The 288,358-nt window shown below is 33.4% G+C and overlaps 1 protein-coding gene across 2 annotated transcripts; it reads right to left on the bottom strand.

The window, feature by feature from the left end:
• Positions 1-59,369: 59,369 nt before the first annotated feature.
• On the bottom strand, positions 59,370-239,493 carry PLA2G4A (phospholipase A2 group IVA). Of its 2 annotated transcripts, XM_031937047.1 has the most exons (18): positions 239,415-239,493; positions 204,764-204,867; positions 186,905-186,986; positions 170,658-170,806; positions 169,965-170,078; positions 143,215-143,252; positions 138,677-138,818; positions 121,576-121,712; positions 111,806-112,028; positions 109,605-109,719; positions 103,938-104,075; positions 103,752-103,844; positions 96,494-96,565; positions 92,851-93,093; positions 82,424-82,608; positions 73,620-73,815; positions 72,641-72,798; positions 59,370-66,048 (listed from the first exon to the last, which is right to left on the bottom strand). In XM_031937047.1, exons 2-18 carry the CDS (start codon positions 204,794-204,796, stop codon positions 65,917-65,919), a joined length of 2,250 nt encoding a protein of 749 aa, XP_031792907.1. In that variant the 5' UTR covers positions 204,797-204,867; positions 239,415-239,493; the 3' UTR covers positions 59,370-65,916. The 2 variants fall into 2 exon arrangements, with proteins under 2 accessions (XP_031792907.1, XP_031792908.1); XM_031937048.1 differs by lacking the exons at positions 169,965-170,078; positions 170,658-170,806; positions 204,764-204,867; positions 239,415-239,493 and having other exon boundaries at positions 186,905-186,964.
• Between the last annotated feature and the right edge of the window lie 48,865 nt (positions 239,494-288,358).

Genomic DNA, 288,358 nt, shown 5'->3' with positions numbered 1-288,358 from the left:
GCTAACCTATGTCATGGATAACAGATATTGTGAGCCTATGCTTTAATTTTGCCCTTGTTTAAAGACATTTCTTCATTTTCATTCAAGTATTTTTTGTGTTTATTTCTGTTGTTGACATCATAAAAAACGTCTACTGATGTTGCTTTCACTATTAAGCTGTTCTAAAATTTTGAGTTTGTAGACACATTTTATGAACTATCTTAGAAAAATATAAATCATTCATTTCTTTACTAATATTCTTAATATTCAGACATGAGAGCTGGACCTACAAATTCATTGGTACAGGGCACTCAAGATCAGAAAACTTCAATATATATTGGCAAATTCTCTGCAATTTATATTCTTTCTGTGTTGCCTCAAGCACTGACATGATAAGTGACTTGTCTAGTGTCACACAGACAAGATGTGGATAAGACAAAACATGACTTCAGATCTACCTTCTAATGAGACCAGCCCTCGATCCACTCTGCCACTCTGCTGTCCATTCAAACAAAATCATATTGTGTATAAACCACACACATACTAAAAATAATATATTGAACTTACCTTGGTGAGAAGGGGGAAGGTCTTTTCAACTTTGCCAGCAATTTCAGTACATGAGAGATCTGCTGTCATTTTGATATAATGTTCTTATTCACTATTTGTGTCTAGGGATAAACTGTAAGAATGTATCTGACCCATGGAATGTTTGAGCCCTGAATTACCCAAAGAAACAAGTCAATAGAAATACCAAAGCCAAAGTCGCAAATTACTGAATAAAAAAGGCTAAAGCAGGTCCCAGGGATCTTTGTGCCAGAAGAAATGTAATATATCTTAACACTTCAGAAAATATTGGCTAAGATTCTTTAAAAAGCATGTGATTAGAGAAAAATTTGAGACATTTTTCTTTTATCTCTATTGGGAAAATGACAAGTTATTGCATTATCTCAAAGGCATGAATAAGGATAAAAGTTTGAGAGGACACTGAACTATCTATCCATTCATCTATCTGGATATCCAGAGAATTTGAAATAAAATAAAGCATCTTTTAGTCCTCAGTGGGTGAAAACCATCTCAATAAGAACTAATTAAATTTATTTGTTTCTGAATCTCCATGGAATATGAAATTCAGTTTTAAGTTATTCTAAAAATAAGATTATGAATTGTCGCACAGAGTAATCTATAGTAATGTCCTCTTAAATAAAAATAAACAAATAAATTAAAACAATCATAGAAGAGATTTTTAGGTCCTGAAAGTATTCTTGGTGAAATTGCAAACTATTTTAATCCCTTCACCACTGAGACAACCAATGATATAATTGTTCATGATGGGAAATAATATTTAAGATTTAAAGCTAATAAGTAGCTTAAAATTGATCCTTGAATCCTTTCTTTCTCTTTGTAAACTTTCCAAATGGGCATACCTAGATATTTTTACATGTTTAAGCTGAATCAGCATTTGCTCATTCTTTTTTTTTTTTTAAAGGCAAACAAAACAACACAAGAAATCTATATTTCAAAATAAAGGACTTAGATTACGTATGTGTATATATACACATTTATTTGCTGCAATGTCATTGATGTGAGAACTCCCTCCTCAAAACTGTGACTCAAAACAAAATTCTGTATCTTAGAGAATTAATTAAGAGTGCTTCATTAAAGTGTTGTACTCAATATGCCAGAAAACTTGGAAAACTCAAAGATTGCCCATGATTTGAGAAAGACTGACTCACATCCCATTCCTAAAGAAGGGCAATTCCAAAGAAAGTTTTGTCTACTCTATAATTGTGCTCATTTCACACACCAGCAAGGTTATACTTAACATTATGCAAGGTAGGCTTCAGCATTATTTAATAGCCAAAAATAGCCACAAGAACAAGCTGTTTTTTGAAGAGACAGAGGAACTAAAGACCAAATTGCCAATCTTCACTGGTTATTAAAAAATAATAAGGGAGTTTTAAGTAAATATCTACTTCTGTTTCATTAACTACACTAAAGATTGTAAGGATCACAACAAAAATGTTGCAAGCCCTTAAAGACATGGGAGTATCAAATTACCTTACTTGTTTCCTGAGAAAACTGCATGCAGACCACAGTTAGAACTAAATATGGAACAACCAATTGATTTAAGATTGAAAAAGGAATACAACAAATCTATATATTGTCACCTTATTTATTTACCCTAAATGCAAAATATCTTATGCAAAATGCCAGTCTTGATGAATCAAAAGCTAAAATTAAAGTTATAGTGAAAAATGACAAAAATCTCAAATATTCTATGATACCATTTTGATGGCAGAAAGTGAAATTAAGAATTCTCTTAATGAGAGTGAAAGAGGAGAGTGTAAAAGAGAGGAAGAATAAAGAAAAACAGTGTCAGATTCTATATTCTTGGGTTCAAAGATTATAGAGCTTAAAAATCATAGGTCTGAAATTAAAAGTTGCTTGCTGAAAAGCAGAAAAGCCAACAAAGGTCCCTATAATCAAAGATATGACTTTTCCAGTAGCAATGAGTATTGATACTATAAGAAAAGTTGAGCATCACAGATTTGATGCTTTTGCATTATGATGCTAGAGATTTTTGAGAGAAATTAAATTAAACTCTTCATTGGAAGATCAAATACTGAAAATGAAGCTTAAAAACAAGTCACATAAGAAGACAGGACTTATTGAAAAGACCCTGGTGTTCAGGGATTGAAGGAAAAGGAGAAGGGAATGGCAGAAGATGACATAAATAGATACTGTCACAAAAACAATGAACATGAATTTGGACAGACTTTGGGAGATAGTGGAGGATAGGAGGTTTTGGACAAAACTGAAAAACAATAATTGCATTTGTTCTAAAGGAGCTTACATCCCTTTAACCTATAATTAGACAGTACTTTACTGAGGAAAAAAAAATAAAGAGAAAACTTACCTTGGAGTAAACAAAGTGCTCAGAGAGACTCCCTCAGGAACTGAGATAAACAATCACCATTTTTAGTTCTGGTATTTGAAGCAGATACTGCCTGGTTTGAAAACTCTTATCCAGCCTTTTCACATAAACTTTTATAATGCTATAGGCCAAAGTTATTTGGCGTGGTGGCCTTTGTTGTTCAGTTGGTTCAGGCACACCTGACTCTTCTAGGCTCCACTTGGAGTTTTCTTGGCAAAAATATTGGAGTAGTTTGTCCTTTCTTTCTCCAGTTCACTTTACATTTGAGGAAACTGAGGCAAACCAGATTAAGTGACTTGCCTAAAGTCACATAGTTAATAAATGTCTGGTCTAGATTTGAATTCAGGTCTCCCTGACAAATATTTATTGATTGCCTATCCTACATATGTTTTTGGTTGGTGTTTCAGAGCATATAAAAGAAGTATAATCCAGTCCTTTCTCTCAATGGGTTTAAATCTCTGAAAGGCAAATTTAACATATATGAAACAAGAGCTGCCTGAGACTGATTGGAAATAAGCTCAAAAGAGTAAGAGATGAGCTCAGACGGCTACTTAAGGAAGGTAGTAGTAGGACTCTGGTCATTTAATTTCTCTACTACAAAAACGGCTTCTTAGTGACTTCACATATTTAGTAAGGTATAATTATTCTGGATTCAAGGTCACTCAAATCTGGCTTCTATTTTCTTTTCCAGATTTATATCACATGAGCTGTATTTTCTAGTCAAATCAGAATACTCTCCATTTTCCATTCTAATTTTGCCATTTTTTGTCTATATGCTTTCATTTAAGTTATCCTCTCTGACAAGATTGGATTTCCTCTCTACCAATTTAATATACTTACCTGGAGTAGTACAGAATGTAAGTGGCAGAACCAAGATGTACTTTTCCCATTATGCTACACATATATAACCAGAAATAATACTATTTATATGGTGCTTTAAGATTTGCAAAGTGTTATACATATATACACATATACATACATATAAATACACACAATCTTGTTTAATATGAAAGCACTGTGAGATAATTGCTATTATTATCCCCATTTCATAGATGAGGCAATTGAGGATTACAGAGGTTAAATAACTTTACTAATCAGATGACTAGTAAACGTCTGAGGTAAGATTTAAACTCAGGTGTCCCTGACTCCACGTGCAATGTATCACATAACTATCAATCTAAGTAGGAAGTGCAAATGTTTGAAGGACAATAATGCTAATAACACTCAAATGGAATTTCATACCCATGTGAGTTGCTTTATTTTACTACATGATGATAGATTGCAGGAAGGAAAATGATGAAGGAATGGATCAGAATCTCCATCAGGAAATTATTTCAAGGTGATCAATTTCACATTTTTGTGTTTTACTTTCCCATCATTTGTATAAGCTCAATTTGTAGCTTTATTCAAAGTTCAGTCTTTTTCATGTTGTGTGCTGTGGTCAAATTAGGTTGATCAGACACTATGTAAAATGATCAATGTTCCTTTCAAAATTCTAATCTTAGTGGTCTTTGTTAAAGAAAAATCAGTGAAAATTGATGAACAGGAAGATTTGTACTTATTAATGGTGTTGTTCCCTTTGAGTTTTACGACTAGGATGATAATAGCCATTTGAGTTATGGTTCAGGAGTAGAGAATATTGAACCAAAGAGTCCCTTTATTATTAACGTTCATTAATCATCTTGATAATTAAAAATATATTTCCCAGTTTAACTTATTTCACTTAAGAGAATATATCAACCTAAAATTTCTTCAGTAACTAATTTAATAAATTATTAGTGTGTAAGAAATTTAATATTCATATTTATTAAAATAGAGATAGATAGATAGATAGATAGACAGACAGACAGACAGAAAGATGACAGATAGACCATAGGTCCCAATTCCTCTGGACTCTCATTCTACTTAGTTCAAATTGCAGGGCCTTTTCTTTACTTGCTTGCCCTGACCCAGTTGAACTGGAAACTTTTAAAGTTAATTTAAGCACAGATATTCTCTTGATAGCCATGGTATCAAACTAATATAAGGAATAGAATTGAAACAATAAAACAATTAATTAATATGGAAACAGCTATTATGATCAAAAAAAAAAATCAGTAAATATTCCCAATTGAGTAAGTGATGGTCTATAAGCATGATGGGTGTAAGAAGGAGCTCCTCCAAGATTTATACTGTCACATGAATTCCATCACTATTTCTACATAATCAGAAAGAGGTGGACAGAACCTTCTATCCATTCAACAAATCCTTAGAAAATGTTCCTGGCAGTGGATATCTGTTACCAGGCAATTGCCCTGAATTAACTGATCTCTGGTACTATTTCATATTGGGAATTCTTCACCCAATATTTTTTGCTTTCTTTTCTTTTGCTTTTTTTTTTTTTTTTTTTTTTTTTAGTTCTCTGTAGTTTATTTTTAGACTGGAATTGATCTCTCCAAAGTTACTTATCTTAATTGAACAATCTAATACTCTTAATCTTTAAGCAGCATATGATGCTGTTTACTCTATTATTAATATTCTCTTATTTCTAGGTTTTCCTAAAACAGCTATTTTCTCCCCTGCGTGCCTGAAAACTCCTCAGTTTACTGGATCCTTATCTAGGTATCAGCTAAATGGACATCCCCCCAAGGCTTAGTCTCATACAGGCCCTTTTGAGTTATCCCTTTATACTCTCTCCCTTGATGATGTCAGAAGCTCCAATGGCTTCAGTGGATTAATGATATTTCTAAGTAGATGATTCTCAGTTTTATAATTTCATCTTAACCTTTCTGCTGATGTCCAATCTTCTATCTCTTATTGCTTCTTGGACATATCAAAGGAAATGTCGTGCAAATAGCATAAACTCAACATATTCAAAACTAATTGTAACCCTACTCTCTTCCTAACCTTGCTCCTATTGTTGAAAACACCACTGTCTTCTTAATGAATTATTTTCCCATCACCATTTGAATCTTTTATACAGGAAGTTTCTACTTTGATTTCCTATTTTTGAATTCCAATTGCTCCAAGAATTGACTGTTTCAGAAGTTTAACTATTTAAAGTCCCCAGAAATGTGTTTAATTTGTTTTCTTAGCCAATAATTTTATCCTCTGCTTGATTCAATAAGGGAGATATTTGCACCTGAAAAATGAATAAGGATATAAATATATTTCTTTGGTCAGTTTAATATCTTATTAAAATCTTTACACAAGTACATTATATTTTCTTCAATTTCTTCCTTTGTCTTTCATTCTGATTACCTATGATTTTTCCCTTATTTGAGGCAGGAGAGGCTAAATTCAATAATCTCTAAAACTATTTTCTGCTCTAAATCTATTCAGTAGTACTTTTTAATTAATCATTTATGTCAATTCTTTGTCATGGAAGTATCAAATTTCTGGTTTAGGTTTGTTTGGTTTTTTGAGAGGATTCTGGATAAATCATTATTTATTCAATTATCATTACTAATATTGTACAGCAACATATAACTTTGTGATTCAGAAATTAGCTATTTCTTCTTCAATTGGATATATTATGGGAGAGAATTTCCCAAGAATTCAAGAAGAAAGATATATATATCTATATAGATATAAAGAGAGAGAAAGAGAGAGAGAGAGAAAATGTCTTTATATTTGTACACAGACACATATACCTGTATGTATGTGTATCTATGTATATATTTACATATATATATGCAAATGTATCTCTATGTTTATCATAATACTTAGCATAATTATAAGTAAGAATTAGATGCTCAAGAAACATTCTTTGTCTTCCAAAGAATCCATATAGTAGTTGACTTCTCTAATAAAACAAATGGCTAATTATTATTTTTAATCAACAATTTAATTCAAAAGGAACCAAAATACTAATAATAGTATTGATTTGTATAACACCTCCTCTCTTTAGAAAGATCTCTGCTTTTGAGCATGCTAATTTCATCTTGTTCTTTATTAGACATTTAATTATAAATACTCCCTAGCAAATTACAAGACCAACTGCAGGAGCTGATATCTGTCAGTGTCTCCTTTCTTCCTATCAGAGAAAAAAGACTTAAATGCTAAACAAGTAGAATTCCAGATTATGCCAGAAAAGTTTATAATGCAATAATGGTGGGAGTAGGGAAGTTGGTGAAGAATATTAAGATTAAGTGGTAAAATTTCCCTGGAAGAGTCAATCACTGTATACTTGCAGGGATGGTAATTTTGTCCATTTTCCTACTCTATCCATTTTAAGTGTTCTTAAACCATCTAATAAAAGATCAGTGATATAGGGATATAGAAACTAAATTAATAAATGAGTCTGTTATCAGGCTATATAATATTAAATGGGGATGATATTCCAGGACCATCTCCTCAAAAGCAAGATAATTTACCCTTTAAGATTTTGCAAGCGCAATTCAAGGTAATTTCCACTAGATGACATTTTTGGGGGGGAGAGGGAGAGGAAATTGGAGATAAGTGACTTGCCCAGGGTCACACAGCTAGGAAGTATAAGTGTCTGAGGTCAGATTTGAACTCAGGTCCTTCTGACTTCAGGACCAGTGTTCTATCCACTGCACCATCTAGCTTCTCTTATTATTTTCTTTTGAAATAATGATAATCAATATTTTCAGTCCCTTCCCTAAACAAAGTTGACTTGTGACTCCATAAAGTTTTTGTTCTAAAACAAACTTTGTCATATTTTTAAAAGAATACTATTATTATATAAATGTAAATCATGAAATAGCATATGCCATCATAAAAAGAACATTGTACTTAAAAGTCAAAAAAACTGGAATTAATATCACTAAATGAGGAGACTGCATTTTTTTTTTAAATAACTTTTTATTGCCAGAACCCATGCCAGGGTAATTTTTTACAACATTATCCCTTGCACTCACTTCTGTTCCGATTTTTCCCCTCCTTCCCTCCACCCCCTCCCCCAGATGGCAAGCAGTCCTCTACATGTTAAAGATGTTACAGTATATCTTAGATACAATATATGTGTGCAGAACTGAACAGTTCTCTTGTTGCTCAGGGAGAATTGGATTCAAAAGGTAGAAATAACCCGGGAGGAAAAACAAAAATGCAAGCAGTTTACATTCATTTCCTAGTGTTATTTCTTTGGGTGTACCTGCTTCTGTCCATCCTTGATAAATTGAAACTGAGTTAGATCTTCTCTTTGTTGAAGAAATCCACTTCCATCAGAATACATCCTCATACAGTATCGTTGTTGAGGTATATAATGATCTCCTGGTTCTGCTCATTTCACTCAGCATCAGTTCATGTAAGTCTCACCAATCCTCTCTGTATTCATCCTGCTGGTCATTTCTTACAGAACAATAATATTCCATAATATTCATATACCACAATTTACTCAACCATTCTCCAATTGATGGGAATCCATTCATTTTCCAGTTTCTAGCCATTACAAACAGGGCTGCCACAAACATTTTGGCACATACAGGTCCCTTTCCCTTCTTTATGATCTCTTTGGGGTATAAGCCCAGTAGAAACACTGCTGGATCAAAGGGTATGCACAGTTTGATAACTTTTTGGGCATAGTTCCAAATTGCTCTGCAGGAGGTATTCTTAAAATATCCTTCAATTCTATTATAATAGGACGTAATTATCTTTCCTTTTATCTTATAAAGGTATTTTGCTTTGTTGTATTGTGTTATGTTTTAGAAATATTTTGGAAGTATCTTATCTTCTAAACCCTTCTGTTATTTATTCTTTTCTACTTATTCAACTTCTAAATTACACTTAGTCCAATTGAAAACTTATTGTCTTACTTCCACCAAGTGATCAAGAACTCTGTACTGATCCTTTGGTTTACAACTCAGTCAAGTAAAATCTTGACCCTTAGCTTTGCTTTCCTATATCTTAGAAGAATGTCTTAATTAGCTATTTGACTTTCTCTAGTTTAGGCTAACACATCTATTGACTTCATCTAATGAGATCTGAATAGCCAGCAGCACTTGTGTTTAGAAAGAAATGCTGTATATAGTATATGGGTTTAGGGTGGGAGGTGGGGCCAGGAAATGGAACGAGAGTTGAGATCCCTTTTTCCTTATCTCTCAATTTCCATCTCAATGAAATCAAAATCAAGGAAAAAAAGTAGAGATGTAGTTAAAAAAAAAATAAAAGTAGTAAGTAGCCTTCCTCTCTTCCACCACTCTTCCATTCTTTCACAAATCTAGAACAAAATTTATTTTTTAATCAGTGACCAACTAAAATTAGGTCTTTCAGCAAATTTGTTCTTCCCCTTCCCTCTTCTTTGATCAATAGGCCTGCCAAGGCTCTGAAAGCATTTAAGAAGTCAAGTAGATTGATTGTAATGAAAGGTAAATGTAATTCACAAATTGAGTGAGTATAGAAAAACCATAATTAACTAAAGGATTTAAAAATAAGATATTTCTTTTTTAAACCTACTTTATTATAATCAAGGGGTATTTTAAGAACATCTACTCTAATTCCCTCAGTTTATTGGCAAAGGGAAAGGTTTAGAAAGTTCCACCAAGGATTCTTTGTCTTTCAAAAACTTTGCCACCTCACTAGCTTCAAAGGAATTCACCCAATTAAACAAAGGGAGTTGAAGCCTGTTCCATCTATCCCTCAAGCAAAATCTCCAAAATATCTGTAGTGAAAGCTCCATTCTTCACTTGTATTACATCTTCCCTGTTTCCATGGGAGAAACATCATCATGAAAGGGATCCTCGTATCTTTCAGGTCTATTGACCATAGCAGATATCTTCTCAAACTCACAAATTAGCTGCCCTTCTTTATTTTATATGCTAATAATTCGTTTAGTCATTCACTCTTGAGAGGTTGTTGTGTTTGTGATTTTTTTCAGTCAAGTGGCAATATTAGAAGAATATTGAAAAAAAAATCTTAAAAAACCATGAAAGACTTGCATGAAATAATAAAGAGCAAAATGAAGAGAATCAAAAGAACTTTTATAACAGCAATATTGTTTTAAGAACACATTGAAAAAAAAAACAACTGTGATTGAATGAGTCATTTAGACTAGTATAAATACCCAAATTAACTACAAAGTTCATATGAAGGAAGATGCTATCTGCATCCAGATAAAGAACTGATAAGTTGAAGTACATATAGTATGACTTTACACATACACACACACACACACGTATGTTTGTATGCATGTATATATACACATACAGTTTTATATATATATATATGTTTATTTATATATTTATGTACACACTCATGCATATTTGTTTCTCATGGTAGTCATTTGTAGGGTGGGGGAGAGAGAAGAAAAAAATTTACATGAGAGCTATATTATATATTTAAAAGAAATTGCAAGTTGTACATAATAGTTTGAAGTTTCATGTACAATTCTTTTTAATTTTTCTAGGCAATAGAAATGTTTTATCCCATAAATTAAAACAAATATATTTATATTTAATGGATCATGAGATCATCAATTTTGAAGTGTCTTTAAGTGATACAGAATACAAATAATACCTTTCTATTCATCCTGTGCAATATTTGTCCATATTATCCCATAAATTTTACACAAAAAGTCTACCCAATGAGTTACAGGCCTTCTTTGTTTTTTCCTAACATCACAAGGGTACCAGTAGAACACTCTAGCTATCCACCCATTCATTTCATATTGAACCAAAGAAATTTCCAAAATTGATATCAAAGGAATTGCCTACACTGATAAAAAAAAAAAAGTGGGTTCTAATGATTATATAATTATGCTTTAAAATAATAGCAAATTGATGACATGATGTCCACATTTATGCCATCTGTGGTAAAAATGAAATGTCTTTTAAAAAATTTGGTTAAAAAATAAAAAATGGCCAAAACAATGATGTAACTTCTTTACAAAAAGTGAATAATAACTAAGTAAATGGCCCAAAAGCAATGTTACTTCAGGAAAGAGAGGGAGAGATAGAAAGAGACAGAGGCAGAGACAAAGAGAGAAAGGTCCCAATATCCCTTTTCAGGACTTTCTTTTTCTGTATTACTATTTCTTCCCTATCCCATCTCCCTCTCATGATCTTTCCATTAAAGTCAAGCTTAATGAACTATTTTATTTTGTACCTTCATTTTTAAAAAGCTTTGTCTCATTCATCATTAGAGAGTACTCCCTTGTTCTCAGGTCCATCACCTGTTTCAAACAATCTGACCCTCTTCGATTAAGTGCACTATATTCCTACACAGGCTCAAGAATATGTAAGAAATATATCACAGAAACTAATATTAGAATCAGGGTAAAGAGGAAGCAAGAGAGAAAGGAAAACATAAACAGACTCAGTGACAAAAATACATTAAGAGTCATAAACCATGGAAAACTAAGTCTTGATTTTATTAAATTTTAATATCTCAAATAAAAGTTTTAAGATGTGTTTCAATAATTTTGGAACAAAGGCTTTATCCTCAAGATAAAGACATACTGCTGTTGGATGGATTATAAATATATAAGAATATACTGTTATTAGGTCGCTCTATAAGCACTGCCATTTGTGACAATAGTTTATGATGTGAGTCATAGCACACTAGAATTTATTGATACCAGAAAATATTAAGCAGTATTCACTGTGGTTCATTATTTCCTTTTGATTAATTGGAGCTAATAAATAGCTATTATTAAATTAATGTATCTATAGGAGAACTTTCTTTATTAGTGTCAATGTAACTTATTTGAATTCAACAAATTTTATGTGAAATGATGTGATGAGGGAAAAAATTAACAAACTAAAAGCCCCTACATTCAGAGAATTTACATTTTGCTAGGAGAGTATCTCATACAAAAGTAAGTAAATACAAAGCATATCCAAAGTAAGTTCAAGTCAGAAAGAGCACTAATAAGTTCAAGAAATAAAAGCCCTCATATAACAAGCACTTTAAGCTGTGCTTTCAAAGATATCAGAGATTGGACAAGACGGAGTTTCAAAGAGAAAATCTTCCAGACAAGGAAAATGTTCCTTTGCAAAGGTCCAGAGGTAGGAGATGGACTGTCAAACAGAGGGAAGAGTTAGAAAGCTAATTTGGCTAATATAAAAAAGGGGGAAATAGTAACTAGGGCTAGAAAGGCAGATGGAAGGCAGATTTGGAAAGGATTATTATCTCAGGACAAGAATATTATATATAAGGTAGAAGATATATTCTTTCTATAGTAATACCTATGTCTCATATGGAAACTAAGAAAGAAAAAAGCATGTGAGTAGACATAAATCATGCATATGTTCCCCCCAAAGATGGGACTGGATTAGCTGTTCAGAATGCAATATCTGCATAAACTTCCAGATAATTCTTCACTCAAGGTTTTCAGTTCCTATGCACTCCCTGTACAAGGTTGGGTGGACTTATCTAGTTTTCCCTCTCAGTAATTACTACCTTAAAATTCTTATCTCCCAACTTCTATGATCTACAAGGGATATATGCTTTTATTCTAGATTGAAGTATTTACTAAATGGAACACTTTTCTGTTAAACATTCATGTTCTCAGTATATATCACACAAAAAACCAGATGGGTCCCAAAGTCATTTATAGACGAGAATTTTTAAAGCATTTCTCTATGTAATATCATAGTCATTAAAAGGAGAAATGAAACAGATTGCCATCTCCTTATTCCTACAGAAAAAAAAAGATAACAGTCACTTCCTAGCTTATTGCTAGGATACTACCATTGTTCCTGGATGGGGGAAAATCATATTATTTGACTTCTATGGATCAGTTCAACATGTGTATAACTCTGCAGATGCTCTTCCCTGACCAGTATTTCAACATATGTGTTGCTTTTTCTTTGAAAATATAAATTTCTAACAATAGAAATTCTCCAACTCTCCGTTTTTTTCAGTGTTTCTCTGTCTGTGTTTGTCTTTCTGTCTCTTATCTCTCTGTTCCTCTGTCTCTGAATGTGTCTCTCTGTTTCTGTCTGTCTCTGTCTCTGTCTAATCTCTGTCTCTCTGTCTCTCACATACACACAGTCTCTGTCTTTTTTCTCTATGTGCTCAGCATTTGGTACAGTATTCAGAACATAAGAAAGTAAACACTTTAAAATATTTTTCATTTACTCAATTATTCTAAGTAACAAATCTCAAGTGCTTGAAAATAGGGACCAAGTTCTTCCATTGTCTTTCCTCTACTCTCAGCTACAGATAACCCAAGTTTTTCAAGTAATGTTTATATTGCATGGTTAGACTTCTTGACATCCCAGTCAACATCCAATTATTTTAGTTTGTCAATGTCCTTGCTAAAATTCAAAGTATTATTTTTTACATTAATCAATCTATCAATCAATATATCTTCCATGAGAGTTAGCCAGCCAGAACAAATGAAATGTCATATGTCAGAAAAGCAAGAAGACAAGTTTGATTGAGTCATGGAGTATGGAAGAGAGAGTTATGTGTAATAAGATTTAAGGTGTGTTGAGGTTGTAAAGTGTTTAAAAGTCATTTTATAATTAATCCTTAAGGAAATGGGGAGTCATTGAAGTTTATTAAGGAAGGATATGTTCAGATCTAGACTTTAGGAATATCACTTTGACATCTATGTAGGAATATAGATTGGAAAATGAGAAATTTGATAAAAAATAAGGAACTCTGTATTAAGGTAGAGGCCACATGAAGTGGGAGAACAGGACATATATAAGGAATATGAAGGTAGTAAGGACAAGATTTAGAAACTGATTGGACATATGAGACAAAAGACAGTGATGAATCAAGGATAAAGATTAGTAGTGAATCTGGAACGTTGATTATTTTTATTACCAAATTACCATTAACACTTTGTTCTTTCAACAATCTAATTCTAGAAAGAAGAGAATTGCCTCCTATTAACCCACAAAAGTCAATAGTCAGAAAAGAAATGAAACAAATTTAAAATTTCAACCATATCTGTTGCTGTTAATAGCTTTCCACACTTAACTTTAATTCTTCCAGCTTTCCACAAAACTAAAATAAAGTTGAAGATAAATTATCAAAAATTTTCTGTGTGTATATATTTTTATATATATATATATATATACACATACACGCACAATATATAGTATATAGCATATATATGTGTGTGTAATATATATGTATATATCATCATTATTATTAGCTGCTTTGCAAACAACCTATCATTTGGTCCCTATCTGAAGTTTTTCCAAATCTATAACACATTCTATAATCTAAAACTGTATGTGTCAATGGATTTGCCCTCTTGCTTTCAAGGGGGTAACTTCTATCTAGGGGTTCAAAATTCAGATGATATTATAGGTTCATACCACCCTTTGCTAAAATAAAATAAAAATCAGAACAAACCCCAGCGATTTTTCTCAGATTTTGAACTATAGGTAATATGCTTATTTTAGCAAATAGAGATATTAAACTTAGATCAGATTTGGAAAACTGATTAGATACCTTTAGCTCAATCACTGCTTGACAAGTTTCAGTTGATATTCTAATGGTTAGAAAGCTAGAATGCTGCTCCTTTACTATTAGCCTTCCATAATAACTATTTCATCAGTGTCATCTTTTATATGAGAAATGGTATAAAATATCATTGATAACATCAATAACAAGCAGGATCAGAATAGGAAATAAGTTGGTCTTATAAAGAATGAGAGATGGATAGTGTATAGCTAAGGTAGGATACGGGACTATCTCAGTACTAAAAGAATCAGCAGGAGTACTTCAGTATATCCTCGAGAGTTTATAGATAAATAATTGTGATTTATGCTTTGCAAAGGAGATATGATTCCTAATTGAGCAGGGGTATGCTGTGAGTAGTTATGTGACAGTAGATAGATGACTGGACCTGGAGTCTGGAAGATTTATTTTCCTGAAATCAAATTTTACTCCAGATACTTACCAACTGTGTGACCCTCAACAAGCTTTCTCATTTGTAAAATGAGCTGAAGAAGGAAATGATAAAACACTCCAATATCTTTATTGAGAAAACCCCAAATGGGATTATGAAGAGTTGGACATGATTGAACAACAACAACATTCTGTTGCCCTATAGGAAAGCAGGAAAGATAAATTCATGATTTATCATGAATTTGGGGGGATTTGGGGCATTTGGGGGGAAAGAGATGTCCTGAAGACATGTAAGGAAAGCTGACTCCTCAATATGTCCCTGATTTTCAACATGTCTCCCTAGACTTCATATGCTTTTTCTTTTGAATGAGATCAGGGACTATCTCTGGTTTAAGCTAAAATTTCATCTCACTCTATACAAAAAGGTCATTCATTCTTTTGTATCATCTTTCTTTCTCACTAGCCCTGAGCTTTATAATCTTTGCACTCCTGATCTGAAATTTACTGACTGGATCTAAGCAATACACTATAGTCTTGCCCCTTGTTGGAAAGCAAGTAAACAGTTGCTAACGTTAGCCCCTCTCCGCCAGATGAATGTCTTAGAAAGTTCAAAGCAATAAAACTGTTAAATTTCCCACTATTTTAACGTCTGCAACCCCTGATTTTGTTATTTTTCTTCATGTCCCAGCTTAGGTTCATTAGCTTCATCCAAAATCCTAGTTAGTGATACAAAAATCAGAGATATAGATATCTCTAAAGACAAAACAATAGATCAATCCCTAGTCTTCAGTCCCTGCCTTCATTATTTCTGCAGGAATTGAATCCAAGAACATGGAATGGAAAAATAGCTCAATGTGGTTTTTCCTTGGATTTACTAATCACTAGTTAGCTGGTTTTCCTTAATCTTTGTTTTAATAGTTGTAAGAGAGAACTATACAGCTTCCTCTATGCTTTCATATTATCCATTCTACTGAGAGAAGTATGTCTAAACAACTGTGTAATTTTTTTCTAATTTGGAGTTTTCATGCTCTGTAAATTCAATAGTGATCAATAATAAAATGTGGGAGCTTAGAAATCCCAGGAAATTTAGATTTCATTGAGAGGAACAATGTCCAAGATTAAAAATTATTAATCCCTACAGTAGAACCACATGTGAAGTGTGGTGATTAGTCCTGCACATCACATTTTTGCAAACACAACCATAAACAATAACTTCTCTAAAAGGACAACCAAGATAGTAAAGTATCTTGAATTTATAATGCATCAAGTAGTGGGAGAGAAGAGTAAATTTAAGGGAAACATGATAGTCAAAAAAAAGAGGGCAAAGAGTAGTCTTGCTTGTTCTCAGAAGATATAGAAATTATGTATAGAAGTTAAAAATAGGCAAATTAAATTTTGATATAAGGATAAAATTTCTAATTAGTAGAGGTATCCCATAGTACAATGGAATATCCTAAGAAAATAGTAGTTTTCAGTCATTGAAAGTCTCAAACAAAAGCTTGATGATCATTTGTCAGGGATGTTGTAAAAATCCTTCATGATCTACTTAAAGAAGGGAAAGGGACCTGTAGGTGCAAGAATGTTTGTGGCAGCCCTCTTTGTAGTGGCCAGAAACTGGAAACTGAGTAAATGCCCATGAATTGGAGAATGGCTGAATAAATTGTGGTATATGAATAATATGGAATATTATTTTTCAGTAAGAAATGACCAAGAGGATGATTTCAGAAAGGCCTGGAGAGACTTACATGAACTGATGCTGGGTGAAATGAGCAGGACCAAGAGATCATTATATACTTCAACAGCAATACTATATGATGATCAATTCTAATGGACCTGGCCATCCTCAGCAATGAGATGAACAAAATTAATTCTAATGGAGCAGTAATGAACTGAACCAGCGATACCCAGCAAAAGAACTCTAGAAGATGACTAAGAACCATTACATTGAATTCCCAATCCCTATATTTTTTTCCTGCCTGCATTTTTGATTTCCTTCACAGGCTAACTGTACAATATTTCGGAGTCTGATTCTTTTTGTACAGCAAAATAATGGTTTGGACATGTATACTTATTTTGTATTTAACATCCTCTAATATATTTAACATGTATTGGTCATCCTGCCATCTAGGGAAGGCGGTGGGGGGAAGGAGGGGAAAAATTGGAACAAAAAGTTTGGCAATTGTCAACGCTATAAAATTACCCATGCATATAACTTGTAAATAAAAAGCTATTAAAATTAAAAAAAAACTCTTGATCTAGATGTATTGTGGACATCTTAAACTCAAGAACACAAAACTGAAGTCATTATCTTTTCCCCAAAATCCTCTTCATTTTAAAAATATCCTAAACACTGTCCAGGAAGCCCCTATACTCACAGTCTCTCAGGCTCTACAATCTAGGTGCCATCCTTGACATTCTGCCACCACATGGAATAGATGACACTCATTATTTCACACATTATTTATTGCAGTTGCAACTGGTTGGTTTGCCCGCAACAAATTTCTCTCCCCACTCTAGTTCATCCTCCAGTAAGTTGTCAAAGTAATCTTCCTTAAATCACAAATGTGACCATGTCAATCTTCCATTCAATAAATTTCAGTGGCTCCCTATTATTTCTAGGATCAATGCTCTGTTTGACTTTCAAAGCCTCTATAACCTGGTTCCTTCCTATCTACTGTGTCTTCTTACAACATATCTCAATTGCTACACACATAAATACTCTATGATCAATAAGACTGACCTTTTTTGTTTTTCCTCACAAAAGACACTATATCTCCAGATCCTAAGTATTTTCACTGTTTTTTCATGCCTAAAGTACACACTGTTCTCCTCTCCACATCCTATCTTTTCTGGCTTCATCCGAATCCTATCTGAAATATTATCTGCAAAAAGCAATTCCTGATCACCACTAGTGCTAGTGCTTCTTCTCTAGAAGTTATCTCCAATTTATTCACTATATAGATAGATAGATAGATATACATATATATATATATATATATACACACACATACATACATACACACACACACACATTTTTTTTTTGTCCACATAGCTGTCCATGTTGTCTTCTCCATTCTGTTATGAGCTCCCTGAGAACAAGAATTGACTTTACAATGCCTGACACATAGTAATCATTTAATAAAAAAGGTTGGACTGGATAGCCTCTGAGATCTTTTTAAACAATGAAATTACATGAATTTATGAGCCTAATAGAAAAGAAAAAAATGCTTCAAATTTCCTTGAGAGATAATACCTACACTTCAACTATATAATGACAATGAAAGTATTTTCAGTTATTTATAATATTACCTAGAAGGCATCCTTTTTTTCAATTCCTCAAGATGTCTACTAATTCCTGTGACCAGTGGTGTATTTGGCCATTACTCTTAAGAGAGGAGTTTCCAGAGCTTCCCTCCAGAGATTATTCTACATCCTAATAATCTTTAATATCATGCTGTCTTCACTGATGTAATAGACCCTAAGAGTAATTTCATTTCTCATTATTGTACTCTTGCATGCTCAATTAAATGTTCCAACTCCCTCCTCAATATTTATAGATTTTAAATTATTTCAGAACATTGTGGTACCTTCCTAATCAGTCTGTTGTAACTGACTGTTTATGCTCTACCTACATCTCTTTATGGCAGCTTCTAAAACACACTTATTATCTACTATCGTTAACACGAGTTAGGATGTAGAGTTCATGACATAGAACCAAAGAAGGCCGGGGCCAATTCCCACCTTACTCACATGCTTAGTAGCTATGTGACCCTAGGCAAATCACTCAACTACTATGAGACTCGGTTTTCTCATCTGTGAAATGAGGATGATGATACCTGTTAAAGAACCAGCACTGACTGAAGCTAGGAAAACCTAGCTACAAGTACTATCTCAGCCATAAATGGACTAGACTTGTAGCAGAAAAGTTTAAGGTCATATCCTGCCTCTGACACATAATATCTGTAAAATTATGGGCAAGTCATTTAACCTCCATGTGGCCAAATGAAACTTGTGGTATTCTCTTCTTTTTTATAATATGATCGTTCTCTCCAGGAGCAGGTTTCTTGGGGAGGTTTCTGGAGGCAGCCTTAGTTTCATTTCCAAGTAATAATCACCTCAGATGCAGCCAGGAGTTAAAATCCAGTCCTTTATGGTGTCCTTCAAAGTCTTGAGCTTCAGCCCCGAATTCTCTCCAAATGTCTACAGACAGCAGAAAGGTGGAATATGGAATGACTCTGTCTCCGCCTCCGAGAGTGGGTTTTTGTCTCTGGCCCTGAGAACTTCTTGTGTACACTGAGTACACACCAATCATTATATCACTGGGAAACCATTATTTGTTGTAGGATAAAATCAATTCTAAACTAGATTTAAACATTGTCTCCTCAATTCCACTTAGTATCTTATTTCAAGTTCTGGCCCATAACATCTCCTTGTAGGATCAGATCAATCATACTGAACCATGCTAAATTAGATAATTATTGTCTCTATCAATTCTAATGACTAAACACTTTGTAAGGATTCCAACAGAAACTCTTTAAAGCAGAGATTTAAATAGTACAATGTCACTGACCCCTTCAGCAGTCTGGTAAAACTTCTGAACCACTTCTGAGGAAAATATTTTCAAATAATTAAACAAATTCTTAAATTTCAATTTGAAGTTAGTGCAGATAAAGATACTTTCTTTCTTATCCAAGTTCAAAGATTTACCAAAATTTATCCATGAACCCCTCAATGATCAATAGACTCCAAGAGCCCTTGCTTTAACATAGAAGCTACACATAATTTCTACCTATAGAATTTTTCACACCCTCCATTCCCTGAAATTGTGGAATCACTGTTTCACCCTCCACTTTACTCTACCTTGCAAAAAATGAATTTGCTTTATCTAACTGAAGTATGGGTAGAAAATCAGGACATCAAACTAGAGCAGTAGTGAAGAGAACATCTCAACTCCTAAAACTGAAATGGGCAAAGAAATTCCTACTCCCTGACATGTCTGCAGACAAGACAGAAGCAAGGTAGACATTACTGAGCATCCTGCATATATAGTTCAAATTATAGCTAGGAGTGTTCCAGCTCCCTTTCTTTCTTTCTTTTTTTTTTTTTCTTTTATTATTCCTTCTTCTTCTTTTGTCTTTTCTTTTTATCTTTCTTCTCTGACTCTTTCATTCTTCTATTCTCCTCTTCTTTCTTTTTAGACTTTTCCCTTTATATGTTCTCCTTTGTCTTTTCCCTTCCTGCCTATCAATTTAATTAAATAGTGATGTTCTTGCAAAACATTTTTTAAATAAGACAGGGAATAAATAGGAATGGATATGAGATTTTTAAGGAACAAGAGTAGATGGTTTGGCCCAGTGTAGCATGGTTAGTAGAGAGACTACTGGTCTTAGAGACAATGCCTGAAATTCAAATCTAGATTAAATGCTGTCCAGCTACGTGGTATCAAACAAGTATAACAATACTTGTAATATCTGAGTCATAAATGTCATGACAAAAGTTCTTTGTAAATCTGATGTCACTATAGAGATATGATGTTTTATTGCTTTAGTGAAGACAGTCTGGGTTCAGGGATGTTCTAGTAAAAAAAAAAATTTAACAACCAGTTCTCCCTAAAAAATGTGTTCATGATACACTTTTGTGTTTAGTCTGCAACAATACTATCACCATCATTTTATAAATTAAAAAAAAACAATAAAGCAAGCTCTGATTTGTAACCTTTGCCAATCTCTGAGGTGTAAATAAATGCTCAAGCTGAAAATTTAACAATGGGAGTTTGGGAGGCAATTCTAACTGGCTTCACCAAAACTCTGACAATTTCTCTGCTCCCTTTCAAAGAGATTGGTCCTACAGCTGGAGAAGGAGGTTTGTGTACTAGCAAAAAGACATGCAATAGTAAAGGCATACATTCTAAGTCATCGCTATGTTAATCATTTATACTAAAATGTTCATTACACTTTTAAACTTTTTCCATGATGATGGAGAATATATCAAAATTACCTAAGTCAGCAAACTATTCTTTACTTCATTATTGATCACCAGCTATGGATTTTTGCTATGATACTCTGCGGTGGATAATAGTGTTGTGCATCTCTGGATCAATAAGGATTTTTTTTTCATATTTTTTTAACTTTTACAACCATCTGAAGCCTGGAACAAAATACAAACAGGCAGTGAAGTACAGAAGAAAGAGAACTGCTTTTAATACAGAGAACTAGGCTATGGTTTCCTCATCTGCACAATGAGAGCAAGGAGGATTGTACTAAATGATCTTAGAGTCCTTCCAGGAACTCTAAATATTTTATTCTGTTATCTCCCAGGATCATGTTGTTATCAATCCTCATAGTAGGTAGTCCCAGGTGTTTTTCCTGGCATCATAGTATTCTCTAGTACAAAGTTTCTTAAACTGTGGTTCATGACCCCATATGAGATTATGTAACTGAATGTGGGAGGTAGTCATAAAATTATGATTTATTATCAGTAAATGTTTGATTTATATACCTATTTTATAAACTTATATGCCTGGGGTTACATAAACATTTCTTGGGTGAAAAGGGGTCACAAGTGTACAAGTTTAAAAAGTCCTGCTTTAGTTCAACTCTGCTGTTGTGATATCAGAATACATTCTCTACTTGGGAGTTCTAGTCATCCTCTGATGATAGTTATAATTTCCTTATTGTGTGTCATAGTTAAAATGATACATTCATAATTCTACACCCTCCATTCTATCTACTGTGACACCTACTTGGCCAATGAATTCCATACTACTTTTATTCCCTTTAGCCATGCACTGAGTTTGAACAGAGATCTCATCTGAAAGCTCTCTGCTACCATTCTATAGATGCATGAGAATGTTTATCATAAAACACATGTTCAAGAGCAGCGACCAAAACCCAGATAGCCTTTCTCCCTGTATCCCCACTTTTCTAGCACCTGACCAAACAATAGCTCCAAACTAAGCACTTAATTAATATTATCGAAGCCATCTACAAGTCACCTATGAGTATCTTGTCATATGTGATTCAATGGATCGAGTTCTAAGCTTGGAATTAGAAAGGCCTATATTTAGAACTCACCTCAGATACTCTTGAGCTCACATAGGTGGCAAAGATAGTACAAAATTCCAGATCTTCCTACTTCAGATCATCCAGCATGCTTTTCACTGAACCACATGACCTCCCAAAACCATCTTCAGTAATAAGTTCACATTCAAAAGTGAGTCAGAATTTTCAAAGACATCTTGGAATCTATTTTCAGAGTATTCAGACAATTTTTGTAAGAATCAGTTTGCCTCCTCAGTTCAGACTGATATTCCATAAAAGAAATGATGCCTTGAGATCAATACCAAAGTGAAGGGTCCATTTAAAATAGAGACAAATGAAAATGAAGATTATTATTAGCAAATTACATAGCTGTCCTGGATTAGAACAAGAAAAATAAAAGTTTAAGGGAACCAAAAAAGACTTGTCTTTAAGCATATACTTATCTATTGGTGTTTATAATCCTGGCACCTAGTATAGTATCTTGAACATGACAAATACTTACTACATCCTATGGCAAAAGAAATCCAGCCAAGCTGAAACAATAAGGCACTCTATGGGACAATCAAGAGGTAGTATGTGTCAGGCAATTCAAACCACAATTCAGACCCTTTGGGAGTTATCCCTGTGTGTTGACCTGAGTAGCTTTGGGAATATCACTGTCCCTGAGACCATCAGTTCTGCTTCCATTTTGCAGGCTTGACAAACCATTACTAAGGGAGTAAAAGAAAGTACTGAGGAATAGAGCCTATCTTGCCCTCAATCCTTCAACTATTGCCATCACAACTTATTGTTGATCATCTGCCACTAAAAAGTAGATAAACCTGAATAGTGAGAGTGGCGGCACCCCACTAATCCCCAGGCTACCAATTCTATTTCCATCCCCGATCACTAAAGTTATTGTCTGAGGATGCATTCTAACCAACTACTACTTATAGAGCTGGAAAGTTGAAAAAGAAAGGTATGCTGAGGGAGAATCAGAGAGCAATATGTTCTAGGGAAATCAAACCACCACTATTAACTTCATCACTACTTGCCCAAACCCCATTGGAAAAGTCTGTAAACCCAAGAGCCTTGGAAATAATGGTGCTTCCCCAATACCACAGACCCTGAAAGAAGAATGCACCTTTCTGACCACCAACAAAGGAACAATCACCAGGAAGAAGGAGTTTACTTTCCTTGCCACAACTACCTCCAATTGGCACTGATGTCAAGTAAGACTCAGAGTATTGAAGATCACCAGACTCACCTTTAGTTCTGTCCCCCAACCCATCATTTCAAGAATCTGCTCCCATGGAACTATTGTCTGGTAGCTGCTTCATAAAGGTTCTACAACTAAAGACCCAGAAAATAAAACTTTCCACACCAAGGTCCTTAGTATTGTCAAATAGTTCAACATCACAATTTAATACTATTTTTATCATTGGAAATTATATTAAGGAAGAGTATTAATATCTTCTTTACCATAGCATCCTAAAGACCATGGGATCTTTCCACAAGACTTGAAATTGATATTTCAATGTGTTAATTATCCAACTTATAATAATAGCTAATATTTATAAAGTTATTTAATGGTTGTTAAAAAAACCCACCTTCTATTTGGTTATCTCATATGATTCTCATAATCATTCTATGGGGTAGATGCTATTATTATCCCTATTTTACAGGTGAGAAAACTGGAGCTAAGAGAAATTCAATGATTTGCTTTGTTTCACAATTAATAAGGGTCTGAAATGGGATTTGAACTCAGTTTTTCCTGACTCAGATTCATAGTCTAGAATATAAGTTTCTTGAGAGTAGAATCTATTTTATTTTTCTCTTTGTAGAAAATATATAGGAACTTTCTACAAGCAAGTACTTTATAAACACTTTTTTTCATTCTTTCTTTCATTGTTAGATTGCATGGGACTATTGATAGGAAGGTTGCATTTATCCTAAGAAATACCCAAATTATTATATTAGCATAATATCCTATACCATATCAGGGAAGCAAAAAAAAAAAAAAAAAAAAGGTAACAAAATCCTTCTTTCTATATGTCTTCCATGGTTGCCTCTCAATTTCAAAAACGGTTTTCTAGTCTGCAGTTATCTCTAGCAAATCTTGTAAAATAGGTAGGACCCATGCTGAATTTGGATATATCAGGGACAATATATGCTGCTTTTAAAATGCTTCTTGTCACAAACAACTTTTCATTTATTTACAATCCACATGCTGTACAGCTTATGACAATCAAACAAGTTTATTCCTCTCTAAGTTAATGCAACATATGTGAGCCTTCTCGGGGTGAGAGGGAGAATGAAAATGGAGTTTAAGCTTCATAGGATTGGGCATGGGCATGAAATTGGTTATTTGAGACTCAGGTGGCTAATGGTCCTTGCAATTCAAAACCATCAGAGAAGAGGAGTTCCTTTATCATAGCACTTTTTCCACATGATTGTTCTTTGATTACATATTTGTTGAGTCATAAACAAGTGAACCTAGACTGATAGAAGGTAGCCTAGATAATATATCAATTTCCTTAGTAAGTGTTATGTTTATATTTTATGATAATATTTTCCTTTAGTTTTTTTTAAATTTCTGGGTTTCCCTACTATTAATTGAGAGCCTACAAAGCCTTGTACCTTATATTATAATGGATTCGCTAGAGGAGAAAGTTTTAATGAACTTGAATATCAGATTGGATAAAGGGATATGGGGGGGTGGGGAGGAGATAGATAAAAAGGGATTGGAATTATGTGCTGTGAGTTGAATATTGAAATAGAGATCCATTTTCAAGTACAGATTAGACTAGATGTATCTTCCAATTCTCATATTCCATATATTTATTCATTAGGCAGATTCTGATGTAATTAAATTTTGGACTATCTGGATATAAAGATTCCTTTCTCTGAGGCTTACACATGTTAGACCCAGAATGTCAAAGTTGGAAGATAATTTGGTCCAGTCTTGGTTTCTAAAGAAACTAAGGTCTAAAGGAACAAATTCATATACTTAGAATAACACATAAAGTAAGTTATAGAGATAGGCTTTAAACATTACTCTCTGACTCCCAAGTCTAGATTCTTCTTGGTATAAAAAATGACAAAAAATTGAAATGAACTCATTTGATTGGAACCTGAAACATTACTTATTTATCTCTATGTTCCTCTCCATTTCCCATTTTCCTATACCTTTCCATATTGCATGTAATGTGGTTTCCCCCTCAAAAGAAATAAAGTTTTCCTTGCATGCAGTGTCACCAAACTCTAAAATCCATAATGTCTTATCTGCCTAATCATTGCTATCTCTACCAGATTTCTGCTTTCATTTCTCTCTCCTTATGTACAGATTTAAAAGAAGTCTCTCACCTATCTCTCTGCTCTCTCTATGTTGTTATACTTGTTTTAGCATGTATTCACTCCTGCATTTGAGAAGCAAATAATCTTTTCAGTTCTGGTTTTCTTTTTAAAACTGTTCCAATCGCCTTTTTATTATTGAACATCCATCTTTTTTTCACATGTGATTAATCTCAGATTTGCAAGGCTTGCAATTGGATTGCACCTTGGATTGCATGCTGAATTACATTACTTTTGAAATCACATTATCCTATTTCCTCTTACATTTTCTGATGAGTGCAGAATAGTCTTGCATCATTCAAATTTCCTTTTTTTTTACTTTTAATTTAAAGAACTTTCTCCTGATCATTTGTAGAACTTTTGTTTCTAAATTGTATTGTTATATTCAATTAATATGCATTTAGGAATTTGCACTCTTATCTTTTTAGGTATATATTTATTTAAAACTGAAATGCAAAATAAGAAAAAAAACAAAATAGGAAAAGAAACAAAGATTAAAAAAAAGAAAAAAACTTGTCATGTACTCAGCAGATTATCAAGGAAGATTCATAATATGTAACAATAAATTTCCATTTCAATAAAGTATGTATAATAGACACTATATATAATATATTATAGTATAATGTATAATTACATAATAATAGAAAGCATTGTATTCATGACTGTCCATCTTAACTTCCTTGTAGCTTTTCTTTTGTTCTCTGCTGTGCACTTTTTACTTTATTCTTTTTCTCCCCTTTACTCCTTTTTACCTCCCCCCAAGAAGGCTATAGCTATAGAGGGGTGTGTGTGTGTGTGTGTGTGTGTGTGTATGTCTGTGTGTATATAAAAATATATATGCACATATATATAACATATGCACATACACATACATGTAACTATATACACACATACTGACACCTGTATACACATATATACACATATATATGCATATATACACATACATCTAAAACAATTTTAATACGGTTGACATATAATGTCAATTTCTCTTTTGATTAAATCTTTTTTGACACTTCTGAGATCAATAATTTTACCCCTACTTTTTTTTTCTAATGAATTCTACTCCTGATTATTATTATTGTGTTTGTATATATTTCTTATTTCCTATCCCTGCTAACTCTTTTACTTTAGTTCTACTCCTTAATTTGCTATTATTGAACCTCCTTTCCCACCCTTCCAATTATCCCTCACTTATATTTTCTCCCCACCTTTTCCCTTTCTCTTTATTTCCCTTTATTCCCATTAATTTAAACACAACCTTGTTTTTTGTATTTTGTTTTGTTCCTGGAGGCAACCTATGAATTCTTTCAACTGGTATTTATATCCATTATTTATTTATTATATCCATAGTTATATGTTCAGAAATTTTGGCTGTTCTTTTTTTATTCTTTCTTTATAATCATGTTAAGATTTTTTCCCTGTCATATTCTTCTGGTAGATCTATGATTTTTAAGTAATTTCTACACATCCTATCTTCAAGATCAGCATCTTTTGCTTACATAATTTGCATATTTTCTTTTAATCATAAGATTTTTTTGTCCTGTCATGTTCTTCTGTTAAGCCTACGACACTTAGGTTGTTTCTACACATCCAGTCTTTGGAATCAGTATGTTTTGTTTTATATAGTTTGCATATTTTCTTAAAACATATTTTTGTTTCTCTCCTTCACTTCTGTGCATTGGCATTGCCAATTTATTGTTCGCTCCTTTGTTTCTTTGATGAGGCTTGCCACTGAAAATTCACTTTTCTAGCCTGCCAGTTAATTTTGCTGTGTAAGTCATACATTCTGAGCTTGTAATTCTCATCTTTCTTTTGAATTATTCTGAAAAAAGGAAGTTGTGATTCCATGTTCTCCTTAAAGCTAGAGGGTCCTCTCTTTCACTAATTATTAAGTTATCTAACTATTCATTGTAGTATTTATTTATAGATGCCTAAATTTGTTTATTAGATTTGGAGGCAATATTTCTTTCTTCTGTGAAGGTTTTCTCTGTTGCTTTTCCTTCTAATGAAGTTTTCTTTTTTCTCATCTCTTTGGTAATGTCACTCTTCTCCCTCCTATCCCACTTATTTTCCCTTAATACTCATTTTCTGACTCCCTCTCCTCTGACTGCTTTCTTTGGGGGCTAGATCTCAAAGTATGTCAGCTTCTTCCCACACTAGGTAATTCATGATTCACTAGCTTTGGTCTCTGAACAACATAATTTTTCAGTAATTAGAGCTGGTGCCAACTGAGTATTGTGTTCTTTCTCTCAGACTTAATGGAATGCTACATAGCCCTTACACACATAGTGTCCTGTCCTGGTAATCTGTCCTTTTTCTTCTGTTCCTCAGTTCATTACCCTGAAAACATCCGTTCAGAGCTTTGCAGCACTGGTGCTACAGTTCTGGTCCCTGGCAGGCTTTTGCTCCTAAGAGGCTATGGCTATCTAACTTTCTGTTCCAAGCAGGACTTTCTACAACCTGCATTCAGAGTTTCCACAACACTATGAGAGGGAGGAAAAACCAGAATATTGGGATAGATTGTTTTCACTGTGCTGTGACCTTAAGTCTGCTACAACAACCTCACTACTGGTAGCATGGGAGGTAAGAAAGGATTTCTAAGTAATCTCAGGATAAGTAATCATCAGGTCATGGTTTATAGGTTTTGTTTGTTTGTTTTTTTGTCATTTCTTTTGGATTCTGGGCATACTGACTCTGAAGAAAGTTAAAATTGCTTTCTCTTTGTAACATAATTATTGTTTTGGACAGTTTTGAGAAGTTGTGGACATCAGAGAAAATATGTAGTGCTTTATCTTGTTGCTCATATGACCCAGAACTTTCATGATGATCTCACTTGAAATGAATGCTACACCAAATGACAATATTTTTCATTAAAACTAAATATTTTCAGAGCAGCAGTTACCAAAACCATTTGGTATTGGCTAAGGAATAGATTAGTTGATCAGTGGAATAGGTTAGGTTCAAGGGATAAAACAGTCAACAAATATAGCAACCTAGTCTTTGACAAACCCAAAGACCCCAGCTTTTGGAATAAGAACTTACTGTTTGATAAAAATAGCTGGGAAAATTGGAAACTAATATGGCAGAAACTAGGCATTGATCCACACTTAACACCGTATACCACGATAAGGTCAAAATGGGTTCATGACCTAGGCATAAAGATTGAAATTATTAATAAATTAGAGGAACACAGGATAGTTTACCTCTCAGACCTGTGGAAGTGGAAGGACTTTATGACCAAAGAAGAACTAGAGAACATTACTGATCACAAAATAGAAAATTTCGATTATACCAAACTGAAAAGTTTTTGTACGAACAAAACTAATGCAGACAAGATTAGAAGGGAAGCAATAAACTGGGAAAATATTTTTACAGTCAAAGGTTCTGATAAAGGCCTCATTTCCAAAATATATAGAGAATTAACTCTAATTTATAAAAAATCAAGCCATTCTCCAATTGAAAAATGGTCAAAGGATATGAACAGACAATTCTCAGATGAAGAAATTGAAACTATTTCTAGTCATATGAAAAGATGCTCCAAGTCATTATTAATCAGAGAAATGCAAATTAAGACAACTCTAAGATACCACTACACACCTGTCAGATTGGCTAAGATGACAGGAAAAAATAATGATGATTGTTGGAGGGGATGTGGGAAAACTGGGACATTGATGCATTGTTGGTGGAGTTGTGAACGAATCCAACCATTTTGGAGAGTAGTTTGGAACTATGCTCAAAAAGTTATCAAACTGTGCATACCCTTTGATCCAGCAGTGTTACTACTGGGATTATATCCCAAAGAGATTATAAAGAAGGGAAAGGGACCTGTATGTGCACGAATGTTTGTGGCAGCCCTTTTTGTAGTGGCTAGAAACTGGAAACTGAATGGATGTCCATCAGTTGGAGAATGGCTGAATAAATTGTGGTATATGAAAATTATGGAATATTATTGTTCTGTAAGAAATGACCAACAGGATGATTTCAGAAAGGCCTAGAGAGACTTACACGAACTGATGCTGAGTGAAATGAGCAGGACCAGGAGATCATTATATACTTCAACAACAGTACTATATGATGACCAGTTCTGATGGACCTGGCCATCCTCAGCAACGAGATCAACAAAATCAGTTCCAATGGAGCAGTAATGAACTGAACCAGCTACGCCCAGAGAAAGAACTCTGGGTGATGACTAAAAACCATTACATTGAATTCCCAATTCCTATATTTATGCCCACCTGCATTTTTGATTTTCTTCACAAGCTAATTGTACAATATTTCAGAGTCTGATTCTTTTTGTACAGAAAAATAACGGTTTGGTCATGTATACTTATTGTGTATCTAATTTATATTTTAATATATTTAACATCTACTCGCCATCCTGCCATCTGGGGGAGGGGGTGGGGGGGTAAGAGGTAAAAAATTGGAACAAGAGGTTTGGCAATTGTTAATGCTGTAAAGTTATCCATGCATATAACCTGTAAATTAAAGGCTATTAAATAAATTAATTAATTAATAAATTAAAAAAAACTAAATATTTTCTGTCCTTGAGTGATGCTTAAAGTCACCTTAAATTATTATTATAATCTCCTGATTCCCCTCACTTATAAGCAACCATCAGTAAACCTTCATTTTTAGTGATTTACAATCTCTCCCCTTCAATAGAAAAAATAGTATCATCCTTATAAAAAATTTTAATCCTGAAAAGTTTCAAAATAATGTGAGAAATTGCTTAATTGTTCAAAGAATTTTTTTACAAATTCGCATTAATACAATAAATGAGCTTAATATTTGTGCAACATATGGAGTAGCTACATTCTCACTGTAGTGCCTCATACTTCCCATATGAACATGGAGAAATCAATTTACTCCTTGGGCTGCCCTGGCTTTGCCAGATCTGGGGTCCTAAAGAAATAGTAACAATTTTCCTCCATAATATGAGTTAGGCCCATCCCTCATCCTTCCCTCCTACAACAGAAATTAGTTTTCCTTAAAAAGAGACAAAGTGATCCTGGGATTTCACTGATGGTTTTCTTGATACAACTTTCTGGTCACCTAATGGCATAAAAAGCCATAATTAACCACATTCATTCAGGAGCCCTTAACATTAAGGATTGCTAAAGATCATGAGCTCACTAGACACATCACCATATTCTGTCTGAAGCTAAATGCTACTGAATACTTGTTGCATTTTAGAGTTATATTAAGGCAAAGCATAATTTCTCATGCTATCTATTCAATGACTTTTCATTCCCCGACTGAATCTTGGAAGTAATGGTATTAAAGCTGCCTTTGAAATTTGACAATAGTTAAAGCAATTTGGGGCATGATGAAATAGCCTCATGGCTTACATGATGTATGAATTAAGGAAGTTTTTCATTAATTCTAACAGCTTCTTGATTTATTCTTTCTAATCTACAAATACAATAGACAGGGTGATCAAATGGTGGGATATTGCATGTCTCCTGATTCCAAGACCCCTCCTAATCCTATCACACAGAGCAATTAGATCAATAGGCATGTTTAAAGATATATATATGTGAAAAGACATTAAATTTAAGATAATGAAAATTTAATGGGCATTTATTAAGCACTCACTGTGTGAAATGATAATTGTTTCCTACATAAATAAGTGATACATAACCAAAAATAAAATGATCCATGAATACAAGAAGCTTATATTCTGCCTGAGGAAACAAGTTATAAAAAATACTATTCGTATTCCTTTGATGAACATAGAATATAGGATATTCTTTAAAACAAACGTTTAAAACTCACCAGTCACTAGATTAAGAATAATGCATCCTTTATTTTCCAAAGTGGCTTATAATTGTAAAGTACTATAGTGACTGTCAGGTATATCTCTAAGAACATAAGAGATACAAAGCTATAGGGAATTTAAGTGAAACCAGAATAAAAGGTAGTGGATCAGGTAGACTTCATATAAATATCTTTGCATCTCCCACAGAGTTTGGAATAATAATGCCTTGCACATAATACTCAATAGGTATTTGATGAATATAGAAGTAATGGTATGAAAGAATTTGCAAAAAATCTAATGTAATTTTATGATTGAAACTCTTGACTGCAAGTCTAATAGTTACCACCAGATGGTAGTGATGTCTTACTAATTGAGAGCCTCACAAATTTCTTCAGGCGTTCAATTCAATTCTACGTCTTTATTAAAGTCCCTACAGGAATGTGGAGATGAGAGTATAAAAAATAAAAATCTGTAAAAATTCCTAGCCTCAAAGTGCTCAAAAGAAAGACATAAATAAAAATAATACAAGGAAGGGTGTTCTAAATGCAAAGACACTTACCAGAGCTATGAGAAATTTGCAAAGGTCATTGTCACATGGAAAGAAAAGGAAAAGCAAAATTAATTGTATATAGGTCAGAATAATGTCATAGATTTAGAATTTAAAGAGACTTTGTAAGCCAGCTAGACCAATGTTCTCAATTTACTACAAGAAGTAACTGAGGTCCAAAGACTTCTCTTGCCCAATACCATAGAATGTGTTCCAGCAAAGCTGAAATTTGAGCTCAGGTCCTCCAACTCCAATCTTTGACCACCTTCTTCCCGACACTACAACCACCACCTGAAGGTTTTTAAATAGAAGACAGCAAAATGGTGGTTTTCCACACAATGATCAGGATTTTTTTCACACACATATATGTGTTTGCTATTTTTTTAGTTAAGTTTCTTGAACATATGTGTGTGTGTGTGTGTGTGTGTGTGTGTGTGTGTGTGTGTTCATAGATTGCTTCTGTCTATCACAAATCTGCTCTCATCTTCCAATGCTGTCTTATATTACAAATTCACAGTAACTAAAATATGCAGGAAATGTAACCACGAAACAACTCTAGCTCTTCCCAGTTACCTATTTTCAAGATGTTATATTTTTTCCATTATTTTAAATTATTTAAAACTGCATGCATAAGAGATTTAAATTATTATATTTTAATTTTAAATGCTTTATTGGCAAAGGGTAGTAAGACCAAATAAGAAAAATTGAAAAGGCTTATTGCCAGGAATAATCAGAAAAATCCACACAATCCAAAATAGTATTAGAAAAGAATCGAATATAATATTTGCAATTTCATGGGCATGTACATAAATTATTGAGTGAAAAAAAAAACAGGAAATTTTGAAAGAAAAATTAATGATATATCAGAAAGGTAACCCTCTTATAGAGTACTTGATCATCTTCTTTTGCCTAACATCTTTTTTAGTGTTTGAAGGCAGTGTGATCATCATGTCAAGAAACAACATAAACGTTATTATCTTGGCAAAGTAAGATGTTAATCTAGCTCACTTAAGTCTGCAAATTTGAGATTAGATTAAAAAGGGGACTGGCTAGATTATCTATTTACTAATCACCAGAAAACATACAGAATGGTTCTATTTTTCCTTTCTGAATTGGGTGGGTAGCATAACTGTATTATAAGCCTCTTGAGAGCAGAAATGGTTTTATCCTTTTTCTTTAGATAGCATTTAAGAGCATGCTTTATAAAAAGTAGGCACTCAAGAATTATGGAAAATCATTCTATCTTCCCTATAAGTTCTACCTTGGTCCTAGGGACAGGAGATAAAGGGAAAGAGTTAATCTCAGAACCATTCATTCACATTTGAATCTGGATAGAGAATAATCTCAAGGTATTGCCCATCAGTTTTTGGAAATTTGAGTAATTTTCAACATTTCCTTTTGCTTCTTACAGATAAATTCTCAGGAATCCCCTCTCTTTTAAAAATACAAAGAAAGGATTATTTCTATTAAAACAAAATCTACCCCCCCCCCAAAAAAAAAAAAGACCCACATTCCACACAGGATCAGAATGTAGTATACTGCTACTTTGCTGCTGGATGATAGAGTGGATAGAGTGTTAGGCTCAGAGCAGGAAGACTCATCTTCATGGGTTCAAATGTGGTTTCAGACACTTACTATGACCTGGGCAAGTCACTAATACTGTTTGCCTTAGTTCCTCATCCATAAAATGAACTGGAGAAAGAAATGGCAAACCATTCCAGTATCTTTACCAAGAAAATCCCAAATGGGGTCATAAAGAGTGAGGCATGACTGAAACAATTGAATAACAATAATAAAGAGGTAGAGTCCCTCAGGACTTAATTATAGGGACTTTTGAAATATGGGTAATTTCAATGATTTCATCAGAGCAAGAAATTATAATATGGGAATTCCCCTCTCCAAGTTCAAATTCTATGATTTTCTTGGTAGATTATAGATACTTATCTAATGCATATAATGGTTAAAAGTTGTTCAAATTCATATAAGCATAATAAACTAAAAGACAGTTCTTCTTCCCAACCTCAAGTTCTTCCCAACCTCAAGCCCAGCACTCTATCCAATATGCCGTACCACTTCTTTTATAAACATTATTATAATCGTGTTACATCTGCATAGAATTACAAAGTTTACAAATGTTTCCTCACAGTATCTCTGCAATTTTTATTCCAATTTTATGGATGAAGAAACTCATTACAGAATTGATAGTCTCTACAATCTGCCATTGCAAGATCACATTTATCTAACTCTCAGTGCTACATTTTTTGAAGGACATTGATATGCATTACAGCATTGGTATCATTAGAGATATAAATACTATAAATATAAACACTAAAAAAGCATCTGCTCTAGAAAAACTTGGACATTTACAAAGGAACAAATACATATTCAGAGGTAGTGAACAGGAAGAACAACTTTGGTAGTGTTGATCTGAGTCTTGTTTAATGGAGATAAATGAGAGGAAACTTGTAGTTGACATTAAAATGATCATGTTATTAAATTATATACTATATATTATCTGTATTCACCATATTGAAGCTCAGAGTTACTGGATAAAAGCTTGGAGAGAGAATGGGGAGTAATGGCTGAAGCACAAGTACATAAAGATAATCAGGGAATAGTGAGATAGGTCAAGGTCTGAGAAAGGTCAGGATCTAAGCTACTTATGATAAATACTCACCAATCTAAAGCCCAAATATACCTTTTATCCCTTGGATTCTGTGGTTCAGAGAAATTAAGTGATTAACCAATATCATACAACAATAAAAGTAAAAACAGAATAGAAGCTAGATCTCCCCCATTTCAAATCTAATATTCTTTACCCTATATTCTGATTCCTTTCCATTCTGCAGAAACCTGAAAAGTGGAAGGGGGATAAATGAAGGAGTCATAAATTGAATGAACATTAACGGATTAACATGGTTTAATAGGCTATCTATAATTTAAACTTCCCTTTCCTTTCCCTTTTACTCCTTTTTGTAGTCTATCTTCTGACCTCATCTGAAAATGCTATCTCTAAAGTTATCAATAATCTCTCAGTTAGCAAATTGAATGACCTTTTCATGATTCTTATCCTTCTCAATTTCACTGAAATATTTGACAGTGTTAATTACCCTCTTCTCCTTAATAATTTCTTCTCTTTAAGTTTATGCGGCCTTATTCTATGCTGCTTTTCCTCTACTCTAACCACTCAGTTTTCTTTGCTGGATCCTCACTGGGGTCATGATTACTAAATTTTGATATTTCATAGTGCTCTAAACTGGGACTTCTCTTCTCCTTTTAGGCTGTTTCATATAGTGATCTCATAAGTGCCCATAATTTCAGTTTTGCTCTCTATTTTAATGATTCTCAAATCTATTCATCTACTTCATTGCATCATCATGATCAAATCTCATCCACATCATCTTCACTGATTTCTAATCTTGTTTCCCATTGCCTATCAGACATCTCAAATGGATTAATCTATAGACATTTTAAATATAGTATTTTCCCTTATTTCAAACTTTCCTTTTTTTATCTAATTCCTACCATCCTTCCACTTACCCAGGCTCACCCACTAAGTATCATCTTCTATTAATCTCACCCTCCTTATCCAATATTTTGTCAAAAATCTATAGATTTTACCTTTGTAACATCTCTTGCATGTGCTCCTTCTATTTCTAGACATTACTATGGGAATCAGTTTTATATCTGGACATGAAACTTGGTCCTAAATAGCTTATTGTTAGTGAGGGTGCAGAGGTCCTTAAACTTTTTAAATAGGGGGCCAGTTCACTGTCCCTCAGAGTGTTGGAGGGCCAGACTATAGTAAAAACAAAAACTTTGTTTTGTGGGCCTTTAAATAAAGAAACTTCATAGCCCTGGGTGAGGGGGAGATTCATCCTCAGCTGCCACATCTGGCCTACGGCCATAGTTTAAGGACCCCTCTCTAGGGCATTATCTTCTGTAGAGAGTCCTTCAGTAAATAGGCTTAATGAACTAAGTGGTTGGCCCTGAAAAGAAGTCTCTTACCAAATTTATGCCCTAGTATTCTCGGCACTTCTGTTATTACATTGATTCACATCCTTATCACTCATGTCTGGACTATTAACAAAAATCTGCTAGTTAGTCTATCTGCTTCTCCAATTCTGTCTTCCATTCAGCTGTGATTTTCCTGATGCACGTATTTGACTATGTCACCGCACCTAGTCAATAAACTCTAGTAGATCTTTTTCACATCAGAGATTTAATATAAAATTCTCTTGGTTTTCAAATCCCTTCCTAAATTGAACCCCTTCTACTTTTCCAGTCTCTAATCTTTCTGCCTCATCCCTGACATGTACTCTATGACCAAGTGACAATGGTATTTTTTCTATCCTTCACAAAAGATATTCCATCAAGCAAGTCACCTAATTCTTTTAGGCTTCAGTTTCTGCATCTATAAAATCCAGTATTTGGACTAGATAATTTCTAAATTGTCTACAATTTCTCTATAATTGTGAACTCATTGTTCAAAAGAGATGGCTACAGGAGTCTTAAAGGAAGGGGAAATTTTGATAATGTTTTCAATTTTGGTAAATGTATTAGAATCAATTTAATAATAAAAAAGATTACCCATGAAGCAGTGAGGGACTGGTTGAAATGTGGCAACATCAGTCTGTAATGGACCTAGTCATCATGATTGTACAGTTTCCCCTAATAGTGTCCATTCATCTACTGAGAAGCAGGAGTGGGGAAAGTGAGTGATGGCAGATATGATCTAAGGTTGAGGATTTTTAGACTATGAATATTGGTAGGATAAAGGTCTAAAGCATTCATATGGGCAGTATGTAGTTGAACTCATTAACTACAGATCCAGGTGACTAATAGGACAAAGTTAGATTGACTTTAGTAGCACAGATTGGAAAAAGAGGGATGAATGAGAATGATAACAAAGACAAAATAAGACAGAGTGAGAAGAGAGATATAGTAGCAACAGAGAGCTGCTGAGAATATCAGGACATAAATTTGGTAATAAGCTTCTCTTTCCAAAGCCAGTTATTTAGTTCATTAAGCCTGCTTATTGAAGAATTATCTACAGAAGATGATGTCTTAGATTTTCAGGACCAAATTCCATGTCCAGGTATGGGACTGGTTCCCATGACCTCTCAGATGCAAAGTTCATCTCCCTGGCTAGGAGTTTCAAAACTAGAGTACTTTCAGAATTTCAGAGTGAGCACCTTTAGATGAAAACTGCTTCTACCAATGGCTAAATATCCTGTGAAAATTATGTCGTTTCACTATTTTGATCCTCAATTTAGGTTGCAAATTCTTTATTTCCAAGGATATTTGAATGCAGAGTAATCCTATGCTTAGGGATATTCTAGAATTTAGGAGTATGATGGGCTCACAGCCACTTGGTAGATTTTTTTTTTAAATTATGCATTGTGTTTTTGTTATTGTGTAATTTTATTCATTTTTACTAGAAAAAAGCAGTTATATGTAGCATCTGTTATCCTTGTCTCTTTCAATATAGAATTGATTCTTTCATTCCTAGGTGGTAGATTTTCATCATTCAGTAAGGTTTAAAAGATAAATTTTAACTCGGTAGCTCTATCTGCCCCATAAAGATATGTAATGTTCTCTCTAAAATGTAATGTTCTCTGTTGAGATTTTCTTGGGGTCTCTGGAGGCAGCCTTCTTTTCAGTTCAGTAATCACAAGTATAGTCAGGTATTAAAGTCCAAATCCTTTATTGTCTCTTTCAAAGTTTTGTCTCCTTTCCTGAGGCCCAGTTAACTTTCTTATAGTTCAGATCCTTTATGGGGCTGGGCAGCTTTCTAGAGAGCCTTTCAGTCTGGCCTTGGTCTTAGTTGGGGGAAGTACAGGAGTCCAGGCCAGCCATCAGGAAGATGAAAGATCTAATTGAATTTTTCCCCTTGGTTTTGAGAGCTTAGGCTCCTGCCACCAGTCCTTTGCCTTCTCTCCAATGTCTCTGAATCGCCCTGGCTGAGGCTTCTAGCTTATATGATCCACATTGAATACAAATCAAGCATTATGTCACTAGGAAACCATTATTTGCTGTAAGATTAAATCAATGCTAAACTAGATTTAACCATTGTCTCCTCAATTCCACTTAGTACCTTGTTTCAAGTTCTGTCCCAAAACATCTCCTTGTAGGATTAAATCAATCATACTGAACCAAGCTAAATTAGATAACTATTGTCTCTATCAATTCCACTGACATAGTACCTTGTAAGAATCCTTTGTTTCAAGTTCAGAGTTCTGGCCCATAACAAAGATAGGTACAATTTAAAAACAAGAAGTTTTTAACTTCTTGAAGAGCCATAAAGTATGCATTAATGAGCTCTGAGTACAAACCATCAGGGTAAGTGAGAGTTCCCACTACCTGAATCCTTTTGGCCATATAGGATCATTTATGAGATTGGCACAAATTTAGTTATTCAATCATTGAAAAGGTATGAGAGGTGAATATATAATTTGTTCTATTATTATATATACTTTCTTGAAATTGAATTTTATTTTTACATATTTTTTAATTTTTTTATTATAGCTTTTTATTTATAAGATATATGCATGGGTAATTTTTTAGCACTGACAATTGCAAAACCTTCTGTTCCAACTTTTCCCTTTCTTTCCCCCACCCTCCCCCCTAGATGGCAGGCAGAACAATGCATGTTAAATATGTTAAACACAATATATGTATACATATCCATATAATTATTTTGCTGCACAAGAAAAATCAGACTTAGAAATAAGGTAAAAATAACCTGAGAAGGAAATCAAAAATGCAAGTTACCAAAAAAATAAAAGGAGTGGAAATGCTATGTTGAGGTTCACACTCATTTCCCACAGTTCTTTCACTGGGTATAGCTGGTTCTCTTGATTGAACAAATGGAACTGATTTGGTTCATCTCATTGTTGAGGAGAGCCAAGTCCATCAGAATTGATCATCGCATAATCTTGTTGTTGCCATGCATAATGATCTCCTGGTTCTGATCACGTCATTCAGCATTAGTTCATGTAAGTCTCTCCAGGCCTTTCTGAAATCATCCTGTTGGTCATTTCTTACGGAATAATAATATTCCATAGTATTCATATACCACAGTTTATTCAGCCATTCTCCAATTGATGGGCATCCACTCAGTTTCCAGTTTCTAGCCACTACAAAGAGGGCTGCCACAAACATTCTTACACATACAGTTGCCTTTCCCTTCTTTATGATCTCTTTGGGATATAAGCCCAGTAGAAACACTGCTGGATCAAAGGATATGTACAGTTTGATAACTTTTTGAGCATATTTCCAAATTGCTCTCCAGCATGGCTGGATGTATTCACAATTCCACCAACAATGTTTCAGTGTCCCAGTTTTCCCACATCCCCTCCAACATTCAGCATTATCTTTCCCTGTCATCCTAGATAATCTAAAAGGTATGTAGTATTATCTCAGAGTTCTCTTAATTTGCATTTCTCTGATTAACAATGACTTGGAGCATCTTTTTATATGGCTAGAAATAGTTTCAATTTTCATTTGAAAATTGTCTGTTCATATCCTCTGATCATTTATTAATTGGAAAATGGCTTAATTTCTTATAAATTAAAGTCAATTCTCTATTTATTTTGGAGATGAGGCCTTTATCAGAACCTTTACTTGTAAAAATGTTTTTCCAATTTATTGCTTCCCTTCTAATCTTGTCTGCATTAGTTTTGTTTGTACAAAAAGTTTTTAATTTGATATAATCAAAATTTTCCATTTTGTGATCAATAATGATCTCTAGTTTTTCTTTGGTTACAAATTCCTTCCTCCTCCACAGGTCTGAGAGGTAAACTATCTTATTTTCTTCTAATTTATTTGTAATCTCATTCTTTATGCCTGGATCATGAACCAATTTTGACCTTCTCTTGGTGTATGATGTTAAGTGTGGGTTGTTTTATTTTATTTATTTTTACATATTCTGAATATTATTATTAATATTAATATTATATATTTTAATATATAATTATCTATAATGATATAATAATACATATACAATATTATTCTGAATATTACATATTCTGAATCCTTCCTGATATTCTGCTGGGCACATGACAATTTTTTTTATTTTATTTTATTTCTTTATTTTTCTGTTTTTTTCTTATTTTGTATTTTTTTTTGTAAATAAATCTTTAAAAAGAAAAAAAATTTAAAAACAAGATATGAGGGAACTGAAAACCAACAAAATAAAACAAAATCCAGGTTCCAGTAGCAAAAGTAGGTTGGAATCCAGGTCCTCCAAGTTCAAATTCAAAGATGAATTAGATGATTTCTGAGGGACTTGTTACCCTTAACCATAAAACAAAATTAACTGTTTTTTGTCTCTCAATTTATTCTTACTAGCCTGCTAAACAAATTCTCACTTAAATATTAATGTCATACAAAGCCAATAAGGTTTAGGCTTGAACAGAAATATGTTTGGTTGGTTAATGAAGTGATTCTAGACATTCAAAATCTTTACTAAGGGAATCAATCTATGAGGAGATAATTTCAGGTCTTGTAGCAGGTCAGGAGAGGAGATATTTCTTACTTCCCTTAAAATAACAGGCATTCAATTAAATTTATCATAGTTTTACTGTGTCTGAAAGGAGCAAAAATATCCAGGTTAGAGCTAAATGATCCCTGAAGAAGAATAGATTATTTCTCTAACTAGTCTTTTCCAGAGAGATAAACAATTCCTTAGCTAGTTCCAGTGACTAATATTCCTTTTGATCAATAAGTTGGATCAGTAAATAGTGCTTTTCTAGAATAGGAATGATGACATTATTTCCACTTTTAAGTTTCAGTAATTTCATAAAACAAAAGTTTGTAGAAAAATATGTGGACCATCTATAATAAAATATCAAATATTTTACACTCATAAAAATACTTCTTTCTATGTAGGAGTATAAATAGCCAAATAATCACATAATCACACACACACACACACACACACACACACATACACACACATATAATATATATGTATGTATATGTCTGTGCATGTTTTGCACATGTGCATATGCATATATATACATATGTATGTATACATGTGTATATTATATATATATATATATATGTATCAATGAATTGTACACATGTGTATGTGCCCGTATATTCATACACACATATATGTGTTTCTATGATTCTGCAAACAATCTTTAAAATTTATTCAGTATTTTTACAGTCATTCACTATCTGTGAGACTCTGGACAAAATTCTAGACAACTTCTCAAGCCTTTAGTTATCTGTAAAATGGAGGAGATAAGGGAACTTGTAGGAAAATTGACTTAGAAGCAGGGACTAACTTAGATGGCCTCACAAAGGCCAGACATTAAATTTTCAGTATAAGTATGTATATCAGAAATCAGCAAACACTATAAATCAGGACTTGATTAACTTTTCTTGATTGTGTAGACTTAACAAAGTGATGGAGAAAATGTTAATAATGCAGATTAAATTTTGAGATGTCTTATATACATATATATTTTGGAAAGCTGGTTGTTAATCATTTATGGACACACTCCTGATCAGATGATTTTTATAACTTTAATTCCTATATAGGGCCTAACTGAGAAGATAAGCCATCTTTCTTTTTAACTTAAACCTTTCATACCTCTATCTTAAGCCTTTTTATCTCATGATATACATCATATCAGTGAAGAAGGTTATCATTTCAATAAAAATCCTTTCTGTATGTTAATAAAGTTATGAAATAAGTTCTTTCCAATAGCCAATTCACTCTAGTTGGAAAACACTCAAATTTATAATGATGTTTAAATCCTCCCTGTGATAATCATGTGAAATATAAATATCTTTATCTCCATTTTGCAAATGGAAAAATTGAAAAATTTAGTGACTTTTCTATGGTTTCATGATTATAAAATGCCTGATACCTCTAAAATAGTAGTTCTTTGGAAGCTATATTAAATCATTCTAGAGAATTTTATTTTATTTCTCATTTTTTTTAACTTTTTGATATGATTTTTCTTGAGCAGCAAGATAATTGTATAAATATGCATGCCTATATTGGACTTAACATATATTTTTACCATGTTTACCATATATTGATTTATAAACCATCTAGTGGAGGGGGTGGAGAAAAAGGGAAGGAAATTGGAACACAAGGTTTTTCAAGAGTCAATGTTGAAAAAATTATCCTTGCATATGTTCTGAAAATAAAAAAAAAACTTCAATAAAAAAAGTCTAGAACACAATTGAACACGAGGTGCTTAATACATATCTATCTCTTTTTTAAAAAATTAAAAATCAATCAAGATATCAAAATTCTAGGTAATTATTTAAATTTCTTTTTTCCTATTAATTACTAAGTGACTAAGATAAATGTGTGTGTAACTGAAAAATAAATTTCTGAATCATGATCTTTGCTCAGGCATGGTCCCATGTAAATATGAAGTAGACCTGCGTGTTACTTTTTAATGGTCTTTACATAATGACCTTATCCTGTGTTAGATTGAAAATATTCAGGCCAATCACAATAGGAAATATATTTATACATAATATTTCTGATAATGCTTCTGTATAATAATTTAATCCATTTAACAAACATTTGTGAAACACACTGAGACAAAGGTGTTAGGAGATGGGAGAATACACTTCAATCACAGAATATTGAATGTTAAAACTGGACGAGACTTTAGGGAACAATCTCATGCCAATAATTCATTTTACAGATGAGGAAATTGATATTCACAAAAATCAAGTGATTATCCCAAAGCAGCAAAAATCACAAGTCTCAGACCCATCTAATAAGGTGACTTGATCAAACTTAAGGAAAAAAAATTGGTCCAAACACAAGAAAAAATAATTGTGTAATTGGGGCTAAAGCAAGAATAGAACAATTTCCTTGGAAATTTAGTTAATAATGTCCCCTCTTTAAATTTTTAATAAACTGTATAAGAATTCTAATAAAGTTCCTCTGCTGTCAATTATGTTACAGTGGTGAAGAGCTAAGAGCCTATTTGGCAGAATTACGGTTGTCATTACAAAGAAAATGGTTCCCCAGTTTAATAGAGAAAAATCTTAGCAGTTCTAAAATCAATTACACATTACCCAAAAATTACAAATAGAAACCATATACAATTATTCTCCATCTTGGAACTGGGAGGAATCATGAAGGCAACAATTTTTCCTAGATGAGTTTTGATTCAAATATGTCTTCCAAGCACAGAATCTCAGAATATAATTGGCTTGCGAAAAATCATAACATCTTACTTCTCTAAGAATAAGTTTTGTTTTTTTAGTTTATAGAGAACATGATGTAATGGGAAAAGTACAGACTTTGTAGTCAAAGGTCTTGAGTTCAGATCCTGATTCTATCATAGTCTCTATCGTTTTGGACAAGTTATTTACCTCTCTAAGCTTCAGTTTCCTTACCTGTAAAATGAGGGAATTGGCCTGGATGTGATAATATTTGTAAAATGCTGAGCATAATGTCTGCCACATAATAAGCATTATCAAATTTTATTACCTATCATTTTGAACCTGCGATTTCCATCACACAAAGAACCTGATGGCTCTCACTGAGGGGTTTTTTTATTACTAGAGTCATAACTGGTCAGAAGACATGATTTTTTTTTTTAAAGAAAACAAAATTAAAAGAATTGAGAAATTAATGGGTAAAATCTTTCTCAGCCTAACAAAAAGCAATGAGATCAGTATGAAATTAGGTGAAAGTCAAGGAGCTAATGAGGTCAAAGAAGGTATTGAAATCATGAAATACACTGAGCAAGGAGCTTATTAGAAGAATTGCAATTTCAAGAAAGTGAGGACGTTGTACTGCTTTATATTCATTCCTTCTTCTCTTCTTTTGTCCCTAAAATAAATCTCTAACCTACCTTCCTTCCTAAATACTAAATTGCAAGGCAAACAGCCTCCCTTGAAGTAGAAAAAGCCTGAACCCCATGCTTCTTTCCTGCCTCTTAGACTAATATTTTTTTCTACTAGACAATGATGTCCCTCATCATATTATCTTATATTTTCATATAATCATATCATGGCATGGCATGGTATATCCATGCAACATTGCAGTGCCTCAAATTTATTATATTACATTCTGCTGTGTTATATATTACATTATGTTATCATGCTGCATTGTATTTGTACAAATCTAACATTATATCATCTCACAGTTATTTTTATAATAGAACTTTGTGAATCTTAAAATGTTGTTTCATTCAGTCAATAATCAAAAAAGCACCAGAGAACATTCTGGGAAGATGGCAGAATAGATCAAAAAATTCCAAACTCTCCATATTCCTTCTACACATAAGACAAAATAGCACATTATTGTGTACATAGAGTAGTAAAAATAATTAAGAGTTGGGTCAGAATGGTGGTCCTTCTAGGATAACCAAAGAAACATGCAAAAAAAAAAAATACCAGGACACACATTTGGCTTTAAGGAAGTGTAAACTCCTCCAGGCTATTCCATTGAAACAGCAAGTGGCAAATCCTGGAACTAGCTGGATCAGGAAGTAGTCTCATCTCCAACCACAGAAATTTTCACCTTCTAGATGATGTGGAGGGTCAGTAGTAGGAGAGGTGAAGATGGAAGAACCTCTCCTGATAAGGGACACTAGGCCTAGCTATGGTATCAAGATGTGGCACTGGGCAAGAAGGACCTAGCTCCTGTCCAAACAAGAAGAAAGAGATGCTGCTGTCTGTGGGCAGTTATAGGAGGATAGAGTTCTTGGTTTCTTTTCCAGAATAGAGGAGAGAACTAAAAGAGGACCTGAGGCTAGAGGCACCATCCCCCTCACCCTAGTACTAGAAATAATTACACTAACAAACTCTTATTTTAAAAATGAGCAGGCAAAGGAGAAAGAAACCAACCATAGAAAGTTATTATGGGATAAAGAAAAAACAAAGTTTGCTTTCAGAGAAGGATGCTGAAGCATAAAAAATGGAAGAAAGAACAAGAATAAGAACAACAAAAAGAAAGTTCAAGAAGCCTCTTGTATCCCAGTAAATAACATTAAATAGTCACTTGTTCAAAAAAGAATTCACAGGACTCAAAAAATACTCTAAAAATCAAATGAGGAAAAAATTTTTTAAAACTAAGGACAATCCAATAAAAACTAAAAGATTATGAAAGAAAACCAACTAATGGAAAAGGAGATCCAGAATCTTAAAGAAGAAAATGACTCTTTAAAAATTAGATACAGGCAAGGGGAAATAAGGAAAAGTTATAAGAGAACAAGAAATAATAAAACAAAATATAAAGGATGAAAAAAAATAGAAGAGAATATGAAATATCTTAAAAGAAAAACAACTGACATGGAGAATAGATAAAAATAAAATAAAACAAGAATAATCAGAATATCTGAAAACTATGATAAAAAAAAGAATATTGACACAATAATAAGAGAAGTAATTAAAGAAAATTGTCCTGAAGTGTTAGAACAAGACAGCAAGGTAGAAATAAAAAAAAATCCATTGATCATCAACTGAAAGAAATCCTACAAAGAAAATCTATGGGAACATCATAATCAAATTCCAAAAATCCCATGTCAAAGAGAAAATATGAGCAACAAGAAAAAAGCAATTCAAATATGACAGTCACAATTAAAATCACATAATACCTAGCAGCAGCTATATTAAAAAAAAAAAAACAACTATAGGTTTTAGAATACTATATATTGAAGAACAAAAGCACTGGGATTATCCATTATCCAGTTGATAAATGTTCAAAGAATGTAAATAGACAATTTTCAGATGAAGAAATTGAAATTATTTGTAATCATATGAAAAGGTGCTCTAAATCACTATTAATCAGAGAAATTCAAATTAAGACAACTCTGAGATATCACTACACACTTCTTAGCTTGGCTAAGATGACAGGAAAAAATAATGACAAACATTGGAGTGGATGTGAGAAAATTGGAACACTAATACAACATTGTTGGTGGAATTGTGAACAGATGCAATTTTTCTGGAGAGCAATTTAGTTATGCCCAAATAGTTATCAGACTGTGCATATCCTTTGATCCAGCAGTTTCCTGCTGCGTTTATATACCAAAGAGATCTTAAAAGAGAGAAAGGGACCTGCATGTGCAAAAATGTTTGTGGCAGCCCTTTTTTGTAGTGACAAAAAACTGGAAACTGGGTGGATGCCCATCAATTGAACAATGGCTGAATAAGTTATAGTATTATGAATGTTATAGAATATTATTTTTCTATAAGAAACAATCAACAGGATGATTTCAGAGAGGTCTGGAGAGACTTATATGAACTGATGCTAAGTGAAAAGAGCAAAACCAGGAGATCATTGTACATGGCAACAACAAGATTATCCGATGATCCGATGGACGTGGCTCTCATGAACAATGAGATGATTCAGATCAGTTCCAATAATCTTGTGATGATGATAAGAGACGTCTACATCCAGAGAGAGAATTGAGTGTAGATCATAACATAGCATTTTCACTTTTTTTGTTGTGGCTTGCTTGAATTTTATTTTTTCTTATTTTTTTCTGTTTTGATCTGGTTTTTCTTGTGCAGTAAGATAATTGTACAAATTGTACAAATAGACAAATAATGTCTATATTGGATTTACCATGTTTAACTTTATTGGACTACTTGCCATCTAGCATAAGGGGTAAAGGGAAGGGGGGAAAACTGGAAAACAAGGTTTTTCATGAGTCAATATTGAAAAAATTATCTTCACATATGTTTTGAAAATAAAAACAAATTCAATAAAAATAAATTTCTTTATGACTTATTAACAAAAAAAGAACTGGGCTTTTGACCAAAAATATCAAATGCAAGAAAGGCAAGTATAATCCTGAACAAAAAAAAAAAATAGATATTTAATAAATTGCCAGACTTTCAGATTTTATTGCAAAAAAGGCCTGAACTTAATTTGACATACAAGTTCCAAGAGAAAATAAGGTAAAGTACCAAAGACTAATCACAAGGAACTCGATAAAGACAAACTGTGATTTGTTGGAGTTTTTTTTAATATACATGAAACTGTAAACTGTATGTGTAAGTGGATAATTGAGTAATTAAAAAAAAAAAAGTTTGGAGGTAGAACTGAGTATGATGTCATGCTAAAAATCAAAGGCAGGGAATGGTAGAAGGAGTAATTATCTTATACAAATGATTTGTGAGAGGAAGAAACTGACACAAAGGAATTTGATAGGAAAGGAGGGCTAGTAGTTTTGGAATTCTATTCAGGGAATTGGTTAAAAGGGAGCAACACACATACACATATATCTAAAAGACATGAAAATTTTCTAAATTCAGAAAGAATTGAGTAAAGTGATAGGGAGAGGAGAGAGGATCTGGATTAAAGAAAGAGAATGTATGCATTTAGAAGGGGATAAGTCTTCTAAATGTGTACAGATATAGAGAGTGACACAATAGGATAATCTGGGTAGTATAAAAGGGTATATAGATTAATGGGAATGGAATAAAGAGGAAGCATGTCTGTGTGTCTCTCTGTGTGTAAACACATGCTATAAAAATCTTTTAAATTCAGATAGAAAAATGAGAACAAAGGGAAAAGGTAGGGCAGAAAATGAGGGAAGGAACCTTGGAGGGGTCGGGTAGGTTAAGTAATAGGAGGACAAAGTATCAGGTAGAAATAAAGCGGAGAAATCAGAAGAGATGGGAAATAAGAAATACACATAAAATAAAGATCAGAGTAGAATTTATTATGTAAAAAAGCAGAAAAGATAATCATGATTCAGAGAAAGTTAAAATATATTTTATCAAAATAGAAAAATAAGGAAACTACACTATATCAGCTATATTAATCAAAAATTTTAGACTATTTAAAATAACTAGACAATATAAGTGTTGCTATGGTGTAGGAAATGAATAATTAGTGGAATTAGAAAAATATGGAAGGACTTGGACTTATGAAAGGAAATGTTATTCACCTTCAGAAAAACAAAGGACAAACTAGCATAGTACAGTCTTCCATAGATACATATAAATATGTATATATATATATATATATATATATATATATACATATATATGTGTGTGTTTATATGTCTATAGGATGATAAATATAGCTATGTATGTGTATATATGTATATATACATTTTTGTATAAATATATATATATATGTATATCGGGTGTGCTTATACACTTCATTGTAGCCTTCTTGGGATGAGGGATAAACAGGGAAAAAGAATAAAGTATACAATAGAGAACAAAAGAAAGCCTACTGAACAAAAAGTTTATTATATGGACTTCTTTGATGCTGTGCACATGGCATCTTTTTTTTTCTTTTCCTATTTTGTATTTAAATTTAAAATAAAGAAAAGAAAACAAAGCATCTGTAAACAAACACTGGGATGGGGGATGATTTAGGGTGATAACCCCGACCTCTTTTTACTAAATTCCTTTGTTCCTTTCTTCTTTTTCTTTCTTTCTTTCTTCCTTTCTCTATCCCTGTCTCTGTCTCTCTGTATGTGTGTCTCTGTCTCTGTCTTTCTCTGTCTCTCTCTCTCTTTTTCTGTTTCTATTTCTTTCTCTTTTTCTCCCTCTTCTCAATCCATAGTGCTAGGATAAACATTAGTGCTAGGTCAATCAGTAGAGAAGCATTTATAATGTGTAAGGCAGTGTGCTAACTATACAATTTAGTAATTGTGTAATAGGTATTATAAAGATGTAATAAATATATGTCTCAGTTATACAATGCCTTTGATAAAGATCACAACCAAAGATAGTTATAATCCTCAACCATAAATATTTATTTCTCTAAGACATTAGAGTCATTGTCATAACATTGAGCTCTCTCACAAATGAAGCCAAAACTTCTCAAGAATTTTCTTGCTTATCTTCTTCAAAGGATATGAGCTAAAAGCTCTTTATTTCACAAGTTACTAGTTTGGACTCTCTTTTATAATTAGCTAACAATCTCTTAGGAAACCCTTTTTCTGTGTATTTCCAATGTTTTCATCCATGACAGTCAAATGAAAATTAATCTAGCTCTTTCCAAGATTTTATTTCCTCTTAAAGATGCATTAACAATACCTGTATAAATATAGGAATGCCTTTTGAAGTTAGAATTACAAGCACATACAAAATCAGTACCAGGTAAGTTTTGTTAGCTGAGTTCAAGTCTGAGCCTTTGGAGTTCCAAGGTCCATGGTCTATGCATTATACATGCTGCTTTATAATAACTATGAGATTAATTTCTGAGAGAGCATCAAAACAGTTCATTATTTTAAATTGGGCTGCTTTCCTTTTAAATGTTATCAGTGCATTGTGAATTTGACATGTAAATTGGTTAAAATGACTGAGGAAGCAAAGGTTCAAGCTCCTAATCATATAAATTTATTAAGGAATGTATCCCAGTTGTATAGGAAATTAGGAAATTCATAAAAGAAATGAGAATCAAGAAAGACCTCATCTAGAACATACAACAAAGTTTAATTTGCCTCACTCTCAGAGAAACAAGAAAGACAGGAGATTTATAAGCAGGCTTTTAAAATAATCCACGCAGGTATTAATATTGGGTTATATGAGATCTGTGACAGTAGGTCTTTGCAATTTATTGGATATATCCTCAGGATTACCTGTATGCTTCAGTGAGGCAATAACCCCATGAGCTGTGAAGGCTCACCATATTATACTACTTCCTCATCCTCCCACCATAAGTTTTAAAAACAGTTATGGTACTCAGAAGGTAAAAGTCTCTCATGCAGCACTTCATCCAAAAGCATAATGGAACAAACAGAAAAAAGATCAAACTATCAGGTTTATATTTTGGCACTGGGCACAGATCTTTCTTCTTCAGATGAAGAGACCACAGTCTTAGTCCATTTATTCCAGATCCTTTCTCAGAGGAAGGTTCATTCTCTGTTTGAGTGAAAATCTTCAGCTATTCTAGTACTCAATTCACAAGTCACATTCAACACAGCATTTCACAGACTAATAATTATTTCTTTGTAGATTATCCACTTATTGAACATTTTTCAGCAAAGGGGTAATCACAGCCTTAGTTCCCCATCCCACCCAGAATACACCTCCTTCATTTTCCAACAAAACTGCTAGCCTAGCACAACTAGCAAATTTCTGAAGCTGAGTTCAAGTCTGAGCCTTTGGAGTTCCAAGGTCCATGGTCTATGCATTATATATGCTGCTTTATAATAACTATGAGATTACTTTCTGAGAGAGCATCAAAACAGTTCATTATTTTAAATTGGGCTGCTTTCCTTATTAAATGTTATCAGTGCATTATGAATTTTAAATTGTTTATTTAAAGCAAATTCTAAAACTGTATAAAAATTTAAACTAAATTCAGAATAAAAAGTTTATATTCACTATTAAAGATTATGGGATTTTAGAGCTATCAGATTCTTCGTAGGTCTCTCATCTAGTGAAATCCACTGACCTGATAAAGAGAAATTTTAGACCCTCGGCACTCTCCTGACTGTATTTGATTATTCATGAATTCCCCAAAGCACAAGAGTCATTCCTGATGTTCCTCTTGATTTCCTCAAGTTGATTACAAGCAGTTGGAGATTCAGTAATATGAGCTGTTAGCAAACAACTTGTTGATTTTTCATCATTTTCACAGGCTCTTCTCACGCTAGGAAACACATCTCTGCTGAGTCACTGAGTAGTTGAGTTACTGAGTAATACACCAATCAAGTTTGTTTACCAATGACGAAAAGTAAAAGTGCAATGGAATTTACTACAGCTTCAGGAAATATCTAAAAATCTTTGTTTGCCTCCTGTGAGCACTGAAAACATGTCTTATGTAATACTCTGCTTTGCCTAAGAAGCTTTGCAGTGAAATTGTTATAAACCAAATTTGTCATATTATAAATTTCATCAGGTCTAAAAGGCAGGAAGAGTGCTTGAAAGATGCCTTTCAAAAATATATCTCTGTGAAGAAAACCACGAACATTCATTCTTTCTCTTTCCAAAAAGATAATTTCATATTTTGTACTATTAATTTTATAGATAAAACTACTAATCCTTTTTAGTTTATTCACTCTTCATGTTTAGCGTTCAAAAATATATCAACAACAGTCTTAAGAATTCTTTTTTTTTTTAAATTCAGAGTAAGATGCCTCTTGATACATGGAAATAAATTAGAAATTGGGACAAGTAACATCTACTGAGTCTTAAATTACCATTTTAAAATATATAGACAATCCCTGCTGATCGATAAGTAACAAAAAGGAGATTTCAGTTCAATTCAACAAATACAAAAACACTTGTTAAGAAACTATAATGTCCAGCAAGCACATTTATTAAAAGGCTGTTCTGTTAGGCTGCAGATTAAAAGACAAGAACAATAGCTACTACCTTCAGAAAGGTCTCATTCTACTAAGAGACATTAGCAGACAACCACATACATACATACATGTGAGACAACACGTGGTATAATGGTTATAGTGTAGCCTGTTGACATGTAAATTGGTTAAAATGACTGAGGAAGCAAAGGTTCAAGATCCTAATTATATAAATTTATTAATGAATGTATCCCAGTTGTATAGGAAATTAGGAGCAGGTCTCCTCAGCTTGATATTGGATCCAGGTTACTAGGGGGAAACATCTTTATTCCATTAAAAGCAAACAATTACCAGGATGGAAACCAGTATACAAGATTATATAATCTAATTTCTATTTGGAGGAAAGATGAGAAAGGAGAGCAAACAGGTACAATTCCTCAAAATCAGAAAAAGAAGTGTTCCACTCCCTCCAAGTGTCTGAATTCAATCAAAGAACAAGGAAATTTACCAGTTTAGGGTTAGTTTCCCAGAATAGGCATATGGGATTTTTGTGACATATAATTTTGAGAAAACTCCTTGCCATCAATCTTCTGATTGAACTGTGTATAAAGACCTCTAAGTAACAGATAAAGGTGATCCAGCTTTCCATTCAAGAAAAGTTAGGTTGAAATAATGCAATGAAGTTTTCTCACACTTCTCATAATTTACATGATTTTCTCACAAAACAGAAATTGAATTTAATCCACAAATGAATAGAAAGAAAATTGAGCTAACTTGAGAATTGACTCACAAAATAGTCAATGTAATTCAATCAATTCCCACAATTCTCTGAATTCCCCTTGGGTTTAGGGGAAGAAGGAACAATCCTGTTTCCCCCATAGATCACTTATCTATAAGTCAAATTTTTAAGGTTTTTAATGTGATCATTCTCATAATCAAGATGATGTGACAGAAAAAGACCATTAAGAAACTTCTCACATAGTCTAGTACAACAATTAACACAATGTCTAAGAATAATGATGATGATATTTAAACCTTGTTAAATAGACTCTCTAGATAAACTAAGTCAGAGAAAACAGTCTAATTCTGTTGTTTCCTCAAAATTTCTGTTCTATTTATTTAGAAAAAAAATTTATATTACATCTTTGTTTTATTGCTTTATATAATTTCCCCTTTTCCCTTTTTTAGTTTTACCACAAATACAGATTACAATTATAATTTTTCATACTTGCATTCTACTGTAGTAACTCAGACATGTTCTATTATCAATCGATTAATTAATAATGTTAGTGTTGTACTTACAAACCATCTACTGCTCACCTGCCTAATTATAGAGATCTATTATGAAAGGAAAAGGAAGGACATAGTAATAATAGTATCAAGATTCATCCCCTAAGTGCTGAGTGACTCGATAGATACCACAACAGGGGAGAAGGTCTCAACTCTATTTGATTTTAGCACAATTTATATCTGACAGTCAGTCATATAGTAAATCTTCACATTCACCAGGTATCATAGCCAGGCTCAGGATTAACCAGATGTGGAAAGTTCATGTTCTGAAAGGAAATAGCATAATGAGGAAACTGAGTCAAGCAGGCATTACCTTGGACCATACCAACATTGTTCCTCAACTTTTCTCAGGACAGATACCCACCTGTAGCAATTCTCAGATTGAAAGACATCCTATTTTCTACTTTTGGTTTCATGACAATTTGGACAACTGTCATTGTAATCAAAATGGTATCGAATTATAATCCCAAGAATTTTTATTTCAAATAGTAGTTTCAGTAATTACGTATTAGGGACTTAATATCATTAATTGTCTCATTTTTTCCAATAGCTATATTTCATTTATCCTCTATTTATAAATTAAAACTAACCACATCCTGGGGTGTCAGACATACAATGAATATCTAACATTTCTTGATTTCTATTTAGGATTTTCTTGGCAAAGATACTGGAGTAGTTTGCCATTTCCTTTCATAGTTTATTTTACAAATGAAGAGATTGAGATAAACAGAATTAAATGATTTGCCTACAATTATGCAACTAGTAAGAGTCTGAAACCAGAATTGAATTCAGGTCTTCCTGACTACAGGTCTAGCACTTTATCCATTGTATCACTTAGCTCCTCAAATGATAAATTGTTATTATTAATATCATAATCATCATAATCATGATTCTATTTTAAAATAAAATATACCTCACAGACACCTATTTTGCCACATTCTTTTAAAAGAACAATTCGTAATCTAACAGTATCCAGATTAAAAGAGATGTTATCTAACAGCATATATGATAGAATGATTTATCACATCATCTCACAGTGTAAGAAATTTATTTTAGAAAAACAATATTCTATATTTAAAACACAAAATAAAGTGTAATACCATCAGTTGACATCAATTCAGACAAATGCATTTTCAAATTATCTTACCTAAAAACATATTCCTTTTACCACCTTTGGCCTTTTATAACTAATAACATCTAAAACTTGGAATAGAATTATCAAGTATGAAACAATTATATCCAAGTAAATAAATAGTGATAATAACAATAAAAGTCAACATTTACTTTTACATAGTGCTTAATGAAAATCAGTCACTATGTGAAGTATTTGACAATCATTGTATTATTTGATTCTCAAAATACCTCTGGGAGGTGGGTACTAATCTTATATGGTTTATAAATTAGCAAAGAGAGGCAAACAGAGGTAAAAGGAATTGATTAAAGTCACACAGCTAATGAATTCTTGAGGTCAGAATATAACTCAGGTTTCCCTGATCCAAGCATTTTTCTAGCATTTTTAAAACTTTGATTCCAGAAATGATAAGAGAACACATTTCACTACATCATAATTTTAGTTATAAGACAAATCTCAACCAAATCAAATTTGGATTTACTAGCACAAAATCAGAATCTCAACTTTCCAGGACTATTACCTGAACTTTAAAATTTAGGGTTCAGAGTTATCAATTAACTCATTTTCAAAGGTTTATTTCAAAGGGTTTTCATCTTTCCATGACTTTTTTTTTATTTTTTTCTTTCAAATATCACCCAAAGAGCTAAATCAATTACTACTGCACTCATAACCTATACCTATCCTCTCTTTTCTTCCTCTAACTCATCTCAAGCTTTACACTCTTAACCCCAGGTGAAAGATAGGGAGGAATTGCAAGTGGAATTTCGAATTCCCACTCCCTTGCTTTGGAGCTCAGGAGATTCCAAAGACTGGAGAATATATCAATATACTCCTGGAATGGTCTTTCAAAGGCAGAATACTGTATTTACTAATCATATCACAACAATATAAATAACTAATCTTCACTCATTGTATTTCTCCTTTGTAATTTAGCTCAAAATTTTATGCAATCTATTGCCGCTTTGGGGTTATAAATGCATTGTTTCTATCTAGTATTCTTTGGTGTTCTTGCTTCTAATTTTCTTTTAAAATTATGTTATTTACAACTTTGAAAGTTCTACCCCATCCTTCCCAAAAGAAATTTCTAATTCTTAGTTATCTCACCCAACTTCATTGTGAATATCTATCCTCATCATTGACAACAGAATATAGGTTCAGTAATTGTTGGCAGGGAGGGGAACACAAGGTGAAAAAAAGGGGTAAAGTAAGAAGTTCTTCTTCATGACCTTTTTTTGAATTAAATCATCATACTTTCTCAATCAAATTTTACTCATTTCCTGTGTTTTCCCTGATTTAAACATTTTTTTTTCCTTTTGTGGTCAAGAAAGAGGTTTTTTTTTTTTTTAATAATAACTTTTTATTGACAGAACCCATGCCAGGGTAATTTTTTTTACATTATCCCTTGCACTCACTTCTGTTCTAATTTTTCCCTCCCACCTTCCACCCTCTCCCCTAGATGGCAAGCAGTCCTATATATGTTGAATATGTTGTAGTATATCCTAGATATAATGTATGTGTGCAGAACCAAACAGTTTTCTTGTTATACAGGGAGAATTGGATTCAGAAGGTAAAAATAACCCGGGAAGAAAAACAAAAATGCAAACAGTTTACATTCATTTCCCAGTGTTTTTTCTTTGGGTGTATGTTCTTCCATTTGATCAATTGAAACGAATTAGGTCTTTTGTCAAAGAAATCCACTTCCATCAGATTATATCTTCATACAGTATCATTGTTATGTATATAATGATCTCTTGGTTCTCCATTTATTGCATCAGTTCATGTAATTCTCTTAACTTCCTGTTTCATCCTGCTGGTCACTTCAGAACAATAATATTCCATAAATTCATATCCCACAATTTTAAACCATTTCCAATTGTGGGCATCCACTCATTTTCAGTTTCAAGCCACTACAAACAGGGCTACAAACATTTGAAAATACAGGTCCCTTTCCTTCTTTATATCTCCTTGGGGTATAAAAGTAAGGACCTGGGTCAAAGGGTATACGTTGATAACTTTTTGGGCATAATTCCAGATTTTTTAGAATGGTTGGATTGTTCACAACTCCTCCAACAATGTATCAGTGTCCCAGTTTTCCCTCATCCCCTGCAACAATCATCATTATTTTTTCCTGTCATCTTAGCCAATCTGACAGGTGTGTAGTGGTATCTCAGAGTTGTCTTAATTTGCATTTCTCTGATTAATAATGATTTGGAACACTCTTTCATATGAGTAGTAATAATTTCAATTTCATCATCTGAAAATTGTCTGTTCATATCCTTTGACCATTTGTCAATTGGAGAATGGCTTGGTTTCTTATGAATTAGAGTTAGTTCTCTATATATTTTGGAAATGAGGCCTTTATCAGAACCTTTAACTGTGAAGATGTTTTCCCAGTTTGTTGCTTCCCTTCTAATCTTGTTTGCATTAGTTTTGTTTGTACAGAAGCCTTTTAATTTGATGTAATCAAAATTTTCTATTTTGTGATCAATAATGATCTCTAATTTGTCTTTGGTCACAAATTTCTTCCTCCTCCACAAGTCTGAGAGATAAACTATCCTATGTTTCTCCAATTTATTTATAATTTCCTTCTTTATGTCTAAATCATGAACCCATTTTGATCTTATCTTGGTATACGGTGTTAAATGTGGATCCATGGATCAAGAAAGAGTTAACAAGAAGAAGGGATCCATCCTCCCAAATGATCATGGTGATACCCAAAATTTCCACCATTCTAGCTGTTCCTCAGGAGTCTTTCTTTGTACTTTAATTAGTTTCAATTTTGATTTAATTCATTAACTAGAAAGTCAGGATAGTTTAGAGGGAGGGGACTCAACTTGAGAGTTCCAGCTTTAATAAACAATTAAGTGTCTTCAGTAAAGAATAACTATATACTAGGCAGGTTGGCACAGTGAATAATACAGCCAGTCTGAAATCAGGAAATAAAGCCAAATCCAACTTCAGACACTTACTAACTGTGTGATCTTGCTCAAGTCACTTAATCCTATTTGCCTCCATTTCCCCATCTGTAAAATGAGCTGGAGAAGCAAATGGCAAACCACTTTTTGCCATGAAACCTTAAATGGGATTCTGAAGAGTCAAATGCAAGTGAAATGATTGAACAAGAACATATGCTAGACACAATACCAAGGTTTTTCTTCTGTTCCCCTGCAGAACTTGTTTCTGAATAGAATAGTTACATCTAACCACTGTATATCTTAGAGTTTATAGTCTTGGGATTTTTTTTTTTATTATTGTTTTTCCTCTGAGGTAATCTATATATTCCTTGGTTTTTCATTTTCTGTGTCCAAAGATTCTAGACTGTTTACTTGTATTGTTTTGTTTTTTGTTTTTTGGGGTTTTTTGTTTTGTTTTGTTTTGTTTTTTACATTATCAAGTGCTCAGATTACAATCTAGGTTAGAACAACTAGGTGGTGCAGTGAAACAAGCTCTAGGTTTGGAGTCAGAAAGGTAGCTTATAACTTGCCTCAGACACTTACTAGCTGACTGACCCTAGGCAAGTCAACTTAAGTCTGTTTGCCTTGGTTCTTCATCTGCAAAATGGGCTGAAGAACGAAATGGAAAACCACTCTATATCTTTGCTAAGAAACCCCAAATGGGATCGTGAAAAGTTGGATATGACTGAACAATGACAAAAATAGTCTTTCTACATATTTTCTTTCTTCAAAAATGGTATATTTTGCTTGGAGAGAATGTTTTTCTTTTAATGTTTCTAGGTTATGTTTCTCCTCTTCTAAATTGTTCTTGACTTCTGTATATTAGCAGGACCAATCCTTTATTTTCTTTTTTGTTTTGGTGGTCTCTGAGGCTCTGGAAGGAGGGGAATTAGAACATGGAATTGAGCACTACTTCAGTCCTAAATAGATATGTTATCTCATTCTCTTTGTTCCTCTGCTCTCTTTCAGAGATCTTTTGCAGCATAAATTCTGGCACAATATATGCTACCAAAGTCCCAGTAAACTCCAACAACCTGGACTCTAGCTCTGACAATAGAAAGAGGGAAGAATAGACTGTAATGTGGTGTTGGGCTTTTCTGAAAGCCTGTAGGTCAAGTCCTTAGCTTTTCTAGCTTTGACATCTAAACATTTTCTTAGCTGCTCTTCTTTTAGATCCAGAGAATATATTGATAGTTGAAACTAACTATAACTAACATGCACTGAGTCCAAAAAAACTTTGTTATTTAACTCTGGAACTCATTCACTTAACTTGTTCGGCTTATAAATCTTTGCCTTTATCCTATATCCTGTGCATATTGTTATATACATAATTATATTTTAACATGGTGCACACTGTGAGTAGAGCTGTACAGATATGTTCTGATGCCTTTCTACATATCCTACTGCATATCCAAGAAAGGAAAATATTTTTCATTCAAAGTATATATATATATATATATATATATATATATATATATATATATATATATATATATATTATTCAAGTCTGCAATTGACATAAAACTCCCTAAGGATATGGGGGAAACTTTAAAGTTCTTTAATCAATCAAACATCACAAAGCTGTTATGGATAACATTCAGTGCTCTGATAATCCTAACTTCTAACTAAAGGCTTTTTTCCCCTTCCTCTTGTTGCTATGATCTTCCAGGTGGGATTAATTTCAATTTATAACAGTACGTATACAATTATATCATATATAAATATATATGTCAATTAATTTTATTTCTGTTCCATCATTTCAATTATGTCCAACTCTTTCTGATCCCACTTGGGATTTCCTTAGCAAAATCACTAAAGTGATTTGTCATCTCTTCCTCCAATTCATTTTGCAGATGAGAAAATGAGGCAAACAGGGCAAATGAGTCACATGGCTAATAAGTGTCTGAGGCCAGATTCAATTCAGAAAGATAAATTTTCCTGACTCCAGGCCTAGTGCTCTTTCATTGTACCACCTAATTTGCCCATATATGTTTAAATATGCATAAATGTGTATATATTTATAAATAAATACATATACACAAATGTAAATGTATACATGTATATATGTATATATGTGCTGTCATGGGATTTATAATTTTCATATTAATTAATGTTTAATGAACACACTATTTAGATTTGTTGGAGCTTCACTATTTCCCAGGAGATCCTGACCCAAGAGCTGGGGCTACAGATGTATTACAGTATAAAGTGATCGATCTTATTTCCTGATGTGCTAATAATCCCAGCACTTGTAACTGCTAAGTGAACCAAACCAGGTGCTACACTTCTGTTCCCACCATACTAACTCTGCTGAACAATCACAAGGCTTAAAAACCCTAATGAATTAAGACTACAAATCCAGTTACTTAAAGATTGTTCCCACAGGACCCAAGAATGTCTATATTTTCCTCAAAAATGCCACCCTTGGAAACTCTTTACTCAAAACCTAAGAATGACTGTTATGGTCCGGTTTTTCATGGTTTTCATCTTAAGAACCCTATCCTGCCATATGTGCTTAATCCTTCCTTTTCAGGTGGACTTTGCTTGCAAACCTGTTCTTCTCACCCTGAAATTAAACTGCAGATTAGTTCCTGACTCAGCTGCTTCTGGCCTGCTTTGTTCAGTAAAGCCACCATAAGCTAGAAACTAGTTCAGTCAAAACTACATTTAAAACTCTTTTGTGAGTATGTATATATACTTTCTATAGTTGTTTGCATGTTGTTTCTCCCCATTAAACCTAAGTACCTTGAGAACAGAGGCTTTTTCTTTTCTCTTTCTTATAGCTCCAGAACTAACCACAGTTCCTGCCACAGAGCAGAAACTTAATAAATGTATGTCAATTTTATTGCAATAGTTCAAATTTATGTAGCATATTAAGATTTGCAAAGGCACACACACATATATGTATATACATATATTCAAGTATATAAAAATCACTCAGTCTTCTATGTAAACCTATAAGATAGGTACAAATATTATTTGTATTCTTCAGATGAAAAATATGGTAATTAGGTGGCACAATGGACAGAGTGCAGGACCTGGGTCAGAAAATTTCATCTTCCTGAGTTCAAATATGGCCTCAGACACTTAGTTTTGTGACTCTAGGCAAGTGATTTTAACCCTTTCTCCCACTTTCTCATTTGCAAAATGAACTGAAAAAGGAAATGGCTTAAACCACTTCAGTATCTTTGACAAGAAAACCCCAAAGGAGGTCATGAAGATTTGAACATGATTGAAAAGCTACTGACATCAGATGAATAAACAGAGGCTTCAAGAAGTTAAGTGATTTGTCCATAGTTACATAAAAAATAATTCTAGGTAAGACAACAGAATATAGGACAGAGGTATCAAATATATGTCCCACTATACTCTGAAGAATACTAGAACCAAATTAAAATGTAATTGGTGAATATTTACTGAAATAAATAAAAATACATCAAACCAGAAGTAATCTTTTATTTTAGAAGCAAGTCAACATGTATCCAGCAAGGATCCATGTGTAAGAAAAAGGCATACCATTTCTACTTGAGTTTGACACCATTGGTGTAAAGTTTAGAGTTCTGTATCTAAGACAGAAAAAAACATTAGGAATCTAGCAACAAACGAAACCAGAAGACAAAAGGGAAGTTAACATTGTTGGGAAAATAGCTTATAGATTTTCCTTGGGTAGACCCAAATAAAGAAGTTGGTAGGAATCATTTTATTGTGAACTCAAAGGCAAGAAGAGGATCATTTTTTCAGAACACATATAAAAACCACCATAAATAGAATTGCAATTTATTTGCTAAAATTTATCAAAGATGCAAATATAGAAAAATTCAATCAAAATCTCATTATACTCCTTTAAGCTATTTAATGACATGTATTTGTCATTACATAGTTTTTTAAAAGTAAACAATATGAATGGAGATGAATTGTTTCATGTTTTTTTTTATCTTGAGTTGTGTACATCAAAATGCTTTTTTGTGTTTAAGATCAAAATAAATTTTAAAATTTAAAAACATTCAATTAGCATTGACTTTATTATTAGACAATTTCAAGGCAAGATTGGATATAGGAACATGGTAGAAAAGTCTGACTCAAGATTAAGAAACAAAAAGAAGCTAAATGTTTCTCTACTACATAGAATCTTCTGACCAACTTACAAGTTAGAACTACTTTCTTCAAAAAAGAGTCAGTAAGTATTGACTATCATCAGTATCAAATAACATTTAGAAAGGTGGGAAATAAATAGATCCTGAAATAAAAGATATTTCTGAGTCCCATAGACTTGTGAGAGCAAAGATTAAAATAAATTACAAATTAGAAGAAAATAAAAATGAAAAAATACATCATCTGTTCAAACAAGATATTGATAATGGTCATACTTTTAAAACATGGGAAATGAATAAAAGAATAAGCATTTTCAAAGAATGTCCTCATTCCTAAGAAAGTTTGACCCCCAAAAATCAATTACTACAACAAGAAGGCCAAAAGACTTTAAGAACATCATCAGCCAGCAGTACTCATTTGCCAAGAAACATGAAAACCAAGAGCCATGTTGATTTCAAATACAAACATTTTATAAAATATTATCAAATAATATAGTGGGGAATTAAGAGTAGTATTACCTCATAAAATGGTAAATAAAAGAAAGAAACCAAGTATCTGGAAAGGTTGGCAAAATTTATAATTAACTATATCATTATAAGAACATTTAAGGTTGTAATTAGGGCAAACTGGGAGTAAAAAAAAATGGGGAGGGGGTGGGTAAATAGGAATTTGATCAGAAAGCTCTTTCCCAGCAAAAACTAATGCATACTGCAGTAGACCACTGGTTTGGGAATTTGGGATAACCCCAATATATATTGTGAGGATTAAAGCAAACAAAATCAGAAAGAGAAGCTATAAAGGTTAAATAAAGGGGAACTCTATGTTTCTGAATGCCTAAACAGGGCAGGCAGGGAGTATTAGTTGAAGGAGAGGAAGAAGCAGAAAGAAAAGCAAAGGTTGGGGACAGTCAAAACAACTTTTAAAATTTCAGTCTTGCCAACTACAACTATTCTTCTTCATATTTATATCACAATTCTCTAAATCCTTTCTTTGCTTTCTCATGCTTTTGTTCACCAGATATTTACTCTATATATGTAATCCTCTCTTCTCTTATCTGACTGTGAAGGCTAGTCATCCTTTAAGACTTAGTTTTAATCTCACTTGTTAAGACCTTGTTGTTCCATAAACTTAAAATTATATTCCTCTCTTAGAAGTCTCAAAATTATAGATATCACTTTATTCTGTAGCTGTATGTACTTGCCATTATAAAATGTAGCTTCTTTGCTTTTTGACTTTGTATCCCTAACACATAAAACAGTGTCTACAACATTATTTGTTACTTGATTCTCTGTTGTGATAGTTCTGTATGTCCTCTCCCACATTAAATTGTCCTTGAGGACAGAAAAAACTTCTGATTATCTTTGTATAGTCTTTATTTCAGAATCTTGTTCTATATATTGTATGAATTAAGTGAGCATGTTGTTGAAAATGAAGGGCTGGAATAATTAAAGTATGGCTCTTTTTCCTAATGAAACAAAGATATAAGCCAAGAATAAGCACTCAACCATGAAGAAATTTCAACCTCCATACAATTTTTGTGTAGGCATAACATATTGAGCACAATGAGAAAATTCATTTCTATGTTTTTTGGCTTAGGCATATCAACTTTTATTTGACTTTTACTGTGACAATTTAACAGATAGGGTGCTAAAATAATTGCCTCTATTTTCTTTCGATTTTCCACAGGTTCTAAGTTAAGCAAGGGGAAAATCTATTCATCAATACTAGAGGCATTTATTAATCACCTGGTAGATTTATTTAGTATCAAGACAATGTCTAGGAAGAAAAATTCATTGCAAACACTTTTCAGGAGCTTGCACATTTTCGACAATTAAAAATGTGTCTGTAATTCACATAAGAGCCCATCCGTCTGATTAACAATAACTCTATTGATAAATGAGTCTATGTTTGCTAGGCTGATTTATTGTGAAAAGTATAGATAAAAAGTGCTGACTGGCTTCACGTGATGCTAATTGGGATGAAGATGCAAACATTTGAACTTGACCATGTCATTAGTTACAAACCAAGTGTATTGTACTCAGAGCATAATTGTGGTGTGTGAATGGATATAGATATGTATACAATTATCTATAGTGGGTAGAAATTTAAAAATGATAATACTGAGAATATCAGTAGAAAAACTTGCATTAATTGAAGACAAGAATATGAATAAAGTAAATAGAGAAAGGAATATGTGGTCATTTATTAATTTACTTCCTACATTTTCCATGAGCCCAATAGGATCATGCTAAAACAGTGCAGAGTATTTAGGATTCCCTTTATCTTCTAAAACATTCCATCTTTCTCCTTCAAAAGACTTGCTCCTTTCATGAAGATCAATCCCACTAGATTCTGGTCATTTTACTCTGGAACTTCTATCTGTAATGGTAGTCTGTAGGATCTATAAGAGCAAGGAAGCTCTTATTATTTCAAGCTTTGTCTCTTGCAATGCTGTTGTCTACCCAGTTGTCTACATATGAAAAGTGGTTTAATAATTGTTTAGTGAGTATTTCAATAATTATATAGCTGCTGGCACTTAGATATTTCTTTATATTCCTCTATGCTTTATCTCTTGTATATTTTAAAGAAAAATATTGTTCTTTCCCATTTCTATAAAATTTCTTTGAGGTTAGGGGCCTCTTCAAATATCTCCACAGAACTGGTTATGATATTCTGCTTAAATAGTATTCTTTAAATGTTATTGCCCAGCCAAAGACTGTAGGATATAAAGACCTGAGCTTAAAAACAATCAGGGAATAGCTTCAGAATAATTTTGATGGTTACTTATCACATTATGATGGTTTTTAATCCATTTCTTTATGAAATCTTAGGACCATAGATTTAGAGGAATCTTAGTGACAGATCTCCTAGTCCTTGGTTGCTGAGAAGGGTAAGACCCAGTGAGATTATACAATGTCTCCAAGGTCACCCAGGCCGTAGAAGACACTAAGATAAAAACTGAGATTCAAATCCTGGGCACTCTCCATTACATCAATCCCCCATTTTTAGTGAATTTAGCCTTTTCTGTTGTGAGAAGATAATTGTTTTATATCCTAGGAATAGGGGCTAGAAAAAGAAAGGCATGTTTGATTGAGAAGCAATAGCTGGAAAGGATTCAGGATTGTAATGTAGTTTTCCAGATATAAGACTGCATGGGATTATAGGGAGTTATATATTTTTTGAAAAATATAGTTGAAAGGTTATTACATTGACCTATAATTTTCTTTTATCACTCAGTATGGAAGTAGGAGACATTATTCAAATCATACAGTATTCTTGATTGTGATGGTTGTCAAGTGGAAGAAGTTATCGACAAAACTATCCTTACAAAAAGGCAGGGAAGGTATTGTAAGTTCCTTGAACACAGGGACTGCCTTGCCTTTTTTCACTTTTTTTTTTTCTTTTGTATCCTGAGCCTTTAGCACAATGCATGGTACAGAGTGAACATAGTACATACTTCATAAATGTTTATGGATTGATTGGCTGAGATAGTAACTTACATAGTATGTTTTAGAGGCCCAATATTGAGGAAACTGAAATTTCATTGGTTTAAGGAATATTAGCTTGAGAATATTTCTTCAAACAATGCAGAGCAGCACCTGGAATATAATCTTGGAATTATATTCCTTGGCTTCTTTCTCTCTGTGTCTCTTTCTCTTTCTTTCATAGATTAAGACCTGTAAGAAACCTCAGAGATCATTTTATCCATTCCCTTCTATAGTTTTTATGACTTAGATATAGTCATATACTCAGGAACATAACTTGAAGCGAGGTCTTCCTTATTTTGTAATTTTCTCTGCATCTATTGCGCTCTGGCACCACTCAAATCTGCCATATATTTTAAATTGCCTAGAATTCACAAATGTCTTCTACTAAATAAAATAAAGGACCCCCAAATTACAAATTCAATAATTGGCCTATAAATTATAGTTGTCTGTTCTTTAATTAATATAGCATTTTGGAGTAGTTGAAAGAATCCTAAACTAGAAACCATAAAATGTAGGTTCCACCAGGACAACTTAGAGAACTTAAGGAAACTCCTTAAAATTGAATACCTCTGTCTTTCACAAAAGCATGTTGTGAATATTAAATGGAATAATCTATAAGAGAAAGTTTTTGTTACTAGAAGTTGCTTTACTGTAACATTAAGGTATATTTGGTCATGTGGGGAAAGCACTAGATTTGAAATTATAGGAACTAGAATTAAATCTTGATTTTGCTATTTACTTACTATGTGAACTTGGACATGTTATTCCACTTTCTTGTGTTTTCTTCTACATAATAGGAGGGAATGGATAATATTACCTCTGAGGTTTTTTACAGGTTTTAATTCTATAAAAGCAAGAGACAGCGAGATAGGAAGAGATAAAAAGGTACTACAGATAAATAAGCAGAGACAGTCAGAAGAAAATAATATAGGAAGGAATGTGGAAAGAAAGAGGAAAAAATGCAACCTCTCTAATCAAAAGAAATATAAAATATGAAAAGAGAAGGAATGAGGGGAGAGGAAAGAGAAAAGAGAAAGGCCATATTTCACAAATCTCAATCCTATAGCCCAGAGGATCAAAGAAGTAATAGTAATGGGGCAGTGAGATTCAATGATCCTTTGTGATATAGATAATCTCAGATGAGAATAGGAAAGTTGAACTTCCATAAGCAGACAGTTCTTGTCATTACCATTTCTTTAAGCAATTCTCTGGAGAAAAAGAAAACAAAGCAAAACAGACAAACAAAAGATAAAAATGAAACAAAATTAATTTATTTTTAAGTTTAGTTTTCTTTGTGTATAGGAAACCTGTTTTAAGAATTCTGCATTTGGGGCCAGCTAAATGGTGCAGTGAATAAAGCATGGGGCCTAGAGTCAGGAGGACCAAAATTCAAATTTGGCTTCTGACCCTTAATACTTCCTAACTGTGTGACACTAGGCAAATCACTTAACCCCAATTGCCTTTCAAAAAAAAAAAATAAAAGAAGAATCCTGCATTTCTGGTTCTTGATTCAGTATGTGCATTATTTGGTTTAATAAAACATCACAGGAATTCTTAGGAAAAATAGCTTGAAGGTGATAGAGATGTGATATTATTGTGGAATAGTCAAAAGAAGAGCAGAATTAAGAGTCAGAAATCTAGTTTCAATCTTAGCCCTCATTATCTATGGAACTAAAAGCACTTAGCCATGTTCATCTAGCTCTAGCTCTTTATCCATAAAATATTAGTGAAAATACCCTCCCCATCTTCCTTATCAGGTTGCTGTGAAGAAAATGTTTTGTAAACCATGAGGCCCTCTATAAATGTGAGATAATTTTATTTATGTTCAATTTTAGCCTCTTGCTTTGGGGACAGAGGATTCAAGAATTGGTAATAGCATTTCACTAAACGTGCTGACAATGAATCTTTAAAAAAAAAAAAAGCTTTCACAAAATAGTTTTTATATTGCTAAAGATATCTATTACATTTCTGTATACATAAATAAGAAATAGTGTTGTCCCATAAGATGATAAATCTAGTCAGTGGATAAAATTTGCACTCCATGGAAAGTAGTACTCCTAGACATCAATCCTTTCACACACTCTAAAAAGAATCAGTATTGCAAAAAACAGTATAGTAAATAAAACAACTGGTGAGGAATGTTTTAAAATTTAGCATATTTTCCTACAGTATATTTGGAAGCTCATCCTGATGGAAAACATGAATAAGCCTGTGTTCACATAAAGAAATGACATTTGTCCATTCAAAAAGACAACAATGGTATCATTATCATGCAGCAAAAATCATTGTTAATCTTAGTGCCATCCAGTCTCTCTAGAGCTATGATGCCTTTTGTGGCAACTCCAGTTGTTACATTACAAACTGCTGTAGCATAGACAATAGATGTACTTTCTAACACATAGTCTATGCTGAGGGTTTGCTTAGGGAATCCTTGTTAAAGAATCTTCGTGCCTCAATGCTACTGAGGGAAACTGAACAACGGGATGGGTTCTGTCTTCGGTACTCAATGCTTTCAAATATGGCATCTTTGATCACCTGCAAAACAGAAAATAGATTCATTCAGCACCCTCTACATGTAAGACATTGTGTTGGGTGTTAGACATAGAAAGAGTAAAAAAAAAATTCAGTTCCCAAAAAGAGCAAACATTCTACTTCCAAAGATAGGAACTCGGATAGTATATGATATATTATGAAAAAGTGTAATACAATACAAATCTGTTCTAAATGCATTTAAACAAAGTTTTCATGTAGTATGATAGTCTGATAATCTAAGTAAAAATTTCCACCCAATATGTTATTCACTATCTTTATATGTTCTATGATTTCTAAATATTTCTTGATTACAGGAAGATATCAGAAATTCTAGATCAAGGATTCATACATATTTTTAGTTCATTATTCCTCTCAATGTTCTTATTAGTAAACTCCACCCTTCTGTTAAAGAAGTAAATCATCTATGATACTCTGTATTGCTTAGGAAAAAAAAAACAATTTCAGGAAATAAATGAACAGAAGATGTCAATAGTTTTTCAATAGAAGTAATTCAAGTTCTTAACAAAGCTCTTATCTTTTTACATCTGTCTTTTTACACCCTTTCCTTTCTTTTCCTCATGCAAAATACTGAATCTGACAACCCAGTGAAGTTTTCTTGAAAGTGTTTTTAATTACTTTAAAAACACTTTCAATTACTCAAGAAAACTTCTGACTAATCATTACAACATGACCCCTTGCCATAATATGATACATTTCTACACTAGCAGAAACAAACCGAGCACCCTTTGATCTAACTGAAAGAGAGTCCAAACTAGTCTCCGGCTTTAACGTACCTGGCTGTCCTTCCTGCTTACAATGCTCTCCCTCTTCATCTTTCTTTAGGATTTAATTAAAACTCCCCCCTCGAAAGAGCCTTTCTCAGTTCCCCTTAATGCTAGTCCCATTCATCTCAGAATAACTATAATAATTGCTTATACATAATTATTTGCTTGCCTATTCCCTTAGATAATGAACTCCAAAAAAGTGAGGATTGTTTTTGCCTTTCTTTGTACCCTCAGTGTACTTACCACAGTGCCTGACAAGTTTGTTTTAATTTTATTTTATTTTAAAAAGAAAATAAAAAAGAAAAACATAAAAGGAAGATAAAACAAAACAAAAGAAAATATTGTCATGTGCTCAGTAGAATATCAGGAAGTATTCAAAATATATAACAATAAATTACCAGTTCAAGAAAAAACTTTTGTAATATTAGAAGAAATTAAATTCTTCATTTTTTTTTTACTTCTTTGGGGATTATCTGCTGTACATATTTTGAATTTTATTCTCTTTCCCCCCTTACACCCACTTCATCTCTCCCAAGCAGGCCATAGTTAAGAAAGACTATATTTATGTATCCATATGTAGATATATACACACATATACATATACACAAATCTCCCCATCCCACTCCCACATCTTTTCTATGCCTGCTAACTCTTTGCTTTAATTTTGCTTTTTAGCTTGCCTTGCTATTACTTTATCTCTTCCATGGATCCATCCTTTGTCTTCTTCCCTCACCCTTTGCTTCCTCCTCTCCCCTTTCTCCCCCATTATTTCTTTATAGATTTTGAAGAATGTTATATACCCTTTACAGTATATATGCAGTGTTGCCTATTTGACCCATTCCTGATATGAGTAGGCTTTCAGATCTAAGAGCTCTCCACATTCCACTAATGTCTCTGAGTCTATTCTTCCTCTGTACTTCATTTGTATAACATAATTATCATTTTTATCTTAACTTTCCCTCAATTTTTTTCTTGAGCTTCTTTATTGGTGGTGTAAATCTTAAATGATGCCCATTTCCATGTAAAAAGCATAAACACTTTATCCATATTCAGTTTCTTGAAGTTAATTGATATTGATTCTTATATATTAAATTTTCTATTACACCTGAGTTTGATTGAAAGGAAAGTCCTGAAATCTGCAAATTTGTTGAATATCCACTTTTTTATTCAATATTAGGGACAATTTTGCTGAATATTATGTTTTTGGCCATAGGTTAGTTTGATTGTCAATATATATGATCCCAGGATCTTTTATCCAGTGGTCTTTTATTGGGGCTGCTAAATCCTATACAATTCTAATTATAGCTTTAGTGTAGTTGAATTGTATTTGTCTTGTTTCTAGCAATTTTTTTCTTTTATCTTGGAGTTTCAAAAATTGGCAATGATATTTCTATGTGTTTTCCACATAGGATCTTTTTGAGGTGGTGATTGGTGTATTTTTTTCTATTTCTGTTTTCCCCTCCTGTTCTATCATTTCAGTACTGTTTTCTTGGATTATTTCTTGCGTCATTGTGTCAGTGTTCTTTTTGTGAGCATAGCAATCCAATTATCTTTATGTTTTCTCTTGATTTGTTCTCCAAATCTGTTGTTTTCCTTATGAGATGTTTCACATTCTGTTCTAGTTTTTCATATTCTGTTTTGTTATTTCTTGATCTCATAGTTTCAATGGCTTTCTCTTACCCAATTCTAATTTTCAAAGACTTATCTTCACCTTTAAGACTATCCATCTCCATTTCTAGTTCTTTCAACTTTTTTTCATAATCTTGTTTTTCTTTTTAGTATTTTTTTAGTATTTCCTCAATATCTTTCATTGATTTTTAACTTTTAAAGTTCTTCTACAAATTCTCTCTGGGCAGAGAGCCATTTAACATCTCTTTGGAAGTAGATACTTTTTTTTTTTTTACTTCAGTGTCTTCCTCTGAACATGAGCCTTGGTCTTCCCTACTCCCATAGTAAGTTTTTATGGTTGGGGTCTTTCTCCTCTGCCAATTCATTTTTTTAATGAAAAATATTAGTGTAGCATACTGTTCTCTTATTTGATTCCCTTGGGGTCTCTAGGAGCAGCCTTCGTTTCAGTTCAGTAATCACCACAGGAGTAGCCAGGGGTTAAAATCCAAATCCTTTATTATCTCTTTCCAAGTCCTATCTCCTTCACTTGGGACTCTGCTAGTTTTCTTAGAGGCCTACCTCTCTCCTTGGTTCCAAGAGCTTGAGCTCTCACCTGTCTTCTCTGCCCTCTAAATCTCTCTGAATTCAAAGGTTTGTACTTTAGCCTCCAGCCACCACAAAGGTGGACAATGGAATGAATCTGTCTCAGCCTCCAAGAGCTTCTAGTGTCTTCTGTGGCCCTGAGACCTTCTCCTCTGTGGCTCTCAGTCCCTGCTTATATGCTCCACACTGAGTAATTATTATATCACTAGGAAACCATTATTTGTTGTAGATTAAATCAATGCTAAACTAGATTTAATCATTGTCCCCTCAATTCTACTTAGTACCTTGTTTCAAGTTCTGGCCCATAACAGTGTAGGCAGCTCTAATCATGGGGTGGAGGGATGGTACTTCTAGTTTCACTTCAGCTCTCTTCTCTGACCTTGAACCCCAAAGCAAGAGCTCACCCCTCTTGTAAGTGTCCACAGCCAGCAGCAACCCTGCCCCATTGCTTCTGCACTCCCCAGTGTGTTGGTTCCTTCTTACCCAGGACTGCATCTCAGCAGTACAGGTGGGCCTGGTGTTTCTAAACAACCAAAGTTCCCTCAGACTTCCCCCTCCTCAGAACTCCAACTCTTCAAGCAATCTCAAAAGTGTAAGTTCCTGTGATTCCTGTTGGAGCTGCAGCCCAGCCTAGTTATCTCCAGGAGTTCCCCCTTGGTGTTTCTGTGGACCTATCCTGGAGGTGTCTGAACTTCGAATTGGTTCTGCTTAATCTTCAATCTGGGGGTCTTTCTTTGGATACTCTAGGGTTATGCCAGAAAAAACCCTTTTCTGCCTCATCTTCTCGATTATTTCTTACCAGTCTACATTTCATTCTGAGGCTCAAATTTATTCTATTTGTGGGGAAAATCTGGAGAATTTGAAATTTACTGACCTACTCTACCATCTTCTCAGAATCCTCACATATTTTTAATAAATACTTGACAACCATTAAAAAATGTTCTCAGTCATTAATAACAAAAAAAAAATGGCAAACTAGAACAAATAAGTTTTTCTAATCTCATCCATTATTTTCAGGCTCTAAATCTGTTGTGGATGGTGAGGTGACTTTTCAGGGTCTCTAAGTTTTTTATTATCACCCACCAATTCTGATATTCTGTGTACAGTTTAGTATACACTTAATTTCAAACACAATAGAAATAGAATAAAATAGGTGTTTTCCACTAGGTGGCATTTTATGAACAGAGGATTTATAGATTTTTCAAATGTTTGCAGAACATGTTTCAGATAAGATCATTAAAAAAAAAAATCAATTTGTTTAATTTGTTACCACAGGAACTCTACTTCTGTAAACAAATTTATGGGAGGACATGCCTACATTTCATGCCCACAGTATACTCCTTCCTTATTCCTGTTTTATAGAATTCCTAGCTTCCTTTAGGGCATGCATACCTCAAGAATTAATTCCTATACAAGCTCTTTCCTAATCCCTTCCCTTTCCTTCATTTGTTATTACAGGCTCTCCCTCCTGAGATCGCTTTGTATTTATTCTGTATTATTTACTTAAATTTCCATTAGAATATGAACTCTTTGAGGGCTGGATGTTGAAAAAAAAGTGTCTTTGTATCCACAGCTTCACAATCAATCAATTAAGAATCTACAATACTTAAGGCACCAAGTTGAGCAATGAAAATACAAAAATAAACATGAAGCCATCTCTGCCTTCATGGGGATTATGTTCTATAAAGGAAAGCATCCACATATAAAATAAATGCAAATTATATATGACGGGAACGCAAGGTAGAAAGCACTTCATTTGTGTGTACGTTTTCTTAATTAAATGGAATACTATATGTCAATGAGACCTAGAATCATCTCATCCTTCATGACACAGTATGCTTCTTGATCAATTGCATTAATGTCAAATGTGATCTATTTTCTTTTAATATTCAATAAAATATTTGAGAAAATATGCTGGGTGCTATACGATAAAAGATACAGCCCCTCATCCCTCATCCCGTCAGCCAAAGTGTTTGCAATGCGATTGAAGAAATTCAATACAAAAAAGAAGCTAAAATAAAAGGCCACAATGGCACATAGACAGATTTGGGTCCCCAATATAGAAATATTGCAGCATGATCAGTGGCCAGAATTTGCTTGTTTTAGATATATGCAAAAATCGGTGTTAATGGAATCATCACAGTGTGCTGAAGCAAAGGAGGCACAAAGCAGAGAGGAAAGAAAAAGAAAAATGTCATGAATACACTGAAAAAATATAAAAACTCAGTTTCCAGTGAGGAAAGCTGGGAGATTTAGTTTCAGACTGAAGGGAGGAAATTTCTTTTTTATTTTTTTTTTTTGGGGGGGGGAGAGTATTCTTCAGGCAAAGGGTTAAGTAGGGCAAACTGAGAGTAGAAGGATTAAATTTACAATGAACCACAGTCTCCACAAAGAGTGACTATGACCACAAATTGTCTTTTAATAATAGTGGTCAGCCTCTTGAATCTGTTTCTTTGCCAAGTGTCTTTTTCCCCCCATTCTGGAGAATGGAAGCACTTAAAATGCAACATGATTAAATGAACTACAAGAAGCCAATACTTGATGAGTTTACTGTAAAGTTAAGTTAGTTAAGAAAATTGATTGTTAAAATTCAATCTCTAATTTAAATCAGTTTCTCATCAATGTATCATCAAGCACACCACTTTCTTAGAATACACATAAATAATCGAATGATTATAAATAACAGTCAATACCTCGAATAAGCTACCTATTAGATTTTAAACCAAAATTACAGTGAGATCAATATATTTCAATTATACAGAATTATACAGAATTAAAAATTTAATGTCATTTTAAATTTTTCTTTATCAAATATGATGTTACACATTCATAATCTAAGCAATCTAATTGTAAAATCTGTAGCCTACACATCTGCCTATCATGTGTTTATATATACAAACATATGCATCTGCCTTATGCTTCCACAAGCATTCCATTCAATCTGTTTTCATTAAGTCCAATGGTATGTTAAACATTGTATTATGGACTAATGATTGAAAGATAAATATGAATCAATCCTTATTTTAAAATTTATGTTTTCCAAATACCTCTTAAAGCTCTCCTTAAAGTGTTTTTGTTTTTGTTTGTTTGGTTGGTTGGTTTTTTGTTGAAGCAATTGGAGTTATGACTTGCCCAGAGTCACACAACTAGTAAATATTAACTGTCTAATTCTGCATTTAAACTCAGGTCCTTCTAACTTCAGGGCTGATACTCTATCTGCTACCCCTCTCCTTGAAGTTGTTATAGATGTCAAGATCAAAATGGTAAATTTGAACTTCAAATCCTCAAAGTGTCTCTCTGCTTATAAAAACATTATTTATTATTACCTACTATGTGATGGAATAATAATCTCAGAAAGAAGGCAAAGAAATATTTAATTGCAAACATATTTTCTTTGAAACTCTACTTTTGAAGATGTGACCAAGTTGGTTTATCAATTTTGCTGTGAACTCACACTCAATATTAGTGTTACTCCCTTACAAAAGTTAGCTGTTATCTGTGTTTAAAACAACTATGTATACACTTAAATGATTTAAACTAGCTATCACTTGCTGTATCTTCTTTAGAAATAATTTAGTTTTACTAAAGATGATACTTACATCTATGTTATTCAATGTGTTGAAATGCATTAAATCATGAAGTCTTTTAAAAGCTTGATTTGGATATTGAAAGTTGAATGTGGAAAATGGAGATTCAGGATCATCAAAAATATCAAAATCAGCAAAATCTTTTTCTTCCTGTGTTTCTCTTGGAATCCCTATGGATCAATTTACAAAGAGTTAATCATTTTCAAATGCCAAATAACATACATGTACAACTTTCAAATCTTAAATCTGGAAGAATTTTAAAAGAGCAGCTAGGCTAATTTCCTTCCCAATATAGAAGTTCCTTCTACATCATTTCTACTAAAAACCATTCAATTGCTACTCAAATACTTCCCCAGAAAGTAAACAAATTCCTTTGTTAGTACACTAGCTTATTTTATTGTTTGATAAATGTAATTGTTAAAAAGCATTTCCAAAAAACAAAATACATTCTTATGTTAAACTAAAACATGCCTTCATATAACTTTTATTTATTGGTTCCAGGTTTTTTTTTTCCTTTTGAGCAACTCAGTTTTCTTACTCTTATATATGAAAATAGACAAAATATTTGATGATCATTATTATGTGCCCTTGACATATTCCTAGTGCTTTCAATAATTTCTCATGGTTTGCCAGTTCCCCCTTTTAAAAAACTATTCAGATTATCCTCCTGTAGTGAAGGGTTCATAATTTAACATACTCTACAGATAAGATTGACTCAGAGAATACAGAAGATCCATAACTTCTATCACCAGCAACACTCTATTTCTATTAAATCAGCCTAAGTTTACATTAGCTTTGCTAGCTGTCATATCATACCAACGGTTCACATTGAATTTGTAGTCAATAAAAAATTCTAGATCTTTTTGTACAAGCAGTGCTTTAAAGCTGGTTCCCTCCTTTGACCTCCTACACTGCCCTGCTATACCGCTCAATAAAGAAAAATAAAAAATTCTGTTTGACAGGAAATTTCAATAAATCATTCCCAACTTACCAGGAGCTTTATAATTCCTGAAGTTGATATTAGCCAGAACAAAATGGATGATAGTTGGGCAATCTTTGTCTACATCAGGATTTTTAGGTTTAAAGACATAACATTCTTTCAGACCTTCTCGATCAAATACATAAGGATCAATCTTTGGAAAAGAAAGTTTATTCATTTTTGCCCACTTTTCAGCAAGCAGAATTTCCTAGGAAGAAAATAACAATATTTATGATTCTTAAATTTCTCTTTCCCAGGAGATGAGGGTCCTCTATCAAGTATCTTTTTCACTTGAGCAATGTGTTTTTTATAACTCCAGAAGGCAGCTTTATATAACTAAAATAAAATTTAAACACTTCATAATAAAAATCTTAACTAAGATTTCTCTAAGAAAACTTATGTAACATATTTTAATATTATCTCAATAATCCCCCTTGTACATTACATTATCCAACCTTGTAAAGCCAAACTTAAAGCCAGAATTATATCAAAGTAAACAACACTATATGAGATATCAAAAAGGTTTTAATATGGATCTGGGAACATATGCTCAGAGAAATGTAAGCTCTATGAATTATATGTTATTATATCATAACCCACTTAATACATATTGTAGTCTCTTACACACAGTACATAGGCACTTAACTGTGAATACTTATTAAATTGAATTATCCTCAAGTCAACTTTATTTATATCTATGAGAGGTTATCAAATTGTAAATTCTAAGCTACCTTTTTTCCCAATAATACTTCCAAAAATAATAAATACCCAATATCACAGTAGCTGTCAGTGAAAAGTCCACACTGTGAATAATAATTTTCTTATCTTAAACAGAGAGGGAGGAGGGATAACATTACATTCTTTATAAAAATAAGAATTATATATATATATACATATATATGTGTATATATATATACATATATATGTGTATATATATATATATACATATATATGTGTATATATATATATATATATATATATATATATATATATATATTGCTGAGGCAATTGGGATTTAGTGACTTGTCCCAGGTTGCACGGCTAGGAAGTGTTAAATGTCTGAAAGCAGATTTGAACTCGGGTCCTCCTGACTTCAGGATTGGTGCTCTATTCACTGTGCTACCTAGCTACCCCTGAATAACAATTTTTAAAGGAAAAGAATTGAATCATTGGCCAGTTTGTTATTTCTGCCCAGGCAGCAACAACTACTAATATCCATTAAGAATTATGCAAGAGAAAAACAAAAAGAGACAGTAGTGTGGGAAAGGGGGGGCGGGAAGACTAATGATTTTTAACATCATGACTCAATAATCTCAATACTTATATTTCTCTAACCACTTGGCTGTAATAGAGAAAAGGAAAAGTGAACTATGTTAGCATGAAAGATAAGGATATTTTTAGATAGATCCTTTCACATTGGTAGTCAGGAAGATGAGATATTTCTCCTTATGGATCGTGACATACTACATTTAAAAAGTCATGAATTAAAGGTCAGCAGGATGACTAAGTCAGAGGATTCAGACTATAATATTCAATGTCTTTTTAAAGAAGGAATGAAACTCTGACACATTATTACTGATTTAAAAATTCTTGCCAGATTGTTGGGTATTTTTTTCTTTTAATTTAACTTGATTACCAGCCAGATACAATAAATTATAGAAATGTGTCAGAAATTTACTTTTAAAAGCACTTTGGGGAGGGTCATTTGAAGAATTATATTTCCATGAAGTAAATAATAGGAAATGTTGAATTTTTAATCCTCTTTTCTTATGATTTTTTTACTTTAAAAATAACATGCAGAGATTTGCAAAATAACTTCCAAAAGGGCAATTTGTAAAATGGATAAGCTTGGAGAACACAAAAGAATAAAATACATAGTGGTAAGAATGTATATAAAACCAGTGCTAATTGATAGTTGCACTCTGATGAACTGCAGACCAGTCTTGGTTTAAGAGGTCTTATTATGAAAGACATTCTCTGACTCTTTTCCAGATATACATTTATTATATTGGTACAAAAATAGGAAACTACAATGTATAATATTTTTTTTTGCCAGACACAGTTGTTTTGTTGGCTAGTTTTACCAAACTATTTTCCTTTAGTACAAGGGAGGGTTTCAAAGGGAAAATTAAATCAGTCTGAGAAACAAAAGATACAATAAAGCTAAAGAGAAAAAAAAGAGAAAAAATATTTTAAAACATAAGTTCACTTTGGGTCTAGAAATGTATTTGAAAAACTCAAATAAGCTAACTGAAAGCAAGTTAATTTAGAAACAAATATTTAAACAGATTAGGCATCAATTAAAAATCAAACCATTATAACCTGGGGTAATTTTTGATTTCTAAAATATCTTTTAGAACACCATTTCAGTCACTGAAAGTAGATGAGAAGAGATTGGACTTCTACCACTTCATAGGCAAGAAATGCCTTTTTCTAGATTTTTCACAGGGAAAAACATTTGACCTGGAGTCAAGAACAACTGAGTTTAAGATGGCCTTAGAAGGAAATAGCTGGGTAAATCACTCAATTTCTATCTGCTTCAGTTTCCATATCTGTGAAAATGGGATACTATAGCACCTGGTTCTCAATATTACATAAGGAAGAAATGAGACATTTGCAAAGCACTTTGCAAACCCTAAAGCATTATATTAATGCTGGTTGTTATCAGAATTATTATTATATAGCACATGGTACAAGTACATTAAAATTTTCTCTAATTGTTACTCAGCTGATAGAATATTCAAGATGAAATTAAGTGTACTTCATTCCCTACAATATGGAGAACTAGCTTTGGCAGTCTAAATTTTGGAGAGAGCCATGAGATTCGACTGCCCCCAATTATCAATCTACTTAAAAAAGCCTCAGAGACTGCAACAATCTCATGCCTAGTACCATCACAAGTTATTATTTCCTAACAATTGTTTGTCAACTCTATTAAAATGCACTGAGGAAAAAAGAAATGTCTGCTTTTAGAAGTTAAAGAAGGAAGGGAGGGAGAGAAGAAAGAGAGGAAGAAGGGAGAAAGTGAGAGAAAGAGGGAGGAGAAAGGAAATAAGAAATGAAGGAAGGAAGGATGGAAATGAAGGGAGGGATAAAATAGGTAGGAAGAAGAGAAGAAAGAAGAAAGGAACAAATTAATAAAGGAACAGAGGGAAAGAAGGAAGGATGAAAAGAAGAAAAGAAGGAAACAAAAAGGGAAGAAAGAAAAAAGTGGGGAAGAAATTAATTTCTCCCAAAAAAGTATATTTTTTAAACTAATACTATTTAATGTCTATATTGTTTTGAGTATATAATGCATTGCTAAATTTATACATCTAATATTAAGGATTTAAGCCCATTTCCTAGATAACGTTGCTGATTGCCTGGGGAGCTGGGGAGCTCCACTGAAATTTAATAGAATATTATTTCTTACTGATACGCCATGTTATGATTATGTTTCAATTTTTAGAGAACCAAGAGGGTTATCACTCATCAATCTGCTTTCTTGATTTGGGGGGGTTACAAAATATCAGTGAAGATTCAATTTGGGTTTTGAGTTATTTTGATAGCCCTACTCATAACAGACTTTTCCTTGAGTATGTACAACTGAAAGATCCAAATTTTGGAATAATTTAGCAATTATTCCATGATAAAGGATCTTGGCAATCATTTTTTCCATAATTTCTTAGGATTACTACTTAGATCTGGGGATTGGTAAACATCCTATATGTGCTATTCTGAAAATTTGTCAATCTGGTTTTTATCGACATGGCACTGATCTTCAATTACAGTTATAATAGAAATGTTTTGCAAGGCAGAATCACTTGTTTTTGGACCTAACTCAGAATAGTGGAAAGAGAGAGAGTGTTCCAGACATGGGGAGTGCCCAGAGTTTAGAGATCTAGGGCTTTATTTGTGGAAGAGCTAAAGAGGCCAGTGTCATTGAATCGAAATGTCCATATGGGGGACTAAGGTGCAAAAAGAGGGCTAGGTTATAAATGGCTTCAAATGACAAACAAAGCAATTTATATTTATTCCTTGAGACAATAAGAAGCCATTGGAGTTTATTAAGTAGAAGTGTAACATGATAGTGATATACATGAGGAAAGCAATTTTGGCACCAAATGATGTATTTGGGTTTCAGCACCAAATGATGAGATTAATGTAGGCACCAAATTTTGGGGCTCAAGAATTCACAATGGCCATTCTCTGGCAAGAGGTAGATTTGTTTAGGAAATGAGATTACAGACAATATGAAGAAATACAAGAGACAACAGAAATACTAGTTGGGAAGACTAGTTAAAAATTAATAATGAAAAAGACAAGTTCCTTAGTGGAACTCAAAATGAGCCAGAGGAAAGGGAACACCCCTTAAGGTTGGAATATGCCCTTAATTGGCAGGCTAATCCATAGGGATGTTTAGCACCCTAAAAGAACTAGTTAACTATAAGAAGGCAAAAGACACCATGAAGCATGGTGGGGGGATGAGAGGAAAGATGTCATGAGCCATGGGGAGGAGGTTGGCTGGGGAAAACACCACAAGACAGAGTGCCTTAGCAGCTATAACCCCAAAAAGGATTCAGCAAAGATGGCCTGGGCCATGGGCAGATTTATAAGGGAAATGTATTCTCAGGAGTTTGGCATAAATGGGATTTCTGACTGGACATAACAAAGTGGGAATACCCACGACCTCCACAGAGGGTGGACTATAAAGTTTAACTGGTCCCCATCAATGCCCCCTCCCTGCTTGCCACAAGGAGTAATTTTATCAATATTTCAAGTTCTCTCTGTCAATCCCATCATGTAGTCAAAGACCTCATCAATAGGACTTGCATTTTAGGAAAATCTGAATGGAGATTGGATTGGAGTGAGGAGATGCTTGAGGTTGATAAATCCACAAGTAGGCTATTGCATCAATCAAGGTGTGAGGTAATAAGGAATCAAGTCTAAATCTGGTCTCAAGCATTTACTCCTATATGACCCTGGACAAATCAGTTTCCTCATCTGTAAAATGGAGATGTACTAGTACCTACTTTCTAGGATTGTTATGAGAATAAAATGAGATAATATTTGGAAAGCATTTTGTAAATTACAAAGTGTTACAGAAATACTACCCACTGTTATTTTTTACTATTTTCCTCTCAAGGCCCAAAGTAATCTTAATTAAGAAAACATGAAGACCTTTCAAATTAATTTGATAGAATCATAAATACTGAGTGAGAAAAGAATTCAGAAATTAAAATCATATATGTAGAGCTGGAATAGAGGTCAAATAGTCCACCTCCTTTTTTTAAAAAATAGATTCTTCTTTTTAAAAAAGGACAAGGCAGGTAAAGTTATTTGCCAGTGGTCATTCTAGTAGTAATTGATGGTCCCAGAATTGGTATTAAAAACCTTTAACTCCAAATTAAGCAGTTTTCTCAATAGACTAAGCCTCTTCTGCTGTTTCCTCCTCCCCATCAGCAACAAGCATTTCTTAAGCACTTAACATGTGCCACATTGCTAGCAATATAATCAAAGGTCAAAGCCACAGTGCTTACTCTCAAGGAGCTCAAATTAAAATGGAGGAAACAACATGAAAATAAATAGGCAGATACAATATATGTATAGAGGAAACAGAACATAACTCCAGAGGAGAAGAAACTAGCAACTGAAGGTCTAGGAAAGAAGGATTTGAACTCTCTTGAAGGAACCTAGGAAGGCTAAGAAGGGAAAGTGAAGAGAAAATATTCCAAAAATGAAAGAATGGCAATGAGAGATGGATTGTCATTTACAAAGAACATCAAGTAGCTCAATGCAACTACACAATTATAATTTAAGCCTTTATGATTCCCCAGTTTTCTGTCAGGAAAAATATTGTTTATATTTTAATCTCAAAAGTAGCAAATGAGTCAATGCTGAATCAATTTCATTAATTCCAAATTCAAAACTTCCTGTTAGTACATTTTGGAATTTGTCTTTTCCATTACATAGATTTTGATAGACTCTCCCACCATTGTTGGAGACTTCTCACACAAATTTTGAAATTCCACTTTAAATAGTAACCAAGCAGTATAATCTTGAAAAAATATTAGTCAGTGAGTGATAAGAATCCATCTAAGCTATGATGTTACTTGTTATCAAAGTAACCCTTTTGGTAATATCAGGTTGTAGAAACAAAATTTTGATGGAAATATGATATAAAAATCTGAAATGAGGTTTTCATTCAAATACAAGAGCCTATCTAATGTTTAACTGGGAAACAAATTATTTTAGTAGGTTTTGTTTTCCTTAATCATGAAAAAAATGTGTCTAATCTATCAAAAAAAAAAAAAAAGTTGGGAAAATCACTTCCAGGGAAGCAATGAGAATAACAACTTCAGTTTGCATCTTGATATGAGTTGCATATACTAAGAATATAAAAGCCTCTCTGGAGATCCTCAGGTCCACTCTAAATCATAGTTAATGGGAATCATACTATTTTTCCAAGAATTCACCTGCTATGGATTTTTAATATTGCTTAACTTTCAGGAAATGAGGCATGGTATTATGAAAAGAACTGGACAAGTTCTGCCTACTGGACACATGGTTTCCAATGAAAACATATCTATTTTTAAAGGTTCCATTAAACAAAGTCCTAGTTATTTTTGGCACCATAGTTAATTCCCTAAAATCAAGAGTAACCCACCTTTTGGAGCTTTGACAAAAGATTTAGACCCAAAGGAAAAAGAGATCATGTTAGAGGGAAGGTTAGTCTTCTAACACTCTTACCAGCATTCTCTAATTTTTGAAGGGTTCTCAGAATTGATATGAGGGAAAAATAGTGTTACTAATCCTGACCTTGAAAGGGGGTGCACATAGAAAATGGATGGAAAATTGTAAACATTTACACAGAATCCTATGTAATTACAAACTATTATCTGGAATCCTATATTACTGATCCAGTACTGTCTGGAAAGAGAGACTGGTCACCTTCTGTTTTCCTCTTCTTTCCTGCTTTTAGGAGAAGGCATCTATATGGACACCTGAATGACTCCCAGTAACCTTGGGGTTAGGAAGACGTGACTGCAAATAGAGCCTCCCACACTTACTAGCTAGACAAGTCGCTTAATCCTGTTGGTCTCAGTTCCTCATCAATAAAATAAGCTAGACAAAAAAATAATAAACCATTCCAATATCTTTGCCAAGAAAAGCCCAAATGGATTCATGGAGATTTGAACATGACTGAAATGACTGGACAATAGCAGATTTGTGCTATATTGTCCATTTACTTTTAATCTGCTGCTTCCTTCATAGAATCAGAAACAGGGAAGGAGGCATTCTAGGTACGGGAGAGCCTGAATGAAAAGGCATGGATTCAAAGATAAAGTTCCATGTTCAAGGAATTGCAAGGAAGTCAGTGTTATTAGCTGGTAATATGTAGTAAAGAGATGGAAATATAAGAATATTGAAAATGTAGGAAGAGATCAGGTTATGGAGTATTTTAAATAACAAACTGACGTTTTGTGTTGGATTGTGGAATTAAGAATGAGCCACTGGAGTTTACTGAGTAAGGATGTGACATGGCCAGACAGACTCTTTATGAAAATCGTTTTGGCATTTGGGTGGAGGGTGCCAAAATTGAGACAAGGAATCCAACCAGTAGCTATTATAATAGCCCAAGAGTGAGGTGATAGAGATCTGCAAGAATAAGGGAATATAATAGAACCATAGATTTATTTCTTCCCTCAAATGAAGAAAATGTTGATAGAGCTATGGTTAGAGAAGGCATACACTTTGAAATGTGAAAAATGAAATTCAGATGTTTAAAAAAAAGTTTAAAGTTAACCAATTCATATAGAGCCATTATGAAAAGCAAATAACACAAGACTTTGGCCTTTTCTTTCTAATCTATTAGGCAGATCTTTGAGGGAAGAGGCTAATTTTCATACCATATATATTTGTAATTCAGCAAACTCAAATCCAATAATTTTAAGCACCACCAGTCATAGTATTATGATTTTTCCTCTATTTTTACACATACTCTTTTCCTACCCCCCCATATCCCATCCTCTGTCACCTTTTGCCCAAGGACAATGCTTAGTCTGTTTATTTTACATGGAATCAATGATTAATAAATAATGTTCATTGGTTGACATTCACTAAAGCTTGCAGAAAGGAACAAAATACAGCTAGGTTTAGCTGTTTGGAAGAAAAATATATTTTTTCATTGCTCTTTAGAATTCTGTCTCTAGACATAAGATAAATCTACTTAAGATGAAGACTTGCTATGATATGGTGATTTATTTAATCATCAACTCATTTCCCACCTCCTCTATGCACAGTCTTCCCAATCATTCAAGTTCATGTGAATTCATTCCTCTTTGGATCATCTATAATCAGCAACCAATTTCACATTTTCAATTATAGTCAGAAGGGCAATTAGAGGTCACTTCATACCTAGTTTTGGAGGGTTTTTTTTATTTTATTTCTTCTTCTAAGAGTTTCTTATATATGTCTGGTTCCCAAACATATTTTATCATCTTTGAGAATAAGATATTGTGACATCATTTTCTTGGAACTTTCACAAGTCAAGCATAATTAGGGAAGATACAAGAGTTGTACAGGAGATTATATAACTCACTAGAAAAAAATAATAGAACATCTTGATTCTAATCTTGGCTCTACCAATTACTAGCCATGTGACCTTGGCCAGATCTTAGAGCCTCAGTTTGGGCATCTATAAAACATACTGAATAATGTGCTTCATAAGGTTGTGAGGATCACTGAATGAAAAAGTGGAAAAGTTTGAAAACTGAAAGAATAACAGAAATATAAATTATTACTATAATAGTTGAAAGCAGCATAAATAAACTTACCTTAAAAGGAGGACTGGAGTCACTTGGTCTTGCAGAAAAATCAAAGGATATAATGAGATCCACACCTCTCTGAGGTCTCAATATCAGAGGATATGGTAGATTAAATGTGAGACCACTATCAACAACATGGATCTTTTTACTTTTGACATCCAGTGGCTCATAGATTCTCTCAAACTCATCAGGATCTAAGAGAAGGAAAGGAGGAGGCAGGAAGATGGAGAAAGAAAGCAATTTAAAAATTAATGGATGTTATTTATTCTTCCGCATCCTGTAGGGATAAAGTTAGATATATTGTATATATTTCAGTAATTATATACCATCTATTAAAAATAATTTAAACATTTCTGATCTAGTCTGGTATTCAGTACTTCTGGGATTCTATCATGGTGAAGCAACAAAGAATTCAAGTGGATGGCTAACTATCACTTTTATCATCATGACTACCATCACCACAAAAACACAGCTACACCTATATGATGCTATTTATTTTATATCGATAAAGCATTTCAAGTTACAATTCTGCTACCAGCCAGGATACTTGGTCAGATCAAGGAACTTAAGGTTTTTTTGCATCTTTATAAAGCAACCCATCTCTCATTTCAATATGTAGGGAAAACATAAGACCCCCTTTATATATTTCCATAGAAGGAAAATGTACTAAATTTATTCATCCAGTTAGTCAACAAATAATACATATCTACTGGGTGTCAAGTATTATATTTAGTGGAGAAGAAAATATAAAGTTTAGATAATAGACAATCTCTGACCTCATTGAACCTTAGAAAATATGCTGATTTAGTAAAATTTCAAGACAAACAAGGAAACATAGATGTCATTTATACATATTTCTAGTACCTACTAAAGCTTCTTGAATGGACTAAATACTTAAAAATATGCATTTGAGTCTTTAAATAAATCATTCCAATTATCCCTAACTCAAAAGGATATCTATTAACCATATCATCTCTGCTAGGGCCTATGGTTTCCATAACATTGCTTATAGTTTCCATAATATCATGACAAATAAGAGTTAATGAGAGTCATGATGTCTAACTACAAAGAGGAAGGAATAATAAATGCTGTCAGTGTCTACAAAAAAGGGACTTCATTTGATGATCAAATGATTATTTATACTATAAAAATGGAAATAGAAGTGAAGAAATTGCTTCAAATGCATCTCAATTATAGCAAGAAACCAAATTATTTTCCTTTTAAGACAAAATTACTGACATTCTTAATACTTGAAGGCAAATCAACTAAAGCAAATAGTTTAGGTATAGAGGAACTCCAAACCATTTTGAAATATATAATACTTTATTCAGAAAGATTACTACAGAGGAACTTATGTGTGTGATCCAAGAAGAAAGAAATGTATATCAAACATAAATAGAAGTTTTATGATTACTGTTTCATTTGATAAACATGTTTTTCTTATTTTTGAATCCATAAAATGATTCATTTTTTCCATTATAGCTTAGGGCATACCCAAGACAGTCAGAAATTGCTTGATATTCATCTATATCAAAGATACCTGTGTTCTCTAAGAATAAAGGAAACGAAACCTCTGCTGATATTCTTCCATAGTACCTCTTAGACATGAATTTATAGTAATTAGTTCCCGGTATATTAACTTCCTCCTTAAATAAACAGTATGCTATAACACTATTCACAGATTGTAGCAATTCTTTAGAACTTAAGTCAATTCAAGCATATATGTTGACACTTTCCTTTAAAATTCAATCAATTGTGGTCACTGTTTTGTATTCATTCAAAAAAGTTCCTCCAGCAATTCACTTTCTTTTTTATTGTGATTTATTTATTTTTACCATTCTTTTCTTTTTAAAATTTTGAGTTTCAGATTTTCTCCCACAACTCCCTTGCTCAGTGGGAAGTCAAACAATACAATAGAAAATATTTGATTTGATTTTGCTGATTATGTAATTTTGTCTGAAATTTCTATTATTTCAATAAAATACTGATTTGACTGTGTCAAAGGGAGGTTTTGTTATAGTTTATTTATCCTTATAAATTAACCATTAACTAGTGTGAAGATCATGTGGCTGGAATCAAAGAAGTATTATTATGTTCTGTTTATATTTTAAATGTCCACAACAGGCAGGTCACACAGAATAGTACAAAAAAAGGAAAATGTAATATGTGATATAGAAGTTTATTTAAGAATTCAGGATGAGACTTGGGAGAAGTGCCCCAATTTTAAGCCATTTCTTGAGATAGAGCGAGAGAAGAAAAGAAAACAGGAGAAGAGAAGAACAAAAATTCTGAGTAATAGATGGTTCAGAGGAACCAGAGGAGAATTCAATTCATCTTGCTATTGATTAGAAAAAGACAAGATTTATAAGGTTATCAAATTGTGATAGTGGATGGAGATAAAAATTACTCTTAATTAATTTCATTTATTTAATTTTCTTTCTATCTTCTTTGACATGAAACTCTGAAAGTTGGTCCTTCTTTTGTCTCTGGTTGGATTTGATATAAGGGGTTTAACTATTTCCATGGGGTTAATCTTTCCATGGAGTGTGAGTTCCTTTTTGTTTCCCCCAACATTTGGTCAATATTCTCTCCCTTATTGGTATGATTCTTCCCTATTTTGATTTGAATTTGTAATTACTCACTTCTGATAACTTGAAACATAACAATAACAAGTAAAACTGTCATTTTCCAGGATGTATATGATCAAACAGATGTCCGCATATGATAAGAATTTAGAAATTGAGCAATGAAGACTTGGAAAAATTTCCTTTGGTCCCTAGACCAAATAGAGAAAACAAGTAAACCCCACATAGAGGATGACATGTCTTTATTTTCTTAGTGGTTTATCAAGGTTGAGTTCTTCCTGCCACCTAGTAAGAGGACCATTGAATAGTCTGGTCAAAGTATTTATTTATATGTAGTTTCATATGGAAGAGGAAAACAGATTAATCAGAATCAAAGTTATGTGTCTTCTTTGCTGATTAAGTAAAAACACAAGTTGGAAATAGTTGAATAGAATAAGAATGTAATAAATTTTTTTTGAAATTTTCTTATCCTCAAATCCACAGGAAAGGTGGAAATGACTAGGAAGTTGAAATCAGAAATGTTGAAATCAGCCACCATTTTATGGAGAGAACCATTCCCCTGATTTAGGTAGAGTCAGACTCTTTCAAGTTGAAGAAAAAAAAAAAAAGCTTCTTACTTCACTGTATTATTTCCCTTTGTATCACCTAAATCAATGTGAAAATTGAGAGATATAGGGCAAAAGTGATTTAATTGAATTCCATAATAAATATTCATAAAAGTTTAGAAAACAGACTTGTCTATTATTTAAAGCTAGTCTCAAGTCCAAGTTACTATGTAGGAACTGCCCAATCACTTCTTTTGTTAGAGACAAGATACTCCATTCTCTTTAAGTTATGCCCCTAATATGCACATTCATTTTTTTTTTATTTTTTATTGTAGTAAGTTTATTTTTAATACACATTGCTTTGTGAATCATGTTAGCAAAGGAAAATCAGAGCAAAAGAGAAAACCAATGAGAAAGATAAAAAATAAAAACAGAAAAAAAAAAAGAAGTGAATATAGCATGTGTTGATTTACATTAGTTCTTTTTCTGGATGCAGATGGCATTTTCTGTACAAATTCTGTTAGGTTTGCTTTGAATCACTGAACCATTGAGAAGAACCAAGCCTTTCATAGTTGATCATCACACATTATTGATGTTATTGTGTACAATGCGTTCTTGGTTCCACTTGTTTCACTCAGCATCAGTTCATGCCTTTCCAGGTATTTCTGTAATCAGCTTGTTTATCATTTTTATAGAACAATAATATCCCATTATCTTCATGTAACACAGCTTGTTTCACCATTCTCCAATTGATGGGCATCTACTCCTTTGTCAATTCTTTGCTACCACAAAAAGAGGTGCTACAAACATTTCTGCACATTGAGATTACAAATCCATTAGAGGACTGGGGAAGTCCATAAGAGGGTAAGAGCATGCCTATGTAATTGTTCTCACAAAGACTTTATAAGATGCAAAATTTGTACAGTATTTCTGAAACATCTTTTGTTGGTTCCCCTCATTTCTGCTTAGCATATTAATTCTTAGACTTGTCACAGACACTTGAATTTTCATGCAGGGAATTTGAGTTTTATCAAAAGACTAAGTATGGGCTCTAACTCTTCTGGAATCTGAATGTCTGAGACTAGCCCTGTTTTGGTATATATCCTTGAAAAGTAATGCTTTCCCAAGCTGTCACCCATATTTTGCTTATGATGCTATTCAGAAACCCATTTGCCAACTCCTTAAGGCAGAAATTGCAAACCAGAGTGAGATCAGAGTGGAATTCCACGGTAATGTATTGGCTAAAGCTTTACTATCCAGAGGCTCAAGGTGAGTCAATGTCAAGATACCTTTGAGGAGGGTGAAAGAGGTGAAGACAAAAATGTAAAAACAAACAAACAAACAAAGCAGAGAGAGAGAGAGAGAGAGAGAAAAGGTCTCAGAAACCTCATCTGTAAATTGAGGGCCCTGATCTAGTCCATGTCTTCCAGATTTAACTCTATTATATTCAATAGCATTTAAATGCCTTACTTATGTATCAGGTACTGTATTAAGTACTAGGGATACAAAAAAAGACACAGGTTATTAGAGGGCAAAATCAATAAATTTTATAAAGAGAGAGGAGAAATAGGAAAAGGAATGCTATATATAGAAGGAAAAAAAAAGATTCTCTGACCAAGATAGTCTTGTGAATATACTGGCATCTCAAAAGATTTTTTGTTAGTCATTAACTTCCCTTGCACCAATCAAGTTTTAATTATTTAAGACTTGTATTTCCTAGACTTATTCAACTATCAAATCCATAGATTAGATACCACCTGGAATGAGGAAAGAAACCAATGACAAGGAAACTTCCTTTGCCATCCTTCCAATTTATTTTTGAATTCTGAGAACTAATCAGTACAGTGTATAGGTTCTTTACTAATTATCTTTATTATATGATATGATATATATTATATGATAATGTAGCATAATAAAAACTTATAATATGTGATTGTAACATGATAATAGTTTATCATTTAAGATTTTTAAAGTCAACCATAGTCTCTACTTTTTATATCCTTGAATTTTTTAATACTGCCTTATAATAAAGAATTTCATAAAGGGAGAAAACATGAATTCAATTCCTGATTCTGCCACTTACTATATATAGCTAACTTGTTACTATAACAAGATTCAACTCTGAGTTTTTCCTTCTCATAATATCCACATTAATCTTAGTTCTTAACCTCTGAAACTATCCTCAATTTATTCTACATATGATTTATTCATAGATAGCAATGTACATATTGTCTATTCCATTGGGCTAGGAGCTCCTTGAGAACATGGAATAGTTTTGCTTTTCTTTGCATCACCAGTACTTAGCATGGTGCCTGACAGCAGTTATTGACTATCTAATACAAAGCTTTAAGATTCTGCTAAGCACATTACAAATATTGTCTCATTTTGACCTTATAACAATTCTAGGTAGCAGATGCTGTAATTATTCCAATTGCACAAATGGGAAACTGAAATAGAGGTTAAAGAGGTTTAAAGAAAGAGTGGAACTCAGATCTTCTGGAGCCCAGGTCTTATGCTCTTTCCACTGCATCTCTTTGCATCACTAATGTGGAGCATTATCTCCAGATTTTGTGATTTCTTCCACATTACAGAGAAGTCTTAAGAATTAGTCTTCAAATCTTTGAATAATTCACGCAAAAATACATTTTTTTTTCTGAATAACAAAGATACCTGAGAAAAAGACATACTGGGAGTGAGGAAGGAAATGATAGTAGTCATTTGAGTCAAATATTTAAAGCTTAATCATGCACAGTCTTTCAATATTCATGGGAAAAACAAAAGAAAAGAACAATAAAAAGTTTAGCAGCCTATACCACCATTTGTAAAAAAAAAAAAAAAAAAAGAAAAGAAAAAAAAAAAGAAAGAAAGAAAGAAAGAAAGAAAGAAAGAAAGAAAGAAAGAAAGAAAGAAAGAAAGAAAGAAAGAAAAGAAAATAGAGAAGTTCCTGGAATAATGCAGTAGGACTCTCCAATATATATTAATTCAACATATACTTGAAAACTCAACTTCAAGGCAAAAAAATATATATATTCAAAAAAGCAAAAAGAAATATCTTAGCATATATGTGTCAGGATTATTGTTTACATAGGAACCCCATTCTTATAGTTTTCAAGAAGGCAGATGGAAGGCACTGGGTACTAGTGCTAGAGCTGCTGACTATAACTATTGCTACTGACTATTACCTCTGGTACTGTTACTACTACTGTTACTACTGTAACACTGATCCGGCTATGTCCTTCATTTTAGAGGAGAACTAAAATAACATCACTATGTTAAAGTCAAGTCAGTGTGTCCAACTGTGGCTGATCAGACCTTACATCCTTGAAAAAGCAGAGGAAACAGTAAGAGTTTATAAATTATTTTCTCTGTGACAAGTATTTGCTGGTGAGAAACTAAAAGAGGGATGTTAAGTGTTTTGTCAAATGTCTATAAAATTATTGTCAGATTCAGGATTTGTTTGAACTCAGTTTTTCTCATTCTAAGTAGAAATAAACTCTGTCTTTGAGTTATAATTAAAATGATAAGCCTTACTCTGAATGTGAAAGAATGTCAAACATCTTATGCATGGGCATTGCATTAGAAACAGTTTGAAGTTTGGATGAGTTAATACAAATGCATTTGAATTCAAAATCATAGTGATCATAGTTAAAATACTTGTTTTACTCTAAATTACATTTATCTAATAATAAAGTAACTTGGTTGAGAGAACTAGTGTCCAAAAGATTTGGAGAAATAACAACAATGGGTCAGAGGTAAGAGAATTACATTGGATAAGAATAAATAGAAAATGCTACATTTGGGTTCATATTTATGGGATATATATATATATATATATATATATATATATATATATCTTTGGGAGCTTATAATATAGTAATTTTTCAATAAATTTATATTGGTGAATGAATGAGATATGATATGGAAGCAATTATTTTATAGATAGTACAGCTCTAAGAGTTAAAATCAAGAATCAAGAAATAGGTTTTTCTCTAGAAGGGCACATGATTTTGATTCAAGTAACTTAATTATTTACCATTAAATAATTATTTAATTAATTATTAATAAAAACCTCTACTCCCTCCTATTTTAACATCTACTCTATAATTTTCCAAAAATGGGAGAAACTCTGGGTATAGGGAAGTCTAATCCACTGGTTGCTATTTTCTAAATAAAATGTTTTCCTATTTTAGGACACATTAATAAGAGTTGTGATAGAAAGAAAGGAATTCTTAAATTTGACTAATAAGAACATCTGAAAGAATGTCATTTGAGAGTTTATAAATCTGAAATGTTTGGGTATTTGGGCTGTCTTCACTATAGCTGGTTGACTATCTATAGGGGACCTAATTTAATGGATCCAAGGCAGATAATGCTAAAACAAAATGTATTGCTTCTGTATTCCCACTGCACTCAATCTTGCATTCTTTTACAAACTAGAGAGTTAGTCTTTTAGTAAGAAAAGCAATATCCTGTCTGAAATAGCAGCAAAATAGGTGTCACATTAGCATTAGTAATAAATTTGTGTTTGCTGCACTAAGCACACCATCTGTGAATCTTTCTTTTTCAGGCCTCTGGATCTGATCATACTCAGGCTTTGAAATCATATTGAACAGGAAAATGTTTCTACAAATCTATATAAAATCTTACAAAATTCTCAGGAAGTTGTCAAAACTCTGGGCTCAGGACAGTGGCCAGACAAATTCTCAAATCAGAAATATGGCCCCTAGCTAAGAGACCAACAAATTATTTATTAGATAAATACAGCTTTATAGAATAAAAGTAATGACATTGATGACATGTAGGAATATGAGAGATAACCTCTCTTTGCTTGGAGACTCATATCTAAATGCAAAAGAATTCACAAAATCCAAAGTCTGTGGCAAAAAAGAAAGTTTTTTTTTTTTTAAACTAAGAACTTCCCCCTCTTAGTGGGCAGATTTCTTAATGAAAAAATTTGCAAAGAATGGGTTGGCAGAAACTTATTTATGAGCAAATCTGGGGGCAGTTTGAACTGATTATTAGACCAGGATCTTAAGACTGAATGAAAATCACTTTGAAGGCTTCCGGAATGGGGATCTGGCTTTCCAATAAGGGGTGGAGGTGGGGTGATTGCCCAGTCTAAAAAGTATGCCTTCTCCTATACTATTTGGAGCCTGGGAGACTCCAATCTTTCTTCTTTTGGCAGATCAAAGGGTACACAGTTTCAGTGATTATTTTATAGATTAAAGGGGACACAATTTTTACAGAGTTCACCTGCATCAGTATCAACTATTTCTAGTATAGAAAGAAAAAAATTACTAATACAATACACAGCTATAGCTTCATTATAATAATTTATATCATTGCTTTATAAAGCTCACATTCATAAGGCAGGGAAATATTTTTGTCAGTATTTATTCATATACATATATATATGTATGTATATATATCTATATATAAAGAAAATAATAGTGTGATAGTGTGGTTGCATGCATTTTTTGTGTGTAATTTTCTCACACATACCAAATGCATCACACACAGAAAGAAAATATTTCATATAATATGATGGGTTCTGTTTGGAAAAATCAGACATATTTTACATGATAGTTTTATTTTCCATAGACATAGTTAGAACAACATTTCAGAGAATCAGGATTCTTCCAACTTAATCAAATAATAGGTCCACAAATTTAGAATGGTAAAGACCTAAATAGGGACCCCAGGCTAAAGAATCTGAGGCCTAATGACAAAGAAGAATTCAAAGGACTTAGATGTATCAATTAATAAAATATATTTTTTAATTATAAAAGCAAAGGAAATAGAGCAAATAAGATAAAAATGTTTATTTCAAAATAAAATTATAGTATCAGCCTATAATTATGTATATTTATTTATTTATTGTTAAAAAACAAAACCCTGTTTTATTTTTTTTTAATAACTTTTTATTGACAGAACCCATGCCAGGGTAATTTTTTACAAAATTAAATTCGCACAAACTACTCATTGTATATAATATGACAGAAAAAAAAAAAGAAAGAAAGAAAGAAAGAAAGAAAGAAAGAAAGAAAGAAAGAAAGAAAGAAAGAAAGAAAGAAAGAAAGAAATTTCACTAGCATGGCCCACTTAAGTTGCAATTAACTCCTTATAAACACTTTGGTATTACATATCATTTTCCTTAAAACTATATGTAGTGGGTAAAAGAAATATCATTATTCTCATTTCTTAGATAAAGAAACTGAGACTTAGAAAACCAGAGTGAATGGCCCTCAGCTACACAGCTAGTAAGTGTCAGAACTGAGATTTTGATAACAGTGACTAGTGCTCTATCTATATCGTTTTGTACTTTTCTTTCTGTTTTCAGTTTTGAACTAGTCCTCAAATGAACTAGTTTTGCAATAATGAATTTAATTTGATTCTTACATTAATTCTATAAGCAAGGCAGGGGCAATAATATGATCCTCATATTAAACATGAAGGACTTTGAAGTTTAGGATTACCAAGTGATTTATCCAATATCAAACTGATAGTAAGAACAAGCAGGAGAAGAAGGTAATTTTATAACTCTGCCATTTGGCCCCTACTCGAAAACATTTTTTAAAATTTCTACCTAATTACATGCCATTTTATACAAAAGTAAATATATACAAATCTCATGCTTCTTTCTATACTACTCTCCTGGGATCTTGACTACACTATTGTCCTGAGTCAAAGAAAAAGCAAAAGTAAAGGACAAGAGAATAATAGTAAGAAAGTCTATTGTATAATGAAACCTAACAAGGAAAAATTACCTAGATACTATAAGAAATCAATCAATTAACTCCTTAACAAGCATCCCTTAAGTTCTCAAATTAGGTCAGGCTAGTGGACACCAGAAACCAGAAAGGCAAGAGATAATATGGCCTCAAATCATTGGTCACACATATTTTTCTATTACTTCTACTTTTAATCTTTGTTAGTAAAAATATGTGATTAAAATGAAGTAAAGAAGGAATGGTTGATGATAATTTTGTCGAGCAAAGTTTGAAGTTTTTTCGAGGGGCATTGTTTGTTTATTTTTTCCTATGAGCTCTTTTGCCTTTGACTGGCTATGCCATCACTAGATGTCTCTTAATTGCTCTGGATCTGCTTCCTTAGCTGATAAGGTTAGCCTAGAAGAACTTTACATTCTCTCCCAGATCTACAGTTTGCCATGCTTTGATTCTAGAACTAAGAATTCCAAAATCCATTCCTATTCATTACATATGTTTATATAGAAAGCCCTTAGTATCAATGGTAAAGAATAATATTTAAAATATTTGGCACTAGGCAAAGGGATTTATGTGCTCACCTGTCACAGCAGCATCCAATTCATCGTCCTCCACAGATTCCTGAGGAGAGATGCCTCTCAAAGGAGATAGTGGATAGGAGGTATTAAGGTTCAAACCCAGCATGAAGTTATGAACTTTCCCAGCACGTCCCTCTCGAGTGTTGAATAAGGTAGAATCACTCACCAAGGCCATTAGCATCCTCTGAACCCAACTTGCTTGGTTATTATTTTGTTGTTCCTTTCTAGCATCTATATTTTCAGTGCCTGTATACAACAATATGCACAGTCAAGGTGAGGACACTGGAAATCAACAAAAGCAACTTAAACTGGTGAAAACTACATATAATAATTTTGGTCAAGTCAATTCAAAAGTTTAACATAAAACATTAGATTTCTGATTCTCTTTTACTTATGATTGGGGATATAAAACTAATGAGCTTATATACATAAATTTAGATAATATTTAATTTAATTTTTCCCTAAAAATTGTGCTAGTATATTTTTTAGTTCAAAACCATAACTGGTTTTGAACTAGGGCTTTTTCTTAAAGGACCAAAACCTAGGGGGAGAATTTTTCCCTACAATGTTGCTCTCCATCATCATCCTTTGTATCTTATAGTCAACCCCCTTTTACAGTACATCGTGTCACAAGAGTCTTACCTTCTTCCCTTCTCCTTTCCTTTTCCTCCCAATGCCAGCCCAATTCCTCTAAGTAATCTTAGTCCTCTGTGCTATCTGTACCCCTCATTGAATTTGCCCTAGGTGTCTGAATTGCTAATTGTGGTACACAGATGTGCATATATATATATATACACATATATATTACATATTCAGAAAGAACAGGGGAATGAGAAAATGAAATTTGTAGAATAAGGAAGGGGAGAAAGAAATACAACCATAACTGAAGTTGAAAATTTTAATAGAAAAAACTGTTTTGATTTTCCATTCCTACAGCACCTCTATGATTTGAAGGATGCTAAAAGTCATGTAGAAAATTTTTTAACTCTAGACAGGATATGGGATATGATCCACAATAATTTTCTTTAAGGGTTGGGTCCAGTTTATTCAATCATCACTACTCAAAAAAGTTTGTGGTCTTTCCCATTGCATTTCATATATACAACCCTTAAAGGAGAAACTCATTAATCAATTTAAATCGTTATTTATTCTCACAGTCATCATAAACAACCTTAAAGTATATAGTGTTTTTCTTTCTTTTCAGTTTTGACCTAGTATTCATATGAACTAGTTTTATAGCATTTGCACAATTATGAATTTCATTTGATTCTTGTACCAATCCCATAAGCAAGGCAGGGGTGAAAATAAGATGTTCATATGTAAGATAAAGTACTTGAAGCTTAAGGAGACCCAAATGATTTATCCAAGACCATGCTTATAGTAAAGCCAAGCAGTATGAAAATTGTTCCAGAATTATCTTCAACTATTTTTGTTCTTATTCAGAGTTTAAAATTTTCTACATTATAATAGCATTTTATATGTATGTATATATGTATATATAATAATATGTAAGCAATTTTTTAAATATATAAGAAAAACATGAGTTCTTCCAAAGTCTAAACTATCTCTGTATTTAATTCTGCCCAAAGAGTCAGAGAGCTTCCCAAAAATATTTTTACAGTTGTAGGAAATCTCAAAGTCTATAAGGAAGAGAATTCTAATCCAAACCTGAATATGAAACTCTTCTCCAACAATTCTCCAACCAAAGTATTCCTTCTGCTTTTTCTTTAAAATGTCAAGTGAGAGAGAGCCTATTACTTCCTGATGTAGCCTTTCCTAGTACTGAATAGTCTTAATTATTAGGAAGCATCCTTAGAAAAATACCAAAATAATCTAACTCTTCTTCTCCAAGACATCCTCTCAAATATTTGAAGAAATATTGGTCTTTATTAAACTTTTCTCTCCAGGTTAAACAAATTCTTTTAGTTATTCTTCCCTTAAGGTCCTTTACTGTTCTATAGTTGTCCTCCTTAACGTGTTTGACAATTTCCCAATAGTCTTCATATAGGCCAGTGCCTACCACTGAATAAGATACTTTAGGTGGCATTTGATCAGAACAAAATACAGAAGGATTATCATATCCTTAGTTCCAGACAGTATGCATCTCTTAATAAAGCCTGGGTTGCAAAACCTACTAGGAATGAAGGATGTTACCACCCAACTCTTTCTTTTTTTTGTTTCTCTTTGTTTTTATTTTTTTATTATAGCTTTTTATTTACAAAACATATGCATGGGTAATTTTTCAACGTTGACTCTTGTAATACCTTCCATTCCAACTTTTTCCTCCTTCCTCCCACCCCTTGCCCTAGATGGCAGGTAGTTAAATATGTTAAAGTGTATATTAAATCAATATATGTATGCATATTTATACAGTTATCTTGCTGCAAAAGAAAAATCAGATCTAGAAAGAAAAAAAACTAAAAAGGAAAACAAAAATGCAAGCAAACAATAACAAAAAGAGTGGAAATGCTATGTTGTGGTCTACACTCATTTCTCATAGTTCTTTCTCTGGGTGTAGCTGATTCTCTTCATTATTGAACAATTGGAAATGGTTTGAATCATCTCATTGTTAAAGAGAGCCACATCCATCAGAATTAATCATCATATACTCTTGTTGTTGCTGTAATATAAGGCTCTCCTGGTCCTATTCATTTCACTCAGCATCAGTTAATGTAAGTCTCTCCAAGCCTTTCTGAAATCATTCTGCTGGTCATTTCTTACAGAACAATAATATCCCATAACATTCATATACCACAATTTATTCAGCCATTCTCCGATTGATGTGCATCTATTCAGTTTCCAGTTTCTAGCCACTACGAAAAGGACTGCCACAAATATTTTTGCACATATAGGTACCTTTCCTTTCTTTAATATCTATTTGGTCTATAAGCCCAGTAGTAACACTGCTGCATCAAAGAGTAGGCACAATTTGATAATTTTTGAGTAGTGTTCCAAATTGTTCACTAGAATGGTTGGATCCATTCACAGTTTCACCCCCAACGTATCAGTATCCCAGTTTTCCCACATCCCCTCCAACATTCAACATTATCTTTCCTGTCAGCCAATCTGAGAGGTTTGTAGTGGTATGTATCTCAGTCTTAATTTTCATTTCTCTGATCATTAATGATTTGGAGCACCTTTTCATATGACTAGAAATAGTCTAAATTTCTTCACTTGAAAATTGTCTGTTCATAATCTTTGACCATTTATCAATTGGAGAACCAGCCCAACTCTTTAAAAAAAATTGTAAATTCCCAATAAAAAGAAGTAAGGGAATCTTTTAGGTGTTAGCAATTAGATTTGAACTGATCTTCAATCATTAGTCTCCCTTTGGGCTCAATATTCTTTTGACTTTTATATAATCACAAATGCTTTTAGTGACGCTAAAGATGAGTTGAATCAATTAGGTAAAGATTAATGAAACAGAACTGTGTAGTATTTCTTTGATGAATACTTTAATACAATTGAAACATTTGTCATTTTTGTCAACTTTCCTGACATGGAAGGACCCACTTCCACTATCTCAGTGTTCTGTTTATTTATGACCAAAGGAAGCCCAAATGGGGGGGAAATTACAATTACAGGATAAATAGAAGAATAAATCAGCCCTTTTATTGTTAGATCTTTAAAGTAGAAGATTTCTTACCTTTGGGCTCCTGCGATTCATCATCACTATCTGAACTATCATTACTCACAATATGTTTTGCTGTGATATTTTCTGTGGAAAACAAACAAAACGGTTATTACTTTTGATGCTATAGGATCCCAATATTAATTTGACCAATTTAATACATTTTAAATTCTTTGTCTAGCATTAAGGGGAAAAAGGTGACAACTTAATCTGTTTAAACATTATATTCTTTGTATATATTCTTACATTATTACGTTATATTATATATTTGTATTCTTTTATTATATCATATTATTCTTTAATATTGTATTCTTTTTTTTTGAAAATAGTAGTTATGTCCTTTTTCCAAGAAGTTGTGTTATTCCCCCCAAAATGATCATTCATTTTCTGTAATGGGCTGAGGTTTGAGTTCCCGACCCTCCCCACCTAGGACTGATCTAATCAGCTGCAAACAGCAGCAGCAGCTGCTGCAACCGAGTTACGAACTTGGAAGCCCGGCTCCTCGCAGTTATGGAGAAAGATCAGGCTTCTTTTGCCATGAATGTGAACTCTTCTGTCAAGAAAGAGTCAGTGTGTGTGTTTGGAACAGGAGACTTTGGAAGATCACTAGGCCATAAGATGTTCCAATGTGGCTACTCTGTGGTCTTTGGAAGCCGAAATCCTGAGCAATCCAGTCTGTGCCACAAAGAAATTGAAGTCTTGTGGAAGTGGAGATTGATATTATAATTATAACAATAAGGATATTATAAGTTTTTGGAAAGTTAGTTGAGGAATAAGGAAAAAATACAAAAATTAAAATTTTCCCCAATTGAAATACTTGTTGAATTGGTGAGGAGCCAAAGCTAAAATTTAATAAATTCAGCCTTGGGCTTTCAATCCCTTGGATAAGAAAATTTTAAGGGAGATGAAAGAATCTAAACAGAGGTGATGAAATAGCTTTTTGGTTTTACTTTACTGGATTTGGATCTTTGGGCAGCCAGAGAGATTGAAAAGTATCCCTCTAAGTTTTTCAATGTGGAAGTTCCTATACCTTTTGTTATTTATTTTCTATTTTATTTACTTTCTTTAAGATCAATCATCTACCCCTATGTTAATAAAAACACAGAAGAACTTTTGTGTTGGCCCTTTCTGTCTTTAATCATACTTCTCAGGAATGGCTGTCCTCTTCTTGCCTTTTTTATCTTGGTCATTTTATTCTGCAGTTTGTATGAGGCAACAAATATAGTCGTTTCCCAAACGGCCATGGATGCTTTGGAGAAAAAATTGACTTATGGCATGGCTTTTTGCCTCTTCCATGGATTACGGGTTTATAAACCCCTTTATAGTGGAGATGGTATTTGGCCAACAGGATTGAACAGATAAAACCAACAAGACCGATCCTTTTCCTCAATCTAATGTCTGAACAGGGATTCTGCCTTAACCCGATACGGGATTTTTTATTTGTCTTGTTGGGAATCACTTCCTGCCATCATAGCAAATGGCAACTGGAGAATTTCTTTTCCAGTCCAAACTTGGTTACCTGACACTGGTCTTATGTAAGCAACACATTTGTGTTTGGTTTAAATTGGCCAAACCTCCACAACTCATATGGTATCTTCTTCCAACCTATGTATAAGTCTCATCATCCCCTTTGTGGTGCTGGTCCAAGTTCATCCTGGTAATGCCAGTTTTGATGGTTAAAGGATCCGCTAGGCGGGGAAAGAACCCATTCTAAGAAGGTATTGGAAATAGAAATGAGGTGTGATGGAGCTAAAACAAATTTTTATGTTTTCCCAATGGACTTGAATGATTTGAAATCTTATAATAAGTATGTACTTCTTCCCTAAGTTTCTTCTTCCTCTCAAGATGGGAGGACTTTCTGTTTGATTTCTTCCTTGACTTGCGGATATTTCTTCTGTCTCTTCTTTCTTTTCTCACTTGATGTTCTTGCTCTCTCTATTTTGACAAGAGCCAACCAACTTTACAACCACAATTTTATGGACAATAAAGGGTAGGATCTTTTATTGGGCTTTTGGTGACCTCCATTTTCATAAATTTCATAGGAAAAAAAGTGTTTTTCTAATTTATCTAGCACACTCACTAAATCCTACAAACTTGATAAAACCTGGCAAAACTTGTTTCCACTGGAAATACAAAAATAAACATACTGAAGACCTAATGTCTTCCATCACATTGACCATTCATTACTTTCTGTTTCATTTTTTGATTGTCCAAAGTCATTCAGGGTGATACATGTTATTATCTATCATGATGCTAGTTATCTTTTTGTAAAAAACAATCAAAATTGAAGGAATAGTAGGTGTTGTAGTAGGCCTACAAAAGAAAAGACAGGTGGAGAAGGAATCAGATGGGTGCAAACGAGCCATATTCGCCTTGTCCATCGCAGAGAGACGGAGCAGACCCTTGAAACAAAGGGGAAAGACCAAGAAAATCTTGGTTCTGTTGGATTGTTCCACCATTGAAAGAGGTGGCAGTTATGGGGACCCTGGACATCAAAATTTTGGACTTCAAAACTCTCAGGAATCATTGGATTTCTGAGCCATAGGACTAAAACTTTAAATCATTGATTCTTTGGAAATGATAAGACTGTTACAAACACTTAAATCTGCTGGAATATTGGTTCCCTAACACATAAAAAGACTTTGCAGGACTTCAAAAACTCAGGGGATCATTGGATTCCCACATGTAAACAATGGACAATAGATTGGTTTTGGACTATCTCTTGGCTGCTGAAGAAGGTCTATTGGGACTGTTTTTAATACCCTCTTTCTAGGACTTCTGGTGATCTTTTTCCAAACCATGTTATTTATATTGTTTGCTTTCCGCTACTTGCATGTAAAATTTGTTTGTTACACCACTCGAGCCTTCACTGACTGAGGGAGGGCTCCCAATAGCCTCTGCTATTATGTGCTTGGAAGTCCCATGCTGATGGTTTGTAATAAGACCTTCAGCCCAGAAACCCGCTAGAACCCCATTTCCCTTTGGTGTTTTCATCTCTTCCTGAGATTTCGGTAGGGGCGTGATCATCTCTTTTTAGTGCCACCGCTTTTCCTAAAGTCAGGGAGGTTGGATACCTCCTTTTTCGGTCCCCCTTCCAGAAGTTAGAAGGGGTTACCCCTTGGGGGCTCTGACCTCCCTGAGGAGTCAGGGATGGAATGACCACCCAAGTTCTAAAGTAAAAAAGCGGGAGATGTAATGGGCTGAGGTTTGTTGATGCACTGAGGTCCCAAGCATGAGTCTAAATAGTAATTGGGCTATATTTAAAATACATATTGGATAAAGAATTTCCCATTACAAGTCCTGATGTGTTGTTAAGGAAATGGAATTTTGGTGGGTGGAGGGGAGAGAGAGACAGGAAGAGAAGCTGGGGAGATAGGGCCTGGGTTCAGACTGAGTGCTGGGTCGGGTGGCTGCTGGTCTAGCCAGCTTCTTGACCAGCGCAATTCACCTTGGCTCTTCCACCTCCGATCCTTTTTCACTGAGAATAAAGACTGACGGTTTTCCCCTAACCTGAATTCCTGACTCATGCTGATTTAAAAATACATGATCTTCACGATTTTCATTTTTCTCTAATCTACCTTGCTTTGTTAAATTAAAAGAAGACAAAATAATTTAAGATTAATATGTGAGGGCCAGCTAGGAGATGCAGTGGATAGAGCACCAGCTCTGAAGTCAGGAAGACCTGAGTTCAAATATGGCCTCAGACACTTAACACTTCCTAGCTGTGTGACCCTGGGCAAGTCACTTAACTTTAATTGTCTCAGAAAAAAAAAGATTAATATGTGAGAAGTAAAGGAGAAATCTAAAAAGTCCTACAAATAGTTTTTCTTTAAAAGGTGACAGAATACTGGTGTAGAACATGTTTTTATTTTCTGAAATAACTTGTACCATAATGAAATATACCTACACCAAGCATGAGCTTTCAACTCCATCCAAAAACAGTCAACAAAAATTTAATGAGTTACAAAAAAGGAAAGGAAAAAATAATATGCCCTGGGATCTTTCTCCAAATGGAAAGTCTCTGAATAATGAAATGTTCAGATATTCTTATCTCCACTATTGTGGAAAACTTCCATATTTCTCTGATCTTGATTGTAATCATTTTCCTTATAATTACTTTTAGTCAATAAAGCAATATAACATACAGTATGGAGAGTCAGCTTTATAATTACAAAGTGAATTTTAAAACTTTCTTTGACATATATGACTCTATGTACAGAGGCAAATAGGGATTAACCTACTGAAATCTCAGGTCTGGACCTACCCACTTCTCATCCTCCCAAATCAATGCAATAATATGCTGATTTGTGTTTCTGTATGGATGTGTATTTGTGTGTTTTTAAATGTAATAGCATGGATAGAATTTTTAGCACTCAAACCCAGGTATATTCTAATAGGAAATGTTTCTATTTCCCAAAGGCATCTTTGTTTATATTTATCATTTCTGAGTAGGCACCAAGCATAAAAGCACATAGCCATAAACAGTCACTCAGTTTCAATGAATATACCCACAGAGAAGTTGCCAGGATTGTTAAGTAGTTACTTAATGACCTAAAACCAAAAGATTCAGATGGTTTTAAGTGTTGTCTTACAATTACAGACAGGGGCAACAGATTTAAATCTTCTATTTTTAGTTTCGAACTAGTCTTCATAAACAAAAATCATTACAGCTAAAAATGGAAAATGGACAGATAATGTGATTACTAATACCCAATTATAATGATCAAAAAGAAAATATGATTGATTATATTATTTTCTTTTTATGTTTCTATATTTATATGCTAAGAAGAATATTTTTCTTGTTTTCTCATTCTTAGCTTCTCAATAGTTATAGTAGAAACTTCATCTATGATTTTTATACAAAGAAACACCAAAATAAGGTTACTATATTTACCCATACAGGTTCTCACATTCTTCTGCATATAGTTTTGAAGAGTTGCTGAGAGCTTTAATAATGTAATTTGCCCACGATAATATAAACAATATTTGTCTTAAGCAAGACTTTAACCTGGGTCTTCCTAATTTTGAGTCTACTTCTCTAATCACTGCTTCTTCCTCTTGATATATTATTTTTCTGGTATACTGTATTTTATTATGATGATATAATTTGTCTCATTTCACACTCTTCCTTGAATATTATCCTTGCTAAAAGAAACTATTTTCAATGGTTCTCAACATTGTATCTAAAGCTTCTATGTTTATCCAGAATTGGTTGAAGGTTCAAACTTTTGGTAGTTTGTATTCAGAGTTGGATTTAGAGTTGTAATGTAACTTTAAGGTCAATTAGTCTATTGTTCCCATTTTACAGGTGGGATCTAAAGATATGGTATGTTTCCTAAGATTATATGAGTATTAAAAATCAAGTCATGCTTTAATTCCAGTCTTCTGACTGTAGACCAGCACTCTTTCCAATATAACAATTTGTTTCATGTCTGTCTTCTGTTAAAGAAACAGTAACCTACAGTTACCCAAGCATTAGTACAAAAAAGTTTATATTGGGATTGTTATCTTAAGAAACAGTTGGGAGGAAGAAAAAAAAAGTAAAAATATTTAGAACTTTTTTGAAATGATAATGAATAAAAACTAAATTTTAGCTCAAAAATCAACTCCCAGTGACCTATTTGTTTTAATTTTGGGCAACCACTTCATCTTCTCTGGTTTACCATTTCAGACCCCCTAGCCCTAAACCTGAATGATTTCCTGCAAGTCTGACCCACAGATTTTCAGAAATTACACAGAGCTGATAAATCTCTAACCACAAGCCAGAATGGATATCTCATAATAACAATATTCTTCTATCTATTTTATTATAAAAGTCCTGCTTTCTGGATTATGTGTTATTGCCCATAATAATAGTATTCTTCTACTTATTTTATTATAAAAGTTCTGCTTCCTGGATTATGTGTTGTTACCCAACCACTTTTAAATATATTATTTCATCCCCATTCCTTTCCTGATCCAGTGAAAAATAAATTCAAAATTTATAAGGATCACTCAACAGAGATTGTTTGAAGAGAAACATTTCTTTTCAAGTAAATGTGTATTCTCTTTCCTTCTTTAAAACAGTGATTGAAAAAAATAGCATAATTTTATAAAACTATAATTTCTATTTTAACAACTTGGTTATGTTCAATTTATCATTGCTCCTTATGTCTTCCAGTTTTATTTGAGATATCGCTCTATTTTTAATTACCATCTGAAGAATAATAAATGCATCTGGTTTGGGTGCTAATCATCTCAATCATCCATATAGAATAAGGCATGGTATAAGTTTTTCAGTCACTTTTCAGTTTTCTTCCACTCTTTATGAACCCAAATGGAGTTTTCTTCACAAAGATCAGGGAATGATATACTGGTTCCTTCTTCAGCTCATTTTCAGATGAAAAAACTGAAGCAAACAAGGATAAGTGACTTGCTCAGAGTCACACAGTAAATATCTAAGGCCAAGATTTGAACTCAGGAAGATGAAACTTCTTAAGAAGCTTCAGGACAGTGCCAGATCTAAAGTCAAGAAGTCTCATCTTCCCAAGTTCAAAGTTGGCTTTAAATACTTTTTAACTGTGTGACTCTGAGCTACTCACTTACTGTTATTTGCCTGAGTTTCCCCATCTGTAAAATGAGCTTAAGAAAGAAATTGAAAGCCAGTCTAGTATCTTTACTAAGGAAATCTCAAATAGGATCAGAAATAGACAAATATGATGTAAATACATGAAAAACAACTCTTTCATTAGTTCTGCCCTCACTGAATGTGCAGGGGAACAAAATAATCAATCTCTTCTCTCCATTGGTATTTGACTTTTCCTATCTCAATTCCACTCCAAGCCTTCATAAGTAAACCAGTTCAAGGTTGCTGGCCTTTATGGTAGTCATTTAGAAAAATCCTTCAGTTTTAGATTTTTATCTTCAAAGTTTACATAATTATAAAATAACTTTAATATTATGAAAAGCATATCCCCTACAGCTACAAATGGTAATTTTATCCCTACAGAAAGTATTAAGAACTTAATAAGTTTATATAAATAAAAGGATAATTCAAAAGATCTGTCAATAAAAATTAATTCTATCTTCATAAAGGGGGCTATAAAAAAAATTTACCAGGGATCCTAAGTAATGCTATTATAATGACTCTTTTTCAGATTGATCATGAAGCCAAACTATTAAGAAATCCTAAATACATATATTTAGGATTTCTTAATAATTTATATATATATATATATATATATATATATATATATATATATATATGTATGTATTTTCTTTCTTTTCAAATTACCTAATTCTTCTTCCATGGTTGATCCTTTATTGTGAGAAGCAGAAACTCCTAGGACTCTGTTGAACAGTATAGAAAATGCACTACCCCAGACACCTAAAAGAAAGAGAGAAAAAAATTGGTAACTGAGAAAAAGCCAAATCTTTAAAGAACCAAATGATCCTGGAATTAACAGGTCTGATCACATACCCATTAAGAAGTGTAGAGGGTTTTCTTCATATTTTTTTACAACTGTGCCCATAAAAAATTTGCTTCCAAACAAGTCAGGAGCCATAAATGTACCATACTTAGCCATCCCAATTTCATATGGACTAAATTCCACCCAATCTGAAAGTACAAAAAAAAATGTTAATAGTTAATTTCCAAACAAAGACATACACAGATCATATCTCTAGTTTTATAGTTGTTGTTTTTTTTCCAATATTCCCTCCATAATCCAAAAGTCCAAGTAAAGACAATGAGAAACAGTATAAGTTGTCCTCAGATTTGGAGCTAGAAGTCTAGGTTTACAGCCTGGACTTGACACTACCTCTGTAATATAGAGTATCTTAATCTTTTGGGTCTCTGTTTACTCATCTGTAAAATCTGAAGAGTCCAGGATGATAGCAAAGTTATACTCCTGGGTCACTGGAAGGATGGAGATGTCCTCAATAGTAAAAAGGAATTTTGAAAATGTGGTAAGGTTGGAGGTAGAGGGAATATAACAAATTATGTTTTGTACATGTCAATTTTAAGATACCTATGGGGCACCCAATATTTTTAAATGTTTGATAGTTTCAATTAGTCTCAATAATTACGATGAGGGACTAAAACTCAGGAAAGAATATGAATATATTAACAGTATCTTTTCCAAGAAAACCTCATGGATAGTGTACACCTGGGAGTTTTCTAAATGGACACAACTAAAATCTTGGAAGCTGATAACAAAGAATTATAGAAACAAAAAAGAGATAATAGAGTGGTATATCATTTCCTTTTCCAGTGGGTTAAGACCATCAGAAATTAAGGAATTTACCCAAGTCATACAGTCAGTGTATGTTTGAAGCCAGATTTAAACTCAGGTCCTCCTGACTTCGGGCCCAGTGCTCTATCCATTGGCATAAAGGGGACTTAATAAATGTTTGCTGATATGACTTGATCAGGAGTCAATGGATAATAACTATCAGAATATGGATTAAGTAATAAGTATCAATAATAATAACAATCCAATACTCCAATGGACCTATGATTTCATCCATTTGGATACTCCCTCCACCAAAACAGATCACAATTCACCTATGCCTGTTTTTGCTGTATATCTCTTTTCTATATCCACCCATAAGTGACCAACTACACTTCCATTCAACATCCTATGAGACTTACTTTACTCCACTTAGCCTTAAATAGACACCAATTGAACACGGGGTTGTAACTGTAATGAGTACACCCATATGAGACCTTAAGTCCAAAAGGACAAGGGCCATGTCTCATTTCAGCTTTGTACCTATCTCAGACCTTGGAAGATTATTTTGCACACAGAGGACACTTAAATATCTTTGGATGAATGAATGAATGAACATGGAAATTGTTTCTCAAATAGGTATCGATTTGCCACTTATATGAATACTTAGGACAGACCTAGTCCTTCTAATGGGTAAGTAGCTAGAACAATTAACTGGGGGCCCTAACACAAGTTATCTCTTTAAAATGGCAAAGGGTATTTAAACATAAGACACAAAATGACTATTTGAAAACTTAAAAGACTTTGTACTGTGCATCTTTAAAATTTTGGAGATCCTTAAAGGGATGATGAACATTTTCTCCACTTATTTCACACAAGGACAGAACTATGTGGGTTATGAATTGCCTTCTAGCTTGATCATTTTCAAACATTCTTAAATAGAAAGTTTAAACATTGAGAAAAGAAATTGTATGGGAATCTAAAAAAATATCATCAAGCCATTCCTCTCCTCAGAAGTTTCAAAAAATTCTATCTATTCAACAGCCAGGTGACCTAGTAGATAGGGCTCCAAACCTGGAGTCAAAAAACTTGAGTTCAAATTTGGTCTCAGGCACTTGCTAACTGTGTGACCCTGGTCAAGTCACTTTATCCTTTTTGTCTCAGTTTCCTCATCTCTAAAATGAGCTAGAGAAGAAAATGGCAAACCACTTCCAAATTTTTGCCAAGAATGTCTAAATGAGGATGTGAAGAGTTGGACACAAATGAAGTGGTTTAACAACCAAAAAAATGCAATTAATATTATTTATATCACTTTGACATTTGTCTGCTTTAGGTTTATTTTTTGTTTTGTTTTGTTTTGAATACTGTATTTCACCAACAAAACTGAGATTCTAGAGAGAAGGGACTATAGCTGATATTAATTTTTCACTCTCATAGGGACCAAGTCCAGTGCTATTCATATATAGGGCACTCAATAAATGATTTTAAAAGAATTACACAATGAATGAACTAAATCCTACCCATATTCTCCCATTTTAATCTCACCCCGACTCTTTCCAAAAGATGGCACTAGAGGACTTTTATTTCATCAGTAAAATTATCTTTCTTAAAAGTAACAGGTACATTAAAAAAAAAAAAAAAAAAAAGGTTCAGTGAAAGCATTCCTGAAATGTCTATTTAAGTGTGTTTCATTAGTAATGATTATTTCGGTGCAGGGTGTAACTAGTGCCAGTCACCAAGGTCAGTTATTCTAAGAATAGAATGAACAGCCTAAGCCCTGGGTATAAAAGGGTTGTCAGTTTCGCAGGCTAGATACCTGCCCCAGCACTCCAGAGGAATGTGATTGGATACAGTGGAGGTGGCCAACAAGAATCAACATGATAGGATTGCTTGTACTTCAGTAATTTAATGAGCAAGAAAGTGGATGTATTCTATTCAGACACCACAAGCCAAAACAAGTTCTTCAGATGTTGTATTTAAAGAATTAGAATGGGGAAAAATAGTAGTAGGCCTCTAGTATGCTTTTAACATAGTGAAATAATTCCCAAGAGATGAAATCATTAATGTTGTTTATAGAGGTTTTTTAACATAAAATTATTAATCTTTATAGTGTATGTGTAAGTTCCATGAGAGCAAGGAACAAGTTTTCACTCTGTCTTTTCATAGTACTCATGATCCAGAGGAAGTGTTTAATAAAGTGCTGAATGAATGAATGAATGAATATATTTTTATTATTTCCCCAATCTGTAACATAAAAAGTATACTGACTAGAACTGAAATCTCATTAGTTAGTTATTTCCCAGAATTATAGCATATGACAGAAGGAACCTATGAGAAACTTTCTAACAAAATCCATCATTCTACCTTCAAATCAGAACGTTAGGGAATATCTCAGATGTTAGAAAATTTAATCTCGTATTTAAAGTGAATATTTCATGGTTATATCTTTGTATCATATTTCAGAATTAGAGGGAAACTTTGAGGATATTTATCTCAACCACTTCTTTCTAGCAATGAAGAAAAATGAGACATGGGGTGGTCAAATGATGTCAACATCACTTTAGCAACAGTACTGGGATTCCCAGTCCAACATTTTGTTCTACCCTTTTCTAGGATCTTTCTCTATCTCCGGTCCTTCCCTTTTCCTTTTGTGTTTTCCTCTTTAAATGTAAGGGTCAGAACTAATTACAGAACTCTAAAAAGACTAACCTAAGGTTAAATATCATAAGAGACATACATCTCAGCTTCTTGACAGTTATACTATTTTTTAAATATCAGCTAAATTAAATTCAAACAAGTCCTTATTTAGTACTTACATGTGGAGACAATATGATAGGCTAGGAATACAAAGAAAATAATAATAATAATCTCTGACCTTAAAGAACCTGCATTCTACTGAAAGGAGATAGGACAGAAATATATAGATATAAGTAAATGAAAATTACATACTAAGTAAACATGAGATAATTTCAGGGTTAGGGCCAGAAGTAACAACTGGGGAAATCAAGAAGGACCTAGAGAGATAACAGCTGAATTGAACCTAAGCTAGGGATTTCCAAAAACAAAGGTGATGAAGGAGAATATAAGTATGAAAGATGGCTTGGGTAGAGGCCTAGAATTAGGAGATAAGTCAATGTCAAAAACCCTGTTTTACTCAGTTATGGAATACAAATTAAGTAAGACAATTTAGAACAGAGTGTGATAAGGACTGGACTCATGTTTTCACTGATATAGGAAGCTCCTATAAAGGAACTTCCTCAACTAATGCAGATCAGAACCTTCTCTTTATATTTTCATTGATTTGCAGGGATCATTGAAAATTTAGTTGATTATTCCACAGTTGCAGTCAGTAAGGGTCAGAGATGGTCAGGTCAGAGTGAACCCAATTCTTTGAGTCTTTCAAGCCAGATCGTTTTCTTATACCATATAGCCTCTTCAAAAAGGTGATATAAATTAAATAAAAATAGCTAGCTTGCATAGTGTATAGTGCTTTGAGCATTTGACTTTGACTTTGCTAAATACTTTACATGTTATCTCATTTGTTATTCACAGCAGCTCTGTGATGTAATGGTGACTATGCTCATTTTAGAAGAAGAAAATGAGATTGAAACAGATTCTATCATTTGGCCCATGACATAACTAATATAGCTAGTAAATATCTGAGGCAAAATTTAAACTTGGGTTTTCCAAATTTCAAGTTAAGCTTGTTAGTCCTTTGCCACCTAGCTGCTTCACTTCAAGACTTCAACATTACTGATTTAACATTATCTTTCTGTTTCTTAATACAATCCAGTGAGGATTTAGAATTTAAACTAGATTAGAGGCAGATTGTAGAAGTTTTTAAATGATAGGATTCTGAATTTTGGAATTCTTGAACTATAAAATGATTGCTTGGCAATTTTATGGAGGATAAATTGGAAAGAAGAAAACTTAGTAAGTGGGGAAAGCATATTTGGAGGTGATTATAATAGCCTCTGCTAGTGGTGTTGAAAATCTGAACTAAAGAACTGCTCATATCAATGCTTACTAAGAAGTATATGTTAGAGTTACTGAAGAATCAACAATAACTGGAGACTGATTGAATATGTGAGATGATCAAGACATAAAAGTTAAGACTGAGGTTGCAAATCTGAGTGACTAGAAGTCTGCTTGTGATTGATCTCAAAAGAAATAGGAAGTTTCTTCATTTCATAGACTACAAAAGGTGACAAAATGCCACTGAGAATGTTGTTTTTGTTATTCATAAAAACTCTAGCTCTTTTTCTTCCTTTTTATATATGGTCATTTTCTTAGACTTAAGATAGTATTATAATGCAGAGTAAGCTTAAAAGTATGTGTATATGTTCTCTTTGGGTTTTTTTTCCCAGAATCTGATTCTTCATCTTTACAAGCACACCTCGGCATTGCTTGAGCTCTGCAGGAGTGCTTTACAAAGCTTGGGGAATGAAATCATCACTATACTGGAGGCTGATAAATAATAATAATAATAATAATAATAATAATAATAATAATAATAATAATTGGCATTTGTATAGCACTTTAGGGCATCTAGATGATATAGTGGATAAGTGCTGAGCCTAGAGTCAGAAAGATTCACCTTTCTGAGTTCATATCTGGCCTCCTACACTTACTAGCTATATGACCCTGATCTATTCACTTAATCCTAATTGCCTCAGTTCCTAATCTGTAAAATAAATTGGAGAGGGAAATGGCAAAAGACTCTTGGATTTTTGTCAAGAAAACTCCGTGGACAAAATCTATGGAGTCATGTAGAATTAAATATGACTGGATGACTTAACAACAACAAGTATTATTTTTACATATTATATTAATTATGCCCTCCTAAAAACAATAACTTAAGACACATGCAAAAAAAATCCAAAAAATGAGGAAATGTGGAAATACTGAGGTCATACCTGCAAACATCAACTCTGAAACATCAGGTTTCACATGGAGACAGGTAAAAAGGGGCAAAGGACACTGTGCTTTATTTACTTTTTCTTTCAGATTACTTAGAGTGCAGTTCATTCTCTGCTCAAAGAAAAATAAGAGACAAGGATAGATTAAATATATAGATTGTCACTTACATAGAAACAAACTTTGCAAAATATTTTTGCAAATCTCATCTAATTTTTCCATTCCATTTTCCAAAAGAGGAAAGAGATTTAGAGAAATTAGTGACTTATTCAAAATGAGAATTAATATAAACGTTTGAAGTGGGATTTGAACCTTGGTTTCCCTGATTCCAAGTCCAACACTCTATTCATTGATGTATACTACCTCTTTAACAGCTTTTTAGCAGCAGCAAGAGATGTTTCTAAATTGTTTTGAACCTGCATAATAAAAAGTATGTTCATTACTTTTAAAAATCTATGTAAACAAAATGAAAAGCTAGACTGTATGAAGTAATTATCGGCATGCTAAAAACAGCCTAGGAAGTTACATCTTCAATTGAACTACCAATTATGGGGTCAGGAAGGAACTTTCCCTCAGGACACTTGGCACTGAAAAATCCTTTTCCATCTGCTCTGTTTTATCTTCAGATGGAATGCTGAACTGTGGTCATAGTGCTCAGTGTGATGCATTCCCTCAGACTGAGGGCAACATCCCCTGGAAGTCTTGGACATCCTTCCTGGTGTGTGTGTGTGTGTGTGTGTGTGTGTGTGTGTGTGTGTGTGAGAGAGAGAGAGAGAGAGAGAGAGAGAGAGAGAGAGAGAGAGAGAGAGAGAGGTGGGGGAGGGAAGGGAAGAAAAAAGGAGGGAGGGAGGGAGGGAGGGAGGAAGAGAGAGAGAGGGAGGGAGGAAGAAACAAAGAGGGAAGGAGGGAAGATGTGTGTGTAAGAGAGAGACAGAGAGAAAGAGAGAGAGGGAAGGAGGAAAGGAGAGAGAAGGAAGGAGGGAAGGAGAGAGAGAGAGAAGGAAGGAAGAAGAAAGGGAGGGAGAGAGAAAAGAGAGGGAAGGAGGGAGGGAGGGAAGGAGGGAAGAAGAAAAAGAGGAGGAGGGAGAGGGAGATAGCGAAGTGCTTTGGTTTCTACCCCCTCTCTCTTCTTAAAAACTGTCTGTTGGGACTGAACAAGTGAGAATGAAAAGTAGTTAAATTGTCAGGAAAGCATTTTTCAAAGAATGAAGTTGGGTAGAAAAGATTTTTTTTCTACAGATCAAACCACTAATTACTGACAACACTGAAACAAAGCCTTCTGGCCAAGCTGATCTAACATTACATAGATAAGTTTGTTCTCTTCCCATTGAGCACTACAAGTTCACTATAGTACTGACTGTCTGCAGAACTGATGTAATAATTTTTAGCACAAGAGTATTTGGAGAAAATTCCCATACTAATGAAATCATAGGTCCTCTCATTATGGAAGTATTAAAAATGATTTTTTTCATATAATTCCTAAAGGCAAGTGGGAAGAGTGGTGGACTTGGCAACAGAAAAGACTTGGATTTGAATCCTGCTTCAGATGCTAACTTTGTGGACATAAGCAAATTATTTAACTTATACAATTCAGTTTTTTTCTATTTGTAAATGCATCTCAATTGATATGTTTTGCAGACCTTTGCAAACCTTCAAGCTATATCACTATGTAACTATATCACTGTCAAATATTACTGTCTCTATTATTATTAGTATCATTAATACTGATGATTCTAAGGAAAGATCCTACCCATCATACTCTCTCATATTGCTTTTTTAAATACTTTGTCTATTTTCCCATAAAATGGAGGAATAATATGAAAGAAAGTCATAAGAAAATTCATTAACATAGGCATACTCTATTTCAAACCTAATTAATAACAGAATGATCTAAATTTCCTGCTAAGAAAAAAAAAGATATAAAAACATGTTTAAAATATGCACACACCAAAACATAGGAAGCCTTTCAATTAGGCATCTACTACATTCATAAAGAGGCAAACAACTGAAACATTCCATTAAGAACCTTATACCAGAGATCTCCTTATTCATTTAGATTTCATAAAAGTTTTCACCACTTAACTAAGATAATTCTAGTTATCATTGTGAGAATTAAGAGGAAATAAAATTTCCTTTTCTACAAACTGATGGAAAATACCTATTTATTTTAAAAGGAACTAGAAATGTTACTGCAGCTTACATTGTGGATTAGAGTTTCTCCAATTAACATCCCAAAGATGTCAGTAAAAGTGACTGGCTGTCCAGAGCTTTTCTTCTTCCATAATGATTCAATGTAGCGTTTGACTTTCTGAGGTGTGAGCAACAAAAGGGGATTGTGGCTGACACTGACCATCAGCTCTTCATTAATTTCCTTTGGTCCCTTCTCTGGAAAATCAGGGTGAGAATATAGAGATGACATATACCTACAAGAATAAAGAAAACATAATTAACAGAAAAATTGGGGCTCCATAGGACAACAGCCTCAAAAAGAAAAGCATAGCTTTATATCAAATTAAAGTTAATTTCCTTTGATCAAGTCTCTGGACAATCAGGGTGAGAATATAGAGACAACACATACCTAGAAAAATAAAGAAAACACAATCAACAGAATTTAGGCCTATAGGACAACAGTCTCAAAAAGAAAAGCATGGCTATATCAAATTAAAGTGAAAATTAATAAAAAGAGATCTTTGGCACAAAGAAAGATGATTCAATCTGTATAATTATTTAATATTTAGGGAGGTATATTTCACCTTCACAATTACCAATGAATTAAAGAAAAGAAGAAGAAAAAATTTTTTTTCTTAACTTTTTATCTGTATTCCCCTATTACCTAATGTGGTATCTTGGTTGTAGTCTTCCAAGATTCTCATTGGTTATAGGATCATTGATTTACAATTGAGAGAAATCTTAAAGCATCTAGTCAACTCCATCATTTTACCGACAGAGAAACGGAGACCAAAAGAGGAGAAATTATTTGTTTGGTGCCACATATACAGTAAATAGCAGACTCAGAACCCAAATCCAGGTCCTCTAGCTCCAAAGCCAGCACACTTTGAACTGAATTACATCATTGACTATTTCCACTTATCTCTGATAACTTAATGAAGTGCAAAGAAAGAAGGTATTGGGGAAGGGAGATAAAAGGATTTTGATCAAAAGGAAAACAGGCTGTACATATTCACTCCTATTTCCCTTTAGAATCAAATCCTGTATTTAGCACAATGTCTGGCACATAGGAGGTGCTTAATAAATGTTGAATACAAAAAGCTTGTTGGATAGAAAACTACTCACTGAATTAGTCAATTAGGACCTATCTCATGGACAGACATTTCAGATAAATTGAACTCAAAGTTAATTAGAAAGAAACGAAACTAGGTTGCATTTGAGAAATTGAGCAAGTATTTGATTATCTCAAGTACTTTCCTGATGCAAAAATCCCACTTTTTTGTTAGCAACATTTCCCTGATAAAATGTATATGGCTGTGAATTACTGATCACCACAATATGCCATATATCATCCATTTGTTTGATTTTTCCCATGTATATTGACAGTATTCTCATGTGAATTCCATACCAAATAAGTGAAACTAACTGAGGAGGTGCTATAGTATGATGAAAACAATATGACCTGATCAAAAAATGAGCATTTAGAGAACCTTACCATCTATAACACATTTCTTTTTTATTTCAACCCTGTTCTTCCATGAAACTGACAAGAAGCTTTAGTGGGTTATGTATCCTACTATTGTGTCTTATATCATATTGTTAATAAAAGCATCTTCCAATAAAGTTATTTCTATTGGTACATGTCAAGGATTGTTGTATGATATTAACATATGCCTAGGAAGTACCTTATTAGAAAAGAGTTTTTATGTTCAATTTTTTTTAATTAACAAAACATTAGATAAAGAGAAATTCTGGCTTTGCTCTAACACTCAGTCAATTGTGCAATTATGAAGATAACTTCTAGTGTGAAAAAATAATTCACAAAAGTCTGCTTATTCTCAACTCTTATTTTCGTCGATTACCTTTGATATGCTCCTAAACCATTCTCATAATGGTTTTATAAAAAGAAAAATGATACATCAAGTTGAAATTGTTGTAATTATACATGCTATCTTCCAATCTATACATCCTTCCTTCTGAAATGGTGCTGATCTTATCCTTTGTTCCAACTAGTTAGTACACACAGACAGTTGATTATGAAAGTATTTTTATCAGTAACCAGACATTTCCTCTCTAATTTGCAATGATTAATTTCATTTTTCATGTGATATTTTTTAGTTATGACTTTCTGAGTCTTCTTAATTTCTTCTTGAAAATGATCATGATATATAAACATACACAAATTCTGAGTAAGACAGGAAATTTTCCTTAATACATATATGTATGTATTTATGTGTATAAGACAAAATCATATATATCTAATATAAATATAGTAGTAATTAATAATGATAAATGATAACAACTAAATTTTACACATCACTTTAAAATTTTCAAAGCATATTCCACAATTAGCTCATATACTCTCACAAAAATACTGTGAGAATGTGTTATTATTCCCATTTTTTAGATATGGAAACTAGGTGATTTGCCTTGGTCACTCAATTACATAATGGTCTGAGGTAAGATTTAAAATCAGGTCTTTTTAGCCAACAAGTTCAATATTCTGTCCACTATCCCATCTAAATACATTCATCCTTACATCCCTACACAAACAGTTCAGACCTACTTCAGAAGTAGAGAGAACTCCCAGTCAATAAATTTCCTCTACCTTTGCAGAATTGCAAATGGTCTACAACTTACAGTCTTAAAAAGTTGGCAAAGAATACAAAAAAAAAGGGGGGGGGATCTTTTTTCTGGAGTATGTAGCCATGATAGGTCAGAATTGGAATTTGATTTAGCATCTTCTTGAGAGGTAAGATCTCGTTTCACCTTTTCACTATTTTGTGCTGCCTCTCAACCAGTTTTGTTCCCAGATTATTTTTCCCTATCTACCTCAGTGACTATTCTCACAAAGAAGCCAGTTAATGTTGTCTGTTTGAGAACTTATTTCTTCATATGATTTCTCTGTCTTTTGGTTCTCTTCATATTAAATAAATTGCAAATGTGTGCAAGGAACTTTTACTTACGCTCATTAGGAATACCATAAAAAGTGATCAAGTTACCCTTATAATGTTTCCTAATAAATATTTTTGAATGGTGTATGTTAGTGGAGCTAATTATCAACTACATTTCATCAGTTTAGAATTTCTTCTTGTGAGGAAATCCCCTCTATCAATGATGATTGTTATCTGCTCCTTCCATTTATAATCTTAATGTTGTCTGAGACTTTTCCTAAAGGTTATGTGACTTGCCCTGTATTACACTGCCAATAGGTGTTTAAAAAAAAAAAAAAAAAAGACAGAGCTTCAATGAAGGCCTTCTTTATTCTCAGGTCAGGCCTCTATTGCCTCTCAATTCCTAATAAGAATCTTAAAATCACAGAGCAGAAAGGGAGCTCAGAGTTCATCACTCAACTAAAAAATCATGCTTTGTCCACACCCTGTTCTCGACTGATCTCATCATCCTCTGCACTATATCCTCAGGAGAAGGATTCTTTTCATGTGTATTCCATTAAAAAACACTTATCAAAAGACCATTTCAATTGTCTTTTATAGACTGGGAGTAATCAGTAATTATACAAAGTTCTTCAATTCCTGTTCAGGACTAGAATCTTAATTTCTATATCATTATCTGATAGGTATAAAGTGATACATGATGTAGTTTTAATAGAAATTTTAAAAGATTCTAAAGGGAGGCCAGAATTTAAAATTTAAATGCCCTCCTCCCCCCCAGAGGCAACTGGGGATAAGTGACTTGCCCAGAGTCACACAGCTAAAAAGTATTAAGTGTCTGAGGCCAGATATGAACTCAGGTTCTCCTGACTTTAGGGCTGGTGCTCTATCCACAGCACCAACTAGTTGCCCTCTTTTTACATGTTAAAAGTTGCTATAACATGTAATCAGGAAAGAACAAATTAAAAAAAAAAAAACTACATTATCACTTCCACTTCTTCTACCTCTAATGATCAAGTTAAGGTTCTCTTCTTCAGGTTTCTCAATTTCCAAACATAAGAACTACAAAGTATCTGGATAAGACAGAGTATCCCTCTAGTCTCTTCAGCAAGCTCTTTTTGCAGCTGTATTACTTTAAAACAATGTATGCCTTTCCATTGCTCTATTCTGGTTTTAATTAAAATCTCATAAACTTTCAGTTATCCCGGTAAGCCTGTTTTTATTTCTTTTCACTAACATGGCTAATTTGTTTTATCATGAATACTCTGACCATTAGTATATTAAATCCTGAGGCCATGAATACCACTATTGCTCATCTTCTTAAATATTGCCTCCTTTGAGTTACAGAGCTAGGATGATAAGATTATAGAGCAAGATTTGTATTGGTACCCTCATCAATCCATAATTAAAATGAAGGTCCTTGAGATCCTCAGGATCCAAATCCTGTGTTCTCATTCCTATTTCTATGTGGCCTCTTACTATTCTTGTTTATTTTTCGATATCATACCTGCTACTCTCTAAGTATGCGGTTATATATAAGTAGTTTTCTTTCTGTCCCTCAATTAATAATTTTTAGCATTCTGACTCCCACAGATAGGATCAACATCTGCAAGCATTTTCCCCCTAGTCTATGTTTACTGTGCTTCATCCTTGACAAAAAGTCCTTACTCCTGTATATTGGGTCACAGAGAAGAAATCTAAAACTATCTCTAATAAGTTGCACATAACCCAAATCATTTATCATCCTCTAAAAGTTCCAGTTATTAATTAGGAGCAGTAATGAATATCCCTATTCATGTATCTGTCTACACACATACACATGCATAAATATCTATGTACAGTACATCTATATACATATGTATTTTATTTGCATATGTTTATGCATGATATATGTGTGGGATCATTGTTCAAATTGGAAAATGCTAGAGAGAATCTAATTAATTATTATAGCTAGCATATACACACATACATAAAGTAGATTAAATTTTGATAAGTATCTTACATATGGTACTTTATGTGATAATATATTTTTCTCTTTTTTTCCCCTCTTCCTCACTGCTTAGACATGGGCTGATTTTAATTCATGTCTTTTCCTACATCAACTTCTGTCTATGTCCTTTAATTACTACTTTTGAAAATTGCTTTTAAAAAATTGAGGGGACAAAGTAGTCATCTCTCTACAAAGGGGGAGTCTTTTTGAGTTAGGATAAAAATAGCTGATTGGCTAACTGAATAAAATAACTATACCTATGAGACTTTAAACAGCTTGAGAAATCCCAGCTTATCTAACTTATTTCAGCATAAATTACTCTAACAAGCAGTCAAAAAAGTGGTGAAACAGACAGTTGAAAATAAATCCTTTAAAGGGAATATCCCATGATGGGACAAAAAGAAGAAGAGAATTGCTCTCTGTCCCAAGATAGTTCAGGAAAATAACAAAATTAGATCAATAGGTTAGTTTTATAGATCTACTTTTTCTTTCTTTTTTCCACTTTCTTTTTTTGTTTTTGATTATAAGAGATTGCTTATGGTTGATAAGGAGAGAAAAATATATTGGAAATTAAGATGATATACAAACAAAATATATCAATGAAAATAAAACAACATAAATTAATAATGCAATTTATAGTAAAAGTAACTACAGCTGCAATGAGAGGTTTTGCCCTCAATAACATCCTCTTATGTGATCACAGAAAATCTGGGTGGTCTGGGGCTCCTCCAAATGCTTTTCCATTACCTCATTTTTGTCAAACAATAGCCATGGATCAATTAGACATGAATCTTACACAACTCAGACATTTATTTTCCCAAGAGTTTTTTTCTTCATTCTACTCACTGGCCTTCTTACCTCATTTCACACCTAAATGTCATGGCAAAAATTTACAAAGTCTAGAATATTTCCACTGAGCAAAAACAATGAATAACTATATCAGTTTTTTTTTTAAAAAAAAAAGATGTTCCATTTTATCCAGCTATGACTGAAAACCATATTTAATATCCCTCCAAAAGCTAACTATATATTATGGTAAATTAAAACTTGAATAATTATTGAATATTTGTTATGTAGCATTACAAACCAATTTTGTCATTCCTGGAATAAAAAATACTAGTATTGAAAAACCAAAATTTTCATGACAGAAAAAGAACTTAAGATGAACCATATACAGTACAGTGAATGACAAGACTATGCTTAAGGTTTTCCTAGGATCAAATTTGCTTTGCTACTTTTACTCTCAATATCTTAACTGTGTATAGAGCTCTTTAAAGTTAGGGAAACACCATCAATGGAAGAGATATGTAAGGCAAGGTCAATGTAGAAAATCTGGCACATTTATAAACTATAAATGAACTCAATGATCTGTTGAAGTATTATAATTCTCCACCTTTATTATGTTATGCATAATCCATCTAGACTTCAAAGAATCTTCATTTTGGTCTTTGGACAGCTGCAATCTTCCCTCCAGCTATTTCTTTCTTTCTTTCTTTTAATGACTGTTTCACTTCTCTATTTTTATCTTTATTTTCTCATCAATTCAAGTCCTACTGACACTTATGCAAACATTATAATGTAATTATATTCTAAAACTGAAAGAAAGCCTTTAAGAAGACTAAAATTATTTACAGGATCATTTCTAAATTCTGTAAACATTGTCCTTCAAAATGATTCATCCCCTGATTCTTTTGCCAGACACTGAAATAAGTCAAATTTACTCCAATGAATCCAGTGATTCTTTATACTGAATAATCTTTTATAGTTTATTTGGGGATAGGAACTGGATCTCTAATTTCATTTATATATCAAATCCCTGATGAGGAAATTTCATTTATTAATGCAGGTGTGAAACTTTTAATCTTAAAAGAGTTGGCTATAATACTAAGAGATTAAGTGACTTGTCCAGGTCAGAGAGCCAACATTTGTCAGAGGTGGGATTTGAATTCAGTTTTTCCTGGCTTCAAGAATGATTTTCTGTCCAATACAGCACACTGCCTTTTGATTATATTTTATACTGTATTTATTGTTCTCTTAATCCAATGAGTTTTGTTTGGCTTATCCCTTAAGTACAAAAATGATTCTTTAGAATCAGGCTATCAAAATCCTAATGTATTTAGGGAGAACTGAAACAATCTATTTTGTCTTTCATCACAATATCTTTTATGGTGTTGTACAAATTTGATCAACAAGCATTTCTTAAATAACTACCATGGATCAGGTATAGTATTGTGCTGATAAAAATACAAAAGTATTTTTTGCCCTTCAGGAGAATACATTCTCATCTATATGAACAAATATACATAAATAGGTATTTATGAAGTATATGTAATGAAAATATAAAGTTATAAATACATAATAAAATATACAAAGTTAGCACTGAATAGATACATATGTGGGCACTAAATGTTTCAGTTCAAACTGTATGGAATTTATATGCTATGTATAAAGTATTTTCCTACCCATCTGGTACCTTCTAATCTATTTAGGGAGATAACACAAATGCTATGGAAACACAGGTGGGAGAGGGGAGCAATAGATGATTGAATATCAGATAGTTGGTACTTGGATGTTATTACAAATAACAAGTATTTCAGTGAAGTTAAGTGAAGGATGCCATGATGATCTAAGTAATTTTGGAAAAATTTCATGTAGAAATTGAGATAGATCTTGAAGGATGGATAGGGTTGAAAGAAGTAGAAAAGAGTAGAAGAGAACATTGAGGCAGGTGGTGATAGATAAAACACTGAGCCTGAAGTCAAGAAGACCTGAGTTCAAAACCATCCTCAGAGACTTTTAGTTGTACGACTCTGAAATAGCATTTACCAGTCAGAGAACTAAATAAGATAATATTTGTAAAAAAACAAACAAACAAACAAAAACTGTTTAGTATAGTACCTGGTACATAGTAGATTCTATATAAATGTTTATTCTCTTTTCATTTCCCATATGGAAAGAACAGTTACATTGCCACAAAGGTTAAATGTGTGTCTCTGGGTTTGTATGATGTATCTGGGGTGGGGTGGGTGGGGAGAGTTAAATGCCTGCCAACAAGCAAAGGAAAGTGATTTCTCCAATCCAAAAGAAGAGGTTCAATAGATAAGGGAAAGAGAAACTGTGTTTCTTTCTGAGCACATCATCATTATCCAAACTAATTGCCTACTTGTTACCCAACTATTAATGAAGTTTCTGTAATTCATTATAGAAAGCAAATTCAGTTCAGTCTGAAAGCCCCCATCTTTAAATCTTAAAAGTTAGTGATTCTAAAAAGCAGTAACAATTCTGAATCAGTGTTTCCTAATATTTATTGCAACAAAAACAGTTCTTATTTATATAGTCTTTGAAACAGTGTAATCTTTTTCATAAATTCTCTTATTTGAACATGATCAAATCCACACACTATCAAGAGTCACCCTGACTTCATTAACAGAAGAATGTTATGTTTCCTTCAGAACATGGGTCCAGACAGTTCATAATCAGGTCCCCAAGGTACGTGTTCGCTGAACAGACTCCAAGCTCCATCTAGATTTTAACTCTGCTCACTCACAGACAAGAGTGAATCCATGGGAAAGAAAAGTTATCTCATTTTAAAAAATTATTACAATAGAGAGTATAGTCTTTGAGATGCAAAAAGAATTAGATCCTTTAAGCTATTGATTTTAAAAATCACTGCTAATGACTCTATATTTAGTAGACAAAAGATTTAGAGACTGGTGATGAATTGTGTTCAAAGAACCTTCATATTACCTCTGCATGTCATGGCATCAGGGTCTTCTTTAAGAATGAAGGACAAATAGCCTCTGTGAGTAAAACTGGGCTGGAATTGGTCAATTGGAAGACTCCTTTCCTTCCTTCCTTCCTTCCTTCCTTCCTTCCTTCCTTCCTTCCTTCCTTCCTTCCTTCCTTCCTTCCTTCCTTCCTTCCTTCCTTCCTTCCTTCATCCCTCCCTCCCTCTCTCCCTCTCTCCCTCCCCTTTCCTTCTTCCTGTCCCCTTGCTTCCCCTCTCTCTCTGTCTCTCTCCCATTTGTTAAAAAGCAGCAGGGAATTGTTGTTGGTATTTGTCCTTTAATCTCAAAGAGAACCCTGAAATCAAGAAGGTGATGTCATCTGAGTTCAGTAGCAAGATATAAATCAGAAGGACTATCCTGTATGCAGTGGGAGATATTGGCCTTTTTATGCTAAGGTCTTCAACAGCACTGATAGAGGCTGTATTCTTCAGTGATTAAGGCTAGGGAGCAATCGAGGCAAGGAATCTCCTCTTTCACCTCATCCAAAAAAATTTACATGAGGGAAGGAAGGAAGAAAGGAAGGAAGGAAGGAAGGAGGAAAGGAAGGAGGGAAGGAAGGAGAGAAGGAAGGAGAGAAGGAAGGAAGGAAGGAAGGAAGGAAGGAAGGAAGGAAGGAAGGAAGGAAGGAAGGAAGGAAGAAAGGAAGAAAGGAAGGAAGGAAGGAAGGAAAGGAGGGAGAGAGGGAGGAAGGAAGGGAGGGAGGGAGGGAGGGAGGAAGGAAGGGAGAAGGAAAGGAAGGAAGGAAGTGAGGGAAGGAAAGAAGGGAGGGAGGAAAGAAGGAAGAAAGAAGAATACAAAATCTGGATTTCACAGTTATGGAATAATAGTTCTCCTGAGGAAGAAAGTAAACAAAGTACATATAATTTAGTATTTTTATTTTATACATATATTTTTAATTAAATTGCTATATTAAGGAAAGTGAAATTTTGTGACAAATCTTATCAGATATGGATTTACCCAGGGAACTTCTCCATAATTGTCACAATCTATTTCATCATGGTAAATTCAATTCAGCATTTCAAAGTGTGAGTTTCACATTTTCAAAACACTCATTTCAAAATAATAGGAATACTAAATGAAAACATTTTAAAATGAAAAATGGGAATACAAAGATTTTAAAATGCAGACTTACCAGGTAGAGCCAGAAAGACCAGCAATATATGTGGCACAATCCAAGATTCCTGATTCATATAGTGCCTTCATCACACCCGAAAATCCCACCATGGCACGGAATCCACCACCTGACCCCAATACAGCAATCACTGGCACCTAAGGAAAATTAAATGGCCAAAGTCCAAATAAGGTAAAAGTCATAAAATATGCTATGCATTTGAAAATAAAAAAAAAAAGGACTATTCTTGGTGTCTGTTGCTCAACTTGTTTTATAAATTTCACACATTCTGGAAAAAAAGAACAGCTGTCTCACTTGTTTAATAATCTACCCCTACCAAAATAAAATTATCCAAAAGGAAAGCAATTAATTTGACATTAGAAAAAATTTATTAAAGTCTTATAAAAAATTGTCTTGTTAAATTTAATTAAATTTTAAATAAAATTCCTCTTTTTCTGTTGGTGGTATCATCCACGAATTACTCAGGCCTCATCCTTGATTCTTTCTTTCTTATCACTTCCCACACCCAATAAGCTGCCAGGAATTACTGATTTAACTGGAATATTTCCTGCATCCACCTCCTCTGTTCTATTGTCACTGCCACCACCACCACCTTTATGTAGGCAACTCATATTTTCTTGCCTACACTATTGGAACAGTCTCCTCACCAATCTCTAGCTACTTTGAAGATGAGAATTATATGATCCTTTTCAGTTTTCAACACACATTCATATCACTGATCTCATCTCATAGCTACAACTATAAAAATTGCCTGACCATTATTACCTCCTTTTTTAAAAACAGTAAACCTGAAGTTGAGAGGATTTGAGAATTGTCTACAGGTCTTTGGTCAATATTTATAGAAGCAATAAATATAACCTGAATTACCTATTTATACTGTAATGTCATTACCACATTACCCCAACTTTAAATCTAAAGAATGAAAGATTTTATGATTATACTATATTATTATATAGTATAATATATTATTATTATGTTATAATACAATTATAACATAAGATCCTATAGATCTATACTATTTAATATTAATTGTTCTTCAGTGAGAAAACCACATACACAAGATTCTATAAAGTGTCAATGTGAAACGACTCTCAATATAGCTTGAAATTCACAGAATTATACAATTCTGTAGCTGAGCCTTTATAAATTTTTTGATTCCTTTATTCCAGCCTCCTCATTTTACAGATAAATAAACATGCCTCAGAGTTTATTAGAATTGCCCAAAGACAAACTAATAAGTAGTGAAGAGCCATGATGACCTATTTACCAAGGCCAGGATTCTTTTCAGCATATTTTGCCTTTCCAAACAGACAAATTGGAAATAGAGTGATTACAAGTCAGATCTCAATTCAGCACAGAAGCACAGATTATATTGATTTTTGCTTTGCTATCTGATTGTGACCCTTTGTCTGTTGGTGTGAAAGACTTCTCTGAATTTTTCAGAGACATTTTCAGATAAGGAGGGAAAGGGCAAAAGTAATAAAAGCATTTTCTTAACTTGTTTGTTTTTCATTTGGTTCTGTCCTGTTAAATACCAACATTTTCATAAAAGATGTCTTTGTAATATTCTTCTCTAAAATGTAATATTTTTTGGGAGCAGGTTTCTTGGGGGGCTTGTGAGAACAGCCTTCATTTCAGCTCAATAATCACCCCAAATGCAGCCATATTTACTACTTAGATAATATTGAACAAGTTGATTCTCCTCCTTGAGCCTCAAGAAACTCAAACATGTTAGAAAATAGCTGTGATCTATGTTGTTAGAGAGACCTCCCAAACTATAGATCACTGACACATTCTTAAGCTTGTTATTGTTATTATTACTAGTAATAATATTAATGAGGCAATTTCAAAAAAGAAAGAAAAAACTTAGAAGGCACAGATATCAATGTACCAAAGCAAGATGGAGGAAAAAGAAAATTAGAGCCTCTAAAACATTAAATTTCACTTTCTTGTTTTTATCCAATCAACTAAGAAGTGGATGATCTATTATTCTAAACACAAGTTTCTAAGTGGAAAGAAATATAATTTAGGTCGGAAAGAATTTGTTCTGGTCTTGTTTGTCCTTGTTGTCATTGGGGGGGGTGGTGACACAGAGAGACCTAAAGCTATTAACTCCCAATGTGAAATTTGTCATAGACTTTGCAGATATGGTTTCAGGTCAGTCTCAGTAGACTTGTGATAGAGAGAGTCATCTGCATCCAGAGCAGGGACTGTGGGAACTGAATGTGGATCAAAACATATCTTCACTTTTGTTGTTGTTGTTATTGTTGTTTGCTTGCTTCTTTTTTTCTTTCTCATTTTTTTCTTTTGGTCTTATTTTTCTTGTGGAAATATGTTTGGAGGAATTGCACATGTTTAACATGTATTGAATTGTTTGCTCTCTAGGGGAAGAGAATGGTGAAGGGAAGGAGAAAAAATTGGAACACTGTTTTTTGTAGGGGAGGATACTGAAAACTATCTTTGAATGTATTTTGAAAATGGAAAGATATTGTTAAATAAATAAATAAAATTTCAAAAGAAAAAAGCTGCAGATGGGATATATGCACTAAAAAAATCAGTTTGCTTTTTTAATTTCATGAGATAATGAATTTAGAGCTGGAAGTAATCCTAAATACTATGTGATCCAATTCCATCACTTCACAGATAAAGAAACTGAGGCTAGGAAGACGACCAGTCCAAAGTCATACAGGTTATAAGTGTCAGAGGAGAGATTTAACTTTTTTCCCCTAACTCCAGAACCAATACTAAACATTGATCAAGTCTTTCAGATTGTGTGGCCAACCATTTATCTAATATATCACACTGAATAGCTTGTGGTTTAGTTGAAAAGAAAAAGTGAAAAGAGTGAACAATGGGACAAAACATTCTATAATTCAATGTTTCATTGTGAGGGATACCATATAAATAAACAATGAAGTAATTTAAAAAAAAAAAAAAAGCCTAAGAACACCACTGGAGAATGGAATAAATGAAAGTGTGACACATTTAAGGTGGTGGAAATAACACAAAGGGTTTAGTTTGCTTAGCATAAAATCACAGAAGTAATCTTAACCATTTAATTCAACTGGAAGATATTTTTTTCTCTAACTGGAGATGCCATTTCTTGCTTTTAGACTCTCTCTTTGGTCTCTCCTAACCAACTGTCTGCATTTTACCATGAAACACTCAGAATTTCATACAATATTAGAGGTGAAAAAGACTTGAAAAGTAATTTAGTCTAACTCCCTCAACATCACTGCTAAAGAAAGGCTCAGAGAGGTCATATTTTCCTTAAGTCACATTTTTATTAAATCAGCCTCCTTGGGATTCAAAATGGACTGGAAAATCTGTGCGCACAATCAGACGAACAAATCACTACTAGGTCCATGTTCACATATGATCAAGGATGTAGGGTAATGAACACACACATACGTTATATAAGCATGCTTTGTCTTGGCAAGGACCTCAAAATAAAGTGGGTTCTTACAGAGGATTGGCTTAACTAATTGTGGTACATGAATAATGGAACATTGTAAGGAATTAAGAATATCAATTAACAAACTTCTTGCCAAGCTCTTGGGAAAAAAAGGGGGAGGGAGGATACCAAGAGATGCAAAGAATGATCCTTTCCCTCAGGGGCAGTTAAGTGGTGCTATAACTTGAGCAACAGTCCTAGAGTCAGGAAAACCTGAATTCACACCCAGCTTCAGAAAGTGAACACTTAGTAGCAGTTATAAGCCACTTAACCTCATAGCCTTATTTAAAATAAATAAATAAGCAAAGCTATCCCTTCCCTCAAGAAGTTTTTATTCCAATGAGGAAAACAAATAACTAGTCAGAAACAAGATACATACAAATTAGAGGGTAAGTAATTTCAAAATGGTTTGAGAGCAGTTGAAAATTCTCATTAGAGAAGGGGTGGGGAACTTTATGTCTCTGCCAACGGCCATTTGGATATTTATAACATCATTTGTGGGTCATACAAAATTATCAACTTATAAAACTCAAGCAGTGGGAAGTTGTTCTACTTAGCTTTCAGCTCATCATCCCCTGCAGTTAGTTATGCAAATGATTTCTCTACCCTTGAATTAGAGAAACATCTTGACTGTGTTCCAGATTTTCTAGAGCAGTAGAGACCCATAGGATTCAAATTGGTTTCTTCTAAAGAGGAGAGGAAAGTCCAAAAGTTACTGCCTCCCTTCAGTAAGCACAGCAATTCATCCTTGAGACATCTAACTATATCCTGAGGAATCAGAAATCAGGGGAAGATTTTAGCTACTATTGGAAGGTTCTTCTATATTGGGGACACCTTTGCCTCCCCACCCTTGACCTTTATTTTTTCTCCAAAATTTCACCATCCAAACTTCCCACACTTCCCTGAGGCCCAGAGGCTGGGAATTAGGAAAGAGGACTAACCAGTATAAAAAGATAATGGACTATCTTTAGGAGTAAAATTATTTAAGGAATCCCAAGCCTCTTAGCTACTCCAGAGAAACAGGAAAGATGTTTCAGTATAGGAATCCCTGTAGATCTCTTCAACTTCTCAGGTACAGAGATTCTTGTTATTATTGTTATTTTAGTATCATCAGAATAATTTTTATTTATTTTGAACTTAAATACAAAACAGGAAAAGGAAAAAAGAAAACTGCCATTTATAAAGCAGAATATAAGGATTTTAAATATAAAGCAATAAATTTTCATTTCAAGAAAACTTTTAATCAATGTTACACATTGGGTTCAGAGCTGTCCATCTTTTCTTTACTCCCTTGTAGGTTTCTTTTCTTCACTGCTATGCCCTTTCTACTTTACTTCCCCCCCCCCTTCTTCCCACCTCAAGAAGGTTATAATTAAGCAAAGATATATACGTGTGTATATCTATCTACATATAGATACACATAGACGTATTGTGAGACATATATATATACATACAAATATATATACATATATGCACTCCATGTATATACACACATGTTATACATCTATATCTATCACCATATATATACATACATATATATAGATATAGATATAGATACACATCCACATATACATTCATATGCATCTATGTAGGACTATTATGTTTTTTGTCCTCTATTTCTCTGAAGGTGGATAACATCTCCCTACATAAGTCCAAGCAGGGATTCTTGTTACATCTGAGTCATCTGACTTTTTAGATGCCAAGTATGAAGAAATTCATAATTATATACTAAAGTCAGTTTAAACAAGAAGTTACCAAATTATCTGGGAGGAGCATATGGCATTGTATACTGCTTAGATTGTTGTCTCTCCCTACATAATAATATCCTCCCCTCTTTTCCCAGCTTCCAACCACATTTAAGGGCGCCTTTCATGCATTTTCACTTAACATATTTTTTTTTTTTTTGTGAATTTCCTAGTTGTAAAAATTCCTAGTTACAGCTTTGATCTCAAAGTTTTCTCCACAATATCAAAAATATTTCCAAATACTGCCATATTTTGGACCAGATGATCAAAAAGTTTATTCATGTTGGTTCCCCTAAAAATGTATATATTATCCATAATGTATTATTTTCATTTTTAATAAATATTGTGAATATAAATAATGCCTTTTTTATATTTACTATTTTATCTAACTTTTATAAGCCTAAAGAGGGCTGCCATTTTCAGAGCTCATTTCACCCAGAACTCTAATTAATAAGGTAAAAATTATGTTAATTAATATATTTGATTCAATTCTACAAATATTTTTGAAGTATTTACAGGGTGCAGAACACTCAGCTGATGGTTGTTGTTAGGACCATTTAGATAATAATATGCAAAGCACTTTGCAAACCTTAAAACACTACATTATATCTCATCATCACCTTGCCTAGCTTATCATTCTAAGATAAGTAGCTACAGGTAAAGTCAGCATGTCCACATTATTGGGGAATCCTAATTTAAATAAGTTCTGAAATAATTCAGAAAAATTATAAACCTCCTTTATCTCCCAAAACTTCTCTGATATAAAATAAAACATAAAAGATAAAAGCCAAATGATATTCTTCTGTGAATGAATCATTCCCAGTGATGTAATCAGGATTTCAAGAAAATATGAAAATTGTAATTTGGCTCAATTTTCTCAACTCGGGTAGTCTTGGATATTCTGAGAACTGTTACATATATGAGTAACTACAAAATTCAGCTGTTAGTTTTGTGCCTAAATATAGATAACTAAAACAAATGTATGTTGCTGAGCACATCTTGGTCCTATTGAGACATTTATACTGCTAGATTATAATCTAAATACTTTACTTATTTACATTACTTCAATAGCTAATTACTAAAATGAACTTTTATTTACCTTGGATTCCTTTACAATATATTTGAGTTAAAACATATTAATACTTGAACTTCAAAGAAATACAATAAGCATGGCCATTTACTTCTTTGTAAAGTAAAAGAAAAATACTGTGGTGTGTTTTTGTAGGTTTACTTATCGGATAACTATAGTCAATCTTCACTAGAAAGGGTAATAAAGATATTTTTTTTTAAAAGGTGGAGAACATAATTTTGGGTTCACATCCTGGAAAGATGTCCAAAAGTTAAGCAATCATAATTTTGTATTGACGTGAATTGAGAGGCAATCTAGTTTAACTCTAATTTTCATAACAATCAGTTTTGTTGTTCAGTCCTTTCAATCATGTCTGATTCTTCATGACCTTATTTGGGGATTCTTGGCAAAACTACTGAAATGGTTTGCAATTTCCTTCTCTAGTTAATTTGCAGATGAGGAAACTGAGGCTTACAGGATTAAGTGCCTGGCCCAAGTTCACATAACTAAAATGTATCTGAGCCCAGAGTTGAACTCAGGAAGTTCATTCTTCCTAATTCCAGACCCAGTGTTCTTTCCACTGTAGCATTCAGCTACCCTTAAAATATCTATGGGGCATCAAATTCAAGATTTCCAGATGGCAATTTGAGATGTGTTAAAAGATTTAGAGAGAGGTTAAAGCTGGAGATGATCATTGACAACTAAAAACGTTAATGATCACAAAGAAAAATTGGGGAGAGAGACAGAGAAACTAATAGAAACTTAAGATAAGTCTGTCATAACATTCTTTTTCAACAATCAAAACAAAGTGACTGTACACATGGATCATTCTGATTATATACTTTGCAATCAAAAGTGGAGAAACTATACTATCAGTTAAAAAACAAAAAAAAGACCTGGCATTTCATATTATGAACTTCTTATGGCAAAATTCAGACTTAAGTTGAAGAAAATAGAAAAACCAAAACACATATAGGTATTACCTAAATAACATCACTTATGAATATGAAGTAGAGGTAATAAATAAATTTAAAGGACTAGTTCTAGTAGAGTACCTAAAGAAGTATGGGCAGAGGTTCATGATATTGTACACATGGCAGCAAAAACAAAAATAATCCCCCCCAAAAAAAGAAGAGCAAAAAAAGAAATAGCTTAGAAAAGAAGGAAAGGAAAAAGGGAAAGATATATCCAAATGAATAGAAAATTCCAGAGAATAACAAAGAGAGATCAGATTTTCTTAAATGAGTACCATAAAACAAAACAAAAATAAAATAAAATAAAAATAAAAAGAAGAAAATAGATTGGATGAAATATGTTTACACATAGATATAAACAGCAGAACATTTCATGCAAAAATGGACATTATAAAATGGTAGGGAATTAACAAAAGAATAAGAGATTAAGAAGAGATGGCAAGATTATACAGAAGAACCCTAATCTAGAATCTCACATCCTGGAGAATGAAGTCAAAGGAGCCTTGGAAAGCATTGCCAACAGTAATGCTAGTGAAGGTGATAGTGGAGCTCAGTATTTAAAATCATAAAAGATAATGCTGTTAAAGATGCTGCCCTCAATGCATCAGTGATGTGGAAAATTTACAGAAGCAACAGTGGAAAATATCAGTTTCTGCCTCAATCCTAAAGAAGGGCAATATCAAAAAATGTTTAATTTATAAAAACAAGTGTGCTCATTTTACACAATAGCAAGATTATGCTTAAAATTCCACAAGCTAAAATCAAGAATTAGCAGAAATGTGGACTGGTTTTTGGAGTCTGAGGAATTAGAAACAACTATCCAACATTCTCTGAATTATGGAGAAAGCAAGATAGTTCCAGGAAAAAAAAATCTTATTCTGCTTCATTTACTCCACTATCATCTCCGGATCACAACAAAATGTGGCAAGTTCTCAAAAAAGAGAGAGTACCAGATTACCTTACTTGTCTCCTAAGGAATCTGTATATGGTTCAAAAAGCAGCAGTTAAAATGAAATGTGCAATAATTGATTGGTTTAAGGTTGGAAAAGGAGTATAACAAGGCTCTATCTTGTCACTTTACCTTATTTAATTTATTGCAGAGTACATTGTGCAAAATGCCATACTAGATGAATCAAAAGCTGATCAACTATCTCAGATATATGCACGGTATCACTTTGATGGCCAAAAGGGAAGAATAATCAAGAAGCCTCTTGATGAGAGTGAAAGAGGAAAGTGTAAAAGCTTACGGGAAGCATAACACTTAAATTTAAAAAAAAAAAAAGATCATGGCAACTGGTCCTACAACTTCCTGGGAAACAGAGAAAGAAAAAATAGGATCAACATAATATTTTACATTCTTGGGCTCAAGATCACTGCAGATAAATGACTACAATCATGAATTTAAAGCCATGGCAAATCTGGACAGTATACTAAAAAGCAAAGATATCATCTTGTTAACAGAAGTCCATATAGTTGAAACTATGGTTTTCCCAGTAATAATGTGTGGCCACTTATCTAGTGAGTGAGTTACTGAAGGGAGAGGGGAAATTTGGAACTGAAAAAAAGAAAAATTTTAAAACTAAAAAACAAAGACAATGTCACTGACTAGCAATCAATGGACATCATGCTTGAGCTTTTTCTCTAAATTCTCCTGAATAATCCATGTTCTTGCTTATTTTCTTTTGAAAGATGGTTAGTTAATTGTAAATGTTTAGTAATAGGTGATAGCAGATTTTGACTTTCTTGTATAATCCTATGGCATCTACTTACCCTGGTGCTGACTGGGCATGTCATAGGATTATATTTACGTATTTATTATCCAAAAACATCTACCAGACTAAACAAGTCACCACTAACATGTGAAGACCTAAAAAAAAAAAAATCTCAGAATAGAGAACCAAATTTAAATAATGGGTATATTAACATTCAGTCCTCCATTAATGATGTGTGATTTTTTTTTTTATTTCATGTTATCTTTTGCTTAATTGTAAAAGATGTGTTTTGTCTAACATTTTGTACAGGAAAAATATTGTGAATGTGGAATGTCTATGATTCAGATTCTGCTATATGTTGGACATACAGCCCACAGATAGTATTCAATAATACATATATAAATATATGTGTATATTGCATATTTATATAATACACACTCAAATATTTGAATGTATATATAACAGACAAATGCCTGTAAGTAGACTTATATGTAGCACAATCTTGAACAGCCTCTTCCATATAAATTATGGAGATTGTTACTGTTTCTTTATTAGAAAATGGAATCTTAGGGGAGTTTATAAGAAGACTTCCAAGTTTAATTATTCTCACAATTTAACAATGATGGCTAGAAGAACACTAAATGAAGTATAGAGAGAAAGGATTAAGAAAACTTCTTTCTGGAGTGATTATATTTAGCTTTTTATAGGGTATTCTGATGAAAATTACTGAAAGATTTTTGCCACTATCCTTTATATCTAAACTGTAAGATTGTGTTTCCAAAACAGAGATGTCAATAACATTGATTAGAGATGACTTAGGTTATGATTTTTCTCAAAGCAAACACAATGAAAATGTTTAAGTTTTTGTTTTGTTGTTTGCTATATTATTAATAAATTGTATAACAAGTAATCTTGTTTTTATTTAAGTGGAGGATATTTAGATGAAAGTATTGTTTTATAGATAGATAGATGACAGATAGATGGAGATAGATATGTGGAAAGAGAGGTGATTATACAGAAAAAGAAGGTTTTCCATTTGATTTGATAAATAATATTTAACAAATTGGAGAGTGGGGTACACAAAGATAATTGAGTCAAGTCAAGCACTTGAGATGAGAATGAATAGATGGCTGAAGTTCTTTGGTATGGTTGTTGACTACTGCAAATATACATACTACACATATATCATATGCTATTATATACACAGATAAAACAATATAAATGTGTGTATATAGTGTATATTTTTAATTTATTTGTATATGCATATACAATGAACAGAAAATATAAATGAATATTGAGCTGATTGTTTAACTGAACAGATGAGCTGCCTTCATAAAACCACCAAGTTCCTTTTATTACTTCAAACTTTTCCAGGAAAAAAAAAGACCCAACTATTTAACATGAACACTTTGTTAATGATGGTACAAGGCTGTAAGTTATGAAATGCTACAATTTCCAGAGAAATTTGAGGAGTACCCAAATGGTAATGGAGAATCATACAGTGTAGTGGACTCAACAAATTCCAGATAAGATATTTCACAGACAAATTAGGTTACAAGTCTAGGTAACAGGAAAAAAACAGGAAATTGATAATCAGTATATTTAAAGGAATATCAAGGAAATGAGGCATGAGCTCAGTTTGGGAAAGCCAAATTGAAGACAATATGTCTTCTTAAAAATATTCAGACTGGCAGGTTGGTGTCAGAGATTGAACATTGGGTGAAAGGTCAGAGTGAAGAGACAACTGGGAATCATCAATGTTAGAGTAACTGCTGAAGTTATTAAACAAAATTGAAAATTTACATGGGTTGATCATAATAATAGTGAGGAATAATCAATGGATTTCCTTAGAATCCTCAATGTCAAAAGAAATTAAGAAATTCTCCATGTTCTTTGGTATATTTTTTCCAGCAAACTTATGGGAAACTATGAATAAAGGTTACACACATGAATGGACAATCTTTGATAGGAATGACCATATAAATGAAATCATACATCTCTCAAAGTATTTGGGTATCGTTTGCTGATAATTTACAACTTCACACTTTCTCTCCCTTTTAAGCAAGCACTCCTTTGGGATCAATTCCCCCAAAGTTACTTGAATTTCTCTAAAAAATTAAAATAAATTTACATTAATCTTGGGAGAATATGGCTAGGGAAGTAGATATGCAGCAAAATGAAATTACATAGTAAGTTCCAAAGAATCTTTTTAGGAATTTACAGCTTTGGCCTATGCATTCCACTGATTCATATCATACTTGTCATCAGAACAGATAAAGGACTGACTGTGTTTACATCACACACTGAGAAACACTTAAATATGTTTGGGGGAGGGTACAAAGAAGAATTCAAAGCATTGAAGTTACATGGTTAGACAGGGTGGGATAAGACAAATTAGGTTACAAGTCTAGGTAACAGGAAAAAAAAACAGCAAATTGATAATCAGTATATTAAAAGGAATATCAAGGAAATGAGGCATGAGCTCAGTTTGGGAAAGCCAAATTGAAGACAATATGTCTTCTTAAAAATATTCAGACTGGCAGGTTGGTGTCAGAGATTGAACATTGGGTGAAAGGTCAGAGTGAAGAGACAACTGGGAATCATCAATGTTAGAGTAACTGCTGAAGTTATTAAACAAAATAAGTTCATCCAGGAAAATGTGCTAAGAAACAGCACGAATAAAAAGAAAAAATGTTAAATACTAAAGTACACTCTGTAAGTCAAAAACAACCTATCACAATGAAGAAAAATACAATAAATGGAATATCTGAAAAAGTAGTTGGTGATGATGTTAATGGTAATGATTTTGCATTTTATTGCTGACAAACAACTACTACAACTTTTAATACAATCGCTGTACTTTTTCTATTATGAAATAAAACTGGATACCACTTTACTAAGTCCTATAGTCCCCTAACAGAAACTAAAATAAGGTCTGCTCACTTTCCAAAACAAGTGAAGTTCAGTTAGAAAGTCACTCAGTGAGTAAACATTTCTTCAGTACCTATTATGTGAAGGGCATTGTGCTAAATTCATGGAATCAAAAGTTTTTGCTCTCAAAGCACTCATAGACTAATGGAGAAGACAAGACATAAATAACTAGGCATAAACAAATCATATTCCCAAATCATGGACTCTTAAAATCCCTAGTTTCTTTCAAAACTTAGTGTAAGTACTGCCTTCTATAAGAAACCTTTCCTGATTCCTTTCAATTGTTTGTATCATCTCTCATCAAAATAGCTTGTATTTATTTTACATATATATAAATATGTGCACGCACGTACATATGTATTTATGTATTGCACATCTCTCCTTTAAAATGTAAAGCTTTGAAAGTAGTGTCTATTTTGCTTCTGTCTTTGTATTTCTAGTATAAATCAATGTTAACTGATTGGTTATCACAAGGAGAATAGTGAAATAGACAGAGTCAAGAAAACATGGCTTCAAATTCCATGTTAATTGAATGACCCTTGACAAGTTATTTAACTCTGCTCTAGAATTTGATTTAGGCAGATTTTAAACAGGGCTGTATTCACTCCAAATATGTTTATCATGAAGGCTTTAAAAATTGTTAAAATTATAATGTCGTAATGTTTTCTTTGTCTTTTCCCATCCCTTAGAGCATTAATTAATTCATTGCAGCAAATACATTTGGGCATCTAAGTAGTTTTCTTAAAGAAAAATACTAGGAATCACATTTCTGGTTTACAGGACTTAAACATTATTCTGAGAGAGTATAAAATAGCAAATGAAAAGAAGTATTAATGTGAATATATTTTTAGTTCCACAATTCTTTTCCACCATTTTTTTTCATTATTCCGCAGGTTTTGACTATTATTTAAAGTGCCAATAAATAAGTTATAATAAATTATAATCTATATGTACTTCATAGCAAATTCTATCTTCTCTTGTACTACTTATCCACTCATCAAATTAGAAAAGACACTCCAAACTAAGGGCTGTTTAATATCTTTTATTTGGTTCATTTGTTATTTATGGGTGTTTTGGAAACTGACATTTCCCCCCTTCTCTGATGATAAGAATGGCTAGAACCATGAAAAAATAGTAATAGTCAATCAAAGGACAAATTCTAGATATCAGATTTCTTTTATTGACTCAAATATATTGCATTTGTTTCTTTACACATCTTGTTTCTCCCAATTAAATGTAAGTTCTTTGAATTAACTAATATTTATTGAAAGCAAGAACTTTTTATTGTTTGTCTTTATGTCTCTAATTCCTGGCCCCAATGCCTAGCATATTGTAAGTGATTGATAAATACTCATTAATTGATAGACTGATGTAACATCTTTGTGTTTTAGAAGAAGTCATTATGAAAAATTAACTAAGTTCTTGAGATCTTCTTTCCACTAAAACCAAAAAATGAACTTATATCCTTACCCTCTCTACTCTATACATGTTTATTCTAGAGTTTAGGGAGTTCTTTTACTGAGGAGTTGTTTCTTTCTTTCTGCAGTCTTCACATGGATTATGTTAGAAAAAAATCAAGGCTCTAGAACACAACAGGTTCAAATTTAATTTTTTAAAAATTTTGTTGTTATTTCATCAGTTCCATTAATCTACCTTTTAAAGTATTATTTGTTTACTCACAAAATATTAAAATGTGGGGTTTACCTCATTTCTCTCTCAACATATTTGCCTAAGCAGACTCATGTTTATATCTCTTATCATTGTTGCTATTTTATAATTGGTTTTAAATGACATTTCTGAAACATGCAAGTTTTCTAAAATTCTAATTGGATATTTGATTTAAAAAAACCAAAAAATTCCTTCTTGTTTATTGATTTTTAGGTTAAACAATAAAATATCCATATTTCACTGAAGTTTTTCCCCAGTATATCATTAACAATACCCTCTTTGGTAATTCAGATATAATAATCACAAAATACATTCCAACCATACCAGGTCAGTAAACATTGGGATGGTATATTCAAGAATGAATTCAATTATCTTAAGAGTATTTTCTGAATATATCATTATTGTCAAAAATCCTACTTGAGGCATGAATATAGAAAACAACAGTATTAACAAATTCATTAAAATAGGTATAAATTTCTACTGAAATACAAAGAATTATAAAATACAAGTATTTGCTTGAAATTAGATATTATTCCTTTAGTAGCACCATTCTACTAATTGACATAGATTACAATATTTTAAAAAATCTTATTTGTGAATAATATTCACCTTGCCATTTTCTAGCACAGGCCTACAAAATCAGAGTGACTGGGTATTACTTAAATTAATTAATTACTGACAGAATCACAGAAGTTCCAAATTAGAAAGGGAGTTCAGAACTCACATAATTCCAAAGAGAAATTTCTTTTTTATACTCTTAACAAATTGTGACAAGCCTCTATTTGAAGATCACCAGTAATGGTGAATCAACTGGGCATCTGATTTCACTTTTTAACAGAAAATTTTTGCTTTCATTGAACCAAAATGACCTCTCTTAACATGTCTACTGACTTCTTTTTACTATAATAAACCATAAAGATTCATGGCTTTAGAAAGTATATAGCTAAACTATTCGCTGAGAAAGAGAAACATTTTACTTAAGAACAAATAATCCCCAAAACACAAGTTATCAGACTGCCAGAAGAATACAAAACCTTCTCTACCTCTACCCTGGGAAAAAAGTTAAATTATTAATGCATATGAATTAAATTACATTTTAAGAAGTTTTTATAAAATAAAACTATGATATGAATATTTTGTAAGTGATCATAAAATTAAAAACATGTTATTCTCATTCTGGTAATAGGTGGTGCTGACTACATTTATAGTCAACATTTTTGGCAGACAAAAAAAGTAGTCTAGACCCCCAAAAAAAGTTTCATTCCAGCAACCCTTTCCAAATACAAAAAATGTTAGATACTCAGTGCCATATTAGAGACAGAAAACATAATTCATTCCACAGGTGCTGTTGAATGTTGATAATAAACTGTGACTAAGCATGAACTATATGAAACTAATACTCCCCTGAAATATAAAAATTATGTTTTGTGTAAAGCAGGGTCCTCATTTTCACGGTAAAAAGGTGTCATTTAAGAAAAATCTACCAAAAATATATTATGGTTCTAGTGAAACACTGGCCAAAATCTTAGTTGAGAGGCCTATAAAGGAGCAGAGTATTTAACCCCAGGAACTATGACTCATAATGCTAGGCTTTGAAGGGAAGGGTAATAAAATATTTAGTTCAAAATATACTATTTTCTACTCCATTGACTTTTTAAAATAAAAGACACACAAAATAAGAGGTATAGATAAGTGTTTCTCTGCTTCAAGAATGACATTGCCTGGGATCAAAAGAAAAAAAAAACTAGCAAAAGCCCCATGTAAATCAAAATATTTATGGCAGCATTTAATAATAGTAGCAACCATTTTTAGCAGGATGATTTCTTATAGCTAGGAAAAATACAACCTCTTTCCGTTCCCCTTAAAGCCTTTCTTAGTGTACCTTTCAGAAATTACGTTTTACTAGTTCCTTTCCTTCTGACATTGGTCTGACCAAAACAGCCTTCTTACTGTTTTCTGTACATGATATTCTGTCTCCTCCATGACTTTTGAATGGGCCCTCCCCTATGCTTTCTCTTCTCCCCTCTATCATTTAGAATCTTCCAACTTCTAACACTCACTTCTTCCCCAAAATTATTTTGTGTGCATGTAGTATATTTTTGTATGCAATAGTCCACATAGACAATCTGTCCAATATGGACATGCATATTGTATCTCAGAGTAGAATATATGTGCTATCACTGGGACAAAGTGTCAAGCTTGGAATCAGGATGACCTGGCTTCAAATTCAGCCTCAAATACTTACTAGCTGACCCTGAGCAAGTCCCTTTCCTCAGCTGTGAAATGGGTACAACAATAATAGCACCTACCTTTTTGTAAGGACAAAATAAAATGATATTTGTAAATCCCTTAACATAGTGCCTGATACACTTCAAAAATACTTATTTATATTCTTTTTCCTTTTTCCCTGATGACAGGAACTGTTTTCATTTTGTCTTTGAGTCTCCTGAAAGTACCTGAATCTAGCTGATGTAAGATTTAATAAGAGAAAAATAGTGTCACTAGTCAAAAGAGCTCTACACATTGAGAAGAGACCTCACTTTGAATCCTCATTCTAAATATTAGTAGTTCTGTAATTATGGCCAAGTAACCACCTCTATGAGTCTGTTTTCTCATCTATAAAATTCATATAGTAATACTAGTACTGCCTAAGTTAGAATTTAATTATGGAGGAATAAAGACCTTCCTTATGAATTACTAGGAGGCCTTAAAAAAGGAGAAAATTTCTGGCTTTCCCTTTATAATCTGCTGAAATAGATTAAAAGGTTTGTTTATTTAAGCATATCCATTTTACCTATTATTTTCCAACATGTAAGTTGGGTGTTAAGAGGACATTCCTAATGTCTTATTTATGGAACATCCTGTATTTGTCCAAAGGGATACTTTCTTTAATGGGGCACCTTTCTTTAACTAGCATAATTGATAGAATACTTAGCCTGAGTACAAATTTTACCTCAGACATTTATAAACTCTGTGACCTGAGCAAGTCCTGTTTACCTCAGTTTCCTCATCTGTAATGAGCTTGAGAACAAAATGGCCAACCACTCCAGTAGATTTTCTAGGAAAACCCCAAATGAATATGACTGAAATGAATGCACAACAACAAAATGTTTCCTTTAGCAGTATAGAGAGTGATTAGAACACCTAGCTCTGAAACCTGAAAGACCAGATTTTAAGTCCCACCTTTGATACATACTGAAAGTGCAATTCTGAACAAATCACTTTCTATGCTCCAGGAAAATTTCTAAGACTATACAAAAGGTGCTGATCTGCATGGATAAAGGGAATTTCCTTAGCTGGGAGTTCCCTACAGCAATGAAAACACAAGTCTGGTGCCCATTCCCGTGTTTACTAATTTTAGGATTATCTAATAAAATAGTTTCCGCTGTCAAAGTATTTATACTTTCTTGAAAGCACTAGAGAGATCATGTTCTTCATCTATATCACTGTCATCCTAGAGTGAAAAATTCTGGGTAACATTTCTAATGGTAATCATATTTTAAATCTCTTAGAAATAACAGTACTTAGTTTTAAACGTTCCAACTCACATCACTTGTTGAACACAGGCCTTCACTATTCTTGGAACCCAGGAGTTTCTTCATATTCTCTTTGATGTTTTCTTTTCGTTGTTGTCTGAAATTTTTTTCTTGATCACACAGAGCCATGCTAAATCGAAGATCAGGAGAAGAGCTAGAGTATAAAACAGATAAGGTCATGAATATCACAACCTTTGAATAAATGGGAAGTGATCCATTGTCTCCATTTTATATGCCTTCTTAGTACCCATAGATGCCCAGTAGTCATATGTTTTCTGCCCCCTCTTAAATCTTACTCTTTGGAAAAAATCAAAAACTCAGTGATTAAATAACAGCTTAAAGTGTTAAAGTATATTCTGCTCTGATTTCAAATTTAATTAATTAATTAGTTAAATTGATAAAAAAATTTTAAAAATAAAATTTATTTTTAAAATTAATTAAAATTTAAAAGTTGATCTCTAATGATAGAAATTTAGGAATCAACCAGGGGGTAAGAGAAGGCAGGAATGTCTTGAGAGGCACCCAAGATTCAGATATGCTTGAATACAGCAGAAATTTAAGTTAAGAATATTAAACTTAGCTCTTCTACCTTAACTTTCCTACATGACCTTAGTCACTACATTTCTCTAAATCTGAGTTTCTTCATCTATAACATATATTTGATTTGTCATGTGAACATCATAGGGTTTTGTATTAAATAAAATGCATGAAAATGTTATGGTAATGGTAAACTATTATATTAATAAAATTATTATTGATTTTATATTTGAACTTTAGCTATTATATGTGGTGATAAGTAATGGATTGACCTTAATTGCTTTAGTATTAGGAATTACCATATAAATTTCTTTTAATATTGTGGGTCAGCACTTTCCTTCTTTGCAATCCTCTAGTATTGAAGGATTGCTTGATTTAAATTCTTAGGTAAGTGACTCCACCAGGCACACAGAGATATATGTGTCAGCGGTAAGACTTAATCCAAGTCTTTCTGAGTCTATGCCTAGCACTCCATCCACTATACCAAATTGTACCTCATGCAGTGCTTAATAACTCATTTCTATTTTTTAATAAAATGATTTAGGTTGATAATATTTATGTTGATTTATGTAGAAAATAAAGTGATATTTATTTTATTTTCAGTGATATTTGCTCTTAGTTATTATAAGCCATTCAATGAATATTTCCAGCTAGCTAAGAGATTTTTCTATTTTTTTTTTTTTTTTTTTACTTTTAGATGAAGTGTCAATGTGGATTTGGAGCATGCACCTTTATTGTGCCATTTATTAGATGAATAACATCAAGCAAACATTTCAACTCCAAGACATAATTTCCTTATCCTTAAAATGAGAGTGTTGGACAAACTGATTTCTAAGAACCTTCCTGGCACTAATGTTTTTCAGTATGTTTACCATAACATAACTGGAATATTTTCACATTGGAAAGGTGGCACAGTGTGGGAGAATGTTAGGCTTCAAAAGTCAGGGATGTGGTTTTGAATCCTTGCTCTAACATTTTCTGGCTGTGTGACCTCTTCCAATTAGTCTCAGTTTCCTCTCTCTAAAATAGGATCTAGACTACCAGGTCATGGGAATTTTGTAAGATAATTTGACTGCATTATCAATTTGAGAGTGAGGCACAAAATTATCATTGAAGGCCATATTTAATAACAAAAAATTGTTGCAACTATCTAAATTATAAATTGTAACATATATACAAATAATACAAATTATTGTTTATATATTAACATAAATAATATAAATTAACATAATATAAATAAAAATATAAATTATATAAATTATAAAGTGCTCAGCAGAGTACTAAACATAGTAAGCACTATATACATGTAAGCATCACCATTATCATCATCATCATCACCATCTAAATGCAGATATTCTGAACCTGTGGTCCTTGAACTTGTATATGTGCATATGTATTTACATATATATAATATATACATCTATATATAATAATTTAATGTTTATTATATAATTCAATATTATAAGTATGATATATAAGAACATATAGATAAATATATTTCAATATAAATGGCTTCCTTTTTAATCTTGCACATTTTAAAAACACTGTTCTGAGAAGTGATCCATAGGCATCTCTACACTGGCAAAAATGTTCATGACTCATAAAATGTTAAGACTCATAAAACATTAAGAACAGTTGGCTAAAGCGATTCCCTAGTCAAACACATTGGTATACTACTTTTCAGTGAAAGCTGATCAGAAGAAAAACCACTAAAAGGAAGAATTTGGTCTGCCTTTAACACAATGCTGTTCTAACAAGAAAGTTCATTTGACAACAATTCAGAATGTTAGTCTATTTTATAGTTATATATTATATAGTTATTATATAGTTAATATATAGTTATTCCATACATAAAGCAATCAGTTGACATGCACCTTTGTTGTGCCATTTTTGTGTTTGTGCCAGAAAAGAATATCTCTATGGAGCAAATGGACATGTGAAAAAAGATGTAATGGATAAAGTGATGGGACTGGAGTCAGGAAGAATACAGGCTCAGACACTCACTAACTGTGTGACTGAGCAAATCATACAGTAGACACTATATAAATGGTTATTTCCTCATTTCTTTCTGAATACCAACCATTTTTCATAGATATTTATAATATCCAAAAAATGTAATCATGTAGGTTCACAAAAGACATGGGCTTTGGCAATGCCAATCATTTGTTCTAGAGAGGGAAGGAAAAGACTTTCTAAAATGCTATTCTGTGATTGGTCTTGAGGGCCTGAGATCAACAGGACAGAGAGTTTTTTGGATGGCTTTACATAAGAACTAAGATAAAGCAAACCAAAACAAAGGGATTAGATGTGACTGTCTATTTAACATTGGAATGGGGAGCTTTTGCAGAAATAGCATTTGTTGTTTAGTTCTTTCTCAATCATCTCTGACTCTGCAATCCCATTTGGGGTTTTCTTGGTAAAGATACTGGAGTGATTTTCCTTCTTCAAGAAATGGAGTTACACCCAAAAAGGAAAAGACAGGAATCCTTCTTCTTTGGCACCACCGTAGCATGGAAAGAGTTTGGGCTCCAGAATCAGACAAAACCTGGGGTCAATTTCTGTAAGCAATTTATCTAACACTTGAGGCTTTTTTTTTATCTATTAGAGGGTTGAACTACCTGGTTTCTAAGGATATGTCCAACTCTAGGTGACTTGTTGATTTGTTGTAACAGATTATAAATCTATTCCTATTCACACTTCAGTGCTATAATTGCCTTCCATTTACTCTGTATATATCTTGTATGAACTTAGTTATTTACATGTCCTCCATTAGAACATAAGTTCCTCAACAAGCAGTGGCTGCTTTTGCCTTTCCTTGTTTCCCAGAGAGGAGAATAAGCATTTATATGGTACCAGCTATGCACCAAGAACTGAGCTGTGCTTTTTTTTTTTTTTTTTTCAAATATTCTCTCATTAGATCCTTACAACACTCTTGCAAGATAAATAATATTATTATCTCCATTTTACATTTGAGGAAACTATGACAAATAGTGTTTAAGTAACTTGCCCAGAGTCTTTCTGCTAGAAAATGCAGGAAATCAGATTTAAACTCAGATTTTCCTCTCTACAGATACAAAGCTCTGGTCACTTCACCATCAATTTCCTATCATAGTGCTTAGCCCACAATAAGTTCTTAATACTGCCTAACTGACTATTCATGCAGTATGGAGATCTATAAAACAAAATTAAATACTCATGCTGATCAAAGCTTAGTAAAGAAAAAGGAATGCCTTTGCACAATGCACAATGAGAATGAATGTATGACCACTGATATATCTTACAATAATTGAAAAGAAAAAAAGACAAAGTTAAACTATTAGGAAGATGTTTATATGAAGGGCTTATTTATTTATTCTTTATGTAAGAAAGATTTAGAAAATACTGTTTCTCATAATTCTGAGAGTAAAAAAGAAATTCTATGACTTTTAATCCTATCCATACCCAAAAAGAATACACATAGCACACTCTCAGTGCTTTGCTAGAATGAGCACTAGACCCTTGACATAGTATTGATAAGTCCTATTGTACCAGAAAATTTACTACATGAACTTGTAGTTTTGGTCCTCTGACTTTTTGATCTCCAAGCCATTTTGATGTAGTACAAAGCCCCATAGCCTAAACTCTGTATTCACTTCTGCATTTTTTTCATATGGACTCAACTTTGCAAAAGGAAAATACATATCCATTAATGTGTGATTTGGTTTTTGCACCAGTTCCAAGGACCACATTTTGAGAAGTCTTTCTTAAACAATCCATTAGCCACTGAGCAATTATAAAGTCAACCACAACAATCAATTCAAATTATTTTTTTTAAATCACATAAATGTTCAGGGTCCAAAAGAGCCATGCTGTATTAGGAAAAAATAAACACAAATAATTAGGAGGCCATTTTGAAATATTAAAAGCTAAGTTAATCTATTCTTAAGCAATGAAAAAAGTATGTAACATTGATTTAAAATTTAAGAAAATCAGTTATTTAAAACATTTTCCTTTAACTTTAAGGAAACACTTACCAAACATCAAGAGCTACTTCCAAGATCATTTCAGTGACCTAAAAAAAAAAAAAAAAAAAAAGATAGCTTAGTTTTGTGAAGACATTTAAAAGAGAAGATTATTTTAAATTAACTAATAAAAATTGGCATATCTGCATGGATTCCCTTAAGAACAAATACTCCATGCATCATTTTTATTTTATATGGTTGCTATTGTTTTGTGAAGGAAGTTTAATTTGAGTATAAGTTGAATAACAGCCACTTGGCATAACATTTGAGCATATAAAATGGCAAAAACAAGGTATTCAATGCTTTCCCATTAATAAATGAAGTAAAGATTTGAGTAAGTGGACTTCCAAAAATAAGAAAGGCAGATGATTTCTGGAGTGGACATCCTTGTATACTGAATGGAAACCAAGTCTGTGATTCTGATTTTTTTCTAGATTCCCTGTCAGTATATCCAATACTATTCTTGGATACTTGTTTTAATCATCCCCAATTGCCAACACAAACTAAGAGCAGATCTGAATGGGACAGATCTAATCTTACTTGTTCTTAAGTCTTCCCAAAATTATTCTGTCCTTAAAGCATTTAAGAGGATTTCCAGGATAAAAGTTGAACAAAATGCCTAGAAAATGTGGATTATGGTATTTGTTATCTTTGTATTTTGAAAGCCTAGCACAGAACCTGGAATGTAAAGTGTAAAAGTTTTTGGCTCACTAGCTAACTTAATTGATGAGAACTAATTAGAATCCTGTTGCTATCAGATATAACCACAAATTTAGGATGAGTTAAAAACCTATACCATAAGTTCAAGGTTCCTGGCATTTTTAAAGCATTTATTAAATACCCATGTAACTAGTAACCATGATCTGACACAAAATGAAGCTCTATACTTCTGAGGCTCTTCTTCCTGGAAGATAACATTCAGATGGAACAGAAAAAAATGTGTACTTCCTGTAGGGCAAAAACAAATTCCTATATAAACTCCTATGCAAATTTTCCATAAATGCATAGAAATTCCACACTACCCCTCTTGCATTATCATAGCAATTAGAATGGTAGGTAATTATGTCTCTCCTAACCCTAGATTCTTTCTTCAGGAGCCATAGCAACGTAAAGCCTAAAAGCTCTCCACCTTTCCTGGGAATTGCTCAAGTATAACAAGAAAAAGTGTACTCAGGAAGGCAGAAAGAAAGAACATTTTGACCCCTATGTTTCAAGAAAAGAAAACAATTCCAGATACTTTTAGAGAATAATTTTCAGAAGAAAGAGTGGAAAAAGGGAAAATAATAAAAGTAATTCTCTAATCAGTAAGAAATGTATGTGGGATCCAATTCCATGAGCTTTTAGCAAGGATCTCCCATGTGCATAATACCGTGCATGGCTTAATCAATACAAAAAAAAATTAAAATTACATTTTATAACTTGAACATAATTGTATAAATAAATACAAAATACTTTGCAAAGAGGGGAAGTATTAACAAATGGAAGTATCAGGAAAGCCCTCATGTAGAAATTTGCATCTAAGCTGAAGCAGGAAGAGATTTCCGGCATGATTAAGGATTATCCTAGGCTTGGGACAGAGCTTTGCAAAGGCACAGTTATAAGAGTTGGAATGGCATGTAAAGAGAAAAATAAGTGAGCCCTTGAGTTGGAACATTATAATGTTAGAAAGGAGTAATGTAAAATGAGTAAAAATCTTCAAGAAGGTGTCCATCAATGAGCAAGCCAATCATTCTATCACAAAGAGGAGGATTTGATGCGTGTTTAAACTATATAAAAAATGCCACCCTTTGCCTTCTTAATATGCTCAACAAAAACTTCATCATTTCCAACAAAAATTTTGGATAGAGACTAGACCTATGATTTCACCAGATTAATGTATATATAATTATATTCTCAGTTATCTGCTGAACTGCAGACTTTGTCCACACAAAATCAGCATGTGTCAGAAGATTTGAACCTAGGTTCACAATTTCTCACAATCAAAATTCAACTTAAGTAAATACTTATTTTATACCTAATTCCATTTTAGCTTAGTCCTAAATTGTTCATTCTATGAAGAAGGGAAACCAAAGGAAGGGAAAAACAATAATAATTATTATGCACCAAGCACTTTACAAATATCTTGTTTAATTAAATTGTCACAACAACCTTGTGAGATATCCCCATTTTAAAGTTGAGGAAACTAAGGCAAATAGAGATTGTGTCTTACCCAAGATCACATGTCAGATACATATAGACATACATATATACATAGATGACAGATAGGGATGATACATAGAAACAAAATCATAAAGACATAGAGACATAGATGTAAATAGATGCATAGAAAAACATAAATATTATAGATATATGGATATTTGTAGACTGTCATCATGACTCATTTAGAAGTGAGATAGCACAGTAAATAGAGTGCATATCCTGAAATTAGGAGGATCTGAGTTCAAATTTGACCTAAGATGCTATATGACCCTGGGCAAAGCACTTAATCTCTGTCTGCCTCAGTTCTCTTTATTGTGAGATGGAGATAATAATAGTACCATTCTTACAGGGTTGTTGCAAAGATCAAATATAATATTTGTTAAAAAAAAAAAAAGAACATTTAACACAGTGCTTGGCACAAAGTTGGCACTTAATAAATATTTATTCCCTCCCTCCTTTGTCCTTTTATTTTTTCATCTCTAGGGGAAAAAAAATCTGTATACTTTGACTGGCAAAAAGAGCATGGTTCAAGAAAATTAAAACAACGAATAATATTATGTGACAACTATAATATTGTCCCCTCCCCCTGAATTTTGTGGTTTAAAGGCTGCCTTACTAAAAGATGACAGCATGTTAGTATAAAAGTTGTGCATCCTGGGAGTGCAATATCTTTAATGTCCACCAGGTGACAATGAATATGAGCCACTAATCAACCTAAAAAGCCTTTGTCAATTTTCCTTCTTTCCTAAGAGGTTACAGGGCTCCACTGGCCATTTGATCATTAATAATGATTAGCCTGCAAACATCAAAATTACTACCCCCACAGGCAAGTCCATAATTTGGCAGGGACACTAATCCCACTCACTTGCTCAATGAACTCCAAAATTAACAAAGGCATGAATCAAAAAATACTTTTTTTTTTAAATTTTTAAAAAAGCAAAATATTTTCTTTGCTTTGGGACCAGGAATCACCACCTGGCCTGTGATTTCTCTCTTAGTTTATGACCTATACCACTTCCAACTCTATTGTTGAAACTGTGGCCTTCTTTCTTGACTGGACCCCAGTAAAGATCCGTCAGGGCAGGGATTGCCTTATTTTTTCTTTTATTTATATTCCCGGTTTTGACGGTGCTTGGCATTTAGTAAATATTTAATGTATTCTTGCTGATTGACTATACTGGAAATACATGCTACCTTATGGCTCTTCTTCTACTTGCCTCCTTTCAGAACCTCTTTTATAAGGAAAGAACTCAAGCCAAATATATCTTCATTCCTTTCTGTGTTTTGATCCTAAATTTCTATACATATTTCCCTACCAGACCTGTGTTTAAGTACCTTCTTCCATCACTTTCTTCTATCACATCAGGATGCAGTATCAATTTATATATTGTCATTTGCCTTTGAAATATAAGCTTCTTGAGGGAAGGAAGCATCTTTTTTTAAGTACCCACACAAGCACACCCCCAATTGCCCAATCAGATTTTTGAGTGTCTAGAGCACATTTTAATCACACATATCCATGAGGAATGGCTAAAAATACATTTGGCACTCTGTCTCAGGTACATAGAATAAAATCAAGATGGGGGAAAAGAAGATAGTAAGATAAATAATTTTCTCTCAAGTCACCATGCTAGTGAGTGGGACACAAAATTTCTGGCAGTATGAGAAATAGTCATTTCTTTTCATAGATCTATGTTCCTATTTCTGCTCCAGGAAAAAAGGGCTTGCCCATAATGCTGGACTCTATTTTATCAGTATCACAGAGTCATGGATTCAGGTAAGTGCTGATTATGGTCTCTGATTCTCTAAATGATCCTTGTCACTAGATATGCTTTTCTCTGAAACATCACCTGCCAAAGTCACAGTCTGGGATACTCTCACCTCCCTGAAACAAAACTTGGTTAATTTAATTTCAAAATCAGTTAAATTAAAAAACTAACATGGATTTCAGAACATATGAATTCTCTCCTATCAAAGAACATTTTGCTTATTTCAAGCAATTCAACCAAATATATTTAATAAATGTTACTGGGCATACTGACCCTGGGCAGGACATTTAAGCTTTTTCTGTCTCAACTTCCTCAATTGTAAAATGAAGTCGCATCTTCTTCCTCAGGGTTATTGTTGTAAAAATAAAATGATAAAATATTTGCAAACTTTGAAGTATTATATAAACATTAGCTATTATTACCAAGGATTCACTCAGGATCACATTCCAAGATCATTAGAAACTATTTTGTAACTTTTTTCTCAGTCATTACCCAAAAGCACAGAGGAAAGTGATCATTCAAAGAGATAAGAAAGTAAAGGACAATGATATCCCCATTCACATGAAAAGCACATTCAAGAAACAGCAAAATGTGCTACTTCAGTAACTGGCTTGTCTATATTACATTTAGGCCATATCATATGTATACAAATGATAAATATAATAAATATGTAATTATAAAAATAAATATAACACAGAGTTAATGGACACATATAACGATAATTATAAGTCAATATTGATAACAAACATTAGAAAAAAATCATTAAGATGCAACAATATGCCAATCTATGCCACTACATCCAAAGCATACATATGCAATAAGATTGTCATTTGTCCAGCCTGTATTCTGACAGTTTCAGTTCTTTCTCTGGAAAAAAGATATTATGCTTCATTGTGAGTCCTTTGGGATTGTCTTAAATCATTATATTGCTGAGAATAGCTGTCAGTCAGGGTTTTTTTTTCCCTTATAGTATTATTGTTACTGTGTACAATGTTCTCCTTGATTTTTTAGAATTATTGGTTATGAGCACTCTCATACCAATAGACCTCCATTTCCAAAGGTAAGCTTTATAGATGGCCCTAGCTGGCTGTCAGCAATCTCAGATATTATGGATTGTCTTTTTTATCCTGGAGGTCTCCACATTGGTTAGGAAAGAAATTGCCTTTGAGTCTAACCTTTTCCTCCCCAAGTGTAGGTTAAAATCTCCTCTCCATTCAAGGCAATCAGCAGGTTGCCATCCATATTATCTTTTCTTGAAATATCATTTTCTGAACTCAATGACTTCTCAGTGAGTAATCCTTCAGCATTCTTTAGATGAATACCACTGAGAGGGAGCCTAGTGCTTCCTGAAGCAGCTAATTCTACTTTTCTAGAGTTCACTAGGAAGATTCTCCTTAATAAAGTCCAAATCTGATTCTCTGCTACATGGTTCTTCAAATACTTGAAGATATATTTTATATATCACCCAAAAAAGTATTGTTTAATTAGAATTCACATGGCATGATCTAATAGTCCTTCATCTGGTGGAGTTTTCTTCTCAAAATTTAATTAGTTGACTGTGAATCGATGTTGTTCGGTAGTTTCAACCATATCCAGTGGTTTCAGTCACATTCAGAGGTTTCCTCTCCTACTCATTTTACAGATGAGGAACCAAGGCAAACAGTGTTAAGTGACTTGTGCAGGGTTACACAGCTAATGTCTAAGGTTGGATTAGAACTCAGGTCTTCCAGATTCTAGACCCACTTCTCTGTCTACTGTACCATTTAGACAGATACCTTCCTTCTATTTATCAGAGAGCCATCTTAACCCCTTTATTATCCAGTAGTTGTAACTAATTGTCTTTCAGCCTACACATGCACACACACATACACACATATCATTTTGTAAAAGGACAATTGCCTAATCATTTAGGTATTCAAGAAGAGGACCTCGATTTTCTACTGAATTATTGTCTTGCACGTTCCCAGAACACCAGCATTTCTTAGCAACTGTCACCTTGCTCAAATTTTGGGTAACGTACGTAAGCCTCATACAAGCATTTGTTCCTGTTATGAAATCATGACAATTTGGTAAGTTTGTTCCAGTTAGTTTCTAGAAAAGAGATAATTTGTACGTAAGTCTTTACTTCTTGCTAAAATAAAATGTGAACCACAGATTTGACAGAGGTTCAGCAAAGCTGTAATTTGTCCATTGACATTTTCAGACCAGTATTCTCTAGCTGCTGCAACCCTTTAATCAGTCGTTCTTCACATTCTTTCAGGTTCTTTCCAAAGACAAGAAAGATATCTAGATTTATCACCATCTCTGTAAGTCAGTTTTGCCAACTACTTTTTCCTTAACTCACCAAAAAAAGAGCATGAAGGATGTCTTGGGAAAAACACTCAAAATGGTCAAAGCTCATGTAGGTAATCAAGTAAAACTCTTCTTTTTCTTCTTCATCTTCTTCCTTTTCTTCTGTTTCTTCTACTTCTTTTTTTCCTTCTTTTTTTTCCTTCTTCTTCTTCTTCTTTTCTTTTTTTCATCAAAATCTTTCTTTATGATGGGGATCTGATAGTGTACACTTGAAGAAGGCAACTAGGAAAATGAAGAACTAACAAAACATCCCATATGAAGACAGATTAAAGGTTATTTTTATAGTGTAAGAGATTTTAAGGATCATCATTTAGTAGAAAATTAGGTTTGGACTTGATCTAAAGAGAAACTTCCTAGCAATTTGAATGATAGAAGAGCAGAATTAGTTGCCTTAAGAATAAGGGGCTAGTAACAGTCAGCTAGAAAAAAAAAAAAAAAAAAAGGACAATTTATTGAGTGTCTTATAGGATGGATTAGGTGGCACAAAGGACAGTGGATAGAGTACTGGGTCTAGAATCAGAAAGATTCATCTTCCTGAATTCAAATCTGCTTTCAGACATTTACTAGCTATGTGACCCTGAACAAGTCACTTAATCCTATTTGCTTCAGTTTCTTCATCTATAAAAATGAACTGGAGAATGAATTATCAAACCACCCCATTATCTTTGAAAAAAAACCCACACTTTTGGGGTCACAAAGAGATGGTAATGATTAAAGCAACTGAACAAGAAGAATGGATTTTATTAGATGGTACCTGAGGTTTCATAAAAGTCCCAGATTCTAACATTAAGATTCTTTCTTAATTTAAAACTATTTCTTCATCATATTTTCAGTGGAAAAGATGAGAAGCTAGTCCTTATTTTCCACAAGAAAACTTTTAATAAAGTCTTCCACTTTCTTAAATATAACTACCTCCAACAAGTTCTGACTATTTTTTAGACCCTATTTTCTGCACTTTTACTTTTTTTCCCCCTCTTCTGAAGAAATATATGAACTCCTTCAGGTATTCATGATCTGAAAAGTGTTCAGCTCTGAGACAGCTGACAGAACTCTAAAAATGTTGGAGTTTTATGACCACTTTTTGTTGAGGGGGGGATATCCACTTATACAAACCCCAAGAAATTACACTAATCTCTTTTATGATTTCAGTTCTGAACTATGCACGATGTGATTATCTCTGTCTTGTTCATATCCTGGTCTGGGAGTCTCCTGTACAACCCTGAAAGTCAGTCATAATATACTTCCTTTCTTTATCTTTGTTTCTATACTGTCTAATTATTCTCACTACCTTACTGAAAAAGCACATAGGTAGTTTTTATCTTAATCCATGGAATATTTTATTTATGTAACCATCTAGTCTCAGTATAAGTAGAACTTGCATTCAATCTTCACCTTTAAAATTTTTGTATTCCAGGAAGCCCCTGCCCTATTTATTCTGAGGAAATCACCATGTGATTTAGTCTTATTTCTGAATCACCATGAAACAGCTATGAAGGAAAGAAAATAAACAGAAGACAGACATTCCAGGACTCAAGATGTGTATTTTTAAATAATAATACTAGAGGGCATTCTAACATACTTGACAATGTTAAATTAGTGACTAACTTCACTAAACATCAGGGAGATATGGCTTATTCATCAAAGCAGACATTTCAAGAAAAGTTAGGGTCGCATAGGTCTTCCCTCTGACTAATTTCAAAGGCAATGTATTTTTTTTTTGTTCTTTTGAAGTTAGTAAAATGTGGTTATTTCTGTCTTTGTATATGGTGCTTTGCTTCAAAAGAAGGAAAATATAGACTTCTCAAAAGTACCCTATTCTGAAGTGACAGCTTCTCTAAAGTGGTTTATTGTAACAACATAATTAACATCTTCTAGAACTTGAGTACAGGACATTTCTGAATTTAATTGCTTGTTATAGGATATGCACAGGGCATGGCTTGACTCAGTTGATGAGTCTGTAGTATAAAAATGGCTTTTGAAATTGTAATTGCCCCTCTATGAAGGTTGTCAAGCAAAAACTACACTCCTATTTATTAGGCGAGTTGGTATAGTGAGGAATTATTTTGTTATCTCTTCCACTTTGGAGACTGTATGGCTATATGATTAGATTATGTAAAATTTTCCCTAAACTGCCCACTCAGGAGTATTTTCTCCCAGTTTTACACTCTCATAGTTCACTGTGCTTCGCACTGTGAGAAATGCAAGGATAAAGTAAGACAAAGTAGCTACTGTATGGACTTTACAATTAAGCAATTTACTGATTTTCTATCTCTTTCATATGATCATTCTCAATGACCTATTTTGTATTTTTATTATAATGTCACATTCTTTGTCACCAACATACCCTAATTTTTCACATTTTCATTCTTTTTTCACAAGCTACTTGCCTCAATCCATATGGCCCAGCATTCAGAGTCATTTGATGCCAGTCTAGAATTCTTTATCCCTTTGACCTTTTACTGTATTTGTCCTATTAATTGTGTACTGAGTAACCACTGTACCCACTTTCTCCTTCAAATTCTCCCCATTTCAATCTATTCCATACACTGTCAAATTAATCTTCCTAAGATATGGATGTAGTCATGTCATCCAAACACTAAAAACTCTTCAATGACTATCCTTTGCCTACTTTCACCTGGAATTAAAGGCCCAACACTATCTGGTACTATTTCTCTTATCTGTATCACTATACACATTTCACTTCATCTTATCTATTTACATAAACTATTCTCTATTCCATAATTAATGTCAGTGAAAGACTTTCATTTGTTGATGATAATGGACTGTTGTTTTTGTTGTCTAAAAGGAAATGGGTCAAGGAGATGTTTTCAAAATAAAATTCTAAAGACAAGCATGTTTGTCCATTTTAATCCAAATATGTGATTTCATTGATATAAGGAATTTCTGATAAGGAAAATTCTTAAATTCCTATAACCAGATCACATCCCAATCTATAATTTAAAGTCTCACAATGCTACCTGGTACACTGACAGCTTAAGAGATTTGCCTAGGTTCATATATCTCACATGCATCAGAGCAGCATTTGAAATCAACTCTCTCAAATTATGAGACAGCTTCCTATCCAGTATTACATTGCCTCCCTTTCTCTTGTTATAAAGAAAGAAGAAAAAAGACATCTCTACCCTCTTTTATTATGCTCATTGTAATATATTTAGTTATCTTTAAAGTACTACCTAACTATAACACTTCCACCTTTTGTTGTTGTTGCTAAGTCTCTTGACTTCTGTATTCCAGTGCTACTTATATAATTTGTGTCAATCCTTTACATTTATATTTGATTATGTACTTTAATATTGTGTCACACTGCTTTCATAATTTTGAACCAATTAATTAGGAAAAACAACGACAATACTACCATAGTTTGGCAAATCAATATTGCAGTTTAGTTTAGATGGTAACAAAGTTGTATGATAGATAGGAGTAAGCTCATAGGGTTTTAAAAAAAAACACAAAAACTGGAAAAGCAGGTGACTTGATCACATAGAAAGAATGATGGATAATACATGGAGAGCTTAGATTCCTTTCTGTGGTTTAGAAAATAATAAATTGTGGAGAGCTAGAACACTGGAGAAGTACACTTCAAAGAAGTCTATTTGAAACAAGGTATTAACTCAGAGGATTTGATGAGACAATGGTTATCTAGTTTACATATACTTAGTACTTAGCATAGTGATGTTATAGTTCACTAGTTCACACATATTCAGTATGCTGTAATGATGTAATTATAATAGAGTTTATAAGAATTGGGGACAGGAAGTCAGACAGAAGTCAAACTGGCAGACTGGCAGATGCTGGACGAGACTGGGTCAGACTGAGACTGAGTCAGACTATGAAGGACACAGACTGTGTAAGAGACAATAAAGACGGACTTCCGGCCAAGATGGCGGCAAAGAGGCACACAGCTGTGTAAGCTCCATTTTTCTCTCAGAATCCATCTCATTACAAGCTTCTGAATTAATGCCTGACTGAAAAAAAAAAAACCCACAATCAGTTACCAAGAAAGACATCCTTGAATTTGCCAGGAAAGGTCTGTTTTCTTTCGAGGGCGGGGACGATTTTAGATTGGGCTGGGCTAGGGGGCATGCAAGCCCAAGGTTCCGGCAGCTCACAGGCGCCGGCAGACCGGGAGGGTTGGGGTGTGATCTCAGCCATCTCTTTGGGGAAAGCTTAAGCTACAGGATTGGATCTTTGTTGCCCTGGCAGGGGTCAGTAGCCCAGCAGAGAAGCTAAAAACACCCGGGGTGAAGAATCAGCCCCAAACGGCTGGGTTCCGGAGGACCCCCCCTCCCCCACAGGCGTCTCCGCCCTCTCAGGTCCTCAGGCCCGGGCAACACAGTCCTGCTAGTGCCCGCTGCTGTCCCCTCAGTCGAGGGAAGGCTTCGTGCGCCACCCAGCCCCTCCCCAAAAAGCAACTCCATTTGGGGTTTTTTCCTTTTTTTTTTTCTTTTTGCTGGTTTGTCTCTGATTTTTTCTCTGACAAAAATAAGGCAAAAAGTTAAAAAAAACTTTAACGTGAAGCCATACAGGCAGAAACAGGCCTTTAAACCCCTGAGGAACTAAAAACAAAATTATCTTCAAGGTGAATCCCCACAGGAGGGAATCATCTGTTTCCTCAATAAAATGAAATTCATAGAAAGAAAAAACTCTACAAAAGAAAACTAAAAAAAAAAAAAAAGGAAAACACCAAAGGGTCTAAATCATCCCCTAAAACAAGAAAAAAAAAAAAAACCAAAAATAAAAAAACCAAAAAAGAAAAAACAAAAAAAAAAAAGAAATAAAAACCACCAGCAATGGAAAATTAAAAAGAATTAAAAAAAATATGAAGAAAACCGCCCAAAAAAAAAAAAAACAAATAAATTGGAAGCCGAAACAAGAAAAATCCAATCAAACAAAACCAAAAAAAAACAAAGGGAAACAACAAACCTGGAAAAACAAGGTCCAAAGGAAATAATCTAAAAACCCAAACTCCCCAAAAAAAACCATAAAAAAAAAAAAAACCACCTTTTTCCAAAAGTCAAAAAAAACCCTCCCAAAACAAGAAACAAAAAAAACATTGAAAAAATTCATCCAATCCCACCCACTGAAAAATCCTAAAAATCAAAAAAAGAAAAGGTTCCAAAGCCAAACCCCTCAAACAAAAAAAAAAATCCTCAAAGCTTTAAAAAGCCAATTCCCAAAAAAAACACAAAAAATCACCCAAAATCACACATCCCACATTAAAAAAACCAAAAACCAAACAAACCCGTTCCAAAAAAATAAAACTTAAACCCACCCCAAAAAACATCTTTTCCAAGGGAAAAATGGTCATTCAAAAAATTTTTCATCTATTTTTGGTAAAAAAACAAAACAACAAAAAGTTTGTCTCAAAAAAACTCAAAAAAAAAAAAAAAGGAAAAAAAAAATACGCAAAAAATTTAAAAAATCCAGAACCCCAAAATTAGAAAAACATTTGTTCCAAAAAGAAAAAGGAAGGGGCTATACCACAAAAACAAAAAACCTTTAAAGAAAAAAAAGGGAAAAAAGGTGGGAAACCCATAAAATTGACCTTTAAGAAAAAAAAAAAACAAAAAAACTTTCCCAAAAAAATAAAAATAAAAGAAAGGAAAACAAGAAAGGAAAGAAACTTAAAAGAAAATGGGAAAAAACCAATAAATACTAAACAAAAGGGCTTAAAAAAAAGTAAGGAAAAAGAAAAAAAAACAAAATTTAACCAAAATAAGGCAAGTTGGAAAAACCATAAAAAAGAAACTCCCCAAAAAAAGCAATTCAAAAAATTAAAGCCAAAATCACAAAGTTTTTACAGGAAAACACACCTAAGCAAGGGAAAAACATGTAAAAAAAAGGTAAAAATAAAACAAAAACTCTATAACTTCAGGTAATCCAACAAAATGCCATCCCAATCCAAATCAAAACAAAACAAAAAGATCTAATTGAAAAAAAAAGGAAAAACACAATTCTTTACTAAAAAAAATTGAAGCAAACAATATTAAACCTTTGCCACCCGTTTGCACAAAATTCAAAAAGAAAAAGGGCTTTAAAAAAAAAGCAAAAAAAAAATCTCCGGCACCACTCTCAGTTGAAAATCAAACCAAAAAAAAAAAAGTAAAAAAGCCCAAGGGAAAAAAAACAAAAAGGAAATAAAGCCAAAAAAGCAAAAATGGAGGCAAAAAAACACTTTCTTTTCCAGCAGTTCATGGAAACAAAAAAAGCCAAAATTGGGAGAAAGCCTCAAACTCCAAATCGTAAAAAAAAAGGAAATCATCCTTTTCAAACCACTATCAAAAAATTACACTCAACAAAAAAGCCAGGGAAAAATAAAACCCAAAAAAAAATTGGAAACAAAAAACTCATACTAAAAAAAATTGGGGAAAACAGCAAATCAAAACATAATTCTTCCCCAAAAAAGCAAAAGAAACATCAATTCAAAAATTTATGCCCGGAATAACACCGGGAGGAAACACCACTTTCAAATTAAATAAGGAAAAAAATCAACTTGGGCTTAAACAAAAATCTAAAAAAAAAAATTAAAACCCCAATCCAAACACACCCAGAAATTCCAAATAAAAGGAAAATCGGCAAATTTAAAAAAAAAAATATTAATTAAAAATAAAATTTAAGGTTTTCTAAAAAAAAAAACCAAAAAAAACAAACCCCAAGAAATCAATTAAAAAGGAAAGGGGCCCAAATTGCCCAAAATGAAAAAAAACACCACTAAGAAAAAGGAAAAACAATAATTAAAATTTGCCCAAACCCTTTATTGGCAAAAAAAAACCAACTTTAAAAAAAAAAAAAAACCCCAAATTAAAGAAAAATAAATATCCCTAAACACCAAAAAAAAAAAAAGAAAACAAACTATTAACCAACTCCCTAAAAAAAAAAATCCCAGGGACAAATGGGAACATAATTCTACCAAACATTTAAAACAATTCCCCAAGCCAATTAAACCCTTTTGAAAAAAAGGGAACTGAAAAGGGTCTCCAAACTCTTTTTTACGGCCCAAACATGGACACTGGCCAAACCAAGGAAGGCCCAAAAAAGAAAAAAATTTAAAAACCCGGCCTTAATAAATCACCCTAAAAACCTTAAAAAAAATTACAAAGAAAAAATCATCCCCAGGAATAAACACATAATCAAGGGAAATTTTCCACCAGGAAATCGGGCCGGGTTCAATAATTAAAAACGCAAATTAACTATTCCAAAAGCAAACAACCAAAAACCCAAGTCATCTCCAAAATGCAAAAAAACATTTGTAAATCAACTCCCCTTCCCCACCCATATAACACTCAACTTCCCTAAAAAATTAAGAAATTCCAAGAAAAAAAGAACAACAAAAGAATAGGGAAATCCCAAGCACCCAAAGGCCCAAATCAAAACCACAAAACAAAAAAAAAAGAAAAAAAAGAAAAAGAAAAAAATATTTAGGAAATTACTTTGGAAAAAATTAAAATGGAAATAAAAAAAACTTTCTTCTCACAATTCATGGAAACCAAAAATTGAACCCTATTAGGCAAAAACCCAAAAAATTTCAAGGCAAAAAAGAAACTTTTTCTTTTCAAAATCCCAATCAAAAAAAACACATTCAACAAAAATTAAAAAAAAAAAAATAATTAAACTAAACAACTCATCAAAAAAAGAATTGGGTGAAACACCAAATTAAAATAAATTAGCCCTTTCCAAACCAGAAAAGCCAAAAACATCATACCAAAAAAGGGCCCCAAAAAATTTAACCTTAGAGGCCCTTAAACTTTAAAAAAAAAAGAAAAAAAAAATGGTGGGCCCAAACTAAAAAAACTAAAAAAACCAAAATTAAAAACCCCAATCCAAATTAAAATTTTCTAAAAATTAAAAAGGGTAAAAAAATAGGAAAATAAAAAACTAGAAACTAATTAAAAAACAAAAGTTGGGTTTCCTAAAAAAAACCAAAAAAAAATAAACCTTTGGAAATCAAATTAAAAGGAAAGGAAAAAAGTTAAAGAATGCCAAAAGAAAAAGGAAACTTTCCACCAAAAAGGAAAAATTAAAATTAAACCTCAACTTTACCAAAAATTTGAAAACCCTAAGGAAAGGAAATTCACCTCCAAAAAAGGACAAAACCAAAACAAAAGAAAAATTGCCAAAAATCCCATTTAAAAAAAAAAGAACAAAAATTAAACAACTCCCAAAAAAAATCCCCAAGGGCCAAATTTTAATGTTTTACCAAACATTTTAAAAAACAATTGGCCCCAATCTATAAATTATTTGTAAAAAGGGAAATGAAAATCCCTACCAAATTCCTTCAAACCCACAAACTAAACCCAAGCCAAACCAATGGCAAACAGAAAAAAAAGAAAACCCAATCTCCCCTAAGAAAAGGCAATCTTAAAAATAAGAAATATTGGCCAAAAAAAAAAAAAATCATTCCAAAAAACACAACAAGTAGGAAATTTTACCAGGAAGGGCCAAAGGAAAACTTTCAAAAATTATTAGAATAACCCCCCTTCCCCTATTTGGAAAAAGATCCAGAAAAGCATTTGTAAATCCAACCCCTTCCCTAAAAAACACCGGGAAATAAAAAAGGCCAAATTTCACCCATCATTTAAAACCATCATAACATCATAATTAAGGAGAAACCAACCATTCCCAAAAATCCGGGGTACCCCACTACCGTTACATTTTATTGAAGAAACCTAACTTCTGGGCTAAAAAAAAAGGAAAAAAAGGCAAAAGGAAAAACCCTCTTTCCCGTGACATGATGGTTATTAGAGAACCCGAATTCTGCTAAAAGTTATTAGAAATAATCCCAACTTTAGCAAAGTTGCTGGTTATAAAATAAACCCACATAAGTCATCAGCATTTCTTATATATCACTAACAAAAATCCAACAGTCAGAGTTACAAAGAGAAATTCCATTTAAAGTAACTACTGATAATATAAAATATTTTAAGGAATCATCTGCCAAGGGAAATTCAAACTTTGGGCAAAATTACAAAAACTTTTCAACACAAAATTAAGTCTGAATCTAACCAATTGGAAAAAATATCAAATGCTCTTGGATAGAAAAGAAAATATAATAAAGATGACAATATTACCCTAAACTAATCTATTTATTTTAACAATCAAACTCCCCAAAAACTATTTTAATAACCTAGAAAAAAATAACAACAAAGTTCATATGGAAAAAAAAGGTCCAAGAATTTCAAAGGGAATTAATGAAAAAAAATCAAATGATGGTGGCTTGGCTGTTTTAAGATCTAAAATTATATTATAGGCAGCAGTTACCAAAACTATTTAATTTATTGGCTAAGGAATAAGGTTATTGATCCAGTGGAATAGATTAAATTTCAAAGGGATAAAACAGTCAACAAATATAGCAACCTAGTCTTTGACAAACCCAAAAGATCCCAGCTTTTGGGATAAGAACTTACTGTTTGATAAAAAATTGCTGGGAAAAGGTGGAAACTAAATAGGCAAAATGAAATTGATCCATACTTAACACCGTCCAAAGATAAGGTCAAAAATGGGTTCATGACCTAAGGCATAAAAAATAATTATTAATAAATTAAGGAACATAGGATAGTTTACCTCTCCAGACCTGTGGAAGGGGAAAGGTCTTTATGACCAAAGCAGAACTAGAGATCTTACTGATCCCAAAAATAGAAAATTTGATTATACCAAGGCGAAAAGTTTTGGTACCAAAACAAAACTAATCCAAACAAGATTAGAAGGAAGAATAAACTGGGAAAATATTTTTTCAGTCAAAGGTTCTGATAAGGCCTCATTTCAAAATATATAGAAATTAACTTTCCTAATTTATAAAAAAATCAAGCCATTCTCCAATTGAAAAATGGTCAAGGATATGAACAGACAATTCTCAGATGGAAGAAATTAAACTATTTCTAGTCATATGAAAAAAGATGCTCCAAGTCATTTATTAATCAGAGAAATGCAAATTAAAGACAACTCCTAAGATACCACTAAACACCTGTCAGATTGGCTAAGATGACGGGAAAAAAAAATATTTGATTGTTGGAGGGATTGTGGGAAAACTTGGGACATTGATTCATTTTGTTGGTGGGTTGTGACGAATCCAACCATTTTTGGAAAAGGTGATTTGGATCTATGCTCCAAAAAGTTATCCAAACTGTGCATACCCTTTGATCCAGCATTACTAAGGGATTATATCCCAAAAGATTATAAAGAAGGGAAAAGGGACCTGTATGTCCCCGAATGTTTGTGGCAGCCTTTTTGGTGGTAAAGCCCTGGAAACTGAATGGATGTCCTTAGTTGGAGAATGGCTGAATAAATTGTGGTATATGAAAATTATGGAATATTACTGTTCTGTAAGAAATGACCAACAGGATGATTTCAGAAAGGCCTGGGGAGACTTAACGGGCAATGCTGAGTGAAATGAGCAGGACCAGGAGATCTTATATTCTACAACAATACTAGATGATGACCAGTTCTGATGGATCAGGCCATCCTCCAACCGGATCAACCAAATCATTTCCTAATGGAAACATTAATAACTGAACTAACTATACCCAGAAAAAGAACTCTGGGAGATGACTAAAAACCATTACATTGAATTCCCAATCCTATATTTATGCACACCTCGTTTTTGATTTCCTTCCAAACTAATTGTACAATAATTCCAGAGTCTGATTCTTTTTTGTCAGCAAAATAATTTTTTCATGTTACTTATTTTATCTAAGTTATATTTTAATATATTTTAACATCTACTGGGTCATCCTGACATTTTGGGGAGGGTGGGGTGAGGTGAAAAATTGGAACAAGAGGTTTGGCAATTGTTAATGCTGTAAAGTTACCCATGTATATATCCTGTAAATAAAAGGCTATTAAATAAAAAAAAAAAAAAGGAATAAATGGACTTTTTCTTAAAATAGTCAGGAGCATATATTTAAAACCATCAGTAAGCATCATATGCAATGGGGAAAAACTGGAATCTTTCCCAGTAAAATCTGGAGAGACAATAAAGACTTTGGATTCTATTCTTGTTCATTCTCATGGTGTTTATCCTGCTGAGACCAAGGCCCTTCCAGAGGACCTCCAGAAAGCTAGCCTGAACATTACATTTTGGTACCCGAACATGGACGTAAAGATTTACACTCAGTGGTTCAATTGACAATGTCCTGAGTTCAGTGGAGAAGTCCCCATGACCTGGAAATAGGGTGAGTACAAAAATAGATAAGCAGGAAACTTTGGTAAGGGCTAAACTAGTGTTTCAGCTGAAATGGGACAAATGCTTAGAAAAGAACCTTCCCCACCCCAAGGGAAGTGTGTAGAATACATAATTAAGCTAAGAAAGAACCAAGGTTTGATTGTAACTTGGAAATAGATCATTGGACTCTTAGAAACATTAGAATACACATCTCTTTCGTTCTCTAAGGAAGAAAAATTAGAGCCAGATAAGTGGAAACTAGTGGGAGAACAGCTAATTGAATATTACAATGATAATGGTGCTGATTCAATTCCTGAAGAAACATTCTATATGTACAACATAATACAATTGGCATTAAGGAATTACATAAGTTTTAGAATAAGGAAAAAGAAGAAAGAGGAAGAAGTGGGGGATGGTATTGACAAAGCAGCTGAAATGCATGGAGAATTGGACAAGAAAGGAGTTGAGTACAATGCTGATGAACTTAAGGGATGTGGTACTTTGCACTTTCACAGCTCAGTTACACCCAAGCAGGAGCCATTAGGGCATTGCCCATCTCTTGACCATCCTTCCTCAATTTCACCTTCATGGGTGGAGGGAGGAGGAGGAGGGAGAAGGGCAGTGACATCATCAGCACCACCCATGCAGCAGCTTTGTCCACCCCCTATGACAGGATTACAAAGGGCACTAATTAAAGTTAAAGAGAAAGGGCAGGGTACATCTGATTTAAAAATAGAAGCATACCCTTTGATTGAAGAATTTGACTCTTCAGATCAAGAAAAAAATAAAATACACTCCATTTAATCTAGAAATTATCAAAGATCTGAAAAAGGCTTGCACTCTTTATGAGTCTATGACGTCTTATGTTAAGATGTTATTAGAGAATTTGGCTTGTGAAGTTTTAACCCCTAATGACTGGAAATCTACAGCAAGGACATGTTTAGAACCTGGACAAAACTTGTTGTGGCTTTTTGAATATAGTGAACTCTATAGAATACAAGACCCAGGAAATAGACAACCTGGAGTTAATATACTAGTTGCCTAAAATTCAACTAGCAGGTTTAGATCTTTGTGCAAACACTTTAGTGAAGATTAATTACCCTATAGCAGCATATGAGCATTGTTTCTGCTGTTATCAAAGCATAGAGCACCCTCCCAGGAAGACAGAATAGAGGGGAAGCATCATGAAAATAGAACAAGGTCCAAATGAACCCTTTTTTGATTCTGTGAGATGTCTGTAGACAGCTGTTGTAATGTTCTTGATGGTTTTTTGAAGGTCTTGGGACCAGCCTTCCTTTCAGAAGATTAATCACCACAAGAGTAGCCAGTTGTTAAAGTCCAAATCTTTTATTATCTCTTTCGCATTCTAGTTTCCTTGACTGGGGCCCAGGCTAATTTTCTTAGAAGCCTGCCACCACAATGCTGTGAGATGAAGTAAATGAATCTGGTTCTAAATCTGAGTCTCAGTTTATATGCTCTACACTGAGTATAAACCAATTATTATATCACCAGGAAACCATTATTTATTGTAAGACTAAATCAATCATACTGAGCTTAGAGAACTATTAAGCACTATGCTAAACTATATAACCATTGTATTTATCAATTCCACTGACTTAATACCTTGTAAGAATCCTTGTTTCAGAGTTCTGGCCCATAAAATGCTGTCATACAAACTATTGGTGAAAATGCAGCAACAGAAATTATGATAAGACAACTTGCTAAGGAAAATGCTAATGAGGTTTGTAGAAGAATAATACTAGGACTACACAAGGATGCTCCATTAGAGGAGATCATAAGACACTGTGCCACAGTGGGCACAAATACCTTTCCTACCCAGGCTATGATACAGACTTCCCAAGATCTGAACATGGGAAGACAGGGTTCCTTTTAGCAAGGGACTTCCAGAAAGACTCGCCAATGCTTTCAATATGGTAAAATAGGCATCTGAAAGATCAATGTTGGCATAGAAGACAGGATGGGAGAATAAGACCCAAAACCCTATGTCTAAAATGCAACAGAGGCTTCCATTGGGCATCAGAATGTAGAATGACTCAGGGAAATGGGAAGCAGGGCAAAAAAACACTTGAGACATGATAGCAGCTGATGTTACACCCAGAGAGTCTTCAGAAGTTCAGTACTCTAAATGATCAATCAGTGGAGAAGAAACCTGATGGGAAAAAGGGATTACAGTTGGGGAGAATAGAGTTGTATTCAGCTGGGATTACTGAGATATCCCCTGGAGAAGTGAAATCTGTCCCTGTCCAGACTATAGATCCTTTGCCTCCAGGCACAGTAGGCATTACCATTTCACCTCCTGAGAATGCTTCCGAAACAGTGTTCATCCATACACTGATGTGGGAAACTGGGGAATGTGTAGCTAATATCCCAGTCACTAATACAGGTAGACAATATGTAACAAGTTTACTGATACAGACTCCTAATAGGCAATCTGGTGATAGTTGCCCAAATTTTGAGCAACAGAATACAGGAATATTCTGGACTGCAACAGTTACAGCTAACCAACCTATGCTCGCTATTTATATAAATGGCATACCATTAGAAGGGTTGGTAGACACAGGTGCAGATAGTACAGTCATTAGAGAGCTTGCCCAGTCATTGGCCAAAGATTAAGGCAGATACTTATATGTCTGAATAGGAGGATCAATAGCAGCTGGAGTTAGTGCTACCTCTTTGAGATGGATATCTGAAAGTGAAACAGGAGTTTTTATTCCTTTTGTAGTTGAAAAAATCCCCATTAATCTATGGGGAAGAAACATCTTACAACAGTTAGGATTAAAATTGGCTTTTTAGGCAAACAGATGGAAACTATGGAACTCTTCAGCCTGGACTTCCATCTCCTACTCAATTACCGAGAGAATGGCCTCTTTGAGTTATAGACATTAAGAACTGTTTCTATTTTATCCTTCTGGATAAGAGGATATGAAAAGATTTGCTTTTTCAGTACCCAGTATTAATTTAGCTGAGCCTTATAAATGATATGAATGGACAGTTTCACCAAAGGGAATGAAAACTAGCCCTACTATTTGTCAAATGCATGTTGCTGCTGCTCTTACTCCAGTAAGAAAAGCATTTCCAAAAGTTATGTTATTACATTGCATGGATGATATCTTGGGGTGTACACCTGAGGAGCAAATATTAAAAACATGTCTACAAAAGACCATAGAAACTAAGGAACTACAAATTGCATATAACTCCAGAAAAAATTCAAAGACATGTGCTCTTTTTCAATACTTAGAATATGAAGTATATCCTAAGATGCTTACAAAAGCTTTCTTTAAGAACAGAGAAGAACACCTTAAATGACTTTCAGAAACTGATAGGAGATATCTAATGGATGCATCCAGTGTTAGGCTTAACTACCTGCCAATTACAACCATTATATGACATTTTAAGGGGAAATACTGCTTTAAGCTCACCATGCCAGCTTACAAAAGAAGCTCAAGAGATTTCAATGTGGTTGAAAGGTTTACTCAAATACCCTTGGAAATATCAGTTTTTGCTACAAAAAAAGGCACCCACAGCAGTCCTTCATCAAGGAGACAGTGTGATAAAGTGGGTGAACCTCCCAGAACAATGAGGACAAAGCCTTAGTCCTTACACAATGCTTGTGGCTAGAATTTTATTAAAGGCCAGTACAATTATCTGGGATAAGACCTGACAAGATATACACCTTTTATACCAATGAACAAATTAATGTATGCTGTGAAACCATCCTAGAGTGGCAAATTTTATTGGCCACAGCTCCAAATTTTACATACAGGTCTCCATTAAAGATAACCTGGCTATTAAATAATTAGCAATGGATTCTTGAAGAAAAGGTTTTTAAGGACCAACTATTTTTACAGATGCATCCAAACATAATATTTGTGCTGTATACTCTCATGACTTAACTATAAAGAGAGTAGTCAGAACTCCTTTTCAGTCCACTCAGCAGAATGAATTATATGTAATCATTCTAACCCTTACTTATTATCCAGGAGTTGTAAATATAATATCTGATTCAGCCTATTCAGTAGGTGTGGTATAAAGAATTGCCACAGCTCACATAAAATTTATAGCTTCCAATATATATCAGCTCTTTAAGGAACTTCAAGAGCAAATGAGAAAACATCCAGGTAAGATTTATATCTTGCATGTCCACTCTCATAGTGGACTTCCAGGTCCTATTTTTCATGGAAATTCAAAGGCAGATTGCCTTCTAACCATGTTATCCAATATTCCTTTATTTCAGGTACCCCAAGAATCTCATTCTAAATATCATCAGGCTGCTCGAACTTTATGTTTACAATTTGGGATAACAAAAGAGGAAACTAGAAGCATAGTAAAAAGTTGTGCAGCTTACCTTCCTTTCCATGCTCCTACACTCCCTCCAGAGAAAAATCCTCATGGTCTGAGACCCAGTTAAATTTGGCAAATGGATGTGACCCATTATAAATCTTTTGGTAGTCTGTCTTTTATCCATGTTGTAATAGACACATTTCTAGGATTTACTTTTGCAATACCAGCAGCAAAAGAGACAGCCCAAGTGGTCACTGAATTCTTTATACAAGCATTTGCAATCATGGGTTTGCCACAAGCAATAATAGCAGATAATGGACCTGCATATATTTCTAAACATTTTGCATATTTTTGTGCACAATATCAGATTTTACACACCACTTGCATACCTTTTAATCCTCATGGGCAGGCAATAGTAGAGACATTCCTCCAAAAACAAAAGAAAGGAAGAGCCACAGTTAACCCTAGAGAACTTTTAAATTTAGCTCTTTACACTATTATTTTTATTTTTGATAAATATGCACTGGCTCTGGCAGACAGGTTTTACAACCCACTGGAAGGGCAATGTCCAGTGCGAGCAGCTCCACTATCTTTAGATAATTGCCAGGTGATAGAGAGAGATCCAGAAAGTGGTGAATGGAAGGTACCAGATAGGATAACTGCTTGGAGGAAAGGGTTTACTTGTATCTCTACAGACAGAGAAGAAATCGGATGAGTGCCAACAAGCCATATTTGCCTTGTCCATTGGAGAGAGACAGAAAAAGAGAAGACCCTTGAAAAAAAGGAAAAGACCCAAGAAATATCAGATGGCAATTGACTCATGAACATCAAAAAATTGTTGATGAGACTACAGGACTTCAAAATCTGCAGGAATCATTGGATTCCCTGACATGTGAAGTAATGGACAATAGATTGGTTTTGGACTATTTCTAGGACTTACGGACATGTATAATTCCTCATGTTGATTCATATTGTTTGTTACATCACTATTAGCCTGTGTTAGATTACCATTTGCTTCTGTAATAACTTCCATGCTGATGGATTTATGTATACCTGTTTCAAGTAAGACCCTTCAGTCCAGAGAAAACCTGCTAACAATATTTGGTTTGGTGTTCTCACCTCCCTGAGAAGTCAGGGAGGGTGTGATCACTTCCTTTTTAGTGTTTTCACCTCTCTTCCCAAGAGATCAGGGAAGGCCTGACCACCTGTTTTCTAAAACAAAAGTAATTTTATTGTATGGAGAACCTAACTTATAGATAGGTTTGGAGATTTACTCATGGTTATGTATTGTTTGAGGTAACAAAAGACCAAGGGCTATTCTTCCTTGATGTTCCCATCTTATTCACTGTCACTATCCCAATTTAGCACTCAAAAGTTGTTATTAAAGTCCATAAAGAGGTCCCAGGTGCAAAGTTATGAAGTAATACCCTTTGGAAAAACAACTTTCTCAAATAGATTTTAAAAAATTATGCAATGTACTTTAAATTCAGGAATGTTGAAAAAAAAATTTTTCAGCCCCAGGGGTTACACTCCCAAGAACAGGAAATAGTAGGAGGGAAGGAAATAGATTTCTTTTTAAATTATCTTCCTTTATGATCAGTATCTATATGTCACAGAGTGCAGAACACATTTTAATATCAAAATTCAGAAGAACCCAACCCATGTTGTCATGACCATAATCTCTTACTATATCTGCATCTGGCAAATACCCAGAGGTAAAAAGATTCACATAAAAGATTTCTTTTTCACTAATAATGGATTGTCTATAGGTCTGATCATTCATGAACATTTATTCAAAGCCAGTAATTTATTTCTATTCATCCTCTATTATTATTATTATTATTATTATTATCATTATCACTATTAAGGTAACAGACCAAAATAGTCTTTGCAATAAACATAATTTGACAAAAAAAATTTTTTTAACTTTTTAAAAATAAAAGAAAAAAAGGAAAAATATTTCATTTATTTTATACCTGCCACCATATGATTTTACAAAGTTCTATTATTCTTGAGAAACTGCCTATTAAACTATTTAAGGAGGACTTTCCTTAGAAGAATGGTGGGAGGTCTGTAGTTTGATCACCAGACTCTGTAAGGACAAAATTGCATATTATTATAAACTTTACTGTCTGTTTTAAATAAGCAACAGTTATTGAGATTAAGAAATTAAGACATACCTTCTATTATTGCAGACAATTGGAAAACATGAAATATATTAGGAAAATGTATTATAAAAATCAAATAATTGTCTGCTGGAACATATTTTCCTGAACCAAGTAGCAACAAACTTTGGATATAATACAAGTCTTGATTGTCTCCACATGTCCCTGGTTTCAAGGAGGATTATTAAATACTAAAATCCATAATATATGATCACTATTTCCATATTTGTCTAAATAGATTCTCAATTCTCCTTGAAGGGAAGGAAGTTAGTGGAGAAATCTGGATATGGCTAACATTAAGTCAAGAAAAATGGTTCTAGTTTAGTTGATGAAAGATTTGACTGGCTTCCATAGAAGTACCATTTTCATTCCTAATTCAGTAAACATCTATTCATCACTATATGTAAAGCAATGCTATGAACAAAAAAGGCATATCAGGAAAATGGGTCATCTTAAGCAAAGATTCAGAGAATGTACTGGCCTTAAAATTTCTATTTTAGATAGGAGAAACAGACAGACAGAAGAGACAAAAAGAGACGGAAGAGAGCCAGAGCCAGAGAGAGAGACACAGAGAGAGAAAGGGGGGGGGGGGGGGGAGAGAGAAGGGAGGGAGAAAGAGCTCAAACTTTTAAAGAATTTATTAAATGACAAAGAATGTGCTAAGCACTGGTGATAAAAATTTAATAAAATAATGTTATCCCTGCCTTCAAAGAGTTTATATTATATTTGGGGAAGACTACATATATAAATAAGGTTGCTGGAAATTAGGAAGAATAAGGAAATTTCCTTGTGGGACAATGCAGCAAGTGATGGAAAAGGTGTGTATAATCTAGAGAGAGATGAGACAATAATGAGGTGAAAGATGAATGGAACCCTTCCCAAAATGGTGCTCCCAAAGAGAAAGTTACTATTGAGGAGAGGAAGACCCCAAGATGGAAGTTTCCCAGAGTGGTGGTGTGACATGCAAGGAGAGAAAAGTAAAGTATGAAAAAAGTTGAGGCAAGAGTGAATCAAAGTATGGTAACTTTTCTATAAAAGTTCTTACACACATATATACACACACACACATATACAATCATGATTTTCATGTGAGATTAGATAGCATGATCTAGTTTTCCTTGGATTTATTTATATCTTTTTAGTTACTAATGTAACTATTGTGACATTTTGAACCTATAGATCCAATAACCACCTTACAATCTTACCTGCTTTTGACTACCTTCAAGTATCTAACAAAGATTAAATTTTAAAAAGTTGTCATGCTCACGGAGCTCACAAATCTAGTGGGAAAAAAATGACAGAAAAATCATGCACTTTTTCAACAACAAAATAGAAATGTGTAAGAATTTAAATAATCTTAAATGGATAAAATAGCACAAGCTTCATATCGCTTCAAATGTAACTACATAAACTTAATTTTATTACTTAATTTAATTTTATACTAATAAAGAAGCATTTATTTATTGCCTTATTTGGTCTTCCAGGTACTGAGGTAAATTCTAGATAAAAAATAAAAGCAAAGCAGTCCATGTCTTCAAAAGAAACAACATGTATACATACCAAACTAACAACAGTTACAATACCCTTCCACATATGGGTACGGTTATTGTATCTTTCAGAAAGAATAATGTTATGGGCCAGAACTCTGAACTTGAAACAAAGTATTCTTACAAGGTATTAAGTCAGTAGAATTGATAGAGTAATAGTTATCTAATTTAGCATGGTTCAGTATGATTGATTTAATGCTATAAGGAGATGTTAAGGGACCTTGAAGTAAGGTACTAAGTGGAATTGAGGAGACAATGGTTAAATCCAATTTAGCATTGATTTAATCCTAAAACAAATAATAGTTTCCTAGTGATATAGTGATTGGTTTGTACTCAGTGTGTAGCATATAAGCTAAAAGCTTCACGCAGGGAGATTCAGAAATTCAGAGACAAGTGGACAGAAGGTTGGAGGCTGAAGGCTGGAGCACAAACACTTGGACTCAGACAGATTCATCCCATCTCACACCTCCTTGGTGGCAGGCTCTCCTCCTTCGCTTCTCCACTGAAAGCAAGACTCTGGAAGGTCCCCAGAAAAGTAGCTGAGCCCCAAGTGAAGGAGATAAGACTTTGAAGGAGACAATAAAGGATTTGGACTTTAACACCTGGCTGTACTTGTGGTGATTACTGAACTGAAAAGAAGGCTGCTCCTGAGACCCCCAGGAAAACCGAAAGAGAGAACATTACAGAAGAGAATATTGGAGATCTGATAGCTAGCTATGATGGACTGTGTGGGACACAGGTACAATGAGAGAACTTATTTATGTGGAGTCTCTTTACATTTTGTCCATTTTGTCCTAGCACTTAGCATAATGTTTGGAATCTGGTAGGGGCTTAAGAAATACTTGTTGAATTCAACTGTTTGTAATAAATTCTAAAGGTTATAAGAGCAAAAATTATTTAGTTTGAGTATTCTAACACTTCAAAATATAAAGAATTTGATAAGTGTAGATCCTCTCTGCAATGATGAGACAATCCTTTCATATCTTAAGAAACTCTTTCCTAAATTCCTAGGGCAAGAAAAATTCACCATTTGAAGCCCAAGCTGTTGAAAAAGATTCTTCTCATTAGTTAGGGCTGATCCTCTTATGACACTTGGCCTGTTTGCTGAACCAGGAATCTAAGCTTTTCAAACTGAGAAATACCTGCAAGAGTTTATGCTTATTTAATTGGTATAGTTTTATGAACCTGGAGAATTTCTATTCATAGTAAGGTTTCAGTAAAAACTTTAGTAGGGAGATTAGATACTTACTTCATTGAAAATAAATGAAACTTCTTTCTTCTCCCCCACTTTAATAGAAGAAATAGGAAATGTTGCTGTGCCTAGTGTCTCATCCATGACATAATTGGCATCCATTAATGTTATCTAAAGTAAGGACAAGATAATGCATATGTTGTTTATGTATAATTTTCTATGATTTGATGAGCAATTGATTAATACAATTTAATCCTGTTCTTATAAATAAAACATTAATGGCATTGAGCTATATTCCCAGTATAAGAAGCAAAAATTCTCTGAAGTTATTAACTACTAAAATTCTGTATTCATAAAAGTAGTTATGTTTATCTTCATAGACAGCTAATTGCAAAATTCATCTTTACTAAAAGTAAAGTATTCAACTGTTGGAAATGCAGTCATTTTTTTTTTCTTGTTTAGTTTAATGTCCTCTTTTTGATTCAGGATATGTTTCCCTCCAAGGACACATAAAATAGAGGACAATCTCCCATTGCTCAATTCATGCATTCTCCCTTAGACACAAATATTCCCAAAGTCATGTCATGGAGAATGATAACCTGTTATAATATCAAACTCCACTTAGAGGAACTGAGGGAGGTGAGAACCAAGCATCAACCTCAAAATGATATAGTGAAGATATTAGAAGACATTCCTGGCTCCTGACTAACAAAAATATCACTAAAATTATGTATCTCATTTTTTGTTTACCTCCAAAATGTTTTCCTGATTAGGATCCAAGATAAATTCAAAAGTTTCATTCCAAACAGGGTTCACATCATTATTGAAGTGTCTTGTCCGTTTTCTGCTATCAGGTGTTGAGGAGATGAAAAGTTCCACATAGGGATCTGGAGTGTCAACTATAGTGAGTAAAGATGGAGGGAGTAGGAAATATGGATGGCATCAATTTATTTGTACTCAAAATGTTAAATAAGTTAGAGATAATGGAGTAAAACATTTTACAAATAGTTGCCTAGAGTGAAAAAGCACTCATTTTACAAAAATGGAGAGTTGATATGTAGTATACCTTTTTCACAAAAACTTACTAGCCATCACAGTAATCCTGTTAGGAGATAGCATTTTCCAGAGAGAATTAAGAAACAGGGAAGTTCAAATGCTTTTTGAGAGAATAATAATGAATCACTGGCATGGACATTATCTCTAAACCTAAACAATGAAGCCAGAGTACAGCATTTCTTCTTCCTCTGGAAACAAGTGGACAATTTGTCTGCCATCATACACATTTGGGTCATAGTAGTACTAGTACTAATATACTGCTAATATCATTAATTTAAATAATTAATTATTTAATAGAAATTCTTTTACTAATTATAGTATATAAATTGTATTTTTCTGTTTGTTCTTTTATATGTTTATACTCTGGTTTCATTGTTCAAGTTTAAAGATGGGGAAAGAAATAGTTAAGGTATTCCATCTTCTCAGTACTCAGCCAATTTCAGGTTGACTGAAATTCTGGTTTTAGTTTTGATCAACTTGGTCAGCATTTAACATTTGCCTTGACCTCTACAAAAGATTCTGGTAGTAGAAGTCAGATCAGTTGAACTATGTTGTTGCTATTGATTTTCTTCAGCTAAATAAGAAAGCATGTAATGTGAGGACAGAAACAGCTTCACATCTCAGTCTAATTTAAATCTTGACACATACTCCTATTGATGGGTATTAGAAACTGATCTTTTCAAATCACATAGACAACATGAAACAACATGCACCATTAATTTCAGAATTCTGGTGTGAGCAACTTATTCAGAAGGGTGGTTGCTTTCCAAACATCAGTGTCATCCTACTAACATCTGCCTAAAGCAACAGCAGGTCTTTCTATCATTTCTGCTTTGTCAGAGCAAGATATTTAATGATTCATAGTAGTTACAGATAATATTTTCTAAGCACTGAGTGCATTTTAGTTCAATTCAATTGGCATTTTGTTAAATGTGTGGCTTGAAACGAGTGCTGAATTTGCAGTCAAAAGATCTGAGTTGAAATACCACTTCCAATATTTACTACTTGTGTTACCTTCTCCAAGTCTCAACTTCTGTGTCTCAGTTTCCTTATATTTAAAATGAGAGATTGTGAATAGATGACCTCAAGATTGCTTCTGTCCAGGAATATATTGGTAAATGTGCAACAGTGACTCACTGGGTAGAGGGAGGGGAGGGAAAATGCATACAGCATATACTTTTAAAGTTTAATCTGATTTAATTAATTATTAATGATTAATAATTAAAATAATTTAATTAATATTAATATTTTCTTTATCACTATTTTAAGTCTAGCCAATCAACAAAATAATATATCAAGCCTTGATTTATATTATTTGATGATTTTTAAGGTGTAAATAAATACTCCTGTTAATTTAAGTATCAGCTCTGTTGATATCTCTCAATCTACCATCTTATACTTACTATGTATTTACTATATGCAATGTATTCTAGTCAATGTGAAGAAAAATTTAGAAACCAGTATCAGGTCTCAGAATTAGCATTCTACTAGAGAAATCAACACTGAAAAGAAAAAAAAAAACAGTTGAAATACTAAAGATTTTGGAGTCATAGGACTTGAACTCAAATTCTGTGATCTTGACTACATGCATGATCTTGACAAATCATTTCATACCTCTAGGCTTCAAGTCTTGCAAAAAAGAAAAGATGTTAGATTAGATAACCTTTAAGGGCCTAGTAAACACAAAATTATTTGAAAGGGCTAGAGAACTAGTAATTATAAGAATTAGAGAAAGCCTCAAAGGAAGCTAAGGATTCTCAGATGTACAAGCAAGAAGCAGATACACACCGGGCGTGTACAATCTGAAAGAGTAGAGAAGCAAGAGATGAAATGTGTAATTCAGGGAGCATGAAGCAGGCCACTTTATCTGAACTATTCAGTTCCTAATGATATCCATCAGGCAACTGACAATGAAGGACTAGATTATAGAAAAGATGAGGGCAAGATCCTATGCAAATAAATAAAATAATAGGGACCAATATGATCATCAAAAAGATGGAACACCTCTACTTATTCAGTAGAAAATGGATATTGGTCCAGCAAAGGAAAATGAGAAGAGATCAATCAGAAAGGAAGAAAAATAGGAAAAAGTAATATCATGAAAGCTGAAGAAAAACAGAATATTTATGAAAAAGTTAGTGGCAAAAGCAACAGTTTATTCTTTTGTGTTTTTTTTTTAATTTTCTTTGATTACATTTGAGTTCTAAGCTGTTTTCCTCCCACTTTCCCAACTCCTCACTAGGAAAGGGCAACATTTGAAAAAGATATCTGTGTGTGTGTGTGTGTGTGTGTGTGCGTGTGTGTGTGGTGTGTGTGCTTGTGTGTGTACACACAGACAGAGATACATACACACACACACATATATATTATATATATTTGGTGTTTGCATATATATATATATATACACACATATACATACATATATATGTGAAACCATATGATAAATAGTTCCATATTTAAGTTCTTTTCTCTGAAGATGAATAGCATTTTCCTTCACTGATCCTTTGTAGTTAATTTGAATATTCAAATAACTCAGCCTAATTTATTCATTAAAATTTATACTTGAACAATACGATGTTACATATACAGCGTTGTCTTGATTTGCTTGTTTCACTATGCAAGTCTTTCCATGTTTTCCTAAAATCAACTTGCTTGTCATTTATTATGGAACAATAGTATTCCATCCTAATCATATGCTACAACTTATTCAACCATTCCCCAAGTGATAGCTAACCCCCTCAAATTCCAGATTCTTGCCACCATAAAGCAAAATGTTAGAAATATTTTAGATCATATAGGTTCTTTCCCTTTTCCTCTTATTACCTTGGGAAAGAGGCCCAATATAGTATAGAAATAGAATTTGAAAAAAAATGAGAACAAGCTCTTTTATGACCCATATTCACTTCTAATGATAGCAGTAATAAACCCTTAAACAAAAGGAAATAACTTGTTATTTTTTCTGTCACTGAGATGAACAATAAAGACAAGGAATACGAAGAAGAGAGGCCAAAAATTCCCTAATGGAGCTTACTCCTTCTTTAAAGTTATGATACCATGACTGGTAGCTTAAAAGCGTTAGGAATATAATGAATAAAAAGATCATTCCATAGCATCCAAATAAAACAAGATCATTTTAGCAGAGAAAAACCAACAGACTGACTGGCTCCATGACACAAAATTATTCTATTCTATTACCAATTATGAACTGTTAGATATTTTTTTACTTTAAAAATGGTCAAATAAGTCCAAGAATAAAGTAAAATTGGAACACTAGCTTATAAGAGCTGTATTTTTTAATAAATATGGTGCTCAGACAGATAATGGTCTATGAAAATCTAGTAAAATATCTTTTGTAATTACAAGAGAACATGCAAAACTATGGTATACTTTTCATGATATAGCACAACTTTGCTCACTGGATTTGTGGATTTGCTGAAGTTTAAATGTAATTTTTAAAAATCCTTCCTAAAATGTTTTTGAAACTAAATCAGTCTGCTTTCCTGCTTTATTAAATATAATACAATGAATAAACTGAATATTTATGTAATGACTGGGGCTCTATATTGTTTCATTGTGATTATTATGCTCATTTCACTTTATTAGTACTATGGTCTTATGTAAAACCAGCCCACAAAGTAACCATAAAGAAGTAAACCTTCTTTGTTTTTATTATTCTTGGACATTCATGTTGGCCCATAACCAACTGTTGCCCTATCTTCTATCCTTTGGAATTATAGAAACTCAGAGAAGAAAATGACTAAGAAAGGTATCTGGTCAACCCAAACCTAAACAAGAATCCCTTCAATGCAGTCTCTAAATGCCCATCTAAGCTCACTTAAAGACCACTCGTGATAGGAAATACATTGCTTTCTTCCAAAGCAACAGATTCCATTTGGGGACAACTTTAATTGTTAGGCTATGAGTATATTTTTGTATATATATAACACCTCACTTTTTTAAATTTAAATTTATGTTGATGATTTATAATTTGAAATTTGATGCCAGGCTTATATTATAAAGTAAAATTGATTACTTTTTAAATATCTATTTCATCACCTTATAGGAAGATTTAGACAAAACATGTAGCAGAGTGGACAGAGGGCCAACTTTAAGCTAGGAAGACCTTTTAGTGTACAGAGCAATTATATGAGTCCCTTAAGTTTCCAAGAAGATTCTGACCTTCTTTTGGTATTCCCTCATATATCTGTACTTCCTTATACCAAAGAAGTCATAGTTCCTGTCCCTTTCATTTTCCTATATAGAAGTGAGAGTGCTCGTTGAGCTTCATTGTTGATTAGTTATTTCAATCATGTCTGATTTTCTGACCCACTGGGAGTTTCTTAGCAAAGATACTGGAGAAGTTTACCATTTCCTTCTCCAGCTCATTTCACAGATCAGAAAACTGAGTCAAACAGCATTAAATTACTTTCCCAGGGTCATAAAGCAATTTGAACTTAGTCTTCCTGACTTCAGACCCAGCACTCTATCCTCTGAATCACCTGACTGCTCTATTGGGCCTTTGTTCTATTAGGGAAAAACAGTTAAGGGGCATAGCAATATATATATATATGTATGTGTGTATATATTTTCATTATTGGAACCCTTTCCACCATGAAGATCAATAGTTCTTCTGTTGAGTCTCAGACAGTTTCCTAGGATATTGACTGACAAAGTAAGAGGCTCTTCCATGACCTAGAGCCTTTAACATACCAAGGAATGAAGAATCAATCATTCCATTAATGGAAGGATGGATTCTATTCCACACTCCCTGCAATAGCTAATAGAATTTATATCTAACACAGTCACCTCTTACTCTTCACTTATCATTTTCCCAAATTTGCCAGCTACAGACCCTTCCTCAGCTGTTCAAGTTCCCAACCTCTCCCCTTCTTCATTGGGCATTGTAGTGACTCCTGTGCAGATGCTCATGTGAAGCTACACAAGAATCATTGAGACAACTAGCTCCCACCCCAAAAAAATATAGAATACACACTCAACCTCACAGTTTACCTAAAGACTTCAACAAAGAGCCCTCAGTTACCTAAATCTATATTCTTAATCAGTGATCAATTAAGAGCCTCCCTCCTCCATGTTTAGTTTTTGATGACTGAGTTATACAAGAAGTTTTTGATGACTGAGTTGTACAAGATGAGTAAACATGGATGAGTTACAGTTTCTATCAAAGATTTCATTCTATTTGTTTCTCCAAAATCAATCCCTTTAAATTTCCTTTTACTATCAAACTAACATCATTCTTCATCACATGGTTTCCTAATCTTGATACCGTACTCACTTCCTCACTTCCCTCTATAAAAACAATTCAGTTACCAAATCTTGTAGTTTCTATATACACTCATCATTCACACCAGTCCTTTTCATTCTGCTCACATATCTATATCTCTAATTAAAGTCCTCATTACCTCTTTCTTGGACTATAGCATCCTAATTTGTTTTCCTGTTTCAGGTTGCATCACTCTTCAATCCATCTTCCATTCACCTTCCAAAGTGATTTTCCCAAAGCATGGGTTCATTATGGTATGGTCATATAACCTCAACAAATTCAAGGACCCTCTATTATCTCTAGAATTAAATACAAAATCTTGACCACCTGACCTTTTCCTACCATTCTAATCTTGTTATACTTAGCTCCTCTCTCCCTACTTTATGTCCTTACATATAAAACTCTATCCTATAAACCCATGACTTTACACTACCTGCCCCTCTTGCCTTAAATATTCTCTTTCACCTCAAATTCTTAAAATCTCTATCTTCCTCTAAGACTTAGTTCAAAGACCCACCTTTTACAACAGACTATTTTATGGCTGCCTCTTCTAAAGTTTTTCCCTGGTTTTTCTCTGTGGTATTTTCCATCTTCTCCATATGTACATATTTATTTATATGGTTTTGCCCCCTTTAGAATGTAATCTCCTTGCTGACAGAGACAGTTTTTAGTGCCATTTTTAATATCTTCAGTTTTTAACATATTGGCTGGTTTAATAAAAATTTAATAAATGGCCAATGATTCATAATTTATTTTTGACGCAGCTGTTGTCATTATGAGTTCACAACATTAAAAGTTTTTTGTTCCTCTTTCTATTTATATTTTAGAGTCATTGTGTATATGGTTTTCTGGTTCTGTTTACTTCACTTTTCACCAATTCTCAGAAATATTTCTATAAATTTTTTCTGCTCATTCTTAATAAAGTTTCTTAAAATGAAGGAATATTCTATTGTATTCAATGCACTACAATTTTTAAAACATTTATCAACGAGAACCTACTATTTCCAGTTCTTTGCTGCCACAAAAGCAACTATTGCTATAAAATATTTTGGTTTATATAGAACCTTACTTTTTTATTAGTGATCTCTGTGGGGATATGACTATCAGCAGAAAAAGATATCTACAATTTTTCACACCCACTTTATTCTCCCATGTTTTAGAAAATGCAAGATAAGCAGATATGGGAGAGACTTTTTTTCTTGAAGAAGTTACTCATGATGAAATCACGTTCCATGAAGAGACTGTTGGTAGATAATTGCTTGAATCAAATAAAAAAATTATGGGTGGATACCAGAAAACATGTTCAAAACATTAGTAAATCAAGACTCATGAATGTCTTTAACCTGCAGGCTAATACTGCAGGTTAACACTTAAGTGTTTATGATTCAGAGAGATAGGGCAGAAGGTGGCTTTGGGCCAAAATGAATGCCATTTTTTAACCAATAATATTTAAAAACTGAACATGAGTTTTTCTTTTGGATTGTGGAAAATCTTCAAGACAATCATTTATATATACACATAATCTAAAGGAAATCATTTATTAAAATATTGAATACAAGATCATCAGAAATTATTCCTTCGGGCAGAACAAAAAGGACATAAGACTTTGGGATATAGGTATGTATGTTTTGAAGTTATTATATTACAAAGTTTTGACTGTACTGAATATGTTAATAATAAATTTATCCTTCTGAAATTATGATGCCCTGGTTTATGGGGGAGTTACAAAATATTTACATTAATTTAATCATATTTTAGCTTTTAAGATTTAGAAACATGGTGGGGGGAGAGAAAATATTTTTCCCACTGTGTGGAAAAAAACAAGTATTTTGAAGTATGCTAGGCATCTACTGAAATGCTGTGCCATCAGCAATATTATTTAATACTTATAACATTGCCAACTCAAGTAAAAACTATTTTCACAGAGGAAAGAAGTAACATTTTCCTATTGCAATAACCATTTCTATAAACTATTCCTTTTCTTACAAGAAGTTTCATTAAAATATAGTTTCATTAGAATAAAGAGATCCTAATAGGGAAACAAAGGTTAAAAAATAAACATTGAAAGGTGTGGCTATAGTTAATAAATAAGCAGTGTTAACAGAATAACAAATTCAAAATATAACAAAATCAGCACTTAATTTTTAAAGACATCACAGGACCAATGATAGGAAAAAAAGGACATGGTAATAAATTGATATGAATGTTCATTTATTTTGTTCTTATTTTTCCTTGTGAAAATTTTCTCAACTCAAATAGATATGTTATCTTATCCATGTAGATATTTATTTCAAAGATACTACCTATTCCCTGAGAATTTAGTCCCGGTCATTCTATTGTCTTCATAACAAATAGATGAATAGATGTAGCCATATCACACATATATGCTAAATGTCTCCAAGGGATCTTGACTATCAGTGAAAGTTCAAATTTCTTTGTCTGACATAGAAGACTTGATATCACATCACTTTTCTCAAAACTAGACAACATAATATTCCTATTTTCCCCTGTTTTTTTATTTTATCCTTTTTGATTATGAGGTAGCATAGGGTCTATAATATTTGAAGATTGTTTGTCCCTTGCTCTCTATTGATAATTTAAACACAATTTTTACTAAAGGATTTTTAAATTGATTTCAATGAGAGATTTTTTAAAAGACAATAGCTTTGAGACTAGGAAGGTGGAGCAATGGATAGAGAACCAGCTCTAAAGACAGGAAGACCTGAGTTCAAATTTGACCTCAGACACTTAACACTGCTTACTGTGTAACCTCGGGCAAGTCACTTAACCCCAATTGCCTCAGGGGAAAAAAGACCATAGTTTTGGACTAGGAGTTAAGAGAAACCTCAATTTCCCTTCTCTTTCTCCTGTGACTATGGACATCTCTCTAAGTCTCAGAAAAAAACAACTATAAAATAATTTAATATTTTATATTAAAATTTTGAGATAAGTATACCTATGATAGTTATAGCTAGGTCCTGATTAGTGCAAATACTGGTCACATGTATTTAAATTCACATTATTCAAAATTATAGTTATGTGAAAGAAAGAAAGAAAGATTTATTAAGTATTTTTCTGTGCCCTAGGCAATGTGCTAAATCCTATATAAAAATTGGCTCATTTAATCCTCACAAAAGCCAAGGGCAATAGTTATTATTATAATCCCTATTTTATAGCTGAGGAAACTGAAACAACTGGATGTTAAATGACTTGCTCAATGAATATCCAAAAGCTATTAAGTTTCTGAAGCTAGATTTGAATTTGTCTTCCTAACTCAAGATCTAGTACTAAAGATAAGTAAAATTTAAAACACAGTAATTGATTATAGCATAATATAACACAGTACAAATTCTAATAATATTACCACCTCATTTGCTCTAATCAGTAACTTGCTTGTATCTCAGTTGATAGGCTTATATAAGCTAAAGTATATAAAGATGCTTAAAATGTTATGAAAATATTAGTTATCAACTTTTATTATCAAAGTATTAAAATGTAAATACTTAAGTAGTTATGCTACAGATTAATAATGACTATGAGTAATTTTTTCAAAACATAAGTATTTCTTTTCTATTCTACAATTTAATTTTTAAAAATAAAGAAAACAAACACAAAAACCTTGCAATAAAGACTATATATGAATAGTTATCTCTTTCTTAGAAGAAAAGAATTGTAAATTACAGGGGTATCTATCAATTGTAGAAAAGCTAAATAAATCACAAATGTAATGAAATAGTATTATGCTGTAAAAAATATTTTAACTAGGTGTTTCAAAAATAATCTGGGAAGCATTGAAGCAAATCAAAACAAGCTGAAACAAGAAAATAATTCATATGATCACAACAATATTGTAAAATGAACAATTTTGAAAGATTCAAGAATGATGATCAATTCAGTGATGAAGCATTATTTCAGAGGACTGATGAAGAATGCTCCTCACCTCCAGCAAAGGTCATGGACAAAGTATGGAAAATATGACATACATTTTTGGACATAAACAATTGAAAATTTTTGTTTTATTTAATTATGCAAAATCATGAAGGAATTTTTGGGGTTTTTTTATTCTCAATGGGGTGAATGAGGTAAAAAATACATTTTGATCACTAAAAAAACAAAAGTTTAATTTTAAGAAGGAAATCAAATGATGTAATTATATATAGTTAAACCAAACAAATTTCCATGTTAACCACATAATACAGTTTTGTATATCTCATTCTGCATCTTCAATCTATGATCGCTCTATTAAGAGGTAGTTAACATCCTTCATTATAGATCATTCATCATAGGATCATTATTGATTCCTAGAATTATAGATGATCACAATGTTAATTAGATATTGAATAATTAAAAGTCATTCAAAGTTAATTTTCTTTACCATTTATGTTTTCTGCTATTCTATAAATTTTACTCCTTTACTCAGTTTACTGTGTTATTTATACAACCCAGATTTATCTGAAACAATCTTTTTCATCATTTAATATGACACAATATTATTCATTTACATTTATATAGCAGCATTTGTTAGTCATTCCCTAATGTGTGGATACTCCTTTATTTTCTACTATTTTGACAACAAAAAATTTCTATAGATTTTTTTTTTTTTGCTTCTATAGGTATTAGTCCTATAGATAAATGGTTTCTCTCCTTTCTTTGATTTCTTTAAAGAATAAGCCTATTAATGGCATAGTTAAGTTAAAAGGTATGAATGAATTAGTCATTTTTGGGACCTTATTCTAATTGCTTTCGTGAACTCAACAAAAAACAACAGTATATTAATCAATGCTTTCCTATAATGCCTACATTTGTCTTTTTTTTTCTTTTCAATTTATAAACCAGACTTTATGTGATATAATTTTGGAGCAACTTTCATTTGTATTTCTTTAATTATCAATAACCTGGACATTTTCCCTTATAGATATTAATCACTTCAATTTCTTACTTTTAAAAAATGTTCATTGTTATATGTTCATCATTTATGAAATGGCAAACTGATTTTTTTAAAAATAAATTTGGATCAGTTCCTATACATCTTACAAATGTCAGTTTCAATACAGAAATGTGCTGTAAAAGGTTTTTTTTTCCCCAGTTAGAGTTTCCTTCTGGTTTTAAATTCATTGTTTTTGCTTGTGTAAAACAAATTATGATTTTACATAATTAAAATCCAAAATACATAAAATCTATTTTATCTTCTATAATTTTCTCTATTTCCTGGTCATGAATTTTTCTCCTAACTATATATTCATAAGGTAATTTCTTCCTTGTTCCTCTAATCTGTCTGTGTTTATATTTAAGTCATTTATTCATTTGGAGCATATCATGCAACATGAAATGAGGTATTTGTCTAAACTAGGGGTTTTAAACCTGGAATATTGGACTTTATAGGTAAATTACATGATTTCTATTAACTTGAATAGGGAAAAAACTGTATTTCCACTTAGCTTTAGTTTTCTTTGGGATTCTATGCATTTTATTCCATCTATTAAAAAAGGGAGGCAGAGGCCCCAATGGGTTGTGATACAAGTAACTTATACAACCAAAATTCAGAACCTCTGGGCCAAGCCTAATACCTACCAGGCTAATTTCTAGTCTTCTCAGGTATTTTGCTTAGTTGCTGTTAGAGATTTTTGTTTTGTTTTATTTCTAATTTGGAATTTGTTTGTTTGTTTTGGGAGAGATGTTGCTTGCTTGCTTTTTTATTTTTTGGTTTATTTTTGTGAATAGTGAGTTTTGTTTTTTTTTGTTTGTTTTTTACCAGTAGCTGTGGTATTTTTATTTTAAAACATTATGCAACTAAAATGATGAAGTTCAACATGTTTTGTATCTAATCTGCTCCACTAATGGACCTCTTTATTTCCTAAGTAAAGCCAATTTATCAAGGTATGTACTTATTTGCGATATTACTTTGAGATCTGGTACTAATGAGCCTGTTTCTTTTTCAATTATTTTTCATTTATTTGCTTAATATTTTGACCATTATTTTTCTTTAGATGAATTTCATTATTATCTTTATTAGTCCCCCAAATAATCTTTTGGTAGTCTGATATAGCAATGAATAAGTAAACTAATTTTTGAAGTATTATTTTTGTTATATATAATATGCTATATTATAATTTTATAATATAATATAATATAATATGATTTTATATATATAATAATATTATATATAAATATTATGTAATATATAATACATAACATAATATAATATATATATATATCTATTAGTCCAGCCTACCCACGAACAATTAAGTTTCTTCATCTTGGAAGCTAACTCCATCCCTGTATCCTACACAATGGAAATATCTTTTCTTTTTAAGATGTCTTTCGCTAATTGACAAGTTTCTTCTAGAATCTCTAATTTAAGCAGGCCAACAATGTTTTCATTCTTTTCTAGACTCACTAATGACTCTCAAAAATTTCTGTGCCATTCCCCCATATCAGGTAATTCCATCTCTTTCTTTCACCTTTTCAACTTCCTTTTATGTACTGTTCCCTCTTATAATGTAATCTCCTTTAGGCAAAATCTTTCGGGTTATATTTTTATTCCCACTTCTTAGCATAGTTTCTGGCACATAATAAGGAAACTAAATTATGTAGACAAGGTCATCCAGAGAAAGTATTTATATATGGCTAAGTCATCAAGATCTTACAGTGCTAAGCATGCTGCCTAAGACAGGCCAATAGAACTGATTATAGCATGCCTGAATATAGTAAAATAAATTCCCAGAAAATTAGGAACTTGATAATGATCTCATTGTAGCTTAATCAGAAATGAACTTCCTTTAACCACAGAAGCATGTAAAATGTGAGCAAAAAAAAAAAAAATGTGAAGTTCTTATGGAAACCTCAAACTATCACTTGAAAAAATGACCAAAATTATCTTTTAAAAAAGAAATAGTTCATGTACTTTAACATATTTAACATCTATTGGTCTATCTCCCATCTAGGGGAGCAGGTCAGGGGAAGGAGGGGAAAAATTTTGCAGAAGATTTTGCAAGGGTCAGCGTTGAAAAATTACCCATGTATATATCTTGTAAATAAAAAGCTATAATTAAAAAAAAAAAGAAAGAAATGGTTCAAATACAGTGAATTGAGCACTCTTCCAATGCCTTTCATCATTATTTTCCTTGAAAGGCAAAACAGAAAATAATCTTTAGTTGGTACTGAGTTTTTCTAACTGACTTAAATGGTTTATTTCAATGAATGAATAAAATGATTTGTTTGAAACTATGACACAGAAATGTTACAACTAAGGAGACTTCCAGTACAAGAAATCTTTTTTCCAGACCTATTTAATAGCTCCATGAAGAGTAGTTTCATTTACTTCTTTGCTCAGAGGGCAGCTCATCTTGCCTCTTTCATCATGAACTATTTTATACTCTTGGTCTTCAGTTGATTTGTATAAAGTCAGGTTAATATATATATATATATATATATATATATATATATATATAATGAAAAGTTTAAATTATGTGTAGTTTCAATAGGGTAAAATAATAGCGTCATGGAAGGGAGGGGGAGAAATGTAGCATGTGGTAGGGGAAGTTTGGAGAAGGAATAATGGATACAATTACACTTCAATCTAGGAAGCTCATTTTATTTAAAAGTGAATTTGAGAGAGACCTTCTGAATTCAGTCATCCAACTAACCCTACACAATTAAAAAATACATACCAATTATATATCTGACACATTCCATAAATGTATATATGTATACACATGTGTGTGCATTATATATATATATATATATATATATATATATATATATACACATATGTGATAAATACATACCATTCAGAATACTGATTAAGACTGAAATGCCATAAAATCATTGCTTCTTTAAACAATCAACTCAGAGTTGGTGTGATAGCAATGATGGCTCAGTATCTATCATCATACCAAGATAACAAAGGTTTAATATTATCTCTTATGAATACAAGATACCATGAAAAAATGGAAAGAACCTGGGCTAAAAGACATTGACATAGGGTTTCCTATTACTGATTAGCTAAGCAGATGGCCTTGAGTAAGACACTTTCTCTCTCTAGCCCTTTAATAAATATTTGTTAAATGAATGAATGATTCAACTTTAAATAATGAATATTGTAAAATGATAAAAGGGTATCTTCAGATCATGCTGATTATGATGATTACAATGATCATCACTTATTTTCTAAGTGCTCTTCACTGAGTGACAGTTATGAGTTATTAATAAATTTTGTAATATATTTTTTCATTGAAATGTTTCTTTTAACAAAGTGATTTAGAAAATTTCTTATATTTATCAACACTAGAAAAGAAAAAATAAATTATTTAATATTAATAATAATAAAATATGTCTAAATTTTCCTAAAGAATGTATAGATCCTTGTGGGCATGTTACTTATTTTAAAATATGATTATGACTTTGAAGAAATATTTATAAATGAATGTTAATGCCAAAAAACAATTAGAATACAAAAATATTTTGAGGTTATAAAACTTCTTTGCTTGTGAAAAATCTATCTTTAAAGGAGATTATAATTATGAAGTTATACATATGATCCAACCTACTTTCTACATCCATGTTAAAGAGGCTGTTTTCCATAATAGATAAGAATATAGGACTTTGAATTAGGAAGACTTGGATTATCTGTAATAGAAATTATCATCATAGACAAATCATTTACTGTTTTTAAAGCTCAGACATCCTTCTAAAACTTAATTATTAAGTTCTTGATAGTTGCAATCTGTCTTAGGCCCCCAAAAAAGCTCATTGCATGAATATGGTAGTATTAAGATATCATTTTTATTGTACTTAAAATTATTGCGGACAGCTAAGTGATGCAGTGGATATAATGCCAATCTTGAAGCCAAAAAGATTCATCTTGATGAGTGAAAATCTGATCTTAGACACTTTGTGGCCCTGTTTGCCTCAATCACTTCACCCTGTGAAGTACCTCAATGCCTCATCTATAATATGAACTGGAAAAGGAAATGGCAAACTCCAGTATGTTTGCCAAGAAAACTGCAAGTGGGGTCATCAAGAGTCAGACACAGTTTAAACAAGTGAACAACAACCAAATATTGTTAGCTTCAAATATTAGCTCAACTCATACAGTAACAAAGAGGTTTTATATAACACTTGAGGCATTGTTTTTATTCTTCCATCATTTATGCATTAAAATAGCACACATGAGGCATTGTTTTATTCTTCCATTATATGTGCATTAGAATAGCACCTGCCAAGAGTTACAAAAGTGACAGTTAATTAGTATTTAAATACACATTGACAGGCCAAAGATAAGCCTACAGATTTCCACAATGTCAACTACAACTGTTTTTCTAAGCATAGTAAGTAAAACAATGCTCCCCATAGTCCCTACAAGACACACCACAGTGCTAATAAATCAGAGGGCTACAATCTGTTTTATTTAATGGGTAATTTTTTTTAATTAACTTAGGTTTTCTGCTGTTTTTTTATATACCTGGCAAGTGAGTATTTCAGCTTTAGGTTGTAGAAAGACTCACTCAAGCTAATTTGACAGATTGCACAAGTTCAAAGGGGAAAGGCTAAAGAAATCCAGGGCACTTCACCTCCTTCTTCAAGCTATATTATAGGTACCTTCAAAAGTCACCTCTTTTATGTAAACCTTTGCTGTGACATATTTGTTTTTAAAACAGAGATTAAAAGACCCAGAATTGTGAAAGATAAATAAAAATATTTGAGAAGCTATTAATGTTGGAGAAAGTGGGAGGAAAATGGGCAAAAAGATGCAGAAGCATTAAGAAGAGGTAGGGAGAATTAGAGACAATAAAAGATGACGACAACAGATTGCCAAAAGTAGCATGAAGAGAGTTTGCAAAACAAATGAATATTAGCCTTTTTTTCCCCTTCTTCTTCTTTCTTCTCTCCATGTCCCTGAAATATTTTAAAGCTACTGAAGAATACCATTAGCCCAAATTTGAGGAGAAAAGAAAGTTTCTTTAGGAAATAATACAGAGCTGTCTTCATCATTCTGTATTTACATTTATCTCCACCCCACTGCCCTCTTTCCACCAAGTGAGTAAATTGATATTAACTAGTAAACCTCTAACCTGATAAGAAGGGAAAGAAAGACTCTTAATGAATGAATTCATCATCATTGTAAATTTGTGGTTCACCTGTTTCCAGAGACAGAGAGAGGAAAAAAAGAAAATGAGAGAGGGAGAGAGACAGAGGAAGAGAGAAGAGAAGAGAAGAGAAGAGAAGAGAAGAGAAGAGAAGAGAAGAGAAGAGAAGAGAAGAGAAGAGAAGAGAAGAGAAGAGAAGAGAAGAGAAGAGAAGAGAAGAGGACACTGATATTTTCCTTTCTGTAGGTAAAACTTAGCACTGCAGTGGCTTCCCTGGACTCCTGACTTCAGAATTCTTTCCAAAATGTAATTAAAAAAAAAATCTACACGCTCCATTTTTCAGGCACATATACTTTGCCAAATTTCAAGTACCACTAGGAAACATTATATTTACATAAAAAGTGTTCTGACAGATTGAACTATTTGGGGGAGGAAAAGAAAAAGATGTATATATTTAATATTCAGAGAAATGGTAGAGAAAGGAAAGTTTCCAGCTCATTATATCAAGCCCAGTGCTTTGAAAACTGGCAACAATAAAAGGCTTCCTCTAAAATTAAGCAAAAGATACTTACGCATATCACCAAAAGCACCTTTTGTCACTTTCGTGGCCCTTAATACAGTCACAGTGAACTTGTGCGAATATTGATGCTCCACCTGAAAAATCAGATGTCAAATTGATAAGTAAAATTTTCCCCAAAGAAAATATAAATTGCTTATTTTTTTCCTTTTTTCTATTTAGTCCAAATAAAAGGATATCCAAGTCAGAGAGAGATTAAAATACATACCAGAAACATTTTTGTTCTATACTTGTGAACCTACTCCTCCACCTACCCACCTTGAAATTTCACTGGAAGTTAATACCACGTTCTAAAATATCTGTACAGCTTTACTGCTAGCTCAAGGTAGACTGCCAAGTTTTCAAAGAAAAAAATGTAAATCACTGTTCCATCTCTCTAGGCATATTATAGCTACAATCACATTCCACAACTATAAAAGAAGTAGTCCAGTCAGGTAAGAGAAAGGAAATTATAGCTAGGTAAAGGGATGGGGGCAGGGAGAGGATATCTTCTATGCAGAAGGTATCCCACTTTAATCAGGGAATCTTAACCTTTTTTTTTTTTTTCATAGACCCCCACTATCGCAGTCTGGTGAGGACTTTTTCAAGTTTATGGTTTAAATTAATAAAATAGAATGTGTGAGTTTGCAAAGGAAACCAATTATATTGAAATACAATTAACATTTTTGTTAAATTCAGAGATGACAGGTTAGGAACTAGTTAATAACAAGATGTTAAATGTGATGAGCTTGACTCTTTTCACCAATGAAGCAACTCAAGGCAATTCCAATAGACTTGTGATGGAAAGTGCCATCCCTATCAAGAGAGAGAACTATGAAGAGTGAAATCAAATATAATATTTTCACCTTTTTATTGTTTTTTTTCTTTGTTCATTTTTTTCCTTATTGTGTTTTTTTCCTTTTTGATCTGATTTTTTTTTCAAGCATGACAAATATGGAAATATGTTTAGAGGAACTGCACATTTAACCTATAACAGATTGCTTGCTGTCTTGGGAAGGGAGGAGGAGGGAGAGGAGAAAATTAGAAAACAGGTTTTGTAAAGGTGAATGTTGAAAACTATCTTTGCATGTGTTCAGAAAAATGAAATATTTTTTAAAAGAACTGTATTAAATGAGCTTGTATTCATTATATCTAAAGTTTCTCATTTATGTACTTTGTATGCTGCATGATGCCTTAAAGTCTAGAAACTGAGTTCAAATACTACTCCTGATTCATACTGGCTGGGCAGACCAAGGGTCATACTCTAAAATGATAAATTATAGATGAATTGTTAATCTGTAGTTCAGCTATACAACCAACTTCATAATTCTGAATACAAACATAACAAACAAGAAATAAAAAAAGGTTTCTGCAGAGAAAATAAATTGGGGGAGAGAAAAGAAATATGCGTTTATATAGTGCCAGATGCTATGTTAAGTATTTTACAAATTTTTTCACCTCAAAATTACTCTATGAGATAGTTGCTATTATTATCCTTATTATACAGATAAGGAAACTGGGTCAAAGAGATTAAGCAATTTGTTCAGATCACTCAATTAATTGATGTCTGAAGACATATTAAAACACAGGTGTTCCTGACTGCAGAGCTAGCACTCCAACCACAGGCATCAGAAACTCTGAACATCAAAGCTCTGAAGTTGAGATGCAACAATGACCAATTCTCTACTATTTCTCCTAATTTTGGCCTAATAATTAACACCAAGAAAATACAGGCTGCTCATCAGCCAGTACCAAGCTATCCATATATGGTTATAGCAAATGGAGAAATTTTGAATGCTGTAGATAAGCTCACTTACCTTAGTAGTATGCTTTTCAAAGATTTACATATCGGTGATAAGATTGATACACACATGGCCAGAGCTTGCTCAGTGTTTGGAAGGAAAGTGTGGGAGACAAGAGGTATTAGACTGCCTACCAAACAAAAGATCTGAGGGCCTATTGTACTGAGCTTATTACTGTATGCTATTGAAATCTGGACAATCTACTAATACCATTCCAGAAAACTGAATTGCTTCCATATGAATTATCTTAGGAAGACTCAAAATCATCTGGCAAGATAATGCACCAGACTCTGAGATTTTTTTCTAGAGGTAATCTGACAAGCATTCAAACTCTACTACAGAGAACACAACTCTTATTGATTGTGGTTTGAATGTGAAACCATAAGTTTGCCTAAAAGACTACTTTACAGAGAACACACACAAAGCAAGCACTCACATAAAAGTCAAAAAAAGTGATGGAGAAGAATTCTGAGAAGATGACAGATTAGGTCAGTAAATTTCAAGCTCTCCAGATTTCTCCCACAAACAGAACAAATTTACGCCTTTGGCCAAACATAGACTTGTAAAAAATTAAGATGGCGTGGGGCAGGACAGGGACCTCCTGGTACAACCCAAGAATATCCAAAAAAAGACCTCAGGATTGGGAATTAACCCAACTGAAGTGTAAACTGCTAGCTCTGCTGAAACATCAAGTGGGGAGCCCTAGGACAAGATACGTGTGGCTGGAATCTCAGCAGGAACACCAGAAACTTTCATCTCCTGTACATCTTGTGGAGTTGGAAATCTGAGTCCAGGAAGACTGAGTGAGCCTCAACTGATTAGGAACTCCAGCCCAAGCTGGACTACAGAGCCATAGCCCTGGCGGAGAAGGAACCAGAAAGTGATGAGAGCAGAAGCAGTAGGACAGGGCTGCTGCTGTGGGCAGGAGGGGAGAGGTCTTTGTGTGGGATTCTAGGACAGAAGGAAGACCTGAAGGAAAGTTTGAGTGCCAATATCAAAGATCAATTTCAAGGAACTTAACATGGACACAGTGTTTAGGGTTTTTTTTTACAAAGAAAATGTATGACATATATTAAAGACTGACATCATCAATAGAATAGCTCAAAAGAAAGATTGGGCAGAGTTAAGATAAAAATAGTAATTATGTTATACAAATAAGTTGCAGAGGAAGAATAAATTCAAAGGGATTAGATGGGGAAGAGGACTCATAATTCTGAAAACCCACTCACATCAACATAGATCTGGCACTATATGCATACATACATCTCCCCACCCCACTAATAATTATTAAAAAAAAAAAAAACTAAATTAACAATGAATAAAGAACCCAAACACAGAAACTTACTATGAGAACAGGGAAGACCAGGGTTCATTTCAGAGGACGATACCTAAGTATAAAGAAAACAACTTCCATTCCAAAGAATAATTATAAGTGACTCCTTGCCCAGAAAGAATTTATAGAAGAACTCAAAAATCAAATGATAGACATTGAGGAAAAATTAAAAAATAATGAATAGACAAATAAATGAATGCAATAAAAACCATTCAAGAAAAATAAGATTATAGAGGGGAGGTGATCAACTAGAAAAAGAGATACAGTCTCACAGATGAAAATAACTCTGAAAAATAGAATTGGGTAAGGGGAAGCCAGTGATATAAAATCTTGGTATAAAAGACCAAGAAATAACAAAACAGATTATAAAAAATGAAAAAATAGAGCAGAATTTGAAACATAAGAAAAACAATAGATCTGAAAAACAAATAAAAAAGAGAAAATAGAAAAATAATTGGACTACCTGAAAGTTGTGACTTAAAAAACAAACAAAAAAAATACCTTGACACGATAATTCAAGAAATAATCCAAGAAAATTGTCCTAGAGTGATAGAACATGAAGGGAAAGTAACAACGGAAAAAATCCATCGTTCACCACTTCAACAATATCCCTTATGGAAAACACATCCCCATATGGAAAACAATAATATTCTTGTCAAATTTCAAAATCCCCAGATCAAAGAAAAAATTGTGCACAAAACAAGAAAAAATAATTCAAATACACTGAAGCTACAGTTAGAAGTACACAGGACTTAGCAGCAACCACAAAAGACAACAGGTCCTGAAATCTTACCTACTGACAATCAAAAGAAGTAGGCCTATGAATAAGAAAAAAAAATGATTATTCAAAGAACTTACATATTTTCAGGACTTTCTATCAACTAAACCCAAACAATAGAAAATTTAACATATAAGTGCCAATATCAAAGATCAATTTCAAGGAACTTAACATGGACACAGTGTTTAGGGTTTTTTTTTTACACAGAAAATGTCTGACATATGTTAAAGATCGACATCATCAATAGGATAGCTCAAAAGAAAGATTGGGCAGAATTAAGATAAAAATAGTAATTATATCATACAAATAAGGTGCAGAGGAAGAATAAACTCAAAGGCATTAGAGGGGGGAGGAGAACTCATAATTCTGAAAACCCACTCACATCAAGAATGGATTAAGTAGACAACACTACATATATGCCATTAAGGATATAGCACCCTCCAAAATCTATAAAGAAATAAGGGGGGAGAGATGGGTGGAGGAGAAGGAAGCAAAAGGTGGATGAAGAAGACAAAGGAGGGATCCAAAAGAGAGAGGAGATAAAGTAATAGCAAGGCAAGTTAAGAAGCAGAATTAAAGTAAAGAGTCAGCAGGAATAGGAAAGAAGTGTGTGTGTGGGGAAGACTGAGATTTGTATATATGTATATGTATGTATATATCTACATATGCATACATACATATATCCTTTTTTTAACAATAGCCTGTTTAGGGGAAGTGAGAGGAATGAAAGGGAGGAAAAAAAATAAAGTAAAAAAGTGCACAGCACAAAACAAAAGAACTATTTTCAAAGAAGTAAAGAAAAGATGGACGCTCATGAATATAATTTCTTTTATTAAAAATATACTTTCCTGAACTGATAATTCATTGTCATATATTTTGAATCCTTCCTGATGTTCTCCTGGGCACATGACAATGTTTTCTTTTGTTTTGTATTCCTTTTCTGTTTTTCTCCTTTCTTATTCTGTTTTTTAAATAAAATTTTAAATAAGAAGTGGACACTCCCAAGCTTCCCCTAAAAAACACTGGAATCAATTGTATGATGTGAGAGATATTGGCAAAGGGCCATCTAGCATAGTGCACCTGGGTCAAAAGTGCTGTGCTCTATGAGCAAAGCAGAATTGCAATACCTCAAAAGAAACATGAAATGAGCAAATTTAGAGACATCTCCACCCCAAATGTTCATATGAACTTTTATCCCTAACCTATGGTAGAACCTCACAATGGTCAAATCAGTCACAGTCAGACACACTATACCTTGACTTCAACACAGTGATATCATTTTGATCTTCCTCTAGAACAAAGGACAACCACCAACTAAACAACACTAGAGCTCTTACTCACTAGACATTCTTTTAAAACTTTATTCAAGTTCCATTTACTCATATTTAATACAATTTTTAAGAGTCCTGATATCCAGTCCAAGCCCAGAAGCAGATCAGAAGCAGCACACATAAAAACAACAACAAGCAAATACAATAAGTGTCTTATTGCAAGGTAAAGATTTTTAAAAATCTAATATTATATATTAAAAATGTAATAATAATTACCTAATATTAATATATCACAAATGCTAGTGTGTTTGACCTTGACCTTCCCTGAGGAAGGATATAAGCATTTATTTAGCACTTAACATATGCCAGGCACTGTGCTAAGCACTTTACAAATATTACCTCATTTGGTCCTCATAACAACCCTGTGAGATAATTGATGTTATTATCCCCATTTACACCTGAGGAAACTGAGGCAAATAGAAGTGAAGTGACTGGCATAGTTAATAAGTAGTTGAGACCAGACTCGAACTTAGGGTTTCCTGACTCCTGTCCAGTGCTCTATTTACCATACCACCAGGGATCCAATGTGCCTCACAAGCATCCCCATAAAACTCTAAAAATGGTCCAGAAGAAATAATCATAAAGAAAACTAAAGAGAATCAGCAATTACATATTTCATACAACCCACAGTTTGAAGCGGTTAGCCCAGAGTAAACATGGAGTCCTTCCTGGAGTAAAAGATAAGCCTGGAATCTATCTGGAGGCCATAGGCACTCTGCGGTCAAGAAAAATCTAAGCAATTTAGCCCCTAATTATAGCAGGAAATATGACCAGACAGGTACCTAGTTTTAGAGAGGAACCTAGTCTCAGATATCACCTTGGGGCCTAAGATGATTTACCTAAACCATCTAGGAGTGAGTATAGAGAATAGTTTTATCCTAGAACAAGCCCCAAGACTAGATGGGATATATGAGGAAACAAGAAAAATTCAAATACAATAAATACTTTGAATTTATAGTCACCTAAGGAATAAGCCCAGAAATAGAGAATAATTTCACAAAACAGAGCAGGGCCTCACAAAGAGAATGTCTTGGCCATATATTATATGTAGAGAGAATGGGGTGCACATTTTTGCACATGGCAATTTGGAAATAGCATCTAAATACTTAACATAAGGGTTCCTAACTTGGGGTCTATTAACTTGTGACTTTAATATATATGTAACTATATTTCAGAATAATTAATTTGCTTTGTAATCCTATGTATTTTATTTTATGCATTTAAAAATGTTATAAGAAAAGGGCTTAACCAGATTGCCAAAGGAGAATAGAACATAAAATTGGTTAAAAATTTATGTTGTTTTAAAGGAAACATTAATTTTCAGAGAGAAATAAAATTTAAAGTTTTAATAGTGAGCAATCTTGACTTACATTACTATAGGTACATCTAGACAAATATAACATAAAGAAACAAAAAAGAAATTGGGACTTGCATAGGTGTTAGAAAAAAATAGGAATTATGGAACTCTAGTAATTCAAAACAGAAAGGAGTTTATTTCTTGACAATTAAATATTGCCAGCAATTCCTGTGTAATCTCATTTGCACAATTATTTTCATGTTCTCTTTCACCTTTAATTGGGCTAATATTTCTTCTAGAACAGGACCTGTCTTTAACTTTTCTTTTTATCCACAGCATTTTGCACAATGCCTTTTGTTAAAAATAATTACTGATTGATTATGTATGGCATCTTTTCAAAATTGTACATGTACTATTTGGGGGAATAAGTAGTTCACCAAAAATAAAGAAAAGCAGACAAACTACGTGCATAATTTACTAATCACAATGCAATATAAATTATTTTAAATAAGAAAATCTTATTTGTTTTACTATCTATATAGAAATGTCTGTTTTACCTGGTGTTTGCTAGGTACGGGATTTTTTTTTTAATTATAAAAATCAGATATAAGAACTCTAAAAGCATAGAAGTTTGGGGCTACTAACAGTTCCAGGAAGTCCTGCAGATATCATTTTACTTCATCAGGATACCAAATGTTTATAATAATGTCCCTGAGTCATCAAGAAAAGGTTAAATGGTATTCTATATGATGCTTTCATGAAGACATATGCATGATGCATTGTAGAAATTTTTCCATCCAAATCGTAATTTATACCTTTTATGCTTTACGTATCTGTAGCTAGCCAAATAAATCAATTGCTCAGTACAACCGTATCCTAAAAGTTGTGTATAACCTGATTAACTGTATATAATTGAAATATACCATCAGGAAATGTCAAAACTGTTTTACTAATATTTCCTTTTTAAAGAATGACATACCATCCTGAAGATACCAAGCATGAAAACTGTGTGTGTGTCTGTGTTTCTGTGTCTTTTTTCTGTGTACCGATGATCAGATATGAGAGGACTGACTGGAAAAGTAGCATAGTTTGAATAATAATCATTAGGAATCCTGAACATCCTAGCCATTGATAGTTTTTTTGTGCCTCACATATTTGCTATATGAATTTTGTGCATTATCCTTTGGACATAAAGTGACCATTGGCACTTTTAGATCTATTTTTAAGAAAGAAAGACAATAAACATTTATATAGCATATATTATATGGTTATATGCTAAGTTATACCCTAAGTTATATGCTAAGTATAACAGGAGGTTCTACCCTCAAGAAGCTTACATTTTAATGGGATAACACACAAAAGAGAATGAAGGTTCACATAATGAAGGTTCCAAAAGGAAACAAGTAGAGAGATGTAGCAAAGGGGTATATTGGCTTCAAGCTTCAGAATGAAGAAGCCCCAATACTGAGGTAAGTTCTTGGATGAGTTAGCAATTAAAGGGGAATGGTTTTGTCATCCAGAAAAAGTTAAAACAGGACACCAGGGTGGGAATGAAGGCGGCTCTTGGGCCTGAATCCATCCATACAACAGAGGATCCAGGAAGAATTTATGAATTGGAGGAGGGGGAAAGAGCTCTCTTGTATATGTATGTTCTAGAGTGAGTAAAAACATACATATGATGAGAAAAATCATTCTATTCAGTTGTGTCATATTGAAGCAAAGCTACATCAGATGAACTATATATTTAGTATGTTGTTTCCATTTCCACTTAAAGAATTATTCACAGTTCTAATACAAATCAAGCTAGCAACACCTACCACTAGTTTAATCCCCTTTCCTTGAACTTTCCCATTTTCTCTTTTTTTCCCTTTTTTCTTCCATTTTTAGTTTCCACTTCTAGTTTCCCTAAATTTCAATCTCCAAATAATTATCTGATCTGTACAAGAGAAAAGTTCTACTTCCCTGGTCATATTCTAGCTAGACAGGTTAAGACTACCTAGATCATCTTTAAAATGTCTGTTCTGGAGCTATTGTCCTGGTTGGCGATTGTCTGATTTGGCCTATATTTAAGACAAGCTCCATCCTTATCCATATTTCACTTTACTCCCTCCTCCACAGATTTCTCAGGTACTGGGCCTTTCTCATGTACCTTCCCTGTTACCATAAATACATTTCTCCAGTTCTGGAACTTTAGTAAATCCAACTATACCATTTTCCCTAGAAATAATATATCAATCTATTCCTCCTCATTCGTCATCCTAACAAATGTCTAGTTCAAAGGGCTCCTTTCTAGCCAAAACTCTTTTATGTGTGTTATTTTTTAGGATAGGGACTGATTATATTAGCTTTTGAATTTGCATCCCCAATCCCTTAGCTCAGTGCTTAGTACAAATTAAGGACTAAAATTTCTTTTCATTCATTCATTTATTAATTGTGATTAAGTACATTCTATATTCCAGACACAATGTTTGGCACCAAAAATATAGAGACAAAAATAAAACATACTAGCTTTCAAGGCTCTTGAAGGTAGAAGGCAAAGTAGATAAAAGCACTAGACCTATAGTCAGGAACACCTGAGAATAAATCCATACTCAGACACTTTTAACTATATAATCCTGAGCAAATCATTTCATTTCTCTCAGCCTCAGTTTACTCAACTGTAAAATGGGAATAATAATAGTACCTACCTTCCAGGTTTGTTGGACAGATAAAATATGGCCTTCGATATGTCTATTTTTAAATCAGATTATTTAATGCCTACTCCTTTTCTTTCTTGGGAATATTTTATAAGAATTGATTTTTAAAATATTTCCAAAATAGGAGAGAAGAAAGGAAGTTCTTATCCAACTATTATTAAAAAAAAAAAAAAAAAACTTTGGTCTTATTTCCCAATGCCATCATCACATCTAATCTCAAACTAAACTGAGCCGATTCCTACTTGGAAAAGAAATTGTCAGGTCTACAGCAGATGCCAGAACCATAGGAAATTATATTACTTGAATCAATAGAAAGTATTATTACCTAGGGGAAGTAATGAATCAACATGTTGTTGGTTGCTATTAAGTAGTCAGAAGTGCTATATTTCAATTGAGATGTCAAATCTCACCCCAACACACTTAGTCATCATTTTTTCCCTTTATAAAAAGCTTAAGCCTCTCTTTTAGGTGCTGATTAATCTTAAACAAAACAAAACAAAACAAAACAAAAAAAAACTTCAACTGATATTCTTTAGCTTTGTTCTTTTTTTATAACTTCAATCAAGGTTCCAATTTTTAATTACCTTTTAAATTTTCCCTCATTTTATCACATCCTATAATTCATAATCCATTTGAATTCATAATTCAAATAATAATTACTATATGTAGTAAGGATAATTGGGAGAATTCCCTAAATTTACTGGGCTATTAACTCTCATGGAGCCACATATGTACTTTGACATCTTTCTGTGGGCACTGTACTCTGGCCCCTTGCTGAAAGATACACATCTGGCTGAGATATTTTTTAAGAATGAGGAGAATTGGACCCACATGTGCAAAAATGGTTGTGGTAGCCCTTTTTGTAGTGTCAAGAAGCTGGAAGCTGAGTAGATACCCATCAGTTAGAGAATGGCTGAATAAATTATGGTATATGAATGTTAAGGAATTATTATTATTCTAGTAAGAAATGACCAACAGGATGGTTTCAGAAAGGTATGGAAAGACTTACATGAACTGATGCTAAATGAAATGAGCAGAACCAGGAGATCATTATACACTGCAACAACATTATATGATGATCAATTCTGATGGACATGGCTCTCTTCAACGAGATGATTCAAACCAGTTCCAATTTTTCAGTGATGAGGAGAGCCATCTACACCCAGAGAAGCTGTAGGAACTGAGTGTGGTTCATAACATAGCATTCTCACTCTTTCTATTGTTGTTTGCATTTTATTTTGCTTCTCTTTTTTTCTGGTACAATGTGATAATTGTATAAATATGTATGCATATGTTGGATTTAACATATTTCTACCATGTTTAACACATACTGGACTATTTGCCATCTAGGGGAGAGCATGGGGGAAGGAGGGGAATTGAAACACAGGGTTTTGCAAGGGCTAATATTGAAGAATTGTCCACACATATGTTTTGAAAAGTTAAAAGCTTTAATAAAAAAAGAATGAGGAGAATTATACCAAATAAAATTGTCCTGTCAAGAAAATCCAGGCATTTTGTGGGTTATACAAAACAAACAAAGGAGAAACACTATTAAATAATGGCATGTATAAGCACATGGCACAGAAAAAAAAATGAACTTGCTCAAGTCCTTGGTAGCTTTCATCTGTTTTATCTCTGAGAACAGTTCAAAAACTAGTAATCCTGAGCAAAATGGCCATAATTCAGCCTTGATTTCCCAAAGTTCTGAGGTTAGATGCTAGGTACTCATCAGGAAGTGGCTTTTAAACTAGTACCACCACTCAAACTAGAGACCAATTTTCAGGAAAATCCTATAACCATAGGACTAAAATCAAAGCTATGTCTGGTTGTCTGAGGGATTTGGACATCCTAAATTGATCAAACCAAACAGGTATGAATGAAATTTCTATTCCATGATTCCAAATAGTCCTCTTTCTGGATGTGAATGACTCTCCCCATCACAAATTTATTAGAATTGGGCTGAATCATCTCATTGTTGAAAAAAGCCAATTCCATCATACTTGATCATCACATAATCTTCCAACTTCTAGATACTAAGAAATGATTTGATTAGGCTTGAATTTCTTCACTCAAGAGAAAATGATTCAACATTTTTCAGAAGAAAAAGGTTTTTAGGGGGTTAAAGTTTACATCAGTGCTTTTCTTTGTAACTTTAATATATTCATGATATATCAAAGTAATTCGCCACATCATGGAAATACCAAACCTCAAATAATCAGACACAAATTTGGGAAATCTTCTTTTTAACTGAATCCAAGCTACCTTAAACAAATAAAAATTAATTCTTTTACACACGTTATTCTACATTGTACCACTCTTGTAATTCCCACCACTGTGGAAAGCACATCATATTAGAAGTAGCATGGGAAAACTGATAAATGGTTTGCCAGGAAACAAGAAGACTACTTTTGACATGTACAGACTATGAGATTCTGGGAAAATAACATAATCTCATGGTGTTCTTGGGCAGATCTCTCAGACAATAAGTTACAAAAGAAGTACCAGAAAATATTTTGCTTTTTTTTTTTTTTGTATGCTCAGTGCTTAGCACAGGTTTTTATATATATAGAAAGACCTTAATAAATGTTTCATGCATTCGTCCATTAATTCAATCTAAACCAATAAAATTATAGGTCTCATCTCTATTGCTATAAAAAGCAAGCCATCACTTGAACTAGAAATCACTGGACCAACTCAATGGAGTCTCTCACATTTTACAAAACTTTGAATATAAGTCCCAATTCTTCAAAGTGCCAAAGTACTAGATACTTCTTAAATAAGACTTCTTCTGATTACTCATCTGGTACTAGCATTTTTCCCTCTTGAAATTGATTTTTTGTACCTACCGCAGTACCTAGAATAGAAGATTCTTAATAAATACTTATTGATTGATTTTGACTAACTGATTTATTGACATATAACTGTGTATTTACTTAATCCCACAAGGAAAATATAAACTCCCCAAAAGCAAAGTCTATTTTATGTTTGTCTTTGTACTTCCAGAATTGAACACGGAGTAGACCCTGAATAAGAGTTAATGGTTAAATTGAATTGAATTGACTATATTTCCAGCTCTTAGGTAGCTGACAAATCTATACTGTTTGACAGCACCTACTAATTATTCTGAGTTATCAGTGTTGGACTTTCCAACAACCCAAAAGGTGATATGGACATCACCAAATACTCAATTTGTAAATTAGATTGATTATATATTTTGCAGCTAAACATGGAAAAACTCTATATAGTCAATTAAATCAAGATGTGGAGCTGACTGTGCCTTAGTTATGTGCTTCTTATTGCAAAATTCAGATTTAAATTGAAGAAAGTAGGAAAAACTATCAAACCCATATAGATATGATCTAAATAATATGTCTTAAGAATATGAAGAGGAAGTGACAAAAATTTTAAAAGATTAGATCACAGAAGCAATAATGACAACAAAGTCATTTTAAAGAAAAAGAAAAGAAAGAAAGTAAAATAGTTATCTCATGAGCCATTATAAATAACAAAAGAAAGAAGGAAAGAAAAAGGTAAAGGAAAAAGGTAAAGATATATCCAGTTGAATGCAGAATTTTAGAGAATAGCAGAGAAAGTGGTTTCTCTTAAGTAATCAATGAAAAGAAATAGAGTGGGAAAGACAATATCTCTTCAAGAAAATAGAGAAATCAAAGGGAAAGTGAGCAAGACAAAAGACAAAAATAGTAAGGATTTCAGTGAACTAGAAGAGATTAAGAAGAGGTGGCAAGAATATACAAAATAACTATACAAAAAAGATCTTAACATCAACAATTTAAATGGAGTAGTTATTGATCTAGATCTTGGAAAATGAAGTGGGTTCTAGGAAACACTGCTAACAGTAAGACTTAATGGAGGTTATGGAATTACAACCGAGCTATTTAAAATCCTAAAAAATGGTGCTGCATTGTGCTGCACTCAACATGCCAGCAAATGTGGAAAATGCAACAATAGCCAATGGATTATAAAAAAAAATCAGTTTATGTTCCAATCCTAAAGAAGGATAATGCCACAGAATGGTAAAATGCCCAAACTATTGTGCTTATTTCATACCAGTAAGGATATGTTTAAATTCTGCAAGCTAAGCATCCACAGTATGTGAACCAATAAGTACCAGAAAAGTAGGCTGGTCTTCAAAAAGGCAGAAAAACTGGAAACCAAATTACCAACATTTGTTGAATGCGGAGATAGCAAGGGAATTGTAGAAAAACATCTACTTCTACTTCATTGACTACACTAAAGCATTTGGCTATGTGAATTACAATATGTGCCAAGTGCTCAAATTGATGAGAGGACCAGTTCATCTCACTTATTTCCTGAGGAATCTGTATGCTGAATAAGAAGAAACAATTCAAACCAAATATGGAACAACTGATTAGTTTAAGACTGAAAAAGGAGTGTGAAAAGGCTGTATATCATCACTTTGTTTATTTAACTTATATGCAGAATACATCTCATGAAAAGCCTAGCGAGATTAATCAAAAGCTGAGATTGAGGTTCTAGGAAAAAAAAAAACAATTTCAGATACACAGATATCACTAATGGAAAAAGAAGAGGAATTGAGAAGCCTCTTGTTAAGGGTGACAGAGAAGAGTGTAAAACTGGCATGAAGCTCAAGATAAAAATAATTTAAAAACTAAGATCTTGGCAACAGATTCCATCACTTCCACGAAAACAGAGGGAGAAAAATAGAAGCAGTATCCAATTTTTTATTCTTAGGCTCAAAAATTACTGCATGACTCTAGCCATGAAATTAAAAGATTCTTGATCCATAGAAGGAAAATTATGGCAAATCTGGACTGCATAGTAAAAAACAGAGATATCACATTGCCAATAAAAGTTCATAGAATGAAAGCTAAGATTTTTCAAATGTCATGTAAAGAGTTGGACTGACTATAAGGAAAATTGAGCATTGTAGAACTGATATTTTCAAACTGTGGTGCTGGAAGAGACTCTTGAGAGGCCCTTGGACAACATCAAATCAATCAGTACTTAAAGAAATTAATTCAGGCTATTCACCGGAAGGTCAAATGCTGAAGCTAAAATTGGGAAAGAATGAAGAGAAGAGGAGAAGGAAATGGCAGAGAATGTGAGGGTGGATAGTGTCATTGAAACAACAAACATTAGCTTGGATAGACTTTGAGAGATAATGGAGGAGATAAGGGCCTGGAGTGTTAGGATCCACAGTGTCACAAAGAATCTGACGCTACTGGACAACTGAAATAAGAAGAAGCAATTTTTTTCAGTTATCCCCAGTAGGTCTTTAAAAGCATGTAACTAACCTGTGTTTGCTTACCAGACAGCTTAAAAAAAAAACTTTCAGCAGAATAAAATATTCAGGACTCTTCTAAATAAAAGAGCTTTCTCATTAAAGAGGAAAATTCATAAATAAAGAAGTATACTGACAGATGAATGAACAAATGAAAATTTAAATCTCCTTGATTTGTCAGCCATCAAATACAGGGCTATTTTTACTGAAGTAAAGGAAGAATAATCATGAATAGAAGAATCAAGACACATATGGTCATTTGAAATTCAAGAGAACTCATATTCTAACACTTGGTAAGGAGATCTATAGCATAAGTAGCTTTTTTTAAAAAATAGACATTTATTTGAATATAAAGGGAAACAATTTATGGAAACACAAATGCCTACAAGAAAAACTACTAAAGACAGACTTGAATTACCCAGAAAACTTAAGGGTTTTAAATGCCTAGAGCCAAGTTTTCGAAAATATTTTTGTAGAAAATTCTTAAAATCTAATAAAATGAGATTTATAGTGTCTGGACCATATCATAGCTGATTCACAGAATGTCTGGTGATTTTAAGCAGAGGAGATTAAGAGACCATTGTTTCATATTTCAGTCTTGTCTGTGAAGTTTCTTTCAAATAAGAAGTCAGATAGAACTGAATTATTCTTTCCTGATTCTGGTGACATTAAACCTCCAGGATGGGGAAAAGTTTAGCAGTATTTCAAGCCTTGCTATTCAAGTTTGGTCTTACCTTATCCTCCAGTCCCTCACTGTGCCTTATTTTATTAGCTTTAGAAGTTAGATACTTTTAAAAATATATAATTTCCTTGGGAACCATTGTATCTTATTCTAGGATAAAAGGGCAACATATGGTTTACAGGGTGTCTCAGAAGTGGCATTATTGTAAAAAAAAGACAGGTGTAGTCTGGTTACTTTTTTCCCTTTCTTATACCACTGATAAGTAACATTTATATGGCATTTTAATGTTTTCAAAGCATTTTACTAATATCTGACTTTAACTTCCCAACAACCCTGGGAGATAGGAACTATTATTATCAGCTTATCAGTGTTTTTACAGATGAGGAAACTGAAACAGATAAGGATTACACAAATAACTTGCCCACGATCACACCATATGTGTCTGAGACCATTATCAAAGCTCATTCTCTCTTGACTACACTATACAACTGAGTGATTTGCCAGCGTATGGCAAATAACACTTCAAAGTTTGCAAAACACTTTCAAATGTGCTCTCACTGAGCCTCATAACAACCCTCTGACATACCAGAGACTATTAGCTCCACTGTACATTTGAGGAAACTGAATCTCAGAAACATTAATTAATTGATCATACAGCTGTTACTCTACTATTAAAGTTAAAAGATTACTATAGATTTTGAAATTCCATGAAACAATCAAGATTGTTTGATTGAAATGAGGCTAAGATTATCCAGAAAAAAGTAGGAAAGATTTCTTTTTTAAAATAATCTAACTTTGATAGTTCTAGATTTGTTGTACTTCCCCCAGTGCTGGAGTAGGGGAAGGAATGTGGAGAGGATTTGTTAAACTTGTTATTAATGTAAAAAGAATCATAAATATTTTAGTTCTGAGCCCAGACAGAATAGGGTCCTAGGCTTAATTGGGGATGGATAAGAACTATTTCATCTTAAAATTAAATTTAAAATTGCTAAAAAAAAAAATAAATAAATAAATAAACAGCAAAGACTTCCTTGCCAGAGAGGGTCAGAAAGAAAATATTCAAGTCATTTAGATTTACTTTAATCATAATTAATCTGACAGAAATTACCTTAAACAGTCTATTCTATTTCTGTTGTGGTACTTTCCTATTCCAAAAATCTTTTTTTACTTGAATAAATGGAAGAAAGTATCTTCTGATTTTAAAGTCTTTTTTCTTTGAAAAAAAGAATCAATTATTTTTGTGTAGACTTCTCAAGAAATTCAAAATACTATTAGCCACAAAATCCTGCTTTACTTCCACTAATGCATGCCTAACAAGCATCACCCTTCATGATGAAATTCTCCCCTCCTGGAGGAAATCTACCAAATTACATGTTCTCTAAGAGTCTTTTTTGCTTTCCTCAGGACAAGGGGCAAGTGGAGATGTTTCAGAATAATTATCCAGAGAAAAGTTGATTTAAGGATATTAAGAAAGTTATTGTGGGCAACAGGTACAATAGTGGAGAGAATGCTATGAGTTCAAATTTGGCTTCAGATATTTACTAGTTGTATGAGCCTGGACAAGTCATGTAACCCTGTTTGCCTCAGTTTCCTCATCTGTAGAATGACCTGGAGAAATGTAGAGGGCTGAAACTCTTGAGTCATTGCACTGAGGCTGGCTCAAGCACTTAGGACTAATTACTGATTGGACAATTCTCTATGGGCACATGCTTGGGAAATGGCCCTTCCCACTATCCTGTGTTGGCTCAATAATTGGTGTATACAGAGAATTGTAGGAGGGACTAGGGGGTGGAGTAAGATTAGCCAGGGTCACTCACTGCACTGGGAGGGAGACTAAGAAAGAAGGTTACGGAAGATTCTGCTTCCATTCAATTCAATCCTACCACTAAAGACCAAGAATAAAGACTAAGGACTTTTGCTTATCCTGATTCCAGCTGATTCTAAGGTATCCAGGGTGCTAATGCGGTCATCACAGAGAAGAAAATGGCAAAACACTCCAGTAGCTTTGCCAAGAAAAACCCAACAAATGGAGTTGGAAAGAGTCATACATGACTAAAACAACTGAACAACAAAACAACAAAAATATTAAAAAGCATTCTGTACCCACTGCTAAACTGACATCATGAGAGCCAAAGCACATTTCTTTGATCAACACTTCTTTTTCGTTCATGCTCTCTATCTCTAACAATTCATTAAAAGATATGACTACATATATTTAATAAGATCTTTTAAATTTAAATATGTGGGTTGCTTGGGTTCATGACATCAATATAATTATGTCCTGTTGTAGTTTTGCTATGCACCTAAAACATTATTCTGAGATGTCCCTAGGCTTCACCAGACTGCTAAAGGGGGTGACCAAAAAAAAAATTTAAAGAAAGAGTAAATGTCTGCCACCTACAACACTTCAATGTTACTCTTCAAGTGTCCTAAAAATATGTTCTCCTTTTTTTTAAAAAGCAAGGAATAAATAAAGTATTATGTGAACATATTTTTGCCAGAATTAAATTCAGGTGCAGTGCCATCAGTGAAAATACCAAGTCATGTTCATTCATAAATTGCACAAGCATCTCCTTAGAAGATTTCATTTTACATTGCAAAACTTTTTATCCTGACAATGTCTTTAACATCCATCCAGTGAAATTCTTTAAAACTGACAGAAAACCACTTACTATAATGTGCTGATAGGGATCTATGCAGGACATTTTGGTTTCAGTTACAGTCAAATATTTTCTCACTTCCAAGTTCTTCCTCAGGACTATAGTTTCTTTGAATCCTGCAAAATAAGCAATCACCGTTAGAGAAGAGGATCAGATGATTATAGGTTGAGAGTTGATAAGGATTTTAGATACTGTCTACTCTAACCTATACATTTTACAGATAAGGAAACTGAGATTCAAGGTCAAATAATAACAAAAACAACAAACAACAATAATATCTAACACATATAGTGCTTACTATGTGCCAAGCATTGTGATAACTGTTTAACAGTTATTATCTCATTTGATCTTCATAGCAACCTTGGAAGGTAGGTACTAAGTTTATCCCCATTTACAGATAAGGAAATTAAGAATTAAAGAGCTACAAAAAGTTATCAAACTGTGCATACCCTTTGATCCAGCAGTGTTACTACTGGGCTTATATCCCAAAGAGATTATAAAGAAGGGAAAGGGACCTGTATGTGCACGAATGTTTGTGGCAGCCCTTTTTGTAGTGGCTAGAAACTGGAAACTGAATGGATGTCCATCAGTTGGAGAATGGCTGAATAAATTGTGGTATATGAATATTATGGAATATTACTGTTCTGTAAGAAATGACCAACAGGATGATTTCAGAAAGGCCTGGAGAGACTTACACAAACTGATGCTGAGTGAAATGAGCAGGACCAAGAGATCATTATATACTTCAACAACAATACTATATGATGACCAGTTCTGATGGACCTGGCCATCCTCAGCAACGAGATCAACCAAATCATTTCCAATGGAGCAGTAATGAACTGAACCAGCTACGCCCAGAGAAAGAACTCTGGGAGATGACTAAAAACCATTACATTGAATTGCCAATCCCTATATTTATGCCCACCTGCATTTTTGATTTCCTTCACAAGCTAATTGTACAATATTTCAGAGTCTGATTCTTTTTGTACAGCAAAATAGCATTTCGGTCATGTATACTTATTGTGTATCTAATTTATATTTTAATGTATTTAACATCTACTGGTCATCCTGCCATCTGGGGGAGGAGGTGGGGGGTAAGAGGTGAAAAATTGGAACAAGAGGTTTGGCAATTGTTAATGCTGTGAAGTTACCCATGCATATAACCTGTAAATAAAAGGCTATTAAATAAAAAAAAAAGAATTAAAGAGCTAAAATAATTTACTCAGGTGTTATACAATTAGAGGTATGATAAAATTCAGATCATTCTTAGCCCAATCCAAAGCTACCAAGTAGAAGCTGGGATTATTAGATTTTGCTGAACAAAGTTCCAAATTTAGGATAATAAAAAATGAAAAGTCTGGACAAAAAAGTATACTTTAAGTCTCCATGTGTTAACTAATGTATGTATAATAATTTTAGCCATTAATTGGAAGAGGACAAAGAGTAAGCTATAGACCACACTATTAAGCTGCTATGTTTATTGAGTTAATTCTATGAACAATCACTGATGTTATAGTCCCTACACCTTTCATATGTATTTCCCAAATATTGATGGAGATTCTTTTAAAACCTTCTTTTAGCAACTTGGTAGATGGAAAAGGCAAAGAGAAAACTTTGGTCCAAATGACAATTTTATCACTTTCTTAGGAGAGAAAATCAATGAATCTCCCTGAACATTGGTTTCTTTGGCTTTCAAGATTTAATGCCCAGCATTAAATAATTATAAAGCATCATATAATTGCAAATTATAAAGAAAGAACAAAAATAATCATTGAAATTAACATAATGTTGCATGGTATAAAAATTAAAGAAAAACAGTCTTGGTGGATAGGAAAATCTCTTTTTCAGTTATGTGCTAATGTGAGTATGAAAATGCTTTGTTTGCCTTTAATGATAAAATTCATTATATATGGGACAATCAGCTGTGATGGACTTGACTCTTTTCAACAATAAGATGATTCAAGATAATTTCAATAGACTTGTGATGGAAAATGCCATGTGCACCCAAAGAGAGAGAACTAAGAGATTGTGGATCAAAGTATAGTATTGTAATCTTTATTGTTGTATGCTTGGTTTATTTTTTATTTCACATGGTTTTTTTTTTCTTTTATGATTTGATTTTTCTTGCACAGCATGATGGATATGAAAATATGCTTAGAAGATTTGCATGTGTTTATAACAGATTGCTCATCATCTTGGGGGGGAGGTGAGAGAGAGGTAGAAAAAAATTGGAACATGGGGTTTTATAGGGGTAAATGTTGAAAACTCTTTGAATGTATTTAGAAAAATAAAATGATATAAAATAATAAAAAACAAAATTCATTTTGGACTTTAAACTCTGATTTTCATATCATTTCTTCAATAGATTTTTTTAAAGTAATATTATGGTTATTTCAAGGAATTGGCTTATTCCCACTAAAAAGTTAAACAATAGTATTCTACTACAACATAGAAAAACTATGACTAAAAAGTCTCTAAACAGGGTTTCATCCACTGAAACTCTATGTTGATGAAATACTAACTTGCTCAAATCAATAGAGCCTTGAAGTCAGGCTCTGACTGCAGAGAATGAATGGCCCCTGGGTTTCTAAGAAAAACAGTTTCATAATGCTGTGTTGTGATACTCTGTTATGTTATACCCATTTTTGTAACATCTTTCAAAAGACTTCCTTATTTATAGTTGCAATGTTATTCCTAAAAATTGGCCTTAGTTACAGAAATCTGTAGGGAAAATGAATTTTTTAAAAATGTATGTTGTTTCATTTTTTTCTATCTATATAAAAATCTAAATTCCTTAAACTTAGTGGCTATAGTTTATGCTCTGTATGTACATGGCAGCACAAAAAAAAAGTTTGGTGGTTGTGGTAATACTCAAAGAAAATGATTTTTGGAATCCTGGTGTGGAATATTATAATTCAATGAGGATTTTTTTATGTATCTACTCTGTACCAAAAGAAAGCAAAGAAAACCCCTGAAACTTAGGAAAGAAAGAACAAGTAAAAGAATCATGTCAGACATTTAACTTCCCTGAGCCTCAGTTTTCTCAGATGCTCTCTAAGCATCCTTTCCAATTCAGCATCTCTATGCCTACGGACTTAAATACAGGAGAGGCAAGAACTGACAGGTTGTGATATGCATCATTGAAAGTATAGGTCAAATGCACTGTGCTAAGCACTGAAGATATGAAGACAAAAATAAAACCATCTCTGGACTCAAAAGGCTCTCATTCTACTAAATTTAATTGACATAATTCTGTGCAGAGAAAGTCTCTGCACTTACTTATCTCCCTTCTTTAAAAATTTATATAGAAAATATATAGCACTTTATAGTTTGTGGATCTTTCACAAATGTTACCAAGATCCTCACAACAACCCTATATGATAGCTGCTGTAATTATCTCCATTTTACCTTGGAAAAAGCAAGGTAAACAGAGTTAAAAAGATTTGTCTAGCTAATAAACATCTGAGGTAGGACTTGAATTCAGATCTTCCTGACTCCAAATCCTGAGATTGTGCCATCAAGTGTTGTAATAATAACAACAATAAGATGTGTATACTAAATAATATGTATGTGTGTGAGAAAGAGAAAGAGAACCTTCAGATTTGTTAATTTCCCATATACATTAATTAAATCTTTTGATTTTTATAAGAATCATGTGAGATAGGTGTCATAGATATTAAAGCTATTCTACAAATGAGGAACATGAAACTAAAGGTGAAAGATCACAAAGCCTGAGAGGGATCCAGGTATTCCTGATTCTAAATCAGATAGAATATCTGATGACGTTTATAGACCCCTCTCAGAAAAAAATTTTTTTTTATCAGTTGAAAGAATTCTGAATTTCACCTGAAATCTATCTCTGGACTACAAATTAAGAACCTTTCTACTATGGGATATATAAGGTGTCACATCATTTGGGAAGGGTAAAAAGCTTTCAAAAGGATATAGCATTTGAATGATTCTTGAAGATTCAAAGAGGAGGAAATAATAAAAGAGTTCATCCTAGATAGAAGGTGAACCTATAAGAAAGACCCCCAGATGGGAGACAGAATATTGAGCTGAGGGAAGAGTAAATACCACAATGTGATTGTACGGCAGAATGGATAAAGGGGAGTAATGTGAAAGAAAAAGAAACTGGTGTCCTATGAGAACCTTTGAGAGCTAAGTTGAGGAGGATATATTTTAATCTAAATACAAATAAGAACCACTAAAGAATTTTGAGCAGGGGAGCAGTATGATCAAATCTATGCTTTAGGAAGATTATTTTGGCAATTGTGTGAAGAATGCATTAGAAAAGAGAAATACTGAAGTGGGGAGGGGGAAAGAGAAGGAAATCAGAGGTCTGAAAAATGGAAATGAAATTCATCTTGTTTTGTTTGGCCCAGCTAGCAAAACTAGGGAGTAATAGGTAAAAGTGGCAGAAAGATAGCTCTAGGTTTGATTAAAGGAAAAATATTTCTAATAGATAGCTATCAAAAACTAAAATGTACAATCCTAGAAGCCTTATAACAAAGGCTGAGTGACCACAGTAGAATGATTCAGGGATATGTTGTATATGTATAACTAGCTCTCTGAAAAATTAAAAGAAAAAAAAAGAAGCATACCCATGACACATTAAATTTCACCTTCATTAAGATTTTCTAATTTTCTTTATTTTTCTTGAATTTAAATAATCAACAAATCAAGCACTGATTTCTAACATTTGCTGACTCCCAAGGTATAAATGTTCATGCTGAAACTTTAACAGTCAGCCCTCAGTTAAGCCTTTTAGAACTGGTTCTAACACACTCCTAGATGTAGGCAAGTTTCTTGTTCGAATATGGATTGAAGTAAATGACGTCTGACAAGTTGTTTCCAACTTTGAAATTCTGTGTTAATAACAATGCCAGAGCCAAATCACTTCTACAAGAAGCTTTGGTCAATTTTAATCTAAAGGGTACTTCTCCCTGATTAGGATGTCAGTGAATGTTGCCAACTCATCACTAAACAGCTTAGACATCACAATACCTATCAGTCTACAATCAGTATTCAATACTGGAAAAAAGTCTAGCATTCTATTCCCGAACAGAGTTGTATATAATAAAGATCTGCAATTTCATGACTCGCTTTCTATTTCTGTTTTACTGAAAATTCCCATTTTATTTTAGTTTTTAAAAGTTCAAAATAAATGTCACATTTTTAAAAAAAATAATCCATTTCTCAGAGAAAAAATATTAGATGGGGTATTATTCTTTTGAACATCAGACAATGCTAACAAAATTAGCTTATAATGTTGCTGGAAAAAAGATTTGTGACAAGAAGAGGCAAGGACATCCTTCAACATTCATTGATTCTTTATAAACAAAAAAATTTCTCTCTCTTTTTTACATGGCATTCTTTTATGCACAGCTAGAGACAGATGGACAATAGCCTAAGGGAAATATAGTTGCAAACTTATCACAAGAAACCTATACTTGACAAGGAACACTATGAAGTGTCTATGATTAGACAGGAGTGTGTGGTGAAAGCAACTGTTTCCTTTTCTCCATATGTCCTGTTTTCTATTCATCCTTATTGACAAAAACAGAAAAAAGCGCTCACAGCTGCTAATTCCTTTGTAGAAATGCAGGAAATATTAGCTAGATTTACCAGCTTTAGCAGTGACAGAAAAAAAAAGAAACTGAAGAAATAAAAATAGGCAATGATGAAACAAAACAATCACCATGCAGATGATATGATAGTATACTTATAGACCCTTAGAGATTCAGGTTAAAAAGTAATCAAAGCAACAACTTCAGCAAAGTTGCAGGATATAAAATAAACCTACATAATCATCCATATTTCTATATATTGCCAACAAAATCCTGTAACAAGAGTAGAAGTTCTAGTTAAAATAACTTCATATTCATACAAAGTAAAACACTTGGGAGTCTATTTGCAAAGATAAGTCCAGGGATTGTATGAACACAATTATGAATACTTTTCCACAAAGAAAGACACATGTAGACAATTGGAGAAATGTTAATTGCTTATGAGTAAGACAAATCAATATAATAAAAATGATAATTTTATATGTTAATGTATTTATGCCCAAACTATCAAAGAAGTATTTTATAGAGCTACAAAAAATAATGACATGATTCAAAAAAGTAGCTTAGGAAGGTGGCCTTGCGGTTTCAGATTTCGAACTATATTACAAAGCAGTAAACATGAAAGAATCTGGCACAGACTAAGAAATGAGTGAGTTGTAAGAAATGATCAGTAGCACGGTTTCAGAAACACCTGGGAACTTATTTATATGAGCTTATACAGAGAGAAGTGAGAAGAACCAGGAGAACACTATATATAGTAACAGCAATATTGTAAAGATGATCAACTGTGAAAGACAAATTATGATCAAGACAATGATCCAAAACTATTCTAAAGTACTCATAATGAAAAATGCTATCCACCTTCAGAGAGAGAACTGCATAACTCTAAATAAAGGGTTGAAAAATACTTTTTAAAACTTTCTTCATTTTTCTTTTTGTCCCCTCTGTTTTCTTTTGCATCTTAGCTAATACAGTATATATTTTTCATGTCTTGACATATAAAATCAGTATTAAATTATTTGCTTTCTCGAGGAGGAAAGGATAGGAGGAAGTATTCAGAATTCAATTTTTAAATGAGTATTTAAAGATTACATTTGATTGGGAAATATTTAATGAAATAAATATTTATTAAAATATTGTTTAAGCAGTTAAAACTAGGCACATATGCAGACCTCAGTAAGAATTACACATCTTGGTTCCGGTGCCAAAGGAAGGAATGAACTATTTAATTGGAAGTCACAAAAACAAAAGTCAAGACAGTCCACATTCTAAACTGACCTTTAGAACAATATACTGATGAGGTCACAATAACTCAAGTGCTAGTTAAAGCATCTTTGAAACAGAGCCCCATAGCTTTGGAGATATTGGGTGTGTGGATGATTTTCCTGTAAAAAATCCTCTATCCCTAGGGAAAAGAGGATGCTCACAGAAAATACAAGTAAGAATAATTGGAAAAACCTATTCAACTATATGAAATTTCTTTTCCATTGGGACTCTGCACCAGTCATTCTCCAAGACAATGGCAAATATCTTTGGCAAGAATACATTTCCTTGTTTTATGCCTAAGTTGATAATAATCAAATATGAACAAAGTCAACTTTGTGGTTGGCTCTACTGAGGAATTTTGTATGACTTACAAATGCACCTTGTTGAATTTTAACAAAGGGAAAATCTGGCTGAATTCACACCTTTTCACAAACACAAAAGACAAGCATAAGGTTTGTTTTAGTATAAATCCAGTTAATCTAATAAACAAAGTAATACATAATTTTTCATCTGGCTGCACTACTTTAGGATGCTGATTGACTTGTCCACCATGAGACATAAGTATCTCCTGCCCTTCTTTTCCTTTTCAGCTTTCTCCTATATGTTACCTCCCCCCATTAGATTCTAAACTCATTAAGGGCAAGGACTGTCATTCTTTTTTTATTATTTATATCTGTAGTATTTAGAAAAATGCCTGACACATAATAGGCAATTAATAAATATTTATTGACTGATTAATAAACTATAAATACTATTAAATAAATATTTCATAAAAGTTAATACTGTTAAATCAATCTTTTTAACATATGATATTGCATGTATAAATGCTTTCCTCCTCTGATTTTGTTAAACTTGGTGCTGTCCCTTATTATACTTGGTTTATCACAAAAGCCTCTCTCTGGCTCATCTCTTCCCACTCCTGCTTATCTTCAACTAAATTGTCAAACTCATTTGAAAGCACAAGTTTGCCCATGTCACTCTCCTTCATTCAATAAACTCCAGTGGTTCTTTATTAAATTCGGAAACAAATGTAAAATCCTCTGTTTGGCTTTTAAATGTCTTTATAATTTAGTTCCTTTTACCCTACTAGTCTTTTTAAATCATACTCCTCTCTAACAACTCTGCAATTCAATGGCATTGGCTTCTTTAAGATTTCCTGACTCTAAGTTATCTCATATGTCTTAGACTCTCTGCTTCCTGATTTCCCTGGATTCCTTCAAGTGTTACCTATATCCCTACCTTCTACAAGAATTCTTCCTCAATCTTCTTTAAATGCATTGCCTTCCAAGATTATCTGCAATCTAACCTATGTAGATCCTGTTTGCACATAATTATTTGCATGAACAGTGTACTCTTTCCCAATAGAATCAGAGTTCCTAAAATGCAGCAACTATTTGGGGAGTGGGAATGGGTTTTAAGGGTTTTGTAGGGTTTGGGAGAGGGTTACTTTTATATTCCCAGAATATAGCACAGTACCTGATAATTAATAGGCATTTAATAAACATTGCTTGACTTGACTTGCCTTAATCTGATCTGACTTTATTCAAGGACAAGAAGAAACCATATTATGGTTCCTAGTAGAATGTACCCCTATTTTTTACCTTTCTGCCTACCGTGTTTCATCTACTAGAAACATTAAATTTTAATTGAATAGCAATAACATATGTATTATGCTAAGAATATGATATTGCATGTATAAATACTTTTTATTTTATAAAGTGGATGCTACTAAGTCAGCATCAGCATAATATACAAGTTAAGGTTTTATTCTAAGAACAGTAACAGTTGATCCTTGCTTGCTAACTTGTGACAAGTAGCAAAAATCTTCAAGATGGCTAGCCAGGATCGGGGATTCAATCTGTTTCCATGTAACAGATGGAAGCTAATTGATAAATTTATGGATTAAACAACTCTCTGTTTTTCCTAGAATCAACCCTTGGGGTCATAAGAAGAATAACATTAATATTTGTAGCTTCATATAAGCCAAATTAACTCATATTCTATCATGTTATTATAACTCATGCTATTTGGAACTCCAATTAACCTCCTTCTTTGGGACACCAGAGGGTAAGATCAGATGATATATCGGCTCACAAGATTTCTTTCCAAATTTAAACAAAAGGCATACATTGTGAATAATCTTCCCACTTATAGTATTCCTTTCTCCATAAATTTAAGAACTATGTGTTAGCCAATCATTAAGCATTTATTAAATGCTTACTATTCACCAGGCATCTAACAACTACATATTTGGGGAAACTTCTAAACCAGATAGATGTGCTATGAATAATTTGAGACTATAATTTAATATTGAAATAACAAAAAGCTTAAGAATTTATCAATTGTTATTTCCAATTATTTTGATTTTCTGATGTCTTGATATTTAAAATTAAATGTAAATATAACAAGTTATTCTCTGAATCATTTATCATTTATATATTGTTAAATTTGAGAGTTATAGTCATTTTTCCTCTCCTTTGACATTATAAAATGTGCTTATTTATGATATTCAATTTTTTTAAATCACTGGTAAATGAGCATTGACCAGCACTAATTTTTGTCAAGAAGATTATACCCATTATTTTCAAAGGCTGGTTCTTTTGGGAAACATGGTAACTCCATTAAGTCCCACTGAGACATAGCAATGAACTATAAGTGTAGGAAGTACAAAATAATAAAAACTGACATTTATTTATTATTTTAAGATTTACAAAGAGTTTTACATACATCCCCTTAACCTTATGAGGAAGATACTATATTAAATCTCCATTTAGCAGATGAGGAAATTAAAACTTGGAGAGATTTAGAAACTTACCAACAGTCCCACAACTAATAAATTCAGAGGCAGATTTGAATCCAGATTTCTCTTAATCATGAGTCTTCTTTGTCTCTTTTTTATTTTTATACCATACTGCCTCTATGCTGTCACTTTAATAGAGTTCATTATCTCACAAAGATTTGGTATCCCCTAGAAAGTGATCTAGGCACTAAGAGAATCTTATTGAATATTTATTATAATTGATGAGATTACATAGCTGTGTTTGAAAAATAACATTTGGAGTTATATTCATATTGTAAATTCATTGACTAGAGAGAAAAGTGCTTCAAAACAATTCCTGAACAATATCTGTTAAACCTCATTACAACAAATATAATTATAAAGAAAATACTTAAATGACTAAAAGAAAAAATAAATCTAAACTCTAGTTAATAATTTTAACTATAAGATATAACAGTTTGAGCAGAAATAGACTTTATATATTGTTCCAATTCTCTTCCATGCCATCATCAATACAACAAAATTTTATTAGAATCAGCATATGAGCATTGCTATGGAATTTATGAACATGTCATTTCACCCATTAATACACTCACATTATGAAATTTACTTTTAAGACAGGTCTGATATGTTCATATATTTTCAGAATGTTAGGTGTGGTAGTCTTCAAACAGTTCCTTAAAGTGTTAGCTAAGATCTTACTTTTAAATACAATGCTATATATGTCTTCTCATAAATATTTATTTCATCTGTATATAGTTTAACTTTTGGATTTAGTGGGGAAGGTCTGCTTCATTTCAATAAATTTTTATAGCACCTTGTCTAAGATAAAAGTATAGATTATTAGGTGTTTTGTTTTGTTTTAAGATCCTGTATAACACCATGCTGACATGTAGTTTGTGGTAGACTACTAAATAGTTTATACTATTAAAAAAAACTGTTCTAGAACACCATCAGCAAAATTCTATCCATCCAGTAAGGCAAAAAAATATTCTTCCTGATACTGAAGAAGGAATTTCTCTTTCTACTTCTCCTTTTAAGATTGAGGGGGAAAGATTATTCTCACAATTTGTGGTATCCAAAAATAAAATGAGTCAGGTGAATTTTTGATCATTGGAGGTATATAAAATCTGACTGTCTATTATGTGTGTATTACAGGTCATAGATTTAGAGATAAAAAGTATTTTAGGGCATTTCATTAAAATACCTTCGTTTATCTTTGAGGAAACTGAGGCCTGGAGAGACTAAGTGACTTGCCCATGGTAACACAAGCAATAAATGGCAGAATCAGTATGTGAACCAGGTTCTGTGACTTCAAACCCAGCAATTGTTTCACTGCACCATGCCATTGTAAAAAGAGTTCATTCATTAAAGACTATAGACTAGATGTTTTTTCCAACTATAAAAATCTAAAATTACAAGGTCAAACTAAAAAATGGTGTTTGATAGAGCTGATCTATTAATACACCTATGTTATACAAATAGCATGCATAAATAATTAAATGGGTAATAAATTGAATAGAAGAAAAACAGACTGGACCACTTTTCATAAGTTTCTCCTTATTTCTCCTTAAAATAAAAACCCAGCTTTTCAAGATTTTTGTTCTTTTAGGAGTACAGTGTGGTCATAGGTCATGGAAAACTGTAGCTTCTGAAACTATGTGAAAGCTGAGAGTCACTCAGAATGCCATGCCAAATTTTATATGTGGTGTGCATGCTTAAGTTGCAATGTATTTCCAATGGACTTATACAGTAAAAATTATGTACATGATGTCATTAGAGAAAGATGTGACTTTCCAAAAAAAAAAGAAGAAGAAGAAGAAGAAGAAGGCTGATGAATCATAAAGCATTAAAGATGTATAAGCTGGACACCTATTTCAGAGGTACCAGTATAATAATGTCTAGAGATTCTGGGGAAGACTCTGATCACATTGGGTGAACCTCATTCTGAACCTCCTGTGCACAGGATAATAAAACATGAGATGAATATGATGTGCACCATTGGGGAGAATATTCAAATTATTAAGAATATAACCAAGAACAAAAGTATAAACTGAATAATGATTTCATTTTTCCAAAGTTCATTTTAGTATCCAATTTTTGGGGAGAAGGGGAGCACTTTCTATGAAAATACACTTTTAACCATGTAGCTCAGCAAATAGAGCTCTGACCTAGAGGCAAGAAGATCTGGGTTCAAATGTGACCTTAAATATTTACTAGCTATGTGATTTTGAGCAAGTCACTGAACCTCTATTTTCCTCAGGTTCCTAAAAGATATTCTGAAGGCCAGATGATTGATTAAATGTAAGATTACACATAAAGTCATAGATTTAAAGTAAGAAAGAAGATCAAAAAAGTCCTTTACTCCAGTGATGATATTTTATAAGACCAATAGAAGGATATTTCAATAAAAGCAGACAGTTTGTATAAGGTACTTACACTAGGATGGAAACTGAGAGAAGAAAAGGGGAGACTCTGCAATAGATTTGGGGAAGAAAAAGTGACTATATTTACCAATGGATTATATAAATGGAATATATATTATTAAATTATATAAATGGAATAAGGGTGAATGAGAAACCAAGATTGTAAGCTAAACTGTCCTGGTGGTACAGGACAATAATAGGAAAGTTGCTAAAAGTTAAGTCTCCTACTTACTTCATCTCTCCCCACCCCAATGTTTCCCAAAGTGATTTTCCCACAGCAAAATTCTAACCATACCATCTTCCAGCCCTCACCACATACATCATTAATCTATGATAGTTCCCTATTACTTTCAAGATCAGATATAAAATCCTCTGTTTGGTGTTTCACTACCTGATCCTTTTCTTTTCAATCTTCATGTGTCTGATTCTTTGTCACATACTTCGATTCAGGAACATTGGTCTTGTTGTTGCTCACGTGTAACACTCTATCTCCTAACTCTGTACCTTTCCACTAGGTTTTCCCCATTCCTAGAATGCTTTTTTAATTCATCTCCACTTGCTTATGGCTTTGCTGGCTTCCTTTAAGACTGGATTTAAACCCTTCCTTCTTCAGGAAGTTTTTCCTCCTTCTCTACCTCACTCTCACTGCTAGTGCCTTCCCTCTGAGGTTTTTGGTTGTGGTCTATTCATTTCAGTCATCCCCGACTTTTTGTGATTCTATTTAAGGTTTTCTTGGCAAAGATACTGGAGTGGTTGAGCATTTTCTTCTCCGCTCATTTTACAGATAAGAAAACTGAGGTAAACTGAGTTAAATGACTTGCCCAGGAAAACACAGCTAATAAGTGCTCTAAAACAAAATTTGAACTAAAGAAGAGGAATCTTTCTGATTCCAACTCCAGTACCACAGCCACTGGGTCTTTTAGCTGACTCTTTTCCTTTGAGGTTCCATTTGCTCTGCATATTATCTTTTATGCATTTAGTTTTTTATATATTATCTCCCTTATTCTAATATCCACTTGCCAAAGTAACAAACAAATAGCAAGTATTTATTAAGCAACTATGCTAGGGGCTGGGGATATAAGCACAAACAGTTCTCAACCTCAAGAAGTCCACATTCCATTGAGGGAGATAACATGTACACATAAAAAGGATGGGGATGGGGATTAAGTCTGTAATTTCATTGCCATAGAGACCTCTCAAGTGAGGATAATTTTTCTAGAGAGTCTATATTTGCACTTTCTCTGCCACTCATAGTCTTAGAGAGTTCCCTAGAACACAGAAAGATGAAGGGCTGGCTCAAGTTCACATAGCCATTGTGTCATAGGTAGGACAGGAAGTCATATCGTTCCAGCTTCAGAGTCAATTCATTCAAAATAAATGAAAGGAGTGAAGGGAATAACATAATAAGTGCCAGGGGCTGAGGAGATCAAGAAAAATCTGACATAGGAGGTAGCATTTGAAATAAGTTTTGAAGAAATCTAGGGAATCTAAAACAAAATTAGGAAAGAGTACTTTCTAGTTATGGAAAACAAGAGTGTCAGGAGCAGAACAGAAATATAGTTATTTAGAGAACTTAATCTTTCTTTAACTGCTAATAAATTTTGCTACTGATTAATTTTATAAGGGGAATGTGATTAATGAAGTTAATGTATGTCAGTTAATGGGGTAAAATACCTACCACAATCAATTTCCCCATCTGTAATTCCCCATCTGTAAAGTGATCTGGAAAAGGAACCGGCAAACCTCTCCAGTACCTTTGCCCAGAAAACTGCAAATGGGGTCACAAAGAGTTAGACATGACTAAAATAACTAAACAACAATAGATGTATAATAAGGCTGGAAAGCTAGGTTAAAGTAAGATTATAAAATGTTTAAAAAACCAGGAGTTTGTATGCGATCCTAAAAGCAAATAAGAAATCATTCCTTTGAGAGATACAATTAATAACAAGATTATCATATATATGCTATTATATAAATTCTAACTACTATATAACTTTTGTTCATTTTCATAATAAACTTCAAAGGGATACAGAAAATTTCATTGATTGTGGTAGGTATTTTACCCCATTAACTGACATACATTAACTTCATTAAACACATTCCCCTTATAAAATTAATCAGTAGCAAAATTTATTAGCAGTTAAAGAAAGATTAAGTAACAATTTACAGAACAACAAAATGTTACTATTAGCTTAGTTGAGATTAGTTCTCAAGCTATCATTTTATATCAAATGGGACTATTTAGACACCCAGTATTCAGGAGCTCTCAAAAGAGAAAATAAAAAGAATTTCATTTCATTCTTACTCTAATTTCACTTTGCCTTCCCCATTACAACTTAAATTGCAACTTGACAAATATTACTTCACTTTATAGTAACAATCATTTGGTAGCAGCTATTATTATTTTTATTTTATAGATGAAGAAATTGAGGCAGATAAGATTAAGTTAGAGACAACTAACTCAGTAGAAAGAGTTTTAAAACTCTTGACTCCAAATTCTGGCTTGAATGATTACTAGTTGTGTGACCTTGGAAAAAAATGTTTAATCTCTATTTTAGTCAGTTTTCTAGTCTATAAAATAGGATGATAATAGCATCTATCTCTCAAGATTGTTGTGAGGATCAAAAGAGATAATTGTAAAGCACTTAGTACAATTCTTGGCACAAAATATTGCTACAAAAATGTTAGTAGTAGAAATAGTAATAATAGTAGTAATAGCAGCAGCAGAAGTTGTAATAGTAGTAGTAGTAGTAGTAGTAATAGTAATAGTAGATGTAGTTGTAGTAGTAGTAATAGTAATAGTAGTTGTAGTTGTAGTAGTAATAATAGTAGTACTAGTAGTAATAGTAGTAGTAGTAGTAGTAGTAGTAGTAATAGTAGTAGTATTAATAGTAGAAGACCCTCAGGGTTTCTGGCCAAAACAGAAATGACTGTTATTTAACATTTAACCTAAGACAATCAGGACCTTAAAAAAAATCAAATGGGGCTTGGCCTAGAATCTATTGGTAGCCAAAATACAATCAGATTGATTTTGCCAAAATACAATCAGATTAATTTTGTTTTAGGTCTGGTCCTTAAGAAAGAAATCTAGCCAGTAAACTCCAAGATATGTTGGAAGGGTTTAGAGGCATAAAAGAGGGGAAAAAAGCTTTTAAGAGCATGTATAGGTAAAGGTATGACACCCTATGTGGACAGAGAGAGAGAGAGAAGGAAGGAAGGAAGGAAGGAAGGAAGGAAGGAAGGAAGGAAGGAAGGAAGGAAGGAAGGAAGGAAGGAAGGAAGGAAGAAATAAGGGGAAAGAGGGAAGGAATAAGGGGAAAAGGGAAAAAAAGAGGGCAAGGAGGGAATCTTTCAGCTGACCAATTCAGGGCTAGTTTTAGTCACAGAGGTTGTTGTTTGTCCTTTGTTCTTGAAGCAGATCCTGACATTTTTACATTTTTTTTTCTTTTTTGAACTAGGTAAAAGAGGAGATTTTTTTTTTGCTTTAATTGCTACCTAGCCTTAATCACCAGATGGGTGCAGCCTCAGTGAAAATGAGACCTGTTGAAGACCTTATTTTAAAAGGCCAAGGTCTTCAACTGCATCTATAACCATCTCCAGTCATCCTGATTTATATCTGACCACTGGATCCAGATGGTTCTGGTGGGGAAAGTGAGGCCCTTTCTCACTTAAATACAATTCACTTGAAAAAAAGAACGAGAGAGAGAGAGAGAGAGAGAGAGAGAAGAAGAAGAAGAAGAAGAAGAAGAAGAAGAAGAAGAAGAAGAAGAAGAAGAAGAAGAAGAAGAAGAAGAAGAAGAAGAAGAAGAAAGGAAGAAGTGTAGTAGTTGTTGATAGTGATAGTTGTTGGTAGTAGTGGTAGTGATGATATATATCTTTAAATAGTATACTAATTGTCTTGTGTTACAATGCCAATAATGAGTATCCCTCCATCCCATCTCACTATATTGGTTATGATGGGGGAATCTGAAATGGACTTTTGGAAAAAATATATGTAATACATAAATCAAAATGATCTAAGACTCTTGGTTATTTTTTTTGGGGGGGGGGGATGGCAGTCTCTGGTTTTTGAAGTATAGTTGTTTTTCAACTTCACAAAGAGTTGACTCTTCTCTTTCCTATCTCCTAGCTGAAATTTCATCAATATCCTCATTGTGGAATATCTGTGTGCTATTGTGGTTGAGAATGGAGCAGGGTAAGGTAAGTAACAGCTCCATTCTTTAATCACTGACTTTCTCACATACTCAAGATTTTTGAGGTAATCAATTATATGAAGGCCTCCCGAAAAGACAGCTACCCAAGGCTTTGAAGGTGTCCCAAATAACTTCATGGAAGTTTTGTATTTTTTAAATGTTATTTCTACTCTGCCCAGGGTCATCAGGCATAATTTTAAATACCTTTATGCTCTGTTTATTAGAATAGGTTTCTGTTTTATTGACTCACAAACAAGAGTGGAAACTGAAACTATCATCAAAAAAAGTGGGAGAGTTATGTGAAGAGTTTGTGGGAAAGAAACTAGACTCTATAACCCACAAGACTGACAAAATTGTGGAATAATGCTGAATTCAGTTCTTGTTTTCTGAGTGATTTAAATTATGAAATAGCTCAGGAATTCAGGATTGGTATTCTCCGTTACCACGGTGTGAGAAATTACAAGGAAGTAGGTTTGGGGCTATCAAAACTCATATAAGTAGGAGTTCATGTTATGAACTGATATTACATTCTTAGTCTTGGCCCCAGGTGTCAGGTGGTCATAGAAGCAATGGATAAAAGTTGCAAAGAAGTCTTTTTAGGTTGAGTAAAGACCTAACCATTCCAGTTTTTCAAGAAGAATGGGTTCTCTTGAGAGATGATCCATTCCTCTTTGGGTGAAGAAATAGAATGACAGATTAAGGAGAGGGCTTGAAGCAAAGACTAGTCAATCTGAGGTATCCTATTGAGTGCTTTAGAGAGGAAGACGTGGATATGGGCTTTACTAGGTAGCCACTGAGATTCATTGAATTAAAATCTGTGCTTCTGTTCATCTTTGGAAGGATTTTTAAGAATGAAGATCTTGTACTGGTCATCCTGCATCTGGGGGCGGGGGTGGGGAGTAAGAGGTGAAAAATTGGAACAAGAGGTTTGGCAATTGTTAATGCTGTAAAGTTACCCATACATATAACCTGTAAATAAAAGGCTATTAAATTAAAAAAAAAAAAGGACATATATGCTTTAACATACTTAACATGTATTGGTCAATCTGCCATGGGGAAAGGGGATGAGGGGAAGGAGAGGAAAAATTGGAACAAAAGGTTTGGCAATTGTTAATGCTGTAAAATTACCCATGCAAATAACTTCTAAATAAAAAGCTATAATAAAAAAATGAGAAAGAAAAAAAAAAAGAATGAAGATCTTGAAAGGATAGAATGAAATAAAAAAAAAAATTTCAATCTGACATACTCCTTATATTTCCTGCCCAAGATTCCTCTCTATTTAGATTCTTTATTTTGTTAGTCATCACTATACTTCTAGTCACCCAAGTTCACAACTAGGCAGTCATCTTCAAATCTTCCCTCTCCCATACCCTCTTATATCCGTTCAGTTGTCAAGTCACATCAGTTCTACTTCATATCTCTCACAGAACAATATAGTAGAAAAACAGCCAGCTTTGCCATTGGGTACACTTAAATAACGTCCTCACCCTGACACATACTGATTGTGTAACCCTCAAGGAATCATTGAATCGCTCAAAACTCTAAGCAACTCTCTGATTATGAATTGCATAGAAACTCCTGAACTGCATTGATTGAGGGAGTTTCTTCTTCTGTAATCTCTATAGCAAATGAAATCAAAAGTGGAATAAGTAGCAATTCCTCATCCCTATCCTACAATCCATTTATTAAGCCAAGAAGGATCTGATAAAGTGCTAACAATCCCTGGAGGAGTTTATTCTTTTTAGGTTCTTTTCATATAGTACCCCTTTGAGCACCAATTGGCCTTCTCTATTGCTGTTCTTTGTTCCATTCAGTTTCTCATCTCTAAGCCTTTGTATGAACTGTCTTTCCTCTCCCTAGGTATAATAAATACAAAGTAAATTAAAATGAAATTTCCAAAAGAAACATTTAAGGCTTAATTTCCTAAGCCTTGGTAAACATACTAAAGGGTTTCTCTCCCTGAGTACATGCTACTTCAGTCTGAACTCCATAGACTGGTGAATCTGAAGATATTAATAACACCTGAAGATATTAATAACACCTCTGCAGTAATTTCAAAATATTGCATTAAACCACATTACTATTAATTCCTTTATTTGGTGCCATTTAATAAAAATAGTGTTTTAGAGGAAAAAATTAGATTTATTACACTTCAGAATTCAAAAGCAAATGAAAATAAAAACAAAAACAAAACCTGAATTAATTTTGTAGTTTTTGCCTTTATAGAGAAAATTATATCAGAGTAATGAAGAAAAAACATTAACCTATAACAATCTTTATGGCCTTATGCTGTAAAGGCCAGAGAGGTCTTGTCAAAAAGATTCATTACCTCATGTTTCCTTCAACATTATGAAATTAAACAAATTCAGTTAAATGGAATTATAATTCCATATACCCCTTAATCTAAGAAAACAAAGCCAGTCAAGTAGAGCCTTTAGATAAACTAAGTCAAATTATAGATTAAACTACATTTAGATGGTTCTTAACAGATTGCTTGAGAAGGGAGATCACATGCATACACTCTGCTTCAGGTGAATCTTCCTCAAATAAAATATTTGGGAGTGGGGAATACAGAAAAACACCATAATCCCTTTTCCTCTTTTTTGATTTCTTATCCCAAAAATGTCAAAAATCTTCCCTTCATACTATCATTTAATGAATCAGATTTATTTTAGCCAGGTGAAGTTAATATTAAGAGAAAATAGATTTCAGTACACCAAAATGTTTCAGGTAGAATAGCATGATAAAATGTAATAAAAGGAAAATGAAAGGTTCTAATCAAAATAGTAATGATAGTGCTAACAGATAACATATATAGAATATAGTATGTACCTGGCACTGTACTAAGCAATTTATAATTACTATCTCATATGATCATCATGACAACCTTGGAAAGTAGGTATTATCTCCGCTTTACAAATGAGGAAACCAAGGCAAACAAAATGTTAAATGTCTTGCCCAAGATTCACATAGATAATATGTGTCTAAGATTGTATTTGAAATCAGCTCTTCCTGATTCCAAGCCGAGAATTCTATCCACTGTGAGAAGAAAAGAAGGAAGGGAGGAAGGGAGGGAGGAAGGAAGGAAGCAAAGAAGAAAGGAAGGGAGGGAGGAAGGAAGGAAGGAAGGAAGGAAGGAAGGAAGGAAGGAAGGAAGGAAGGAAGGAAGGAAGGAAGGAAGGAAGGAAGAAAGGAAGGAAGGAGGGAGAAAGGGAGGGAGGGAGGGAAGAAGGAAGGGAGGGATGAAAGAAGGGAAGAAAAGAAGAAAGAAAGAAGAATACAAAATCTGGATTTCACAGTTATGGAATAATAGTTCTCCTGAGGAAGAAGAATAAAAAATGAAGATAGATATATCCTACACAAAAAGACCAGGGAAGAAAAATAAGTCTCCTTGAGTTAAGTTAAGTTATTTCATTCCTTTGTTGGTTGCATTTGTAATGGAAACCTCATTGGTATAGTGGGAAAGAATGCTAGTATTTGAAGTCAAGGATCTGAATTTAAATCTCTATTTTTCTATTCCCAACTTAACCTTGGGCCAGTCATTTGATCTAAGTAGGCCTCAGTTCCCTCATCTGGAAAATGAGTGGCTTTTAAGACCCCTTTACAACTCTAAATCTATGATCCTAAGACTACATCAGTAATTAAAATGAAAGTGCTCTCATGAGAACAGTACCTTTAAAGGCAGCCTAAAAGAATTAGCATTTTTGAGATCTGAGGCTAAGAAATATGAAGATAGTAAAAACAATCATCCTCTTAAAGTATATGGAAAATTGTTATTGCAAGGAAGATAACCAGCTGTTCAGTACAACCACTGGGAAATTTTTAAGAGGAATATTTCAAAGGATTTTGAAGATGATGTGTAAAATTTGCATTATATAAAAGAAAGAACACCCACAGATAGTGGAAGTTACTAAATTATGGAATGGATCCACCAGTGAAGTGATATAATGTCTTGCTGTAGGAGTCTTTAAACACAAAATAGTCGTCAGTCATCTGTAATCTTGTCAGGAAGAAGTGCTCTTTGTTCTTTCCAATACCAGAAATTTGTTTGTTTTTAAAAAGTAATAATCCTTATAATATCATTTACATATTTTCTTTTTCCATTGATCCTCCAATAACTTTACACACAGTACTTTCCATAATTAAATATCCTCAGCCATTTTATCATTTATACATTATTCTCTACTAAAACACAGACTTTTGAGTCCTCTGCATTCTTGCTCAAAATGCAAGAATTCTCCACCTACAAAACCTATCCACTTTTTCACTGCCTTTTTCCAGAATCTCCCATAAAATCTTTTCTATGAACCCTCAACCTTAAAAATCCTTAATGTTAGATTCTTGAATTCTGTCAGTGTTTGCCTGAACAATTCACTTAACCATACACTACTTAGAAGATCTCTTTAATCATCATAAACTACAATTTGAATCTTGTATTCACTCAACAAGCATTTTATTAAGTACCTACTATTTATTGAGCACTAGTATTTATTTTTAAATCTATTTCTTTTCTCTCCAACTTCAATATTTCAGTGGATTTGTGATCACATAGAAACGGGCTCTACATTAAGGATGAAAATCAACCCACATTTTCTCATCCTGTATTACTCTTGTCCATGTCTTCCTAAAACTCCTCAATAGATTGGTCACTCTCTGTGCTAAGGATGATTCATGGGCAATCTATCCATTCCATTGGTATCCATGAAATCCCAAAAGAACTAGAGAAAGATTCTGTACAAGTTGAGTAGACCCCCCCCCTTCCCCAGTAGAAGATTCATGTTAACAAAAGGACTTGAATCATACAGGATGAGCAAGAATCATTTGGTTGAGATCCCCCTTAGAGAAGTGAATACCTACATTGATGAGATAACAGATTAGTAGGACGCATAGAAGTATAATCACCTTTCAGAACACCTGATATTTATGAAAAACTTCTACACTTCAAGATTAATCTTAATTTAGCTTCCTTTTTTCTCAAGCTTGGAAGAATGACAACCCCCCCCCCCCCCAGGGTCTTTGTGGGCAGCCAATGCCTTGACAAGGCTCTTTTAGAAGTATAATTTGATGGATCTACTTCTTTTCTGTAGCACTTAATGATGCAAATATAAAGTCAATAGAATATGTTGGTCATCCATCATTATCCCCACATGATGAGTCCAACTTACGTAATAAAATATCTTCTCTTTTCAATAGGAAATTTAAAGACAGGGAATGTTTTATATGCTTAATTTGATATTCTCACAGTGTTTAAAATAGTCCCTTGCTCATAATAAGCATTTAATAAATATCTATTGGTTTTCTTTTATCATTTAAGCAGAAAATATACTTTTAAAAATATATTCAGAACATTACATTCCCTCCTGTCTAAACTTTTATATAACAAAAGTCTTTATACCTCAAGAAAAAAAAATTTAGGGAACTTTTAAGAGACATTTTACAATGACATGGAAAGGTTTGGGCTGGGGAAAGAAGGAAGTGAGATAAGAAAGTTGCCACTGTACATAATTGAAATCAGCTCTAGCCCGCCCCCCAAACCCATAATGGTTAGAAATAGTGAAAAGAAGTATCAGGAGCAATACAGAATTGCTCACACGCAAGTTAGGGACTGAAGTGAAGACTTCCTATCAGTATTACAGCATTGCAAGAAACCATGTTGATAAGGGTGATTGTCAAAAAGCTAAGCTCAGAGAACAATTATGTAAACTAAAAAGAAGTAATATAAAATTGTTTCATTTTCCTCCAGAATCATTTGAACCACATCAAAAATGGAAGTAAACTCGAGACCAGAAAGAGTAGACTGATGGGTAGGAAATTGAGGGAAGGAGGGGTTGATAACAGAAGTACATAGAAGGGGAAGTGTTTTCCTGGAAAGAGTAAAATTATTTACGTTCCAATGGATTATGAGGTACTGCTACTAGAGAAGCAGCCCATGTAAAAGAGGCAGGAAAAAATGAGGGAGGCAGGAAGCTTCAGTGACAGTAAAGCAAGACTATAGGTATTGCCTCCCATAATAGAGATTTGATACATGCTCAGACCACTGATGTTTAGAACAAATGCCTTTAGTAACAGATCTGATAAATTTAAGTGGCAGGTTTCAAGCTAAAGTATATCCTGATGCCAAATCATCTTTTTTTCCATACATTATGTCAATTTCAGTCACATATTAAAACTTTGATTTGTTTGGGGGTGTGGAGGATATGTATGTATGTATGTCAATGAAATACCAAAATAATATGTATATAACAGAAGAAACACACATTGTGTGAATGCAATTGTATGTATGTTAAAAAGTTCTTTAATCAATTATCTTCTATATCTCAAGGAAAAATATTATTCATCATAAAGAATCCTTTTAATTGTGAAATAATCTTAGATAAGACACAATACCTGCTAACATTTACATGGGACATTAAAAATTTACAAAATCTTTTACAAATATAATTTAATCCAATCCTTGCAATAGTCCATTTTACAAAGAGGGAAACTAAAGTTTAGAACAAATGCATGGTCATACATCTAATAAGTTTAATTGGCAGGTTTCAAGATTCAAGGATTTCCTCACTCTAAGCCACCTTCTTTTCCATATAGTGGAGTACTTTCAGCCACATAGTGAAGCTATGATTTTTTTTTGGGGGGGGGGGATATCTATGTGTGCCAATAAAATCACAAAACAATAAGTACATAACAGAAAAGAAAAACTGAAAGCTCAACAGAAAAAGAAAGATCATTTCTTGCTAAGGAATTAGGGAATCCTTCACATCAGTCACTTAAAAAACATTTATTACAAATCTACTATGTAGAAGGCATCATGCTAAATCCTGAAGATACCAAAAAAAAGGGGGGGGGGTGCAAAATACAGTCCCTATTCTCAAAGATCTTATAGCCTAATGAAGGAGAAAACAACGATGTACAAACAGGCTAATATGAGATAAACTGGAAATAATCAATAGAAGGCACTAGAATTAAGAAAACAGGTAAAGGCTTCCTATAGAAGATGAGATTTTAGCTGGAATTTGAAAGAAGCCAAGGATAATCAGGCAGCAAAGAGGTCAATGTCATAAACCAGAGAGGTATAAAAGGTAAGGGAAGGGAGAGAAATGGGGAATGAATACTAGTGGAGATTTGACAATCAGATCAAAAGTAATATTTCAACAAGAAAATACCCAAAAGCAAAAAAAAAAAAAAAAAAAAATGGGTAATCCAGGGAGAACATTAGAGACAAAGTCAGAAAGACAAGGAAATTCATGATATCATCAGAGTAAAGTCAAGAGCCAATATGTCTGGAGCAGAGATCAAATGAGGAAGTACTATGAAGTAAAATGAATTAGAAGTTAGAATTAGGTTTTAGAGGCCTTTGAATGTTCATCAAAAAAAAAAAAAAAAAAAGGTTATACTTTATTATTGTGCCAACAAGATCATCTATTTTAGAACTCAAATGTATCTTAGAAACCATCTAGGCTAACACCCTCGTTTTACAGAAGAGGAAGTAAGACTGAAATTATGTGACTTAGCCAAAATCAGGCAAGTTATGTGTGAGAGCTAGAATTTTATTTCTGATTCCAAATCCAGTGTTTTATGCTTATTTTTTTCTTGTTTGCCAACTATTGCATCTAAGGAGCTGAGAAGCAAGTGAGAAAGTGGAAATAATCGGCATAGTCAGCTTTACCTAACTTTGGTAATGAAAGGGAGAAGTATAGGTTAATTGCTTGGGGGAATGGTAGGGTGAAAAAAAGGTTTTATAAGAACCAGGTTTTTATAAGAAACATATTTGGAAACATAAAGGCAGATATCAGTAGGAAAAAATATATTGACTATTTAAGAAGAGATGAATAAAAGGACAAGCTTCCATATAAGCAGCAGTTGAGAATGAAGTAAAGGCGATAATTATGGGGGGAAGGGGAGAGAATGAAATAAAGGCAAAAACAACAGAAAAGAAAATAGTGATGATATTGAAGGGATTTAGGGCAAAGACCTTAGGAGTAGTGCAGGTAAAGTTCTCTAGCTGTTATATACACAAAAAGGGGCCATGCAATTTTGTAAATAAAGATTCCCAGATAAAAAATTCAAAAAGGATTTTTACATCTTTCCATAAGCCATCTAAAATGTATCCCAATTATCCTTCTGTAATTTCTATTCTTAAGAAACTGCTTTCATATGCAGCAGGCTTAACTGCAATTTTGTAAAATACTATTTGTAGACCATTACTGATCACTTCAGTATCTTTGTCAAGAAAACCCCAAATGGGGGCTACAAAAAGTTGAACATGACTGAATAACAACAATAATGACAAGAGATCAATCAAGTAATTTTTAAGCACTTTCTATATATCATGCACCCTACTGGATTCTGAAAAGGCTTGGAAATAAAGAAAACGGCCACCGCCTTCAAAGAGCTTACAATCAGGGATCGGGAAATTATCATCTACAGTCTATTTTTGAATGGTCAACTGACTAAGAACATGTTTAATACTCTTAAATACAGTAAAACTTTATTTTAAAATGTAAAAGTCATTCTTAATTCATAGGTCATCATAAAACAAACCTACAGAGGATTTAGTCCTTAAGCTGTAGTTTGCTTAACACCACAGAACCTCAGTATGAGGCATACAGTAAATATGCAATAATACTTATTCCCTGTGTGCTGGAAATGTCTTTGGTTTGGGTGAACAGAAAGCCTGATTTCTGGTCATTTGTATCCCCAGAGAGCATATCCCCTTTATGGACCACAGCTTTCTCATCTATAAAATTAGGAATCTTAACTCAAAGTTTTCTGATATTCCCTTTGGCTTTAATATTTTATGACTACATTTCAGAAAATTATTTGCTTATGTGAAGTGGTAATGACATCAATGAGACTGGGGCATGGCTATATTCAGTAAGACATCTTGGCCTAGAATGCATTATTTGGTGTCTAAGGAAAATAAATATCCAATGAGTCAAAGTGAAACATAGTTTCCCATTAAGGCTGACTCTTGGAGGGAGAGTTTGGCTCAACCTTAGCTTTTGCTTTGGGTAAGGAAATAGATACTGGAATGATTAGTGACTTGCCTAGGATCACACAGCTAGTGTCTGAGGCTAGATTTGAATTTAGGAAAGTGAATCTTTCTGACTCCAGGTCTGGCACTCTATCAACTGAATCAGCTAGACTAATTTTGTTTTGTTTTGTTTCTCTTTTGTACTAAATCTACATTTTCCTCTTTGCAATTTTCACCCAGACTGGTTCGGTTCTGTGGTACCAAATAGAACAATTACAATCTCTCTTCCATTATAGCATCCTTTCAAATATGTGAAGACAACAAACATACAGCCCAAAGGTTTTTTTTTTTTTGGTTTTTTTTTTTTTGTTTTGTTTTTTTTTTTGTCTCCAGGTTAAATATCTCCAGTATTGTTAGCCTGGTATAAAATGATTTTACTACTGTCCTTGGCTCCTCTGGCAGCTTTCAAGTTCATCAATGTCCTTTTGTGCAAAAAGTCATTTTCAACAGTATTTGCAATGCAAATAAACACCTCTCCCCAAAGTATATATTCTGAATAACCAATCATATCTATGTTACAGGTTTCTTATTGCTCCTTTCACTAAAACACAGTGCAGGGTTAGAATGCATGGGTGTAATAGAAAATAGAAATTGTCAAATATCCAAACTACACAAGAACTATTACTGAAGCTATTGTCTACTTGCCAAAACGTGGTAGGCAACTTAATATAATATCATTGTTGATCAGTGATCCAGACAAAAGAACAGAACAATTCAATCAATATGGAATCTTACTGAGAGGTAGACTACACCTTGGTTATGCCCTAAAGATATTTAGGTTGTTAAGAACAGCAAAAGAATCTTGAAAACTCACAACAATGGTTGTACTCATTAGGAGCTAGACTAATACTGGTTTGAACCAAAGATTCTTTTTTCCTCTTTGAGTTCCTTTCTAGTTTTGCAATTTTTTTTGTCTAGCAATTGAAATATGTAGCTTTGCTCAGATAAGTGTATCATTTGCTAATTGTAGCCAGTTTTCTATTATGTATACATTAAAGAAGCAATAATCTACTGTAACAAGATAAAAATGGGACTTGAAATGGATAACTTGAATTTCTAGGTCTAATACTATATTTAATTAGACTTATGTACATAGAACCATAGAATTTTTTCTTTTCTCAATAATATTTTATTTTTCCAAAGATGTAAAGATACTTTTCATCATTCATTTTTGTAAGACTTTGTGTTCCAAGATTTTTCTTCCTCCCTGTCTTATCCTCACTGTTCCCCCCAAAAACAAGTAATTTAATATACAATTCTTTTAAACATATTTCCATATTTCTTATATTGTACAAGACCAAAAGGGAAAGAATAAGAAAACAAACAAACAAAAAGGTGAAAATACGATGTTTTGATTCACATTCAGCTTCCATAATTCTTTCTCTGGATGCAGATGGCATTTTCCAACCCACGCTATTGGAATTGTCTTGAATCTCTACATTTGCTGAGAAGAGTTAAGTCTATTACAGATGATCATCACATAATCTTGCTATTACTGTATGCAGTGTTCTTCTGGTTCTGTTCATTTCACTCAGCATCAGTTCATGTAAATCTTTCTAGGCTTTTCTGAAAATAGCTTCATCATCATTTCTTATAGAATAATAATATTCCATTACATTCATATACCATAACTTATTCCATCATTCTCCAATTGATGTATATCCACTCAATTTCTAGAACCATATAATTTTAAAGTTGGAAAGAATCTTACAAATTACTCCTTTGATTTATTTAACTTAGTGACCTCTAAGATTCCCTAAAATTCAATTTGTCATTCTATTATCTTATAACCCCCTGTTGTTAATAGATAATAGTATCTCATCTGTCAATCAGAGAGGGTGTTATTTAATGAATTCCCATACACTCTAAGGGAGTTGTGATCTAATTCATGTAGGTACTCCCTCCTATGATGCTGACCGCAATCTATATCTGCCCAACCTTGGTGACTCTTACCTCAGTCCTCCACTACATTTTCCACATGGGGTCCACCCAACTTGGAAGTGTGGGGCTTTCCCTCTTTCAACAACATAAAGATACTAACTTATCTGTAGTGGAGGGTTGTATCATAAAATCAGATGAGACAATATTTGTAAAAGTCCTTTTTCACCCATTCATTTCTCTGATAAAATCCTTTATACTGTTTTTCCTTTATATGAGGTCATACCTCTAGTTCTTGGATCTCCTTGCTCCCTGTCAGTCTTCTTTCTTTCCCCTACACCACACTTTCCTGGCATCACAATCTCCTAAGCCTCAGTTTCATTGTCTCTAAAATAGGTATAACATTACTTAATCCTACTTCCTTCCATTTAATTATTATTACAATATAATTACATGAGATAATATCTGTGAAAGTGTTTTGTAAATTGCCAAAATCTTTACTCAATTAAAAGATATATGATTTCATTCTTGTGGGTTCTCTTTCTACTGACTCATATCACAATCCAGTCAAAAAACATTTATTAAGTACTTATCATTATTGTGTTCAAAGTCTTATACTAAGCTCTAGGGGAAAGGTAGAGTTTATATAAAACAAGGTCTTGGTGTCTATAGAACCTTCAGTTTAAAATGTAATAACAAAATAAGATATAGATGATTATAATTCAAACTATTAAATAAAAAGTGGTTCTGTAAGAAGATTGGTTCGAAGATTTAGTCCCATAAGGGACTTCAACAATCATACATTCCAATTCCTTTTTACAATCCAAGAAGGAAAGATCTTTGTGAATAAGAAATGGCATTTCAAGGGTGTTTTTAAAAATGGATAATGAAATAAGGAAATTTTAGTATTGACTCCAATACCACAATTTCCTCTTGAAAGCAAGTCATGCAACTAGATATAGACTGCAAAATCAAGCTGAAACATCAACTATAGCCCTGGTGCTCTCTGGTTAATTCCTATTCTGTTCACAAAATTCCAGCTTCAGATATAAGCAATTGTTCTTGGGTTGACTGAATAATTTCTTGTTTTACTTGATATGAATCTTCTCTTTCTGCTTTTTGTTCTTTGATGTGTAAATCTACCTTTCGCTTTTTGTCTTCTGTAAAATTCCATCATATTCATTCTGCCTCTATATTAAAGTGTATATAAGGTTTCTTTAAAAAGTCGGATTTTGTATACCATGGAACTATACTCAGCATAACCTGTTGTTAAAATGTCTCTGTTAATAAGTATAATTGACAGCATTGTCTATCAATAAATCTTTGGATAAATTTTTATCTATAGTAATAGAAGAGGAGGATAAGACAGATAGGAATTGTTATGAACAAAAGCATTATTAAGTGGGAGACATGTCAGATCTGTTCAGAGGACACTGAATTATCCAGTTCATCTGGATAAAACACTTTGAAGAAAAATAAGCTTGCAAAGGCAGGATGAGGGTTTCTAACTTCAAAGGAGTTGGAACCTTATTGGAAGGCAATAGTGAACTGCTGGAGATTTTAAGGGGAAAAAAAAGAAATAAAACGACTGGATTTGTGCATAAAGAAAATTAATCAAACATTATTTAAAAGAAGAAAAAATGAGTTAGAATGTAACTGCCAAATTAACTATTGCAATTGCCAAAAGGAAGCAATTGTAAGTGTGGGCAGCTGTCAATGATTGCTTTTTTACAAAGGAAGGAGGAGATGACAGATGCAGAGGATATAATGATGGAATCCGCAAGAATTGGTGACAGTTTTGAGATGAGGAAAAAAATAGTCAAAGATAACCCAAAACATTTAAAAGTAATAAACTGGGTTAATGGTGACTCTATTTACAGAAGGAGTAAAAATCAGGAGGAAATTAGAGCACAATTGTAAAGTAGGAAATTTGAAAAGTTCAGAAAAGAGACAGCAGTTGGAAATAGAGATTGGAAAGTTATCTAATTGAGGGAGCAACAAATTGTGAGGGTGAATGGGAAAGAGAACAGAATTTCTGTCTAAAGACAGAAAATTTGGGAACATTCATTTAAGAAGGCAAGAATTAAAATAGGAATCAGAGAAGGAGACAAGATGAAATGTTTAAAAAAAAAAATAAAGATAAGACAGAACAAGGAGAGTTCCACTTCAAAAAGTGATCATGCGTATCAGATATTGTGGTCAGCTGACAGAGGATAAGGACTTCTTAAAAAATCCACAAAAGATTAATCAGAATATTAAAGTCATTGATGACTTTAGAGAAGGATTATAATGGATGATGTCAGATTAAAAGGAGTTGAAAAAGTGGAAATATTCTATGTTGACCTTTGTGAATTATTATCTCTGACTGGAAATATTTATCCCCAGGAATGGGGATTCCAGATTTGTTAGTCATGGTCCTCAAAAGACATGGATTCCATAAGAAGGCCTTTCCAACTCTACAGAACCTAGAAAAGCTTGTAGACAATGGAATTATAGAAATGTAAAGGCATTATTGATTATATTTGGGAGCTTTCAGTTAAAAAAAGATAACTATCAATTAACATAAAACTAAATTTAAAAAAAGAAAAGAAAAACCAATACAGTTTGAGGCTAAGTACTTTAGATATATATGATTATAAAGTATTATTGTATATGAAAATACTTTAGTTGAAGTTATTGCTGATTTTATAGAGAGATAAAAGTGATTTATAGACTATTTTTAAGTATTAGGTTTCCACAGTTGGTCAGATCAGGAGATTAAAATGTTTTTCTTCTTATTCTTATTACTAATTAGTTGAATCCTTTAAACCTATTTTGCACTTCTATTAAGATGGGATATCAATATTTCCTTTACAGGGATATGAGCTGAACCTAGGTAAGGAAACCTCTTGTACAAATAAATGTTAATCTCTACCTTTATCTGCAACTAATAGACTTTTGGAGATGTCTAAAGTGGTAAGGTGATTTTTCTTTATAGATGTGTTAAAATAAGTACCACCCAAATAGCTATAGTATTCAAATAATCATAAATCTAGAAGACTGATTTCAGACAGGTGATGGACAGAAAATATTCAAGTCATAGTCTGGTCTGTGATATCCTGAATTATATAATATAATCTCCACAACTTCCCTCAGTGCTTCTATCCAGTAATTAAGCATCTGATAACCAAGAATTTACCACTCACTTAAATCTCTCTGAATCCTAAAATCATATATTCAGAATTAGAAAGATTCTAAAAGATATTTTATTCTAAAATTTTTTAAGAAATGAAAAAAAAAGGTATAATAGGTTAAGGAATTTACTCTAAATTAGGGATTGAGAGACCCACAATTAAAAAACAGCTTCTATAACCCCAGATTCAGTTTTCTTTCAATTTTCACATCACTCCATTTTTTTCCTGTCTTATTAGTCCAACTCCCCAACTTTAGCATGGAGATCAACCCTCATTAATCATTTTAATTTTTTTTAATATTATTAATGACTAAATTAAATCTAGATATCAACTTTTTTGGAGACCACCTTGATATCACAGCTATGCATCCTTATTCTTTCATCCTTTTAAAGACAGAGAACCTTCTCTAATCCAAAAACTTACTACCATTACTTCTGCAACTTAATTAGCCAGTGTAAAAAAGATAAATGAATACTATTTAATTAAAAAAAATAAAACGAGGAAAAATAATTATGTTCTGTAGAATTGAGAATGAAAAGAGGAATTACTGATTTCTCATAATCCTACAGTTCTATGTAGATTATTAATTATTGTGATTTCATTTTTTAGCTCTCATGTTCCAAGTTACTATTCTTGCTGATATTGTTATCCAATAATTAGTAGTTCAGTGGTAGAATTCCTGCATTCTTTCTTGGTTTAATTCCTGGTGTTATCATCATAATTATTATCCCTATACTATCCCAGTTCCATATTAGTACTGGCAATTATAATTTTCTCTACTATTCACTCTTCATAATATTGCTTCTGTATTTGGGTCATGCTTTGATCAAATTAGTAATATTGTCTTCAATTAGGAACACCATGAATTTTAAAATGATATTGATAATAAACTAGTGATTTTCCAGAATAGAACTGGAATGGTGATTTTAAAGACCTTCATAGGAGGAAAACTTGGATTTATTTCATTTGACCCAAGGGTAAAAAAAAAACAAACAAACAAAAGCAGTGACTAGAAATTGGAAAATGGTCAATCAAGGGTCAGTGAATGAATGTTTACTAACAATGAGAAACATTCAAAAGTTGAACAGGCTACCTGAAGAGAAAATGGGTTTCCTCTCCTTGGAAAAAGCTAGATAACTGCTTGTCAAGTGTGCTATAAAGAAGGATTCTATTCACATGTCAGCTGGACCAGATGACTACTAAGGTTCTTTAAATGTCTGTGATTCTATGAAAACATCTAATTTTTCACACTTTTCCCACAAATTCATTGGTCAGTCATTCTCAGTGGGATATCTTAGTGTATTGTGTGCAAAAATAGGTTTCCTTTTGATGAACAATTCAGAGTAAATATTAGACTTTCAACACAAAGTTAAAATATAATATAATTTATAATTTGTTATCTATCAAGCTTTCCATATCTATAGAATTAATTTCTAGAAAAATAATTTGGTTTTGATTTTGTAATTATTGTTGTTGTTTAGACTTAATAATTCATCAAGTTAGAAAATTCCTGAACAAATAATCACTCTATCCAGTGCATAATACTGTCTTTCTAAAATGCCTAAAAAGAAAGACAATCCCCAAAATCTATAAACATCATCAATGTCCATGACTGTGTTATCATCATTTGAGTGTATTGCCTTATTGACTTCCTAGTAGTGCAAGAAACCAACCAAGAAGTTGCATTGTCATACAATGCAAACCTACAGCTTCCTAATTCAAGGTCTAACTCAGTGGTTCTCAAATTTTTGTTTTTAGTATCTTTATCCTATTAAAAATGATTGAGGATCTCTCCAAAGCGTTTTTGTTTATCTGGGTTATATTTATAGACATTTACCATATTGGAAATAAAAACTATTTTTGACCTTCTAAAAGAGTTTCAGAGATCCCCAGGATTCTCTAGACCATACATTGAGAACCACTAGTCTAACTAGTTCAACTCAAGAGGCATTTTGTGAAATGTTATCTGAGATACAATATGATTTAGAAGTGTTACTATCCTTATCTGTAGAAAGAATGCCTCCCAGGAAACCACATATCTTCTGAAGCAGGAAAATATCAGTATATATGTGTACACATAGAATGACTTCAGCTAACCACATATACTTGACAAAGATACCTATTTTCTAAAGATTTGACTCTCAGTTTGTGAGGGTTAATTTTTCACAAGCCTCTGACCTACTCATAAGAAGAATATCAATAAATCTCATTTTTTGCTATCTCACTAAGCCTAAAATGCAATACAATTAGCTCCTGTACTGCTGGAGGAAATGGGAAGACTTTTGAAGAGGAACCTTTAAGGAATTTATTTAGGGTCAAAGTTTTCTTTGTAAACTATTAGTTCTTTTGTCTTAATAAATATTCCAATATATCATGAAAACATTCTAGAGAATGTTTTCATAGGAAACAAGGCTTCCAATTTTTATTTTCAAAAGCCATGAAAAACAAAAGGAGTTGGCTAATATAAGACATGCCTAAGGAAAATGAACCACAAACTAATTCTAGATCTTCCTCTTTTCTACTTGCAGACTATTTTTAAATGGATATAATCTTAAGCCATTCAACTCACCCTCAGCCTTAAAAGTGTTCTAATTTTGAAAGTACCACACTGTAGATAAGTGAAGCTAACAGGAGCCACTGATGGCTATGAAAAAGGGCCACATCTTTCTTTTTACTAAATTTTGTCAGAGATTTGGGAATCTACTTAACTCTTTTCTCTTAACACCCTAAAGCAAGAATTCATGCCAAAAAAGTTTAAATGATTTAAAATGTTCAGAAGAAGTTATATTTTCTCTAATTAAAAAAAGTGCTTTCTCTACAGGAAATTTGTAAACTGCTTTCTGCCAATACAGATTAAACATTTACTTCTCTATACATTTCACAAGTATTGCTTCAGTTACCATTTAACTCTTACAGTGCTCCATTAAAGGGAAGGATTCCAATCTCTTACCTCAAACAAACTGGAGAAACAGGCTTGCTTAGGCCCATATTGTCTATTTGAAATGTAAAGCCATTTAAGAAGAGGTGTTATTTTTCATTTTAATTTTTCCTAATAATATTTCATCTTAATCATAAAACTGGCACAAATAAGAAATTTACACTTTCTTTTAAGGATAAAATATTTGTACTGTAAAAGGGTAAAAGGCACAAACAAAATTAAATTTAAATAGTCACAAAACAAATTTTTACTTCTCTCTTTCTTTTCCATGCCTTTTCCCTATTCCATTTTAAAACAGCTTTTTCAAATTTTCTTCTTTAAATCTCCTTCCCCCAACACAGAATTCCTTAATCATTTTCAATCTCAAATTATAGCATGCTCCCTTCAAGCATCTATATTTGTGTTATAGCTACCACAAGTCAGAATACAATTTTTGTTTGGATCATTTGTGTTATTAGTAATAAGTGTTGGTCCATCATAAAGGAAATAGTGCCAAAAAGGGTTTAAGTCTAAGGAAACAATGAAATAATGAATGGAATGATGGATTTGAAGTCAAGATGATCTGGATTCAAATCTCACCTCTGACAAATATTGGCTGTGTGACTCAGGACAAGTCACATTATCCTTTCAGTGTTCTAGACAATGTTCACACTATAAATTACAAAGAATCCGCATTGGTCGAAAGAAGTACATCGCCTAAACGTTCCCTGAACCAATGAAATGGTCCAGATCTTATCATTAATCTTTGCTTCCTCTCATTATTTTCCTATTGCAACATCTGGAATTTCCAGAAGAAAAAAAAGAGGGGAGGAATGAAGGAAAGGAGGAAGAAGGGGGAGAGAAAAAGAGAGGGGGGGAGGGAGAGAGGAAGAGGGGAGGAAAAAAGGAAAGGAGGAAAGAAAGAGGAATAGAGAAGAAGGAAAGAAAGAAATTAAATGAAAGTGGGGGGTGGAGGGAAGAAAGAAAATCCCAGAGAGAATCAAATAATAAAATATAATCCATCTCTTCCTAACAGTTTTTGAGCTGTCAAGAAGTTTACATTGCTAAAATTTAAGGAACAGCAATCATTGGGCTACACAATCACGTGGAAATAGTAGCTGCACTACCTTAACTGTTCTTTAAAATCTTGTTTCCAGACTCTAAACTAAGCAAAGCACCTTTTCTGAACGTGTTTCCTTCTCTTAGACGCTACAAAACAAGTACACATAAAAAAGAAACAGGCATTCTCATGGCTCTGATCTGCTTCCCCTTTCAAAAGCCAAGTCACATGCAGACTGAAAAACCTGTGCTTTTTGCCTTATCCTACGGTTTCCTCAGCTCCTGATAAACTTGACAAACTAATAATTATTGGAATTTTTTTTCCCTAGAAAATGGTTTTAAAAAGGAAGAGTAAGTATGTTGCTTACAGTTCTGAATGTATACTAGAATCTTCGGGTCCGTCTAGCCCTCTAGCTTTCTGCAAGGCTCCTTTTTCAGTGCCTGGACATGGACAACTTTTTAAAAAAAATTCATCTAAGTAGGAGGAGCTAAGTCGTGGGCTGGTCTAACTGGCTGTGCAGATGTTTTAAGGTGGTATTGAAGAAGGAAAGGAGAAAATTAGAAAAGCAGTCTAGAAATGTGAAACCTATGAGCACAGAGAACGCATTGAAATAATGCAAAAAACAAAAAACAACACAGGAATATAAAACATGTAAACAAATTCTTTATACTACTAAGTTCCTTTAAGTAGCCCTTGCTTCTCTGTTTATGTATACATGTGTGTGTATATATATATATATATTTTAGTATGCATATGTATGTACATATTTATAATTCAATAAGTAAATAATGAATTATAATTTTGACTTTTCAAGAACATCTGAAATGAATGTCAATTACCTGTAATTTAAATTTTAAAAGTAAACTATGCAATCAATCCAACTAATATAGAGTTCTGAATCTAAACTGTTCCAGAGTGCCTAAGTAGTTCAGAACATAACTTGTTAAATTAGTCTCTGATTGCCTGCACGAATGAATTGGGATCTGTAAACATTATGCTTTCCTACTTCAGTTCATCTTGTTCAAAGTCATATCTTCCATTTGATATTTTAATCAATGGTAATGTGCATTTGTGTTTTTTTCTCTAGCCTTTGCAAAGAAAATCTCTTGCTAACCCCAAAGACATGGGGCTTCTAAATTCAATTACTGAATCATTATCTCATTTTTGATTGGACTCAACCTGATTAAAAGTTGGATTTGAAGATTCATTCTAAATCTATTTAACAGATCTTCTCTCAAGATAAATCACACCTTGGATTTCATTACATCTTGGTCCAAAAGTTAAGCAGCGTCCCTTGAAAGGTGAAATGTTTTATTACATATAAATTGCAAAGAAAATGGGATTAGAGGTCACATATTTGACATTGATTTTACTCTGCTATAATTATCTTTCCTCCCTCAGGTAAAATTAGAAAAAGCAAAACTCAATATGAAATTTAACTAGAACAGGTATCAAATGCTAAAGTCCCTGGGAGATAGAGAGTTGAGCATTGCATTTGGAGGCAAGTGAGAGCTGGGTCTCGGTGCTAATTCTAACACTGATTAGTCCTATGAATTTTGGCAAATCCCTATCTTTCTGAACCTCTGGTTCTTCATCTGCAGAATGACAATAGGGCATAGAGACTAGAATGGAGATTTCAATAGTATTATGCCTATATGTGTCAGGGACAGGACTTGAACAAGGTCTTTCTTATTTTTACATTAGTTTTCTAGCCACTTATATCACATTGCCTTTTTGCATATCTAACATAAAACAGGTTTCATGATACCTGTTATTGTTATTCAGTTATTTCAGTCATGTCCAACTCTGTGACTCCATTTGGGATTTTCTTGGCCAAGATACTGGTTATCCATTTCCTTCTCCAATTCATTTTGAGGAAATTGAAGCAAACAGGATTAAGTGACTTGCCCAGGGTCACACAGCTAGTAAATGTGTAAGGCTAGATTTGAGCTCAGTAGCACCTAGATTCTAGAGGTTATTTCAAGAGGTTGGGCTGGCTTTCTAATGCTATCATTTGACACCCATTCTGATTTATTTCCTCAATATCACTAATAATCATTAATAGCCCAAAATCACTTAATAACTTTTTAATAGCATAATAAACAATTAAAATCAATTAGCTCTTAAAACAATAATTAAGAAATTAATAATTATGGAGATTTAGCATGAATCAAAAGTCATATGCCTTTCCCCTAAGTAAAACATATTCTTCTCTCTACTATCTCAGTCCCTGTGGAAAATAGCCTCAACTTTAAGTAACTACCACCAACTTTGCCCTCCCAATGTCCATTCTGGGCATCGAACAGCTTATGAACAAGTTATTCTGGGGCTGTTAGTACCTTGGATGCCTGGGATAATCACTTTGGGGATGGATCCTTCAGTTAACTACTTGGGACTATACTTCTCACTGGGCTTAACTACACACAAACTGCAATGCAATCAAATTCATGGGCATATTCTTTAAAAGAGTCACTAGTGACTCTTTTAAAACTCACATAGAGTTGTAGTCTAGTTCATTAGCAGCAAGAATCTGGCCAGTGAGCTGCATAACACTCTGGACTGCAGTCCAAACAAGATTATAATATAAACATTTAAGAAACAGTATTTTTAAAAATTAGTTTAATTTTAATTAAAAAATTTTAAATTAAAATTAAATTTTATTTATTAAATAATAATAAATAAAATAAAGTTGTAAATAATTAACTCAAACATTATTAAATAATAATAAACAAAGTAGTAAATGTTCAACAAGATAAATATAACAAAACATATATGATAGTGCATGTTACATCTAAGTAAATATGCAGCCCACAGGGATCATTTTTATGTGAGTTTTACACCTTTGGTCTAGTCCATTCCATTCCCTACAACCAATCACCTAAGAGGAAGAAAGAGTAAAACATAATAGAGATAGATAATTAATAAAACCAAACAGCAGCCTAGATAGGTAGATAATGGTCAGAAATCTCTCTTCCCACTTAGGGGATTACAGAATTTTTCTCCTTGATTGCCACCAAGAAAAAAGGAGATTGATGTGACTAGTTACCATCCTTTGTATGAATAGTCAATTTTAACTCAGCAGCCAATCAAAAGACCTTTCTTCATTATTTCATAAATAAACAAGAAACAATTGCAGAATTTCTATAAATTTTCTGAACTGAGGAATCTGGGGCTTTCCATCTCATCATACACTGTAAGAAGCAGGCTCAACAAAACTTCCATGTGAATTGGGAGCAGGAAGAACCTGTTGAACAGGCTCCCAGAAATGAGCCCCTATTAGCCAGTCCCCTGGATATCAAATTAGGGAAGAATATGCAAACAAAGAGGAAACTGAATATAAATTTTAACAAATTCAATTTTTTTGTCAGAGCAGGCTATTGATATAGTTGTTAAAGCTCAAATGCCACAACAAACTATAAGGAGAATTATGAAAGAAGCCAACTATTGATTCATGTCACATCAAAAGCTTTAAATTTAATGTGCTAGAGGTGGATAAGCAGCTGTTGGTTTTCTTCATATTAATAATACTCATTTTCCCCCTGAACTCTTGCTCTAATATTACATCATAACCCAGAAGTGATCCTGAGTCCTTTTTACAATCTTACTTTCTATTAATATCTTCTGTATTTATATTACCATTATTTCTGAATACATCCTTCTTCTCTTCCCTGCTTACACATCCATTCCTAATAACAAAGGTTAAAAAAGAAAGAGAAAAGAAAAAAAAAAAAGTTCAGAAAAATTACCAGTGCATCAAACAGGTCTTATAGTATATGCAATATTCCAAACCCTATGTTCTTCAAAGAAAGGAACGAGGTGCATTTTTCCAACTCTTCATGAGAGCAAAGCTTTAAACAAAAATTATTAGAGGCAAAACACGAACCCTATTAGGTACCGATTCGCTGGAAAAGTCTTTGAACATTAGACTGAAGCAAGCATTTATTAAGTATGGACTAGGGCATCTGGATAGCACAGTGTACAATGTGCCAGGTCTAGAGCGAGGAAGTCTCATCTTCCTGAGTTCAAATCTAGCTTCAGATACTTACTAGCTATTTGACCATGGGAAAATCACTTGATCCTGTTTGCCTCAGTTCCTCATCTGTAAAACTAACTGGAGAAGGAATGGCAAACCACTCCAGTATCTTTGCCAAAAAAAAAAAAAAAAGAGAGGTCATGAAAAGTGAGACATAAATGTGCCAGTAACTGAATCACTGAAGATACAAAGCAAGGAGACATATATATATATATATATATATATATATATATATATATATATATATATATATACTTACATATATATATATATATGTGTGTAAATAGAAATAGAAATGTGTTTCTATATACATCCCTCTTCTCTTTCTTGCTATATATAGAAATATATAAATATATATAGAAATTATAATTATATTTATGAAAAATAAATATCTATTTAGATAAGTATATTTCTATATGAGTATATAATTATATAATATTGTAACATAATAAAGGTGTATATAAGATTACATAATATATAACCTTTAAAATAACTAAGAGGTAAACAGAATGAAAGATATGATGAGGCTGTTTAAAGGTCCTAAGGCACAGAAAAAAAGCAAATGCTAAAAGATCATGTTCAAACATGGGATCTGTACAGTTAATAAACAAAATGGAACATATGATAGCTGGATAAAGGATGGAATTTTCTGTGTACATATCTGAGGAAAAATATGGGGAAAAGTCACAAAATTTAGTAGTTTCAGGAACTGAGAAATAAGATACTTAATAATGTATCAATATGTATGTTATAGTCCCTTAGTATGAGGGCAGGCTACATAAAGATGAAAAGACTATGAACCAAATACTGAAACTCATTAAGGAAAGTGAATAATCTAATGGGGATTTATGAAAAATAGCCGCAGGGAAATGGATTGGTGGATAGATTTGTAAAGTTTGCTTACTGAAAAGGGGAGGCAGTCTGGAAGGGGCTATAGGAAGCAAGGAATATTCTAACTCCACCACAACTAGTGGGGTGGGGGTGGGAGGGGATTCCATAAGAAAAAATATGGACAGTATTAGAAAGGTTGTCAAGGAAAGTGGTGTTACCAAGAGAAAGGCATGCCTTAAAGATGAAAGTTTGTTACTTATGGAATAAGCATTCTAGAGAGCACAGTGAATGATGAATTGATCTGTCAAGGGACACAAGATAGGGTAGGATTAAGGTAGGCATCATTTTATAGTGGAGAGGTATACTGGACAGTTCACATCTCGCTCTGCGTCTAGTTGCGTACATTATTTAACCTTTATGGGCCTCAGTTCATTCTTTATAAAAGGATTACCTCTAAAGACCCAGCTTTTATAATCCCTTAATTTTCAAAGTCCTTATGATGCAGTATGAATTTTAGTACTGATATTTTTCAGTCATGATCATGCATAAAGACTGTTAAGACATAAATGTTTGCAGTCTGTGTTGGTGGCAAGAGTATCCACACTAATAAAATTATATGTCCTTAAAAATATTAAATACTAATAAGACTCATCTTCCTAAGCATATCCTTAGTACAATTGTCCACTTTGCATTTCCTTCATTCCATATATAGCACTGAACTCTTCCTAAAAGCTGAGCTGTTTGCAATCAAAAATGAAGCATAAATTCAGAAAGACTTTTGCTTATAGTTCTTTCTCAACTTCTTCCTCTTCTTGCCACTCTGACTCTCCCACAGACTAAAAAAAAAAAAAAAAAAAAACGAATATAAAGAATAGTGTATAAAACTGATGTGTTTTCTTCATAGTTACAAGCTCAACTTAATTTTGATAAATACTTAATATTAGATATATACACACTATGGAATTTTATTTTATGGGACATTTTCTCTAAATAAATACCACAAGTCAATGAATTGCTAAAAATAGGCCGAAGTTGGTAGTTTCTGTTCCTATTATAAGGTGGCTTTTATGCATTCTTAAATGAAGCATGCAATGACTAATCAAAATTTAGTAATGAAGCAAAACATCATATAGAATTATTTATAGTGTTCCAGAAACTATCCCATACAGGAAAAGTCTAAAGGAAGCAGCTAGCCTTCCCTTAACAAATAAACAGCTATCATCACTTCATTGCTGAGCTAATTATGTTCTTTTGGCTCTAACTCTCCATTATTTTATAGTAATTTATTTTTATAAGGGAGGATGGGAGGCTATATTGGAATTTCTTTGCTTATTATAAAATAACACTGATTATAAATCAGGATAATAGGTCTTGAGTAGGAATTCTTAATCAGGGATCCACACATATAGAATTTAGGCGGCTTAAGATGGGGAAAATAAGTCTTCATTTAAAAAGTAATTTTGGTCTTCTTTGGGATCCTATGTATTTTATTTTATACATTTTAAACATTATTCTGAAATGTCCATTGGCTTCACCAAATTATCAGACTGCCCATTGTCATTAAATATTGAGAGCAAATCTTTTTAATATCTGCAGTCTTCTTACCTTCTAATAGAATGTAAGCACTCTGAGAGAAAGGACTTTTTTCCTTTTGTCTTTTTAGGTGCCTTGTATTTAACTACTTAGTCAATGCTGCTGAATAGAGTAGATACTAGAATTGTGATTTCATTGATACAGTGTACTCCCTGGAGAAGGAACTCCCTCAGCCAATGCAGATTGTCATGTTTCCTACAAATTATAGAGTTGTCCAGTATATGTCAGAACAATCTACTATACTAATCTTTTAAAAGGGGGGTGGGATAGGGGAAGAGAGAGAAGTCCCATCAAATTCTGAAAAGGTGCTTAAGAAGACCATGAATTACTCTTCTTATTTCATAATGAAAAAATCAAAAGGGTTTTTTTGATATTCTTCTTCCAACCCAAAAAATGAAGATCTAACTTTTAATCTCCCACTTTCTAGATGTAGAAATAGTATATTATCCTTGATATCCAAACCATGTCACCTCCTTTTCTTGCCTGTGTTTATTATCACTCAAGATTTACATTCTGGTTCCTTCTACATTGTGGTCATTTTCTTAGCTCAATCTCTTTTATATCAATCAAGTCAAACCACTGCCAGATGTAAAGATTTTTGACTTGCTTAGTACTACCTTGGTTCCATCTATGTGTATCTAAATCATATAGGTAATTTGAATTTGATCCCCTAGAAATCAATCATTTAATTTTCCTGCTGTGTATTATGATTTCTCAATCATTTTTATCCATAAGACATTCTTGCTAGGAAAATCTAAGAATATGACCACGTCACCAACATTGAAGCAATAAGTATTATTTGAGGCCACAAAATTCTATTGGGCTGGAATTAAGTCTATCTAAGCAGCTGAAGAGTGAAGTGAAATGAAATCACCAAGAGCAGAATTGTCCAGCTAGGTAGTACCAGCTATCTGGACTCAAGAAATCAGGAAGTTCTGAGTTCAAATATATAAAGCATCTAAGTGGTGTTGTGGATAGAGTGCTGACCTACAATCAGGAAGAGTCACATTCAAGAATTCAAATTTGGCCCCATATATTTAATAGTTCAGTGATCCTGAGGAAGTCCTTTAACCCTGCTTGCCTCAATTTCCTAATCAACTAAAATGAGCTGGAAAAGGAAATAGTAAATCACTTTAGTATCTTTGCCAGGAAAATCCCAAATGGAATCATGAAGAGTCAGACACAGCTAAACAACAACAAGAGCAGAATAAACAGAAGAGACAATCTATCATACAATGCAACATAGTTCTGGACTGCTAGGAAACCACAAGAGCAAACAGATCATCTTTATCTTTAATAGCCAGGGACCAGGTGGCTGTTTTTTAAAGGGATATTTTAAAGGGATGCAGTGAAGAGAGATTCACAAATATGTGGAGTATAAAAGATTGCTGATTAATATTATTTAAAGCACATATCTATGTACAAATAGTAATCAGGGTTCATATTAAGCTTTGGGACACAGACTGAGAACTGGAAGGAACCCAGGAGGCAACTGAGCCTTGAGCCCCTTATTTACAGATAAGAAAACTGATATATAGTCAAACCAAAATCAAACATCAAGTAATTATCTAAGGCAGAATTTGAACCCTTTTCTTAGATCAAACTATAAGTCTAGCATTATATCCATTATAGAAAATTGAATTAAGGGAAAAAAAACAGTATTAGTTTATTAGAATGATCAAAATCATAGAGTTCACTTAATCTGATACACATTCTATGTTTGGAAATAAGGAGAGTCCCAGTCTAACTAGTTGTGTTTATCACTACCCTACTTCTCAAATATATCATTATGACCCAACATGCAAAACACTGAAAAGTGAATTTATCATCTTCCCTGACAAACTACATCCCTTCTTAACTTCATATTATGTATATGTATTAGCTTCATGTTACATATATGTACTCCTACTTGTACACAGGAAGTTCAATTTCACTGATTAAGAATATGGTTATTAGCCACCATCCTCATTCCCCCCAGGGTCATAGCACTAGAGGTGCTTTTTTAATCCTATCCAGGCAGGGGCTGCCATTCTTTCTCCTGTGAATCCTTCTGCCTCAAAGTCTTTTTGCATTCTTTCCCCTTTTGTCTTCCATGACTATTCTAATGATGACTATGGAAATAAGCCCTCATCATTTCATAGCTGAGTTACTAAAAGAGTCTCCCAGATGACAGTTGTAACTAGAAGGGTTTTTCTTCCATTGGGCAAGGTCCTCAGATTGCTCTGTTGTATCTAGCAACAGAGAAGGTGCCCTTTGTTGAATGGGAAGTGGGAAGGTATTTCCTTAGGGGAGTGAAGCAGTAAACACAGAACATTACCATGGGATCACTGATAGTAGAGGCCATAGTTCATGCAGGAAGTTCATGTCCAAAACTGGGAAGAAGTTCATCCCAGGACATAATTTGTAATTTAACATTTTTATTTTAACTAATTATTCTTGTTGACATTCTATGCTCAGCTTTTCCATTTCTACCTTCTCCAAAGGATTGAAAGGTCTGTCAATAACCTCTAAATTCTGTCACTCATTCTTAGTTTCCACCAAGCCAGTTTTCCCTACCCTAATTCTTATTATATCATACAAGAATCCACATTCATTCTCCCTAACATACAACTTGGTTACCTAAGACATAAAATTCAAATTTCTCAGCTATCAGCAACTGCTTGGCTCTCTGCCACCATACTCTTCTGCATTCAAGTGCAGCTACTTGCCCCATCTGTGAACAAATACACTCTACAAGGTTTATCTTCCTCATTCTGTTACATTTTTCATGACCTCACCTTACTCTCCCCAAACCTTACTCACCCACCCAAGACCCATCTCATAATCACTTAGACTAGACCTATGTGTCAGAACCTTTATGAAATTGCTGCTTCTCATATTTTGTGAATTCTTAGACTTCTAATTTAAGCCTAGCCCATCTATTTAGAACTGGACTGACTAGTTCCTCCCTGATTATGAAAGTCCCCTCCAGATTCTGGCCTCCTTATGCTCAGAGGTGATAGTTAATAAATATAGTTCAACTAAGCTAATTTTCTGGACTCTTATTAGCTTATGGTTTTGTATTTAATCTGTCCACACGAGATGACTAAATTACACTCAAAGTTTTATTTCAAGTATAATATAATAATTTATATCTCCAAACCAATCTGATTTTGGGGACTCAAAATTTTGGAGAAGTGGGATTGAAGTGGAAACTAACCGGAAGGTGGTAAACAAGTGTGGGATTCTCCTAACAAGGCTTTCCCAAGATATCTATTTGATGAGATTCCTGATTCCACAGAGGGCACTTAGGGTATTAGTGGGCCACTAGTGTTTAGTGATCCCTAATACAGAGAAAAGGAGACTTTAGTTGAAAATGAATATTTCAATCAAATAATCAGAACTGGAATTCCCTTGTTCTCGGTGATAGCTTATAAACCTAGAAAGGCAATTTTTCATGTAACTAGCTGAGGAGAGCAACAACAATAAAATTAAAAATAAAATCCAAACCTTCATTTTATCAGGGATGGAGAATAAGAGTCCATGTTAGGGAACAGTAAAGACTGTGCCTTCTCTCCCTACCACAGATAAACAATAGTATGTGTGCACTTGGTGAAGATTGGTCTTTCAGCTAGATTAAATAGGCAAAGTAACCACAGGATGGGAGAAAAGTAAATATCCCAACTTTTCAAATAGGGAAGAGAATGAATTCTACATACTCTATGTTTGTGAATTTGATATCATTTGATGGCAACATTTAGAGAATGTCATCATTGGGGTGGTTTATGAACATTTTGAAAGAAAGCAGTGATCTCAAAGAGCCAGCTAATCCTAATTCCATGTTCTATAATGTTGCTAAACTAGTAGATGCTTTAGCTATTATTTACCAAGATTTTATTAAAGAATTCTTTTAAGTGAAATTTTATATTCACTTTCCCTGGAGAAGATTGGTCATATCTTCCCCCTAGGAATTCTAGAGATGCCTTTATTGGGTTAGAAGGATAGAATTAGGATTTTAAAAGATTCTGACATACTAGAACATTAGGACAAATCAAACAATATAAAAGTACACATTCTGGAGTGATTCCCCCACTGTTGGCTGTGATCAGGGCCCTACTTCCATTAAACCAATGAGTATCACTAGCTTTTACAAAGGGGTGTTGACTTCAAAGATACAGCAAGCAGAACAATTACATTTTTTAAAAACCTGGGAGCACAACCTCCCCTATGCCATCACATTCCTTGAGAGGAATGACCCCAGATTTAATGCAATTTCTGCCTATCCAAGGTCCTACCAAGTTCACTTACAAATGCATCACAATCAATTCATGGATGAACATGAATGTTTGCTCCTGAAGGACTGATTAGGCAATGGACTTGAAACTTCCCTTCTCTACAGCTGGATTAGGTCAAATCCCAGTGTAGACTCTGCTCCTCCTCTTGGTTGGTTACTCCCCTGACTTTTATGAAGCTCATGAGATCATAATCATCATATCCAATTCCACCTAAAAGCAGGATAGAATAAATAGAGAAAGAGTAACAGTTGTATTGTACTTTTGGTTTCATTTAAAGGTCCTATTTAGTAGATTAACACTAACCCTCTTCCCCCGCCCAACTCTGACCCTTCCACTAAGGGTTTATTCCGCACCTTATCCAATGCTAACTAGACTGGGAAGAACCAGAGGGGGAAAAAAAGATTATCCCTAGATGACCAGTGCCCTTTGAAAATGTTCTACTTCTTAGAAGGAAAAGGGACCTGTATGTGCAAAAATGTTTGTGGCAGCCCTCTTTGGAGTGACCAGAAACTGGAAACTGAGTGTATGCCCATTAACTGGTGAATGGCTGAATAAATTGTGGTATATGAATGTTATGAAATATTATTGTTCTGTAAAAAATGACCAACAGGATGATTTCAGAAAGGCCTGGAGAGACTTACATGAACTGATGCTGAGTGAAATGAGCAGGACTAGGAGATCATTATATACTTCAACAACAATACTATACGATGATCAATTCTGATGGATGTGGCCATCTTCAACAATGAGATGAACCAATCAGTTCCAATAGAGCAGTAATGAATTGAACCAGGTACACCCAGCAAAAGAATTCTGGGAAATAGTATGAACCATTACATAGAATTACCAATCGCTCTATTTTTGTCCACCCACACTTTTGATTTCCTTCACAGGTTAATTGTACACTATTTCAAAGTCCAATTCTTTTTGTGCAGCAAAATAATTGTATAGACATGAATACATATATTGTATTTAACTTATACCTTAACATATTTAACATGTATTGGTCAACCTGCCATCTGGGGGAGGGGAAAAATTGGAACAAAAGGTTTTACAATTGTCAATGCTGAAAAATTACCCATGCATATATCTTGTAAATAAAAAGCTATAATAAAAATAATTTTTAAAAAAGAAAGTGTTTCACTTCTGACCAGGCAGCTAACTACTGGTTTGACTCCTCCTTACATGGTAAGCTGACCAGACTCAGCTACAGAATATTTTCACATGCTCCAGTTAGAGAAACAGGGCATTTCCATGTCTCCTCAACCATGATTATCTCCAACTTATCTTGAATGTATCATATTGGTTTATAGTTGCTTGCGTGTTGTTCATCCTCATTTCCATCAGTTTGTAAGCTCCTTAAGGTAAGGGAGTATTTTTCTTATCTCTGTATCTCCAGCATTTAGAATAGTGTCTGGCACATAGAAGATTTAATTATATATATATTATTTATATATATTATATATAAAATAATAATTAATATATAATAATGATTAATAATATATAATATAAAGACTTAATAAATACATCTTCTTTATAGAAAGCTATATATTTGATAAAATTTCTCATGCTATTTTATGGAAAAGAGATGTGGGTTTTAAAGTATCACAATATTAGGTGCATTTTGAACTAGTCCAGATATTGGGCTGCAACTGGACCAGATGCAGAAACTGTAGTTGTTAATGATTTTGATATCAAGCTCAGAAGATGTCCAGGAGAGTCCTTTCCTTCCTCTTCACATCTGAATTTGGTCCTGTTCTGTTAAACACTTTTATCATTTGTGTAGATGAAGACTTTGAAGAAGGAAATTTGCTAAGCTCATGTAGCTGAAGGATATGCTGATAATATACTGAAGGATAGAATTAGAATTTTTAAAAAATTCTGACACGCTAGAAGATTGGGACAAATCAAACAATATAAAAATTTCTAGGGATATGGAGAATAGTCTTAGACTTGGAGGCAGTGGTATCCTGGAGCACATTCAAACAGGTTATGGAGAGCCCATTCTTAAAATATGAACATTAATACCTCAAACATCAGCAAATACTACAAATTAGAGTTTTACTTATTATTTTCTTGATTATCTAGATTTAAGCTAGATTTAAGAAAGTGATGGGGGAAAATATTAATAATGCAAATTAAACTTAAAAATATATCTTGTGTACTTTTCCCTCTAGAGTGATGACTATTAAACATTGACCAACACATATCTTCTTGGATTCCAAAATTTGCCTTTATAAGTAGCAGTTTGTCTGAAAAAAAAATCTGGGTTTTTTAGTGGCTTAAAAGCTCAGAAAGAGTCAATAATGTGATATAACAACCAAAGGGGAGGGGGGAAATTTTTGTGAAATTTAAGGTAAAATTGAGTTTTGAGTTCAGTTCTGGCACCAGATCTCTAAGGAACAAAATTTTCATCTGCTATAATTTAAAAGGTAAGTTTGGATCTTTTCTAAAGATCTTACTTTTAAGAAGATGATTGGGGGACAATTCTGGGAAGATGGCAAAATAAGTCAGAAAATTCCAAGTTCTTCAGATTTCCCTTCTGAAACAAAACAAAATTATATCTCAGGGCAAACAAAAATCAGGGGAAACTTATAGGAGTTGGGACAGAACCATGGTCCCCTGGAAATGAGAGAAGACCTGAAGAAAGACATGAGGGAAGAGATTTTTCCAATGTGAAGTGTAAACACTACCAGGCTAATTCTCCCAAAATAGTAAGCAAAAGTCCTGGGGCAATCTGGTTGGGAGGTAGCTCCGTCCCAACTACAAGAACTTTTAGCTTCTGGACAATGCGGTTAGTCAGGAATCCCTGCTGATAAGGAATGCCAGGTCCAGGTCTGCTGCTGAGATATAGCCCTAGGGAAGAAGGAACCAGCACAACCAGTGATTACGGAAGCTAGTTACCAGCTGGGAGCACTTATAGAAAGGTAAAATTCTTTATTTGGGGTTCCATGCCAGAGGAGAGCCCTGAAGTGAAGCCAGAAACACCACCCCAAGACTAGGAATGAGTACACTAAAAAGCTCTTTAAAAAAAAATAAGCAGGCAAAGGAGAAAAAACCCAACCATAGAAAGTAACTGGAAATAGGGAAGAATAGGTCATTTTCAGAGGAGAGTACTGAAGTTAAAAAAAAAAAAAGTACTTCCTACCCCAAAGAGTAATATTAAATGGTCACCTGCCCAAAATGAATTCATAGAACTACTCAAAAGTATTTTAAAAATTAAATGAAAGAAGTTGAGAAAAATTTAAAAATGAAAAAGAATCCAAGAAAAATAAGAAGAGTATTAAAAAATAATAATAATAATAATTAACCAATCACAAAGAAAATATTCAGAATCTTAAGGGAGAAAATAGTTTTTTGAAAATTAGAATTGGGCAAAGGGAAACAGTGAACAGATGAGACCAAGTAATATAAAACAAAAATAAAGAATGAAAAATAAAAGATAATATGGCATCTCATAAGAAAAACAATAAATGTGGAAAACAAATCAAGAATATATATATATATATACATATATATATATGTATATATATATAAGAATAATTGGACTACCTAAAAGCTGAGACCAAAAAAAAGAACCTGAATACAATAATACAATAAAAAATTTATAAAAATTATGCTGAAGCTATAGACCGAGAATGGAAAGTAGAAATAGAAAAGAATCCACCCTTCACTACCTCAAAGAGGCTATAAAGAAAACATACAGTAACATCATTGCTAAATTTCAAAAACCCCAGAACAAAGAGAAAATATTACAAGCAACAATAACAAAATCAAATATCCTCCAGTTATAATTAAACTTGCACAAGACTTACTGAAGGCTACAATAAAAAACTGAAGATCCTAGAATACTATATATTGACAAAAGACTAGAGTTGAAATATTATAACTAGCAAAATTAAGTATAATATAGAATGAAAAAAAATGGATATTAAGTGACTTGTCAGACTTTTCAGGATTTTGTCACAAACAAATCTGAACTCAATAAACAGTTTGACATAAATAGTCAATATCAAAAACTAATTTTGAGGGACTCATTAAGGACAAATCAATTATTATTTACATGGAAAAGTAAGCCATCCATATGTCTAAAATTGTCATTAGTAATTGGTAGTCCAAAAGAAAGACTGGGGTAGAGTGGGTATGATGTGACTAAAAATCAAAATCATGTTGGAAAAGGTAAAAATGGTAATTCTGTTATAAAAATTAAGTGCAAGAACAAGAACAGAGAGGAATCAGAAAAGGATTGGTAACTCTGAAATCCTACTCCCATGGAAAATAGGTTAAAGAGGGAACTCTGTGTGTGTTTTGTGTGTGTGTGTGTGTGTGTGTGTGTGTGTACCAAGAACAGTATAACACCTTCCAAATCCATAAAGAAATCAGAGGGAGAAGGAATAGAATAAGACAGGGTATATAGAAGGATGTGTAGGTGGGATAAGATGCGTAGATTAATGGGAATGGGATAAAGAAGGGAAAAGGTAGGGATAGAAGACAAGGGATTTAGAAAGCAAGAGTGGGTTAAATAATAGCAAGGCAAGTTAACAGAAGTAAACTAGAAGACTTAACAGGGATAGGAAATGAGATATATACAAACACAACAATGATCAATTGTAGAATTTACTAGAAAAAAAAGCAGGGGTAATAATCATTTATCTCAGACAAAGTCAAAGTTAAAAAAAGATTCAATCAAGTGAGAAAGCTATACTATGTTTCTACCATATTAATATTTTTATATATGAGTAGATGTATATATATGTATGTGTGTGCACTTGTGTGTATGAGAACGTATATGTGTGTGTGTGTATATACACATAGCAGAGAACAAAAGAAAACTTACAAGGAAACAAGAAAAAGAACAGTTATGAAATCAATGTCTTCTATTAATTAATATATTAATGTACATTTTTTGTTTCATATTTGGAATCTTAATATTCTGCTGGGCACATGACAATGGTTTTTTATCTTTTTCTGTTTTTTCTTTTTTTTATATTTTGCATTTCAGTTTTAAATGAATAAATACATTTAAAAAGAAGGAGGAAATTACTGCTTGGACACATTGGTTTCCAAGTCATACATTTCTTAAAACTTCTGACTTTCTACACATGAGCAACATTATTCTATTTATGATTAACTTACTTATTCCTTTGCAGCAATGGAAATGCATAGATATCTGTGAATTTTTTTCCTAATATAGACTTTGAACAGCTTTATTGATCTCTGAACTCATCCAGTTTTTCCTCATGTTATTCAGGTGGTATTAAAAAAACTATACAAAAATATGTTTAAGTGATCTTCTGAATGAAAGAATTATTGAGATCCTCAGGGCCAGTTAGGCAGTTCAAGCTTGAATTAGAAGATAAAAGTCAAAATTCAAATCCTGCCTCAGACATTTTCTAGCTCTGTGATCCTGGGCAAGATATTTAGTCTCAGACTGCCTCAGTTTCTTTGTTTGTAAGATGAAGATAATTGTATCAATCTACTTAAGTGATTATGAGGATAAAATGAAATGGATAGCCCTTTGCAACTTTAAGTTGCTATATAAAGTTTGCAATTATTTTCCTCTATGCTTCTAACTATCCTTTATAATAATTATAAAATAATATTATAATAAATAATAATTATAATAATTATACTATAATAATTATAGTGTATCTACCCCACACCTCCATCTATTTTCATGACGTTCACATACATGAAAGGTGGATTTCATTTCTTCCTAAAATGCCTTCTTAGAAGGAAAAGGTACCTGTATGTGCAAAAATGTTTGTGGCAGCCCTCTTTGTAGAGACAAGAAAGCAGAAACTAAGTGGATGCCTATCAATTGGAGAATGGCTGAATAAATTGTGGTATATGAATGCTATGGAATATTATTGTTCTGTAAGAAACAACCAGCAGGATGATTTTAGAGAATCCTGAGTAGACTTACATGAACTGATGCTGAGTGAAATGAGCAGAACCTGGAGATCATTATACACAGAAATATAATATTATACAATGATCAATTCTGATGAATGTGACTCTTTCCAGCAATGAGATGACTGAGGCCAGTTCCAATGATCTTGTGATGAAGAGATCCCTTTACACCCAGAGAGTACTGTGGGAACAGAATGTAGACCACAACATAACATTCTCCCTCTTTTTGTTGTTGTTTATTTATTTGCATTTTGTTTTCTTACTCATTTACTTTCCTTTTTCTTGTGCAGCAAGAGAATTGTATAAATATGTTTACACATATTGGAGCTAATATATATTTTAACATGTATAACATATATTGGATTGCTTGCCATCTAGGGGAGAAGGGAGGGGAAGGGGGGAAAAATATGAAACATTAGGCTATGCAAGGGTCAATGCTGAAAATTATACATGCAGATATTTTGAAAATAAAAACTTAAAAAAAAAAAAAAGAAGTAGTGGTGTTTAGCCTAAAGAATCAATAACTAAGTACATAAAAGAGTGGAAGATGAGAGCTCCACTCCTTGGCCATCTTTTGACCAGTTGTCTTGCCATCTATTCCAGAAATCCTGCTCCAAGAAGACCCAGACCTTACAGCTTAGAGTCCCACTGACTTAGTTACTGGTTATCTCACTCCCCCTTTACTTCTATGCTTCACTGAAGCTCTGATGCCTCTTAGCCCAAGCATATAATCCTATTTCACACACAACTTTTTCAGTTCTCAAATCATAATCAACTTCATTGTTTCTACCTGAAAGTGTGTATCAATTTATTCCCTACTGCTTCAACTGAACCATCCCAATAACTTTCTAAACTGAAATATCTCTCTCTAGCCCCATTTGTTTTTATATATTGTTTCCTCCTATTAGAATATAAATACCTTGAGAACAGAACCATCTTTGCTTTTGTATTTGTATTTGTACCACAGCCAGATAGTTCCAGAGGAGAAAGTGAAATTGGTGACTTTGCACAACCCTCCCTCATTTAAATCCAATTTACATGCATGTCATGGCATTACCTCCCTGATATCATGGTCCTCTTCCAGAACTAAGGGCAAACGGGAGAAGGAGCTGTTCCACTGAGGATTACACTGGAATTGGCCAGTTCAAGAACACAGGTCCTTTTATTTTCACTTTCTCTTCTTTTCTTTTCTCTTCTTCTTTTCTTTTCTCTTTTCTTTTTCCTTTCTCTTCCCTCACTGATATCTCACAAGATATCTTTATAGAGTAAATTTCTTTCTTAAGAACCCAAATTACTCTGGTTCACATTGGTCAACAATAGGTCCCATAATCTAAACTCCTCTTAGTCACTGTTTAAGCCCTAATTGGATCAGAGTGAACATAAAAGCAATTGTTTTTGTATTAGCCTAGAGTTTTCCCTTTCCAGACTGAGATATAGATGATAGGTAAATAGATAGATAGATAATAGGTAGGTTGGTAAATGGTAGATGAATAATGGGTAGATATAAATAGATAGAGAGATAGATATAACCAAGGGAAAGAGGCCATTCTCTTCCTCATTTCTTATCTAGACTTAATCATTGATTGGGCATTGCCTCAAACTGAGACCTGTTAAAGATCTTACCTTTAAAAAGCCAAGGTCTTCCACTGCATCCAGGGCTTTCTCCAGTTATTTTGACCTATATCTTGCAACTGGATCCAGATAATCCTGGAGGAGAAAGTGATGGTACCCTTTGTACAGCCCTCACTCACTAAAATCCAATCCAATTGCATGTCATGGCATCACCTCTCTGATTTCATACTCCTCTTTGGAAATAAAGAACAAACAACAATAACAATAACAACAACCAGCCTTTAGCATAGTTCTTGGCACAAAGAAAACATTTCACAAATTCTTTGCATATATTTATGTCTTCAGTATTTGAAGAGCTATCTTAAAACTATTGCCTTCCATATAAGGTACAATGTTTTTCTATTTCCATTTTATCATTTCTCTTTCTTTTCTAGTTTAATTGATGAAGAACCAAACTTGTTCTGTTTAGCTCCAGAGGGCAGAATTAGGAGCAATGACTGGAAGTTAAAAAAAGAGAAATTGAGACTAGATGGAAGAGAAAAAACACTTCCTAAGAACCAAAGATATTTTAAAATGGAATGTATTTTATGAACAAGTAGTAGATGTACTCTATTTTCAGATCATCAAGAAAAGTTTGGATCTCTTCTTCACCATATCTGTCAGGTATGGAGAAGAAGTGATTCTTTTTCAAGTATGAATTGGAGTAGGTAGACACTGTGGTCCATTCTAATGCTGAAATTCTGTGATTCTGTGCTTATTTTGCAAGTATGATATAGAAGGAAGTAAAAAGAATTCCTAGAAATAATAAAGGCAGTAAACTGGATACAAATAGAATCTGGATTGCTATTGACAAAAGAAGATAGGAATCTTTTAATAGAAAGCACAATATCCCAAATAAACAAATGGCTGAGTACTTAGCCTAAATATCTAAGTGTCAGAGAGCAAAGGTTTCTTATTTTATAGGAGGGAAGAGCTCTTGTCCCACAAATGAGCACATGTGACAAAAGCCAGGTAGAATGCATTTGCTTAGAAAGAAGCTGATTTGCTTAAAAGATCTTTAAAGGGAAAGGAGAGAAAAGTCTCTAGATAACAGTTGCTATACCAGGTATTGTCAAGAGCAGTGGGAGTGGTGTGGAAAGGAAAATCATTAAAATGTTTAAGAATCTCTAGTAGAAAGTTATGGGAAAGGGGACAGAGGGAGGGAAATCATCATTCATCAAGCACAGAGAATAAAGTACAAGGGAAACTGGTGATTTGAGCACAAGCAGATGAAGGTTATCCAGTATCGCTAACCTTGGCGAGAGATGATTCAGAACTAGAACATGACAATGAAAAAGAAGAAGAAAAGAAGATGTAGAATAGAAGATATAGATAGCTTTGAACAAAAAACTCCAATGGGTCCACAGAAGGGGACCCACAACACAGGGCAGGGGTGAGAGTGGAGAGGAAATTCAAGACCATTCAATGGAAGAACTTCCAAGAAAGAATAGAGTTCATATATATAAAAGTTTGTCACATGAAAGAGGGATTCAACTGGTTCTCCCTTGAGAGAGAGAACAAAAGTAGAATAGTTGGCTAGGATTCAATTCAAGTGCACAAAGATTTTCTAAATCTCTATTATGTGAAAATACCATGATAGCTCCTTGACACAGAAAAACATAAAAGAAACAATCCTTATTCTCACAGAACTTAACATTCACCTGAGGAGATAAGAATAGGCTTCCAAAAAATAGAATAGTAGCTAAGTAGTACAGTGGATAGAATGCTGGACCTGAAGCCGAGGAGTTTTGGATCCAAAACTTTCATCACATACTCCCTAGCTTGTGACCCCACTTGAATCCTTTACCTTCTGCTTGTCTCAGTTACTTCGCCTGTAAAATGGGGAAAATAACAGCATCAAACTTCCCAGGGTTATTTGTGAGATAGTATTTGCAAAGAATTTTGCAAACAACTTTAAAGCGCTACCTAAATACTAGTTATCATTTGAAAGGAAGTAACAAAGATGTATATTTTGGCTCATCAAAAGGAAAAAAATATTAACTATGTAGAAAGTCAAGTTAACTCAGCAAGCACTTATTAAATACTTGCTATGTGCCAAGCATTGTGCTGTAATGGGAACACAAATAGCAGAAAGATACTCTCTGCCCTCAAATAGCTTACAGTCCAATGGGAGAAGACAATACATGAAAGAAAGTTTAAAGTGGGGATATGAGGAGGAGGGAGGAAGGGAGGGAGGGAGGGAGGGAGGGGGAGAGAGAGAGAGAGAGAGAGAGAGAGAGAGAGAGAGAGAGAGAGAGAGAGAGAGAAACACAGAGACAAAGAGAGAAAACACAGAATCAGAGAGACAAGGACAGACATAAGACAGACAGAGACAGGGAAAGACCTGCATGGCAGCATAGTAGAGCAAATCTGAAGAGTTAGAAGTGTAACCTGAAGAGGATGGTGATATGCCTAGTCTGAACATTTTCCTAAAAACAGAGTTTTCTTAAAATGGCCAGTCCCCAGACAATCCAATGAAGAAGGTTCAGGGTTAGAGATTACTTTGAGGATGGCATTAATAAAAATTAATATTTACATAGCACTTTACATTTGGAAAATATTATACATACAATGGATAGAGTTCTGGATTTGGAGTCAAGAAAACTTGGACTCTTGGATCTCATTAAACACAGTAGTTATGAAAACCTGAGTAAATTATATACCCTTGGTTATTTGTGTCTGACTTGTGGCAGAACACTCCAAGCTCATATTGGTCAGCCACAGTCAAACACACTACTTGACTCTAACATATTGATGTCATTTTGGTCCTCTTTGAGAATAATTATAGTCAACTGACCCTCAGTGTCCTTAATTGCAAAATACAGATAACTATTGAACCAACCCTATAAAGTTGTTTTGAAAATCAAATGAGATATGCAAAGTGCTTTGCAAACCTTAAAGTGATATATGTATTAATGATGATTTAATTTGATCCATACATAAACCCCTTGAGTTATATGCTCAGTCAACAGATTGGTTTACAGTATTCATTAAGCTCCTACTATGTGCCATCCACAATGCTAAACTCCAAAGAAAGGCAAAAGACAATTTTTGATCTCGAGAACAAAATAAAAGGAAGAAACTATACTTTGTATACCCCAAAAAAAGACATAGATAAGATAAATTAAAGATAATTAACAAAGAGGAAATTATTCTTAAAGGTGGTTAAGAAAATCTTCTAAAGAAAGTAAGAATTTATTTGAGAATTGAAAGAAGCCTGGGAAGCCAGGAAGTAGAAATGAGGAGCCAGTAAAAAATGCCTGTAATTGGGAGGTAGATTGTGTTGTACAAGGAACAACAAGGAGGCCAGTATCACTGGATTTCAAAGTACAAGTTGGGGTGGAGGGAATAAAATATAAGAAGACCGGAAAGGTAGGAAAAGGGTATGTTAGAAAAGGCTTTAAAAGGCAAACAGGTTGTATATTTGTCCCTGGAAGCAACAGAGGAGGAACAAGACTTAAATAAGGGGAAAGGGGGAATGTGTATGACATGATCATGCTTGTGTTTTAAGAAGATCGATTTGTGCAACTGAGTAGAAGATGAATTGGAGAGAGTTATCATGAGGAGACCAATCAGTAGGCTGTTGTAAAAGTTCAAGTGTGAGTACTGAAAGCCTACATGAGAGCAGGGACAATGTCAGAGGAGAAAAAAGAACAAACATGAGAGATGTTATGAAGGTAGATTTGGGCAATTGATTTGTTATGGGCAGGAGGAGAATAAAAGGTAATTGAGGAATCAGGAATGAAACTAGATCTCAAACCTGGGTGACTGGGAGGATGGTCATATCCTCAATAGTAACAGAAGAGAGGATTTGGGGGGAAAGATATATTCAACTTTGGATCTGGTGAGTTTAAGATATCTAAAGAACATCAAATTCAAAATGTGCAATTGACAGAGGTCAGGATAGAAGTTAGGAATACATAAGTAGATTTGAGAATCGTCTTATATAGATATGACTTGAATCCATTGGAACTGATGAGATTACCAAACAAAATGCCCTAAAAGGGAAAAAAAGATATATAATGCAGTCTTAGTCACCCATACAAACTTATCCATATCTTTATATACTGATTGATTATTTTCAATGTCTTTCTCCCTAAGGATCTGGGCAGTGTACTTGGAGGTCTTTCTGGTGTCTTTAAATATTTATACGTAGCACTGCAACATTTGCACTGTCCATCTATTATCTGTCTTTTTAAATGCTCATTCAACACATTTTCTTTTCTAGCCATACACATCCTTGACAATGCCTTTATGCTATTTCTCATGAACAAGTCATTATTGGTAATATTATATGTTGTAGTTTTTTTATATGTATCAAATACTTTGATATGATTTGTTTTATTTTTAACTGAGCTTTTGTCTTGGTTTGTAGCTTGGAAACTTTGAAATTTCTGTATGGATTCCCAAATGTAAACCAATCTAATCTCTTTTTATTCAGTTCTAGACCCTGTATCATTCTTTTTCTGAAATATTTCTCTGAGATATATGTGTTGCTGGATTAATCCAATAGGCTGCCCATTCTACTACATGTTGTGATCCCAACAACATTCTTCATCAACTTGGCTGAATTGGTCCCCATGCCAAACTTTACTCAGGCTTGTTTTCCCCTCCACTGGTTTTGCTATTTTATGAAGCAATACTACTTATGTTTTCCCATCAATCTCCTCCATAATGTCTTGTAAAAGAACTTGATTCTACTTCATTGTCCCCCTTCATTGCCACATCTCTGCCTAGCAAAGAAATCACCTTGACCAACATTCATCATTTTGACCAACTTTGTGATCATGACACTCTCAATTTCTAGTTGCTTCAAGAGTTGAATTTTTGACAAATTTAAAGCTAAGACTTTTGATTTGATGTCTGAGAACCAAGTGTCACTTCTACTCTACAAAGAATCATCAAAGCAGGATTTGGGAGGAAGCAAGTATCAACCGCTGAGGTCAAATTTAAATTTTGTTTATTATCCATAATCTATTTATTAATGTTGTAAATACCTTGATACACTGGAAAAAGCAGTGGACTGCGGGGGTAAGAGCAACTGGATTCAGGTCTAACATTGATACTTGCTACCTCTAACATTGTTCCTCAGTTCCTACTCTGAAAGATATGTCAGGTGAACTACATGATACCTAAAATCTGTCCTTGCTCTGATCTGAGTGTTAATCTTTTTTCCTCTTTTCTACATGATTAACTTTTGTGGATTACTCAGTACCTCTTCATATAACCTCTCTTATGTCAAAGCTGCTGTTCTCAAGGGCATCAAATATAGTAGGTGTATCTAAATTGTGTTTCTTTGTCCCCTTCTTGTTTTACCTTTAAGCTCTTTCAGTGAGCTTAGGCCCTTTCTAAGAAAATAAGAGGCATCCTGGTTCTTGCAAAATAGAGCTCTGTATAAAAGCCCATCAATCCTGCATGTTAAACCATGACCATAAATCCAAATTCCCTTTCTGATACCACTTCCATAGTCAACTATTCATTTCTATATAGTCCTCTACAAACAACTGTTTGACTCATTGTGTTCCACATTGTACTGTTAACCTGGTTAAGAGACATTCTATTCTCTGGTATTTATAATACTATCTGTACTCAACTTCTTTTATGTCAATCTATCTTTCGTCCATCTTCCCATCCTTCAAATCCTTCATCCTCATATTGAGAGAGCTCTATCAAAATTATAGCCCAAATTGTCATCACTGAAAAATTTGTAGAGTCAAGCAAGGCTACCACAAATAAAGCAGATAAACCTGTATAAGTTTCTCCTAGAAACACTTGGTCACTTTTGAAACTGAATTTACCATCCTTAACCTCCTGAGAAATTATTTCATGTACACAAAGGAAAAGCGTGGATTGTGGTGAGCTGAAAAATCCAATCAATTTAGTACATTGAATAAACTAAGAAAATAACAAAATAACTAGAAACATAAAGTAAATCTCTTCAGCCTACACTGATAAAACATAATAAAGTAAATATCCCCCAAGTCCAGGAGGATAAGAAACCCAGTGTTCGCAGAAACAAATACTACATAAACAAATAATTCTTAAAAAGAATAAACAGTCCTCTCTGGGCCCTACTACAAAATACTTCTTTTTACCTAAGGAACAAATTTGTTCATAGAATCATGTATTTAGAGGTAGAAGAAAAGTTAGAGATCAGGTAGTCCAACAATCTCATTTTATGTGAAGAAAAAAAAAAAAAGGTCATGTGTCCCACAGGTGGTAATCTCCAGAGCCAAGATGCATATCAAGTTCATACAATCATAGATTTAGAGCTGAAAGGAACCCAAGAGACCATCTAATGCAAGAAATTCATTGTATAAATGAGAAACTGAAGCCAAGGACAATTTAAGTCCTAAGGTCAAACATAGTACAGGGAAGATTTGCACCCAAATACTGTGAATCCAAATTCAATTTTATTTCTACTGCACTCTGTGGTAAAAAATCAATTGTATTTTTTCTGAGTGCTTTAGAGCCTTAAATGAAAAAGGCTTCAGCCATGATGAGAGACAGATTTTAAGGCTTCCCTATTGACATCTGTTTGCTGAACTTGAGTCATATGTGATAAGTGGCCTTCTGGAAACCCTTTGTCTCCATAGAATTAAAACTAGCTACTTGCCTAAAAGTATAATATTCTGAGTGGCACATTCCTGAATAATATGAAAGGCAATTAAAGGTTTTACACCCAGATCATAATTTCTCAATGGACACTGAACTATCTAAAAATATCTATACACTAACCCAAGGAAAATTCTCACATCTTATAGAGATAGCTATTGGGAAATGGCAAATATACTCAGTCTATTGGTAATAATCCAGAAGATGTAAGGATAGCAGGGTTTTACCTTCATTTTTCTGAGTAACTTTAGATACTCCATCATTAATAGGAACCCAGGAGAATCTGCCATTAGACAAGTTAGTATTACAGAGTGTTGCCTGTCTAAAAAAAAAAAAAAAAGTCTTAACTGTATTATGGAGACTCCTACCATCATCCTAAGGAAATTCTGGCTGCAATGTCAATAAATGGCAAGCAAAACAAGATTGACAGATGTGTCCAGGGTCACCCAAATAAACATGTCCCTTATCCTCAGTCCTCATTATGAAGTGAGACCAAGAAATAATCTCTGTTCAGTCATGGAAATTGGCAGTAGGTAGAGGTCAGGATGAAAAAAGTCTTCGAGAGTAACCAGATACTGGATGGTAAGAATATGGCATTCTCTCATAGGTCAGCAGGGGGTGTCACAACCTTGCTCCTGTCATCCAATAATTTGCTGAAGTTTTATAAGAGAAAAAGCTCAAAAGTTCAGTGAAAGAATATTAAGGCTGGAGATAACAGTAAAATCTACAATCATAAATCTCATAATCATTTACACTAAGAAGACACAACATTTTCCATTCATTTAAAATGTATATGACTCTCCCAAAACTGTCAAATGACTATACTTTCAAGAGGACTTTAGAAAATAGAAACTGTATCCCTTTGAAGATTGTAGGTTTTTAATTCAAAAACATTTTTCTCTAATGGCAAAAACAAAAGTAACTCACTTGTTTTAAAAATATTTATTCCATTGGTTTAATGTTTTTTTTTTAAATATAGCAAGTCAAGTCACTGAATAATTCCTAACAAAATGAAGAATGCTTTTATAAAAAAGTAGTTGTGTTATAAAGAAAAATATTATATTAATAACATAAAAATTGGAAATAATAGCTTATTGTCTCCTGTTTTATCATATCTAAAATATGTGACATATATGTGTAAATAGCAATTCCACACATTTTTGGGGGGAATTATGAGAGGAGAGAAAATGAAAGAGAACTATATTCTAACATTTTTATTTTTATGAGAAACAGAAAAGACTTAATGTTGCTCAATTTAAGTAAACTTAAAAGGCAATGATTTACACTTGGCTTACATAAAAATATAATGGAAGAACTTGCTGCTTGATGGGACTCAGGTGTTGAAGGGAAGGTGGGGGAGGAAATTAGGAAGGGAGTGGGACACAACCTTCCCCTCTTCTCTTCTGAAAATGTGATTCATGATTCATCACATATGTGCCACACGATTTGCCTTTAGGCAGAACATCTCTGTGGATGGTTGCCAATCAATCTTTAAACAGCCCAAGTGTTTAGACTTAATAAGTAGGAAATAATGCATTAACATAGTGCTGTTTGTAGGTTTAGGTCAACATAGCCCTAACCAATTCATTGCCTACTTCCGTTCTGGAAAGAGTTTTCATCAGTTAGGTAATTTTGATGCTTAAATAGACCAAGCAGTGTGGGTTCAGGGGCAGATCAGGTCAACTCAAAAGGATGCTAATGAAATGCTTAAATTTCCACCATTCTGAAATTTTTTCCTACACTGGTATGTAAAAGAGCAACATAATCCTGTGCCTGTTAGACACGGTGCTCATTATTCTGTCCAATACTGGCAGATAAAGAATGACCAATAAATAAGTCATTCCCCAACTTAGTAAATGGGGTCATCATAGTATAACAATCCCAAGGCACTGAAATTCAAATGAAGCACATTTTGAACACATATAGTAAATATATTAGTAAATGAATAAATATGCTATCCCAAAAAGAAGAAGAGTGATTTAATGGACAGCTAGGTGATGAAGTGAATAGAGATGAGCCTGGAGTCAAAGAAGACCCGAGTTCAAATGTGGCTTCAGACACTAGCTATGTGAGTCACTTAACCTCATTTTCCTCAGTTTCCCTATGAACTGGTAAAGGAAATGGCAAACCATTTCAATTTCTTTGCCAAGAAAAACCCAAAAGGTTTAACAAAGAAGTGGACACAACTCAAAACAACAAAAGTAAGAGTAACCTTGGTTGCCCTTCAAAAAAAAAAAAAAAACACATGTATTGCACAATATTCATGTTCTTCCTCGAAACTGAAGGTTCAGCAGTATTTCTAGCACAGTTCATTAGGTTTCTGAATACTCTATTCAGTTAAGAGGAAGCTTGTACAACAGTTAAAGAGTAACAACATGAATATTTCCCTTTCCCTGAAGGGAAGTGTTTCAATTACAATATCTTAATGGGTTCACAGACCTTTGACAATGTACACAATACAACAAAAACTAAAAAATTCAAACCAATGTTGGAGACTAGGCATGGAAGGAAGGTAGAAGTGTCTTAATAAAGAGCCTAACTATAGAATGTTTTTCAGACTAGAGTTCTAAAAAATAATAAAACTGCTTTTCAAAAAATATTTTATAGCCAATAATTAGCTGTATTCTACTGGTCAAACACAAACATGAGCATTTATTTATTTATTTATTTATGTTCAAGCTGATGTAGATTCACAGGGACCTTTTCAATTAACTTGGATCTAAAAAGAAATGTACAGATGTTATGAGGAAGGTAGGTAATTAGGTCTAATGCAAAACAGCAGCACAGTCAAGAAAGAAGAACATCAAGAACTCTCAATTTCAGAAGAAGCTGAGATTGTGATGAATGTAAAAGTGAATTTTGTTTAAATGCTTTTAAAAATTTTATGATGAGGGAATAGAAAAATAAAAAAAAACAGATATGTTTGTAGAGTGGATTATATGATGATAACTGATGATAACAAGAATGTAGAATACTTTATTTTTCTTTTTTTTTTCTCTGCTGAGGAGAATGAGCTTTGGCGATGAAAGAAAAGAACCCAAAATGAGTGATGAAAGAGAGCTCATCTACCTTTAATGAGTTGAAGCCACTAGGTTCTGATAAATGTATCATAAGTTATTTAAGTGAAAAATTTAGCAGATGTGAATGGGACTGATTGGATTATGTATTTCTCAGTATTGTCACATGATTCCTGTTTCCAGAACTGGGACCTTGGGGGAGGCCATTTGCTTTCTGGAGGAATGAACTTTGAACCTGGAGATGCAGGAATTGCAAGTGATGTGACCTGTGGAAGGCAGCCAGCATCGGTGATTATTGGTCAAGGATGGTTTCATCCTTTTAGTCTATCCAATGAGAAGGTTCAAGTCCTTTGCCTTTTAAACCCTGGACAAGACGGAAGCTGGCCAGGTTCCAGGAGCACACAACGGGAGTTGAGATGGCACCTGGGTGTGTCTGGGCCACTCACAGCAGGAATTAAATAAATGTTTTCTCTTTGCACCTGATAATGTCTGATTAGTTCATTGGTTTGGGAAGGGGGTCTTGCACCCAACCCATCCCATACAGATGTGATTATTGAGCTTCTATCTAAAAGATGATGATGAGGTACCATATAACTGAAGGAGAAACATTATCCTAATTTTTGAAAATTGAAAAAATTCTAGGCCATACAATTAAAGTGTTGGTTTGTACAATGAAAGTGTATAAAGAACCAGGAGAATATGTGTAATCATGATTACAACATAAACAAAAACACTAAGAACAGCAAAATAAATCAAATGCAAAATAAATAAGCAACTTAAGGTCTCAGAAAACAGATAGTAAAATATTTTTTTTCTTATTATTAAAGAAATATGGCACCAAGGAAGCAAAAAGGTACATATACTGTCAAATGTGGGCAGTTTTACTGGTTTTACTTTAATGTTGTTTTCTTAGGGTTTTTTTTTTTCTTTACAGCCAAAGGTTCAAAGCAAAAACAGAAAGCATAAACACAGTTTTTAAGTGATAAGGAAAAACATTATGCTAGACTACCCTTTAATCTATATGTCACCAAACATGGTAGACATGGGATGATGAAGACATAATCAGATTTTCTCCCTACTTTCCTTACTTGTAATGATATTGTAAAGGGACTCAGCTATGCTGCTCACTTCACTCCCACTTCTAATCACTTTTCAGATTGCTTTCTCCTCAGATACTACTTGTTCAGGTACCTCATCACCACTACCACTCCCTACCCCCCTCCCCATCCCTTGCCCTCAATTTCCAGATCTTTATATATTCTGTTTTATTCTATTGGAATGTAAGCTTCTAGAGAATAAAAATAGTATTTTCTTATATTTGTGCTCTTAGAAATCAATGCAATACCTAAGATAAAATAAATCAAAAATATTTATCTATGTGTACTAAATAAGAACAGTAATGTTTTTAACAAATAAAATTAGATCATATTCATTCAGCTTCAGAAATGGGTTATTATTTCATTTTTCTAATCCCAAAAAATATTTGGCTCATTTGGCATTATTCAAAAGATGTAACAGTAATAGTAATTCTGATGTTGAGTGACCCTGAGGTCATTCTGAATGTCCAGAGTAAGGAAACCAAGATGATAATAGGCCTCAAATTCACCTGGGGATGTTTAAACTAAAGAAGAGAATATAAAGGAAGGGGAGAGAGAAGAACTGCCTCTTAAATGCTTAATGATTTATGAAATCCCTTCCAACTCAGGGATTCTGTGACAAGCCATCCTAATAATTCAATCCACATTTCTAACTTCATCTTCTAACAGTTAAGAGCCCTTCATATATAATTTCTCGGAATGTGAATAGATAGCTGAGAAGTAATTCATCTCTTTAGAGAGAGGGAAAAGAACATGCTCTAATTAAAAGTACTTCATTTCAGAAGAAGAAATAGGGTAAGTGCTTTGGTATAGGAACATGCAAATCTTTCATATGAACAGATTCAATTTAAAAATGTATGGTATGCTTACAGTTCAAAACATGAAGAACCACCAATCTTAATATAAAATCAGCTGATGAGATTTGGAGTCGAGATGAGAGAGAGAGAGAGAGAGAGAGAGAGAGAGAGAGAGAGAGAGAGAGAGAGAGATGAATTTGAAAATGTTGTGTAGATTTATTCATACTAAAGTGTAAATGACATAAAGAGGTAATTTCTTTAGAAGGAACAACTTGCCAGCAGTTGGGCTGAAGGAAGCCCTGCATTCATCATACTTCTGATTCCTACTAGCTATGTAACTATATATGTCACCACTTCCAGAGCTCCAAACAATATTTAGAAATTACTCATACAATTTGCTCATTTGCACTGATGAAGGAAATTTCCACATTAGAATTTCTCTTTATTTTCTCTCTATTTATAAAGCTAGTGCCCCAATTCAAGTCTTCATTAATTCTAAAGAGGACTTTTGAAATCAAAATGACAATAATTGATTGCAATTGTTTTTCTTGACTTAACTGTCTCCCCAAATCAAGTGATTCTCAAATAAATCATCAGTAACTTCTTACAACTGTATAAAATAAATATAGTATTAGATCCTGGAAAGACAAAATTACTAAGGTGATTTTCCTAAAGGACAAATGATACTCTCTCTGTACAATATGATTTCAGTAATCCAAAAAAGGTTTCAATAAACTAGTAAACACGTTATTGAATACTTATTCTTTTCCCAACATGATACTAAGAAGAAGGAATAAATAGACAAATTAAACAATTCTTGATAATCAAATTTTCATTCTATAGGAAGAAAACACATGTACCCATATAAGTAAATTCAAAATATTCACAAAGTAGATATATGATAATTTTGGTACAAGCAATTGGGAAATCAGAAAGGTCTCTTAAAGGATGTGACTGTTAAGTTAAATTCTTCGCTTATCCATGCATCATCCTTTTAATACAAGACTTTGGTTGCTGTTAAATATGGCTATTTTAACATGGTTGTTAGAGATGTTGAACATCCCAAGATTATCTTAAGGTGTTTTATTTGACACCTTAAAATTAAGGAAACAGGCAATACTGGTTTTTTGGTAATAGAAAAATTTCCCTGGTACCACAGAGTGGGAAGTAGACTTCACTAAGGAAGGAAAGGGGGGCAAAGAAGATACTAAGAGTGCCAAAGGAAAAATCAACAAACTGAATTTTCAAATCTTTCTTCATTTTGTTATTCTCCTCTTGGATTCTGTTTGTTTTGTTTGTGTTTTTCTTTCAACATGTTCACATATGGACCTTGTTATGCCATAGTTCTCTTTTATTATCCTGACTCAGTTTCCCTAATTATCCTGACTCAGTTTCCCTAAATTGTCCTGCCTCGGTTTCCCTAATTGTTCTGCCTCAGTTTATAATTGTTCTGCTCAATCCTGCAAAACCATCCCTCCCTCTTAATCAGAATATTTGATAAGGATAAAAGATCTTATATTTTAAAATATCAGAATGCCTCTTCTTATCCCAAGCTATCTCCCCTTCTCCAGGGTGCCTCCCCCATTATGTCATCTCCATCTCTGGTAGCTCACCCCACCCTGTCAGGGTCCAATTCCTGCTCTCAGCACTCTGACTCCACCCCTGCCTCAGTCTACCCCCTGTGTCTGAGCCACCTGTATATATCTCATTAAAAACTCAGATTGTTTGCTGGATTCTTGGAGATGATAGTCTCATTCAGCCTTGAGACCAAACCATGGATCCATTTGGTCCCAGTAAAGCTGTCCCTTTCAAATAAAATATTAAATACTCTCTAATCTCTATCTTGCCTCAGTTTCTCTGGCATTACGACCTCTCTTTAAAAATAACTCAACAGATAGGAAACATGGTTTTTCTTATCAATAAAATTAAGAGGGATTGAATTATATTGACTTTCAAAATCTCTCCCAGTTTAAGAATCTAAAACAGCAGTTCTTAAAGTTTTGGGTCTCGGGGTCCCTTTATACCCCTAAAAATAGGTAGGGTTACCTACCAAAGAACTTCTGTTTATTTGGATTGCATTTATCAACATTTATTATATTAGAATTGAAAACACTTGACATTATTATGTAAAAATATTTGACAGTGTGGATCTGTTTCTGAGACTACACTACAATTATTGCTCTAAAATAACTCTTCTGACATGTCTTCCTCCAAATATGATTTTATTTAAAAAAAAACTAGTATTCATTCAAAAATATAAAAGTTAGAAAAAATATTAGTACTTTTTAAATGAGTACTTGAAAAACATTTTTTTTTTTTCAATTTGAAAAGGAACAAGTCTTCCCATTCAATAAAAGCACATTTAGTTTGTGGCAGCCCTCTTTGTAGTGGCCAGAAATTGGAAAGTGAGTGGATGCCCATCAATTGGAGAATGGCTGAAAAATTGTGGTATATGAATATTATGAAATATTATTGTTCTATAAGAAATGACCATCAGGATGATTTCAGAAAGGCCTGGAGAGACTTACATGAACTGAGCTGAGTGAAATGAGCAGGACCAGAAGATCATTATAGACTTCAACAACAATGCAATATGATGATCAATTCTGATGGACATGGCCCTCTTCAAAAGTGAGATAAATCAAATCAGTTCCAATACAGCAGTAATGAACAGAACCAGCTTATACCCAGAGAAAGAACTCTGAGAGATGACTATGAACCACTAAATAGAATTCCCAATCCCTATATTTTTGTCTGCCTGCACTTTTGATTTCCTTCACAGTCTAATTGTACACTATTTCAAAGTCCGACTCTTTTTGTACAGCAAAATAACTGTTTGGACATGTACACATATATCATATTTAACTTATACTTCAACATATTTGACATGTATCAGTCAACCTGCCATCTGGGGGAAGGGGTGGGGGTAAGGAGGGGAAAAATTGGAACAAAAGGTCTTGCAATTGTCAATGCTGAAAAATTACCCATGCATATATCTTGTAAATAAAAAGCTATAAAAAAGTACATTTAAAAATGATATTTTCAAATTTTTGTTCTGTTAATTTGAAGTCATTCTGAGTGGCTTGAGTATGCCTACTATTAATTTTACCAATATAAAACTGTCTTTCCATTTCAAGTTAAAGACACACATCATTATTTGAACTGAAAAAACAAAAAGCACAGAAAATATATGAATACTATTATCTAATTAATATTTAAAGATTCAAAAATATACCACATATTAGCCAGTAGTAGTAATTTCTTTTGGGGAGAGGAGATTTAACATTTTATTTTTCCAATTACATATAAAAATTTTTAAAATTTTTTTAATATTTTGAGTTCTAAATTAACTTCCTCCCTCCTCCCCTTCCCTCATGTTGAGAAGTTCAACCAGGCATAATCTATTTTCCTATTAGTCATGTTGTGAAAGAAAATACTGACCAAAAAGAAAAGCATGAAAAAAAAAATTAAAGAAATTAAAAAAAATAATAGTATGTATTCAGACATCAATTCTTCTTCTGAAGGTGGATATCATTTCTCATCATAAGTCCTTTGGAATTGTCTTACATCTTAGAATTGTTGAGAATAACTATGTAACAGAATAAATCAACATTATCAACAATATTATTGTTACTATGTATAATGTTCTCTTGGTTTTACTTTACTTCCTATCAGTTCATTTAAATTTTTCCAGATTTTTCTGAAAACATATTGTTCATCATTTCTGATAGTATAATAGTATCCTCTCACAAACATATATCACAACTTATTCTGTCAATTTGTTTATCAATTGATGGGCAGCCCTGCAATTTCCAAATTTTTGTTGCAACAAAAAGAGTTGATATAAATATTTTTGTACATATAAGTACTTTTTTCTTTTTTAAAAATCTCTTTGATATAGACCTAGCAGTGTTATTGCTGAGTAAAGGAGTATGCATAATTTTATAGCCATTTGGGTATAGTTCCAAGTTGTTCCAGGAGTAATATTTTCTAGGAGGCTTAAGTGTATAGGAAGGTGGAATTGTGTTCATAAAATAATAATGATTATCCCAACAAAAAGAGGCCTTAATCTACTTTGAATTTCAAGCTCTCTGAGTTGAATAAACTATAGGCACATAGGCATAAAAATCAGGAGATTTCAATCAGTGATTTACACTTTCAAGAGATTCGCTTATTTGAACTGTAAGTCCATTGCTTGTTTGTCCTTTACCCAATCATTCCTATCAACATGTTACATTTCAGTTTTATCAGGTCTTGACTGCCCAACTACATAAAAATAATGGGATAACTCTGAGATCATTTTTTCTAATGGGAAAAAAAAATGTTCCAAGGCTCTCCAGTAAATCCTAAGAGAACATGCTTCATACCTGTCCCAGAGCCACCACCACGGCTTACCAAGTTCCTACATCATGATAGGTCATTATTGTAGTTTAGCCTCTTGAATGTATTCAGTGATGTAGTTCTTTCTTCCTGTAAAACCATAGTAAAAAGAATCCCCAGGAAACAAGCACCTGGCAAGTAATGTTTCACTCTCAACAAGAAGCTGAATGGCTGGATTCAGGGACCCATTTTTCTGATTGGTTAGACTATGTTCACAGTTTAGAAATGAAGGCTGTTCTGTTCTTCAAATATTTTGCTCACATATTAGAGAAGCTAAACTTCACCTGCAATATGCTGAAAGCAGAAGCAGAAGTCTGTTACTCAATATTTTTGCTACCACACTCAAACCCTCACAATAAGAAAAAGGAAAACAAGTCTTTTAAAATGTTATTTCAGCAGAAACACTTATTAAGACAAGAAAGTTGCCACTCCTTATCTTATTTGAAAATGTTTACTAAAAATAGACAGATTATTATCATCAAAAATCCTGTGATTTAATAGATTCCTCTTTCAGGAATGTCAGAAGAGCATACATCCAAGACTAATCCATAACTCATAAAAAGAATTTTAAAAAGGACATTGAAAAAAAAATAGTACAATATTTCTGCTAGAGTCCTGAATTCAGCAGATTTGCCAGTCACTTCTTCTTGCGTGTCAATTCGTTACAGAGCTATAGACAACACAAATAACTGTAACATAATCCCTCATCAAAAGGTAAGCACATAGTTTGCTCATGCTGGAAACATTGGCTCAGGAAATAGCACATGAGATGCTACTGTGACCACAGAAGAATAACATGGGGATCTTGAGAAAAGGTAGCAAAGTACTAAATACTTCATGAGTCATTAACCCCAAGACAATATTGTGAAACATTTTCAATGATATTAAAGTATCCTGGATTTTTTACTATAAGATTGTGTTACTTCTAAAATTCTAAAAATTAAATAAATGCTTTCAGATTAATGGGTTACCTCCCTGGAAAGACTTCCCTAATTCAATATGAGAAACTAATGTGATTTTATCAGTGGAGATGACATCAAAAGAGACACATTAACATCTATTTTGCCATTTGTATTCTAAAATTTAATCACAAGACTTTTTTCATTTGACTTGTAGTTGAAACATTCTACATGTATGATCTCCAGCAATTAAAATGTGAGTTTCTTGAGAACAGAAACTGTCTTATTTTTCTTTTTGTATTTCCAGAACTTGGCACAGTACTTTGCACATAGTAAGTGCTTAATAAGTTTTTCATTCATTAAAAGGTGGCACAAAAGATAGAATGCTGAGCCTGCAGACAAAAAGACCCGAGATGAAATCCAACCTCAGATATTTGATAGCTGTATGGGACTTCAGCAAGTCACTTAACTGCTATTTACCTTAGTTTCCTCATCTGTAAAATGAACATTTTTTTAATTTTAATTTTATATTTTTAATACATATTGTTTTATGATTCATGTTGGTAGAAAAAATCAGAACAAAAGGGGAAAACCACAGGAGAGGAAAAGAAAAAACAGAAAAAAGTGAACATTGCATGTGTTGATTTACATTAATGTAAAATGGGAATGTTAATCACACATATCTGATAAGAGTGCTGTGAGAATCAAATGAGATAATAAATGTAAAAAGCTTAGCAAGTACGGGCCCATAGAATATGTTATATAAATGCTTATTCCCTTTTCTCCCCAGTGAAACAAATCATTATTTCTCTCTCATTAACTATAGCTAGTATTCACATGACATTTTAAAGTTTATAAAGCACTTTACATATTTTATCTCACTTGATCTTCTTCTGTGAAGCAGATGTTATTCTTATCCCCATTTTCCTGAAGAAGAAACTGACTAGACAGAGATTGAGGTTGTTTGCCAAGGATCACACGGGTAGTAAGTGTTTTAGGCAGGATTGGAGCTGAATTTTTTCTAACTCTGAATTCAGCACTCTGTCAACTTAGCTATCCAAATGCCTCAAACATTCTCATTATTATTTATATGTGCAAATGTTCTCCCTCCCTATCCAATTCATAAACAATCACTAAGGAAGTGAATCTTGAAGAAAGGAAGCAACATGAACACATAAAGACTGGGGGAAAGAACAGGAAGCAGTTCACCCAGGGGAAAGATGGAAAATGACAAGAGACAGAAAGCAATCTGATTTGACTAAAGCAGAGAGATTTTGAATAGCAATAATGTACTCTGCTAGTGAGAAATAATGAAGACAGATGAAGAATGAACCCTGAAGGGGTTCAAATCTTAGCTAACGGGAAATGAGGATTCATTGAAGAGTTTTGTTTTTATTTAATTTTTATGGACAACTCTGTTATATCATCTTCACGTGTGTAAGAATATGTTGTTGTTGTTCAGTCATTTCAATAGTTTCTGAATCTTTGTGACCTCATTTGGGTTTTTCTTGGCAAATATATTGGAGGGATTTGCCCTGTCCTCCAGTTCCTTTTACAAATTAAAGAACTGAGGCAAACAGGGTTAAGTAACTTCCTCAAAGTCATAGAACTAGTCAATCAAGCTGGATTTGAACTCAAAGAGTTTACTACTGACTTCAGAATTAGTATTCTATATACTGTACCATATTAATTATATATATATGTAAATAATACATACACACATATACATAACTATTTATGTAGAGTATACTCCTAAATGTATTTGTGGCTAAATAAATTTATATGTATGTATGTATGCATCTATACATATATTCTTATACATATATAAAAGTGAAGGTGATATAACAACAAAAGTTATCCATAAAAATTTAAAATAAAAACCCAAATCTTCCATGGGATCCCATTTTTTCTATTAGATAAAATTTAAACCTTTAATGCTAATATTCAAGGCCATTCTCAATTTAGCTCATAGACACAAATACACGCGCACACACACACACACACACATACATTTGTATGTATATGTATACATATATATTTTCTTAAAACTTAAATTTATCAAAACTAATGAATAACATCAACTGATTTCAACATTATATGTACTTTTCCATACTCAGCCTCCTCATCTATAAAAAAGGGAGAAAGTTGCTTTTTTAAGATCTGTTCTTTGGAACCAAATTGGTCAGTATAATAACATGAAATTTAGGTTAGATATATTTTGTTGTTGTTTTCTGTTTATAGTATTAGAGTTGTTTATAATGTCTTTCTGGCTCTACTTACTTCACTCTGCATTAGTGCATGTCAGTCTTCCCATAATTCTCTGTATTCTTTATAATAATTTTTTCTTATAGCTTAGTAATATTTCATTACATTCATGTAGCACAACTTTTTCAACTATTCCTCAATTGACAACCACCAACCACCTTTCAAGTATTTTAGAATATACGACAATAAGTTCTGTTTTGAAAATTTTGGTGTTCATGGAACTTCTTCAGTCTTTGATTAATTTGGAGGATAGGCCTTGTAGTGAAATCACTACAAAGATCAAAAGATATGAATGTTTTATTCACATTCTTAGCTTAATTTTAAATTATTATCCAGAATGGTTGAATCCATTCATAACTCTACACATATTTTATTAATGTGTTCATTCTTCTATCATCTCTCCAACACTAATTGTGCACATAGGTTGTCATCTTTGCCAATTTTCTGCATGTTAAATGAGATCTGAATTGTTTTCATTTTTATTTCCTTTATTATCATTCTTTGGAGCAATTTTCCCTGTGGTTGTTTATAATTGGATATCATTCTTTTGGGGATTCCTTATAACCTTTGATCACTTATCCAATGGACACTTTTTTTCTTACATATTTTTACTATTTCTATATATAATTCCCTTTATATCTTGCATATTATACCCTTATCAGAGATATCTATTATAAAGATTTCCTCCAAACAACGACTGCAGTCTTGATGACTGCAGTGTTCACCACAAGATAAGGAAAGAAAAAGTCTTTTACCTTGTCCAAAATTCCATCACATTCCAGTAGTGACCTCCTGCGTCCAATAGGCCACTCATCAACCAAACAAATGGCACCCTCAAAAAGGGCACCCCAAGTGATATCCGCATCCAGTAATTCACTAATCAACCAAACCAACCGGTACCCAAAAAAAAGGACACCCCAAAAGTGACAACCGTACAACCGTGCAACCTGGTGAATCCGGTTATTCATCAACCAAACCAAACAAACAAAACCATATGGTACCCCAAAAGTTACCCAGACAAACTTACTCTCCTGTGGCTGAAATGGGGTTGTCTACCATCAGGCTATTGTGGCTGGTAACTGCTCTCCTTCCCAGAAGCTCTGGAAGGAAATCCAGGAGGGCCCGACCTCTCCAGGCCAAGAGTTCAGATTCTCAGTCACCCCGGCCCAAGGCAGAGACCCGAAAGTCTGGTCTCTCATCCTGCTCATTTTCTAATCATCTCCCTGGGGGGCCTCCAAATGTAATGTCAAAAGAAACTGAGCAGGACAGAGATTAGAGACCAATTCAATAGTTTATTAAATGGAGAGAAATACTGGGACCAATGGATCCCAGGGCTAGACGAGACTATCATCTCAAAGAGTCTAGCCCCGAGTATCGGGACAGCAACCCTTTTATGGAACAATGACATAATGTAGAGACCTAGGTGGGGATAGTCTCATAGATGAAGGTTACTGATATTCTAATGACATTAAGAAATGTCTATAACACCTTTATCTCAACCATTTAGAGGGGATGGTCATAACCTTAAGGCAGAATATGAAATAGGACAAATGAAGGAACTGGTCACCCCATTAAAAGTGACCTTTGTCATTACAATAAGTTGCAGATAAATAATAGACAATTAGAATGGTAAATATGAAATAAAGTAGGAGACCATATGAAATACAAGCTTGACAGTGGAACTCACAATTACTCAGTAGAAAGGGAGGACTCCATGAGATTGGGGCTTGCCCTTAGCTGGCAGGCTAAATCCTGAAAGGGACATAGTGTCCTAAAAGAGTTAGTTAGCTGTAAGGAGAAGTAGGGATGGGAAATATAATGCAGTTTGGAGAGATATCACTATGGCATAGGGGGAGGAGGGGCAAGAAGAGACTATGAGGCAAAATGCCATGATGGACTGCCCAAGGGAAGGCAGCCATGGGATGGCCCATAAGTAGATTTTGTAGGGAAAAATTTAACCTCAGTGACATGACTGATTTCTGACTGGGCTTGGCAAGGTGAAACTACTGCAGATCTCTAAGAGGGTGGGTCTCAGAGGTTTGACATACTTGGGATTTCAGATTAAACCACCTCCCCAGAGGGTGGGAACATGGAGCTAAACTGATACCTCTAAGAGTCTTCTCCTTGCCTGCCTCAGGGATTAATTTTTATCAATTCCTCTGCTAACCACACTTGACTTTGAAGACTTCAACAGCCCTTCCAAATTTCTTTATCTCTCTTAAAACTCCCTTGCTCCCTTGGCTTCCCTTCCACCACTATCTCAGCTGAGAACCTTGTCTCATACTTCACAGAAAGTTGAGTTCATATGCTGTGAACTCCCTCTTGTGTAGTCTTTCCTTATCTCCTATCACTCACATACCTGCCACCTTCTCCTCCTTAATCTTTGTTTCACATAATGAAGTGGCCTGACTCCAAAACTAATGGATCCTAGTCCATCTTGTCTCCTCTGACAGATTACACCTCCAATTCTGTAAACTCCCATCCCAGTCTTCCCTACTCTTTTGCTTATTTTCAGTCTTCCTTGTTACTGCCTCAATTTCCTACTGCCTACAAATAAGTTCCTGTCTCCCTAAGAGTCTATCCCCATCACCCTATATGTCCTCTGCTGCAACTACCCACTCCAAGGCTACTGATTGCCAGGGCCATACATACCAATCCTCCCTCATAGACATGGAGAGGAGACTGATGTTAAAGTGCCAAGCAGCCTTTCTTTATTGGCAATCTCAGCAGGGGTTAGCAGGAAGCAAGAGCAAGTGTATGTATGTCTCTACACCTCTATCTCTACATCCCTGAATCTTTCTACATCCCTGAATTTCTGCCTATCTCTGCTTCTCTCCACATCCTTCTTTTTTGCCTGTAACAAAACTAGCCATTTATATCTACTCTCCTCTGGGATTACTTGTGCCTAGCACACTCAGCCCTGCATAGGTGGATAGGCAGAAGGGAGATACCTGGAGTTAGTGCTGCATCCTAAGAAAAGATCTAACACCTGAAAGAAACAACCTCCTGCCTCAGAGACCAAGTCCCTTTTTACTTCCTGGGTGCATCCTACCAACTGACATGGAATACATGGCAGTTCTCAGAAGGAAAGTCTCTTAACACTCTGCCTTTTACAGCTAAACTCCTCAAAAAGGCCAAAATATATGCTTCCATTTTCTTTCCTCTCATTCTCCTCTTAAACTCTGAGAGAAATGATTATTAAAAATTAATGATTTGGGGAAATTCAGGGTTCTTTCTTTTTCTATTTTCAAGACCTCAGTCTCTAAAGAGACTTTAACAGTCTTCAACAAATCTTACAAATCTAAGGTGGATTTCATTCAATCATGCTTGGGTGGGGAACAAAACTTTTGTCTAAATTAGGTAGAGACAGATCCTTTTACCTAAACTGTCAAGGCTGGGGGTGGTCTGAGTAAAGAGATAGTCTCTCTGTTCAAAGGTGACTTGAAATTCTCACCATCAGGTGGTGTAGTGGTTAAAGCACCAGCTCTGCAGTTAGGAGGATTTGAGTTCAAATGTGCTCTCAGTTTTGTTATTTAATGCTAAGAGAGACAAACTACTGTACTTTTGTTATCCTTCTTTCTTTCTCAAAGAGGACCAAAATGACATCCCTATAAAATCCAATTACTGCTGTGATCTATGATGTGGGGTTAGGTTTGACACCCAAACTTTGGGTTTGGTCATGGAAAGAATTCACAATGTCCATTCTCTTTGGTAAATGATAGTTTTAGGGAAGAGGTTACAGACAAAATTTCAAATGATACAACAGACACCGGGAATGGTAAATATGAAAGTGGGAGAGCATATGAAAGACAAGTTTTTCAGTAGAATTCACAATTATCCAGTAGAAAAGGAGCACCTCATGAAGTTGGGGCTTGCCCTTAACTGGCAGGTTAAATCCTGAAATAGATTTATCACCCTAAAATAGTTAGCTGTAAAGAGAATTGGGTTGGGGAAATACAATGGAGTGTTAGGGGGGATAGTATGTGACATAGGAGAAGGGGAAGGGAAGGAGAAGGAAATGGGAAAGGAAAGGGAAGGAAAGGGGAAAGAGAAGGGGAAAAACACCGGGAGGCAGAGTACCTACCTGACCCAAAGTAAGGTAGCAGCAAAGTCATGGGCCATAAATTATTTTATAGGGAAAATTTAGCGTCAGGGACTTGACATAATTTGGATTTCTGGCTGGATTACCTCCAGTGGGTGAGATCATGAAACTAAACTGATCTGGATTATCAGAGCCTGCTTCCTGCCTGCCCCAGGGATCAATTCTTTAGTTTCTCTTGATCCAAAACCCCACTCAGCTCCTCACCATTATAGTGCATCTGACTGTGACTGATGAGACCAATACTTTTAGAGTGTTCTGTCATTGGGCAGACACAAAGTCCTATGAACATTTGGACTGGACTCTCTAATTTTGTGCATCTTGCATTTATTTTGAGCTAATTCAATTCTATTTTGCTCATAGAGCACAGCACCTTTTCTGAAGAGGTGACACCATGGTTGGTGGTCCTGTGCCAGTGTCTCTCATGTCATAAATCAATTCTGAAGTTCTTAAGAGAGACCTTAAGAGTGTCTGTGTATCATACACCCTTTCTGAGCTTATTAATAAAATGATTAAATTACCTAGAAACTTATGATTCTCAGAATTATTTTATTTGTCACACCTCTTACAATCTGGTCTTTAACTTTTTCATTCTACCCAAATTGTTCTCTCTAAAGTTACAAATAATCTTTTAGTTGCCAGATTCAATGGTTTCTTCTCAATCTTCATTGCCACCTCAGCAGCTTTGAGGACTGTGGATCACACTTTTCTTCTTGAACTTTCTTCTCTCTGGGTTTTCAGGGCTCCATTCTCTCTCTACTGGTTCTTCCCTACCTCTGTGATCATGCCTTCTATCTCCTTTGCTAAATCTTCAGATCACATGCTCTAATCATAATTGTTCTTTAGGGTTCTTTCTTGGGATCTCTTCTCTTTTTCCTCTACACAATTTCCCTTGGTCATATCATCTTCTTCCATCAGTCCCATGGACTACATTATCATTTCTATGCTGATGGCTCTTAAATCTTTTTTTACACCAATTTCTCTTCTGATCTCCAAACTTACATTTCCAACTGCCTTTCAGACATCCCAAACTAGTTGTCCTATAGACATCTTAAACTCAATATTTCCAAAATTATCTCTTCCCTTAAATCATCATTGGCCTTTATCTTTCCTACTATTGTAGAGGGCAACACCATCCTCTTAGTCACTTAATCTCACAACCTAGGAGTGGCATCCTAAATTCTCTCTATTTCTCATTCTCTCCCCATATAAAATGTGGCTAAGCATTTTTGATTTCACCTTTGTAACAAGACCCCAATATGTTCCCTTTTTCCCTCTAATATAGTTACCACCATAGTGAAGATTCTTATTACCTTACACCTTGATTACTGAAACAGATTGTTGGTAGATTTGCCTTCTTCACATCTCTCCCCACTCCAGTCCATATTCCATTCAGCCATCAAAGTAATTTTCCTTAAAGCACAGGTCAGATCATGTCACATGCCCTATTCACCCACTTAATAAAACTCCAATTGCTTTCTATTGCTTCCAAGATAAAATACACAATACTCTACTTGGCATTCAAAACCCTTCAAAACCTAGCTCCCTCTACCTTTCCAGTTTTTATACCTTATTCCTCAAACACATACTCTTTGATCCATTGACATTGGCCTGTGGGGTATTCTACAAAGAAGATACTGCCTTTTGGCTTCAGGCAATTTCTTTGGCTATTCCTTATATTAAGAAAGTTCTTCCTCCTCTTTCTATTGATCTTCCTGTATTCAAGTCCCATCTAAAATCCCACCTTCCATAAGAAGTCTTCCCCAACCTCTCTTATCCCAAAACCTTCCCTTCTGTATACAGTTAGTAACTGTATACAGTTTGCATGTTTTCTCCCCCCACTAGATTGTAAGCACCTTGAAGTCAGAGATTGTCTTTGTCTCTTTTTGTACCTCCAACATCCATGTTTAGTATTATTGATTGATTGATTGATTGATGCTGTGGAAGACTCAAAGTTTTGTTCAACAAAGGAGTATTTAATAAAGAGTTGCCATCAAAGAAAAATTCTTGATGCAATACAAAAATCAAAAGAATAGAAATAGAGAATGGAACTACGAGAATTTCACTAGGATTGGAAATTTCAGGGTAAAATAAGTTCCTTCACAAATGCAGATGTACAACTTCTTTGCAGTTGATAGTCTCAAAGAGGTGCTTAGAGTATAGAGAAATTAACTTTCTTGTCCCAGGTTATACTGCCAGTTTGTGTAAAAAGTAGTTCTTAAAGCTAAATATGCAATTACTCTATACTGGCCTTTGAATGCTATTAGTATAAAATGCCAAATGAATATATGGATGAAGTAAATTTCTCTATAAGGTGATTCAGAAATGCATAAGATGAATTGATATTATTTGCTGTAATGGGCTGAAACTGAGCAGATGCACTGAGGTTCAGAGAAGCAAGCACTTAAGGCTAATTACCAATTGGACAATACTCTATTAGCATTTGCTTGGAAAATGGCCCGCCCCACCATTCTGTGCCAGCTCAATCTGTTGGCCTATAGAGAGATTTGGAGGAGGGATAAAAGCGTGTATTAAGAAAGCCAGAGTGACTCCTGGCTGGATTTGTGTGGCCATTCCACTCACATCCACAAAGAATAAAGATCAAGAACTTTTGGTTATCCTGACTCCAGCTGATTTAAAGTATCCAGGGTGCTAACATGGTCTTCACAATTTATCAATAAGTTTTTTTGTTTGTTTTTAAATCTCTTAATTTTTTTTGTGTTGTGATTTTTTTTAGCATAGATGAAATCATTGTATAAGAAATGCTATGAAAAAAATTTTAACAAAAAGAAATTTAAAAAAAAGAAATGCTAAGAATTTAAAAACTGATGCTTAGAGAGTAATATAACTGTATTCTTGGAGTGAACAGAATCTTCAGTGAGGACTAGCACCTCTGGTGTGAGGGCTTGTTGAGCCCTTTTCAGGACTGCTCATTTATCTCTAGTGTCCACCCAACCTCCAACTCTCACCTGTGGTCCCAAGAAGTTGTAGCATGAGTACTAGCCACATACTTGTAAAACTAGCTCAGCAGATGGTTGAAATCAGGTTGAGAGTAACCAACAGACTTCAAACCTACCAATGAGGTGGGAGATGTTGACCCCAAGCATGTGAACACTTCCCTTGGTTGAATGGGCAGAGAACAATTTATTCCAATGACATGAAGGCAGCTGAAGCAGGCATTATGAAGTGCTTAGAGCTTGGGCAAACATCAAAAGTGCCAGTCATGCAGTCTCAGCCATCACTAGTTGTCCTGACTATTGTCTTGTCCATTATAGCACACTGCCCTGATTGTTAAGATATTTCCAAGCCTCCTATCCGACATTATTAGCTTCTGTGTTTGGAGAAGTATGTGTGCTTTCCCAAGTATACATGGACTGATGCTTTCCCTCATATCATCTTTAAGATTCTATTTTGGTATAAATTCTATGCTAATTTTTGTTACCAAAGTACTGATTTAGAGCAAATTACCACTTATTTGCCTCAATTCTTCTTAGCCTTCATGGTTCACATTACAGATAGGGACTATCTATAAAAGGGATTGCCTACGTGGTTTAATTTGAGGAGTGTATGGAACATTCTTCTGCTGAAAATCTCTCTCATATAACCTAAAATTCCACCATTAGGGAGTTCCTTTTTGAGAACTAGAGACTTTCCAATTTTCAAGGACATTCTGATTGTAATTAGTATCAACATTACTATAGGTTACTAGCACTCAATATAGAGTCTATGGGGTATTCAAAGAAGACTAGCATTTCTGGTTTGAGAGCTTGCTAAGCAATTTGGAGGGCTATCTTCCACTTTTGGTGTCTGCCTGGCATTCAATCTGAGGCTCCAAGAAGTTATAGCATGTGCAGTGACCATATCTCAGTAAATAGTGTTGGCAAATGGGCTCAACGAGGTTTGGGGTAGCTGATGCATTTCAAACGCATTGGTGAGTTAAGAAGGTATCTACCCCAAGCATGTGAAAAGTTCTCCCAGTAGAATGGGCAAACGAAAACAATTTGTTCCAATGGTCTTGAAGTTATCAGAGCAGATTATGTGAATCACCTAGAGCTTAGTCAGTCACTGAAGTTCATCCACTGCACACTGAGCCATCACCAAATTCTTCTTTTGTCTAGCCATTGGAGACAAATGACTCTAGGAGAAAGAATGGACTTTGTGCAACTCTGCTTCACTTAAATCCAATTCATGAATGATTCAATGCAACATCCTGTGATGTCATTGGCCTTTTTCAAAAATGAAGGATACAATCCCTATATTTTTGCCCACCTGCATTTTTGATTTCCTTCACAGGCTAATTGTACAATATTCCGATTCTTTTTGTACAGCAAAAAAAAAAACGGTTTGGTCATGTATACTTATTGTGTATCTAATTTATATTTTAATATATTTAACATCTACTGGTCATCTTGCCATCTGGGGGAGGGGGTGGAGGGAAGGAGGGGAAAAATTGGAACAAGAGGTTAGGCAATTGTCAATGCTATAAAGTTACCCATACATATAACCTGTAAATAAAAGGCTATTAAAAAAAAAATTGGCTTCTGAATTAAAGAGAAAGTTGGGATAAAAAAAAAAAAAAAGGATAAACAACAGTGGCAAGCAATATAATATGATCCTCAAAAAAAAAATTTGCATCTTTTCATATATTTAATAACCAAGCTGTATTTAGAACTCAGAGTTCTATTCTGTATGTCATGAAAAAGGACATAGAAATCAGTTTAAGTATTCCCAAGGGTGAGATATGTGGCTGCTAGGTTACATAGTAGGTAGAGTGCTTGACTTAAAATCAGGAAGATTTGAATTTAAGTTCTTCCTAAGAAATTGGCTAGTTATATGATTCTAAGTATCATTTAATATCTCTCAGCTTCAGTTTCCTCATCTGTGAGATACATATAGTGATAGCCTTTTTCTTTTAGGGTTGTTGTGAAGATTACATGAGATGATATATGTAAAATGCTTTGCAAACATTAATGAACTATTTATATGCTAGCACTATTTTGTGCTGGCACACCCTTGAGAAACATTCCCTTTGGTCCATACCCTGAGGAAAAGGGGAAAAACCAATTCTCTCTAAGGTGTGTCAACACACCCAACCTACTCATTATGCACACCTATTCAACTTCATCTATTGAAAAAAAAAAAAAAACTCCAAATGACCCCTGGTAAATATTTTTATTTAAGCAGAAATTCAAACTGATCACTCCAGCAGAATGAGTTACTAGAGATGGACAAGGTGACTTATTAGATTAACTTAAAATTATCTATGTGACTTATATTAAACAGATACACTCCCATTCAATTGTGCCTACAACGTATGAGGCATAGGTCTTCTGACTATCACAATACAATGGATCTAACTACTTTTAAAGCCCTCTCCTAATTAATAAATGTCCATGAATCATGTCTCAAAATTGGAAGAAAACTGAGGTCATCTAGTTCTCAGCATTGGGAGGGTACTCTATGGTTAGCAAATATGCATCAGGTTTATAGGAGAGCAATACCTTCATATTTAAACTTCAGGGGTAGAAGCTCTTCATCATTTGCTGAAGAATATCATAAATCCTTGATATAGTGATGAAGAGAGAGACCTAGAAATCTCTCCCTCATACACACACACACACACACACACACACTTTACCACTACGCTCACCCTCCCCACCTTCAGTTTATTTTACAGATTAGAAAACTGGTATTTAGAGAGGTTATGTGTTTCTGTGGCAGAACTAGCGTCCAAACCCAGGTGTTCTGGATTTCCAAATTCAAAGCCCACTGGACTCTGATTTCTGCCTTAGAAGAATTCATTTAATGAATTGCTGTGGTCTAATGACTTTACTGCCTACTGGTTAATACTAATTTACTTCTTCCTATTTAACTAGACCTTTACTCAGAATCTCTGCATACAATCTCTCTCTAAAGCCACTCCAGAATCTCTTCAACCTTGATAGAAGCCTTCAGAGCTTGTTCTCCACTAAAATAGCCTTTGGGGGGCCAGAGTCACTTCCATATCATACAAATAGGAATTTAGTGGAGAAAGATGTTAATATGCAATTCTGCAAAAGAAAAGTTAGAGTACAACATCCTTTGACATAATTTAATGTTAGTATTGCCTCTGGTTGGAGCTAACTCATATTAGTTGCATAATTATACTATGTTGAATGAAGGATATATGATTACATCACCTAGTAGATGGTATCTTGTCTATATTAATAGATAAACCTTAGGGACTTACTTGCCTAAGGAACAGAGAATGTGACTTCCTCACATATGCTCAATTGGCCAAGTATCAGACTCAAGTTTTGAACTCAGGTCTTTCTGACTCAAATCTTAGAATTCCATCCACTGCTACTCCATGCTGTTTCTATATAATTTTGATTAGAGGCTTTAATGCCTCAACATATAAGAGTAGAGCTGCATATTTTTATCCACAGTTAACTCCTATTGAGAGAGAGTAAATCTAGGACTATTTCTCCAGTTTCTCCTTTATCCTTTTCAAGAGTTGGTCCATTCATTTATATATACTATATACTGTAAAAGCACTCTGTAAAAAATACTATATTTTTAGGAATAAAATCAAGTTTTTCTAAAGTCAAAGCCCATTAAAAACTACAAATAATCAATGAGCAAAATTCAAAGACTTCAACAAAACAATAACAACAACAACAACAACAAACAACAACAAAAACAAGAATAAATAACTTCACCGCACCAGGCAACTGTGAAGCAGAGTGAAAGAAAGGAACAGAAAGAGGTGGATAGCAAATTTTGTCTGAGAAGACCACTTCTTAAGAAGGTCCCTGTCCCAGGGGGACAGATAAAGCTCTAAATTCTCATGATTAAATTTAGTTCATAGTTATTATTATTAATACTATTTAATATAGTTATCAATATATCATATTATCAATGTTAATATTGTATGGGACAAGACCACAGTTCAAATAAATCAAGGAAATTTCTCAAAGTAAAAGCATGAAGGAATTTTATTATCATCTCATGAGAAAGGGCATCTCCCTCCCCACAAGCAGTCAGAAAAGGAGAGGCGAGGTACAGTTAACAGATAAGAATTATATAGGGATTTGGGGTTACACACCCTATAGTCTCGATCGTTGCCCTGATTAGTCAGGACAAATGGCCTCACATTCTAAGTCATAAATGAGGAAAAACTTTCAACCCAACCACATCTTTAGGATGACTAAATTACCTCATATGGGAGTTTCAGTACCAAGATGACCCCAACTTAATCTCACAAAGAACGGGCTGCGTGGTCCCCCTTCTTGCAAACTAGGTGATCTCTGGAGAAAGACACCTGGCCCTGGGGCACAACCGGATTCACTGGGTCTTTACAACACTGTCTCCATCATGTGAGACAGCTTTCACAATTCACTTCATTCAGATCCACCCTCTGTTTCATCTCACACCAAAGTTTATATATTTTATCATCTCCCCAATCAACTTCATTTTGGGGACCTGACCTATCTTTTCAGGCTCTAGTTCCCACCCTTGCTTCTTGAGCACCATAGATCATACTAATTCCATGACTGTACCTTCTATCTTAATTTTGGACAGTTTTCTGAACCACATTGATAATAAGTTACATCATACAGGGGAGACATAACTCTTGAGAACTATCAGGAGAAATCATAAAGCCTGTCTCCAACAGGCTTCTCCAAACCAAGACCACCAAGAAGAGTTAAAAGTCCTAATTTTCTTATGTCTTTTGTTGTCTTTTACCAATGCAATAGTCAGTATTTTTCCCTGGAAACATAGTCTTTTCTCATTGGAATATTAACTATGAAATCACCCAGATGGTTTCCTCCCTTCCTTGCCCTTCATTCTAATTATCTTGGATAATACAGATTGGGATAGGAGTGCTATGAGAATAGCCTTCCA

Source organism: Sarcophilus harrisii, chromosome 4, assembly GCF_902635505.1.
Source record: "Sarcophilus harrisii chromosome 4, mSarHar1.11, whole genome shotgun sequence".
Classification (NCBI taxonomy): Eukaryota; Metazoa; Chordata; class Mammalia; order Dasyuromorphia; family Dasyuridae; genus Sarcophilus; species Sarcophilus harrisii.
Note: the sequence above shows the minus strand (reverse complement) of the source record. Positions and strands in the feature narration are given on the sequence as shown.

Excerpts from the sequence above, each read along its gene's own strand:
- PLA2G4A (XM_031937047.1), bottom strand. The coding sequence starts at position 204,796 with ATGTCCTGCATAGATCCCTATCAGCACATTATA. Across the intron at positions 170,807-186,904 it reads AGGTGCTTTTGGTGATATGC|TTGACACTCCAGATCCCTAT; the intron begins GTAAGTATCTTT and ends TACTCACTATAG. Across the intron at positions 112,029-121,575 it reads GGTCTTTCTGGCTCTACCTG|GTATATGTCATCTCTATATT; the intron begins GTAAGTCTGCAT and ends TTATTCTTGTAG.